Consider the following 280,172-nt stretch of genomic DNA (forward strand, 5'->3'; position numbering starts at 1 on the left):
TGGAGCACTGTCTGGTGCCATGATACTCTATGGAGCACTGTCTGGTGTAATTATACTGTACGGAGCACTGTCTGGTGCCGTTATATTGTATGGAGCACTGGTGCCATTGCACTGTATGGAGTGCCGTCTGGTGCCATTACATTGTATGGAGCACTGTTTGGGGCCATTATACTGTGTGGAGCACTGTCTGGTGCCATTATACTGTAGGGAGCACTGTCTGGTGCCATTATAGTGAATGGAGCACTGTCTGGTGCCATGATACTATATGGAGCACTGTCTGGTGCCATTATTCTGTATGTAGCACTGTCTGGTGCCATTATACTGCATGGAGCTCCGTCTGGTGCCATTATATTGTATGGATCACTGGTGACATTATACTGTATGGAGCTCCGTCTGGTGCCATTATATTGTATGGAGCACTGTCTGGGGCCATTATACTGTATGGAGCACTGTCTGGTGCCATTATACTATATGGAGCACTGTCTGGTGCCATTATACTTTATGGAGCACTGTCTGGTGCCATGATACTCTATGGAGCACTGTCTGGTGTAATTATACTGTACGGAGCACTGTCTGGTGCCGTTATATTGTATGGAGCACTGGTGCCATTACACTGTATGGAGTGCCGTCTGGTGCCATTACATTGTATGGAGCACTGTTTGGGGCCATTATACTGTGTGGAGCACTGTCTGGTGCCATTATACTGTATGGAGCACTGTCTGGTGCCATTATACTGAATGGAGCACTGTCTGGTGCCATGATACTGTATGGAGCACTGTCTGGTGTCATTATACTGTATGGAGCACTATCTGATGCCATTATACTGTATGGAGCTGTAACAACTCTGCTGGCATCACTGTATGGCCTCACATCCCCCACCTGCATTACTCACCAACTTACTCACTACTCCGTGCCATGCTGTGAGTTCTGTCTGTTGCCGGCTCCATGTTGTGTGCCTCATGTCTCCTGCTTGCTCTTTGCATTCTTCCTCGCTGTGTGCTTAGGGTGGCGGCCCCGGCAATTCCTGATTCTTGTAGTGTCAGTGTGCACCTTCCTAAGGTGTCCCAAGCCAATTGCCAAGAGGCCTCAAGTACTTAAGGCATTCCCACCCTTAGGGGAATGCCTGAGCAACTTACTTCTCCAATCCCCAGTTAGTTTCTCGCTGCTGAGGTGCCAGGTCTTGTCCTTATCTCTTGTGTTAGCCACCCAGTGGGGCTTCGTACCCTGGCCTGTACCTGTGTTCTGTTACTCCTGTGTCTACCACCCAGTGGGGCTTTGTACCTTGGCCTGTACCTGTGTTTGTTATCTTTTATGTCTGCCACCCAGTGAGGCTTTGTACCCTGGTCAGTGCCTGTATCCTGTGTCTCTTGTTTCCGCCATCTCTATCCTGGTTTCTGTGCCTTGTCTCGCACCTGTCCTTGTCTGAACTAAGTCCTTTACTTGTCCGTTTGTATCCCTGTCTTGAGCCTTCCCTATCTCTCTGTGTGTTTCCTTGTGCTCCGCACTCTGCGACCTTGCTTAGCTCTTTGCTCCGCACTCTGCGGCTCTGCTCAGCTCTTTGCTCCGCACCCTGCGGCTCTGCTCAGCTCTTTCTGAACAGGTTCTTACTTGTTCCCATATACTACTCATACCTGTCCGTGTTCCTCTCCTTCCCGAATTAGTCCCTGTTCCCACAGTCTCAACAGGTCCCTACCTGTTCCCTTATATCATTCACACCTGCCTGTTTTCCTGTGCCTTCCGAGTCAGTTTATGATCCAGCCATGCCCGCCTGCCAGTGTCTCTGCCGTGCCCGCCTGCCTGCCAGTGTTCTGTCCCCCAGTGGGATCAGCAGCCACAGACAAACACCACCCTGGCGTGGTACCTGGCAGCTACCTGCCACACAAGCCTGACCTCACTATCAGAGGCTCCAGTGAACACCAAGGTAGCTGCTTAGCCACGCCCCTACCAGGGTAATCTGGTTTGTTTCACAGTGGGGCCACACCCCTACGCTCACACCACCCAGTCAAGGTGCGAGAGTGACAGGAGCACCGTCTGGTGTCGTTATATTGTGTAGAGCACTGTCTGGTGCTTCGTGAGATAGCGCCACATACGAGTTTTTAATGTGCGATTAAAGCGCTCTACCATAGCTGCTTTCACAGCGTTGTTGGTAAAAAAGTGGTGAATATTATGTAAATTACATAGTTGCTTGACTGACGAATTTATAAATTCTTTGCCGCGATCCGTCTGCAATTTCTTCGGTATGCGCTTATCATTTTGAAATATTAATTTGAACGATCTAGCAACGCTAGCGCCCGTTTTGTTTGACAAAGCCACACACCACGCGTATCTCGATAGAGTATCAATCACCGTCAGGATGTATTTGACATTATCATTTTCCCTTGAATAGTCGATTAAACTTACGAGATCCGCCTGCCATTGCGCGTTAATGTTCGAGACGTAAATTTTATTTGTCAAAACACGTTTTCTAATAGGCTTGTGCAACGTATAAGCGTCTTGCCTATCCAGCCACTCAGTCACGTCAGATTTCTTTATTCCGCGGTCTCTCGTCGCTCTAAATAATTTGTCTATTCCATAGAATGATCCGGACTCGCTAGCCATAAAATATTGTTTTTCTAATATGTGATCCCAGGTATTAGACGCCATGATTGAATAAATTAATGTGTCTCGATAATCAGCAGCCTCCTGCTTTCAGAAATTCAGTTGTATAAAATTTTATATTAAACGCTGTATTTATACCAAATATTCCAGGCCTAGATAATATATTTCATAGGAATTAGACACAGCGACTGAATAAAACGATTGTGTCTCGATGAACACCAGCCTGCGTATTTCAGAAATTCAGCTGTATAAAATCTCCTGTTTTAATCCGACTACGTCATGTATGAGTTAATACAGACAGTAATTGTTTGCATGTGTGTGCTCTGGGCGTTAACAGAAGGCATGTGACGGTTCGTAACTGGAGTGTGCTTCTGGGTGTTAACACTTGCCTGGCTTCCTGCCAGCCAGGATAAATACAGCTGCCTGCAGCACACATTCATCCAGCAGAAGCCAGACGCAGTCTAATCTCTGACCTATTCTAAATGTAAGTATTTGCTGATTTATTTGCGCTCTGATATTATCATTGTCTGTAACATATATATTTGCTGCTGAAATGTCTAGTTAGTTATATTTATCTTTTTTATTATAATTCATATATAGTATATATTTGATATTTGCGATAGTTAAAAACTGGATCTTTCTAATTCATATATAGATATATTTGATATTTACGATAGTTAAAAACTGGATCTTTCTAATTCATATATAGTATATATTTGATATTTGTACTAGTTATAAACTGAATCTTTGCTAATTCATCGTGTACAGTATAGTTAAAATCTGTATTTATCGGCGGTATAGATATAGGTGAAACTTTACCCCTTTTTTTATTTAAGATGGAATTCCAATATCCCCGCGATCAATACAACCCATTTCTTACAAGCACACAGCTAGGTATACCGAATATAATGTACAGAGTATTGGTTCATTCTGATTAAGACATTATATTATAAGTAATTTATATTAATTATATATTCTTGCATTCTTTCTTATTTAAGAGGAGTGTATGTCCCCCGATTATCGCAATAAATTCATCACGCCGAATTAGGAACCCTTTGAACACCTAGCCGAGGAGCCGTTAGAAGATAATGAGACTGCTCTTCACCTTATCACAGGTGATTAGATTCTCCTTTTTGCATTTAGATAGGGAAAAATGTCGATGTAACACGGTACTAAGATATTTATCATTCCTGTATCGCGTGTAAGAAACCTATATATATATATATATATATATATATTATCTATGTTAATTTCACATCACAGACAAACACATTTTATATACCGCAACAACTATATTTGCGAGTACGGCATAAATATGTTTGGTATGCAAAACATAGGTAATAAGCACACGCTGAATACGCTAGTTAGGCTGTATTAACAGCTATCAACTACTGTATTACACAAATCATGTCATAATAAATATATGCTTAAATTATTAAAAACAAATAATGTCGCGATCCATCAATATAATACTATTATTAAAACTGACACACCATAAACAGGGTAATGCCGTAAAACTATATTATACTGTATCAGCTGATTTAATCCCTGTATGTAAACACGAGCTATGTACAATTTCTCATACAGATACTGACACGCAGCCATCGCTCTGTATGCCGGAAAACTGGCGTGTTCCCGAAGCATGTGAAAATCTGGATTCAGACGTCGAGATCATAGATGACAAGAACGCTGTAATTTCACCGCTACCCGATGCTCCTAAAGGACGTGGAAATTCGTTAAGCAGGTGTCTCAAGAATAGGAAAGGTAACGCTTCACTTGAAATACATACGATTCTCACTTTTGTGTAGATAATCAATTCTGTGTTAACTAATAGCCGTATTTTATTCACATATGCTAAACTAGTTCCCAGAAAAATTCAATTTGAAAAAGAGAATATCCCCGTCTCAATGAGTTCGAGCAATGTGATGCCCATTAAACCAGGAGCTGCGGATGTACAATTCCTGTGCCATACTTGTAAGTGTATATCTGGTCTGCTCTCTACCGGTTTTATGCAAGTATTGTTACAATGATTTCATGGGTAACTGTCACAGTTAACTTTTCAAATATTACGCAGGGTCATGGATAACACCCGGCGTGTAGCTTTTCCAATTTTACACCGGTTTTGCGGGTAACAGACGCTTGCATCTTTTCTTTTAGATACGCCGGATCTTCAACCACGAGTTCTGCAGTGGCGTAATTACGGATCTGCATGGAATCAACCACAAAGAGCTAATGCGGCTGTGAGAACACCACCTCTTTCGCCCATCCGTGTTGTGGATCGAGAGGAAAGCTACGCGGCACCCAAACACCCCGGGAATCCAAGCCCCAAGATTCCACATCAAAAATATAAGAATGTTTCAAGAGAGAGTTCTGCGTCGCAGAGCGTTAGTCCCTTCATAACTCAGGAAGCCAATAGCATACTCAGCAGCCCGCAAGTTACTCCTGAAAACAGAGAAATTACGCAGCTCGTCGCTGGTAAGAAGGGTAATAACCGTGGTAATATATGTGTGTGTCAAACTGTACAACCTGCAGATACTGTTCATGCAGGATCTTCTACCGATTTTGTCAATTTATTACCTCTAAAGAAGCGTTCAGTATCACGACGTCGTGTAAGTAAAAAACAGAAAGTTGCTGAACAATCGTCTTACACAGGGAGCCCTGTGTGGGATGATGAACATGTCAAAATGTTTATTGGCATGTCTGCTCAGTATACTCATACCAAACTCGCACAGATCAAACTAAAATCTTTCTGTGACACGTATGAAAGGCTGATAAATGCATGTCCAACACCTGACATTATCGCCGAGCTATATGATTTTAATCTAAATCATGCCTGTGTACATACACCACCTGTGAATCTAAATAAATCTAAACCCGCCTGACTAAGCTTGGTTGGGCATGGTTTGAAAAAATCCAGGTTGAAGGTGGCGATACTTTATAGTTATTAAGGTTGAAGGAAGACTGTAAGTCCATCTAGTTCAACCCATAGCCTAACCTAACATGCCCTAACATGTTGATCCAGGGGAAGGCAAAAAAAACCCCATGTGGCAAAGAGTAACTCCACCATGGGGAAAAAAATTCCTTCCCGACTCCACATACGGCAATCAGACTAGTTCCCTGGATCAACGCCTTATCAAGGAATCTAGTGTATATACCCTGTAACATTATACTTTTCCAGAAAGGTATCCAGTCCCCTCTTAAATTTAATTAATGAATCACTCATTATAACATCATAGACCCTATTTTCGCTACAAAACAAACCCGTGAAGATTTTAATTCTGAATCTTTTTTAAACGACGTTGCCCACACACTTCAAAGTAATGTTGAATGTCTAGCATCCAGTTCGTTAAAGCTAGTCGTCACCATCATTAAAAATAGCGGTGTTGTAAAACGGGAGCATGAAATCTATAGCGGCCAGTCGGTTCATTAAACAAAAGAGCCGGTGACTGTATGATTTTAACACTACAAAAACACAAACATTTTTATAGCGTGTTTTACAACCGCGTATGCTCGATTAGAGCTCTATTCGCTGCTGGACCGGCTGCAGGAGAGGTGCCTTTATCACGACACAGATTCAGTTATTTTTGTACAGAGGGATGGTGAGTGGCAGCCACCTTTAGGCGATTACCTGGGGGAGCTGCCCAGTGAAATACCCGATGGTACACACATCACAGAATTTGTATCCGCGGGCCCCAAAACTTACGGGTACAAACTCAACACCGGTAAAACTGTCTTAAAAGTTAAGGGGATAACACTAAATGTTGGTAACTCTCAATCTATTAATTTCAACAGTCTAAAAGATCTAGTTCTGGACTACCCGAGCAATTCTGACTCAGATACACAGAAACGTATTGTCGTACAACAGCCGTCCATTGTAAGAAATAAAAAGTACTGGGAGATTGAAACGAGGCCGTTATGCAAAACACAAAAGTGCGTTTATACAAAGCGACGACTAATTGACAGTTTCACCACCCTGCCTTTTGGGTATTAGCAGAGTATTGTGGTGATGGATACACGCCTGCAACACCCATTCTCATGCATTCTAGCAGGGCCGTCTAATTCTGGAAAGAGCTATTTTGTAAAACAGATGCTGTATAATATTGAAACAAATTTTTCTCAGAAACCTGATAATATTGTTTGGTTTTATTCGTGTTGGCAGAAACTATATGATGAATTCTCTCTCTCTTTTCCCCACGCCAGATTTGTGGTGGGTCTGCCGAATACATTCGTAGATGACGAATTATTCCCGCTGAAGAAGGTGAATTTGGCTATTGTTGATGATCTCATGGAGAGTGCTAGTGAAAATTGTGAGATAGAAAAAGCCTTTACCAAGTATGTGCACCACAGAAATCTCAGCATTTTCTACCTGGTACAAAACATATTTTGTCAGGGCAAGAAAAGCCGTACGATAAATTTAAACACAAAATACATGGTGCTTTTTAATAACCCCCGAGATAAATTACAAATTTTAACTCTAGCTCGGCAGATGTACCCCGGAAAAACACGTTTTTTCCTAGAAGCTTTTGAGGATGCCACGCAGGAACCTTATGGGTATTTGCTTGTAGATTTGAGAGCTAATACCCCTGAGGAACTTCGCTTAAGGACCGGATTGTTTCCACCAGCGTTGCCTGCTGTCTATGTTCAAAAGAAAAACGCTTGTAAAAATTGAATTTTACCCAAGTATCAGACATTCTACGCTGTGTGCGTTGTGATGTAAAGATGTCTGAGAGACTCCGGCGTAACTGGGCTCTCTTAAAAACTCTGGTGAAAGCAACCCCAGCGGTCCGAAAGCCTATTTTGCGCAATGCGAGCAATGATTTAATTACAGCCATAGGCGAGATTGCTTTAAACATCTTAAAAGGCAGGATTCCGCTGAAAGAGCATCAAAAAGGCATATTAAAGAAGTGGCGTAAAGCTATAAGAACCCTGAGCGACAGATCTCAACCCATAAAGAAAAAGAAGCGGCTACTAAATCAGGCCGGCGGGTTTATCGGACCTCTTTTAGCTTTTGCAATCCCTATAATAACAAGTCTACTCGCAGGAAGATAATGGAGCATACAGAGAAAATGTATCTAGTCCCCAAAAAGGAGCTAGACAAACTAAGACCTGCTGCTACAGTTAACATACGCGACAGCGTTATTCATCGCCTTGATGGCGAAATTAGCGACATTTTACAACGTCGTGACATTCCCGATGATGTGAAAATTAAAATGTATAGCACCGTGCTACAACGATACTTGGTGCATACGCGGCACAGCTCAAAAGAAGTAACGGCTTTAAATCTCGTTAGCACTCCTGATCCTGGTCAGCAACAATTGTCAAATACCGACTCTGATAAAAATCAAGAGATCGCTGAAATTGTTAGCCACATAAGCCAAAGATATAAAAAGAATGCTGAGTTTTTACTAAACAGGTTACTACAGAATAAAAATGTTACAGACTGGAATAATAAAGCTGAATTTATTTTCAAAGGATCCGTAATACCGGGGTCTAACTTACTGGATTTGGTACGTAGTACTACGCAGAGTCATGCTCTGACCGGCCGGAATTTACCTCCGGGTTGGGATTCATTTATGCAGGCTATGGCCGAGCTAAATATACCGTCTACAGTTGTTGGTAATCCCACTACTAGGAAGCTTTTAGATGGATTAAAAATTTCCAGCAGCGAGACACACTCTGTATCTACGCCGCAGAAGCTAGCTCCGACGCCGCGTACAATCCAATCTTTACATTCCCCGTCATTAGGTACCACACGTGGAACTCTGCTGCCTAAAAAAAAGGTCTCTACCGATGCTACAAACCATGTGGCTCACGATGTAAAGAATGTACTGGATAAATATGACGTACATGACTTGTAACACCATATTATTTTGTAAGAAGTGTAGTGATGTATATTCAAACGATGCTATTTATTTTGTAAGAAGTGTAATGATGTATATTCAAACGATGCTATTTATTTTGTAAGAAGTGTAGTGATGTATGATCCATGGACTATTTAATGTGATTGCTTTTATACTCTGCAAGAATTTTACAGCATTGAAATTTCTTTGAGATGTGTTTATTTTACAATAAAATCTTTTACATTTTTACAATACCGTGTCTTTTGCTTTTTTATAAACGTATAAAACACCACGCTTCATACTTGCGGGTGTTGTAATATGGCCGCATACATAACGTCCCCACTATAAATCAAATATAAATGAGAATAACAATACTGGGTCTTTGCTTTTTTATATACGTATAAAACACCGCGCTTCATACTTGCGGGTGTTGTAATATGGCCACATACATAATGTGCCCATTATAAAACACATATAAATGAGATATAAACATCTAATATAAAAACAATTACTGGGATAATATTCACTGTATTAACAAATTAAACTATATCAAAAAGGGAGAGCACAGGGAACTTATCAAATAAGAGTAAACTTTAATACAGCACATTAATATAAAACAATTACTGGGATAATAAACACTGTATTAACAATATTAAACACCGTGATAGCAGAAACACAGGCTCATTCTCCCTATCATCGGCTTATCAAACAAGAGTAAACTTTAATACAGCACATTAATCTAATATAAAACAATTACTGGGATAATAAACACTGTATCAAATACAGTGATAATATTAAACTATATCAAAAAGGGAGGGGGAGCAGTCACACAGCTGCTGTCAGCAGACAGGGGAGGGGTGGGGTTACACACTTTGATACGCTTTGATAGGGGCGTGTCCACCTGTCAAATTGAGTTTGACGAAACCACCCGATGCTCTACTACTACTGGTGATTACTGTATTACCTGTACACTGACACTATATACAGAGCTCCTGTGTTTAATGTCACTGGTGGTCACTTACCTATACACCGACACTATATACAGAGCTCATGTGTATAATGTCACTGTATTACCTGTACACTGACACTATATACAGAGCTTCTGTGTAATGTCACTGGTGGTCACGGTATTACCTGTACACTGACACTATATACAGAGCTGTGTATAATGTCACTGGTGGTCACTGTATTACCTGTACACTGACACTATATACAGAGCTCCTGTTTGTTACTGGTGATCCCTGTATTACCTGTACACTGACAGTATATACAGAGCTCTTGTGTATAATGTCACTGGTGGTAATAACAGTGTAGTTAGTATTATGGTTTGTATGCATGATCAGTATTGTAGTGTAGTATTCAGTCTATGTGATGGTAATATGTGGTCTGGTCACGGTATGGTGGTATTTATCCCCTATGTGTGCTATTATTCGGTCACTATGTGGTGGTGATTTGTGGTCTGGTCACGGTATGGTGGTATTTATCCCCTATATGTGGTATTATTCAGTCACTATGTGGTGGAATATGTAGTCTAATTATGGTGTGACGGTATTTCTCCTCGTATGTGGTATTATTTGGTCCCTATATCCTGGTATTATGTGGTGTTATTCGGTCACCATGTGATCTGTTCATGGTGTGGTGGTATTTCTTCCTGTGTGTGGTGTTATTGGTCTTGGTATAGTGTATTGTGTTGTGTATGGCTGTCATCTTTTCTCTCGGATATTAATTAGGAGAAGATTCTTTATTTCCATTAGAGATTAGATACTTGGATCACAGTGTCAGAGATGCACTTACAGGAATTCTCCTGTGTAAAAAAGTAATCACCTCTCCACAGGATTAGTGATAATGTATTGATTGGTGGTGGTGGAGGGGTCTCACACTGCTGGGACTCAGTCGTCAGAATGTGGAACTTTTACCCCCATTAGACTGGAGCGGTATGTCCGGCTTGACCACTGATCCATTCATTCCCTCAGTGGCTGCTCTTGTTTTTTTCTGGAAGTCCGAAAGAGAACAAATGGAGCTGCGGTCAGACATCTGAACTGCTGCTGCATTTTAAAATGGGATAAGTGTCTTGTCATGGATACAACTTCCCCAGTCTTCCGATCGGTGCAGTTTCTAATGGTCGGACCTAAGCGATCACCTGTACGGTGGAGCCCAAGGATCGGTGATAACTTGTTTTACCATAGAACCTTTAATGTAAAATACCTTAATTGTACATCCCAGTTATGGGGGCGCACAGTAGATGTGCAAGAGCCCCCTGTGTTTTACAGCTGATGCTCCACTATAAGGCTACTTTCACACTAGCGTCGTGCACTGCACGTCGCTATGCGTCGTTTTGTAGAAAAAAACGCATCCTGCAAAACTGCTTGCAGGATGCGTTTTTTCTCCATTGACTTGCATTAGCGACGCAGTGCGACACATTGCCACACGTCGCAACCGTCGTGCGACGGTTGCGTCCTGTTGCGCCGGACCGTCGCCACCAAAAAGCGTTGCTTGTAACGTTTTTGGGTGCGTCGTGTCTGCCATTTCCGACCGCGCATGCGCGGCCGGAACTCTGCCCCCTCCTCCCCGCACCTCACAATGGGGCAGCGGATGCGTTGCAAAACAGCATCCGCTGCCCCCGTTGTGCGGCACTTCCACAGTATGCGTCGGTGCGCCGCAACGTCGCATTGCGACGTGCAGTGCAAGACGCTAATGTGAAAGTAGCCTTATGGGGATAACGACTGACAGATATTTGCATATAGCTGTTGGGTGGGCCCCTAGAGTCCATTCCCCTAGTGGGCCCCAGACACCCCAGTCCGACCCTGGAGCCATTATACTGTATGGAGCACTATCTGGTGCCATTTTACTGTATGGAGCACTATGTGGAGCTATTATATTGTATGGAGCACTATATGGGGTCATTATACTGTATGCAAGGCAATGCAGGGCTCCGTCATACTGTATGGAGCAGTATGTGGAGCTATTATATTGTATGGAGAGCTGTGATGGGATTACAGTTGGAGAATCATACTGTGATGGGGTCATCATTCTTTGTCGGGTGGAATGAGAGGGGGTACAGTAAGGCATAATACTGTGTGTGTAGGGTACTGTGGAGGAATTCACTGTGAGGGTATCATACTGTGTTTTGGGGGACTTTTGTTTGAATCATACTTTATTATCTGTATTCTTTGTTAGTACATATTTAAATTAGGCCACTGGGCCAAATGCTTTTACATAATATATTATTCCTATATTTCATTATAAGATCTGTTCATTAAAATGCACTTGTTCGTGGAACAAACCCTTGTAAGTTTGTTTCCATGTGAACCAAGAAGTATCATTTATCCTTGCGGAGAGTGACATGTTAAGCATGTTGAGGTGAGGAGACTTAAAGCTGCAATGCTCCTTTGGGAAAAATGCAAATTGTCTCTTCAGAGAGGAAGAGGACTAGAACTCTAGTGCCACCTATTGGAAGTAGCAATCCTAACAGTCAATGTCGACCCTTTAACGAGCCTTGTCACATGATTTTAGGATAAAAGCCAAACCAGAATCTCAATTTGCAGATACTGTTTCGGGATACTGCCCCTCGTCAGTGTAAAGTGGAGATCTCGTTTGGCTGATTGAGAGGCGTCTGACCGGGATCCAAGAAGTACATTTCTCCTTGCGGAGAGCGACATGTTAAGCATGTCGAGGTGAGGACATTGACTGTTAGGATTGCTTCTTCCTAACGTCACTCTCTGCAAGGAGAAATTATACTTCTTGGATCCCGGTCAGACGCCTCTCAATCAGCCAAACCAGATCTCCACTTTGCACTTACGAGGGGCAGTACCCCGAAACACCGTGTCTGCAAAATGAGATTCTGGTTTGGCTCTTTTCCTAAGTCATGTGACAAGGCTCGTTAAAGGGTTGACATTGTCTGTTAGGATTGCTACTTCCAGTAGGTGGCACTAGAGTTCTAGTCCGCTTCGTCTTTGAAGAGACAACTTGCATATTTCCATGTGAAAAAATTCAGTTATATTTGATAAGGCAAAACTTTTTTTTAATAAATATCAAGCTAGGCCAGCGACTATGTCTAAGCTTTTAATTTTTGCTGTCTGTGTATTTGAGTCTAACATCCTGCAAGAAGAACAGTAAGTGCCACTGCTGGAATCAGTCCCTAGTTTATGCTGCCTCAGATTGGGAAACACAAACCTGGTCAGAGATTCCCCCTAAATATGTATTGTTATGAATATGAAAGAGGTAAAGCAAGTGTTAATAAAGCATTAGTACATTCTAAGACACAGGAGTTTTTTTTATGTGTTTGAGGTTTATTTACAGAGAATATATAATCATGCAGTTTCATAAAATACAACTTTTGTCACTTATAACAGCCTAATTATACAGCTTTAAAGGGAACCTGTCAGAATTTCACACCCTCAAAAAGTCATATGCGCATGTAGCTCTTTTAAAGACAAACCCAGCATTACCTTTACATGGCCGGTCTGTTACTCCATTACTGAGACATCAGCGTTTGAATTGAAATGCAAATGGATATGGTAGAGCTGAAGCCTAACAGCAGCACTATTCCCCATTCCAGGGCCACCTCCTCCTCCTCCTCCTCCTCCTCCTCGACTGCCTGCTCTGTGACTTCAGGCAAAGAAGCTGTCATTCAAGAGGAGGAGGCGCTGGATGGAGAAACGAGCTGAAGTTGCAGACGTTTCAGCTCTACCATAGACATTTGCATATCAATTCAAACACCGAGTTTTCTGTAATGGCAGGACAGACCAGACATGTAAAGGTATTGCTGGACTTGTCTTTGAAAGAGCTACACATATAAATAGTTTGGGATGTAAAATCCTGCTGACAGATTCCCTTCAACAATTTACAACCAGAAAATATTTTTATTGGGTGATTAATCAAAACTAGTAAATTGCAGAGGAAGAATTCATATCAACAGCCAGGCTGCAGCTTTTATGTTCTATAGAGTCCTTGAAAAATTAGCTACATATATTTTCTTGCCTTCGACAACACCTCTACTTTTCCCATATACTAGTTTTGCTACTTCTCCCACATATTGTGAAAAATGTATCTGTAACTTAACCTTAGGTTAAAAAAGAAAAAATGAACATAGAACAACTATTTTTAAACACACAAAAAGCATTAAACAAGACAATCTTCTTTTCATATGCTATGCATCATCTATCAGTTTTTCTCCTTTCTCCTCTTCTTTCCTTTTCTCCAAGTCTTCCTCTTCATCTGTAAATAAATCATTCTGGCCATAAGCAAGAGTAGTATGGGCCAGGTCCACTTCAATTGGGAAAATATCTGCCTCCTTCAGAACCTCATAGCACTGGTCATCATATTTAGACATGGCCGAAACAAAACGCTGAAGCTGGAACACTATGTCTTGAACTGAGGAGGAAAGGCAGAATTAGTCAAAGACCCAAGATTACACCCCCAGAGGCTTTCTAAATAAGAATAAACAGCTACACTAAAAAGCTCTATACACATTATATTATGGCTGCAAGCAGGGCCGGCGCCAGGTTTTTGTGGGCCCCTTTAAACACATACCATGATTCCTGATGCACAGATACGGCAGAGAAATATAGTACAGTACAGAACATACAATACATAAAGGCATCTGGTCAATGACTTCACTTTTCTATTGCACCAATTTGTATAGATAACACCCCCAAGGGCACAAAACACACACTGTATATTTAGTGAAAAATTGACAAGATAGGATCTGCACCTTGGCCCGAAATATGCAGCTCATCATATGGCCCTATACATGAGCCTTTATACCAGGGGTATCAAACACGGGGCCCCTCCGGCTGATTCATGCGGCCCGCCAGCACATAGACCCCGTAACGATTGCGCTCGCTCCAGCAGCCACCAGCATCCACGCTGTATTGCAGTGTATGGCCGCGCAGAGACCGGCTCTCTGCACAGCAATACTAATGTCAGCCGCGGCCTATCAGAGGCCAGCAGCTGACATCTGCGAATGGCAGTGACGTCATACGCTGCTGCGCCGGGATGCAGATGTCAGCTGCTGGCCTCTGATAGGCCGCGGCTGACATTAGTATTGCTGTGCAGAGAGCCGGTCTCTGCGCGGCAATACACTACACTACAGCGCTGATGTCGGCAGCTCTTGGACCAGGCTGCGATCATCAAGGGGTCGATGTGCCTGCGGGCCACAGGAGCAGAAAGGACGCCGAGGGAACGGAGGACAGGTGAGAAGAATATTTTTTTTTCTTCTCTGTTAGGTCTATGTGAAAATGGGGGGGACCTGGATGGGGGACATGTCTGCAATATATGGGGGGACCTGGATGGGGGACATGTCTGCAATATATGTGGGGGACCTGGATGGGGGATATGTCTAATATATGGGGGGACCTGGATGGGGGACATGTCTAATATATGGGGGGACCTGGATGGGGGACATGTCTAATATATGGGGGGACCTGGATGGGGGACATGTCTAATATATGGCGAGACCTGGATGGGGGACATGTCTGCAATATATGGGGGGACCTGGATGGGGGACATGTCTAATATATGGGGGGACCTGGATGGGGGACATGTCTAATATATGGGGGGACCTGGGTGGGGGACATGTCTAATATATGGGGGGGACCTGGATGGGGGACATTTCTGCAATATATGGGGGGACCTGGATGGGGGACCTGTCTGCAATATATGGGGGGGACCTGGATGGGGGACCTGTCTGCAATATATGGGGGGGGGACCTGGATGAGGGAACTGTCTGCAATATATGGGGGGACCTGGATGGGGGACATGTCTAATATATGGGGGGGGACCTGGATGGGGGACCTGCTGCAATATATGGGGGGGGCCTGGATGGGGCACTTGTGTCTGCAATATATGGGGGAACCTGGATGGGGTACATGTCTGCAATATATGGGGGAACCTGGATGGGGCACATGTCTGCAATTTATGGGGGAACCTGGATGAGGCACATGCAATATGGGGACATGGATGGAGGACATAACGACAAGAATGGGACCAGGATGGGGCCATATCTACAAGATGGGGACCAGCCTGGGGCATTACTACAAGATAGGGACCAGCGTCGGGCACATTACTACAAGATAGGGACCAGCATCGGGCACATTACTACAAGATAGTGACCAGCGTGGTTTTCCATCGGATAGCATTCAGACCAATGTTAATCTGTCAGTGAAAAAATTGCAGCATGCTGAGATTTCAACTTGAATTTGAAAGCCACTCACCCATTCAAGTCTATGACTGCTTGGAAAACATCAGACTGCACACGGATTACATCTGAGTTTAGCCCGCTATCTGTGGACTCACAGAATGGAGAATATGCACACATTTTTTGTCCATATTCTCCGATCATCTGAGAGAATCAGATCACATGATCAGAGTGTCATTACCATAATCGACCTGATTTCGGATGAGAGAATCTACAGTCGTGTGAGCGAGCCATCAAGAACAAAACTCTACCTAGTCATGCAGAATAGTATTTCCCGAAGCCCTCCTACCCCTTTTTGTCACTAAATGTAAGACACCTGCATGGACCAGTATCGGAATTTCCATTTGATATCAGCCTTCAATATAATGCTGCTTTCACAGCCATTGTCATCGCAGCACTTTGTCAGTATGGGAACTAGAGTCGAATAAATTTTTCAAAATTCGGTTCCGATTACAATCGGTGGTAAATATTGTTTTTGCAATATTCGCCGAACACAGCCAAACTCATTGAAGTCAAAGGAAGTAGAAATTACTGAATATGTTCGGATACCAGCATGGCATGAATATGTCAAATTCAGATTCGGAGACCGATTCTGAACATTTTTGCTCAACTCTAATTGGAACCTCGATAACCATTTACATGAGAAGGTTTACTCATTAGTCTCACCATGTTTCTGATCCAGAAGTTCAATCTTTTCCAAGACATCTTTTCGCATTTTAGCAAACCGTGCACGTGCTTCTTGTCGACATCTCAATATTAAGCGATATTCATAATTTCCTGTGCCAACACGATACAAAGGTTCTCCTAGTGCCTAGAGAAAAAAAAAAACTTTTTTAAGCTAAAAACATACAGTATTAGATTTGATTCAGAAAAATGTTCTCCGTTTCCTATTTTATACCCTATGTTTAAATGGAACCTGCCAGGATGAGTCTTGTCCTGGCCCTAGTGTTTTTCAACAATTTTATAACTGATCTAGATAAGGGAACTGAAGGTAAACTAATCACATTTGCAGAGATGCAAAGCTAGGAGGGATGGCTAACACTAGAGAAGACAGACATAGGATTCAGAAGGATCTAGATAAGGTGGAATAATGGGCAGTGGGCTAATAAAATTGTATTTAACAGGGAGAAATGCAAAATTCTGCATATGGGCAAGAAAAACAAAAATTACATCTACAGAATGGGAGGAATAGAACTAAGCAACAGCACGTGAGAAAAAGACTTGGGTATACTAACAGATCAGATACTGCACATGAATCAACAGGGTGATACAGCAGCAAAAAGGCAAAAATGATTCTACGGTGTATTAAGAGAAGCATAGAGTCTAGCTCAAATGAAGTAATTATCCCCCTCTACTCCTCCTTGGTCAGGCCTCACCTGGAATTCTGTGTCCAGTTCTGGGAACCACATTTTAAAAAAGACATCAACAAACTGGAGCAAGTTCATAGAAGAGCTACCAAGATGGTGAGTGGACTGCAAAGTATGTCCTACGAGAAATGGTTAAAGGATCTGGGAATGTTCAGCTTGCAAACAAAAAGGATAAGAGGAGACTTAATAGCGGTCTATAATAATCTGAAGGGCTGTCACAGTGTAGAGGGATCATCCTTATTCTCATTTGCACATGGAAACACGAGAAGCAATGGAATGAAACTGAAAGGGTGAAGACACAGATTAGATATTAGAAGAAACTTTTTGACAGTGAGGGTGATCAACGAGTGGAACAGGCTTAGTTTTTCTGGAGATGCACCCCCTTTCTGTATTTTTTCTTTTTTTAACTCTTGGTTCAGTGGCCAAAAATACTGTGTGATGTGGTAGTTTCGAGGCTGTGCCCAAGTGTATCAGTGGCTGTGGAGGGGGTCATGGTGCCAGGTAGAAGTAGAAGGAAGGTCGGTTGGGGTTCGGTGGATAGATCTAGTGGGTTGGAGTGGTGTGTGAGTGAAATTGAAGGGTCACTGATAGGGGAAGGAAAGGTACAATGGACTGTGGGTGCTTGCTGTGATTGGACCCCATTGCTAGTGTGCTTGCTGATGGACGTCCTCTCACCATAGCGCTACCTTGTGTATGCAGTTTGTCTTCATTAGTGTACTATAACGACTGCTATTTTTATTCTCCTACCAGCTTCCTGTTTCTGTCATTACTGGCGCTGGTCTATTTCCATGCTGGCATAGTAATATTCTCTATGATGTCCAGCACGCCCTTTAGCTGTACAGACACCCCCTCACGACTGCTAAGTGCATCTCTCAGATGCCCACTTGTCTTTGGATGCCGCCACTCCTGTCATGTGGAAGGTGTCCTATCGCTATAAGAACCACAGGCGCATGTGAACTGTGGGTGATCGATGTGATTAGATGCTACTGCATGTGTGCTTGCAGTGTGATGTCCTCTCACAATAGCAACACTTTTTGCGCCCTTTCAGGCACTGTTTAACTGGCCATTGTTTGGTTACCATCTATCTCTGGGACTTGAAAAATGGGTCTTTGTATCCTGGAACACTTAGGGTACCGTTACACTAAACGATTTACCAACGATCACGACCAGCGATACGACCTGGCCGTGATCGTTGGTAAGTCGTTGTGTGGTTGCTGGAGAGCTGTCACACAGACAGCTCTCCAGCGACCAACGATACCGTAGTCCCCGGGTAACCAGGGTAAACATCGGGTTACTAAGCGCAGGGCCGCGCTTAGTAACCCGATGTTTACCCTGGTTACCATTGTAAATGTAAAAAAAAAAAAAAAACACTACATACTCACCTTCTGATGTCTGTCACGTCCCCCGCCGGCGGCTTCCCGCACTGACTGTGTCAGTGCCGGCCGTAAAGAACAGCACAGCGGTGACGTCACCGCTGTGCTCTGCTTTTACTTTACGGCCGGCGCTCACAGTCAGTGCGGGAAGCAGACGGCGGGGGACGTGACAGACACCCGAATGTGAGTATGGAGTTTTTTTTTACATTTACAATGGTAACCAGGGTAAACATCGGGTTACTAAGCGCGGCCCTGCGCTTAGTAACCCGATGTTTACCCTGGTTACAAGAGAACACATCGCTGAATCAGCATCACACACGCCGATCCAGCGATGACAGCAGGAGATCCAGTAACGAAAGAAAGTTTCAAACGATCTGCTACGACGTACGATTCTCAGCGGGGTCCCTGATCGCAGTAGCGTGTCAGACACAGCGAGATCGTATATATATCGCTGGAACGTCACGGATCGTGCCGTCGTAGCGACCAAAGTGCCACTGTGAGACGGTACCCTTAGTTGTTTGGGACTTTCCAATAAAATCCTTACTTACTTTACCTAATTTCTCTATCTCTGGTAATTTTTGTCATAATCAACAGAAGACCCAGGATTGAGGCTGCATCACTATCCCACCCCATCTTATTGCCGTTGTGCCCACCGCACAACCTTTCAAGTTGAGTTTGCATCTCACTCTTTATTTCTGCCTTTCACATACATTATCACCATAAGTTTGCGCTCTTTCTTGATTTTCTGCATTCCTATGAGGCTGTCACAGTAGCACTGGGAAGAGCCTGCGAGGGACGCAAAGGGACATGTCTGGCCCGGCTGTAAACTATATGGAGGGGAGCGACTACAGCTCTCACTTAGTAGGGAGCCGTGAGTTTATCAGCTACCTGCACTGCCCCCATGCTGGAAAGCAAGAGGCTTTCAGAATAATTTCATTTCACCTGTAGCCCCTGCTCCAGTGAACCGACTATATGGGACGTAAATGCCATTTACCTTCAGACTACCACTGTATGTGTAGGCACACAGTATTTTTGGAGATAACAGGTTCCCTATAAACAGTATCCTATAACCATTAAATAATACAAATTTTACTGCCCAATGCTATTCATCATACTTACTATGCTGCTGTACTCTTCATCATCCATTTCCTTCACTTTCAGACAGTATGACTGGAAAATATTGAATGGGGAATTACCATAAGCAAAATCTATGACAAATTTAGTAGCAAACAATCCAGCAATTATTTTATACAAACCCACAAAATAAATGTTTACACTGTGTAGCTTACTACAGTCGTAATATATTATATAAACATATAACCCAGCCCCATTTCCCCAATATCCTGAGGCAAGTTGCCCTAGTGTTAATATTTATTGTATTAACAATTGAAACGCCCCCAGGAGGAAGCTGTCGCGAAACGCGCGTCGGGGTTTGGTCTAGGTGTAGCGTGCCACTCGGCCACATACGATGAACACCATTCATCCAGGTATATGTATTTATTGGTTTCCGTAGCTTAGTCCTTTGTATGATGTGTAATTAGCACTGTTAGCAATATGGTTGTTATAGCGCTACTCATTATGCTACCACTGTTGTCAGCAACGCTGTCATTTCAGCGCGACTTATTGTGTTACTAGTACTGCTACAACACGCTGCCACTTTAGCGTGATTCATCGTGTTATATTGATTTGGTCTGGTGTTAGTTGCGGTCAACACTTATTCTATATGGGTTCTTAAATTGGTTGATGCATTTCAGCTATTAAATCTGCATATTTTGATGCTGACCCATGCTTGATTCATAATTATTATAAGGGCAATGTATTGAGCCTCAACAATCAGTGAGTGTTTTTCCCTTTTGTGACAGGCTCATAGGATCGCTAAGATTAAGGTTTTGCTGCTATTTTCATGCCCTATGTATTATTTATAGGCACTAGCACTTTAATAATTTCTATATCATAATTTTCAATTGTTAATACAATAAATATTAACACTAGGGCAACTTGCCTCAGGATATTGGGGGGCGCTTGTATACATGTAGGCACCTATATGCCTTGAGGTGTTTTCTCAGCATGCTATTTGTCCTGTGACACATTATTGTTTTTCATCTGGGATATTTTCTTATGCCCTAAATTTATATAATCGTAATGTTACTTGGAAACTGTTACAATTGAAATTTTCCCCTGGATTTATGTAGTTTTCACGCTTACCTATTATTACAGCTTTTTTACCGGTTTAGAGGCACTATTTTAATTGTTATGTATTGTTTTGTTGGTATATATGCTAATAAAGTTGTAACTTTAAAAAACAAAAAAAACAAAAACAAACTAAAAACACTTTTTGATTCAACGCAGTTTAATAACGTGATCGTTGATCAGTATGTTCATAGTCGTAATATATTATCTGAGTTGCCAAATTTAATCCACAACAAACCAGTTCTGCCAATTTTTGTTCTCGCACTTTCATTTCTTCCTCACCTTCTATCAAGAGCAAGTTATCATAAGTTATGACACAAAGAGGAAAAAAGTTTAGGAGACATGCCGGAACAGCCGAGAGAAGGTGGACATCTGAGTTACCAAGGGTTAATGGGATCATATATCAGAAAATACATGCAGTGAAATAAAAATGGTGCATGAAAGTAAAAAAGAGACTGGTGTCCAATCAAAAGAGAATATATATGCATACATCACCAGTCACATAGTCAAATGATTAGCCCAGCTTTCCCATCATAGATGATGGTGATGTCCCCCTGCTGGCCACTTTGACGTGCGTTTTGTGTTACTGCTTTCTCAAAAAGGGGAGTATTCCATCTAATCACTACTTGTATTAGGTGACGGAGTCTGAGCCACAGCTAAAGACGTTCCATGAACAGTTTAATCAATTTCATCCCACCATCAACTTGACACTCAACTACTCCTGTACTGAAATTAACTTTCTGGACACCATCATTAAGCTGCAGAACAATAAAATAGAGACATCCCTGTACCAGAAGCCAATCGACCGTCCAACATACCTTAAATGGGACAGTTTCCATCCAAAACACATAAAAAACTCCATTGTCTACAGCCAAGCCATCAGATACAATCGTATATGTTCCAACCCAATGGATAGGGATGAACACCTTGATCACATCAGAAAGACCTTTCTGAATCAGGGCTACCATCCAAGAACAATTGAAAATCAGATCACAAGAGCCACCAGAATATCAAGGAATCACCTGCTACATTACAAAACTAAAGAAGAAAATAACCGGGTGCCTCCAGTAGTCACCTACAATCCAAATCTAGAGGTGCTAAGGGGAGCTGCACGGAAATTACAACCTTTACTGCAAAAAGATGCCAGATTACAAGCAATTTTTCCAGACCCCCCACTACTGTGTTTTAGGCAGCCCCCAAATCTAAGAAGCATCATTGTCAGAAGCTCCCTGTCCTCTCCAACAGCTGCAGGTACCTTTCCTTGCAACCAGAAAAAATGTAAAATCTGTCCATTTATAATGACCACGGACAAGATAAAGATCCCCAATTCACATCAGGACTACAAGATACCAGGTACATTCAGCTGCGTCACTTCTAATGTGGTGTACCTAATTATTTGTACTAAATGTCCAACTGGGGGTCTGTATGTGGGGGAGACAGGGCAAAAGCTTAGAACAAGAATGAACTCTCATCGCCACACAATAAGAGAAAAAGAAATGGATATACCTGTGGCAATACATTTCTGTCTCCCAAATCATAACATTATGGACATGAAATTACTTGTGTTAAAGGGTAACTTCAAATCGCAGAAAGACAGGAGAGTCTGGGAATATAAACTGATGACGACCTTTGACACTCTAACTGCAGGAATGAATGTGTCACACGGATTTATGTCTTTTTACATCAACTAACTACAACTAAGGAACTTGCCCATCAGACCATGTGGGGTCATCACAACAGAACCAGACCCTAATCACAGGACAATAAAACAATCCTTATCTAAGAATTGGCCCAATATTTATGGACGTAACTGTTTATCACCCATGGTAATTCTGCTTCATGTCACCTGGCTTATCCATGGTTTTTTTCCCCTCTTCTTTTTTTTTTTTTAATCTATGCTATGTTGTGCATAAATATGTGATTCTTCAGAATTTGTTTTAGTCTTTGCCTGATGAAGAGATGTATGTAGTCTCGAAAGCTTGCAATTTGTTACCATCTTTTCAGTTAGCCATTAAAAGGTATCAACCACTGAGGACTCTCAATTCTAAATATTTTACTTGTATTAGTGAACTTTTCATAGGGAGTGAGGGATTTTCTCTCTCTCGGCCTTAGTACTATAAAAACTGCCTATGTGACTTTTGTTTTATCTTCTATCAAGAGCAGTCTATGGCAAAAATGAAGCAGATCCTCATGGAAATCTGTGACTTGATAGCGAGATCCATCATGGTGTCCGTTGGGGGCCCAAGCCATGCAAGCAAGGGAGGGTCAACTAAAGTAGGCCATATGTTTGAAACCATTAGGTTGAAGAGGGATTCATCAGTCTGGAAACATAACCAACCATAGCACCATTTCCTTTGATCACAGATTAAATGATAAAAAAAAGTTGCAAATTAGAAGTAACCAACAATAATTCTAACATACTATCACAAGATAGAGGGCACCACCATAAATATATCCATAAAATTAGATCCTGGATCTACCAAAACATGAAAAACCACAAACCCAAATACATAGAAAAAGACATGTTATAGTGGAGATCAGCAGGAAAATAATTAAATATAGAATACAAATTTTATTGAAGTAAACCGAGCAAGCTTAAACATTAAAAACAATTAAAAAGCAGAAAATGCCCACAATGACCAAGGAGAAAGCTAACCCCACGGACAATAATGACTTTTTGGCACCTTATAGGGAAAATATTCCAAAAACAATTACCGTAATCAAACAACAATTTTTGACAAGATATACAGAGTTTTTTTTATATATATGAGGGAGTCACATCAATAGGTTATATGAGATTATAGTCAAATGCCATATTGTTCTAAAGACCCAAGAAAATAACTTTCAAAATATACAAAAGAATGTTATGTCACCAAGCTATATGTGGATAATAGAGAGCATTTGTTACCAATGATAGCGCAGTCCCTGCAAGAACCTGAAGACAAAGGGGGGGGTCCATCAACCCACACGGACTTATGGCGTCTTGACTGATGGGTTTACGGACTGGAGAGACCTCTGCTGCATATATGGACTTCCTCACCTGACTGCACTAAATAAGTATAACGCCTTTGCTGTGGAAAACTTTGATCCTCACCGCTGTCTATTATGACTTGTTATTAGGCATTGCATAGCCTGTTAGGAAAGAAGTGATTTAACGTGGATAGGACTATATTGTCTTCTTATCCTTATATGGTGTGTCCCTGTTACCTTTCCCTTATATTTTTTTTGTGTGGGTTGATGGACCCCCCCCTTTGTCTTCAGGTTCTTGCAGGGACTGCGCTATCATTGGTAACAAATGCTCTCTATTATCCACATATAGCTTGGTGACATAACATTCTTTTGTATATTTTGAAAGTTATTTTCTTGGGTCTTTAGAGCAATATGGCATTTGACCATAATCTTATATAACCTATTGATGTGACTCCCTCATATATATAAAAACTCTGTATATCTTGTCAAAAATTGTTGTTTGATTAATTGTTTTTGGAGTTTTTTCCCTATCAGGTGCCAAAAAGTCATTATTGTCTGTGGGGTTGGCTTTCTCCTTGGTCATTGTGGGCATTTTCTGCTTTTTAATTGTTTTTAATGTTTAAAAGCTTGCTCGGTTTACTTCAATAAAATTTGTATTCTATATTTAATTATTTTCCTGTTGGTCTCCACTATAACATGTCTTTTTCTATGTATTTGGGTCAACAATAATTCTAAATAATATATTTTGGTTATACAGAATACTAGAACGTCTTTAGTATAGGTAAATAATTTGGATGTATTAACCACCTAAGAGCATCCAAAAATGTAAACAGAAGTGCAAAAAATAAATGCCCATTCAAGGGGTATGGATCAGGTTTTGGCAGTGAAATCATGGACAACAGGACAGGCCACAATACATCACGGGTACAGAAGCCTAGTCAAACAAAATTATATAGACCGCAAGGAGGAAGGAGGAGGTAAGGATAACAAATGAGGAGATCGGGGCAATCCAGGGGCTCGGCAGTCAAGGACATGGAGGTATAGGAGAGAGACTAAGTCATGAATCATAAAGTTCATGGAATGGTGAAAAAGTGTCTAGTGGGTGAAAAAAGGCCCTATTAAATACTGATGTACTGACTCTGCTGTTCAAGCGGAGGTTGGCAGCCTAGAAGCCTACGCCAGTGACACCCTCACGTGTCGATGACTGTCCCTCACTAGTAGACCCTATTATGCCCTATTCAAATAAAGTTTGTAAAAATCAGTTGCTCATTAAAACTTCAGGGACTCAGTTTTTAGGAGGTAGATCCATTGTGTTTCTCGTTGAAGAATGGACTGATCCCAGTCTCCTCACCTAAAAGGTTTGTGTACAATATCGATACCCATGAATCTAAGAACCTAGTTGTCCTAAATTATAACTAAAGAATCTAACATACCACAGTACAACTCAACCTGCATTCCAGATTTACGTACCACAAACCGGAAGTGGTGTTCTGCGTGGTCTGAGTGCAAGGCGCAGGATATGACACAGTGTGACTCGACTGTGTCCACAGCCCGGAAGTTATGACTTGCGCATACACACTTGAAAAAGCGTGCTGGCAGACAGAGTATCTCTCTGAGATTTTTCCGATCCTGCCGATACTTGAATATGTGGCCATGAGCCTTGTGTAAGGTAGAAACGCATCGGGCATATTATGGGTGAGTAATTAGAGCCATTTTCTTAAATCTTATGCTCCCACAAATGAATGAATGGAGTAATCAACTTTGAAGCTGAAAGAGATCAACCCTTTACTTAATAATAATGCTGATATACAGCTCTGGCAAAAATTAAGAGACCACCACATCAAAACCCTGTCATGGGCAGGCCAATCTCCAGGACTGAACCCCATTGAACACCTCTGGAATGTAATCAAGATGATGGATAGTTACAAGCCATCAAACAAAGAACTACTTACATTTTCTGCACCAGAAGCAGTGTGAAAGACTTTCCTTTTTTTCTTAAACCAGATAACCAAGAGAATTGAAAGCAATGGTCTACTTACCAAATATTCAAACTTAACATCAAGATATTTTTTGATAGTTAATTTTGTGTCAGGAATGGCTTTATTGAGGTATGTATTTAAATCATTCAGCATCTGTTGAAAAATAGTATATATCAGTTACACAATTATTTTTTCTATTAACATTAAATGCCCCCAAAATATTGGGAAATGAAAGCGGTTTCCTGGGATCACAATCTTGGTGGCATATGAAGAACTCAGTAGAGATGCTACAAGTATAGGTAATGCAGGTAAAATAAGGCAACATAAAAAAGACGTTCACGAACAGCCGATTGACGGAGTCAGACCTCCACTGATACTGGAAGCTTATCCTAAGGACAAACTGGGAATATTTGGATCCTTTATAGATTTTCGTTGATTGCATATCATTAAAATTGAAATGGACCCTTATCTGACTAAACAACTGAAATAGTTCAGGCTGTCTTAGAAAATCATGTAACTATAGTAGAGAAACGTCCTCATAGAGAAAAATGCTGGTAGCAATACTTTGGTGTTTGTAAGACGAAATTTCAACTGCTCCTTAAAGGGGTTGTCTGGTGTAAAATGATAAGTCTGCAGTCACTTTTTGTGTGAGGATTCTCTGATTTCTGTGCCAGGAGTGACGGTGATGTATCATTATACATACTTCCGGATAAAATCAGTCTTCAAAACAGCTAGGTCTAGGCACTCGCACACAATTTTTGAAGGAACTCAGAAGGAGGTTGTTCCAAACATCTAGGAGAATTAATCACAGATCTTCTGTCGATGTAGGTTTGTGCAAATCCGCCTGTCTGTTCATGTAATCCCAGAAAAACTTGAAGATGTTGATATCAGGGCTCCGTAGGTTCCCACAAAATGACGTAAATTTACATAGTGGCAATCTTGTGGGCACAGGAGTGATGCCCATACGATCGACGCAGAGAACCCTGCTTAAATTATAGCCGAGACTCGGTTGCACTGCAAGAAGTTGTGCCAGCACCGCCCCGGGCCGTTTAACCCCCAAAATGCCAAGATAAATAGCGGTAGCAGCATCTAGATGGCAGGGACCCTCTCCCTTTACATGGGCGCCCCGTGACATCATTGCAAAGTCCCGATCATTGCCATGACAACCTCCGGGACAGCCAGCTATGGCAACCGTTAGACCATGCCATGGTCTAAGAAGCTTCGGTGAGTGCAGCACTGACCGGTATGGTGAATTGCAATGCATTATACCAGCGATCAGAGTATGAAGTGTTAAAATCCCATAGAGGATCAAAGTTAAAGAAAAATAATAATAATAATAATAATAATAATTTTATTTATATAGCGCCAACATATTCCGCAGCGCTTTACAACTTATAGAGGGGACTTATACAGACAACAGACATTACAGCATAACAGAAATCACAGTTCAAAACAGATACCAGGAGGAATGAGGGCCCTGCTGCTCGCAAGCTTACAATCTATGAGGAAAAGGGGAGACACAAGAGGTGGATGGTAACAATTGCTTTAGTTATTTGGACCAGCCATAGTGTAAGGCTCGGGTGTTCATGTAAAGCTGCATGAACCAGTTAACTGCCTAAGTATGTAACAGTACAGACACAGAGGCTATTAACTGCATAAAGTGTATGAGAACATGATGGAGGAACGTAATTATGTTGTTGTTTTTTATTAATAGGCCACACAGGGATAATTAGGTTAATGCGTTGAGGCGGTAGGCCAATCTGAACAAATGAGTTTTTAGTGCACGCTTAAAACTGTGGGGATTGGGGATTAATTGTATTAACCTAGGTAGTGCATTCCAAAGAATCGGCGCCGCACGTGTAAAGTCTTGGAGACGGGAGTGGGAGGTTCTGATTATTGAGGATGCTAACCTGAGGTCATTAGCAGAGCGGAGGGCACGGGTAGGTTGGTAGACTGAGACCAGAGAGGAGATGTAGGGTGGTGCTGAGCCATGGAGTGCTTTGTGGATGAGGGTAGTAGTTTTGTACTGGATTCTGGATTGGATGGGTAGCCAGTGTAATGACTGGCACAAGGTAGAGGCATCGGTGTAACGGTTGGCGAGGAATATGATCCTGGCAGCAGCATTCAGGACAGATTGGAGCGGGGAGAGTCTGGTAAAAGGTAGGCCAATTAGTAGAGAGTTACAATAGTCCAGACGAGAATGAATAAGTGAGACAGTAAGAGTTTTTGCAGAGTCGAAAGTAAGAAAAGGGCGAATTCTGGAAATGTTTTTGAGATGCAGATAAGAAGAGCGAGCCAGTGATCGGATGTGGGGGGTGAATGAAAGCTCGGAATCAAGGATGACTCCAAGGCAGCGGGCATGTTGCTTTGGAGTAATGGTGGAACCGCACACAGAGATGGCAATGTCGGGCAAAGGTAGGTTTGTAGAGGGAGAGAACACGAGGAGTTCAGTTTTTGACAGGTTCAGTTTCAGATAGAGGGAGGACATGATGTTAGAGACAGCGGTAAGACAATCACTGGTGTTTTCTAAAAAGGTCGGCGTGATAACAGGAGAAGAGGTATATAATTGGGTGTCGTCAGCATAGAGATGGTACTGGAAACCAAATCTACTGATTGTTTGTCCAATAGGGGCAGTATACAAAGAGAAGAGGAGGGGGCCTAGGACTGATCCTTGAGGAACCCCAACAGTAAGGGGAAGGTGAGAGGAGGAGGAACCAGCAAAACAAACAGTGAAGGATCGGCCAGAGAGATAGGAGGAGAACCAAGAGAGAACGGTGTCCTTGAGGCCGATGGAGCGGAGCATAGTGAGGAGGAGTTGATGATCCACAGTGTCGAATGCTGCGGAGAGATCCAAGAGAATTAGCATGGAATAGTGACCATTAGATTTAGCTGTTAGTAGGTCATTAGAGACTTTAGTGAGGGCAGTTTCAGTAGAGTGTAAAGAGCGGAAACCAGATTGAAGAGGGTCGAGAAGAGAATTATCTGAGAGATAGCGGGTAAGACGGGAGTGGACCAGGCGTTCCAGGAGTTTAGAGATGAAGGGAAGATTAGAGACAGGTCTATAATTAGCGGCACAATTTTGATCGAGGGAGGGCTTTTTAAGTAGTGGATGTATGATGGCATGCTTAAATGAGGAGGGAAAAATACCGGAAGTGAGGGAAAGGTTGAATATTTTTGTTAGGTGAGAGGTGACAGCCGGGGAAAGGGACTGGAGGAGATGCGACGGAATGGGGTCGCTGGTGCAAGTGGTCGGGCGAGAAGATGCAAGGAGCCTGCTTACTTCTTCTTCTGTAACTGGTTCAAAGTCAGAGAGTGAACTAGATGCAGTGGGGGAGGGAGGACAGTGCTTGGTATGAAGAGATTGGGAAATGATTTCCTGTCGAATGTGGTCAATTTTTTCTTTGAAGTAATTGGCCAGATCGTCAGCGTGGAGATCTGTGGTTGGGGCCTGCTCTCTTGGGTTGAGTAGGGACCGGAAAGTGTCAAAGAGACGTTTAGGGTTATTGGACAGAAAAAGCAAAGTACAAATGTAAAAAAAAAAAAAAAACCTCATAAAATAAACAAAGTGAAACAATCTTAAACCAATAAATAGGTATGTTTATGTAAAAAAAAAGAAAGAAAGAAAAACACATATTTGGCATCGCCACATCTGGAACAAACCGACCTATAAAACTGTCAAACTATTTAAGCCTTTCAATGAACTCAGTAAAAAAAAAAAAAGTGGCAAAAAACCCTGCTTTTTCATCATATCGCCCCCCCTCCCCCCCCAAAAAAAGTGGAATAAATCACGATCAAAAAGTCAAATGTAAACAGAAAATAGTATAGCTGAAAATGTTATGTCCCACAAATGACAAGCCACTACACACCTCCGTCAGTGGAGAAATAAAAAAAAGTTACAGCTCTGAAAATGTAGTGGCGCAAAAACAATCCTTTTTCTATAAAATTGTTTTTATTGTGTAAAACTAGCAAAGCATAAAAAAATAGTTGTACTGACCCGAAGAATAAAGCTGTCTTATCACTTTTACCATATGGTGAACAGCGTGAAAAACAAAAAAAATTCCTGAGTTGCTGGTTTTTGTTCATTCGTCCTCCTAAAAATTGAAATAGAAAACGATCAAAAAATGTCATGTGCCCGAAAATGGTACCAATAAAAACGTCAAATCGTCCCACAAAAAACAAGCCCTCACATGACTGTGGGCCTAAATATAGAAAATGTAGCTCTCATAAAATGGGGAAGCTAACACTTTATTTTGAAAAAAAAGTCTTTTACTGAGTAACAGCAGCCAAACATAAAAAACTATACAAATTTCGTAGAGCTATAATGGCACCGACCAGAAAAATAAAGTAATCCAATCACTTACAACGCACGAGAAACAGGGTTAAAGAAAAATAAAACCAATTCTTCACTCTGCCTCACAAACATCGCAGTTAGGCTTGGCTCACATTTATCCTGAACTCTACAATGAGCGCTTACACCAGGGATTCCATGTAAATCTCTGAAATACATGATTAAGACGGAACCCCGGGTGGAAGATTCCCTATAATGAGGCAGTTAGAGTTACTGTGTACACCGTTTGACCTGTGATCTGGCAGTGTCTGTCTTTTTAGGTGTGCATAGAAGCACAGTCAGCCACAGTTTTGTGAACTTCTGAAAAGGACAACGCTGAACAGAAAGCCAGATAAAGTACAGAGTAACGCTGCTGCCTCATAGTGAATGTCGAGGGTTCCATTTGAATCACATAATTCGGAGATTTAGATGGAAACCACAAAGTAAGTGCTCAGCAATGAGCGCAGGATAAATGTAATACAAAATGTTCCCAATAAAAGCTCAACTCAATCCACAAAAAAGCAAGTCCCCACTCAGGTCAGTCATCTGCCAATGGAAATATAGAGGCTTCCACGTTACTACTAGTACAAAGGCACTGGAAAAATGCTATGGCTGCTCGCACACCAAAAGAAATCCACTACGGCTTGTTTCTGGAAAACACCCATGGAGTAAAAAATCAGCACTACAACTGTAGATAAATTCCTAGAGGGGGGAAATTTCCATAATGGGGTCACTTGAGAGGGGATTCTGTTCTTCTGGCACATAGGGTCTCTGTATATGGGGTCTGCAAACTATTGTATGATAATTTGTTCTCCAAGAGTCTAATAGCGTTCCGTCCCTCCCAAGTCTCGCCGTGTGGCTAAGCAGTACTGTACAGACACATATGGGTTATTGCCAAGGTCAGCAGAAATTGTGTGACACATTTTGGTGCCCTTTATAGCCATTTCCCAGTGTAAAAATGTAAAATCTGGGGATAAAACAAAATTTTGGTGGTAAAAATAATTATTTTGTCTTCACTGCCCAATGGTATAATTTCTTTGACCCATCCGTGGTGTCAATATGATCACTGCACCCCTAGATGAATTCATTGAGAGATGTAATACGTAAAATGGGCTCAATTATGGATGTTTCTGCTGTTCTGGCACTCCAGGGGCATTCCTAGTGGGTCATGGCAACCCCAAAACCATAACAACAAAATCTGCAGTATAATATGGGGCTCCTTCCCGTCTGAACTTTCCGCTGTGCCTGAAAAGGGTTTCCCAATTACATGTTGGGTATTGGCGCACTCAGGAGACATTGCACAACAAATTGTGAGGTTCATTTTTCCCTAATAGCCCCAATAAAAATTAAAAACTTGGGGCTAAAACATTTTAGTGGTAAAAATGTAATTATTCTTTCTTCACCACTCAATGGTATAACATTCTGTGAGGCACAGGTGGTGTCAATATGATCACTGCACCCTTAGATAAATTAAATTGGGGGTGTAGTTTGCAAAATGAGGTCACTTATGGGGCGGTTCTGCCGTTGTGGAACCTCAGGGGCTCTGCCAATGTGACATGGCACCCTCAATAATGTTCTCGGAAAATATCTGAACTCCAATATGGCACGTCTTCCCTTCTGAGATTCGCACTGTGCCTCACATGTAAGATATTCGCGTACTCAGGAGAAATTAAGCAACAAATCGTGTTGTTCATTTTCTCCTATTATCTATTTTGATAATTAAAAACTTGGGGCGAAAGCAACATTTTAGTGGAAAAAAATGGTAACTTGCCACTTATGCAGCCTAATGTTATACAATTCTTCAAATGGTCTTATAAATGCTCACATGTTTGCAAAATGGGGTCACTTAGGGGTTTCTGCTATTTTGGCATGTCAGGGCCTCTTCAAATGTAACATGGCATCCTCAATGTATTTAAGCCATAATTGAGCTCCAGAATTGAGGTGGCGCTCCTTCCCTTCCAAGACATGCCGTGCGCGCAAACAATAGTTTTACACTAACTATGGGGTATCCCTGTACTCAGGAGAAGTTGAAAAACAAATTGTATGGTCCATTTTCTCCTGTTACCCTTGTGAAAATAAAAGAAATGAGGGTAAAACCAAGGTTTTTGCGGGAAAAATGTATTTTCTCATTTAACGGCTCAACGCTATAAAATTCTATGCAGCACCTGTGGGTTCAAGGTGCTCACCTCACCTGTAGATAAACCCAGGGTATAGTTTCGAAAATTGGGTCACTTGTGGGGGGTTTCCACTTTTTAGGCACATCAGGGGCTCTGCAAATCCAACATGGCATTCGCTGTCTACTCAAGCCAATTTTGCATTCCAAAAGTAAAGTGGCACTACTTCTCCTCCGAGCTTTGTCGTATGCTTAACCCCCAAAGGTGGTCTGCACGTTAATGACCGGGCCAATTTTTACAATTCTCACCACTGTCCCTTTATGAGGTTACAACTCTGGAACGCTTCAACGGATCCTGATGATTTTGACATTGTTTTCTCGTGACATATTGTACTTCATGATAGTGGTAAAATTTCTTTGATATTACCTGCATTTATTTGTGAAAAAAATGGAAATTTGGCGAAACTTTCGCAATTTTCCAACTTTGAATTTTTATGCCCTTACATCACAGAGATGTCACACAAAATACTTAATAAGTAACATTTCCCACATGTCTACTTTACATCAGCACAATTTTGGAACCAATATTTTTTTTTGTTAGGGAGTTAATAAGGGTTAAAAGTTGACTAGCAATTTCTCATTTTTACAACACCATTTTTTTTTTAGGGACTACATCACAAGTGTGACACCATTCTAAAAACTGCACCCCTCAAGGTGCTCAAAACCACATTCAAGAAGTTTATTAACCCTTCAGGTGTTTCACAGGAATTTTTGTAATGTTTAAAAAAAAAAAAAATAAAAATGAACATTTAACTTTTTCACAAAAAATGTACTTCTGATACAATTAGTCTTATTTTATTAAGGGTAACAGGAGAAGTTGGACCCCAAAAGTTGTTGAGCAATTTGTCCTGAGTACGCTGATACCCTATATGTGGGGGTAAACCACTGTTTGGGCGCATGGCAGAGCTCGGAAGGGAAGGAGCGCCGTTTGACTTTTCAATGCAAAATTGACTGGAATTGAGATAGGATGCCATTTCGCGTTTGGAGAGCCCCTGATGTGCCTAAACATTGAAATACCCCACAAGTGACACCATTTTGGAAAGAAGACCCCATAAGGAACTTATCTAGATGTGTTGTGAGAACTTTGAACCCACAAGTGTTTCACTACAGTTTATAACGCAGAGCCGTGAAAATAAAAATTCTTTTTTTTTTCCACAAAAATAATTTTTTAGCCCCCAGTTTTGTATTTTCCCAAGGGTATAAGGAGAAATTGGACCCCAAAAGGTATTGTTCAATTTGTCCTGAGTACAGAGATACCCCATATGTGGGGGAGAACCACCGTTTGGGCTCACGGCAGAGCTTGGAAGGGAAGGAGCGCCATTTTTAGTGCAGACTTAGATGGATTGGTCTGCAGGCATCACGTTGCATTTGCAGAGCCCCTAATGTACCTAAACAGTAGAAACCCCCCACAAATGACCCCATATTGGAAACTAGACCCCCCAAGGAACTTATCTAGATGTTTTGTGAGAACTTTGAACCCCCAAGTGTTTCACTACAGTTTATAACGCAGAGACATGAAAATAAAAAAATCATTTTTTCCCCACAAAAATGATTTTTTAGCCCCCAATTTTATATTTTCCCAAGGGTACCAAGAGAAATTGGACCACAAAAGTTGTTGTCCAATTTGTCCTGAGTACGATGATACCCTATATGTTGGGGTAAACCCCTGGTTGGGCGCACCAGAGAGCTCGGAAGGGGAGGAGCACTGTTTTACTTTTTCAACGCAGAATTGGCTGGAATTGAGATCGGACGCCATGTCGCGTTCGGAGAGCCCCTAATGTGCCTAAACAGTGGAATCCCCTCAATTCTAACTGCAACCCTAACCCGAACACACCCCTAACCCTAATCCCAACCCTAACCATAACCCTAACCACAACCCTAACCCTAATCCCAACCACGCCCCTAACCCCAACACACCACTAACCCTAATCCCAACCATAACCCTAAACATACCCCTAACCCTGACACACACCTAACCCTAATCCCAACAGTAAATATAATCCAAACCCTAACCCTAATTTTAGCCCCAACCCTAACTTTAGCCCCAACCCTATCCCTAGCCCCAACCCTAACTGTAGCACTAACCCTAACTTTAGCCCCAACCCTAATCCTAACTTTAGCCCTAAGCCTAACTTTAGCCCCAACCCTAACTGTAGCCCTAACCCTAACTTTAGCCCCAACCCCAACCCTAATGGGAAAATGGAAATAAATACATTTTTTAAATTTTATTATTTTTACCTAAGTAAGGGGGTGATGAACAGGGGTTTGATTTACTATTTATAGAAAGGTTTTTAGCGGATTTTTATGATTGGCAGCTGTCACACTAAAAGACGCTTTTAATTGCAAAAAATAGCTTTTGCATCTCCACATTTTGAGAGCTATAACTTTTCCATATTTTGGTCCACAGAGTCATGTGAGGTCTTGTTTTTCGCGGGAAGAGTTGATGTTTGTATTAGTACCATTTTCAGGCACATAAAATTTTTTGATTGCTTTTTATTGCGCTTTTTGTGAGGCAGGATGACCAAACAGCAGTTCATGAATTTCTCTTTTTTTTTTTAGGAGGGGGGCATTTATACCGTTCCGCGTTTGGTAAAATTGATAAAGCAGTTTTATTCTTTGGGTTAGTACGATTACAGCGATACCTCATTTATATCTTTTTTTATGTTTTGGCGCTTTTAAACGATAAAAACTATTTTATATAAAAAATAATTATTTTTGCATCGCTTTATTGTGAGGACTATAACTTTTTAATTTTTTCGCTGATGATGCTGTATGGCGGCTCGTTTTTTGCAGGACAAGATGACGTTTTCAGCGGTACCATGTGTATTTATATCCGTCTTTCTGATCGCGTGTTAGTCCACATTTTGTTCAGTGGTATGATAATAAAGCTTTTTTTTTTCCCTCGTTTTTTTTTTTACGGTGTTCACTGAAGGGGTTAACTAGTGGGACAGTTTTATAGGTCGGGTCGTTACAGACGCAGCAATACTAAATATGTGTACTTTTATTGTTTTTTTTATTTAGATAAAGAAATGTATTTATTGGAACAATATTTTTTTTCTATATTTAGGAATTATTTTTTTAAATTTTTTTTACACATGTGAATATTTTTTTTTTACTTTTTTACTTTGTCCCAGGGTGGATCATCATGCTATAGTGTCAGATCTCCGATCTGACACTTTGCAAAGCACTGTGTCAGATCAGCGATCTGACAGGCAGTGCAGTAGGCTTTCCGGCACCTGCCCTCAGCAGGTGCTTGCAAGCCACCTTCCTACAGGACCCGGAAGGAGCCCCGCGGCCATTTTGGATCCGGGGCCTGCGGGGAGTAGACGCTCGGAACAACGCGATCACATCGTGTTGTTCCGAGGGTCTTAGGGAAGAATGCAGGGAGCCCCCTCCCTGCGTGATGATTCCCTATGCCGCCGAAATGCTGCGATCATGTTAGATCGCAGTGTTCCGGGGATTAATGTGCCAGATGTCAGCTGTAATAATCACCTGACACCCGGCGGCAATCGTCCGCGCTGCCCCCGTGAGCGCGGCCATTCGCCTATGATATACTATCCCGTCCCTGGGAATTAAGTCCCAGGTGACCTCGGCGGGATAGTACGTCATATGGGATTAAGGGGTTAAACAGTAGTTTTCCATGACATATGGGTTATTGGTGTACTCAGTAGAAATTGCAAAAAAAATTTTCTCGACACCCTTGTGAAAATGCAAAATTTGGGGCTAAATAGTAAAATTTGCATTTTTTCCTTCTACATTGCTTCAATTCCTGTGAAGAACCTGAAGGGTTAATAAACTCCTTGAATGTGGTTTTGAGCACTTTGAGGGGTATAATTTTTAAAATGGTGTCACTTTGGGGTATTTTTTGTCATATAGGCCCCTCAAACATGATGTGGTTCAAAATTGGTTTTGTAACTTTTGGTGGAAGACTGAGAAATTGCTGATTAATTTTTAACCCTTCTAACTTCCTAACAAAAAATATTATGTTTAAAAATTGATGCTGATGAAAAGCAGACATGTGGGAAATGTTAGTTATATCACACAAAATAGTTAATAAATATCTGGTTTAAGGGCATGAAAAATAAATGTTTGAAAATTGTGAAATTTTTGCCAAAACTACAATATTTTCACAATAAACGCAAACATATCTGCCTAAATTTACCACTAATATGAAGTTGCGAAATAGCAATCTCAGAATCACAGGGATACGTTGTAGCGTTTCAGAGTTGTTACATCAATGTGACACTTGTCAGAATTTTAAAACGCGGCCTGGTCAGGAAAGTGAAAATAGGCTCAGTGGTGAAGGGGTTGTCCCATGAACACAGTACATTTTAATCACTAGATCTTGAAATAATACATTGCACAATTAGATGTTTAAAAAAACGTCCCTGTGCTGAGATAATCTTATAAATGTTCCCCTGCTGTGTACTGTGTAATGGCTGTGTCTGACCATACAGGGGCATGGGCTCATCATACCACAGCTCCTGGGCAGGGAAGGATGCAAAAGAGTATACAGGCAGGACAGCATGGGGGACATGTTTGTGGGAAAACTCCTTTAACCCTGCCCAAATCCCTAACTCCATTTGCTGAAATGTAGCCCCAAACTTTCAAGGAACCTCCACAATTCTTCTCGGCTGTCTGTTGATACTCATTGCCCCGCTCTCCAGCCCTTTAGCGAACAAACTGCCTTTTGTTACAGCCAAATATTACACATTTTGACTCCTCAGTCCAGAGCACATACTGCAATTTTCTGCACCCAAGTTCCTATGTTTTCCTGTATAGTTGAGTCACTTGGTCTTGTTTACATGCAGAAGATATAGTTTTTGGCCTCAGTTATTTCATGAGGAACAATTCTGGCCAAGCTTCTCTGAACAGTAGATGGGTGTAGCTTGGTCCCATAGGTTGCTATCAAGTTTATGATGGCACTGCTGGACATCTTCTGATTTCAAAGTAAGATGGGTCTTTCATGTGCTGCAATAGGTTTTTGTGGTCGACCACTGTGTTCTCAACATTGCCTTTTCTTGTTGTCCTCAATGCTGAGAAATTCAGGCAGATACATATTGATCATGTAATACAATCAGAGTTCTCCAATATGTTTGGGACAACTTCCATGTTGCGTTCCTTCAAAAACTGTGTACTTAGACGAATTGATGGTCACACCAAACATTGATTTGATTTACATTTCTCTTTTGATCACTCACTTTACATTTTGTTAACTAATCCAATGAAGAATTAACATTTCCATTTTTTAAAGCATTCTTACTCTGCACTGCTGCACTGTGTCATCTCCTTGTTCATAAGAAAGTTGCCTCAAGACTATAGAATGAAATCTTCATAAAATGTGCATCTCATAGTACAAGACAAACAGTCCTGGACATACGCTGATTCAGTGTCTATATACACAACGACTTTACAGATCTGCCTCGGGGACACAGGATTCAGCATGAAACTATGTACTCTAAATAAGATTACTTACTGGTTTAATTGTTTTTAAAAGACCAATCCCAAATTTTTCAATGTTTCGATGAGCATCTGCAAATTTTACAAAGGCTTCACTGGCTGCAGGCTGTGGCTCTCGGACACCAATCACTGAAAACACATCTCCAAATGCTGGGAAAATTAAAATTTACCGTAAGTAGAACATAATTATTTTTTTTTGAGAAAATGCAAAGATGAGAAAAAAAAAACAACTTCTATTTCCTTTATGGGAAACCGGTCACACTGAACAAGCAGAGTGATCTGCCAACATCATGTTCTGATACAGGAGGACAAGATAGGTCATCTTACGGGATGGGGTTCAGTACAAGAGCTCCTTCCAATGTCAGGTTTTGCACATACTTGTTCTATCTGAGTCAGTGCTCGTTATAGTGCCATAACGTTATAGACTGCTCACATGTCTGAGTGTTCGCAAAAAAAATAGACATATCGTTTTTTTTATCTAAGACACGGATTAAACTTGGGTAAGTCTATGGGTCTGTGAAAACTCAGTTGAAACCTCCATCAGTTTTTATTAGTTTGTTTTTTTTAAACATTGATGGTAAGAACCGATACACTGACAAAACTCTGTCCGATTTCCATCACTGTGCTTCATCAGATCGGTGCTTTTCATGTATGACAAAAATAACATTTGTCAGAATGAGGCCTAACTTATATTATATTAAAGAAGTTGTCCACTACAATAACTTTTTTTTTTTCATAAATATTGCTATTATGTGCCACTGAAAACATCTACTGTGTTTATTTTAGCAATATTACCTTTTATCATGCTGTAGCAGCACATCTTCAGTGCTGGATCCAGCTCTCATGGGGTTAATCGACAACTTCCTTTCTCCTGACTTATTGTGCTCTAATACTACAAGTTCCATGATGCATTGCCCTGGCCTCTAAGCCGGAACCTACCACACCCACTCCAAAACACACCCCAACCCCTCCCTCCTCTATCTTCAAAAAGATTTGTGATGTCATTTCTGTCCAACCTCCTCTTTTACATTTGTCCAACCTACACTCCATTACACACAGATAGATGGATGGATAGATAGATAGATAGATAGATAGATAGATAGATAGATAGATAGATAGATAGATAGATATATCTCTGTATGTATGTATCTATCTATTTCCATAGATATGTCCATATCCATGTTTCTAAACCACTTCACCCCTGGAGCTTTTTTAGTTTTCGTTTATCGCTCCTCTCCTTTCCAGAGCCATAATTTTCTGTCAATATGGCCATGTGAGGGCTTGTCTTTTGCGGGACAAGTTCTACTTTTGAACGACATCATTGCTTTTACCATGTGTAACAGAAAATGTGAAAAAAATTCAAAGTGCGATGAAATTGCAAAAAAGTGCAATCCCACACTTGTTTTTTGCTTGGCTTTTTTGCTAGGTTCACTAAATGCTAAGGCTGTCTGCACACGTTGCGGATTTGATTTCAGATCCGCAGCGTTTTTTTGCCGCACGGAATTGCAACAAATCCGCAGTGTAGTGCACAACCAATGTAAGTCTGTCACGGGGAGACAAGGAGGGCGAGAGCTAATAACCCGGGCCCCTGCAATTTCCCTCAGACTAGGGAAACCCTGTCTGACCCTCTACCTGAAGTTTACACTGAAGGTGTGCATGTCCAGGCCTCCTCCCTCTCCCTGACTCCTGATTCAGCCCTAGACTGAACACCACCGCCCACCACCCAGTGAATGCAATAGACCAATACCCACAGTTATAACAAACAAGGATAAAGGAAAATATACACCACGCCGCAGTCAATCAGGAATACACTATAAAAGTGCAGGGCAAAATAAATACAAATATAGGAAGGAGTAAATAAGACAAAGGAAAATACACCACCAGCAACGATTCTCCAACAACCAGCTCTCCACTCCGGACCGAGATAACTACGGATAAGACAGAAGCTATAATCGGCGACGCCCAAAGATCAGGAGAACCATTTAAAGGAAATGGGCATGGCCCAGCTTCCAATCCGAGGATCAGATAAATTAACCCCGGAGCAGCCAGACGAAAACTAGCCAACGCCAATGAGCAAACAGTGGTCAAACGCGGAATTACCGCTGTCTGTCAGACGACCTGGTCTGAACAGTGTCCGACATGACAAAGTCTATGGGAGCCGCAGACTTGTTGTGCACATACTGCGGAAAAAGCCGCACTGAAACGCAGCTTTTTTTTTCCGCAGCATGTCACTTCCTTTGTGCCGAACTGCAGCGTTTCTGCACCCATAGACTTGCATTGAGTCGGGCACATCCGCAGCAAAACCGCAGATGTAAAAAAGATCTGCAGTTTTGCTGCGGATGTGGGTCCGAGAAACGCTGCAGTTCAGGAGGAGGGAAGTGTGTGGGCGGTGACTGTGTGCGTGTATGTGTGTGCGGGCCTGTCCGGATGTGTGCGTTTGTGTGCTGGACTGTTCGGGTGTGTGCCTGGCTGTTCGGGTGTGTGCGGGACTGTGCGGGTGGGGTCTGTGGGCTGTTCGGATGTGTGCGGGACTGTTCCTGGCTGTTCGGGTGTGTGCGGGGCTGTTCGGGTGTGTGCGTGTGTGTGCGCGGGGCTGTGCGGGTGTGTGCCTGGCTGTTCGGGTGTGTGAGGGGCTGTGCGGGGGGGTCTTTTGCGGTGTGTGTGCAGGCATCTTCCGATGGGACTACAAGTACGCAGCATCCAATCTGCAGCTAATTCGGATGTAATCCAGACACTGGACACGCACCCTACACTATCCATACATCTATCAATAGATATATCTATCCAGATATATCTATAGATAGATATATGAATAGATAGATGTATGCATCTATAGATCTATCTATATGTAGATCTGTCTATCCATTTCATCTATCATCTATCTGTCTATCTGTGTGTGTAATGGAGTGTGGGTTGGACAAATGTAAAAGAGGAGGTTGGAGAATAATGACATCACAAATCTTTTCTTTTTGTTCAATACTACATCTTTATTTAGCTTTCAAAAACGCATACAAAAACGCACAAAAACCGCACCAAAAACTAATTAAAAAATGCATCGAAACCCTGCAAAAACGCATAAAAACTACACCAAAAACTGCATCAAAACCGCACCAAAAACTGCATCAAAAACGCGCAAAAACCACACCAAAACTAATAAAAAAATGCATTGAAACTGCGCAAAAACGTATAAAAACTGCACCAAAAAGTGCATCAAAACCGCACCAAAAACGCGCAAAAAAACGCACCAAAAACTGAATCAACACCGAGCAAAAACCGCACCAAAAACACATCAAAACCGCGCAAAAACGCATAAAAAACGCAGCTGCGTTTTCTGCAAGGAGATGCAGAAAATTCTGCACCCAAATCTGCAACGTGTGCACACAGCCTAAAACTGACCTGCCATTATGATTCTCCAGGTCATTACGAGTTCATAGACACCAAACATGTCTAGGTTCTTTTTAATCTAAGTGGTGAAAATAAATAAATAAAATAATTGCGCCATTTTCCGATACCCGTAGCGTCTATATTTTCTGAGATATCGGGTTGGGTGAGGGCTAATTTTTTGCGGGCCGAGCTGACGTTTTTAATGATACCACTTTTGTGCAGATACATTCTTTTGATCGCCCGTTATTGCATTTTAATGCAATGTCGCGGCGACCAAAAAAACATAATTTTGGCTTTTGATTTTTTTTCTCGCTACGCCGTTTAGCGATCATGTAATTTTTTTTTTTTTTAATTGAAAAAAGCTGACGTGTTGTGGCTTTGAAGTGGGCTCACCGCCGAAGCCCACATCAAAGCGGGGGATACTGCCAGCTGACATACTATTCCGGCAGCTGGCAGAAAGGGGTTAATGAACAATAGGTTTCAGTAAAAAAAAAAAAAAATGAAAAAAAAAAAAATGGCGTGGCCTCCCGCGCAATTTTCTGCGTCAGAGGGGGAAAGCTGACGGCTGGGGGCCAATATTTGTAGCCTGGGAAGGGGGTAACACCCATGGCCCCCTCCCAGGCTATGAATATCAGCCCGCAGCTGTCTGTGTAGCCTTTACTGGCTATTAAAATAGGGGGACCCCCCAAAAAAAATGACGTGGGGTCCCCCTATATTTTATAGCCAGAAAGGCTATGCAGACAGCTGCGGGCTGATATTCATAGCCTAGAGAGGGGCCATGGATATTGTCCCCCCCAGCTACAAATACCAGCCCGCAGCCACCACAGAAATAGCGAATCTGTAAGATGCGCCAATTCCGGCACTTAGCCCCTCTCTTCCCACTCCCGAGTAGCGGTGGGATATGGGGTAATAAGGGGTTAATGTCACCTTGCTACTGTGAGGTTACATTAAGCCCGGTTAATAATGGAGAGACGTCAATATGACGCCTATCCATTATTAATCCTATAGTAGTGAAAGGGTTAAAAAAATAAAATAAAGACACAGCCAGAAAAAAGTATTTTAATATTCTTAATTTAACCATACTTACCATACTCGATCACCTGCAAAAAATTAAAAATAATAAACCGTATACTCACTTTCCGCCATAGTCCAATTAATTAATAACGAGTGTCCCACGACGATCTCCCCTATAGAACAGTGACATCGGGTGATGTCACTACTCTATAGGACCTACAGTGACACACTGACAGGAGACAATGGCTCCTGCAGTGCATCACTGAGGTTACCTCAGTTCAGGGTCTCACTTTATGGCAAAGCTGTAAGAGAATTTTCCCACACAGCAATGCAAGAATTGAGACTAGGGACTATTTTCTCACAGGGGCGTAGGAATACATTGTGGGGAATACATTATGGAAGGATACCCTCCATCATTGTATTCCTGGAGCCCCTGGAGAGCGGTCGCATCAGCTGATGCTGCTGTTCTCCACAGGAGATCGTCGAGGGACACTCGTTTTAATTGGATTTCTGTGGATCAGGGAGTATAGTGTTTATTATTTTAATATTTTTTACAGGTGACACTGGCTTTGGGGATCAAGTTGACAAGTGATGGTGAGTATATACTCTATGTTATATGTACTGTATGTATGTTGTATGTATGTACTGTATGTATGTATGTATGTGGCATGTTGCATGGTGTATGTTGTATAGTGCGTGCCGCATGGTGCATGTCGTATATCGTATGGTGCATGTCGTATGGTGCATGTTGTATGTCGCATGGTGCATGTCGTATGTCTTATGGTGTATGTTGCATGGTGCATGTCGCATGATGTATGGTGTATGTTGCATGTTCTGTATGTGTCTAATGTATATTGTATGCACTGTATGTGTGTAATGTATGTTGTATGTCTGTATGTTGTATGTACCATATGTATGTACTGTATGTGTGTAATGTATGTTGTACACTCACTGGCCACTTTATTAGGTACACCTGTCCAACTTCTTGTTAACACTTAATTTCTAATCAGCCAATCACATGGCGGCAACTCAGTGCATTTAGGCATGTAGACATGGTCAAGACAATCTCCTGCAGTTCAAACCAAGCATCAGTATGGGGAAGAAAGGTGATTTGAGTGCCTTTGAACGTGGCATGGTTGTTGGTGCCAGAAGGGCTGGTCTGAGTATTTCAGAAACTGCTGATCTACTGGGATTTTCACGCACAACCATCTCTAGGGTTTACAGAGAATGGTCCGAAAAAGAAAAAAAATTCAGTGAGCGGCAGTTCTGTGGGCGGAAATGCCTTGTTGATGCCAGAGGTCAGAGGAGAATGGGCAGACTGGTTTGAGCTGATAGAAAGGCAACAGTGACTCAAATCGCCACCCGTTACAACCAAGGTAGGCCTAAGAGCATCTCTGAACGCACAGTGCGTCGAACTTTGAGACAGATGGGCTACAGCAGCAGAAGACCACACCGGGTACCACTCCTTTCAGCTAAGAACAGGAAACTGAGGCTACAATTTGTACAAGCTCATCGAAATTGGACAGTAGAAGATTGGAAAAACGTTGCTTGGTCTGATGAGTCTCGATTTCTGCTGCGACATTCGGATGGTAGGGTCAGAATTTGGCGTAAACAACATGAAAGCATGGATCCATCCTGCCTTGTATGGAGCATCTTTGGGATGTGCAGCCGACAAATCTGCGGCAACTGTGTGATGCCATCATGTCAATATGGACCAAAATCTCTGAGGAATGCTTCCAGCACCTTGTTGAATCTATGCCACGAAGAATTGAGGCAGTTCTGAAGGCAAAAGGGGTTCCAACCCGTTACTAGCATGGTGTACCTAATAAAGTGGCCGGTGAGTGTATGTACTGTATGTGTGTAATGTATGTTGTATGTTCTGTATGTATGTACTGTATGTATGTTGTATGTACTGTATGTGTGTAATGTATGTTGTATGTATGTACTGTATATGTGTGTATGTGTTTTTGTTTTTTTTACATTCAACACATTAGCTGGATGATGGGACTACTACTGTCCCATCATTGGCTAATGTGTCACTCACTGTCACTGTAGCAGGCAGAGCCCGATGGGACTTATAGTCCCATCGGACAATGCCTGCACACAGAGACACACACCAATGCCCCCACCCGTGCGAAGCAGACCCACCGCACAAAGCAGACCCACCGCACAGCCCCCTGCCCGCACACTCCAGCACCTTCCGCAGACCCACTGCCAGCAGATCCACCGACGGCAGATTCACCACGCAGACCCCCCGCCGCCGCCTCACATCCCAGCACATGAGCGCGGCCGGCCAGCAGACCCCAGCACATGAGCACGGCCAGCAGATCCCAGCCCCGTCCGTAAGCAGATCCCAGCACAGCCCCGCAGTCTGACCCCAGCACTGCCCACAGCCCAGTCACTCTTGATGAGTGACCGCTGTCTGTGGAGGCTGGGTCACGCCTGCTCATGACGTCACGTCAATTTCCAGAGTCTGGAAATTGACGTGACGTCGGCGGAAAACAGCGCCGCTCACAGGCGAAAACGGCAACATAAGGTATTTAGAAAATTCATTAGGGGACCCGGGGGGGATACATTGGGGGGTTAATTGAAAGTAGTGGACAACCCCTTTAATGTAATGCTCTGCTCATCCCATGCTTAGCTCAGGGGTGTGAGGGATGGTCCTAATCAATGACTGACAGCTGAAAATGTGTGTAGACTGGAAAACTCCTATAATGTTATTAAAATACTTGAATGAAGGTCTTGTGAATCATAATGTAACTATGTCCCTGGTGAAAGCCTCTGTGTTAGGCTGCCGTCACACTAGCAGTATTTGGTCAGTATTTTACATCAGTATTTGTAAGCCAAAACCAGGAGTGGAACAAAGAGGAAAAGTATAATAGGCTAAATTCACATTTGCGTTTTGCGGCGCAGCGTCGGCAATGCAACGCACAACGCATGCAAAACGCATGCACAACGCAGCGTTTTGTGACGCATGCGTCCATTTTTGGCATGATTTTTGGCGCAAAAAATCTGCATCATGCAGCGTCCTCTGCGCCCTGACGCTTGCGCCAAAAATGACGCATGCGTCACAAAACGCTAGACAACGCATGTCCATGCGCCCCCATGTTAAATATAGGGGCGCATGACGCATGCGTCGCCGAACCTGCGCCCGACGCAACGCAAATGTGAACGAAGCCAAACATATGTACCACTTCTGCATTTATCACTCACTGCTGGTTTTGGCTTACAAATACTGATGTAAAATACTGACCAAATACTGCTAGTGTGACGGCAGCCATACTGTTAAACAGTAAAACCGCCAATAATCCCATGGGTGCTGCCGCAGCGGTGACCAGTCCCTACATTCTCTTCTAGCTCACCCAGACTGCCTTGGGGTGTGGTTAGAACATGGTTCACAAGAGAAATAGAAGCAGAACAGTAGTTTAAGTTTTCATTGATTTTCAGTAAAAATTAGGTTTATAAAAAGCATTATGCTGTCTCCATTTCCTATTCTAATTATGGCTTTGTTGATGGGGTGTAGCTTCCCCAGACTAGTCGGCCTCTCTCCATGTTATCACGCCCCTGTGAGCATGACAACATAACATGCAGGAGTAGCCTTCTGCAAGTCTTGCAAACGCGCCGCACATTTCAGCAGCGTCACTGCACCTGTGCAGCCAGGTGTACGCTTCCCGGCTTCAGAGGCACAGTGTGCATGACCGCAACTTCAGAAGATGGCTTCTGAACACCTGCGTGATAACATGGAGAGAGGGCTGACTAGTCTGGGGCAACTAACTCCCCATCAACTAGCCAAAGCCCTAATTAGCTTAGGAAGCAGCAAATATAAAAGCTTTTTTAAACCTCATTTTTACCAAAAAACATTATACAGGGATCGTTAGGCAGGGAATTTATTGATACATAAGTGAATGATACTGGGTTAGAGGGCATGAGAAACCTGACAGGTTCTTTTTAAAGGAAAGGTGCTGCGATTGTTAATTTTGTATAAATAATTATCTATCTACAGTTAGGTCCATATATATTTGGACAGAGACAACATTTTTCTAATTTTGGTTATAGACATTACCACAATGAATTTTAAACAAAACAATTCAGATACAGTTGAAGTTCAGACTTTCAGCTTTCATTTGAGGGTATCCACATTAAAATTGGAAGAAGGGTTTAGGAGTTTCAGCTCCTTAACATGTGCCACCCTGTTTTTAAAGGGACCAAAAGTAATTGGACAATTGACTCCAAGGCTATTTCATGGACAGGTGTGGGCAATCCCTTCATTATGTCATTCTCAATTAAGCAGATAAAAGGCCTGGAGTTGATTTGAGGTGTAGTGCTTGCATTTGGAAGATTTTGCTGTGAAGTAAACATGCAGTCAAAGGAGCTCTCCATGCAGGTTAAACAAGCCATCCTTAAGCTGCGAAAACAGAAAAAACCCATCTGAGAAATTGCTACAATGTTAGGAGTGGCAAAATCTACAGTTTGGTACATACTGAGAAAGAAAGAAAGCACTGGTAAACTCATCAATGCAAAAGGACCTGGGCGCCCACGGAAGACAACGGTGGTGGATGATCGCAGAATAATCTCCATGGTGAAGAGAAACCTCTTCACAACAGCCAACCAAGTGAACAACACTCTCCACGAGTTAGGCGTATCAATATCCAAATCTACCATAAAGAGAAGACTGAATGAAAGTAAATACAGACGGTTCACTGCACGGTGCAAGCCACTCATAAGCATCAAGAATAAAAAGGCTAGACTGGACTTTGCTAAAAAACATCTAAAAAAGCCAGCACAGTTCTGGAAGAACATTCTTTGGACAGATGAAACCAAGATCAACTTCTACCAGAATGATGGAAAGAGAAAAGTATGGCGAAGGCGTGATACAGCTCATGATCCAAAGCATACCACATCCTCTGTAAAACACGGCGGAGGCAGTGTGATGGCTTGGGCATGCATGGCTGCCAGTGGCACTGGGTCACTAGTGTTTATTGATGATGTGACACTGGACAGAATCAGCCAAATGAATTCTGGGGTATTCAGAGCCATACTGTGTGCTCAGATCCAGCCAAATGTAGCAAAACGGATTGGTCGTCGTTTCATACTACAGATGGACAATGACCCAAAACATAAAGCCAAAGCAACCCAGGAGTTTATTAAAGCAAAGAAGTGGAATATTCTTGAATGGCAAAGTCAGTCACCTGATCTCAACCCAATTGAGCATGCATTTCACTTGTTAAAGACTAAACTTCAGACAGAAAGGCCCACAAACAAACAGCAACTGAAAACCGCTGCCGTGAAGGCCTGGCAGAGCATCAAAAAGGAGGAAACACAGAGTCTGGTGATGTCCATGAGTTCAAGACTTCAGGCAGTCATTGCCAACAAAGGGTTTTCAACCAAGTATTTAAAATGAACATTTTATTTAAAATTATTGAATCTGTCCAATTACTTTTGGTCCCTTTAAAAACAGGGAGGCACATGTTAAGGAGCTGAAACTCCTAAACCCTTCATCCAATTTTAATGTGGATACCCTCAAATGAAAGCTGAAAGTCTGAACTTCAACTGCATCTGAATTGTTTTGTTTAAAATTCATTGTGGTAATGTCTACAACCAAAATTAGAAAAATGTTGTCTCTGTCCAAATATATATGGACCTAACTGTATATAATTGTCTAAGGGTCACTTCCATCTGTTTGTCTGTCACGGAAATCCCGTGTCGCTGATTGGTCGTGGCCAGCCGGCCGCGACCAATCAGCGACGGGCACAGTCCGGCCGCAAATTCGCCCTTCCCTACTCCCCTCCAGTCAGTGCCCCCTCCCTACTCCCCTCCAGTCAGTGCCCTCATAGCGTTTTAGCAGTCCGTTAAACGGACTGCATTACACCGTGGCATAACGCGGTGTAACGTAGTCCGTTAACGCTGCTATTAACCCTGTGTGACCAACTTTTTACTATTGATGCGGCATATGCAGCATCAATAGTAAAAAGATCTAATGTTAAAAATAATTAAAAAAAATAAAAAATCATTATATTCTCACCTTCCGGCGCCTTTCCCGCTCCTCGCGACGCTCCGGTCCCAAGAATGCATTGCGGCAATGACCAGAGATGACGTAGCGGTCTCGCGAGACCGCTACATCATCATGTGTTATTGCCGCAACACATTCTTGGTAAACTCCAACTAAAAATTTTGAATGGACCAACATGGTTGTAAAAATTCAGAAACTAACATTAACAAGAAACCTTGTACCCCGACTGATACTACTAAATAAAAACAATTTTTATTAAACAACTTTTAAAACCATAAACCACACAGCAAAAGGTGCAGACAACCGTGCTCACTACAACTGTCCCTCACACTGTAGACACTAAATTACCCTGCCTAAGCAGCGGAGGTTGGCACCCTAGGATTTATACGAGAGAGGCGCCCCCGCTCATCGACGGCTGACCCTCTTACTCCTATTCAGTCTTTCTGGGTAAAGTGATACAGTTATACCCCAAATCACACGACAGGAGAATTGAAAAGGACAGTAATTGCCTGATAAAGCATCGTTTATCCAGGCCTCCTGATGATCCAGATTGGTGAAACGCGTTGAGGCGTGAGGCATGGGTCCTCAAGAACATCTCACATGATGAATATCTCATGGTTATAACTGGCATTCCTTTATATCATGTCTTGGGTGTGCAGTGTTTCATCTGTACTACACTCAACCCTAAACTTAGCCTACCTTTATTAATGACTGTCATCTTGTCTGTTTTCATTGGGCTATATACCAAAGAGCCTAATGATTGGTATATCTTGTTATAAATGTGCGGCGTTTTTCATGCACATTGTATCTAAATTGAACCTACCCTATTAATGAATGTCATTTTTGTATGCTTTTACAAGGCCATACATTTATTATCTATTAGCCTGGCCTTTCAGTGATAGGGTTTGTTGTTAGGGTAAGCCTTCGTTGAGTGGGGGCACCGCTTCCGCTGTACAGTAGGGTGCCAACCCCCACAGGTAGGTAGGCTGTGACAGAATAGGGTACAGATTAGCCAGTTATTCCTGGTGTGTTTTTTGCACTTGTTTTGCACTTTAAGGTAACTGTGCCACCCTGCCTCACACTGTTTCTTTGCTTTATCAGGCAATTACTGTCCTTTTCAATTCTCCTGTTGTGTGATTTGGGGTATAACTGTATCACTTTACCCAGAACGACTGAATAGGAGTAAGAGGGTCAGCCGTCGATGAGCGGGGGCGCCTCTCACGTATAAATCCTAGGGTGCCAACCTCCGCTGCTTAGGCGGTGTAATTTAGTGTCTACAGTGTGAGGGACAGTTGTAGTGAGCACGGTTGTCTGCACCTTTTGCTGTGTGGTTTATGGTTTTAAAAGTTGTTTAATAAAAATTGTTTTTATTTAGTAGTATCAGTCGGGGTACAAGGTTTCTTGTTAATGTTAGTTTCCGCAACGCATTCTTGGTACCAGAGCGTCGCAAGGAGCATCGCTAAACGCCTGGGCTGTATCCAGGGGCCGCCGGAAGGTGAGTATATAATTATTTTAATTCTTTTTTTTTTTTTTTTTAACAGGGATATGGTGCCCACATTGCTATATACTACGTGGGCTGTGTTATATACTGCGTGGCCTGTGTTATATACTACGTGGCTGTGCTATATACTACGTGGCTGTGCTATATACTACGTGGCTGTGCTACAGTCATGGTCAAAAATTTTGAGAATGAGACAAATATTAATTTTTCCAAAGTCTACTGCTTCATTTTTTCTAATGGCAATTTGCATATACTCCTGAATGTCAGAGTGATCAGCTTAACAGCAATTACTGTACTTGCAAAGTCAATATTTGCCTAGAGAATGAACTTTAACCCCCAAAACACATTTCAACATCATTGCAGTCCTGCCTTAAAAGGAGCAGCTAACATTGTTTTAGTGATTGATCCATTAACACAGGTGTGGGTGTTGATGAGGACAGGGCTGGCGACCAATCAGTCATGATTAAGTAAGAATGACATCACTGGACACTTTAAAAGGAGGCTGGTGCTTGGTATCATTGTTTCTCTTCAGTTAACCATGGTTATCTCTAAAGAAACACGTGCAGCCATCATTGCACTGCACAAAAATGGCCTAACAGGGAAGAGTATCGCAGGTACAAAGATTGCACCTCAGTCAACAATCTATCGCATCATCAAGAACTTCAAGGAGAGAGCTTCCATTATTGTCAAAAAGGCTCCAGGGCGCCCAAGAAAGACAAGCAAGCGCCAGGACCGTATCTTAAAACTGTTTCAGCTGCGGGACCAGACTACCAGCAGTGCCGAACTTGCTCAGGAATGGCAGCAGGCTGGTGTGAGTGCTTCTGCACGCACTGTGAGGCGGAGACACTTTGAGCAAGGCCTGGTTTCAAGGAGGGCAGCAACGAAGCCACTTCTCTCCAGAAAAAACATCAGGGACCGACTGATATTCTGCAAAAGGTACAGGGAGTGGACTGCTGAGGACTGGGGCAAAGTCATTTTCTCTGATGAATCCCCTTTTCGATTGTTTGGGACATCTGGAAAACAGCTTATTCGGAGAAGAAGAGGTGAGCGCTACCACCAGTCTTATCTCATGCCAACTGTAAAGCATCCTGAAACCATTCATGTGTGGGGTTGCTTCTCAGCCAAGGGAATCGGCTCACTCACAGTCTTGCCTAAAAACACAGCCATGAATAAAGAATGGTACCAGAATGTCCTCCAAGAGCAACTTCTCCCAACCGTCCAAGAGCAGTTTGGCGCCCAACAATGCCTTTTCCAGCATGATGGAGCACCTTGCCATAAAGCAAAGGTGATAACTAAATGGCTCATGGAACAAAACATAGAGATTTTGGGTCCATGGCCTGGAAACTCCCCAGATCTTAATCCCATTGAGAACTTGTGGTCAATCATCAAGAGACGGGTGGACGAACAAAAACCAACAAATTCTGGCAAAATGCAAGCATTGATTATGCAAGAATGGACTGCGATCAGTCAGGATTTGGTCCAGAAGTTGATTGAGAGCATGCCAGGGAGAATTGCAGAGGTCTTGAAGAAGAAGGGTCAACACTGCAAATATTGACTTGCTGCATTAACTCATTCTAACTGTCAATATAACCTATTGGTACTCATAATATGATTGCAATTATATTTCTGTATGTGATATAAACATCAGACAAACACTAATAAAAACCAGAGGGCAGCAGATCATGTGAAAAAAATAATTTTGGTGTAATTCTCAAAACTTTTTGCCATGACTGTATATACAACGTGGGCTGTGTTATATACTACGTGGGCTGTGTTATACACTGCGTGGGCTGTGCTACATACTACGTGGGCTGTTTTATATACTGCATGGCCTGTGTTATATACCACGTCTCTGTGCTATATACTACGTGGGCTGTGCAATATACTACGTGGGCTGTGTTATATACTACGTGGGCTGTTGTTGTGAATTCCGTTCTTGGGCTCCCTCCGGTGGTTGTAAATGGCACTTTTGTGAATTCTGCCCTTGGGCTCCCTCCAGTGGTTTTAAGTGGAACTGCTGCTCCTTGGATTTAGCTTAGCAGCTGCTTCCACTGATCGTCTCTCCTGCTCTGCTATTTAGCCTGGCTCTGATCTTCAGCCAGTGCCAGCTGTCAATGTTTCTTGGTTGGATTCAGATCTCTCCTTGGATTTTCTTGATAGTTGGTCCAGTTCAGCAAAGATAAGTCCTTGCATGTTCATTTTTTGTCCACTTGCTGTGGACTTAATCGTTCAGCTAATTTTATGTTTGCTCTAGTCCAGCTTGTCAGTATTCTATATTCAGTTAAGCTGGAAGCTCTGGGGAAGCAGATTTGCCCTCCACACCGTTAGTCAGGTGTGGAGATTTTTTCTAAACTCTGTGATGGATTTTTTTAGCTTTTAATACTGACCGCACAGTATCCTTTCCTATTCTGTCTATCTAGTTAGAAGTGGCCTCCTTTGCTAAATCCTGGTTTCATTCTGTGTATGTCATTTCCCTCTCCACTCACAGTCCATATTTGTGGGGGGCTGTCTGTCCTTTGGGAATTTTCTCTGAGGCAAGATAGCTTTCCTGTTTCCATCTTTAGGGGTAGTTAGTTCTCCGGCTGTGACGAGATGTCTAGGGAGTGACAGGAACATTCCACGGCTACTTCTAGTGTTGTGTCAGGTTCAGGAACTGCGGTCAGTAAAGATACCATCTCCTCAGAGCTCGTCCCATGTTGCTCCTTAACCACCAGGTCATAACAGGCTGTGTTATATACTATGTGGGCTGTGTTATATACTATGTGGGCTGTGCTATATACTACGTGACTGCTATATACTACGTGGCTGTATTATATACTACTGCTGTTATATACTACGTGGCGGTGCAATATACTACGTGGGCTGTGTTATATACTACGTGGGCTGTGTTATATACTACGTGGGCTGTGTTATATACTGCGTGGGCTGTGCTATATACTACTATACATATTCTAGAATACCCGATGCGCTAGAATCGGGCCACCATCTAGTTGATTATATAATCAAATATTTTTCATACAAAATTAAACCTATATCTTTATTAGTTTTCTATGTATTAATTTTTACTTGAACCACTGAGGGCTGCCATTTTCATTTTGGGGTGTGTAACGGTCTGAGCTGGACAGTTACACATCTCACTTACAGCAGCCCCTGGACACAAGAATCTGAGGTCGGACGCATCTCTTTTATTGAGGCCGCTCCTCCTGCCTTTTAGCTGTCACCTGGGCTGTCGAGGCCACAGGTGTGGGAGGAGATTTTATCCATCTTTGTGGAGTGCCGTGACAGAAGCTGCCGGGGAAGAAGGTCCGAGGAGAGATAAAGTATCTACGGCTGTGGGGAGCAACAATCACAGCCTGTTCAGAGAACACAGAAGACACAGTGCTGCGCAGAAGCGAATGGAAGGTAAGTATAAGCGTTTTTTTTTCCTTGCATTGAATATGTGGGGGCCACATACCAGGATGGGTGGCCATTATACTGTGGGGCACTATATGGGGCCATTATACAATGGGGCACTACTGTGGAGCACAATTTGACGCCATTATACTGTGTTTCCTGTGAAGCAATAGTTGATGCCATAATACTGTGGTGCACTATACGGGGCCATTATACTGTGGTGCACTAAACTGGGCCATTATACTGTGGTGCACTATATGGGGCCATTATACTGTGGGCTAGTATAATAATAAATGATAATTTTATTTCTATAACGCCAACATATTCGGCAGCACTTTACATTTTAGAGGGGACTTGTACAGACAATAAAAGACATTACAGCATAACAATAATCACATAAATTAACAGATCCCAAGAGGAATTAGGGCCCTGCTCACAAGCTTACAATCTATGAGGAAATAGGGGATACACGAAAGGTGGATGGTAGCTGCTTTCTATGTGGGGCCATTAAACTGCGGGGCACTATGTGAGGCCATTATACTGTGGGGCACCATGTGAGGTCATTATACTATGGGGCACCATGTGAGGTTATTATACTGTGGGGCACTATGTGAGGCCATTATACTGCGGGGCACTATGTGAAGCCATTATACTGCGGGGCACTACGTGAGGCCATTATACTGCGGGGCACTATGTGAGGCCATAATACTGAGGGGCACTATGTGAGGCCATTATACTGAGGGGCACTATGTGAAGTGTCGGGAAGTCTTTAATAAAATAAAATGTATTTTTCTTTTTTCATTAGTGGGTGAGTAATGGGGGTGTCTACTACACCCCTCTCCATTCCTTACCACAGAGCTTGATGTCAGATGTATTTTTGGACAATTCACAGCTGACAAACACCAAATACATTTACCTTGATTGCCACTGCCTCAGGGCAATCAAGAAGAGGCGAGCAAAGTGCCAGAATTGGTGCAGCTAATGTGATGCACCAATTCTGGGGTGGCTGCAGGCTGGTATTTGGTTACGGGGCCCTTTCCGGTCTGATAATACAAAACACACAGCCGTCTGCTTTATCTGGCCTGGTTCCCAAAAATTGAGGGGGAGACCCCACGTCGTTTTTTTCATTTATTTGAGTACACACCCTTTAGTGCCACATGAAAGGCACTAAAAGATGCAAGTTTATTATATGTAAGGAGCTTGTGAAATGTTATATCTACAGAGCGTTTATTCTATTTATCTATACTATTACACCCTTGCTCCCATAGCAGTGGACAGACCAAGGTCACACAGAGAACTGTGGTGTAAATGTGTGACACCGCTCCATCCATTTTTATGGGAGAAGTGGTGTAATGCGTGATCCCACTCCGTCCACTTCTATGGGACCAATGGTGTAATGTGTGACTCCGCACAGTCTACTACTTCTATGGAAGTAGTAATATAATGGACAATGCGGGGTCACACATTACATTACTGCTCCCATCGAAGTGGACAGAGCAGGGTCACATTTTTAATGGAGCAGTGATGTAATGTGTGACACCACCCCGTCCACTTCTATGGGAACAGTGGTGTAATATGTGACCTCACTCCATCCACTATATTACTACTCCCATAGGAGTGGTGTCACACATTACATTATAGTAGTAACATAGTGGACAGAGTGAGGTTACACATTACACCACTGCTCCCATAGAAGTGGACGGAGTGGTGTCGCACATTACATCACAGTAGTAAAGTAGTGGAAGAAGTGAGGTCATACATTACACCACTGCTCTCATAGAAGTGGACGGAGTGGTGTCACCAGAAGCACAGCTAGGGTTTTGGTTCAGAGTGGGGACAAAACTTCTGATTGGGTCCTTAACAAGGTAACCCGGATTACAGCTATGATTGCGCATCCTAATAGTGGATGTAGGAGAACCTCAGTAGATGACCGTGCCGTTACTAAAAATTAAAAAAAAATACTCCATCCCGTATGATACACTCCCCATTGGCCTCCATATAGTATAGTATACTACCCATAGACCTCCATACAGTATAATGCACTCCCCATAGGCCTCCATACAGTATAATGCACTCCACATAGGCTTCCATACAGTATAATGCACTCCCCATAGGCCTTCATACAGTATAATGCACTCCCCATAGGCCTCTATACAGTATAATGCACTCCCCATAGGCCTCCATATAGTATAATGCACTCCCCATTAGCCTCCATATAGTATAATGTGTATGTGATACACTCCATGTATCTAACCCCAACTTATGAGAAAGTAAGCAGCACTAACAGAATCGGTGCTGCCATCCGTCCTCGGTGACACTGGATTTGTCAGTATCACTGGCAGTCACCAACAAAATGGCTCCTCATTGTGATCCTAAACTTCATTCTCTGTTGTTATCTTTTTACAAACTCCCAGAAGGGAAGGAGAGGAGACGTCACACACGTGAGCAGATCCCGCCCACATTCACTGCAGTCGTAATGTGAGCTAGTTGTACACTAGGTTTTCATGGCAAAATTTCAGCAGCTGCTCCCTCTAGTGTTTAAAAGTGGAAATACCAAATTATTTTTCAGATTTTACTTACTGTAATTATGCAAATTGTCTCTTCAGAGAGGAAGAGGACTAGAACTCTAGTGCCACCTATTGGAAGTACCAATCCTCACAGTCAATGTCGACCCTTTAACGAGCCTTGTCACATGACTTAGGATAAGAGCCAAACCAGATCTCAATTTGCAGACACTGTGTTTCGGGTACTGCCCCTCATCAGTGCAAAGTGGAGATCTGGTTTGGTTGATTGAGAGGCGTCTGACCGGGATCCAAGAAGTATTGTTTCTCCTTGCGGAGCGTGACATGTTAAGCATGTCGAGGTGAGGAGACCTAAAGCAGCAATGCGGCTCTGGAAAATATGCAAATTGTCTCTTCAGAGAGGAAGAGGAAGAAGACTTTCGTAATTAAAAACAATTAAAAAAAATAAAAACATTAATACTCTACAGTTTTTCAATTGATGAACATTTTTTTATGGCACCTTCCTTTAACAATGTTAACTCTAAAGTGAAAAAGAACCAGAAATAAATCGGTCAATAGACAGTACACGAAATTCAAAGATTGACTGAATGCTCTTAATTATTACCTCTGTGAGTCTGGGAAAGTTCAAAAAATGCTCTTAAGAGACGTTTGGTGTGCTCCATCATACCTTGGGAATATAACAGGAACTCTTGTTAGTAACTTTTGAAATAGAAATACATTGTATAGGGTCAATAAAAGAGTATTTTGCCTTTGGAGATTACCATGTGTATTCTGTAACAACACTGAATAACTGAAGATTTAAAGAGAATCCATCACCAGGTTTTTGCTATGAGAGCAGAATGATGTAAGGGTAGACACTCAGATTCCAGCGATGTTATTGGGCTGCTTGCTGCCGTTTTCAAAAAACACTGTTTTTATCTGCAAGAACTGCAGGGTTTCTGAATGCTGAGCTCTTTAAACTCATCCACATCATTGATTGGAAGCTTTCTATGTACACTGTGCATAGGCATAAAGTTGGAAATCAGTGATGTACAGAACTCATGAATATGTTGGACTACATGCCAGCAGGTTTACTAGTCCTCTAGTGAACAATCACTTTTATCAACAAGAGGTTATCAAAACTACACAAGCAGTCCAATAAGTGACACATTGCTGGAATCAGGGTCATTGCCTCTACATCATGCTGGTGAAAAATTTGCATTAGTTTGGCTTTTCTTCTGATGAGCCTACACAGTTAAGGTTAGGCTCAGTCTTGACACGATCGGATAGTTATTAATCAGTTGTTGTATAGCAGAATTTTAAAAAACAACATTTCTTTCAGCATTTACTGTTATTGCTAACGTATAACTAGACAATTAACACGAGTATGTCCTATACAAAAAGAAAAACCTATATCCCATTAAGTATACACCCATTACAAAAATTGGACCTAAAACTTCACATTTATACATATGAATACAAAACAATATCAAATACATAAAGTAACAAGACTGCACCCTCAATTATTAAAGGGTATCACGTCACCAATCGCATTTGTATTGAGGGCTTTCTTCTCTAAACTGTCCATCTCAAATTAAGCTTACACTGGTCTGTATGGCAAGCCATTAGTGGAAAAACAAAATCTATGCAACCTTTTACTCTACCAGCATCAGTAATCTTTGCATGGGGTTAAAATAAAATTTGGGAGAATTGAGAGATGTTCTGTGGTCTCAAAATTTATAATAGGGATGGCAAAAAAACTGTCACCACCCTCTACTATGAAGTGTCACCCAGACAATACCTTTAGGGTTGGGTGAGACTGGACCTACATGTATTTTAATTGTATGCAGGATTAGTGATTTTCAAACGTTCTGCTAAGGGATGCAAGAAACACATATATACACAATCCCAATTACAAAAATATTGTGCCGCCGTGTAAAATGTTGAGAAAACAAGAATATTATGATTTGGAAATTTCTTTTAGCCATATTCAACTCACAGAAGAGCTTAAAACACTGATCAGAAGGTGATCAATACACATTAGAAACTGATGACAGCAACACATCTCAAAAAATGTATCAAAAGGCTGGAAAAGTGAGTGGTACTAAATAAAATCTGTATCCAAGTCAAATGACTGTATGAAACGCGTGTTAGGCTGGTTTCACACTTGCGTTTTGATCTGCAGCGTTTTAGCGCTAAAAAACGCATGCGTTTTTTTCCTATACTTAACATTAAAAAAACGCATGTGTTTTTTAGCGTGCGTTTTGACGCGTTTTCGTCAACGCATGCGTTTTTTGACGCGTGCGTTCATTTGCAGAAATGCAACATGTAGTAATTTCTAGCGGCGTTTTTTTGCCCCCCAAAAAACGCATGCGTTTATTCGCGGAAAAAAAATGCATTGCTGTCTATGTAAACGCATGCGTTTCTAAGCACATGCGTTTGTTTGCGTTAAAAACGCATGCGTTTTTATAGAAAAACACAAGAAAACACAAGAAAAAACAAGAAAACCCTAACCCTAACCACAAGAAAAAACAAGAAAACCCTAACCATTAACCCTAAACACAAAAAAAAACAAGAAAACCCTAACCCTAACCCTAAACACAAGAAAAAACAAGAAAACCCTAACCCTAACCACAAGAAAAAAGAAGAAAACCCTAACCCTAACCACAAGAAAAAACAAGAAAACCCTAACCCTATGGTTACTAGGGATCCTAACCCTAAACCTAACCCTAAGGTTAGGATCCCTAGTAACCCTAGGGATCCTAACCCTAACCCTAGGGATCCTAACCCTAACCCTAGGGATCCTAACCCTTAGGGTTAGGATCCTAACCCTTAGGGTTAGGATCCCTAGGGTTAGGGTTAGAGTTAGGGTTAGGATCCCTAGGGTTAGGGTTAGAGTTAGGGTTAGAGTTAGGATCCCTAGGGTTACTAGGGATCCTAACCTTAGGGTTAGGATTAGGATCCCTAGGGTTACTAGGGATCCTAACCATAACCCTAACCCTAGGGATCCTAACCCTAACCCTTAGGGGTAGGATCCTAACCCTTAGGGTTAGGATCCCTAGGGTTAGGATCCCTAGGGTTACTAGGGATCCTAACCATAACCCTAGCTATTTCGGTTTATAGTGGGTTTTCTAGTTGATTTTGATGATTGGCAGCTGTCACACACTTCTCAGCATGCGTTTAAAAAACGCAAACGCAGGAAAAAACGCGTGTAAACGCGGTAAAACGCCGTGTTTTCTTTTCTGCATGCAAAAACGCATGCGTCTAAAAAACGCGGCGTTTTGCCGCCTTTACATGCGTTTTTTCACCACCTGCGTTTTTTTAAAAAACGCTGCAGATCAAAACGCAAGTGTGAAACCAGCCTTAGTGAGGCAGAGTCTCTCAAAAGCAAAGAGTCAGAGGTTCACCAATCTGAACTTAGTAAAAATTGTGGAACAATGTCAGAAAACCATCGCACCCAATAGCACCACAAATACTGGCTGGTGACTACCTCGTGCAGCCTTTATCTATTCCCCACTCCCTCAAGATGGTTGGACCTCATTGCAAATAAGCCCCTGTACTGTCTCACCCACCTCATTGCAGATTTTAAGCTCAGGGTCCTCTTATTTTGCTTTAAATATTGTATTATTATTATGGTGCTTGAACCTCCTAGGTTCAAGCAACATATTGTAATCCGATTTCTTATATTTTATTATTCTTCTTCTTCTCCGCGTTTTCTGCAATTAATGCGGCCCGAACCGCTCGGCGCAGAGACCCCGTTCAGGCGGCGTTTCGAAGGCCTCGGTGGGGACAGGTGTGCTATGACTTTTATAGTCGATCCGATATGTAGATTTTATTTAAATCGCATTTAAAAAAAAAAATTTCCCATAGGAAATAATGGCGAACTTTCCATTACCCCGAACTTGACCTTCCAAAGATGGCAGCTATGCAAATGTACGGTGTCCATTTTAGGACATGATCATTTATCAAAGTCAAACATCAGAATAAAGTGACTATGACACCCTCCCGTCCCGTGTGTGAAAAGTAAGTGCCCCCCGGCCCCGTGTGTGAAAAGTAAGTGCCCCCCGGCCCCGTGTGTGAAAAGTAAGTGCCCCCCCGGCCCCGTGTGTGAAAAGTAAGTGCCCCCCTGGCCCCGTGTGTGAAAAGTAAGTGCCCCCCCGGCCCCGTGTGTGAAAAGTAAGTGCCCCCCGGCCCCGTGTGTGAAAAGTAAGTGCCCCCCGGCCCCGTGTGTGAAAAGTAAGTGCCCCCCGGCCCCGTGTGTCAAAAGTAAGTGCCCCCCCCGGCCCCGTGTGTGAAAAGTAAGTGCCCACCCGGCCCCGTGTGTGAAAAGTAAGTGCCCCCCCGGCCCCGTGTGTGAAAAGTAAGTGCCCTCCCGGCCCCGTGTGCAAAAGTAAGTGCGCCCCCGGCCCCGTGTGCAAAAGTAAGTGCGCCCCCGGCCCCGTGTGCAAAAGTAAGTGTGCCCCCGGCCCCGTGTGCAAAAGTAAGTGCGCCCCCGGCCCCGTGTGCAAAAGTAAGTGCGCCCCCGGCCCCGTGTGCAAAAGTAAGTGCGCCCCCGGCCCCGTGTGCAAAAGTAAGTGCGCCCCCGGCCCCGTGTGCAAAAGTAAGTGCGCCCCCGGCCCCGTGTGTGAAAAGTAAGTGCGCCCCCGGCCCCGTGTGTGAAAAGTAAGTGCCCCCCCGGCCCCGTGTGTGAAAAGTAAGTGCCCCCCCGGCCCCGTGTGTGAAAAGTAAATGCCCCCGGCCCTGTGTGTGAAAAGTAAGTGCCCCCCGGCCCCGTGTGTGAAAAGTAAGTGCCCCCCGGCCCCGTGTGTGAAAAGTAAGTGCCCCCCGGCCCCGTGTGTGAAAAGTAAGTGCCCCCCGGCCCCGTGTGTGAAAAGTAAGTGCCCCCCGGCCCCGTGTGTGAAAAGTAAGTGCCCCCCGGCCCCGTGTGTGAAAAGTAAGCGACCCACAACTCTGACCTGTATATAGGAGTCTGTATATAGGGGAATGTCTGTATATAAGAGTGGTGTCTGTATTTAGAGGGATGTCTGTATATAGGAGTGGTGTCTGTATATAGGGGGATGTCTGTATATAGGAGTGGTGTCTGTATATAGGGGATCGTCTGTATATAGGAGTGGTGTCTGTATAAAGAGGGATGTCTGTATATAGGAGTGGTGTCTGTATATAGAGGGATGTCTGTATATAGGAGTGATGTCTGTATATAGGGGGATGAATGTATATAGGAGTGGTGTCTGTATATAGAGGGATGTCTGTATATAAGAGTGGTGTCTATATATAGAGGGATGTCTGTATATAGGAGTGGTGTCTGTATATAGAGGGATGTCTGTATATAGGAGTGGTGTCTGTATATAGAGGGATGTCTGTATATAAGAGTGGTGTCTGTATATAGGGGGATGTCTGTATATAGGAGTGGTGTCTGTACATAGAGGGATATCTGTATAAAGGAGAGATGTCTGTATATAGAGGGATGTCTGTATATAGGAGTGGTGTCTGTATATAGAGGGATGTCTGTATATAGGAGAGATGTCTGTATATAGAGGGATGTCTGTATATAGGAGTGGTGTCTGTACATAGAGGGATGTCTGTATATAGGAGTGGTGTCTGTATATAGAGGGATGTCTGCATATAGTAGTGGTGTCTGTATACAGAGGGATGTCTGTATATAGTAGTGGTGTCTGTATATAGAGGGATGTCTGTATATAAGAGTGGTATCTGTATATAGGGGGATGTCTGTATATAGGAGTGGTGTCTGTATATAGAGGGATGTCTGTATATAGGAGTGGTGTCTGTATATAGAGGGATGTCTGTATATAGGAGTAGTGTCTGTATACAGAGGGATGTCTGTATATAGTAATGGTGTCTGTATATAGGCAGATGTCTGTATATAGGAGTGGTGTCTGTATATAGAGGGATGTCTGTATATAGGATTGGTGTCTGTATATAGAGGGATGTCTGTATATAGGAGTGGTGTCTGTATATAGGGGGATGTCTGTATATAGGGGGATGTCTGTATATAGGAGTGGTGTCTGTATATAGAGGGATGTCTGTATATAGGAGTGGTGTCTGTATACAGAGGGATGTCTGTATATAGGAGTGGTGTCTGTATACAGAGGGATGTCTGTATATAGGAGTGGTGTCTGTATATAGAGGGATGTCTGTATATAGGAGTGGTGTCTGTATACAGAGGGATGTCTGTATATAGGAGTGGTGTCTGTATACAGAGGGATGTCTGTATATAGGAGTGGTGTCTGTATATAGGGGGATGTCTGTATATAGGAGTTTTGTCTGTATATAGGGGGATGTCTGTATATAGGATTGGTGTCTGTATATAGAGGGATGTCTGTATATAGGAGAGATTTCTGTATATACAGGGATGTCTGTATATAGGAGTGGTGTCTGTATATAGAGGGATGTCTGTATATAGGAGTGGTGTCTGTATATAGAGAGATGTCTGTATATAGGAGTGGTGTCTGTATATAGGGGGATGTCTGTATATAGGGGGATGTCTGTATATAGGAGTGGTGTCTGTATACAGAGGGATGTCTGTATATAGGAGTGGTGTCTGTATACAGAGGGATGTCTGTATATAGGAGTGGTGTCTGTATATAGAGGGATGTCTGTATATAGGAGTGGTGTCTGTATACAGAGGGATGTCTGTATATAGGAGTGGTGTCTGTATACAGAGGGATGTCTGTATATAGGAGTGGTGTCTGTATATAGGGGGATGTCTGTATATAGGAGTTTTGTCTGTATATAGGGGGATGTCTGTATATAGGATTGGTGTCTGTATATAGAGGGATGTCTGTATATAGGAGAGATTTCTGTATATACAGGGATGTCTGTATATAGGAGTGGTGTCTGTATATAGAGGGATGTCTGTATATAGGAGTGGTGTCTGTATATAGAGAGATGTCTGTATATAGGAGTGGTGTCTGTATATATAGAGATGTCTGTATATAGCAGTGGTGTCTGTATACAGAGGGATGTCTGTATAGAGGAGTGGTGTCTGTATACAGAGGGATGTCTGTATATAGGAGTGGTGTCTGTATATAGGGGGATGTCTGTATATAGGAGTGGTGTCTGTATATAGGGGGATGTCTGTATATAGGAGTGGTGTCTGTATATAGGGGGATGTCTGTATATAGGAGTGTTGTCTGTATATAGAGGGATGTCTGTATATAGGAGAGGTGTCTGTATATAGAGGGATGTCTGTATATAGGAGTGGTGTCTGTATATAGGGGGATGTCTGTATATAGGAGTGGTGTCTGTATATAGAGGGATGTCTGTATATAGGAGTGGTGTCTGTATATAGAGGGATGTCTGTATATAGAAGTGGTGTCTGTATACAGAGGGATGTCTGTATATAGGAGTGGTGTCTGTATATAGAGGGATGTCTGTATATAGGAGTGGTGTCTGTATATAGAGGGATGTCTGTATATAGGAGTGGTGTCTGTATAAAGAGGGATGTCTGTATATAGGAGTGGTGTCTGTACATAGAGGGATGTCTGTGTATAGGATTGGTGTCTGTATACAGAGGGATGTCTGTATATAGGAGTGGTGTCTGTACATAGAGGGATGTCTGTGTATAGGAGTGGTGTCTGTATATAGGGGGATGTCTGTATATAGGAGTGGTGTCTGTATACAGAGGGATGTCTGTATATAGGAGTGGTGTCTGTACATAGAGGGATGTCTGTGTATAGGATTGGTGTCTGTATACAGAGGGATGTCTGTATATAGGAGTGGTGTCTGTACATAGAGGGATGTCTGTGTATAGGAGTGGTGTCTGTATATAGGAGTGGTGTCTGTATACAGAGGGATGTCTGTATATAGGAGTGGTGTCTGTACATAGGGGGATGTCTGTATATAGGGGGATGTCTGTATATAAGAGTGGTGTCTGTATATAGTGGGATGTCTGTATATAGCAGTGGTGTCTGTATACAGAGGGATGTCTGTATATAGGAGTGGTGTCTGTATATAGAGGGATGTCTGTATATAGGAGAGATGTCTGTATATAGAGGGATGTCTGTATATAGGAGTGGTGTCTGTATATAGAGGGATGTCTGTATATAGTAGTGGTGTCTGTATACAGAGGGATGTCTGTATATAGAGGGATGTCTGTATATAAGAGTGGTGTCTGTATATAGGGGGATGTCTGTATATAGGAGTGGTGTCTGTATATAGAGGGATGTCTGTATATAGGAGTGGTGTCTGTATATAGAGGGATGTCTGTATATAGGAGTGGTGTCTGTATACAGAGGGATGTCTGTATATAGGAGAGGTGTCTGTATATAGGGGGATGTCTGTATATAGGAGTGTTGTCTGTATATAGGGGGATGTCTGTATATAGGAGTGGTGTCTGTATATAGAGGGATGTCTGTATATAGGAGAGATGTCTGTATATACAGGGATGTCTGTATATAGGAGTGGTGTCTGTATATAGAGGGATGTCTGTATATAGGAGTGTTGTCTGTATATAGAGGGATGTCTGTATATAGGAGTGGTGTCTGTATACAGAGGGATGTCTGTATATAGGAGTGGTGTCTGTATATAGAGGGATGTCTGTATATAGGAGTGGTGTCTGTATATAGAGGGATGTCTGTATATAGGAGTGGTGTCTGTATACAGAGGGATGTCTGTATATAGGAGTGGTGTCTGTATATAGAGGGATGTCTGTATATAGGAGTGGTGTCTGTATATAGGGGGATGTCTGTATATAGGAGTGGTGTCTGTATATAGAGAAATGTCTGTATATAGGAGTGGTGTCTGTATATAGAGGGATGTCTGTATATAGGAGTGGTGTCTGTATACAGAGGGATGTCTGTATATAGGAGTGGTGTCTGTATATAGGGGATGTCTGTATATAGGAGTGGTGTCTGTATATAGGGGGATGTCTGTATATAGGAGTGGTGTCTGTATATAGAGGGATGTCTCTATATAGGAGAGATGTCTGTATATACAGGGATGTCTGTATATAGGAGTGGTGTCTGTATATAGAGGGATGTCTGTATATAGGAGTGGTGTCTGTATATAGAGGATGTCTGTATATAGGAGTGGTGTCTGTATATAGAGGGATGTCTGTATATAGGAGTGGTGTCTGTATACAGAGGGATGTCTGTATATAGGAGTGGTGTCTGTATACAGAGGGATGTCTGTATATAGGAGTGGTGTCTGTATATAGAGGAATGTCCGTATATAGGAGAGATGTCTGTATATAGGGGGATGTCTGTATATAGGAGTGGTGTCTGTATATAGGAGAGGTGCCTGCATATACGAGTGGTGTCTGTATATAGGAGTGGTGTCTGTATATAGAGGGATGTCTGTATACAGAAGTGGTGTCTGTATATAGGGGGATGTCTGTATATAGGAGGGGTGTCTGTATATAGGGGGATGTCTGTATATAGGAGAGATGTCTGTATAAGGGAGAGATGTCTGTATATAGAGGGATGTCTGTATATAGGAGAGATGTCTGTATATAGGAGTGGTGTCTGTATATAGGGGATGTCTGTATATAGTGGGATGTCTGTATATAGGAGTGGTGTCTGTATATAGAAGGATGTCTGTATATTGTAGTGGTGTCTGTATATAGGGGTATGTCTGTATATAGGAGTGGTGTCTGTATATAGAGGGATGTCTGTATATAGGAGTGGTGTCTGTATATAGAGGGATGTCTGTATATGGTAGTGGTGTCTGTATATAGAGGGATGTCAGTATGTAGGAGTTGTGTCTGTATATAGGCGTGTTGTCTGTATATAGGAGTGATGTCTGTATATAAGAGGATGTGGCCAAAGTGGCTACCGAGAGGCTGTGTGCTCCAAAGTGGCTACCTAGGATTCCTGCATGCCAAAATGGCTACCAAGGGGCCAAAGCTGCTAACAAGGGGCCCCGCACATCAAAGTGGCTACCAAGGGGCCAAAGTGGATACCCAGGGGCAGAGCCCTTCATGCCAGAATGCTCCTGAGGTTCATTGGCAGCTGGCAGCGCTTTTCAAGCACCATGTATTTCCTTCAGGAAATGCCCATCTAGTTAACATTGTTATTTATGACTTGCATGTTAACTGTTAAACTGTAAAGCGCTGCGGAATATGTTGGCGCTATATAAAGATAATAATAATAATAATAATAATTATTATTATTATTATTATTATTAAAACTGTCCATCAACATAAAATTGCAAAGACTTTGAATCTTTTTCATGATATTATGGTGAATTTCAGAGATTCTGGAAATATCCATGTGCACAAGGGACAAAGCCAACATTCAATATTGGACATTTGTGGCATACGAGAGGCACAGCATTAACCCCTTAACCTCCGGAGCTTTTTTTGGTTTTGCGTTTTCGTTTTTCACTCCCCTCCTTCCCAGAGCCATAACTTTTTTATTTTTCTGTCAATATGGCCATGTGATGACTTATTTTTTGGGGGACAAGTTGTACTTTTGAACGACACCATTGATTTTACCATGTCGTGTACTAGAAAACAGGAAAAAAAATTCCAAGTGCGGTGAAATTGCAAACAAAGTGCAATCCCACACTTGTTTTTTGTTTGGCTTTTTTGCTAGGTTCACTAAATGCTAAAACTGACCTCACATTATGATTCTCCATGTCATTACGAGTTCATATACACCAAACATGTCTAGGTTGTTTTTTTATCTACATGGTGAAAAAAAATTCCAAACTATGCTTAAAAAAAAAAAAAAATTTAACGAAATTCCGTTACCCGTAGTGTCTTCATTTTTCGTGATCTGGGGTTGGGTGGGGGCTTATTTTTTGCAAGCTGGCTAACGTTTTTAATAATATCATTTTTGGTGAGATATGCTCTTTTGATCGCCCGTTATTGCATTTTAATGCAATGTCGTGGCGACCAAAAGAAGGTAATCCTTTTTTTTATTGATAGATCGGGCGATTCTGAAAGCGGCGATACCAAATATGTGTAGGTTTGATTTTTTTTATTGTTTTATTTTGAAAAGGGCAAAGGGGGGGGTGATTTAAACTTTTATATTTTAAATTTTTTTTTCATATTTTTAAAAACTTTTTTTATTTTGAAGCATGCCAATAGTCTCCATGGGAGGCTAGAAGCTGCCATAGCTCGATTGGCTCTACTACATAGAGGCGATGCTCAGAACACCTGTATGTAGTAGAATTACAGCATTGCTATGAGCGCCGACCACAGGCGGCAAGGAGACCTCTGGTTGTTATGCAGACGCACTGATGACCCCCGATCATGTGACGGGGGGTCACCGATGCGCGCATTTCCGGCCGGATGCGCTTGTTAAATGCCGCTATCAGAGTTTGACAGCGGCATTTAACTAGTTAATAGGTGCAGGCGGATCGCGATTCCACCCATGCTTATTGCGGGCACATGGTAAAGTAAATTTTTGGCACTCAACTCGTGAAAAAGATGAATTTTATTAGCAGTCACTGGTAGTAAATGTTTCTGTCAAACAGCTGACCTTCTTCAGTACACTGCAGAGATTTAGATAACATATAATTGTACATTCAATAATTATGAAAGTAACGACTATAACAACAAGAAGATAATAACAATAACTGTGCAAGGATGGTAAGGGATGGGAAGAGGAAAATTTGAGGAGGGTAACGGGGAACGGAAAAGGGAAAAAGAGGAATATGAAAAAAATGAAAAAGGTGAAAAAAAGGAAATATTAAAAAACATACCCAACTGTTCCTAAGTAGTGTTGAGCATTCCGATACCGCAAGTATCGGGTATCGGCCAATATTTGCGGTATCAGAATTCCGATACCAAGATCCGATACTTTTGTGATATCGGGAATCGGTATCGGGATCGATATTAATGTGTAAAATAAAGAATAAAAATAAAAAATATTGATATACTCACCTCTCCGACGCAGCCTGGACCTTACCGATGTAACCGGCAGCTTCCGTTCCTAAGAATGAGCGCTTGAAAGACCTTAGATGACGTCGCGGCTTGTGATTGGTCGCATGGCGGTCACGTGACCGCTCACGCGACCAATCACAAGCCGCGACGTCAATATGATGATGATAATCAATACTAAACACAATGAATATAGTAAAAAAAAAATTTTTTTTCTACATAGTCTCCTAACAAGTCTATACAGTTAGTCCATCTCTTTTCTAACCTTAGAATTCTCTTGGAAAATTCTTGATCTTGACCCTCAAAAAAATCCCCAACAGCGGTTATCACGTCGCTATTGTCGTCAAATTTCTTGCCCCGGAGGTGTTTCTTGAGCCGAGGAAAGAGAAAGAAGTCACTGGGGGCTAGATCTGGCGAATAGGGGGGTGTTCCACCAGTTCAAAGCCCGCTTCTTGAATGGTAGCCATGGCAACTGCAGCTTTGTGAGCCGGCGCGTTGTCTTGGTGAAACAGCACTCCAGCCCGCAGTTTTCTACTTGCTAGCCTCCCGCAATCTTCTTATTTGTTCTGCGTAGTAGGAGCCCGTAATAGTGGCTCCCTTCTCCAAATAGTCCACCATAATAATACCTTCAGCGTCCCAAAAAACGGACGCCATAACCTTCCCTGCTGAGCTTGACACTTTGAATTTCTTCGGCGTCGGTTCGTTTCCATGTCATCAATTGTTGTTTAGTTTCGGGATCAAAGTGGTGGATCCAGGTCTCGTCCATGGTCAAAAAAACGTGACAAAAAATTTTCCTTGTCTGCTTGGAACTTTTCGAGATTTGCTATTGAAATGTCAACTCGTTTCTTCTTTTGCTCGACGGTTAACATTTTTGGCACCCAATGCGCGGAGACCTTTCTCATATGCAATTCTTTTGCAAGGATTCTTTGAATACTGCCATATGAGATCCCTGTGACCTCAGCTACATGCCTGATAGTCACTCTTCGATCTGCCAATACAACTTCAACGTTTTTCATGTTTTCTTCATTGAGGGACGTGGATGGGCGTCCTTCACGATGTTCATCTTCCGTCGATGTTCTTCCCAGCTTAAATTCCTTGGCCCAGCGTGCAACTGTGGAATATGGAGGACAAGAGTCCCCCAATGTTTCCACCAAGTCGCTGTGTATGTCTTTGGTAGTCATTTTTTTCAAGCAGAGGTATTTGATGACAGCTCTGAGCTCGTTTTTTTCCATTTTGATGTTCACTCCTCGGCAGTTCATATTCAAATGAATGTAGCTCCCGGGAATCGTGGTCTATTTAAGTGATTTTTTTTTCCTGGACTAGTAGGTACCTAAGAGAGAAGAAAACATTTTATTTTAATTTCTGTGTGCAATAGAAATAACCGATTACCATTACTTTTGGATCGCCCCTCGTATGTATCATGTATGCGATTGGAAGAGTGGGGGTCTGTAGTGATAGAATTTAAAGATAACTTACGCTGGAAATATTCAAAAGGTTTGTGATTCACACCATGAATAATAAGTGGTCCTAAATATGTCCCAAAAAAACAGGATTCTAGAATCATAAAGTAAGATAACTAAAAAGTGATGTAAGGGTAAGGAGACCAACCTATAATAAATGTAGACTAAGGATGGCTCATCATGTGAGCCCAATCGTATTCTTACATGGGGTGCAGGTATCTTTTCATAAAGAAGAATCTGTGAGGGGATCCAAAGTTGAAGATAGACCTCAGATAATGAGTAATGTTGCCCCAACTATTGTTGTAACCTTCCCTTTCTATATAATATGTACCTGGATCTGCTTGTTAAGGTAGGTGGGTCTGTGTGTCAGGATGATAATGAGACCATATACCTATTATGTGTGCAGCACGGACCTGAACGTGGGACCAAAGGGACGTTACCACTATCTGTATGAGAGACAAATAAATTGTGTTATCCACTGTAATGAGTGACTCACTAGGGGATAGAGAGTATAACTTACCGGTGGTGGATAGTGGTGTCTCCTGCCGTTAGAGAACGCGGTGTCCACCGCTTGTTCCGGGTAGTGAAACGGTGTGCAAAGCGCCCTATTTGAGGATTGGGGCGGGATCAGTGTCCTAGCTGTGACCAGGAAGTGCATCACCGGAAGTGACGTTATACCTTATTGTGCCGCGGTATGCGTTCCACATAAGTCAGGAAGTGGTATGGTGGTGCGTTCCACCGTTATCTGCTCAATGTATAGTGATGAGAAAATGATAAAGTGGGTAGATTTGAGAAAGAACTAGAGTTTGTGTATATGGAATAAAGAAATACTGTACCGTGGTTTATATATGGGGCATATGGTTATAAAGGTAGTTTTCAGGCAACAATAAATTAAGTACCGGGCAGTGGGTGAAAACCAAAATTAGAAAGATAGATATAAAGGTAAAACAGGGAGGGAATGGGAATCCAGGAGGAAGGTGGATCAGAAGGTGAACAATTGCGTGACGTCATATTCAATATAGGTGACTCTATAAAAACAAAATAGCGTGTCAATGCGTGTATATAATTATATCAACATATTACTAAATAGTGTAACATGGACAAAGAGAAATCCCTTCACAATTTGCTAATTACTTCTTATTTGAAGACACCTTTTACTTACAGGCACAAGGGGCCGCAATGGGGTCTAATGTAGCTCCCCCGTACGCTAATACATACATGGCCATTTTTGAGGAGGAAATAGTGTATCCCAGGCCCCTCTTCAGAACCCATTGCATTAAATGAAAAAGATTTATTGATGACATCTTTTGCATATGGACAGGTCTGCCAAACACCCTTGATGATTTCTTCAACACACTGTTGTGAATTCTGCTCTTGGGCTCCCTCCGGTGGTTATAAGTGGTAGCGCTGCTGTCTTTGGATCGCTGCATTCATCAGGTGTGTCCACTTATTGCAATTTTGACTGGGCTATTTAGTCTTGCTTGACCCTTTAGTCAGTGCCAGTTGTCCATTGTTCCTTGGAGGATTCACATCCCTGCCTGGTCTCTCCTGCTTTACTGTTCATTTCAACAAAGATAAGTTCTGGCTTTGTTTTTTGCAGTCCACATGCTGTGGGCCTTATTGTTCAGTTCTTTTCTATGTTTTTGTCTTGTCCAGCTTGGTCTGTATAAGGATTTGTTCAGCCAAGCTGGTATCTCTGGAGATGCAGATATACCCTCCATATCTTTAGTTAGATGTGGAGATTTTGTATTTTCTGTGGTGGATATTTTATAGTGTTTTAATACTGACCGCATAGTACTCTGTCCTATCCTTTCTATTCAGCTAGAGCGGCCTCCTTTGCTAAATCCTGATTTCAGTCTGCGTATGTTATTTTCCTCTCCTCTCACAGTCAATATTTGTGGGGGGCTGTCTATCCTTTGGGGATTTTCTCTGAGGCAACATAGTTTTCCCTTTTCTATCTCTAGGGGTATTTAGTCCTCCGGCTGTGTCGAGATGTCTAGGGAGTGTTAGGTACATTCCACGGCTACTTCTAGTTGCGGTGTTAAGTTCAGGGTCTGCGGTCAGTACAGGTACCACCTTCTCCAGAGTACGTCTCATGCTGCTCCTAGGCCACCAGATCACAACAGTACAACTGGCCAACAATGAGTTAATCGCATCTCAGAAGAAGGGAAGGAAAGTGCTGAGCCATTTTTTTTTCTGTAGTCTGTTGTGTCTTTTCTTCCCTCTTTACCTCTGGGTGGCTTAGGAGTTTGGCGCTGGCATGGATGTTCAGGGATTGGCTGCTCGTGTGGATCAACTTGCTGCTTGAGTACAGGGTATTTCCGATTATATCGTTCAGACTCCGGTTTTGGAGCCTAAAATTCCTACTCCTGATTTGTTTTTTGGAGACAGGTCCACATTTTTGAGCTTTAAAAATAACTGTAAACTGTTTTTTGCTCTTAAACCCCGTTCCTCTGGTGATCCCATACAGCAGGTTAAAATTGTCATCTCTCTGCTGCGTGGTGATCCTCAGGATTGGGCATTTTCCCTGGAATCCGGCCTTGCTTATTGTAGACACCTTTTTTCAAGCGCTAGGGTTATTGTATGATGAACCTAATTCAGTGGATCATGCTGAGAAGACCTTGTTGGCCCTGTGTCAGGGTCAAGAAGAGGCAGAATCGTATTGCCAGAAATTTAGAAAATGGTCTGTACTGACTAAATGGAATGAGGATGCCTTGGCGGCAATTTTCAGAAAGGGTCTTTCTGAATCCGTTAAAGATGTTATGGTGGGGTTCCCCACGCCTGCTGGTCTGAGTGATTCTATGTCTCTGGCCATTCAGATTGATCGGCGCTTGCGCGAGCGCAGAGTTGTGCACACTATGGCGTTGTCTTCCGAGCGGAGTCCTGAGCCTATGCAGTGTGATAGGATTGTGTCTAGAGCTGAACGACAAGGATTCAGACGTCAGAATAGGTTGTGCTTAAATCGTTTTTTATTAAAATACAGTCCTTGATTTCCCGTTTTATCTGGAAGGGGAAAAAACTGAGGGTGAGTTACAAGGTTTTATCTAGGCCACGCGCAGTTTGGTGGGGTGGGTCTACCCAACATCCGAAACTATTGCAGGGCGGCCATATTAGTTCGCCTCTTGGACTGGAAATATAAAATTAAATTTAAAAAATGGGTAGAGTTGGAACAAGAATGGTCCGATTTGCCCCTTCATTATCTTCAGTGGATCCCAAAGCAATATGCTCTTCAACGGGGGAGATTTTCCTTCCTAACCTCAGAGGCTATGAGGGCATGGCACTGCAGTGGTGTGAAGCGGTCCGCTCCTCCTGGGGCCAGCCTTCTTACACCTATTTTTTGCAACCCGGCATTTCCTCCGGGCATTCACAGGAAAGCCTTCATGGGAAGGAAATACGAGGATGACATACGGGTTGGTGATATCTTACAGCGTGGCGAGATTCCCACCCTCTGTTCCCTCCAAGCCCAATCTCCCTCCTCTAAACTTCTTTGGTGGGAGTACTTGCAGGTCCGGTCCTTCCTGGCCTCTTTGAATTTGCCAGGGGGTTCGAACTGTAGACTCTCTTCCTTGGAACTGTTGTTTGCCGGTGGAGACGCTCCGAGCAGGGGAATCTCTTCCCTCTACTCAATTTTTTCAACACCTGACTCTGACGCAAGGCTATATTTCCAGTCTGCTTGGGAGAAGGATTTGGGGCGGACTTTGTCGGATGAGGAATGGAAGCGTTGCTTCCTGATGAACCATAAACTCCCGAGTTCCAGTGAGGCCTCGGAGAAGGGGTATAAACTGCAATATAGGTGGTACCTCACACCTGACAGGTTACACAAATTTTCTCCCTCAATTTCAAACTGCTGCTGGAGGTGTGGAAATGGCATTGGCTCCCTTTTACATATCTGGTGGGGCTGCCCCTTGATTAGAACATTCTGGGACCAAGTGTTCTGAAATTATGGTTTGATCACAGGCAAGCACATCACCGGTACTCCGGAGATGGCAATGCTCTCCATGATTCCCGGTTCGGTGGGATCCCAAAAAAATGACATCCTTAAATTTTGCCTAGCGGCTGCTAGGACGGTGATCCCCTGCCAATGGCGAGACCCGGTTCCCCCCGATGTTGTGGAGTGGTTTTCAGAATTTGAAACCATCTTTAGGATGGAGGAAATTGATGCAGACCTTTCACAGACAAGGGTCTCCTTTTTGGGTATCTGGACTGAATGGATTCTATTTAACCCCTTAGTGACAGAGCCAATTTGGTACTTAATGACCGAGCCAATTTTTACAATTCTGACCAGTGTCACTTTAAGAGGTTATAACTCTGGAACGCTTTATCGGATCCCACTGATTCTGAGATTGTTTTTTCGTGACATATTGTACTTCAAGTTAGTGGTAACATTTCTTCGATATTACTTGCGATTATTTATGAAAAAAATGGAAATATGGCGAAAATGTTTAAAATTTTGCAATTTTCAAACTTTGTATTTTTATGCCCTTAAATCAGAGAGAGATGTCACAAAAAATAGTTCATAAATAACATTTCCCACATGTCTACTTTACATCAGCACAATTTTGGAAACAATTTTTTTTTTTGTTAGGGAGCTATAAGGGTTAAAAGTTGACCAGCAATTTCTCATTTTTACAACACCATGTTTTTTTTAGGGACCACATCACCTTTGAAGTCATTTTGAGGGGTCTATATGATAGAAAATAACCAAGTGTGACACCATTCTAAAAACTGCACCCCTCAAGCTGCTCAAACCCACATTCAAGAAGTTTATTAACCCTTTACGTACTTCACAGGAACTGAAACAATGTGGAAGGAAAAAATGAACATTTAACTTTTTTTTGCAAACATTTTACTTCAGAACCACTTTTTTAAATTTTCACAAGTGTACAAACAGAAATTTAACCACAAATTTTGTTGTGCAATTTTTCCTGAGTACGCCGATACCCCATATGTGGAGGTAAACCACTGCTTGGGCGCACCGCAGAGCTTGGAAGTGAAGGAGCACCGTTTGACTGTTTCAATGCAGAATTGGCTGGAATTGAGATCGGACGCCATGTCGCGTTTGGAGAGCCCCTAATGTGCCTAAACAGTGGAAACCCCCCACAAGTGACACCATTTTGGAAACTAGACCCCTTAAGGAACTTATCTAGATGTGTGGTGAGCACTTTGAACCCCCAAGTGCTTCACAGAAGTTTATAACGTAGAGCCGTGAAAATAAAAAATCGCATTTGTTTTCACAAAAATGATCTTTTTGCCCCCAAATTTTTATTTTCACAAGGGTAACAGGAGAAATTAGACCACAAAAGATGTTGTGCAATTTCTCCTGAGTACGTCGATACCCCATATGTGGGGGTAAACCACTGTTTGGGCGCACCGCAGAGCTTGGAAGAGAAGGAGTGTCGTTTTACTTTTTCAATGTAGAATTGGCTGGAATTGAGATCGGACGCCATGTCACGTTTGGAGAGCCGCTGATGTGCCTAAACAGTGGAGACCCCCCACAAATGACACCATTTTGGAAACTAGACCCCTTAAGGAACTTATCTAGATGTGTGGTGAGCACTTTAAACCCCCAGGTGCTTCACAGAAGTTTATAACGTAGAGCCGTGAAAATAAAAAAAAATCGCATTTTTTCTACAAAAATGATTTTTTTGCCTCCAAATTTTTATTTTACCAAGGGTAACAGGAGAAAATGGACCCCAGAAGTTGTTGTACAATTTGTCTTGAGTACGCCGACACCCCATATGTGGGGGTAAACCACTGTTTGGGCGCATGGCTGAGCTCGGAAGGAAAGGAGCGCCATTTGACTTTTCAATGCAAAATTGACTGGAATTGAGATCGGACCCCATGTCGCGTTTGGAGAGCCCCTGATGTGCCTAAACAGTAGAAACCCCCAAAAAGTGACCCCATTTTGGAAACTAGACCCCCCATGGAATTTATCTAGATGTGTAGTGAGAACTTTGAATGCCCAAGTGCATCACAGAAGTTTATAATGCAGAGTCGTAAAAATAAAAAAAATTTTTTTTTTAACAATAAAGATTTTTTTAGCCCCCAAGTTTTTATTTTCACAAGGGTAACAAGAGAAATTGGACCCCAAAAGTTGTTCTCCAATTTGTCCTGAGTATGCTGGTACCCCATATGTGGGGGTAAACCACTGTTTGGGCGCACAGCAGAGCTCGGAAGGGAAGGAGCGCCATTTTGGAATGCAGACTTTGATAGAAGTCTGCGGGCGTTATGTTGCGTTTGCAGACCCCTAATGTACCTAAACAGTAGAAACCCCCAACAAGTGACCCCATTTTGGAAAATAGACCCCCCAAGGAACTTATCTAGATATGTGGTGAGAACTTTGAATGCCCAAGTGCTTCACAGAAGTTTATAATGCAGAGTAGTGAAAATAAAAAATATTTTTTTTCCCACAAAAGATTTTTTTAGCCCCCAAATTTTTATTTTCACAAGGGTAACAAGAGAAATTGAACCCCAAAAGTTGTTGTCCAATTTGTCCTGAGTATGCTGGTACCCAATATGTGGGGGTAAACCACTGTTTGGGCGCACGGCAGAGCTCGGAAGGGAAGGAGCGCCATTTTGAAATGCAGGCTTTGATAGAATGGTCTGCGGGCGTTATGTTGCGTTTGCAGAGCCACTGATGTACTTAAACAGTAGAAACCCCCCACAAGTGACCCCATTTTGAAAACTAGACCCCCCAAGGAACTTATCTAGATATGTGGTGAGAACTTTGAATGCCCAAGTGCTTCACAGAAGTTTATAATGCAGAGTAGTGAAAATAGAAAATATTTTTTTTTCCCACAAAAGAGATTTTTTAGCCCCCAAGTTTTTATTTTCACAAGGGTAACAAGAGAAATTGGATGCCAATATTTGTTCTCCAATTTGTCCTGAGTATGCTGGTACCCCATATGTGGGGGTAAACCACTGTTTTGGCACATGGCAGAGCTCGGAAGAGAAGGAGCGCCATTTTGGAATTCAGACTTTGATAGAATTGTCTGTGGGTGTTATGTTGTGTTTGCAGAGCCCCTGATGTACCTAAACAGTAGAAACCCCCCACAAGTGACCAAATTTTGGAAACTAGACCCCCTAAGGAACTTATCTAGATATGTGGTGAGAACTTTCAATGCTCAAGTGCTTCACAGAAGTTTATAATGCAGAGTAGCAAAAATAAAAAAATATTTTTTTTTCCCACAAAAAAGATTTTTAGCCCCCAAGTTTTTATTTTCACAAGGGTAACAGGAGAAATTGGACCCCAAAAGTTGATGTCCAATTTATCCCGAGTACGCTGATGCCCCATATGTGGGGGTAAACCACTGTTTGGGCGCACGGCAAAGCTCAGAAGGGAGGGAGCACCATTTGTGTTATGACCCCAATGGCGAGGGTCTCAGAGGAACAAGTAAGTCTGCGACGTACAAAAATCCAGCTCATAGGGCAGTGGTAACTGGGTTGACCATATATCTACTCCTAACGCCAACACTAGAAGTAGCCGGGGAACATGCCTACGTTGGTCGCTAGATGTCTCGCGCCAGCCGGAGGACTAACTACCCCTAGAAGAGGAAAACAAAGACCTCTCTTGCCTCCAGAGAATAGACCCCAAAAGTAGGATACAAGCCCCCCACAAATAATAACGGTGAGGTAAGAGGAAATGACAAACACAGAGATGAACTAGGTTTAGCAAAGAGAGGCCCACTTACTAATAGCAGAATGTAGTAAGATAACTTATATGGTCAACAAAAACCCTAACAAAAATCCACACTGGAGATTCAAGAACCCCCGAACCGTCTAACGGCCCGGGGGGAGAACTCCAGCCTCCCTAGAGCTTCCAGCAAGGTTAGGATACAGATTATGTACAAGCTGGACAAAAATGCAAACAAAAACAAATAGCAAAAAGCAAGAAAGCAGACTTAGCTTAATTTAGCAGGAACCAGGATCAGTAGACAAGAGCACAACAGATTAGCTCTGATTACAACGTTGCCAGGCATTGAACTGAAGGTCCAGGGAGCTTATATAGCAACACCCCTGACCTAACGACCCAGGTGAGCATACAAGGGATGAATGACATACCCAGAGTCAAATCACTAGTAGCCACCAGAGGGAGCCAAAAAGTAAATTCACAACAGTACCCCCACCTTAGTGAGGGGTCACCGAACCCTCACCAAGACCACCAGGGCGATCAGGATGAGCGGCGTGAAAGGCATGAACTAAATCGGCCGCATGCACATCAGAGGCGACCACCCAGGAATTATCCTCCTGACCATAGCCCTTCCACTTGACCAGGTACTGAAGCCTCCGCCTGGAGAGACGAGAATCTAAGATCTTCTCCACCACGTACTCCAACTCGCCCTCAACCAACACCGGAGCAGGAGGCTCAGCAGAAGGAACCACAGGCACAACGTACCGCCGCAACAAGGACCTATGAAATACGTTGTGAATGGCAAACGACACCGGAAGATCCAGGCGAAAGGATACAGGATTAATGATTTCCAATATCTTGTAAGGACCAATGAAGCGAGGCTTAAATTTGGGAGAGGAGACCTTCATAGGAACAAATAAGGAAGACAGCCATACCAAATCCCCAACGCGAAGTCGGGGACCCACACCGCGGCGGCGGTTGGCAAAACGCTGAGCCTTCTCCTGTGACAACTTCAAGTTGTCCACCACATGACTCCAGATCCGCTGCAACCTATCCACCACGGAATCCACCCCAGGACAGTCAGAAGGCTCCACATGTCCCGAGGAAAAACGAGGATGGAAACCAGAGTTGCAGAAAAATGGCGAAACCAAGGTGGCAGAACTAGCCCGATTATTAAGGGCAAATTCAGCCAACGGCAAGAAGGTCACCCAATCATCCTGATCAGAAGAGACAAAACACCTCAAATAAGCCTCCAGAGTCTGATTAGTTCGCTCTGTTTGTCCGTTAGTCTGGGGATGGAAAGCGGATGAAAACGACAACTCAATGCCCATCCTACCACAAAAGGATCGCCAGAACCTGGAAACAAACTGGGATCCTCTGTCCGACACAATATTCTCAGGAATGCCGTGCAAACGAACCACGTTCTGGAAGAACACAGGAACCAGATCAGAAGAGGAGGGCAGCTTAGGCAAAGGAACCAAATGGACCATCTTGGAGAAACGATCACATATCACCCAGATGACAGACATGCCCTGAGACACCGGAAGATCAGAAATGAAATCCATAGAGATGTGTGTCCAAGGTCTCTTCGGGACAGGCAAGGGCAAGAGCAACCCGCTGGCACGAGAGCAGCAAGGCTTAGCTCGAGCACAAGTACCACAGGACTGCACAAATGACCGCACATCCCTTGACAAGGAAGGCCACCAAAAGGACCTGGCCACCAGATCTCTGGTGCCAAAAATTCCCGGGTGCCCTGCCAACACCGAGGAATGAACCTCGGAAATGACTCTGCTGGTCCATCTAGCAGGCACAAACAATCTGTCAGGTGGACAAGAGTCAGGCCTACCAGCCTGAAATCTCTGTAACACACGTCGCAGATCTGGAGAAATAGCAGACACGATAACTCCTTCCTTAAGAATACCCACAGGTTCAGCGACTCCAGGAGCATCAGGCACAAAGCTCCTAGACAGAGCATCGGCCTTCACATTCTTAGAACCTGGTAAATACGAGACCACGAAGTCAAAACGGGAGAAAAACAATGACCAGCGGGCCTGTCTAGGATTCAGGCGTTTAGCAGACTCGAGATACATCAGATTTTTGTGATCAGTCAAGACCACCACACGATGCTTAGCACCCTCGAGCCAATGACGCCACTCCTCAAATGCCCACTTCATGGCCAACAACTCCTGATTGCCCACATCATAATTTCGCTCTGCCGGCGAAAACTTCCTAGAGAAAAAGGCACAAGGTCTCATAGTAGAGCAACCAGGGCCTCTCTGCGACAAAACGGCCCCTGCCCCAATCTCCGAAGCATCCACCTCAACCTGAAAGGGAAGTGAGACGTCAGGCTGGCACAAAACAGGCGCCGAAGTAAACCGGCGTTTCAACTCCTGGAAAGCCTCCACGGCAGCAGGAGCCCAGTTAGCTACATCAGAGCCTTTCTTGGTCATATCCGTCAGCGGTTTAACAACGCTAGAGAAATTTGCGATAAAACGACGGTAGAAGTTAGCAAAACCCAAGAACTTCTGAAGACTCTTAACTGACGAGGGTTGAGTCCAATCATGAATAGCTCGGACCTTGACTGGATCCATCTCCACAGCAGAAGGGGAAAAAATGAACCCCAAAAAGGGAACCTTCTGTACACCAAAGAGACACTTTGAGCCTTTTACAAACAAAGAATTTTCACGCAGAATCTCAAAAACCATCCTGACCTGCTCCACATGCGATTCCCAATCATCAGAAAAAAACAGAATATCATCCAGATAAACAATCAAAAATTTATCCAGATACTTCCGGAAAATGTCATGCATGAAGGACTGAAAAACTGAAGGTGCATTAGAGAGCCCAAATGGCATCACCAAGTACTCAAAATGACCTTCGGGCGTATTGAATGCGGTTTTCCATTCATCGCCCTGCCTAATGCGCACAAGGTTGTACGCACCACGAAGGTCTATCTTGGTGAACCACTTGGCACCTTTAATCCGGGCAAACAAATCTGACAACAGCGGCAAAGGATACTGAAATTTGACAGTGATCTTATTTAAAAGCCGATAGTCAATACAAGGCCTCAAAGATCCGTCCTTTTTGGTCACAAAAAAGAATCCCGCACCAAGAGGGGAAGAAGAAGGACGGATATGCCCCTTCTCAAGAGACTCCTTGATATATGAACGCATCGCGGTATGTTCAGGTACCGACAGATTAAACAGTCTCCCCTTAGGAAACTTACTGCCAGGAATCAAATCTATTGCACAGTCACATTCCCTATGAGGAGGCAGTGCACTGGACTTAGACTCGCTGAAGACATCCTGATAATCAGACAAATACGCCGGAACTTCCGAAGGCGTAGAAGAAGCAATAGACAAGGGCAGGGAATCTCCATGAATTCCATGGCAGCCCCAACTTGACACTGACATAGCCTTCCAGTCCAAGACTGGATTATGGGTCTGTAACCATGGCAAACCCAAAACAACCAAATCATGCATTTTATGCAGAACAAGAAAACGTATTACCTCCCGATGTTCGGGAGTCATGCACATGGTAACCTGTGTCCAAAACTGCGGTTTATTTTTTGCCAATGGCGTAGAATCAATACCCCTAAGAGGAATAGGATTTTCCAATGGCTCAAGAACAAATCCGCAGCGCTTGGCAAATGACAGATCCATAAGGCTCAGGGCAGCACCTGAGTCCACAAACGCCATGACAGGATACGATGACAGTGAGCAAATCAAAGTTACAGATAGAATAAATTTAGGTTGCAAATTACCAATGGCGACCGGACTAACAACCTTAGTAAGACGTTTAGAGCATGCTGAGATAACATGTGTAGAATCACCACAGTAGTAACACAAGCCATTCTGGCGTCTATGAATTTTCCGCTCATTTCTAGTCAGGATTCTATCACATTGCATTAAATCAGGTGCCTGTTCAGACAACACCATGAGGGGATTTGCGGTTTTGCGCTCCCGCAACCGCCGGTCGATTTGAATAGCCAGGGCCATAGAATCATTCAGACCAGTGGGAATGGGAAAACCCACCATCACATTCTTAATGGCTTCAGAGAGGCCATTTCTAAAATTTGCAGCCAATGCACACTCGTTCCACTGGGTCAGCACGGACCATTTCCGAAATTTTTGGCAATACACTTCAGCCTCGTCCTGGCCCTGAGACATCGCCAGCAAGGCTTTTTCTGCCTGAATCTCAAGATTGGGTTCCTCATAAAGCAAACCGAGCGCCAGAAAAAACGCATCAATGTCAGCCAATGCCGGATCTCCTGGCGCCAGCGAGAAGGCCCAATCCTGAGGGTCGCCCCGTAAAAAAGAAATAACAATTTTTACTTGCTGAGCGGAGTCTCCAGATGAACAGGGTCTCAGGGACAAAAACAATTTACAATTATTCCTGAAATTTCTAAATTTAAATCGGTCTCCGGAAAACGGTTCAGGAATCGGTATCTTAGGTTCTGACATAGGATTTCTGATAACATAATCTTGTATGCCCTGCACACGAGCAGCAAGCTGGTCCACACTTGTAATCAAGGTCTGGACATTCATGTCTGCAGCAAACACAAGCCACTCAGAGGTAAAGGGGAAAAGAAAAAAAAATGAGAGAGAGAAAAAAAACCTCAGAACTTTCTTTCTTATAATCCCGCTTCTGCAATGCATTTAACATTTAATACTGGCCTGGCAAACTGTTATGACCCCAATGGCGAGGGTCTCAGAGGAACAAGTAAGTCTGCGACGTACAAAAATCCAGCTCATAAGGCAGTGGTAACTGGGTTGACCATATATCTACTCCTAACGCCAACACTAGAAGTAGCCGGGGAACATGCCTACGTTGGTCGCTAGATGTCTCGCGCCAGCCGGAGGACTAACTACCCCTAGAAGAGGAAAACAAAGACCTCTCTTGCCTCCAGAGAATAGACCCCAAAAGTAGGATACAAGCCCCCCACAAATAATAACGGTGAGGTAAGAGGAAATGACAAACACAGAGATGAACTAGGTTTAGCAAAGAGAGGCCCACTTACTAATAGCAGAATGTAGTAAGATAACTTATATGGTCAACAAAAACCCTAACAAAAATCCACACTGGAGATTCAAGAACCCCCGAACCGTCTAACGGCCCGGGGGGAGAACTCCAGCCTCCCTAGAGCTTCCAGCAAGGTTAGGATACAGATTATGTACAAGCTGGACAAAAATGCAAACAAAAACAAATAGCAAAAAGCAAGAAAGCAGACTTAGCTTAATTTAGCAGGAACCAGGATCAGTAGACAAGAGCACAACAGATTAGCTCTGATTACAACGTTGCCAGGCATTGAACTGAAGGTCCAGGGAGCTTATATAGCAACACCCCTGACCTAACGACCCAGGTGAGCATACAAGGGATGAATGACATACCCAGAGTCAAATCACTAGTAGCCACCAGAGGGAGCCAAAAAGTAAATTCACAACACATTTGACTTTTTTAGCGCAAAATTGGCTGTCGTGTTTGGAGACCCCCTGATGTACCTAAACAGTGGAAACCCCCAAATTATAACTCCAACCCTAACTCCAACACACCCCTAACCCTAATCTCAACCCGATCCATAATCCTAATCACAACCCTAGCGATAATCACAACCCTAACCCCAAAACAGCCCTAATCTCAACCCTAACCATAACCCTAATCAAAACCCTAAATCCAACACACCCCTAACCCTAATCCCAACCCTAATCCCAACCCTAACCCTAATCCCAACCCTAATCCCAAACGTAACCCTAATCCCAAACGTAACCTAATCCCAACCCTAATCCAAACCCTAACCCTAATCCCAACTCTAACCCTAACTTTAGCCCCAACCCTAACCCTAACTTTAGCCCCAACCCTAACCATAACTTTAGCCCCGTCGTCACAAAAAAAGTTCAATGTAACCTTTTTTTTGTACGTCGCGTCCGCCATTTCCGCGCATGCGTGGCCGTAACTCTGCCCCCTCCTCCTCAGGACATAGACTGGGCAGCGGATGCGTTGAAAAACTGCATCCGCTGCCCACGTTGTGCACAATTTTCACAACGTGCGTCGGTACGTCGGGCCGACGCATTGCGACCGCCCCGTACCGACGCAAGTGTGAAAGAAGCCTAAGGCTACTTTCACACTAGCGTCGTACTCGGCCCATCGCAGTGTGTCGGGCCGACGTACTGACGCTAGCGTTGTAAGCGCCGCACAACGGGTGCAGCGGATGCTGTTTTTTCAACGCATCCGCTGCCCCATTGTGAGGTGCGGGGAGGCGGGGGCGGAGTTCCGGCCGCGCATGCGCGGTCAGAAATGGCGGACACGTCGCACAAAAAAGTTACATGTAGCGTTTTTTTGTGCCGACGGTCTGCCAAAGCACGACGCATCCGTCGCACGACGGATGCGACGTGTGGCAATCCGTCGCAATGCGTCGCTAATGCAAGCCAATGGAGAAAAAACGCATCCTGCAAGCACTTTTGCAGGATGCGTTTTTTCTCCAACGACGCATTGCAACGGAAGCCAAAACGCTAGTGTGAAAGTAGCCTAACCTGTTGTGAATTTGGATTCTGGGCTCCCCCGGTGGCTACTGGTGGAATTGAACTGGTGTCTTCATCTTCTCTGTTCACCTGTTCCCATCAAGATGTGGGAGTCGCTATATAACCTTGCTGCTCTGTTAGTTGCTTGCCGGTCAACAATGTTATCAGAAGCCTCTCTGTGCTTGTTCCTGCTCCTAGACAACTACTAGATAAGTTGGACTCTTGTCCATGTTTGTTTTTGCATTTTGTTCCAGTTCACAGCTGTAGTTTCGTTACTGTGTCTGGAAAGCTCTTGTGAACGGGAATTGCCACTCTGGTGTTATGAGTTAATGCCAGAGTTTTAAAGTAATTTCTGGATGGTGTTTTTGATAGGGATTTCAGCTGACCATGAAAGTGTCCTTTCTGTCTTCTGCTATGTAGTAAGTGGACCTCAAATTTGCTAAACCTATTTTCATACTACGTTTGTTATTTCATCTCAACTCACCGCCAATACATGTGGGGGGCCTCTGTCTCCTTTCGGGGTATTTCTCTAGAGGTGAGCTAGGACTAATATTTTCCTCTGCTAGCTTTATTTAGTCCTCCGGCTGGGCTGGGCATCTAGAATCAACGTAGGCATGCTACCTGGCCACTGCTAGTTGTGCGTTAGGTTTAGTTCATGCTCAGCTCAGTTCCCATCTTCCAAGAGCTAGTTCCTATATATGCTTATGCTATGTTCTCTTGCCATTGAGATCATGACAGTTTGACCGGCCCGCAAAGTGTTAATTGTTTGGGCTGAAGCAGGAGGAAAAGAAGTGTTGAAGGGAAATTTTTTTTTTTTTTTTCCCCTCAGAGTTTTGCTGCCTAGCCCTTAATTGCTGTCTAGCTGCTTCTTACCTCCTCTTAACCCTTGAATGCTCTGTGTCCACCTGTTTGTAATGGATCTTCAGAGTGTAACTGCAGGTTTGAATAATCTCGCCACGAAGGTACAAAATTTGCAAGATTTTGTTTGTCATGCACCTGTATCTGAGCCGAGAATTCCTTTGCCGGAATTTTTCTCGGGGAATAGATCCGGGTTTCAGAATTTTCGAAATAATTGCAAATTATTTTTGTCTCTGAAATCTCGCTCTGCCGGAGACCCTGCACAGCAGGTCAGGATTGTGATTTCCTTGCTCCGGGGCGACCCTCAAGACTGGGCTTTTTCATTGACACCAGGGGATCCTGCGTTGCTCAATGTGGATGCGTTTTTTCTGGCCTTGGGGTTGCTTTATGACGAACCTCATTTGGAGCTTCAGGCAGAAAAAACTTTGATGTCCCTATCTCAGGGGCAAGATGAAGCGGAAATTTACTGCCAAAGATTCCGTAAATGGTCTGTGCTTACTCAGTGGAATGAGTGCGCCCTGGCGGCGACTTTCAGAGAGGGTCTCTCTGATGCCATTAAGGATGTTATGGTGGGGTTCCCTGTGCCTGCGGGTCTGAATGAGTCCATGACAATGGCTATTCAGATCGATAGGCGTTTGCGGGAGCGCAAACCAGTGCACCATCTGGCGGTGTCCACTGAGAAGTCGCCAGAGAGTATGCAGTGTGATAGAATTCTGTCCCGAAGCGAGCGGCAGAATTTTAGACGGAAAAATGGGTTGTGTTTCTATTGTGGTGATTCTACTCATGTTATATCAGCATGCTCTAAGCGCACTAAAAAGCTTGGTAAATCTGTTTCCATTTGCACCTTACCGTCTAAATTTATTCTATCTGTGACCCTGATTTGCTCTTTGTCATCTATTACCACGGACGCCTATGTCGACTCTGGCGCCGCTTTGAGTCTTATGGATTGGTCCTTTGCCAAACGCTGTGGGTATGATTTAGAGCCTTTGGAGACTTCTATTCCTCTGAAGGGGATTGACTCCACCCCATTGGCTAATAATAAACCACAATACTGGACACAAGTAACTATGCGTATTAATCCGGATCACCAGGAGATTATTCGCTTTCTGGTGCTGTATAATCTACATGATGATTTGGTGCTAGGATTGCCTTGGCTGCAATCTCACAACCCAGTCCTCGACTGGAGAGCTATGTCTGTGTTGAGCTGGGGATGTAAGGGGGCTCATGGGGATGTACCTGTGGTTTCCATTTCATCATCCATTCCCTCTGAAATTCCTGAGTTCCTGTCTGACTATCGTGACGTCTTTGAAGAATCCAAGCTTGGTTCGTTACCTCCGCACCGAGAGTGCGATTGTGCCATAGATTTAATCCCGGGTAGTAAATACCCAAAGGGTCGTTTATTTAATCTGTCTGTGCCTGAACATGCTGCTATGCGAGAATATATAAAGGAGTCCTTGGAAAAGGGACATATTCGTCCATCGTCATCTCCCTTAGGAGCCGGTTTTTTCTTTGTGTCAAAAAAAGACGGCTCTTTGAGACCATGTATTGATTATCGGCTTTTGAATAAAATCACTGTTAAATATCAATACCCATTGCCGTTGCTGACTGATTTGTTTGCTCGCATAAAGGGGGTCAAGTGGTTCTCTAAGATTGACCTTCGTGGGGCGTATAATTTGGTGCGAATCAGGCAGGGGGATGAGTGGAAAACCGCATTTAATACGCCCGAGGGCCACTTTGAGTATTTAGTGATGCCTTTTGGTCTTTCTAATGCTCCGTCAGTTTTCCAGTCCTTTATGCATGATATTTTTCGCGATTATTTGGATAAATTTATGATTGTGTATCTGGATGATATTCTGATTTTTTCGGATGACTGGGACTCTCATGTCCAGCAAGTCAGGAGGGTTTTTCAGGTTTTGCGGTCTAATTCTTTGTGTGTGAAGGGTTCTAAGTGTGTTTTTGGGGTACAGAGGATTTCCTTTTTGGGATATATTTTTTCCCCCTCTTCCATTGAAATGGATCCTGTCAAGGTTCAAGCTATTTGTGATTGGACGCAGCCCTCTTCTCTTAAGAGTCTTCAGAAATTTTTGGGCTTTGCTAACTTTTATCGTCGATTTATTGCTGGTTTTTCGGATATTGCTAAGCCATTGACCGATTTGACTAAGAAGGGTGCTGATGTTGCTGATTGGTCCCCTGATGCTGTGGAGGCCTTTCGGGAGCTTAAGCGCCGTTTTTCCTCTGCCCCTGTGTTGCGTCAGCCTGATGTTGCTCTACCTTTTCAGGTTGAGGTCGACGCTTCTGAGATCGGAGCTGGGGCAGTGTTGTCGCAGAAAAGTTCTGACTGCTCCGTGATGAGGCCTTGTGCCTTCTTTTCCCGTAAATTTTCGCCCGCTGAGCGGAATTATGATGTTGGGAATCGGGAGCTTTTGGCCATGAAGTGGGCTTTTGAGGAGTGGCGCCATTGGCTTGAGGGGGCCAGACATCAGGTGGTGGTATTGACTGACCACAAAAATTTGATTTATCTTGAGACCGCCAGGCGCCTGAATCCTAGACAGGCGCGCTGGTCATTATTTTTCTCTCGGTTTAATTTTGTGGTGTCATACCTACCGGGTTCTAAGAATGTTAAGGCGGATGCCCTTTCTAGGAGTTTTGAGCCTGACTCGCCTGGTAACTCTGAGCCCACAGGTATCCTTAAGGATGGAGTGGTATTGTCAGCCGTTTCTCCAGACCTGCGGCGGGCCTTGCAGGAGTTTCAGGCGGAGAGACCTGATCGTTGCCCACCTGATAAACTGTTTGTTCCTGATGATTGGACCAGTAGAGTCATCTCTGAGGTTCATTCTTCTGCGTTGGCAGGTCATCCTGGCATTTTTGGTACCAGGGATTTGGTGGCAAGGTCCTTCTGGTGGCCTTCCCTGTCACGAGATGTGCGAGGCTTTGTGCAGTCTTGTGACGTTTGTGCTCGGGCCAAGCCTTGTTGTTCTCGGGCTAGTGGATTATTGTTGCCCTTGCCTATTCCTAAGAGGCCTTGGACGCACATCTCGATGGATTTTATTTCAGATCTGCCTGTTTCTCAGAAGATGTCTGTCATCTGGGTGGTGTGTGACCGTTTTTCTAAGATGGTCCATTTGGTTCCTCTGCCCAAGTTACCTTCTTCTTCCGAGTTGGTTCCTCTGTTTTTTCAAAATGTTGTTCGTTTGCATGGTATTCCTGAGAATATCGTTTCTGACAGAGGGACCCAATTCGTGTCTAGATTTTGGCGGGCATTCTGTGCTAGGATGGGCATAGATTTATCTTTTTCGTCCGCTTTCCATCCTCAGACGAATGGCCAGACCGAGCGGATTAATCAGACCCTGGAGACATATCTGAGGTGTTTTGTGTCTGCTGACCAGGATGATTGGGTTGCTTTTTTGCCATTGGCGGAGTTCGCTCTCAATAATCGGGCCAGCTCTGCCACTTTGGTGTCCCCGTTTTTCTGTAATTCGGGGTTTCATCCTCGATTTTCCTCTGGTCAGGTGGAATCTTCGGATTGTCCTGGAGTGGATGCTGTGGTGGAGAGATTGCATCAGATCTGGGGGCAGGTGGTGGACAATTTGAGGTTGTCCCAGGAGAAGACTCAGCTTTTTGCCAACCGCCACCGTCGTGTTGGTCCTCGGCTTTCTGTTGGGGATTTGGTGTGGTTGTCTTCTCGTTTTGTCCCTATGAGGGTCTCTTCTCCTAAGTTTAAGCCTCGGTTTATCGGCCCGTATAAGATATTGGAGATTCTTAACCCTGTTTCCTTCCGTTTGGACCTCCCTGCATCCTTTTCTATTCATAACGTTTTTCATCGGTCATTATTGCGCAGGTATGAGGTACCGGTTGTGCCTTCCGTTGAGCCTCCTGCTCCGGTGTTGGTTGAGGGTGAGTTGGAGTACGTTGTGGAGAAAATCTTGGACTCTCGTGTTTCCAGACGGAGACTCCAGTATCTGGTCAAGTGGAAGGGATACGGCCAGGAGGATAATTCTTGGGTGAATGCATCTGATGTTCATGCCTCCGATCTGGTTCGTGCCTTTCATAGGGCCCATCCTGATCGCCCTGGTGGTTCTGGTGAGGGTTCGGTGCCCCCTCCTTGAGGGGGGGGTACTGTTGTGAATTTGGATTCTGGGCTCCCCCGGTGGCTACTGGTGGAATTGAACTGGTGTCTTCATCTTCTCTGTTCACCTGTTCCCATCAAGATGTGGGAGTCGCTATATAACCTTGCTGCTCTGTTAGTTGCTTGCCGGTCAACAATGTTATCAGAAGCCTCTCTGTGCTTGTTCCTGCTCCTAGACAACTACTAGATAAGTTGGACTCTTGTCCATGTTTGTTTTTGCATTTTGTTCCAGTTCACAGCTGTAGTTTCGTTACTGTGTCTGGAAAGCTCTTGTGAACGGGAATTGCCACTCTGGTGTTATGAGTTAATGCCAGAGTTTTAAAGTAATTTCTGGATGGTGTTTTTGATAGGGATTTCAGCTGACCATGAAAGTGTCCTTTCTGTCTTCTGCTATGTAGTAAGTGGACCTCAAATTTGCTAAACCTATTTTCATACTACGTTTGTTATTTCATCTCAACTCACCGCCAATACATGTGGGGGGCCTCTGTCTCCTTTCGGGGTATTTCTCTAGAGGTGAGCTAGGACTAATATTTTCCTCTGCTAGCTTTATTTAGTCCTCCGGCTGGGCTGGGCATCTAGAATCAACGTAGGCATGCTACCCGGCCACTGCTAGTTGTGCGTTAGGTTTAGTTCATGCTCAGCTCAGTTCCCATCTTCCAAGAGCTAGTTCCTATATATGCTTATGCTATGTTCTCTTGCCATTGAGATCATGACACTAACCCTAACCCTAGCCCTAACCCTAAATTTAGCCCCAACCCTAACCCTAGCCCTAACCCTAAATTTAGCCCCAACCCTAACCCTAACCCTAGCCCTAACCTTAACCCTAATTTTAGCCCCAACTCGTCTCTCCTGCCGGCCGGCAGATGGCAGCAGATGGAGGGCGCACTGCGCATGCGCCCGTCATGAGGCAAAAGCCGTCCGGCAGGAGGAGGCAGAAGAGGACCCAGGGACACCGGGTGAGTATGATAGGGTCCCCGAATCCCCCTATTTCTCTGTCCTCTGATGTGCGATCACATCAGAGAACAGAGATTTACAGATCGCTTTTTTTTTTTTTTTTTGCGGTCGCCGGTAAACTGTTAATTACCGGCGATCGCAAAACAGGGGTCGGTGCAAACCGACCCCGATCATGTTCTTTGGGGTCTCGGCTACCCCCGGCAGCCGAGACCCCAAAGATCTTCCGGGTGCCGGGCGGCGGGCGCACTGCGCATGCGCCCGCCATTTTTTCCCGGAATAAAGATGGCGGCGCCCATGGGGAGCCACGAGGAGCACCGGGGGGAGATAGGTGAGTATTGGGGGGCTATCGGGGGCCATCGGGGACCCTATTTCTCTGTCCTCCGATGTGCGATCACATTGGAGGACAGAGAAATTAAATGGCAAATCGCGTTTTTTTTTTGTTGCGACCGCCGGTAAACGGTTAATTACCGGCGATCGCAACTCGGGGGTCGGTAAAAACCCCCCGAATCATGTTCTCTGGGGTCTCGGCTACCCTCGGCAACCGAGACCCCAGAGAAAATCCGACTCTGGGGGGCGCTATTCACTTTTTCCACAGCGCCGTTAATTAACGGCGCTGTGGTTTAAGTACCCTTAGCGGCCGCCGTTAAAAGGCGTATCGGCGGTCATTAAGGGGTTAAAGATTCTGCTCGTTTCCCTGACCTGTTTACCTGAATACACCGGTCTATTCTTCAGTCGATTACTAAGCTACTCTTCTTTTTGGTTCTAATTTTATATTTCTTTTCTTGAGCCCCACCTACTTGGGTTCCCCCCTCTATTTCCTCTTCTTTCTATCTCCCCCCGGTGTGATAGGTCTGTACCATGATTTACCAGTTACTTATATAATGATACTATTTGCGTGCATGTCTCGCTCTAGGGGACATGGGCGAACTGATTTTAGGTATGCTTTTTTTTTTTTTATTCACGGTAATGAAAGTCCTCGCCTGTTGCGGGGGCAAGGAGTTATTGCTTATATGTTCAAGTTACCGTGGTCATTCTAGAGGGTTTACTCCCTCTAATTTTTTTCTTTTTTTTTCTCTCTTTTATGTAAGATTTATGCAAGGTTTGTGAACGAGTGTTTTTTGTGTTACTCTTCTCGAATTGTATATTATAAGGAAAAGTACTTTGATCATTGGCGTAGTTTTTGACTACTGTTTTTCTTGTAAAATTCTTTTCTCTTTAATAAAAATATATTTACCCAAAAAGAATAGGTTGTGCTTTTACTGCGGCGATTCTGCTCATGTTATTTCTGATTGCCCTAAGCGTACCAAGAGAATCGCTAGTTCCGTTACCATCAGTACTGTACAGCCTAAATTTCTGTTATCTGTGACCCTGATCTGCTCATTATCGTCATTTTCTGTCATGGCATTTGTGGATTCAGGCGCCGCTTTAAACTTAATGGACTTAGAATTTGCCAGACGTTGTGGTTTTCCCTTGCAGCCTTTGCAGAGTCCTATTTCTTTGAGGGGCATTGATGCTACACCATTGGCTAAAAATAAACCTCAGTTTTGGACACAGCTGACCATGCGCATGACACCAGCCCATCAGGAAGATTGTCGTTTTCTGGTGTTGCATAATTTGCATGATGCTATTGTGCTGGGTTTCCCATGGTTACAGGTGCATAATCCGGTATTAGATTGGAAATCTATGTCTGTGACTAGTTGGGGTTGTCAGGGGGTTCATGGTGACGTTCCTTTGATGTCAATTTCCTCCTCCCCCTCTTCTGAATTTCCTGAGTTTTTGTCAGATTTCCAGGATGTATTCGATGAGCCCAAATCCAGTTCCCTTCCACCGCATAGGGACTGTGATTGTGCTATTGACTTGATTCCAGGCTGTAAGTTCCCTAAGGGACGACTTTTCAACCTGTCTGTGCCAGAACATGCCGCCATGCGGAGTTATGTTAAGGACTCTTTGGAGAAGGGGCATATTCGGCCATCTTCTTCACCATTGGGAGCAGGTTTTTTTTTTTGTTGCCAAGAAGGATGGCTCCTTGAGACCCTGTATTGATTATCGCCTCTTGAATAAGATCACGGTCAAATTCCAATACCCTTTGCCTTTGCTTTCGGATTTGTTTGCTAGGATTAAGGGGGCTAGTTGGTTTACTAAGACTGACCTTCGAGGGGCATATAATCTTGTTCGTATTAAGCAGGGTGACGAATGGAAAACTGCGTTTAATACGCCCGAAGGCCATTTTGAATACCTTGTGATGCCATTCGGGCTCTCTAATGCTCCATCTGTGTTTCAGTCCTTCATGCATGATATATTTCGGAATTATCTTGATAAATTCATGATTGTATATTTGGACGATATTTTGATTTTTTCAGATGATTGGGAGTCTCATGTGAAACAAGTCAGGATGGTATTTCAGATCCTTCGAGATAATGCCTTGTTTGTGAAGGGGTCTAAGTGCCTCTTTGGAGTACAGAAGGTTTCTTTTTTGGGCTTCATTTTTTCTCCCTCATCTATAGAAATGGATCCAGTTAAGGTTCAGGCCATTCATGATTGGATCCAGCCCACATCCGTGAAGAGCCTTCAGAAATTTTTGGGCTTTGCTAATTTTTATCGCCGTTTCATTGTCAACTTCTCCAGTGTGGTTAAACCCCTGACCGATTTGACGAAGAAAGGCGCTGATGTGACGAATTGGTCCTCTGCGGCTGTTTCTGCCTTTCAGGAGCTTAAACGCCGATTTACTTCTGCCCCTGTGTTGCGTCAGCCGGATGTTTCTCTTCCATTTCAGGTTGAGGTTGACACTTCTGAGATTGGGGCAGGGGCCGTTTTGTCTCAGAGGAATTCTGATGGTTCCTTGATGAAACCGTGTGCCTTCTTTTCTCGAAAGTTTTCGCCTGCGGAACGCAATTATGATGTCGGCAATCGTGAGTTGTTGGCTATGAAGTGGGAATTTGAGGAGTGGCGACATTGGCTTGAGGGGGCCAAGCACCGTATTGTGGTCTTGACCGATCATAAGAATCTGATTTACCTCGAGTCTGCCAAACGGCTGAATCCTAGACAGGCTCGATGGTCCCTGTTTTTCTCCCGTTTTGATTTTGTGGTCTCGTATCTTCCGGGTTCTAAGAATGTTAAGGCTGATGCCCTCTCTAGGAGCTTTTTGCCTGATTCTCCTGGGGTCCTTGAGCCGGTTGGCATTCTGAAGGAAGGGGAGATTCTTTCTGCCATCTCCCCTGATTTACGACGGGTTCTTCAGGAATTTCAGGCTGATAAACCTGACCGCTGTCCAGTGGGGAAACTGTTTGTTCCTGACAGATGGACTAGTAAAGTGATTTCTGAGGTTCATTGTTCTGTGTTGGCTGGCCATCCTGGGATTTTTGGTACCAGAGATTTGGTTGGTAGGTCCTTTTGGTGGCCTTCTTTGTCACGGGATGTGCGTTCTTTTGTGCAGTCCTGTGGGACTTGTGCGCGGGCCAAGCCTTGCTGTTCCCGCGCTAGTGGGTTGCTTTTGACTTTGCCGGTCCCTGAGAGGCCTTGGACGCATATTTCTATGGATTTTATTTCTGATCTTCCGGTTTCCCAGAGGATGTCGGTTATCTGGGCGGTTTGTGACCGGTTTTCTAAGATGGTTCATTTGGTACCTTTGCCTAAATTGCCTTCCTCTTCTGATTTGGTTCCGTTGTTTTTTCAGCATGTGGTTCGTTTGCATGGCATTCCGGAGAATATTGTGTCCGATAGAGGTTCCCAGTTTGTTTCAAGGTTTTGGCGGGCCTTTTGTGCTAGGCTGGGCATTGATTTGTCTTTTTCTTCCGCATTTCATCCTCAGACAAATGGCCAAACCAAGCGAACTAATCAGACTTTGGAAACTTATTTGAGATGCTTTGTGTCTGCTGAGCAGGATGATTGGGTGGCTTTCTTGCCATTGGCCGAGTTTGCCCTTAATAATCGGGCTAGTTCTGCTACCTTGGTTTCACCCTTCTTTTGTAATTCTGGTTTTCATCCTCGTTTTTCTTCAGGGCAGGTTGAGCCTTCTGATTGTCCTGGGGTGGACTCTGTGGTTGACAGGTTGCAGCAAATTTGGGCTCATGTTGTGGACAATTTGGTGTTGTCTCAGGAGGAGGCTCAGCGTTTTGCTAACCGTCGTCGGTGTGTTGGTTCCCGTGTTGTGAATTAGACTTTTTGGCTCCCTCTTGTGGTCACTAGTGGTATGACTCTGGGATTGTCTTTTTTCTGTTTGGCACTCACCTGGGTCGTTAGTCCAGGGGTGTCGCTATATTAACTTCCTGGATCTTTAGTCCAGTGCCTGGCATCGTTGTAATCAGATCCTACTGTTGCTCCTGTCTGCTGGTCCTGGCTCTTGCAAAATTAAGCTAAGTCTTGCTTCTTTGTTTTTTGAGTTACTTGCTTTGCTACTATTTTTGTCCAGCTTGTACTAAATGTGATTTCTGACTTTGCTGGAAGCTCTAGGGGGCTGGTGTTCTCCCCCCGGCCGTTAGACGGTTCGGGGGTTCTTGAATATCCAGCGTGGATATTTTAATAGGGTTTTTGCTGACCATATAAGTCATCTTACTATATTCTGCTATTAGCTAGTGGGCCTCTCTTTGCTAAATACCTAGCTCATTCTTATGTTTGTCTTTTCCTCTTACCTCACCGTTATTATTTGTTGGGGGCTTGTATCCAACTTTTGGGGTCTTTTCTCTGGAGGCAAGAAAGGTCTTTCTTTTCCCTTCTAGGGTTAGTTAGTTCTCCGGCTGGCGCGAGACGTCTAGAACCAACGTAGGCACGTTCCCCGGCTACTTCTATTTGTGGTGCTAGGATTAGATATATGGTCAGCCCAGTTACCACTGCCCTATGAGCTGTTTTTTTGTGTTTGCAGACTTGGTATTGATTCCTGAGACCCTCTGCCATTGGGGTCATAACAGTATGCCAGGCCAACATTGAATGTTTAATGCATTGCAGAAGTGGTATATAAGAAAGGAAATTCTGAATTTTTTTTTTCCTCTCTTCCTCCCCTTTACCTCTGAGTGGCTTGAGCTTGCTGCAGACATGAATGTCCAGACCTTGATTACACGTGTGGACCAGCTTGCTGCTCGTGTGCAAAGCATACAAGATTTTGTTACCAGTAGTCCTATGTCTGAACCTAAAATACCTATTCCTGAACTGTTTTCTGGAGACCGATTTAAGTTTAGGAATTTCAGGGATAATTGTAAATTGTTTCTATCTCTGAGACCCCGTTCATCTGGAGACTCAGTTCAACAAGTTAAAATTGTTATCTCTTTTTTACGGGGCGACCCTCAGGATTGGGCTTTTTCGCTAGCCCCAGGAGATCCGGCATTGGCAAATATTGATGCGTTTTTTCTGGCGCTCGGATTGCTTTGCGAGGAACCCAATCTTGAGGTTCAGGCAGAAAAAGCCTTGCTGGCTATTTCTCAGGGCCAGGATGAAGCTGAAGTGTATTGCCAAAAATTTCGGAAATGGTCCGTGCTTACTCAGTGGAATGAGTGTGCTCTGGCCGCAAACTTCAGAAATGGCCTTTCTGAAGCCATTAAGAATGTGATGGTGGGTTTCTCCATTCCTACAAGTCTGAATGATTCCATGGCGCTGGCTATTCAAATTGACCGGCGTTTGCGGGAGCGCAAAACCGCTAATCCTCTGGTGGTGTTGTCTAAACAAACACCTGATTTGATGCAATGTGATAGAATTCAGACCAGAAATGAGCGGAAAAATCATAGACGTCAGAATGGGTTGTGTTTTTACTGTGGTGATTCTACACATGTTATATCAGCATGCTCTAAACGCCTAACAAGGGTTGTTAGTCCTGTCGCCATTGGTAATTTGCAACCTAAATTTATTTTGTCTGTGACTTTAATTTGCTCATTGTCCTCTTACCCTGTTATGGCGTTTGTGGATTCAGGTGCTGCCCTGAGTCTTATGGATCTGTCATTTGCCAAGCGCTGTGGTTTTGTTCATGAGCCGTTGGTTAATCCTATCCCTCTGAGGGGTATTGATGCTACGCCACTGGCGGAAAATAAACCACAGTTTTGGACACAGGTAACCATGTGCATGACTCCTGAACATCGGGAGGTGATTCGTTTTCTTGTTCTGCATAAAATGCATGATTTGGTCGTTTTGGGTCTGCCATGGTTACAGACCCATAATCCAGTCTTGGATTGGAAGGCAATGTCTGTGTCAAGTTGGGGCTGTCAGGGAATTCATGGTGATTCCCCGCCGGTGTCTATTGCTTCCTCTACTCCTTCGGAAGTTCCTGAGTATTTGTCTGATTATCAGGATGTGTTCAGCGAGTCCAGGTCCAGTATTCTGCCTCCTCATAGGGACTGTGACTGTGCCATAGATTTGATTCCAGGTAGCAAATTTCCTAAGGGAAGACTATTTAATCTGTCTGTACCTGAGCATACCGCAATGCGTTCGTATATCAAGGAATCTCTGGAGAAGGGGCATATCCGTCCTTCCTCTTCCCCTCTTGGTGCGGGATTCTTTTTTGTGGCCAAGAAGGACGGATCTTTGAGACCTTGTATTGACTATCGGCTTTTGAATAAAATCACTGTTAAATTTCAGTATCCTTTGCCTCTGTTGTCAGACTTGTTTGCCCGAATTAAAGGTGCCAAGTGGTTCACCAAGATAGATCTTCGTGGTGCGTACAACCTTGTGCGCATTAAGCGAGGAGATGAATGGAAAACCGCGTTTAATACGCCCGAAGGTCATTTTGAGTACTTGGTGATGCCTTTTGGGCTCTCTAATGCTCCGTCAGTGTTTCAGTCCTTTATGCATGATATTTTCCGGAAGTATCTGGATAAATTTATGATCGTTTATCTGGATGATATTCTGTTTTTTTCTGATGACTGGGACTCGCATGTAGAGCAGGTCAGGATGGTGTTTCAGGTTTTGCGTGAGAATGCTTTATTTGTTAAGGGCTCAAAGTGTCTCTTTGGAGTACAGAAGGTTCCCTTTTTGGGGTTTATTTTTTCCCCTTCTGCGGTGGAGATGGACCCAGTCAAGGTCCGTGCTATTCATGATTGGACTCAACCCACGTCAGTTAAGAGTCTTCAGAAGTTCTTGGGTTTTGCTAACTTCTACCGTCGTTTTATTGCTAATTTTTCTAGCATTGCTAAACCTTTGACGGATATGACCAAGAAAGGTTCTGATGTTGCTAACTGGGCTCCTGCAGCCGTGGAGGCTTTCCAGGAGTTGAAGCGCCGGTTTACTTCGGCGCCTATTTTGTGCCAGCCTGATGTCTCACTTCCCTTTCAGGTTGAAGTGGATGCTTCTGAGATTGGGGCAGGGGCCGTTTTGTCGCAGAAAGGCCCTGGTTGCTCTGTGATGAGACCTTGTGCCTTTTTCTCGAGGAAGTTTTCGCCTGCTGAGCGGAATTATGATGTTGGCAATCGGGAGTTGTTGGCCATGAAGTGGGCATTTGAGGAGTGGCGTCATTGGCTCGAGGGTGCTAAGCATCGTGTGGTGGTCTTGACTGATCACAAAAATTTGATGTATCTCGAGTCTGCTAAACGCCTGAATCCTAGACAGGCCCGCTGGTCATTGTTTTTCTCCCGTTTTGACTTTGTGGTCTCGTATTTACCAGGTTCAAAGAATGTGAAGGCTGATGCTCTTTCAAGGAGCTTTGTGCCTGACTCTCCGGGAGTCGCAGAACCAGTTGGTATTCTTAAAGAGGGAATTATCTTGTCAGCCATTTCTCCGGATTTGCGACGTGTGTTGCAGAGATTTCAGGCTGGTAGACCTGACTCTTGTCCACCTGACAGACTGTTTGTTCCTGATAAGTGGACCAGCAGAGTCATTTCCGAGGTTCATTCCTCGGTGTTGGCAGGACATCCGGGAATTTTTGGCACCAGAGATCTGGTGGCTAGGTCCTTTTGGTGGCCTTCCTTGTCACGGGATGTGCGGTCGTTTGTGCAGTCCTGTGGGACTTGTGCTCGAGCTAAGCCTTGCTGTTCGCGTGCCAGCGGGTTGCTCTTGCCCTTGCCTGTCCCGAAGAGGCCTTGGACACACATTTCAATGGATTTCATTTCAGATCTCCCGGTGTCTCAGGGCATGTCTGTCATCTGGGTGGTATGTGATCGTTTTTCTAAGATGGTCCATTTTGTACCTTTGCCTAAGCTGCCTTCCTCTTCCGATCTGGTGCCTGTGTTCTTTCAGAATGTGGTTCGTTTACACGGCATTCCTGAGAATATTGTGTCTGACAGAGGATCCCAGTTTGTTTCCAGGTTCTGGCGATCCTTTTGTGCTAGGATGGGCATTGAGTTGTCGTTTTCGTCTGCCTTTCATCCTCAGACTAATGGACAAACGGAGCGAACTAATCAGACTCTGGAGGCTTATTTGAGGTGTTTTGTTTCTGCGGATCAGGATGATTGGGTGACCTTCTTGCCGTTGGCTGAGTTTGCCCTTAATAATCGGGCTAGTTCCGCTACATTGGTTTCGCCATTTTTCTGCAACTCTGGTTTCCATCCTCGTTTTTCCTCGGGACATGTGGAGCCTTCTGACTGTCCTGGGGTAGATTCTGTGGTGGATAGGTTGCAGCAGATCTGGAATCATGTGGTGGACAACTTAAAGTTGTCACAAGAGAAGGCTCAGCGTTTTGCCAACCGCCGCCGCGGTGTGGGTCCCCGACTTCGTGTTGGGGATTTGGTATGGCTGTCTTCTCGATTTGTTCCTATGAAGGTCTCCTCTCCTAAATTTAAGCCTCGCTTCATCGGTCCTTACAAGATATTGGAAATCCTTAATCCTGTGTCCTTTCGCTTGGATCTTCCTGTCGTTTGCCATTCACAACGTGTTCCATAGGTCTTTGTTGCGGCGGTACGTTGTACCTGTGGTTCCTTCTGTTGAGCCTCCTGCTCCGGTGTTGGTTGAGGGCGAGTTGGAGTACGTGGTGGAGAAGATCTTGGATTCTCGTCTCTCCAGGCGGAGGCTTCAGTATCTGGTCAAGTGGAAGGGCTATGGTCAGGAGGATAATTCCTGGGTGGTTGCCACTGATGTGCATGCGGCCGATTTAGTTCGTGCCTTTCACGCTGCTCATCCTGATCGCCCTGGTGGTCTTGGTGAGGGTTCGGTGACCCCTCCTTAAGGGGGGGGGTACTGTTGTGAATTAGACTTTTTGGCTCCCTCTTGTGGTCACTAGTGATATGACTCTGGGATTGTCTTTTTTCTGTTTGGCACTCACCTGGGTCGTTAGTGCAGGGGTGTCGCTATATTAACTTCCTGGATCTTTAGTCCAGTGCCTGGCATCGTTGTAATCAGATCCTACTGTTGCTCCTGTCTGCTGGTCCTGGCTCTTGCAAAATTAAGCTAAGTCTTGCTTCTTTGTTTTTTGAGTTACTTGCTTTGCTACTATTTTTGTCCAGCTTGTACTAAATGTGATTTCTGACCTTGCTGGAAGCTCTAGGGGGGCTGGTGTTCTCCCCCCGGCCGTTAGACGGTTCGGGGGTTCTTGAATATCCAGCGTGGATATTTTAATAGGGTTTTTGCTGACCATATAAGTCATCTTACTATATTCTGCTATTAGCTAGTGGGCCTCTCTTTGCTAAATACCTAGCTCATTCTTATGTTTGTCTTTTCCTCTTACCTCACCGTTATTATTTGTTGGGGGCTTGTATCCAACTTTTGGGGTCTTTTCTCTGGAGGCAAGAAAGGTCTTTCTTTTCCCTTCAAGGGTTAGTTAGTTCTCCGGCTGGCGCGAGACGTCTAGAACCAACGTAGGCATGTTCCCCGGCTACTTCTATTTGTGGTGCTAGGATTAGATATATGGTCAGCCCAGTTACCACTGCCCTATGAGCTGGTTTTTTGTGTTTGCAGACTTGGTATTGATTCCTGAGAGCCTCTGCCATTGGGGTCATAACATTCCCGGCTTCGGGTTGGGGATTTGGTCTGGTTGTCTTCCCGTCATGTTCCTATGAAGGTTTCTTCCCCTAAGTTCAAGCCTCGGTTTATTGGTCCTTATAGGATTTCTGAGATTATCAATCCAGTGTCTTTTCGTTTGGCCCTTCCAGCCTCTTTTTCCATCCATAATGTTTTTCATAGATCTTTGTTGTGGAAATATGTGGTGCCCGTTGTTCCCTCTGTTGATCCTCCTGCCCCGGTGTTGATTGATGGGGAGTTGGAGTATGTGGTTGAGAAGATTTTGGATTCTCATTTTTCGAGGCGGAAGCTTCAGTATCTTGTCAAATGGAAGGGTTATGGCCAGGAGGATAATTTTTGGGTTGCTGCCTCCGATGTTCATGCTGACGATTTGGTTCGTGCCTTTCATTTGGCTCGTCCTGATAGGCCTGGGGACTCTGGTGAGGGTTCGGTGACCCCTCCTCAAGGGGGGGGTACTGTTGTGAATTCTGCTCTTGGGCTCCCTCCGGTGGTTATAAGTGGTAGCGCTGCTGTCTTTGGATCGCTGCATTCATCAGGTGTGTCCACTTATTGGAATTTTGACTGGGCTATTTAGTCTTGCTTGACCCTTTAGTCAGTGCCAGTTGTCCATTGTTCCTGGAGGATTCACATCCCTGCCTGGTCTCTCCTGCTTTACTGTTCATTTCAACAAAGATAAGTTCTGGCTTTGTTTTTTGCAGTCCACATGCTGTGGGCCTTATTGTTCAGTTCTTTTCTATGTTTTTGTCTTGTCCAGCTTGGTCTGTATAAGGATTTGTTCAGCCAAGCTGGTATCTCTGGAGATGCAGATATACCCTCCATATCTTTAGTTAGATGTGGAGATTTTGTATTTTCTGTGGTTTGTCTTTTCTATCTCTAGGGGTATTTAGTCCTCCGGCTGTGTCGAGATGTCTAGGGAGTGTTAGGTACATTCCACGGCTACTTCTAGTTGCGGTGTTAAGTTCAGGGTCTGCTGTTGTGAATTTCGTTCTTGGGCTCCCTCCGGTGGTTGTAAATGGCACTTTTGTGAATTCTGCCCTTGGGCTCCCTCTGGTGGTTTTGAGTGGAACTGCTGCTCCTTGGGTTTAGCATTAGCAGCTGCTTCCACTGATTGTCTCTCCTGGCTCTGCTATTTAACCTGGCTCTGGGCTTCAGCCAGTGCCAGCTGTCAATGTTTCTTGGTTGGATTGAGATCTCTCCTTGGATTTCTCAGATTGCCTGCCCATTTCAGCAAAAGATAAGTCCTTGCTTGTTCTTTTGTTGTCCACCTGCTGTGGACTTAATCGCTCAGCTCATGTTATGTTTTTTTCTTCTCCAGCTTTTCAGTATGATATATTCAACTTAGCTGGAAGCTCTGAGGAAGCAGATTTGCCCTCCACACCGTGAGTCGGTGTGGAGATTATTTTTTGTAAACTCTGCGTGGATTTTTAGCTTTTAATACTGACCGCACAGTATCCTTTTCTGTTCTGTCTGTCTATTTAGGTAGTTTTGGCCTCCTTTGCTAAATCCTGTATTCATTCTGTGTATGTCATTTCCCTCTCCACTCACAGTCAATATTTGTGGGGGGCTATCTTTCCTTTGGGGGTTTTCTCTGAGGCAAGATAGCTTTCTGTTTCCATCTTTAGGGGTAGTTAGTTCTCAGGCTGTGACGAGGTGTCTATGGAGTGACAGGAACATCCCACGGCTACTTCTAGTGTTGGTGTTAGGATTAGGAACTGCGGTCAGTACAGATACCACCTCCTCAGAGCTTGTCCCATGTTGCTTCTTAACCACCAGGTCATAACAGTCTGCGGTCAGTACAGGTACCACCTTCTCCAGAGTACGTCTCATGCTGCTCCTAGGCCACCAGATCATAACACACACTCAACCAGGCCTGGCCTTAAATTTACCATTACAAAGGACAAACACCAGGTCAGCTTCCTAGACACCATGGTGATAAAAGATGACAATGGGGTCCTTAGGACAGACCTCTATGTGAAACCCACAGACCATAACAGTCTGCTTCATTATCAGAGCCTCAACCCATCATCCACTAAAAAGTTTATACCACGCTCCAGAGGATCGAACACATAGTTACAGATCCCATCAAAAACAAGGAGAGAAAGAGTGAGATGTTCCACAAATTTAGAGAGAGAGGTTACCCTCCAGATCTATTACACAATGCTCTTCAACCATCGACAGCATCCAAACAACCAGTCACAGGACGGATACCTTTTGTCCATACCTTTCATCCGTATGTCCATATCCTCCATCACACCATCAGAAAACATTGGACTCTTGAGGGAGGCACATCCAGAGATGCCGGAATTCCAACAAAATTTTCAACCATGCTACAAACGTCCACGTAACATCTGTGATACCCTCATAAAGGCAGACATTGGCTCAAGGACACAACACTCCACAAAGAGATTCTTATCTCACCCTGAGACTGGCACCTATCCTTGCCTACATTGTAATCAATGTGGAAATGTTTTAAAAGGGGACCACTTTTACCATCCACATTCTGGGAAACAATACAAGATAAGGGATTTTAGTACTTGCGATACATCATATGTGGTTTACTCTATTAAGTGCCCCTGTGGCCTCCTCTATATTGGGCAGACCACTCAACCAATCATAGATCGTATAAGCAAACATAAATCCATTATCAGATGCAAGAATACATTACTACCTTTACCCCATCATTTCATTAATGCGGGCCATACCATACCCCAATTAAAATTCCAAGTGATTGAACAGATCCCGTAACCAAGACGGGGAGGTAATCGTATCCAAACCCTCAAAAGGAGGGAAACATTTTGGATACATGAATTGGAGACCCTATTCCCTAAGGGTCTAAACAGAGAATATGATCTGTTGTCTTTTCTCTGATATGTGATAATATGTAATGATATATTGCGCTATGTGGATTTATCTTGACGTGTATCAATTTAGCAAATTGTGAAGGGATTTCTCTTTGTCCATGTTACACTATTTAGTAATATGTTGATATAATTATATATACGCATTGACATGCTATTTTGTTTTTACAGAGTCACCTATATTGAATATGATGTCACGCAATTGTTCACGTCCTGATCCTCCTTCCTCCTGGATTCCCATTCCCTCCCTGTTTTACCTTTATATCTAGCTTTCTCATTTTGGTTTTCACCCACTGCCCGGTACTTAATTTAATGTTGCCTGAAAACTACCTTTATAACCATATGCCCCATATATAAACCACGGTATTTCTTTATTCCATATACACAAACTATAGTTCTTTCTCAAATCTAGCCACTTTATCATTTTCTCACCACTATACATTGAGCAGTCAATGGTGGAACGCACCACCATACCACTTCCTGACTTATGTGGAACGCATACCGCGGCACAATAAGGTATAACGTCATTTCCAGTGACGAACTTCCTGGCTGCAGCTAGGACACTGATCCCGCCGCTATACTCAAATAGGGCGCTTTGCACGCCGTTTCACTACTCGGAACAAGCGGTGGACACCGCGTTCTCTAACGGCAGGAGACACCACTATCCACCACCGGTAAGATATACTCTCTATCCCCTAGTGAGTCACTCATTAAAGTGAATAACACAATTTATTTATGTCTCTCATACAGATAGTGGTAAAGTTCCATTGGTCCGACGTTCAGGTCCGTGCTGCACACATAACAGGTATATGGTCTCATTATCATCCTGACACACAGACCCACCTACCTTAACAAGCAGATGCAGGTACATATTATATAGAAATATATTATTTGGAAAGGAAGGTTACCATAGTGGGGGCAACATTACTCTTATCTGAGGTCTATCTTCAACTTTGGATCCCCTCACAGATTCTTCTTTATGAAAAGACTAGATGGCAGCCCGATTCTAAAGAATCGGGAGTCTAGAATCCATATATACTTTATTTATTCAAATGTAAGAATAATACAATTAATAAATAATAGTAAGAAAGAACAAAAAATGGCTGCACTCACCAGCTCTTGACAACTCTTGACAGTACGGCACATTTCTGATTGGTCGCTTGCGGCAGGCGGCAACCAATCAGAAAAGTGCCGCGCACCACGAAGGCATATATCTTTGTCCACCCTGAGCGTGTGTAGGACGCTGGTGACGTCACTTATCTCCGGACATTATCTCCGGACAAAGCCACGGAAGTTGGCACAAATTGCCGGAAGTAGTATTCTAGGCAATTATATATTAGATTTTAATGTTATCAGTGTTTACCTTTGAACGTTTATATTGTATTGTCCTGTCACCAGCCATGTGTACGATTATCGGCCGAAAGCCTCTCTGGAACCAATAATCACCCCATGTAAAGGTATCTTTATAAGTTAAAGATTCAGAATACTATGACTTTTATCATATCCTGAACAGTCAAGTTTTTTATGAACCGTTAAGGTTTTCTGGTTGAAGTAAAAAAAACTCTGAGTGTTTACAGTTTGAAACCATAAAATGTTGAAAAATTATGTCATTCTTGAGTATATCACTCAATGGTGCTCATAAACGTGTCAAATTTGATCTATAATATACTTTAATCTTTAATATACTTAAGAACAGGGCCCCAGACATCACACAGGGGGTCTGAAACACCGCACAGTGGTCCAAAATATCGCTGTGCTCTGCCTGGGGCCCCATATGCTGCCTGGGGCCCCTGTGCTCTGCCTGGGGCCCCATATGCTGCCTGGGGCCCCTGTGCTCTGCCTGGGGCCCCTGTGCTCTGCCTGGGGCCCCATGTTCTGCCTGGGGCCCCTGTGCTCTGCCTGGGGCCACTGTGCTCTGCCTGGGGCCCCATATGCTGCCTGGGGCCCCTGTGCTCTGCCTGGGGCCCCATATGCTGCCTGGGGCCCCTGTGCTCTGCCTGGGGCCCCATAGGCTGCCTGGGGCCCCTGTGCTCTACCTGGGACCACTGTGCTCTGCCTGGGGCCCCATATGCTGCCTGGGGCCCCTGTGCTCTGCTTGGGGCCCCTGTGCTCTGCCTGGGGCCCCATGTTCTGCCTGGGGCCACTGTGCTCTGCCTGGGGCCCCATAGGCTGCCTGGGGCCCCTGTGCTCTGCCTTGGACCACTGTGCTCTGCCTGGGGCCCCATATGCTGCCTGGGGCCCCTGTGCTCTGCCTGGGGCCACTGTGCTCTGCCTGGGGCCCCATATGCTGCCTGGGGCCCCTGTGCTCTGCCTGGGGCCCCATATGCTGCCTGGGGCCCCTGTGCTCTGCCTGGGGCCCCATGTTCCGCCTGGGGCTCCTGTGCTCTGCCTGGGGCCACTGTGCTCTGCCTGGGGCCCCATATGCTGCCTGGGGCCCCTGTGCTCTGCCTGGGGCCACTGTGCTCTGCCTGGGGCCCCATAAGCTGCCTGGGGCCCCTGTGCTCTGCCTGGGACCACTGTGCTCTGCCTGGGGCCCCATATGCTGCCTGGGGCCCCTGTGCTCTGCCTGGGGCCACTGTGCTCTGCCTGGGGCCCCATATGCTGCCTTGGGCCACTGTGCTCTGCCTGGGGCCCCATATGCTGCCTGGGGCCCCTGTGCTCTGCCTGGGGCCCCATATGCTGCCTGGGGCCCCTGTGCTCTGCCTGGGGCCCCATGTTCTGCCTGGGGCCCCTGTGCTCTGCCTGGGGCCACTGTGCTCTGCCTGGGGCCCCATATGCTGCCTGGGGCCCCTGTGCTCTGCCTGGGTGTAGGACACTGGTGACGTCACTTATCTCCGGACATTAGCTCCGGACATTAGCTCCGGACATTATCTCCGGACATTAGCTCCGGACAAAGCCACGGAAGTTGGCACAAATTGCAGGAAGTAGTATTCTAGGCAATTATATATTAGATGGGCATTTCCTGAAGGAAATACATGGTGCTTGAACAGCGCTACCAGCTTTACAGCAGCACTTTTCACACACGGGACTGGGGGGTGCGCTTACTTTTGCACCCGGGGCCGGGGGCGCGCTTACTTTTGCACCCGGGGGCGCACTTACTTTTGCACCCGGAGGCGCACTTACTTTTGCACCCGGGGGCGCACTTACTTTTGCACCCGGGGGCGCACTTACTTTTGCACCCGGGGGCGCACTTACTTTTGCACCCGGGGACGCACTTACTTTTGCACCCGGGGGCGCACTTACTTTTGCACCCGGGGGCGCACTTACCTTTGCACCCGGGGGAGCACTTACTTTTGGGGCCGCACTTACTTTTGGTGGGCGGGGCTCCTCGGCCTCCGATTTGGTTGGTGGGGCTCCTCGTCCTCCGATTTGGTGGGTGGGGACCCTCGGCCTCCGATTTGGTGGGCGGGGACCGGCCTCCGATTTGGTGGGCGGGGACCGGCCTCCGATTTGGTGGGCGGGACCCTCGGCCTCCGATTTGGTGGGCGGGGACCCTCGACCTCCGATTTGGTGGGCGGGGACCCTCGGCCTCCGCTTTGGTGGGTGGGGCCCCTTGACCTCCGATTTGGTGGGCGGGGTCCCTCTGCCTCCGATTTGGTGGGCGGGGACCCTCGGCCTCCGCTTTGGTTGGCGGGGCCCCACGGCCTCCGATTTGGTGGGCGGGGTCCCTCTGCCTCCGCTTTGGTGGGCAGGGCCGCTCGGCCTTCGATTTGGTGGGCGGGGCTCCTCGGCCTCCGATTTGGTTGGTGGGGACCCTCGGCCTCCGATTTGGTGGGCGGGGACCCTCGGCCTCCGATTTGGTGGGCGGGGACCCTCGGCCTCCGATTTGGTGGGCGGGGACCCTCGGCCTCCGATTTGGTGGGCGGGGCCCCTCGGCCTCCGCTTTGGTGGGCGGGGCCAGGCCCCTCGGCCTCCGCTTTGGTGGGCGGGGCCGCTCGGCCTTCGATTTGGTGGGCGGGGCTCCTCGGCCTCCGATTTGGTTGGCGAAGCCCCTCGGCCTCCGATTTGGTTGGCGGGGCCCCTCGGCCTCCGATTTGGTGGGCGGGGTCCCTCTGCCTCCGATTTGGTGTGCGGGGACCCTCGGCCTCCGCTTTTGTGGGCGGGGCCCCTCGACCTTCGATTTGGTTGGCGGGGCCCCTTATCCTCCGATTTGGTGGGCGGGGACTCTCGGCCTCCGATTTGGTGGGCGGGGACCCTCGGCCTCCGATTTGGTGGGCGGGGCCCCTCGGCCTCCAATGTGGTGGTCGGGGCCCCTCGGCCTCCGCTTTGGTGGGCGGGGCCGGGCCCCTCGGCCTCCGTTTTGGTGGGCGGGGCCGCTCGGCCTTTGATTTGTTGGGCGGGGCTCCTCGGCCTCCGATTTGATTGGCGGGGCCCCTCGATCTCCGATTTGGTTGGCGGGGCCCCTTATCCTCCGATTTGGTGGGCGGGGACTCTCGGCCTCCGATTTGGTAGGCGGGGCCCCTCGGCCTCCGATTTGGTGGGCGGGGACCCTCGGCCTCCAATTTGGTGGGCGGGGCCCCTCGGCCTCCGATTTGGTGGGCGGGGCCCCTCGGCCTCCAATGTGGTGGTCGGGGCCCCTCGGCCTCCGCTTTGGTGGGCGGGGCCGGGCCCCTCGGCCTCCGCTTTGGTGGGCGGGGCCGCTCGGCCTTCGATTTGTTGGGCGGGGCTCCTCGGCCTCCGATTTGATTGGCGGGGCCCCTCGACCTCCGATTTGGTTGGCGGGGCCCCTTATCCTCCGATTTGGTGGGCGGGGACCCTCGGCCTCCGATTTGGTGGGCGGGGCCCCTCGGCCTCCGATTTGGTGGGCGGGGCCCCTCGGCCTCCGATTTGGTGGGCGGGGCCCCTCGGCCTCCGATTTGGTGGGCGGGGCCCCTCGGCCTCCGATTTGGTGGGCGGGGCCCCTCGGCCTCCGATTTGGTGGGCGGGGCCCCTCGGCCTCCGATTTGGTGGGCGGGGCCCCTCGGCCTCTGATTTGGTTGGTGGGGCCCCTCGGCCTCCGATTTGGTGGGCGGGGACCCTCGGCCTCCGATTTGGTGGGCGGGGACCCTCAGCCTCCGATTTGGTGGGCGGGGACCCTCGGCCTCCGATTTGGTGGGCGGGGACCCTCGGCCTCCGATTTGGTTGGCGGGGACCCTCGGCCTCCGATTTGGTGGGCGGGGACCCTCGGCCTCCGATTTGGTGGGCGGGGACCCTCGGCCTCCGATTTGGTGGGCGGGGACCCTCGGCCTCCGATTTGGTTGGTGGGGCCCCTCGGCCTCCGATTTGGTGGGCGGGGACCCTCGGCCTCCGATTTGGTGGGCGGGGACCCTCGGCCTCCGATTTGGTGGGCGGGGACCCTCGGCCTCCGATTTGGTGGGCGGGGACCCTCGGCCTCCGATTTGGTGGGCGGGGCCCCTCAGCCTCCGATTTGGTGGGCGGGGCCCCTCGGCTTCCGATTTGGTGGGCGGGGCCCCTCGGCCTCCGATATGGTGGGCGGGGCCCCTCGGCCTCCGCTTTGGTGGGCGGGGCCAGGCCCCTCGGCCTCCGCTTTGGTGGGCGGGGCCGCTCGGCCTTCGATTTGGTGGGCGGGGCTCCTCGGCCTCCGATTTGGTTGGCGAAGCCCCTCGGCCTCCGATTTGGTTGGCGGGGCCCCTCGGCCTCCGATTTGGTGGGCGGGGTCCCTCTGCCTCCGATTTGGTGTGTGGGGACCCTCGGTCTCCGCCTTTGTGGGCGGGGCCCCTCGACCTTCGATTTGGTGGGCGGGGACCCTCGGCCTCCTATTTGGTGGGCGGGGACCCTCGGCCTCCAATTTGGTGGGTGGGGACCCTCAGCCTCCGATTTGGTGGGCGGGGACCCTCGGCCTCCGATTTGGTGGGCGGGGACCCTCGGCCTCCGATGTGGTCGGGGCCCCTCGGCCTCCGCTTTGGTGGGCGGGGCCGGGCCCCTCGGCCTCCGCTTTGGTGGGCGGGGCCGCTCGGCCTTCGATTTGGTGGGCGGGGCTCCTCGGCCTCCGATTTGGTTGGCGGGGCCCCTCGGCCTCCGATTTGGTTGGCGGGGCCCCTCGGCCTCCGATTTGGTGTGTGCTCTGCCTGGGGCCACTGTGCTCTGCCTGGGGCCCCATATGCTGCCTGGGGCCCCTGTGCTCTGCCTGGGGCCCCATATGCTGCCTGGGGCCCCTGTGCTCTGCCTGGGGCCCCATGTTCTGCCTGGGGCCCCTGTGCTCCGCCTGGGGCCACTGTGCTCTGCCTGGGTGTAGGACACTGGTGACGTCACTTATCTCCGGACATTAGCTCCGGACAATAGCTCCGGACAATAGCTCCGGACAATAGCTCCGGACAAAGCCACGGAAGTTGGCACAAATTGCAGGAAGTAGTATTCTAGGCAATTATATATTAGATACCTGCACCCCATGTAAGAATACGATTGGGCTCACATGATGAGCCATCCTTAGTCTATATTTATTATAGGTTGGTCTCCTTACCCTTACATCACTTTTTAGATATCTTACAATATTACTTTATGATTCTAGAATCCTGTTTTTATAGGACATATTTAGGACCACTTATTATTCATGGTGTGAATCACAAACCTTTTGAATATTTCCAGAGTAAGTGATCTTTAAATTCTATCACTACAGACCCCACTCTTCCAATCGCGTACATAATATGTATATTGGTCATTATTATAGGTTTCATCTACCCAGACACCTTAGGAACAGTTGGGTATGTTTTTTCATATTTACTTTTTTTCACTTTTTTTCATATTCCTCTTTTTCCCTTTTCTGTTCCCAGTTACCCTCCTCAAATTTTCCTCTTTCCATCCTTGCACAGTTTTTGTTATTATCTTCTTGTTGTTATAGTCGTTACTTTCATAATTATTGTATGTACAATTATATATTATCTAAATCTCTGCAGTGTACTGAAGAAGGTCAGCTGTTTGACCAAAACGTTTACTACCAGTGACTGCTAATAAAATTCATCTTTTTCACAAGTTGAGTGCCAAAAATTTACCGTTAATCTGGTGCGAGAACCTTCTTTTTGAGCACCTTCACAGCTGTGCCACGATATACATATATATATTGCGGGCACATGACAGCTGCTCAAAACAGCTGATATGTCCCGGCTTTGATGCGGGCTCATCGTCGGAGCCCGCATCAAAGCGGGGGTTCTGCCATCGGACGTACTATTCCGTCCGATGGCAGAAAGGGGTTAAAATAGGCATAGTTCAGTCATGAAAATCACTTCATGTGCTCATGAATACTTACAGAAATCATTATCTGTGAACACAGATTGTTGTGCAATCGACAAATGAAAGTCAAAGCTCAATTGTGAAAAGAAGCCTCCATGTATCTCTGCAGTCTTCTCTGGGCCAAAGCTTATTTAAAATGGACTGACGCAAAATGGAAACCGGTTCTCTAGTCAGATGAATCAAATTTTGACATTCTTTGTGGAAACCATGGATGGCGTGACCTGTGGATTCAGGAGAGGGAGCATAAAGCTTAATATCAGTGCATAGTTCCTGCATCTATGATAGTATGGGGGTATATTAGTGCCTATGGCATGGTGTCACGCAGGGTGAGAAGGAGTAAGTGCACAACAACGGGGAGAGGGAGCCCAAACACTAGGGAAGTGGGGAGTGGAGACCACTAGGCAGTCCTAAAATCACCGTCTGCCCTAAACGTCCCTATATAGGTTCTGCACCTATCGCCAAGCAGGAACCTAATCCCTGCCTGACCCTAGCGATAGGCCCTGGTTAGGGAGAGGACAGGGTTGCACTAGTCAGTCCCAACTAAAACTTAAGAGAGATAGGGGAGACGAACGAGGGGAACACTTAGCTTGAGAAGACCACTGAGATGTCACACCAGCAATCCTCCAAGAGTCTTCTGAGAAGGCACTAACCAACTGTTAGTACTTCCAACTAGACAGAGACAAGTAAGAGCCAACACCAGCAATATTTTGCAGACGCTGAATTAATTTAAACCTTCAGCAAGGTGTCTAATTAGCAGCAGAAGGTGGAGGTAACCGTTGAGTCCTAAACGGAGAGAAAAATCACTTCACAACAAAGATACAAAAATCAAGAAGGTGCTTGAGCTAATCGTCATGACCTTCTGCAGCCACATCCAGAATGACTGTCAGTCACTCCTGACACACCAGTGACACATGAGCAGCTTACATATCTTGAAAGACACTATCAATGACGAGTATTATATAGAGGCTTTAGAAGAACAAAAAATGAAAAAAATTCCAGGTCCTAAACTTCCAAAATGTATTTAAACATTTAAAAACATGAATCCGTAGGTACGAGGCTGAGGAATTCATAGAGTGTGAACACATATTTCCATTAAAAATTAACCTTTAATATTACAATAAAAACCACCAACCCAGTGAAAAAGTATATATATATATATATATATATATATATATACACATATACACATACACACACACACACACACAGTACAGACCAAAAGTTTGGACACAACCTCTCATTTAAAGATTCTTCTGTATTTTCATGACTATGGAAATTGTACATTCACACTGAAGGCATCAAAACTATGAATTAACACGTGGAATTATATACTTAACAAAAAAGTGTGAAACAACTGAAAATATGTCCTATATTCTAGGTTCTTCAGAGTAGCCACCTTTTGCTTTTTTGTGACTGCTTTGTACACTCTTGGCATTCTCTTGATGAGCTTCAAGAGGTAGTCACCGGAAATGGTCTTCCAACAATCTTGAAGGAGTTCCCAGAGATGCTTAGCACTTGTTGACCCTTTTGCCTTCACTCTGCGGTTGTCACGGGGGGACTAGGTGGGCAAGAGCTAATAACCCGAGCCCCTGAAATTTCCCTCAGACTAGGGAAATCCTGACTGACCCTCTACCTAGAGTTTACACTGATGGTGTGCATGTCTAGGCCTCGACCCTCGCCCTGTCTCCTGTTTCAACCCTAGGCTGAAACCACCGCACACCACCCAGTGAAAAGATAATACACCAATACCCACAGTAAGAACAGACAAGGGTAACGGAAAATATACACCACGCCGCAGTCACTCAGGAATACACTATAAATGCGCAGGGCAAAATAAATACAAATATAGGAAGGAGTAAATAAGACAAAGGGAAATACACCACCAGCAACGATACTCCAACAACTTGCTCGCCACTCCAGACCGAGATAACAACGCACAAGACAGAAGCTATAATCGGCGACACCCAATGTTCAGAAGAACTATTTAAAGGCAGTGGGCGTGGCCCAGCTTCCAATCGGAGCATCAGGTAAATTAACCCCGGACCAGCTAGATAAAATCTAGCCGACGCCAATGAGCACATAGTGGTCAAAAGCGGAAATACCGCTGTCTGTCGAACGACCTGGTCTGAACAGTGTCCGACATGACAGCGGTCCAGCTCACCCCAAACCATCTCAATTGGGTTCAGGTCTGGTGACTGTGGAGGCCAGGTCATCTGGCGTAGCACCCCATCACTCTCCTTCTTGGTCAAATAGCCCTTACAGTCCTGTTGAAAAATAAATGATGGTCCAACTAAATGCAAACCGGATGGAATAGCATGCCGCTGCAAGATGCTGTGGGAGCCATGTTGGTTCAGTATGCCTTCAATTTTGAATAAATCCCCAACAGTGTCAACAGCAAAGCACCCCCACACCATCACACTTCCTCCTCCATGCTTCGCGGTGGGAACCAGGCATGTAGAGTCCATCCGTTCACCTTTTCTGTGTCGCACAAAGACACGGTGGTTGGAACCAAAGATCTCAAATTTGGACTCATCAGACCAAAGCACAGATTTCCACTGGTCTAAAGTCCATTCCTTGTGTTCTTTAGCCCAAACAAGTCTCTTCTGCTTGTTGCCTGTCCTTAGCAGTGGTTTCCTAGCAGCTATTTTACCATGAAGGCCTGCTGCACAAAGTCTCCTCTTAACAGTTGTTGTAGAGATGTGTCTGCTGCTAGAACTCTGTGTGGCATTGACCTGGTCTCTAATCTGAGTTGCTGTTAACCTGCAATTTCTGAGGCTGGTGACTCGGATAAACGTATCCTCAGAAGCAGAGGTGACTCTTGGTCTTCCTTTCCTGGGGTGGTCCTCATGTGAGTCAGTTTCTTTGTAGCGCTTGATGGTGTTTGCAACTGCACTTGGGGACACTTTCAAAGTTTTCCCAATTTTTTGGACTGACTGACCTTCATTTCTTAAAGTAATGATGGCCACTCGTTTTTCTTTACTTAGCTGCGTTTTTCTTGCCATAATACAAATTCTAACAGTCTATTCAGTAGGACTATCAGCTGTGTATCCACCAGACTTTTGCTCAACACAACTGATGGTCCCAACCCAATTTATAAGGCAAGAAATCCCACATATTAAACCTGACAGGGCACATCTGTGAAGTGAAGACCATTTCCGGTGACTACCTCTTGAAGCTCATCAAGAGAATGCCAAGAGTGTGCAAAGCAGTCATCAAAGCAAAAGGTGGCTGCTTTGGAGAACCTAGAATATAAGACATATTTTCAGTTGTTTCACACGGTTTTGTTAAGTATATAATTCCACGTGTTAAATCATAGTTTTGATGCCTTCAGTGTGAATTTACAATTTTCATACTCATGAAAATACAGAAAAACCTTTAAATGAGAAGGTGATGTCCAAAAGTACTGTGTGTGTGAGTATGTATATTATATATATATATATATATATATATATATATATATATATATATATATATATATATATATACACATACACACACACACACACACACACACACACTGCGTGCAGAATTATTAGGCAAGTTGTTTTTTGGATCACATGATACTTTTTATACATGTTGTCCTACTCCAAGCTGTTCTGGCTTGAGAGCCAACTACCAATTAAGTAAATCAGGTGATGTGCATCTCTGTAATGAGGAGGGGTGTTGTCTAATGACATCAAAACCCTATATAAAGGTGTGATTCCTTTCCCTTGGCAAAATGGGTCAGAAGAGAGATTTGAAGGGCTCTGAAAAGTCCAAAATTGTGAGATGTCTTGCAGACGGATGCAGCAGTCTTGAAATTTCCAAACTTTTGAAGCATGATCACTGAACAAACAAGCGTTTCATGGCAAATAGCCAACAGGATCGCAAGAAGAATGTTGGGCAAAAAAGGCGCAAAATAACTGCCCATGAATTGAGGAAAATCAAGCGTGAAGCTGCCAAGATGTCATTTGCCACGAGTTTTGCCATATTTCAGAGCTGCAACATTACTGGAGTAACAAAAAGCACAAAGTGTGCGATACTCGGGGACATGGCCAAGGTTAGGAAGGCTGAAAAACTACCACCTTTGAACAAGAAACCTAAGATAAAATGTCAAGACTGGGCCAAGAAATATCTTAAGACTGACTTTTCAAAGGTTTTATGGACTGATGAAATGAGAGTGACTCTTGATGGGCCAGAGGCTGGATCAGTAAAGGGCAGAGAGCTCCACTCCAACTCAGACGCCAGCAAGGTGGAGGTGGGGTACTGGTATGGGCTGGTACCATCAAAGATGAACTTGTGGGACCTTTTCGGGTTGAGGATGGAGTGAAGCTCAACTCCCAGACCTACTGCCAGTTTCTGGAAGACTTCTTCAAGCAGTGGTACAGGAATAAGTCGGTATCGTTCAATAAAAACATGATTTTCATGCAGGACAATGCTCCATCAGATGCCTCCAACTACTCCACAGGGTGGCTGGCCAGTAAAGGTCTCAAAGAAGAAAAAATAATGACATGGCCCCCTTGTTCACCTGATCTGAACCCCATAGAGAACCTGTGGTCCCTCATAAAATGTGAGACCTACATGGAGGGAAAACAGTCCACCTCTCGGAACAGTGTCTGTGAGGCTGTGGTGGCTGCTGCACGCAATGTTTATTGTAAACAGATCAAGCAACTGACAGAATCTATGGATGGAAGGCTGTTAGTGTCATCATAAAGAAAGGTGGCTATATTGATCACTAATTTTGGGGGGTTTTGTTTCTGCATGTTAGAAATGTTTATTTCTAAATTTTGTGCAGTTATATTGGTTTACCTGGTGAAAATAAACAAGTGAGATGGGAATATATTTGTTTTTTATTAAGTTGCCTAATAACTCTGCACAGTAATAGTTACCTGCACAAACAGATATCCTCCTAAGATAGCCAAATCTAAAAATAACCCACTCCAACTTCCAAAAATATTAAGCTTTGATATTTTTGAGTCTTTTGGGTTGATTGAGAACATAGTTGTTGATCAATAATAAAAATAATCCTCTAAAATTCAACGTGCCTAATAATTCTGCACGCAGTGTATATATATACCAAAAAATATGCGACCTAGTAATAAACTTTACACTAGGCCTATATTGCCCCTGCCTAGCTGTGGAGGTTGGCACCCTAAGAGAACGATTTGGCGCCCCCACTCACCGTCGGCTATCCCTCACTGCCCTATTCCAACCCTATAATTATAGGTAGGAAAACAATTCATAAATAGTACAGAAATGAAAAAAGAATTGTAGGCTAATCACAAATTTTAGCGGGTATCTCAGCAAGCAAAAAAAGCATAAAATCATCCAAATTCATGATGGATTCCAGGCTGTGTAAGGGCTATTTGACCAAGAAGGAGAGTGATGGGGTGCTACGCCAGATGACCTGGCCTCCACAGTCACTAGACCTGAACCCAATCGAGATGGTTTGGGGTGAGCTGGACCGCAGAGTGAAGGCAAAAGGGCCAACATGTGCTAAACATCTCTGGGAACTCCTTCAACATTGTTGGAAGACCATTTCCGGTGACTACTTCTTGGAGCTCATCAAGAGAATGCCAAGAGTGTGCAAAGCAGTCATCAAAGCAAAACGTGGCTACTTTGAAGAACCTAGAATATAAGACATATTTTCAGTTTTTCACACTTTTTTGTTCAGTATTTAATTCCACATGTGTTAATTCATAGTTTTGATGCCTTCAGTGTGAATGTACAATTTTCATAGTCCTGAAAATACAGAAAAATCTTTAAATGAGAAGGTGTGTCCAAACTTTGGAAATATATGTTCACACACATCATTTGAATTTCCTGGAGAATATATATAATTGTTTGGCTAAGTATTTCATAGACACACAGGCATTCTTTATCACAGCTTTGATAAAGAACACCTGTGTGCTTTCGAAATGCTTAGCCACGTACTTATGGATTCATTCTTTTAACATTTTAAAAAACATGTTTGAATTTTAGGACCTGGAATTTTTCTCATTTTTTCTTGCAAACACATGAGTGGTCACACGGTTTCCTTGCTCCTACACGCCTATGGCCTATATGGTGAGATGGTTCCCCAAACCTTTTTTCCACTTAAAAACAACATATGCTCTCATCCAATGTCAATTCGTGGAAAGGCTGTACATATTTAAGCAAGACGATGTTAAATCACGCATGCAGTCCAGATCTTTTACCAGTAGAAAACATTTGACACAAAAAAATCCGTCAAAGACCCCAGACTGTTGAGCAACAAGAATGCATCAAACCTTCCTCCCCCAAAACACCAGTAATTGACCTACTCCCTTCCCAGACGTTTACAGCCTCTTTCACGAGTTTACCGCGACAGACAGAAGACCACAGCGTCTGATTTCTCCCACTCCTGCACTGATTAGAAGCACTTCACTTTAGTATTAAATGGTGCAGGTTTCTTTTAGCAGTGCAAGGGTTCATCAGCTCAGCTGAGAGATCCTGGAGCTTTCCTGCATTAAAGCTCAGCTGTGCACTGCTAGCTATTCCCAATTCCCATATAATCTGGGCCCTGGAAAGCACTCATTCTCAAAGACAGCTTTTCCTACATGGCTGGAGGTTGTTGGTTGTTGGTTGTTATTTGAGAAGGTGTTTGGTGGATTTATCTGTGATTGTTCCTAGGTTTTGGGTGCGTGCCAATTCCCCTTCACTTACTTTGATTTTACCCCATCCTCCACTCACACAGTATATTTGTATGATTGGTAATTTCGTTACAATACTACTACTCTCTTCCCTGGGTGCGGGAAGGGTACAGACTGAGGGTGTATTCAAGAGCTAAGGCAAGGTACGTGGCCCTGGCGTCTTCACCATCAGAAGTAATCTGGGGAACAGGGGGAGCTAGGGCGCCCCAGCGTTAGGGACAGTGAAGGATCCCCAGGTCCCGGGACACTTGACAACAGAGTAGTGACAGGATCTGTGTTAACTCCATTAGAAATTGTTGGCCGCAACATATCTAAAAGAAGTTAATTTTTTCAAATGAAATGGAAAAATGTCTAATATTCACCTCCTAATCTGTATTCTATGTTCTGTTGTGATTAAAATAAGACTATAAGATTTCCAAATCATTGCATTCATGTTTTCCTTACATCTTACACAGTGACCCAACATTTTTTTTTTGGAACAGGGTTTGTACTAGATTGTTGTAGTTGTTGATTATCAGAGATTCATAACAGTTTTTGAGGAAACACTTGCTTTTGTCTTCTAAGGTTTGCTTCTCTCTCCACCAGCACACCAGGATAATAAGTTGAAGGAGATGGAGATGGACTTGTGACTTTTATTCTGCCTTACTATATTACTATGCATGAGCAATCCGTATTGATATCTGTTATGTCACCTTCACTGAACAAAAAGCTGATAATCCAGGAATTTCAGCAATCCTACAGCAATCTGGAGTGGGTTTGTTTTGGAAAGGATATTGCACTTTAATGTTATAAATGAATTGGCTATTTATAGAGAATTTAGCATGAAGAGACTAACACATTGCTTGGTATGAGGTAGCAGAGGGGAATGACTGCTTCTTTAGTGGTCTATCTATACTTGGACCATCCTCATAGGACAAAGTCACACATCGGTGTACACCACCATCAAACTTGGAATACAATATAGAGAAAGAAGCAAATGTGTAACTAAAATTTAACCTTTATTCCACTCGTTAAAATTATATTTTTATAAAATCATTATCATACATCAATTAGATGTATATAGGGTCATTATATTACCCACTAATTCCAATAGGTAGATGATGTAGAAAATTAATTAACATATAGGGATTTTGACCATTGTCCCCATGAATTATTGGTCAGTTTTATCCCCTAAATAAATTAAATAATATTGCGATAGGAGAAGCATATGTCATAAATTGTATAATATTAATTACCGGTAACTCATAAACAAGAATATTCACTCTTCTAGCATACAAGAGATGCCTTTCATTGCGTGCTCACACCACCTATATGTCACAGAGGCAATGTTATACGTATACCGCTTCCCATTCAAATAAAGGTCATACCATAAATGAGCAACTCGCCCCAGCTGTATTAGGCACTTGATTCATTCTCAAGCCAACATTGCTACTATGTATCACTCCACATTTAAGATTGTATCATCTCACTCAAAAGTGGCACACATCAGTTATTATAGATACACTGATCAGATCTCTGACCAATTCTAATAATGTGTGTGGCGATGGAAGCGTTATACACTCACTGGCCACTTTATTAGGTACACCTGTCCAACTTCTTGTTAACACTTAATTTCTAATCAGCCAATCACATGGCGGCAACTCAGTGCATTTAGGCATGTAGACATGGTCAAGACAATCTCCTGCAGTTCAAACCGAGCATCAGTATGGGGAAGAAAGGTGATTTGAGTGCCTTTGAACGTGGCATGGTTGTTGATGCCAGAAGGGCTGGTCTGAGTATTTCAGAAACTGCTGATCTACTGGGATTTTCACGCACAACCATCTCTAGGGTTTACAGAGAATGGTCCGAAAAAGAAAAAAAATCCAGTGAGCGGCAGTTCTGTGGGCGGAAATGCCTTGTTGATGCCAGAGGTCAGAGGAGAATGGGCAGACTGGTTCGAGCTGATAGAAAGGCAACAGTGACTCAAATCGCCACCCGTTACAACCAAGGTAGGCCTAAGAGCATCTCTGAACGCACAGTGCGTCGAACTTTGAGGCAGATGGGCTATAGCAGCAGAAGACCACACCGGGTACCACTCCTTTCAGCTAAGAACAGGAAACTGAGGCTACAATTTGTACAAGCTCATCGAAATTGGACAGTAGAAGATTGGAAAAACGTTGCTTGGTCTGATGAGTCTCGATTTCTGCTGCGACATTCGGATGGTAGGGTCAGAATTTGGCGTAAACAACATGAAAGCATGGATCCATCCTGCCTTGTATGGAGCATCTTTGGGATGTGCAGCCGACAAATCTGCGGCAACTGTGTGATGCCATCATGTCAATATGGACCAAAATCTCTGAGGAATGCTTCCAGCACCTTGTTGAATCTATGCCACGAAGAATTGAGGCAGTTCTGAAGGCAAAAGGGGGTCCAACCCGTTACTAGCATGGTGTACCTAATAAAGTGGCCGGTGAGTGTATATAGGCCCTTAGAAAAAGCCGCCATACCTTTGAAACGCGCGTCAGGGATATATGTCCAATAGGTAGCATTTGCGATAGGTAGATTGCAATGCCACTCAATAACTCATAGCTACTATTCAGCTCTCGGGGCTCTCGCGCAGTTTTGTGACAAGTGACGCTGGCACCCAATCAGCGCTGGCGTCACTGACCCCGCCTTTGGACAGATAATAATAATTTATATAGCACCAACATATTCCGCAGCGCTTTACAATTCAACAGTTCATACACAACAGTCATAAGTAACAAAGTTAAACATAAAACAATAAAGCAAAGATAAAGACGACCCTGCTCAAAAGAGCTTAAGGCCCCGTCTCACATAGCGAGATCGCTAGCGAGATCGCTGCTGAGTCACAAGTTTTGTGACGCAACAGCAACCTCAGTAGCGATCTCGCTATGTGTGACACGTACCAGCGATCAGGCCCCTGCTGCGAGATCGCTGGTCGTGTCGGAATGGCCTGGACCTTTTTTTGGTCGTTGAGGTCCCGCTGACATCGCTGAATCGGTGTGTGTGACACCGATCCAGCGATGTCTTCACTGGTAACCAGGGTAAACATCGGGTTACTAAGCGCAGGGCCGCGCTTAGTAACCCGATGTTTACCCTGGTTACCAGCGTAAATGTAAAAAAAACAAACACTACATACTCACCATCTGTTGCCCGTCAGGTCCCTTGGCGTCTGCTTCCTGCTCTGACTGAGCCGCCGTAAAGTGAGAGCACAGCAGTGACGTCACCGCTGCGCTCTGCTCTCACTGTACGGCGGCTCAGTCAGAGCAGGAAGCAGACAGCAAGGGACCTGACGGGCAACAGATGGTGAGTATGTAGTGTTTGTTTTTTTTGGTAACCAGGGTAAACATCGGGTTACTAAGCGCGGCCCTGCGCTTAGTAACCCGATGTTTACCCTGGTTACCCGGGTGCTGCAGGGGGACTTCGGCATCGTTGAAGACAGTTTCAACGATGCCGAAGCCGTTCCCCTGATCGTTGGTCGCTGGAGAGAGCGGTCTGTGTGACAGCTCCCCAGCGACCACACAGCGACCACACAGCAACGCTGCAGCGATCAGCATCGTTGTCTGTATCGCTGCAGCGTCGCTGTGTGAGACGGGGCCTTTACAATCCACAATGAGGTGGGGGGAAGACACAAGTACAGGTGGTTATTACAATGATGGTCCAGCCATCTTGAGGGAGTGGTGAAATTGAATATGAAGAGGAAGTCCGAGATCAGTTGCAGCCTGGGCTGCCTACTCATGATCGATTTGTCCAAAGGCGGGAACAGTGACACCAGCTCTGACTGGGCGCCGGCATTACGTGTCACAACACCACACGAGAGCCCCGGGGAGAGCGAGTGCTGACACAGCGGGAATGGTGCCGGCACCGGAGGCGAGTGTAGGCTTTATTATTTTATCTGAGCTGAGCGAGGGGTATGAGAAAGAGTTGTCCAAGTAGCGGACAACGTTCGTAATATTGAAGCTACAGAGTAATCTCGAATTAGTGCTGGACAATCCTCTGTCAATGCTGATGAATAGGCAACGCTCAAAATAATGTGTATTACCTCTGTAAAATTCTCCTGTTTTCTCAAGCTCCTCCAGCTTCTTTACCAATCCATCTAAAATAGAAATATTAGTTGTTTTTTTTTTAATATCTCTTACTGATATAATCTCTATCATAAATGGTAATCCTACAAACAATGTGTCACGCTTGTAATAAAAATATATTTTAATTAATTTTGCTTATTACAAAAGAGAATATAAAATAACATAATATCAGGGAAATGTAAAAGATGAAAGCAGACATACATGTAAATATATATGGGGTATAGGATACAGCAGGTATAATCCGAGGGATCAATGTCAATGACTACTCAATGGGTGTACATAGCCATAGCTAGCACATTTTTACATCTCAATCCTGAATGCATATGCACACAAATACCATGTATGAAATGACAATAACAAAGACACGACCACAAATCTGATAAAGTATAATATAAATGTCCGGGGCTTGGACATTCACAGCCGATTTCTTTTCTCTCATACCCATTTTAGAAATACTGTTGGCACAGCACTTGAGAACGCCCCTTTACATTTCACTATCTGGCCGGGACACAGTCTTTCATCGTTTACTAAAATAATTGGAAGTGTTGCTTGAAGGAGAACTGGAGACTCAGTCTCAAGCACCACTGATTGGCTGCTTTCTGCGTACACTATGCATAGGCAGAAAGCAGCCAATAAGTGGTGTTTGAGGGGTTATACAGAGCTTATGAATATGGAGGACTACATGGCAGCAGGGTTACATGTCTTTGAGTGATAATCTCCTGCTGGTAAAACGGTTATTAAAACTACGGCCTGTAGCCTAGTAACAGACACATGAGCAAGCTCGGGTGCTAGCCACATATCTTTGGCGTGCTTGAAAAATATGTTCGAGTCCCCATGCCTGCATGTCTCGTGGCTGTTCAACAGCTTTAAAACATGCAGAGATAGCCTAACAAACAAGCAATCCCTGCATGCGTTGTTGTGTTGTGGTTTCCTTAGTATTACACAGGTGACGGAATTACTAGGAAGGTATCAGAATTTTCCACAGGTTTTCTCACCTGTGCAATACTAAGGAAATCCTGAAAACATGATGCGTTGGCGGCCCTGAGAACTGGGATATTGGAAAGTGATCTAGACCAAGCAGTAGCTAACAAAGCTGATCAGTGCAAGTCCCACGTGTTCGACCCCACAGCAATCTGATACTGATCACCTATTCCAATAGTCATCCATTCTCCTGGATGTATGATCAGTGCTGCGGTCCCAAATGTGGCCAGCAGTGAGAATGGTCTGCACAGTGTATGGGTAGAACTGGTGATATATGACCACCAGCAGAATTATTGGTTGTATTGCGGTAGCACACATTTCTCCTTGACTGTATGATCAGGTACTACTATGCTCCATTTTCATGATCCTTCTGGTGTTGATGGTGTGGTTACATGTTTAAGGGTGCACACAAGGACATGCAAAAGTTAGGCCTCATTAAAACGTCCTTTTTTCACATACATTGTTTTAGGAATGATTTTCAAGAATGGAACACGTACCAATAATAGTCTATGGGGCTGTTCACATGAGGCACGGATCACAAGTACTATGCAAGTCTCTGGGTCCATGAAAATCACTGGCAGCAGACGGGTGCAAAATGCGTACTGTCTGGTTTTAGCAGTATAATGGGAGCTTTACAATTGTTTATTTTTTTTGCGCATGAGAAAAATCACTGATGGTAAAAACGGATACAGCAAACCACACAGTGAGGAAAACCTGATCCCACAAACGTATGGAAATCGGTCTATTTCTTCATGAATAAGAAAAACAAAAGGAGTCTGAATGAGGCAAAACGCTAATTTTCCTGAACCTGGCATTGCACCCGGCTATATTTTCCTTTTTGGAGCGGTAGGGGTGATAATATACGTGGGCTGGTGGGTGGTCAGTGTGTCAGGAAGGCTTAGTCACAGTTTGGCCAATGTACCTTAGCAAACCAGGTCACCTCTACGGGGGCTCAAACCAGGTAAGTTGCAAAGGTCCCAAACTTTTCCCTGTTACAAACATTACATGTAATTGTATACCTATCATGATATACTGTATTTAGAAACCAATAGGACATCACACTTGTGAGGACGTGAAAGTCATCGGCTAACGTCTTTAGGTAATCAATAGAAGAATGGACAAGGGCTGTGACACGTCTCTAAAAGCAGGTGAATTCCGGGATCTAGGACAGGCAGCTCCTGGCATGTTCTATGATAAGGTACATATGGGAAGAGACCATTACCATTGCACAGGATGGCACGGCTTAAGCCAAGAGCATCTGCAGTGCCCGAACTCATATTCTCTACCAGACGATGCTTCACTTTCTTCAGTACTGAAAAAATACACAGAACAAATTAATATGCAATCACTAAGGTCAAGTTCATGCTTCACTTTGAAAACTCATACATCATTTAGGACCTGGATATTTTAGTCATTTATTCAAAAAGCACCATAGTGAAAAGCAAATATGGCGCTAGGAAATTCAGTTTTGCCTCTTTTTCTTTCAGCCATTTCCCTCAATGTTTGTTCATAGATAAGAACGTGGCTCAAACAATAGTGCTATATAAGCTTTAACCCCTTACTGACATCTTCCGTATATGTACAGCACAAGTCAGAAGCGGGTGTACGGAGCAGGCTTTCTGGGTGAGCACGCCCCACACAGGGCAGGCAATGGCTGATACAGCCAGGACCTGCCTCCAACAACCACGGGTGGTGCAAAGTGCCTCTGCCGATTCCTAATCTGTTAAAAGCCCTTGTCAAACTGACAGCGGCATTGACAGCGCACCGGCAAGGTGGTGCATCATCCCATGTTTCCATCAGCGGGCTCATGAAGTGATCGTGGATCGTCGATGGGTGGCTAAGATAGCCAGTGGTCTGTTGGAGACACAGGAGCAATACAATTTTTGGGGGGTCTGTTGAAGACTTGACATTTGTGCCTGTCATTACGGAGCTCCCTTGAAACCAAGCATGTGTCAGAGCTTCAAAGTAGACCATGATTTTGACTATATGCAACAATGCTGTGGTATTTCTGTATAGAGCAAAAGTGATCAGACAATTGCAGGTTCATGTCCACTAAGGGACTAACAAGTACAATAAAAAGTAAAAAAAAAAGCTTTAAATAAATCTGAAATAAAAAGTACATAAAAATTTCAAATCAACCTCCTTTTCCCCCATAAAAAAAGTATTGCTGCATTCCTAAAAAGTCAGATCAAAATATAAAACTAATTAACCCGATCAGAAAACACAGTAAAACCTAAAAAATTAATGAACACTAAAATTACGTTTTTTGGTCACTGCAATACCTCACAAAATGCTGTAACAAGCTATCAAAATATCAAATCTATCCCGAAACGGTAAAGACAAAAATGTCTTTCCCCACAAAAAAGAGAAAAAAAACAAACAAAAACAAAACAGTCACACAGCTCCATTGACTGAAAAATGAAAATGCTGAGGGTCTCGGAAAATGGCAACACAACGCAAACTTTTTTTTTTCGAACTTGTGGACAGCAACATAAAAAAGAGTTATGACTATGGGAAGAAGGGGGAAAGAAACGTAAATGTAAAAACAGAAATAAGCCACGATGGGAAAAGGTTAAAAAAAAAAAAACGGCTTACCAATATCAAGTGATTTTCCCTGCTTTGGGTCAGCTTGCAACTTGTTGTAGTGAATAGTCACCTCGCCCTAAACAAGAGCACAATAGACCTTAGGTTATCCTAAAGATTCAATAATGGTTCCACTAAAATTCACATTGAACATAGATTGCATTCTAAAAGTGAATACAAATCATGACATCATTGGCAGAACAAAGGATTGTCCTAAACGAGGGACTGTATGTTCAACACTGCATAAATCTATAGTACAAGAGATTATAAGGAACTTTGTAATTTATCTTAAACCGGAGAAATCAGCTTCCCTCCCCACTTATCAGACACATCTTCCCTCCCTCTGAACATGTCATCCACTGTGAAAAAGCAGCTCAAGTCCATCTTGGTCAGCGGAGACAGACTGCAGGTGTCATGAGACACAGTCCATTATCCTTTATGGAAAAAAGAGGCAGGAGGAGGAAGAGAAGTGAACAGAGGCAGAGCTCTGTAACCAGCTCAAGTTCATCTTGGTCAGCGGAGACAGACTGCAGGTGTCATGACACACAGTCCATTATCCTTTATGGAAAAAAGAGGCAGGAGGAGGAAGAGAAGTGAACAGAGGCAGAGCTCTGTAACCAGCTCAAGTCCATCTTGGTCAGCGGAGACAGACTGCAGGTGTTATGACACACAGTCCATTATCCTTTATGGAAAAAAGAGGCAGGAGGAGGAAGAGAAGTGAACAGAGGCAGAGCTCTGTAAGGCTACGTTCACATTTGCGTTGTGCGCCGCAGCGTCGGCGCCGCAACGCACAACGCAAACAAAAACGCAGCAAAACGCATGCACAACGCTGCATTTTGCGCCGTATGCGTCCTTTTTTTTATTGATTTTGGACGCAGCAAAAATGCAACTTGCTGCGTCCTCTGCGCCCGGACGCGTGCGCCGCAGGGACGCATGCGGCGCAAAACGCAAGTGCGACGCATGTCCATGCGCCCCCATGTTAAATATAGGGGCGCATGACGCATGCGGCGACGCTGCGGCGCCGACCGCAAATGTGAACGTAGACTAACAAGTGTTTTACGTGACATCAGAGCTTGATCAGGACAGCTCAGCTCTGCTGTATAATGTCCTCCATGTTGCTGCAGCTTGTGACTGTGTGAGCTATGTGAATGGCGAGCAGGCTTTCCCCTCTCTGCTGTCTCTAGGAGAAATCACTGCAGCTTGTCTCTTACCCCAGCTCCCAGAGGACTGCAAATTACAGACAGAGAGAGCATGGAGAGGGGAAAAGTAGCGAGAATGCAGGACATAAATCACAACATGGACAGAAATTGTGTTATTCCTCATGTACTCACACAATGCACGACTGTTGATAGCCAACAGATGATAGTGTCGAGAATGGTCATCCGATAGCTGAACAAAAGATAGCAAACGGGGAGAACCCCATTGTGTAATTCTAGCTAACAGGTCATAAAACGTAACTTATTGGTGATCAATAAATGAATCAGGGTATCAATGGTAGCGTACTTTCAAAGAATCTGTCCCTAATCTGCCAAAGCTGCATAAATCCTATAAGCTGCTGCTTCTGATTATCAAACGGTGGCAGCCGGGAGCCAATATTAATAGGCAGTACGTACTTACGGTACATCAATTTTGACACATTATTGCCAATCAGTGATTGTTATGTCTGTCTTTTTATATGCATTTTTACATTTGTTAACTTTTGTATAAATTAAGTTTACGTTTTTAACCATTTAAACTCAGATTTCTCCTTTCTACAATGTCTCTTTGGAGTGGTTTTCTTTATGTTTTCTTGTGAAATTTTCATCCACATTTGGTGGCATTATTCACTAGCATTATTCATTTGGGTTTTCCTATGTTAATATTTTTCTGTGCTTTTCACAGTTGATCAAAAACCTAAAATGGACTTTAGGGCACGTGAAGACACATGGCTCTCACAGATTAGTGATGTGTTCAAAGACGCCAGCAGTTTCTTTATGGAGGACAGTGGTAAAAACTTACAGTAAACAATTATTAGGTTTAAGGACTTACTTAGAAAAAGGACCAGAATCTGGTGGAATAATGTGTTTTTGGAGGGGTATCTACAAAGGGGATTAATCCCTAGAGGCCTGAGAGTTCAGGTGTTTCCATCATTCCCAATTGAGGATGATATATTTAAATCTAGATGGGAAGAACGATCTAATGTGTGCTCAAATGGGTAAGTGGAACTACCGAGGGATCTGAACCGAAACTGCTTAACGGAGATGATAATTGAAATAGAGAACCTACAAACTGTATTGAAAAAGGAAATGTCTGGGGAGGTGTTGAAAAAATTCAACAAAGAAATTGATCAGGAGCTCCAGAAATGGGCCACTGAATTATAGACAATAGAGACCCGAACGATAAGCAATCTAATAAGACTTCACAAGTGGAGAAATAGCAACGATCGGTCACTTTCCTTTTTTAATGCGTCCCATTCCAGGTCTGCTTCAATTAAGTCATTTTCTTCATGAGATGACCAACAACCCTCATAAAGAAATACCCGTGATGGAGTGGATGGGGGAGCCCAATCCACCAAGAGGATTAAGATCAGACAGGCAGCTAAAAATAAGGGGCCACTGGGGAAGCAACTTGAAAATAAGCCCCAAGGAGGGTTATAAGTAATAAATTTATCTTTATGTGTTTACAAAGGTGCAGCTTGAGGTTTTGTGTAGGGGGCAGTTATTCTCTCATACTAATTATTTTCATTGTTTCACAGTTTTAAAGGATTTGCAGGCAGTGTAAAGTAAAAAAAAAAAAAGTTTAAAAATATTTAAAAAAAAATTAAAATTAAAAAGGTTAAAATTGCCCCCCATTTGCCACATTCAAAAATAACACAATAAAAATAAATAAATAAAAAATACACATATTTGGTATTGCCGTGTTCAGAATTGCCAGATCTATCAACATTTAAAATTAATTAATCCGATTGGTAAATGGCGTAACGAGAAAGAAAGTCAAAGCACCAGAATTACGTTTTTTCGGTTGCCACTACATTGCATTAAAATGCAATAACGGGCTATTAAAAGATTGCATCTGCACCAAAATGGTATCATTAACCCCTTCACCCCCGGAGCTTTTTCCGTTTTTCCATTTTCGTTTTTCGCTCCCCTCCTTCCCAGAGCCATAACTTTTTTATTTTTCTGTCAATATGGCCATGTGAGGGCTTATTTTTTGCGGGATGAGATGTACTTTTAAACGACACCATTGGTTTTACCATGCCGTGTAACAGAAAACGGGAAAAAAATTCCAAGTGTGATGAAATTGCAAAAAAAGTGCAGTCTCACACTAGTTTTTTGTTTGACTTTTTTGCTAGGTTCACCAAATGCTAAAACTAACCTGCCATTATGTTTCTCCAGGTCATTACGAGTTCATAGACACCTAATATGTCTAGGTTATTTTTTATCTAGGTGGTGAAAAAAAATTCCAAAGTTTGCTAAAAAAAAAAAAAAAAAAATTGCGCGATTTTCCGATACCCGTAGCGTCTCCAATTTTCGTGATCTGGGGTCAGGTGAGGGCTTATTTTTTGCGTGCCAAGCTGGCGTTTTTAATGATACCATTTTGCAGATACATTCTTTTGATCGCCCGTTATTGCATTTTAATGCAATGTCGCGGCGACCAAAAAAACGTAATTTTGGCGTTTTGATTTTTTTTCTCGCTACGCCATTTAGCGGTCAGGTTAATCCTTTGTTTTTATTGATAGATCGGGCGATTCTGAACGCGGCGATACCAAATATGTGTATGTTTGATTTTTTTTTAATTGTTTTATTTTGATTGGGGCGAAAGGGGGGTGATTTGAACTTTTATATATTTTTTATTTTTTTAATATTTTTAAACACTTTTTTTTATAAATTTTGGCATGCTTCAATAGCCTCCATAGGAGGCTAGAAGCATGCACTACACGATCGGCTCTGCTACATAGAGGTGAAGCACAGATCACCTCTATGTAGTAGAAATCCAGGTGTACTTTGAATGCCGACCACAGGGTGGCACTCAAAGCAATCGGCCATGAACAACCATAGAGGTCTCAAGGAGACCTCTGGTTGTTATGGCAATGCACCGCTGACCCCCGATCATGTGACGGGGGCCAGCGGTGCGAGCACCTCCGGCCGCGCGGCCGGGAGCGCTAGTTAAATGCCGTTGTCAGCGCTTGACGGCGGCATTTAACTAGTTAATGGGCACGGGCGGATCGCGATTCTGCTCGCGCTCATTGCGCGTACATGTCAGCTGTACAAAACAGCTGACATGTCGCGGCTTTGAGGTGGGCTTACCGCTGGAGCCCACCTCAAAGAAGGGGATCTGCCAGCTGACGTACTATTCCGTCAGCTGGCAGAAAGGGGTTAAAAAATGTCAGCTCGAGACGCACTACAGGTCTCGGAAAACAACGACTTTGTTAGATAAAAAAATGTTTGGTGTCTAAACTCGTAATGACCTGGAGAATCATAATGGCCGGTCAGTTTTAGCATTTAGTGAATATGGTTAAAAAAAAAAACAATTGTGGAATTGAACTTTTTTGTAATTTCACCGCACTTGGAATTTTTTTTCCCGTTTTTCAGTACACTATATGGCAAACCCAATGGTGTATTTTAAAAGTACAACTTATCCCTCAAAAAACAAGCCCTCACATGGCCATATTGACGGAAAAATAAAAAAGTTATGGCTCTGGGAAGAAGGGGAGCAAAAAACAGAAACAAAGAAAAAACCAAGGTGGTGAAGGGGTGAAAAAGATAAGACCTAAAAATATTATTTTGATATATGCTTGCAGTTATTCTGAGTTACAAGAAAGAGTTGCAGTAAGTGGATATTAATCATGTAATGACCAGGAGATGCTGAATTATCAGTCTCCAAATACAGATAGTCAAATATGGAAAGGGTTCAATCATAATGTCAATCAAAAATAAAAATGATCATCTTTGATGCTAAAAACTTCTAATTTAAAAAGCACTGCATATAGTTGTACTCATATTACATAAAGACTATTGTAAGCCATGATAATATGGTCTCCTCACACCTTAAGATAACTGCAGAAAAACAATTTATAGCACGGAAAAAGTCTAAAATTAAATGTATTTGTCTCCAAACTTCCATAGAATTCATTCACAATCCTGGAAGACAAATGACTGCTGCAGCCAATCACTGACTTTAACAGCAATGCAATGGTCACCAATGTGATTGTCTGCAGCAGTCAGATAACTGTCCATAAGGAAGACAAAGGACAGAAACCAATATAGTATCGGTAAGGAGAGTATTACTTATTATATAACATTCAGCAGGTTTTATTTTATTTTTTGATGGCCGGAAAATCCTTTAGCAGTCTTCATCAATATAAACCATGCAGGTAACAGTATGGTAGCATAAAGTTAATTAAAAATGACATTTACTGCAAGACTATATGGGACGGTCATGGAAATTCAAGCGGTATATGTGGGTCATTTGTTGTGACATGTTTATGTAGAAATAATGGACTTTGGCCTTTAACCCCTTAGTGACGGAGCCGATTTGCAGCTTAATGATCGGGTCAATTTTTACAACTCTGACCACTGTCACTTTATGAGGTTATAACTCTGGAACGCTTTAACGGATCCCACTGATTCTGAGACTGGTTCTCGTGACATATTGTATTTCATGTTAGTGGTAACATTTCTACTATATGGAAAAAATGGAAACATGATGAAAATTTTTAAAAATTTTGCCATTTTCAAACTTTGAATTTTTATGCCCTTATGTCACAAAATATTCTTACTAAGTAACATTTCCCACATGTCTACTTTACATCAGCACAATTTTGGAAACATTTTTTATTTTGTTAGGAAGTTATAAGGATTAAAAGTTGATCAGCACTTTTTTTTTTTTTTTTTAACTCAAATACATTTTTATTAAGAATCACATTACATTCATATTTTCAATACAAAGTTTTCCCCCAAAACAAACCCCCCATTCCCAACTTAACCCGCCCCCTCCCATTAAGACAGCCCACCTCTTAATAGCTTGACCATCAAAACTACAGGATGACTATCATCTCATTTAGGACTGCAGGTATCATATTGTGTTCTCACCAATTCAGGTCTCTGACTCGCTCGTCCTCTATAGCGAACCTATCCCATAGCAAACCACGAAGACCACAATTTATCAAAGGTTTCTATTTTCTCTCTTTTCTTATAAAATCCCCTTTCCAATATCAGGCCCTGTTTCACATTTTGGAGGAATTCTCTTCTTGAAGGCGGTTCATCCTTAATCCAATTTCATGCTATTACCTTTAGGCCATATACAGCAATCTGGCAATAGCTATCTTCAGGTTGTTATCCACTCCAATGTCGTCCACGTATCCCAGCAAGCACACCAGCGGGTCCCTTGTCACTGTGCATCTGTACGCTCCTTCCACCCGACTCAAAACCACTAACCAAAAAGCAGCCAGTCTCGGACACCTCCACATCATATGAAATATATCAGCATTTGTAGACTTACACCTCGGGCATTCAGAATCCTTACGCAAACCTGCCTTATACAATACCTCCGGAGATTTGTAAACTCTGTGTATCACATAGAGTTGTGACAGTCTATACGGTTCGCTCAGTGACAGCTGTGGGACCCACTCCAGCACCGACTCCCAAGTTTCATTCTCTATTGGGCTCAAATCCCTCTCCCACCTAGCTCTCGCCGTTATCGGAAACCCCAAAAGGTAAAGTATGCAGCAAATCTTTATAAAGAGTAGAAATGACCCCCCTAGTAGTCCCTTCACCACACACACATACTCCAACACTATATCCCTTTGAATTCTGATGTCTCCGTCCCTATTCTGAGCTCCAAATGCGTGTCTCATCCGCAAATACTGATAGTCCCCCGCAGGCCCGAGACCGAACTCTACCCGCAATTGGGGAAAGGATTTCAACACCCTCTGCTCAATTATCTGATACACATAGTGAATTCCCTTGGCCTGTCATTCTGGTAATACCCCCAGTGCCACAAACTCCGGTAAATTATTATTATGCCATAACGGGGAGAATCTGGTCAGACCCGTAGTCCCACATATATGTTTCAGTCTACCACACAACTTACATATCAATACTATAGTTGGATACAATTTCCCCAAGGCCACCAGGGATCCATCCTCCAGACACTGTACTACCGGTCTTCTTTTTGTCACTTTTCCCATCAATTGCTGTACCGCACTAGACGACCACTCATACGCCCAGCCCTTTAAATGCTGACTCTGGCCTGCAAGAAAACATACTTCAGGGTTGGGCAGTGCCAAGCCCCCCTCTTCCTTGGGTCGCTGAAGCGTCTCCAGTCTGATATGTGGGTGATGTCTCCCCCATACCAAATTCCTGAAAAGGGAGTTAATCAGCCTAAATTTCCCGTGCGGTATCCAAATTGGCACGTTGTGAAGAACATATAGAATTTTTGGCATCAAAATCATTTTGATGAGATTCACCCTGCCCTCCACAGATAAATGCAACTTAATCCAAGCATCAACTTTTGCCTTAAAAACACCTAAGATCGGAGTCAGATTCTTATGTATGTAATCCGTAACAGGCATAGAGATCCCTATATCCAGGTAATTAAATAATTGACTAACCACCTTCAGTCACCCCTCCTCCAGTGGCTCGCTCCCCTCCTCCCCTACGTCATCCACTTTGAACAAAATAGACTTACTCCAATTTATCATCAGCCCCGACAATGAGCCAAATCTCTCAATAAGCTCAATGCCCCCTCCCCCCCCCAAGGAAGCAACCGGGTCAGCCAGAAACAGAAGAATATCGTCTGCGTACAGCGCCACCTTCTCTTCAATCATCCCATATTTAAACCCAGACACCTCGTCAGACTGTCGAAGTTTAGCAGCCAATGGTTCCACAGCCAGAGCGAACAAAAGAGGAGAGAGCGGACATCCCTGCCTCGTCCCTCTAGCTAATTGTATAGTCCGCGACAACTCCCCATTCACCCTGACTCTGGCCACCGGCTGTGAGTACAGCAGCCGAATCCAGGACACAAACTGCAAACCAAACCCCATACACTGCTACACCTGCCAGAGATATCCCCATTCCACACTGTCGAATGCCGTATGGGCATCTAAGGATGCAATAACTCTCTGGCCACAGTTGTCGGACCTCAGCTGCAGATTCATAAACAGCCTCCGTAGGTTGACCGCCGTGGATCTATCAGGCATAAAGCCAGATTGGTCTGGGTGCACCAGGCTGGAGATGACACTCGTCAACCGAGTCGCCAACACCTTGGCCAAAAGCTTGACATCCATAGTGAGCAGGGAGATTGGCCAGTATGACTCAGGTTGCCCCAAGTCTTTCCCTTCCTTAGGAATCACCGCTATTATGGCTTCTCTCATGGATGCTGGCAGATATCCTCTAGTCTTAGCCTCATCTAGGACCATCTATAATCTGGGAATTAGCACCTCCCCCATATTTTTGTAGATCTCAGCAGGAAACCCATCCACTCCAGGCGCCTTCCCATTAGCCATAGATTGTAATGCCTAACCAAGTTCCTCTTCCGTGATGGAAGCCTCCAAGCTATCTGCGTCACTCAACCTCGAGAGCCCCAGTCCCTCAAGAAACGCCACTGTGCCTCCTGACGACTCGTCTACCCAAGAGGAATATAGGTCCGCGTAAAAGTCCGCAAAGACCTCCAAAATCTCTGAATTTTCGGAGACACTAGTACCACTCCCGGAAATCAGAGAATGAACAAACGAAGTACTCCTCTGAGCAGAAGCCACCAGCGACAGCATGTGACCGACAGTCTCACCCTCCTGACAGTAAGCCAGCTTCGGAAATTCCCGCTTCCTTTCAGCCTTATCCAACAAAATTTTTTCCAGATGACTTTGAGCTGCCTTTAATCTGTTTCCAGCTTCAGGAGTACCCATTGTTACCATCTCATCCTCCGCTACCCTTAGCCCATCAATTGCTGCCTTCTCTGCCTCTCTCGTCTTCCGCTTACATCTACTAATATCTCTAAACAACTCTTAAGTACGCCTTCATGGCTTCCCACAAAGTAAGAGCATCTACACTCCCCTCATTCAGCACAAAAAATTCCGCCAACTCCTGTTTTATCTTATCTAAATCTATACTGTGCAGCCAGTTAGGGTGAATCTTCCACTCCCTCCTGTTCGCAGCCCGTGTCCCCATTAGTTGAAACTCCACCTCAATTGGAGTATGGTCCGAGAGGGCCCTAGGTAAATACCGCACATCCCCCACCATCGTGTCCATCAGACGATTGCCCAGTGCTAGATCAATTCTGGATAGAGTATTATGAGCCGGTGAATAACATGAATACCCCCTTTCTCCAACATGTCTAATTCTCCATAGGTCAGTCATACCTACTTCACGAATATAAGTTCCAAACGCAGTAATGTGTCCCACTGTCCTATTTTGGGAGCTTTTATTTGTATCCCAAAAGTCATCACATATAATATTAAGATCACCAATGATTAGAAATGGTATCGGGCCCCAGTGTTCCACCCGTTCCAACACCTCTCTAATTTTCTTACTTGAGTATGGGGGCGGAATATACATTGCCGCTATACACATCAACAATCCATTTATTTTACATTGCACCACCACATACTGACCATCCACATCCACCTGTACCATCACCTCTTCATACTGCACTCCCAGGGGTACCAACACCGACACACCCCTAGAGTACGTAGAGAAGGTAGAATGATATGCCCTCTGTATCCAGCGCCTATTTAATACATCCACCTTTTCCCGCACCAAATGCGTTTCCAGCAGACATATCATTGAGACTCTCTGCTCTCGAACATACTGCAGACTCGCCGCCCGTCGGGTCTTATCCGCAAGGCCTCTCACGTTCCAACTTAATATTTTAATGCGGCCCCCCATCATGTGGCTCATCATCCTTCATAGTATCCTCATTCCCAAGTTTGAGCTGTCTAATCCCTCCCACCCCCCCCTGCCAACCCCCAACCCACCCAAAACTACACATTCTGCCTCTTAGAGTGGGGCTCCACCGCCCATTGCGAACACTCTCCCTTGCTTTGCCTACTCCACTCGCCTCTCGCTGCCGTGACGAACAGAATTTCCCCACTATTTTTGTTTTTTGCCTTTTTTCCTAAAAAAAACCAAAAAAAAACCCAAAACCCCAACAAAACATTCCAACTTATATAAACATGTAGAGAAACTACAAAACAAACCTGCAGTACCCCGCATAACCCTCCTCCCCCATACTTATCAACCGTTACTTTCCCCACCAGCCAATCACTCAATATGGCCCAGCTCAGCCCTCAACAGTTGTTCAATCCTTTAGCCAGTGTACTATTAAACGCAGATCCCTCCTCCAGCGACAGAGAAATAACTCCGAAATGTCAATCGCCTTTTTCCTTAAGTTTTTTAGCATTAGTATCAATCCACTGGGTAGCGTCCTCTGGTGTCAGGAAAAAGTGGATTTTATCAAAAGCCACCACTCTCAACTTTGCGGGGAACAGCATAGAGTATTGCACTTCCACTTCCCTCAATCGTCTCTTGACCCCAGTGAACTTCATCCTCTGTTTCTGAACCGCAGCAGAATAATGCGGGTAAATGGCAATCTTTTGACCTCCAGCCGTCAGACCCTCCATTTCTCTAGCCTTCCTGAGGATAATGTCTCTGTCCCTGTAATTCAGTATTTTGGCAAGCATAGTACGGGGATTCGCTCCTGGGGCAGGGGGCTGCGGCGGGACCCTATGAGCTCTTTCAACAGCAAAAACTTTTGTCAGCACTGTGCCCCCAATTTTCTCCAGCAGCCAGCTTTCAATAAACTCCATAGGGTTTCTCCCCTCAGTTTTTTTCAGGCAGACCAACTAAACGTATATTATTCCTTCTGGATCTGTTTTCCAGATCCTCATTTTTGGCAGCGAGCTCTAATATTGCTTGGGCAAACTTTTTCTCTGCTTTTTTGCAATTTTACTATATGATCTTCTGCCGTGCTCACCCTCTCTTCCACCACTCCCACACATCTGTCCATCTTTTGCAGGGCTGCATTTATCTGTGCGGTTTCCCCTTTTACCTCCTGCATCTGAAGGGTCAGGGTATTTAGGGACTGCTTGCACGAGGAGACCAACACAAAAACATCCCTGAGGGTCGGCTCATCTTCCTGTATCAAATCTTCAGGTCCCCTTTTGCCCCCGCCATGCTGCTTTTCTACCTCCCCTTCTGTACCTCATGCTTTGCAGCCAGGACCGCATCGTCCTCCTCCATATCCTCTCCAGCATCCACTCTGGCATATTGCTGAAGCTTCGCCGCCACTTCCATACGCCTCTGACATGCAGCGTTCTCCTTGTCCGCGTGTTCCCTGGCTTCGGCGCCATCTTGGCTGGCTCCTGCATCGCCAGCTCCCGCGTCCTTTTGCTGCCGTCTGGTCATTGCCTCCAATGCCGGGACCACCGCTCAGCACCGCTTTGCTCCCCAGACCCTCAGCTAACCGGTGTGTGGCAGAAAAATCCGGTCAGCAGCGTATGCACAGGATATTTAGCCCTTTAGCAGCGGGAGCACTCTTCTGTGCATCCGCTCACATGGCCAGCTAGGACACGCCCCCAGCAATTTCTCATTTTTACAACAAAATATTTTTTTAGGGACCACATCACATTTGAAGTCACTCTGAGGGGTCTATGACAGAAAATACCCAAAAGTGACACTATTCTAAAAACTGCACCCCTCAAGGTGCTCAAAAACACATTCAAGAAGTTTATTAACTCTTTACATGCTTCGCAGGAACTGCAGCAACATGGAAAAAAAAATCAACATTTAACTTTTTATCACAAACATTTTACTTCAGAACCAGTTTTTTTTATTTTCACAAATGTAAAAAGAGAAAATGAACAACAGAATTTGTTGTGCAATTTCTCCTGAATACGCAGATACCCCATATGTGGGGGTAAACCACTGTTTGGGAGCACAGCAGAGCTCGGAAGGGAAGGAGACTCATTTGACTTTTTCAATGCAGAATTGGCTGGAACTGAGATCTGACGCCATGTTGCGTTTGTAGAGCCCCTGATGTGCCTAAACAGTGGAAACTCCCCAATTCTAACTCCAACGCCAACCCCAACACACCCCTAACCCTAATCCCAACCCTAACCATAACCCTAACCGCAACACACCCCTAACCATAACCCTAATCCCAACCCTAACCATAATCCTAGTCCAAACCCTAACCCCAACTCTAACCCTAATGGAAAATAATATATATTTTTTATTTCATTCTTTTTTCCTAAGGGGGTGATAAAAGGCGGTTCATTTACTATTTTTTATTTTGATCACTGTGATAGGGTCTATCACAGTGATCAAAATGAACCAATAGGAAAAAATCTACTATTGTTGCCGGCCGGCAGATCTCGGCATGCGCCTGCCATTTTCTTACTGGAAGAAGATGCCAGCGGCCGTGGGGGGGAAGCCAGACGACTCAGAGACACTGGTAAGTATCAGGGGGGGGGGGAGGGGATCGGGGGACCCTATTTCTCTCTCCTCTGATGTGCGATCACATTGGGGGAGAGAGAAATTAAATCGCAAATCAGACTTTTTTTTTTTTTTTTTTTTTGCGGTTGCAGTTATACGGTTAACCCCTTCATGACCCAGCCTATTTTGACCTTAATGACCTGGCCATTTTTTGCAATTATGACCAGTGTCCATTTATGAGGTAATAACTCAGAACCGCTAGAATCCGTTGAAGCGTTTCTGAGACTGTTTTTTCGTGACATATTGGGCTTCAAGTTAGTGGTAAATTTAGGTCAATAATTCTTGCGTTTATTTGTGACAAAAAAAATGGAACTTTGGCTAAAATTTGGAAAATTTAGCAATTTTCACATTTTTAATTTTTATTCTGTTAAACATGAGAGTTATGTGACACAAAATAGTTAATAAATAACATTACCCACATGTCTACTTTACATCAGCACAATTTTGGAAACAAAATTTTTTTTTGATAGGAAGTTATAAGGGTGAAAATTTGACCAGCGATTTCTCATTTTTACAACAAAATTTACAAAACCTTTTTTTTTTAGGGACCACCTCACATTTGAAGTCAGTTTGAGGGGTCTATATGGCTGAAAATACCCCAAAGTGACACCATTCTAAAAACTGCACCCCTCAAGGTGCTCAAAACCACATTCAAAAAGTTTATTAACCCTTCAGGTGCTTCACAGCAGCAGAAGCAACATGGAAGGAAAAAATTAACATTTAACTTTTTAGTCACAAAAATTATCTTTTAGCAACAATTTTTTTTATTTTCCCAAGGGTAAAAGGAGAAACTGGACCCCAAAAGTTATTGTACAATTTGTCCTGAGTACACCGATACCCCTTATGTGGGGGGCGCACGACAGGGCTCGGAAGGGAAGGAGCGCCATTTGACTTTTTCAATGAAAAATTGGCTACAATCTTTAGCGGACCCCATGTCACGTTTGGAGAGCCCCTGTGTGCCTAAACATTGGAATTCCCCCACAAGTGACCCCATTTTGGAAACTAGACCCCCAAAGGAGCTTATCTAGATGCATACTGAGCACTTTGAACATCCAGGTGCTTCACAAATTGATCCGTAAAAATGAAAAAGTCCTTTTTTTTTTTCACAGAAAATTTCTTTTAGCCTCAATATTTTCATTTTAAAATGGATCCTAAAATGTGTTGTGCAATTTCTCCTGAGTACACAGATACCTCACATGTGGGGGTAAACCACTGTTTGTGCACACGGCAAGGCTCGGAAGGGAAGGAGCGTCATTTGACATTTGAATGAAAAATTAGCTCCAATCGTTAGCGAACACAATGTCGCGTTTGAAGAGGCCCTGATATGCCTATGTCGGGGCTCAGAAGGGAAGTAGTGACGTTTTGGAATGCAGACTTTGATAGAATGGTCTGCGGGTTTCATGTTACGTTTGCAGAGCCCCTGATGTGCCTAAACAGTAGAAACCCCCACCATTTGACCCCAGTTTGGAAACTAGACCCCCAAGGAACTTATCTAGATGTGTGGTGAGCACTTTGAACCCCCAAGTGCTTCACGGAAGTTTATAACGCAGAGCCGTGAAAATAAAAAAATCATTTTTCTTTTCCTCAAAATTTATTTTTTTAGTCCGCAATTGTTTATTTTCAAAAGGGTAACAGGAGGAGAAATTGGACCCCAAAAGTTGTTGTCCAGTTTGACCTGAGTACGCTGGTACCCAATATGTGGGGGTAAACCACTATTTGGGCACACGTCGGGGCTCGGAAGGAAAGTAGTGACGTTTTGAAATGCAGACTTTGATGGAATGGTCTGCGGGCGTCACGTTGCATTTGCAGAGCCCCTGATGTGCCTAAACAGTAGAAACTCCCCACAAGTGACCCCATTTTGGAAAATAGACCCCCCAAAGAACTTATCTAGATGTGTGGTGAGCACTTTGAACTCCCAAGTGCTTCACAGAATTTTTTAACGTGAAAATTAAAAAATCACTTTTTTCCCCACAAAAAATAAATTTTTAGCCCCCAATTTTGTATTTTCCCAAAGGTAACAGGAGAAATTAGACCCCCAAAGTTGTTGTGCAATTTTTCCTGAGTATGCTTATGCCCCATATGTTTGGGTAAACCACTGTTTGGGCACACGTCGGGGCTCGGAAGGGAGGGAGCACCATTTAACTTTTTGAACGCAAGATTGGCTGGAATCAATGGTGGCGCCATGTCGCGTTTGGGACCCCCTGATGTGCCTAAATAGTGGAAACCCCTCAATTCTAACTCCAACACTAACCCCAACACACCCTTAACAATAACCCTAATCATAACCCTAACCACAACCCTAACCCCAACACACCCCTAACCCCAACCCTAACCACAAGTCTAACCCTAACCCCAACACACACCTAACCCTAATCCCAACCCCAACTCTAATCCCAACCCTAGCTCTAATTCCAACCCTAAGGCTATGTGCCCACATTGCGGATTTGTGTGCAGATTTTTCCGCACCGTTTTTGAAAAATTCGCAGGTAAAACACACTGCATTTTACCTGCGGTTTTACACCTGCAGATTCCTATTGAGGAGCAGGTGTAAACCGCTGCCGAATCTGCAAAAGAATTGACATGCTGTGGAAAATACAACTCAGCGTTTCCGTGTGGTATTTTCTGCACCATGGGCACAGCGGATTTGGTTTTCCATAGGTTTACATGGTACTGTACAATGCATGGAAAACTGCTGCGAATCCGCAGCGGCCAATCCGCTGCGGATCCGCAGCCAAATCCGCACCGTGTGCACATACCCTAATTCCAACCCTAACACTAATTCTAACCGTAATTCTAACCCTAACCCTTATTGCAACCATAACCCTAGTTCTAACCCTAACCCTATCCCTAGTGGAAAAATAAAAGTAAATATATTTTCTTTACTTTATTATTTTCCCTACCTGTGGGGGCGATAAAGGGGGGGGGGGGGGGTTATTTACTATTTTTTTTATTGTGATCACTGTGATAGGTTGGATCACAGTGATCAAAATGTACCGGCATTGAATGAAGGAATCTGCCGGCCAGCAGATTCGGCGGGCGCACTGCGCATGCGCCCGTCATTTTGGAGGATGGCGGCGCCCATCGCTGAAGACCGCTGACACCGGGAGGGACGCCAGGACTCAGGAGGCACAGAAGGGGTGAGATCGGACAGCGGGGGCGACGGAGGACAGGCGGGGGGGACGTAGGACAGGACGGGGGACGGAGGACAGGACCGAGGGGAGAGGAGGGCTAACGGAAGCGGCAGATCGCCGCTGTCAGTCAGTGGCGGGGGTGGATCGGGGTCTCCAGCCATGGCCGATGATATTGCAGCATCGGCCATGGCTGGATTGTAATATTTCAGCAGTTTGACTGGTGAAATATTACAAATTGCTCTGATCGGCTGTTTCACTTTCAACAGCCAATCAGAGCGATCATAGCCACGTGGGGGCAAAGCCACCCCCCCCTAGGCTGAAGTAACACTCCCCTTGTTCCTGTAGGTCGGGTGAAATTGGAGTTAACCCTTTCACCCGATCTGCAGGAACGCGATCATTCTGTGACACAGCAAATGTGTCACAGGTCGGATTGGCACCGACTTTCATGACGCATACACTGTGTCACAGGTCGGGAAGGGGTTAATAACGGCGATCGCAACCCCGGAGTCGGTAAAAAAAAAATGACTCGAATCATGTTTTCTAGGGTCTTGGGTACCCCTGGCAGCCGAGACCCCGGAGAAAATCAGACTTTAGGGGTGCTATAATTAACGGCGCTGTGGTTTAAGTACACTTAACTACCGCCGTTAAAAGGCGTATCGGCGGTCGTTAAGGGGTTAAGAGTAAAACAAAAAAACAAGTTCTTTGCATGCAATCATTTCAATCACACAATCCATATTAAGCCTCTAAACTCTTCATTCCCTCTGAAAAAAAAAATAACTCCAGACTGGACTGCCAGCAGTCAGGTTACACGGTGTGCTATAATTTATGAGAAAAGGGAGGAGAAAAGAGGAGCAGAGTGAAAAATAGATTGTGCCGATAATAGCTAGTTTTAGGCTAAGTTCACATTAGCATTTCTGTGCGCAGTGTTTCATCTGCATGTGCAAACACATGCAAAACCATGCTTACGCCTGCACATCATCTTGCGCATGACACAAACAAATCCGATGCGTGTGCATGCGTTTAAATGTGTTTGCGTTTCTTATGCACATGGTAGAGGCGATGACATCATTTTCTGGACATGCGCAGTCTAAAGTACGCATGCGTGTCAAACGCATTCATACGCATGTCATTGCGCACCAATGCGTTCTCATAGACACTAATGCGTTTTTTGACGCAATTATCCGCTATTGTCCGCATGCGGATGATCGTGCAATATTTGACGCCTCAAAAAATGCAACATGTATTTGCCGGACCCTGCAGCACACCTCAAAATGACGCATGCATCCGCAAGCGAACGCAATAACATGTCCCTGCGTACACAATGTTAAAGATATGTACAGTACAGACCAAAAGTTTGGACACCTTCTCATTTAAAGATTTCTCTGTATTTTCATGACTATGAAAATTGTACATTCACACTGAAGTCATCAAAACTATGAATTAACACATGTGGAATTATATAGTTAACAAAAAAGTGTGAAACAACTGAAAATGTCTTATATTCTAGGTTCTTCAAAGTAGCCACCTTTTGCTTTGCTGACTGCTTTGCACACTCTTGGCATTCTCTTGATGAGCTTCAAGAGGTAGTCACCGGGAATGGTCTTCCAACAATCTTGAAGGAGTTCCCAGAGATGCTTAGCACTTGTTGGCCCTTTTGCCTTCACTTTGCAGTCCAGCTCACCCCAAACCATCTCGATTGGGTTCAGGTCTGGTGACTGTGGAGGCCAGGTCATCTGGTGTAGCACCCCATCACTCTCCTTCTTGGTCAAATAGCCCTTACACAGCCTGGAGGTGTGTTTGGGGTCATTGTCCTGTTGAAAAATAAACGATGGTCCAACTAAATGCAAACCGGATAGAATAGCATGCCGCTGCAAGATGCTGTGGTAGCCATGCTGGTTCAGTATGCCTTCAATTTTGAATAAATCCCCAACAGTGTCACCAGCAAAGCACCCCCACACCATCACACATCGTCCTCCATGCTTCATGATGGGAACCAGGCATGTAGAGTCCATCCCTTCAACTTTTCTGCATCACACAAGGACACGGTGTTAGGAACCAAAGATCTCAAATTTGGACTCATCAGATGAAAGAACAGATTTCCACTGGTCTAATGTCCATTCCTTGTGTTCTTTAGCCCAAACAAGTCTCTTCGGCTTGTTGCCTGTCATTAGCAGTGGTTTCCTAGCAGCTATTTTACCATGAAGGCCTGCTGCACAAAGTCTCCTCTTAAGGGCTCATTTCCACTTGCGAGAGACAAAACGGTCCGATTTACGGGCCGAAAAAACTGAGGAAAATCATGCGATTGTCATGCGATTTTTTATCGCAACATCCGTATGACATCCGTATTGCTGTCCGATTTTTACGCACCGGTGTCCTTTGAAAAGCCGTCAAATCAGTGCTGTGTACAGTAAAATCACACTGACAGGTTAGAATAGATTAGATATATACACATAGAATAGGTATATATACACACACATATATGTCAGTGAGACACACATATATATATTTATATTTAATGCAGCGCTAGATAGCAAAAGCCGGCAACTGAATTAGCGGCTTTTATGCTATCTCCTTCACAAACCCGACACGCTCGAGTTCATATAAGGACATCCAGCAGAGGGCACATCACCGCGACTTAAGGTACCTACAGGACATTCCCCTGCACTCCATTCATTCCCCGTATTTTTACAGCCACAAGCACAGCTGCTTTAGCAGAGCTCCTGGGTCTAAAATGATTTAACCCCTTCAGATGGATTTACATCGTGGGACGTGACTGAACGACGGAAGGTATGGGATATTGTTGATTTTTTATTTTTCCTTTTTTACATAACGAGGGTCTTCAGGTGGATTAAGAGTATAATAAAATATTAAAACACCCTGTGTCTTTATTTCATTAAAGTACTTTGTAATAATGTGTGTGTGTTTTATTAACCATTTCATACTATTGGATTAATAATGGATAGGTGTCATAATTGACGCCTCTCCATTATTAATCTGGCTTAATGTCACCTTACAATAGCAAGGTGACATTAACCCTTCATTACCCCATACCCCACCACTACACGGGAGTGGGAAGAGAGTGGCCAAGTGCCAGAATAGGCGCATCTTCCAGATGTGACTTTTCTGGGGTGGCTGGGGGCAGATGTTTTTAGCCAGGGGGGGGGGCAATAACCATGGACCCTCTTCTAGGCTATTACTTCCTGCCCTCAGTCACTGGCTTTACCACTCTGGCGCCAATTTTTTCCGCGATTTAACCCTTTAATTTAATAGCTAGAGCCCCCAAATTTGACACACAGACACTTCTTACATTAGTGAAGAGGAATATGTAATAAAAGAAGGGATATGAGATGGTTTACTGTATGTAAACCATGTCTCATATCCTGTCGGGTTTGTGAAGTCAATAGCAAAAGCCGGCAACTGAATTAGCGGCTTTTATGCTATCTAGCGCTGCATTAAATATATATATATGTGTCTCACTGACATATATATATGTATATATACCTATTCTATGTGTATATATCTATTCTATTCTAACCCGTCAGTGTGATTTTACTGTACACCGCGCTGAATTGCCGGCTTTTCAAAGGACACCGATGCGTAAAAATCGGACAGAACTCGCATGGTGCGAGTGCTGTGCGTTTTTCTCGCACCCATTGACTTGCATTGGCGAGTCTCGTCTGAGAATCGCAGCAATACGCAGCATGCTGCGATTTTTTTCTCAGTCCGATTTTGGCTGAGAAGAAAAAAAAAAAAATCGCAAATGAAAAGACACCTATTGAATAACATTGGTCCGAGTGCAATCCGATTTTTTATCGGATTGCACTCGTCCGTTTTCCTCGCAAGTGGAAAAGAGCCCCAACAGTTGTTGTTAGAGATGTGCCTGCTGCTAGAACTCTGTCTGGTCTCTAATCTAAGCTGCTGTTAACCTGCGATTTCTGAGGCTGGTGACTTGGATAAACTTATCCTCAGAAGCAGAGGTGACTCTTGGTCTTCCTTTCCTGGGGCGGTCCTCATGTGAGCCAGTTTCTTTGTAGCGCCTTGATGGTTTTTGCCACTGCACTTGGGAACACTTTCAAAGTTTTCCCAATTTTTTGGACTGACTGACCTTCATTTCTTAAAGTAATGATGGCCACTCGTTTTTCTTTACTTAGCTGCTTTTTTCTTGCCATAATACAAATTCTAACAGTCTATTCAGTAGGACTATCAGCTGTGTATCCACCAGACTTCTGCTCAACACAACTGATGGTCCCAACCTCATTTATGAGGCAAGAAATCCCACTTATTAAACCTGATAGGGCACACCTGTGAAGTGAAAACCATTTCCGGTGACTACCTCTTAAAGCTCATCAAGAGAATGCCAAGAGTGTGCAAAGCAGTCCTCAAAGCAAAAGGTGGCTACTTTGAAGAACCTAGAATATAAGGAATAATTTCAGTTGTTTCACACTTTTTTGTTAAGTATTTAATTCCACGTGTTAATTCATAGTTTTGATGCCTTCAGTGTGAATGTACAATTTTCATAGTCATGAAAATACAGAAAAATCTTTAAATGGGAAGCTATGTCCAAACTTTTGGTCTGTACTGTACGTGTGACGCATGCGGATCGTACGCTGTGCACACAGATGCAAATGTGAACCCGGCCTAACCCAGTGAAGATTTACAGCTACACTGCTCAGTACTGCCTTATAATTTCTTGCACACCTCTGCTGTTCTGTCTGTGTGCTACCAAAAGAAAAAAACCAGGTATCCCTTCTGTGTTTAATGTATAGGAGACAGAATAACAGCTAGTATCCATTCAATGGATCAGAGTCAACTGCAAATTAGAGCGAGAGCCTGCAGAGGGAAAAAATGGTGAAAAGTCATATAAATGGTGAGGAATTGTGATATTCATCATGTACACACACCACAGCTCAGCTGGAAAAGCTACTTGAGGGTATGTGCACACGGTCAGGTTTTTTCACGTTTTTTTCGCGATAAAAACTCATTGAAAACGCATACATTATGCATCCTATCATTTAGAATGCATTCTGCATGTTTTGTGCACATGGTGAGTTTTTTTCCGCGAAAAAACCACATCGCGGTAAAAAAAAGCAGCATGTTCATTAATTTTGCGGATTTTCTGCGTTTTTCACGCAATTCTATGCATTTAGAAAAAAACGCACAAAAAAAGCGTCAAAAACGCGGTAAAAACGCATGCGGATTTCTGGCAGAAATGTCCGTTTTTTGTCAGGAAAATTTCTGCCAGAAATCCTGACGTGTGCACATAGCCTAAAAGTATAGTTGCTCTTAAGGGTTATTAGCAGAATAGTAAGATAGCTCTAAGATAAGGGATGACTTACTGATCGCTGCGCGTCCAATCACTAGGGCCCCCAGCAAACCCAAAAATTGAGCTATGGAAACCAGGAACCGGGAAGTTGCCCATCTTGAATGGATCACAGATACACATGCTACACTGCTCCATCCAAGGTCTCTGGCTTTGGGGACACCATTCTCAGGATCAGAGGTCGGCCCCTCATTGATCAGTAACTATTTTGAAAATAACCTGCTAAGTTCTCTACATTTGAGAGGTAACTATCAAAATAATTATTCTCACCTTAACAGTCTGGATCATTTTGGCCACCTCTACTTTTGTTTTGCCCTTAACTGATTTTCCATTCACACCAGTAATTTCATCTCCTGCGGCAATGGTTCCATCAAGAGCAGCGGGAGTGTTGTCAAACACCTGCAAAGGCAACATTAGAAGTTATATGCTTATATCAACTTAAATATATAAAAACGAAACGCTTTGGCAAAGAGTTTACAGGGCAAAGCTGAACGTGAATCGTGACCAAAAATTTAATATAATTGTACTTTCTATGATGGTCGTGCTGTGGTGGAAGGGTCAAGTTATGATCCTATTGACAAGTTAAAACAAAACAAGTTGGTGAAAAATAAGAGATTCACCTATTTAGTTATTATGACCATCACCTATAAATCTGAATATCACAAAACTAAAGTATTACATTAATTTACCTAAAATGTTTCCAAATATAATATACATTTACTGTATATCCTTTAAGTAAAGATCTGAGATTGTGGGTTGTAACTATCACCTAGGCAGGTTAACAATTGAACAATTTTTTATTCCTTACGTCCATGGTTTTACAACAACTCCGGATAGATATCCAAAATATATTGCCCCCACTCCACAAGATCCCCTCCCCGGGGGAGGTAGTTCCACTGCTCTCATACCAGGCGATACTCATTGCTCCCTAACTTTTGGTTGGCACACAGATTTACTATCTCCTGCCAATATACTTTGTAGTCCCAGTCCATGGTCCTTCAGGTGACAGGTAACACAACCGTAGCACATGTATCCAGCAGCAACAGTCCTTAAAGGGAAGGTGCCACCAGTTTTCCTGTAGTTTGTTTTTTTGTGAAATTAAGCTTAAAATAGTAAATAAAATGTATTAATGCAATGTTTGCACTGTTTGCAAACATTTCTATATGAAAAATATTATATATTTTCTTACAAATATATATATTGACCACTAGGGGGAGCATTTTCCGTTTTAGACCTCAAGCAGCTATAGTGAGACTTACCAGCTTTACTGTTAGCTGGAAAATGCTGACATCAGCATTTCCCTCCCCTTTTGGGTGGTCCAATATCCCTGGGGCAGAATGAAGAGCAGCATCACAGGGCAGAGCCATTTTGTGTGTGACTGCCCTGTGATCTGCTATCACCAGCAGTTACTGCATCAGAAGCACAGCTAGTTTATGTGGTGTGTATGGAGCAGCATTGTCTGTGCAGAGCTGTCTGTGACTCATCCCTCAGTAAGATAAGAAGGAGCTCCAGGTCTGCAGTGAATGGCCAGGCAATGTGGAGGGAGGGGAGAGATACATTGTATGGCAGAGAGAGGTGTCAGGTGTCACCTCTCTCTGCAGGCTGGGAATGCAGCTTAATGGAGTGAATGGAGCTCCTGTGATAGAGAGTAAGTGGAGCTGGGCAGAGAGCACTGGGCTATAATAAAATGGCTGCTAGTCACACCTACAGCAGTGAGTTGTGCAGCCCACAGAGGCGTGCCCAGCTCACTGCTAACACCTCTCCAATGTTATAGATAGGGTCAGCGCCGGTCTATTATCTCCTATGTCCATGGGGTGCTGTAAAATGACACTGCTAGTGCCCTGCTACTGCTGCAAAACCAAGATGTCAGCCCCCAGTTCCTTCTTTAAACACATATAACACACGAAATCTGTTTCACATGCATTTAAAACTTGGTTATAGCAGCATGTTATGCTACATTACAGTGATTTATTAATGATCTACAAACGCGGTACCTTACCTTTAAGATAGTTCAACAGCTCCCACAACTGTAGCACATGTATCCAGACCAGCCGGTAACCAATCTCAAAACGCCATAGGCCATCCATAGATGGGCACCAGGACACCAGCAACAGATCCTTGCCCCTTGACATCACTGCACCAACTCTGTCACTAAACATGTGGCTTATTGTTCTCCCTCCCTGGGATCAGCCCCCTGAATGAAAAGAAGTGGTCACACCCTCCCCCCCAATCTAAAGGCCCCGTCACACACAGCGACACTGCAGCGATACAGACAACGATGCTGATCGCTGCAGCGTCGCTGTTTTGTCGCTGTGTGGTCGCTGGGGAGCTGTCACACAGATCGCTCTCCAGCGACCAACGATGCCGAGGTCCCCGGGTAACCAGGGTAAACATCGGGTTGCTAAGCGCAGGGCCGCGCTTAGTAACCCGATGTTTACCCTGGTTACCAGTGTAAAATGTAAAAAAACAAACAGTACATACTCACCTTCGCGTCCCCCGGCGTCCGCTTCCTGCACTGACTGAGCGCCGGCCCTAACAGCAGAGCGGTGACGTCACCGCTGTGCTGTACTTTCACTTTACGGCCGGCAGTCAGTCAGTGCGGGAAGCGGACGGCAAGGGACCTGATGGACACCGGAATGTGAGTATGTACTGTTTGTTTTTTTTTTACATTTACGATGGTAACCAGGGTAAACATCGGGTTACTAAGCGCGGCCCTGCGCTTAGTAACCCGATGTTTACCTTGGTTACCAGTGAAGACATCGCTGAATCCGTGTCACACACACCGATTCAGCGATGTCAGCGGGACCTCAACGACCAAAAAAAGGTCCAGGCCATTCCGACACGACCAGCGATCTCACAGCAGGGGCCTGGTCGCTGGTACGTGTCAAACATAGCGAGATCGCTACTGAGGTCGCTGTTGCGTCACAAAACTTGTGACTCAGCAGCGATCTCGCTAGCGATCTCGCTATGTGAGACGGGGCCTTAACTGTGAAGTGGTAAAGTTATTTTCCTCAGGCAAAACCCATCATCTGGGACTGCATGTGAGACCCACTGTGGTGACGGCTCCACTGGGTCTATTATCCCCATCCATACAATGAGACTAGTGCGAGAGTAAGGGTACTGTCTCACAGTGGCACTTTGATCGCTACGACGGTACGATCTGTGACGTTCCAGCGATATCCATACGATATCGCTGTGTCTGACATGCAGCAGCGATCAGGGACCCTGCTGAGAATCGTACGTCGTAGCAGATCGTTTGGAACTTTATTTCGTCGCTGGATCTCCCGCTGTCATCGCTGGATCGTTGTGTGTGACAGCGATCCAGCGATGTGTTTGCTTGTAACCAGGGTAAACATCGGGTTACTAAGCGCAGGGCCGCGCTTAGTAACCCGATGTTTACCCTGGTTACCAGCGTAAAAGTGAAAAAAACCAAACAGTACATACTCACATTCCGGTGTCCTTCAGGTCCCTTGCCGTCTGCTTCCCGCACTGACTGAGTGCCGGCCGTAAGGCAGTGGCACAGCACAGCGGTGACGTCACCGCTGTGCTCTGCTTTCACTTTACGGCGGCACTCAGTCAGTGCGGGAAGCAGACGGCAAGGGACCTGAAGGACACCGGAATGTGAGTATGTACTGTTTGGTTTTTTTACTTTTACGCTGGTAACCACGGTAAACATCGGGTTACTAAGCGCGGCCCTGCGCTTAGTAACCCGATGTTTACCCTGGTTACCCGGGGCCTTCGGCATCGTTGGTCGCTGGAGAGCTGTCTGTGTGACAGCTCCCCAGCGACCACACAACGACTTTCCAACGATCACGGCCAGGTCGTATCGCTGGTCGTGATCGTTGGAAAGTTGCAGAGTGTGACAGTACCCTAATGGAATGATTGCTTTCCTTGATTACCAATCTTGGGTCTGGTCTTATGTATACATAAGATCCAGCCTGCACATCTTGCTCTGCTTACTGTCAATGAATAGAAACATTGATTCCTGAGGCTGAACTGACAAGCAAGCAAATCTTAGGCAAGTTTCACACTAGCGTTCGGCAGGGCCTGCGGATGGCAGCCTTCTTCCTCCATTAAGCCCCGCCCACGGTCAAGCCTCTTCCTTCAGCACAGCCTACATGTGTCCTGCGTACCCTATCTTTAACATTGGGTACGCAGGCCATGCGGATACCTCCGCATGCGTTGTTTTGACGCTGTGCCGACCGCTACAAAATGCAACATGTTGCGTTTGACGCAGGTCAGCGCAGCGTCAAAACGAAGCATGAGGAGGCATCTGCATACATCCGCATGGCCTGCGTACCCAATGTTAAAGATAGGGGACGCATGCAGTCGTAGGCGGAGCTGAAGAAAGAGGTGTGGCAATGGGCGGGGCTTAACGGAATGCAAGTCTGAAACCAGCCTTAAAAAAGGAAAAAAAACAGCAAGCAAATCTCTTATAGAACAATAACATTGACATAACCGGTGCTCCGTGCTGGAAAAATTCTGCATCCCTTAGAGCCGTGGATTCTGCTCTACGTCCATTGGTCCAATAGTCTTTAGAACAAGGGCCAGCTCCTCACCTCTTAGGGTATGTGCACACATTGCGGATTCGTGTGCGGATATTTCCGCGCAGAATCTGAAAAATCCGCAGGTAAAACGCTGGGCGTAATCCGCACAAAGAATTGACATGCTGTGGAAAATAAACCACAGCGTTTCTGCGCAGTATTTTCCGCAGCATGTGCACTGCGGATTTCCATAGATTTACATGGTACTGTACAACACATGGAAAACTGCTGCGAATCCGCAGCGTCACATCCGCTGCGGATCCGCAGCCAAATCCGAGTGTGCACATACCCTTATAAGCAAGCATATTGGTCAGCTTCTTCCAGGTGCATAAAGGAATAGGAAGTTGTAATACTATTGTAGGAACTCAAGGATTCTGATAGCATGGGGCAATGAACAGACAGAGACGGGTTTCTTTAGTGCAAATAGTGTATTTGTACAACAGCAATAACACCCAAAACAATATACTGATAACCCACAGTGTCCTGAAATGAAACGAGTCCTTGAAATATATACAGCAAATCGGCGGAGTTCTTAAGGCAGAGTCCTTAGCAAGGTGAGTGTGATAGGTGACGTGGTGCAGATCCAAACACTGTCGGCACAGAAAGAGTCAAATCCAGGTATGAAGTAAATACAGGGAAGTCCAGAACAAGTCCACAAGTTCATCCCAGGTGTGATTGAACATGGGTAAGTCCAGAAACTAGTTCACAAGTTGATCCCAGATATGGCATAAACACGGGTAAGTTCAGAAACAGGTTCACCTTAAAGTATTATACTGGTGTTGTTTCCAACAGCTCCCACCAGGGGGAGTAAATGAAGCAACACACAGTCCCGAAACAAGTCCCGAAAAAAAGTTCCAAAAACACAGTTCTTACCAGAAGGAGTGAACCGAGGGTTAAGTTCCAAGTCAGCAGACTAATGATAACATAGAGAGTGTAGCTTAGGCTACGTTCACATTTGCGTTGTGCGCCGCAGCGTCGGGCGCTGCAGCGTCGCCGCATGCGTCATGCGCCCGTATATTTAACATGGGGGCACATGGACATGCGTTGTGTTGCGTTTTGTGACGCATGCGTCTCTTTGGGTGCACGCGTCAGGGCGCAGAGGACGCAGCAAGTTGCATTTTATTTGCGTCCAAAATCATGCAAAAAAAGGACGCATGCGTCACAAAACAATGCGTTTTGCATGCGTTTTGCATGCGTTGTGCGTTGCGTCACCGATGCGTCGCCGACGCAACACAACAACGCAAATGTGAACGTAGCCTTACTTATGCAGGAAATGGCCAGAGCCAGAGGTAGAGACACACTGAGCTGAAGGAGAACAGAATCAGAATACTCAAAGCAAAGAGGCTGACACCTGACCCGGGTTTTAAACAAACGAACAGGAAGTAGGGCAGACAAAAACAGCAAACTCCATCTTAACAAAGGGCAAAATCATTCACAAGGTGACTTAGAAAACTCGGAATACTGACAGAGGTCTTCAATTTTAAAAAAGAATTGCAGTCACTCAAGTAAAGGACACAATACAAAACCAAATGAGGAACCTCATAAAATAACATGGGATTTTGGTATTAGTAGCTGCAATTACCAAAAGATATGTTGTCATAAAAGCTTAAAATGCGTTTTGATCGCAAAGCACATATGTAAGAGTCCAACTCTTTTCTTTATTCCTAGAATACGAAACAGTATAGCCAAAGTACGGTTTAAGTGCAGAACAGCTCCATCATCTAAACACACACAAAGCTCAGCTTTTTCCTTGATAAATAGTATGCCTTGTAGTCTGAAAATAAGGTAAGCTCCTGCAAGGTAAATCGATATATGGAAGTGAATTCATTATTGCTAAATAGCAATATTGGACTTTTCACTTGAAAAAGATGCTAGTCCATTGTTGAAAAGTGTTGAGCATTGTGGATCTTGTTTATGACCACAGATACGATCGATTTGGCCTCCTGATGACCTTTTCTCGAGGCGTTCTATAGGGGAAAAGTAGACTATTGAAACAGTTTTATAGCCTATTCCGTTCGGAGTTTGGCATTTTCTTGTTTTTCCTTATGCCAGTGTTGCATTTGTGTGATTGGTGCATATATGGCATAGGAAGGGAGTTTTTTTTTTCTAATCAATAAAGTTGTTACCTTCATATCAGTTTTGCACAAAGCACAATGCACTTTGCTTTATATATGTAAATATGCCACTCAGGGGTACATATATCATTCTGTTCAGTACTTCATCTGACACATATCCTCCTTCTCCTCCTCTCGCTTCCTCAAGCTCAATGTGGACAAATCAGAACTAATTATCTTTCCTCCATCTCGTATATTTTCCCTACCTGATCTATCTATCAAAATAAATTAAATCACAATTTCCCCTGTCCCCAAAATCCGCTGCCTCGGAGTAACCCTTGACTCTGCCCTGTCCTTGAATCCGCACATCCAAGCTCTTGCCACCTTCTGTCGTCTCCAGCTCAAAAATATTTCCAGAATCCGTCCTTTCCTCAACCCTCACTCTACCAAAATGCTTGTGCATGCCCTAATCATCTCCTTCCTAGACTACTGCAACATCCTCCTCTGTGGCCTACCTTCTAACACTCTCGCACCCCTCCAGTCCGTCCTTAACTCTGCTGCCCGACTAATTAATCTCTCTCCTCGCTACTCCTGCTTCACCTCTTTGCAAATCCTTTCACTGGCTCCCAATTTCCCAGCGTATCCAGTTTAAATTACTAACACTGACCTAGAAAGCCATCCATAACCTTTCTCATCCATATATTTCCATACTAATCTGTCAATATCTTCCCTCGCGTAATCTCCGGTCCTCCCAAGACCTCCTACTCTCCTCCACACTTATTCGCTCCTCACCCAATCTCCTCCAAGACTTCTCCCGAGTATCTCCCATCCTCTGGAATTCTGTGACCCAACACGTACGGTTATCCACCACATTAAGGTCCTTCAAAAGAAACCTGAAAACCCACCTCTTCAAAGAAGCTTACAGCCTGTAATGACCACACAGCCACCTCAACACCATTGGAGCTACTGCAACCCTCGACCTACTGACTCCTTTCCCCATAATCCTGTAGAATGTAAGCCCGCAAGGGCAGGATCCTCTTCCCTCTGTACCAGTCTGTCATTGTTAGTTTTGTTTACTGTGATATTTGTATTTTGATGTAACCCCTTCTCATGTACAGCACCATGGAATTAATGGTGCTATATAAATAAATAATAATAATACAGCGTTATGTTGTGGACTGTATTGACAATTTGCCTGCAATAAGCTGATTTAGCCATTTTTCTTGTTTTCTGCCAATGTTGCATTTATGAGATTGGCGCATGTATGGCATAGGAATGGAGGCTTTTTTTTCTAATCAATTAAGTTGCTACCTCTATATCAATATTGCACAAAGCACAATGCACTTTGTTTTATATATGTAAATATGCCACTCAGCGACATGACTTGTTACATATGTCATTCTGTTCAATACTTTATCTGATACAGCGTTATGTTGTGGACTATATTGATCATTTGTCTGCAGTAAGCATTCAGGTCCCTATGTTATTATTGGATGACATAACAAGAGTTGCATCCACGACTGTGATATTTGAAATACAGTAATTGATGGCCTATGGTTTAATTTGATTTTTTGGTGTTATCCCTGTTATCATAGGGTTTCTATCATATTTCTATGTTTTGTCCACAATATCAAAAGATGACAACTCTTTGGCTATAAACTGTATCTACTCCTCTTTGCTTGCCTTTCTGTCAAGTCCTGTCGGATTATCTATCTATCTATCTGAATGAGTGACAAAATCTATATATCTGTTAGTTATATCTAGGGACTTTATAGGGTCACTCAGGGACAGCCGCCATGGAGCAGGGCCGCAACTACTTGTATATCAATAGGGTGCCAACCTCTGCTGTCAGGCAGGCACAAGAATAGGGGAATGTTAGCTCATTAACAGGGTCAGTTTTGTGTATATGTGTGTTGATATTATTTCAATTTTTTAAAATATATCAAATAAAATTGTGGATTATAAGTTTATTTTTCATGTAAAACGAGATAAAAAGTGATCAACTCATCTTGGTCCTAAGGATTCTTTACTACAGCAGCACAGCCAAATATCGTGCTATCGTCCAAACTGGTCAACTATCCTGGAGGAGACCATCCCCAGCCACGAGGCAGTAGTAGCTGATATCTTCAGGTGTTCATAGTTGTGCCTGCACACAACCTGCTCTGGTGAGCACCTTCCTTTTATTTTCCTTTGCAGCTAAAAGGGTATCACCCGATGGTCTTGTGCACTTTTGCTCCCCTACAGTTCTTCTACAAATAGCAGTAAAAAAAAAAAGCACACATTTTTGCGACTACAACGAAGTCAAACAAAGCATCACTCCAGCATGTGTTTTTAGCGCTGGAGTGGTGCTTCTAATGTAAGGTCCCTATCCCTGATCTTACACTCACAGTCAGTCGTCTTCACCACTTTTCAGCGCTGCTCCAGTCCCACTGCACTATTTTGTGACAGCAACTTCTGACTGGCCTGGAAGTCAGAAGTTACATCACAAGCTCTCAATGGAAGTCTCAGAGAGCCAGAAGGAGGCTCCCATAGACTTGCATTGAAGAGTGACCTCCCGCTCACTCCACCAAACACTGGAGTGATCCAGCAGGTCATAAACTGCTGGAGATAAATATGACGGCTGGCGAGTATAAACATAGGGTCAAGGACCTTAGATGAAAAGCACCACTCCAATGGTAAAATAAAAGAAACCGCTTTCGTGGTGCTTTACTGACCAAGAAATCAATGAACTCTACAATCAATCAGAACATCCCTACATCGTGTGAACCAAAAAAAGAACTGTCGAGAACCCGATGCTAAACAACAGGGCTCTAGCTGCATATACTCTGATGTGAACGAACCATTCATGGGAAGTAAAGTTGTAGAAATTGTGGCAGAGAGGTGCCATATCGGTACAGCGTGCAGCCCACCAACATACCTGGAGGAAAATTAGGAGGTATGTGAGTCTCACAGGGACATAAGTACTAAACATTAACTTTTCATGCTTTCATTCTAATTTGCATTAATTCCTGCAAAGCACCTGAAGAATTCAACTTAAACCCAACGCGGCTTGAATATACTGAGGGGTGCAATTTTTTAAACTAAATCTTGTCTGGTAGTTTTTTGAGACACATGCCCTCAAAGTCACTTCAAAAGTGAAGTGTACCCTTAAAAAAAATAACAGGTTTTGTAAATTTTGCTGGAAAAATTAAAAATTGCTGCTACATCTTTAAGCCTTCTAACACGTTAAAAGGGACCTGTCAGCAGATTTCTGCTCTGACATCTGGGTTAAAACACAGAATTCAATGTTTGCTTTGTTATTTCTATAACCTTTGGTAAATTTCAGACATTTTTAAAATGAATGCAAATCATGTTGAATTGAATTACCACTAATATAAAATACAATGTGTCAGGAAAAAAACAATACATTATTGGGATATGTAGAAGTATTCCACAGCTATGGCCACCAGGTCAGATTTTAAAAACCTGGCCTGGTCAGGAAGGTGAAAACAGGTTTAGACAAAAATTAGTTAAAGAGGTTTTCCCAGTAATAAAAGAAATTCAATAACTCATGCACCCACTACTACTCTATTAACCCCTTATCCCCGGGCCATTTTCCATTTTTGTTTTGTGTTTCCCTTCTTCCCAGAGCCATAACTTTTTTATTTTTCAGTCAATATGGCCATGTGAGGGCTTGTTTTTTGCGGGACGAGTTGTACTTTTGAACGACACCATTAGTTTTAAGATATTGTGTAGATTCTATTATGTAGAAAAGAGGATGCTTTTTACAGTACCAGCAAAAGCTATAAGATGTCCGAAATCTCATGCCCACGCTTGTTTTTTCTTTCTAACAGATTTTGAGCTCTGCAACATTTTTGAAATATGCAGCATGTCAATTTTTTCAGCTTCTTTCACCCATAAAAAGCAATGAGAAAGTGCGAAAACGCAGCAAAACGTGTTGTGTTTTGACAACAATTCTCATCAATAAAAATAATTTTATTAATATGTACTGTAATCAAGTTACACATATGATCAAGCATGAAAATTGCAGCATAAGGCAACGTTCATATTCAGCGATTTTTTTCTGCAGCCAAAATCTGTTCTCTTGAGGGTATGTGCACACGTCAGGATTTCTTGCAGACATTTTCCTGACAAAAAACGGACATTTCTGCCAGAAATCCGCATGCGTTTTTTTTCGTGTTTTTGACGCGTTTTTTCCCAATGCATATAGCGGGAAAAACACGGAAAATCTGCAAAATTAATGAACATGCTGCTTTTTTTTTACCGCAATGCGTTTTTTTCTGCGAAAAAAAAACGCATCATGAGCACAAAAATTGCAGAATGCATTCTAAATGATAGGATGCATAATGTTCATGTGCACAAAAATTGCAGAATGCATTCTAAATGATAGGATGCATAATGTATGCGTTTTTAATGAGTTTTTATAGTGTTATCGCAAAAAAAGCGAAAAAAACCTGAACGTGTGCACATACTATTAGAATAAAAATGGTGCATTTAAAAACGCAGTGATTTTTATGCTTTTTTGTTGCAGATTACATGTAGGATTCATGCTCAGTACATGTTTAATAAAGTTACTTTAATTCACCAAAAATACAAAAAAAACGCAGCAAAACCTGCAGTTTTTGCACTTGACATGCTACAGATTAATAATAAAAAAAAAAAACAATATAGTGCTCAAATTGAGTCTGGAAAAAAAAACAACAGTGCATGAGATTTATGAACTTTCATAGCTTTTGTTGGTTCTCTAAAATCCAGCTTCTTTTCTGCAGAAAACAATGCTAAAAAGCACTGTACGAAAACAGCCTAAAAATGCAGCAAAAATAACATAGGAGAAAGTGCAGAAAGGCAGCAAAAAGTGTTGTGTTTCAACAGCAATTTTCATCAATAAAGTTACCGTAATTTTATTAATATGTACTGTAACCAAATTACACGTGATCAAGCATGAAAATTGCAGAATAAGGCAATGTTCATATGCAGCGATTTTTTTTCTGCAGCCAAAATCTGCTCTCTTGAGAGTAAAAATGCTGCATTTAAAAACTTAGTGAATATAAGGGGGTTGTCATGGGTTCCGAAAAATCCTGTTACTGGTAAGTAACTAAAGGTACCGTCACACTAAACGATATCGCTAGCGATCCATGACGTTGCAGCGTCCTGGCTAGCGATATCATTGTGTTTGACACGCAGCAGCGATCAGGATCCTGCTGTGATATCGCTGGTCATTGATTAAAGTTCAGAACTTTATTTGGTCGTCAGATCGCCGTGTACCGTTGTGTTTGACAGCAAAAGCAACGATACCAGCGATTTTTTACAATGGTAACCAGGGTAAATATCGGGTTACTAAGCGCAGGGCCGCGCTTAGTAACCGATGTTTACCCTGGTTACCAGTGTAAAATGTAAAAAAACAAACAGTACATACTCACCCTCTGATGTCTGTCACACGTCCCTTGCCGTCCACTTCCTGCACTGACTGTGAGCTCCGGCCGCCCGCAAAGTGAAAGTACAGCAGAGCGGTGACGTCACCGCTCTGCTATTAGGGCCGGCGCTCAGTCAGTGCAGGAAGCGGACGCCGGGGGACGCGAAGGTGAGTATGTAGTGTTTGTTTTTTTACATTTTACACTGGTAACCAGGGTAAACATCGGGTTACTAAGCGCAGCCCTGCGCTTAGCAACCCGATGTTTACCCTGGTTACCCGGGGACCTCCGCATCGTTGGTCGCTGGAGAGCGGTCTGTGTGACAGCTCTCCAGCGACCAAACAGCGACGCTGCAGCGATCGGCATCGTTGTCTGTATCGCTGCAGCGTCGCTTAGTGTGACGGTACCTTAAGACTTTATCTAATGTGTCACACGGATTTGTGTCTTTTTACATCAACTAACTACAACTAAGGAACTTGCCCATCAGACCATGTGGGGTCATCACAACAGACCCTAATCACAGGACAATAAAACAATCCTTATCTAAGAATTGGCCCAATATTTATGGACGTAACTGTTTATCACCCATGGTAATTCTGCTTCATGTCACCTGGCTTATCCATGGTTTTTTTTCCCCTCTCCCTTTGTTGTTTTTTTTTTTTTTCCCCTATACTATGTTGTGCATAAATATGTGATTCTTCAGAATTTGTTTTAGTCTTTGCCTGATGAAGAGACGTATGTAGTCTCGAAAGCTTGCAATTTGTTACCATCTTTTCAGTTAGCCATTAAAAGGTATCAACCACTGAGGACTCTCAATTCTAAATATTTTTTTAAGACTTTATCGATCACCCATGACAGCACCGCGAGAGAATTACAGAGAAAGTAAGAATTCAGGAAGGGACCACAGCCTGGAGTACTCTTCTTTCAGTGGTGAGGTCAGAAGAGAAACCCATATCCAGCCTATAATGCTTATAGAAAGTGGAAGAAGACCAGGTTGCTGCCTTACAGATCTGCTCAATTGAGACATCCGATCTCTCCACTCAGGAGCTTGAAACGGCCTTTGTAGAGTAAAGGTACCTTCACACATAACGATTTCGTTAACGATATAATTGCAACGTCACGCTTTTTTGTGACGTAGCAAGGATCCCGCTAACGATCTCGTTGACAGCGACCAACGATCAGGCCCCTGCTGGGAGATCGTTGGTCGTAGGGAATGATCAGGGCCCTTTTTTGGTCGCTTATCACCCGCTGTCATCGCTGGATCGGCGTGTGTGACGCCGATCCAGCGATGTGTTCACTTGTAACCAGGGTAAATATCGGGTTACTAAGTGCAGGGCCGCGCTTAGTAACCCGATATTTACCCTGGTTACCATTATAAAAGTTAAAAAAAAAAACCACTACATACTCACATTCCGATGTCTGTCACGTCCCCCGTCGTCAGCTTCCCTGCACTGACTGTCAGTGCCGGCCGTAAAGAAGAGCACAGCGGTGACGTCACCGCTGTGCTCTGCTTTATGGTCGGCGCTGACACAGTCAGTGCGGGAAGCTGACGGCGGGGGACGTGACAGACATCGAAATGTGAGTATGTAGTGTTTTGTTTTTTTTTTACTTTTACAATGGTAACCAGGGTAAATATCGGGTTTCTAAGCGCGGCCCTGCGCTTAGTAACCCGATGTTTACCCTGGTTACCCGGGGACTTCGGCATCGTTGAAGACAGTTTCAACGATGCCGAAGTCGTTCCCCTGATCGTTGGTCGCTGGAGAGAGCTGTCTGTGTGACAGCTCCCCAGCGACCACACAACGACTTACCAACGATCACGGCCAGGTCGTATCGCTGGTCATGATCGTTGGTAAATCGTTTAGTGTAACGGTACCTTAAGCCTTCAGACCTCCGGGAACTATCTTGCAACTTGCAGAATAATCTAAAGAAATGGCCTCCCTAATCCACCTAGCAATTGTGCAATTTGAAGCTTTAAGCCCCTTCCTGGGTCCTTGGAAGGACACAAACAAAGAACTATCCTTCCACGAGTTAGTAATAGACAGGTATTTTAGTAGACATCTGCTAGCATCTAGTGTATGAAGCTTTTCTTCCTCCTGTAATCTATGAAACTGGGACGCTACTTTAGGTAGGCAGGATGGATCAGGTTTCAAAATTACCGTGTGTTCCAGAAACTGTGTGAATGGTGGAATTCTGTAAACGGCCTGAATTTTACTGACCCTTCGAGCAGATGTTATTTCTACCAGGAGGGATATTTAAGGGAAAAAAAATTTGACAAATGCAAAATTTGATGCTCCAATGATAACTCAGTCATGGCTACTAAGACTAGGTTTAAATCTCACGGCACTACTCTTCTGCCACCAATAAGACGGACACGCTCTCTCCAAACCCTGACTAAAGCTGCCCTACTGGGACTCACTTCCCACATGCTTCTTGCCCTTCATTTATCTTCCTTGCACAAGTGAGGTTTTGACAAAGACCATTCCTGGTAGAAACGTTAACCTTGTTGTCCGCAGCTACTATATTTCTGAAAAGCACCTGGTGGTGTTTGTATACGTGAATAAAGAAGCAACATTTTTTGCACATATCTCAACTATTTGAGTGAGGCTGATTCGCTCATTGATATTCGGACTTTTTTTCAGCCTGCACCAATTGACTTTAACCTTACAGTGTGCACATCATTCTTTTTGGATATAGGCTCTCAGAGCTGACATCTGGACTTTGAAAGTGCTGATGGATAGACTTAGTTTGAGCCCTTTCTGCAGAAACTTCAGAACACAATCCACTGGAGTCCTGTCCTCAATCCTTGAACCTGAGGCAGAATTTTCTCCATGTTCTGGCATAAATTCTGGTTGTGGACACTTTCCCACTCTGAAGCAGAGTGGAGAAAGAATGCGAGAGAAACTCCTTTCTATTTACCGCACCCTCTCAAATTTCACGGTGTCAAATGAAGGTTGGCTACTCATGGATGGTAGATTGGTCTATGAGAGAGGACATCTGGAACCTCTGGAAGAACACCTAGGTCGATAATCGACATTATCCTCAACCATGGCCTTCTGGGCCAGAAGGGGGCGATTAATATAATACTTGCTTTGTCTTCTCTGATCTTCCTTACTACCAGCAGGATCCGGACTATTGGAGGTAAAGCGTATGTCAGTTTGAACTTTCATGGAACTTAGAAGGCATTTACCCCCCTGGGGACCTTCTCTGGGATTCAGAGAACAGAAATTTTTTACCTTCTTGTTCAACCTGGTGACAAATAAGTTTATGTCCGGATGGCCCCACATCTGCACTATCTGGCTGAAGATGGACGGGTAACTCCCACTCTCCTTGCCTTAGTTGATTGCGCTCTGATGTTTTCTTTTTCTCTGTGAAGAGCAGTCAATGATAGGAGATTACTTTCCGCTAGATGGTATAAGTGATCTGTCACCTCTATTAAGGGTCTGGATTGTGTTCTCTCTGTTCGTCTATATTGGTCACATCACCTGATAGTAGCAGAGGATCCTGACATGACGACCCTGTCGGGACACAAGGCATCTTCTTACTGTCAACTCAACTGCAAGCAATTCCTTCAAGTTTGCAGAAAAACCTATTTCGTCCCCTGACCAAATCCCTTGGATTACTAAGTCTTCTAAATGAGTCCCCAAAGCCCTGGGGCTCACATCCATGGTGACCACCCGTGAGATCTCATTTACCCAGGGAACCCACCTGGACAGATTAGTGATATCCAGACAACAAAGTAGGAACTGTATTGATGACTGGGATAGCATCATATTTCCTTCCAGGTGCCCTCTAAGGAAAATGTTGTTTCTTAACACATCCCATTTTAAGGCTCTAGTATGAAACTGGGCCCACAGGACTGCCAGGATGGAAGTGATCAGAGAACCTAGAAGGGACATAGCACGTGACTTGGTGGGGAACTTCAGAGCCCTTAACACATGGAGTTGGATGTTTTCTATTTTATCGCCCGGGTGACAACACTCCTGTACCTCTGAGTCCAGCAGAAGCCCCAGAAATTCCTGTACTTTTTAGGAGCTCTAACCTTGATTTTGTAATGTTCAATAGCCAGCCTAAGCATTCTAAAGTAGACATTACTCCTTCTAGCTGGGTAGTGCAATGACGGGCCGAACTGCCTACTACTAGAAAATCATCAAATACAGGACAATTAATACATTCTTTTCCTGGAGACGGGTCATGAACTCTGCCACCACTTTGGTAAAGACACGAGGGGCAACAGCGAGGCCAAAACGGAGTGCTCTAAACTGGAAATGTCTTTTTTACTAAAACAAGGCACTGACTTATGGCATTTACACTTTATCACTTATCATAGACAATACAACAAATTTTTCCCTTTGGCTATGCACTTTATCTATGTGTCTATGATAAAATATACTACACGTTAATTACTTATATTGGTCCTCCTTCTATAAGGTTAATTTACCGTGTGTAGCGTCCTGTGTTTTTATCCTTTTTGTGTATGTGTATTTTTGGCGGATAACTTTCAGCATTGTTTTGCTACCCATGTTATCACCTGTTTCAAATAAACATTTGTTGTTACCATTACTTTGTGTTCGGGGACTACCTTGGTCGGTTTTCTTCTCCCCTTTCTTCTTAATTAGAAAGAGAGGAGAGTAAAACTCCTTCCTTCTTTCTAACAAGGGAACCTTCAATAGGACTGCATACTGCACCAGCTCTGAGACTCTAAAGCATGTTGCTCTGCTGTTTAAGACAGAGAGGGAGTTACCATGAACCTTCCTAGCAGGACTGGAACTCCATTTCTAGCCCAGATTCAATCAGGCTAAGAATTCACTTCCAATATATACTTGATTATAAGCCAAATTTTTCAGCACATTTTTTATGCTGAAAAAGCCCCTTTCAGCTTATACTCGAGTGAGGGTTCTACTTACAAAATTTTTTGGACTATAAGACAGAGGGGGAGAGGCAGCGGTGGATCAGTGGGTGACAGGAGGCAGGAGCTGGCTGCTGCGGCAAGCACATGTGCCTGCAGCTCAAAATAAATGAATATTCACTGCTCTCCACACCTTTTTTGGTCCAAACAATTTTCTGAACCGATTTTTTGGACTTAGACTGGACTATCCCCACAGTGGTCCTAACTGCCTTTACAAGTTAATCTGTTCTATATGGAAACAGAAATGACCTGTGTTATTATCTGAAGAGAAGGAGGCTGACCAGGGGGATTCAGAGGTGTGATCATCCTAATCTGAAACACTAGACACATCCGACCCCGGAGGACCTAGCCCCTTTATCCTTCTTCCCCTTATGGGCCTCTTCCTGGGAAAGGGATTTTAGGGACTTTCTAACTTCCACCCTGATGATTGATCTTAAGTTGGTCTATACAAGACTGACAAAGTATTTTCAGGTAGGAGTCAGGCAATAGATTTCTGCAAAGCGTACACTCCTTGTGCCTAGGCTTTGCTGTACACTTCTTTCCCTGGCAATAAAAATGACAAAAAGGGACAGGCTACATCAATGACTGAACTTTCACAAAGATCACTTACCAGTGTGAGGCAATTAAATGGTATTGAATTATGAAGGGTCACTTCTCATCCAAAAAAAACCCGAGAGGCTGAAGACTCATTCACTCTGCTGGAGCTCATCTGACTGGATCTGCCACTGCCTGCAGAACTCCGTCTCTCACCCACACGGCCATCGCCTTTACTGCTACAGGGATGCTGCGGTTCCACTTGTCGCTGGGGCTTCCCAACAAGTTGTTGCTGCTGCTCAAGTGCATGCATTCACCTGGAGGGAACAACGGCAAGGAAGAGCCGATCCATGCTCCGGTCGTTTCTTAAATGCTGGAGCAGAACTACTGACCACCCCTCCAGCTTCCGGTACCCTCGGATGTTCTGGGTGGGCAGGTTGATCACGTGGCCTGTGCGTCATCCAGAAGCAACCCGATCACATCATCCGGGCGTGCCCCGGTCGTGACATCCGGGCAGTTACGTCACCTGGACGCTTTGGTACCTCCCACCCCAAGTTTCCTCAAACATACCAGCGGCACTCCAGAACATTGCAAATGCCGCTGTCTTCTTTTCAGGGGCGCGTGCCAGTGCCCGAAAAGCCAAGCCAGAGCCAGCTATCCCTACTTGGGATACTGCTTACCTGCGCCCCCACACAAACGTAAAAGTCCCCCAGACCCACTGTGGCACTTCCAGAGACCCAGCACCGACCGAGGCAGGGAAAATACTGCCGCCTGAACCAACCGGCCGGGCCTGGGAAAACGGTTAACCATCTTCTGGTATGTCTGCAAGAGGTTCACCCGTCAAGAACAGGAAACCAACTGATGCGTGGGAGAGGTGCCGCCCTTTTATGCCTGTAGGTTTTCTGTCCTTGAAGGGCAGATCCTCTCTCACGGTGCTGTTATGGATGATCGATAAAATTAGCAATAATTTTTGTAGCAAAAAAAGAACAATGCATAAACACACGGGTCTCACCTGTACAATGTAAAGACAGGGGCAATGCTGCGCTCCTCCTCCTATACTTATCCCAATTACATTTTGGGAGTCTTTCTTAAGCGATACTGTGCCTGGGACTGTGGGTATCCCACTGGAATAAAAATGGGGAGTGATGAGGTGGATACAGTAAATACTGTACTCACACAAAACAGACAGGGGGATCATTTTACCATTCTACATTATTCACACAGTATAGTCCTCTACACATTTGGATAGGTGCTCGCAAGTTGACGGCCACACACTATGATTAAAAATTACATTAATCACTTCTTGCTGGACAATTCTTGATTAATTGCTTTTAGGTTTTCCTCCCCTGCTTCCAAGAGCCATATCTTTTTTATATTTCCGTCCACACAGCTGTACGAAGACTTGCTTTTTGCAGGATGGCTTGTAGTTTTGAAAGACACCATTCATTTTTTACCATGTAATGCATTAAAATATGTGAAAAAGTGCAGTGAAATTTTGATAAAAAGTTTTTTTTGTTTTTTACAGTGTTTGGGGTAACTGTGACCTCACAGCATGATTTTCCAGATAAGCAAAAATAGAGATACCAAATTTGCTATTTATTTTTAAGTTGACAAAAAAAAAAAAAAAGAATTGGTATCATTTTCTGAGGCCTGTAAGTTTTTACCGTTTTTTTTGAGTGGTGAACTGACATTTTCATTAACATCATTTTGATCTTTTTTTGTTTGGATCATTTTTTGTTGCATTTTTATTTTAGGGTGGAGTGGCAACCCAAAACAACTAACAAAAAACCCTGCAATTCTACAGAATTTTTTTCTTCTCGTAGTGACGTCAGTTGTTTCTATATTTTGACATACTAAACGTTAACAGATTCAGCAAACCAGATATCTATCCTTATTTTTTTATTCTCCTTTTTCAATGTGGAGGCTGGTAATGGGGTGAGGAAGCCTTATTCAGAGCAGAAACATGCTGTGTTTTTTTAAAAGTTTATGATGTTAGTGATAAGCACTTTAAAAAATATTTTTAGAATAAATGTAATTGTCAACACACAAGTGTAATATTGTTACTCTGAAACACCACCTGAAGGTTGCTCCAGAATCAAGGTCTTTTTGGGATTCCAGCTACTAGAGGAAAGCGCTTCCGAAAAAGCTTTTTCGACTAATTTCCATTTGGAGCAGGGAATGGAACAGGACTATCACTTCTCCACCGTATTCGGATGGGCAGCAAGCCACGAAATTGGAATCCAACACCCAACAAAACCAATCAGAGTTGTGCCTAGTCTGCACAACCCCCACAGGTGAGCATATACAAACGCATCACCCTTGTCATTTTAAAGTTTTTTACTGCGCTTAAGTAGCGCTCTCTTGTTTTCTGTCTCCACCTCTTCAGCTTCCTGCTATCATACATCATAAATGTTGGAAAAAGGAAAAATAAATCAGAAAGCCAAAATTACTCTTTAGTCACCTCACCAAGTCGTTCTTAAAAAAACAAGCGCTAACACAGCTCCATCAACAGTAAAACAAACAAAAATTCTAGAAATTTTTTTTCTACAAACTTTTGATTTTTTCCACCACTTAAATTTTAAATAATATTATTTTTATTATTATTATTATTATTATTAAAAAATGACGATGCATATGTGATACTGTTGTAATCAGACTGACATGGAACCATGTTTACATCTAATTTTTACTGCGCAATGAACACTGCAAAAAAATAACCCAAAAAACCATGGTGGAATTGCATTTTTTTTTCTCCATTTCATCCCACTTGGTATTTTGTATAGTAAAATGAATGGTGCTATTCAAAACTACAACAAAAGTTCAATAAGGAAAAAATAAAAGCACAAAAATGAAAAATTCCATGGTCCTTAAATGGTTAAGCTGCCTTCTCTTCTCTGACATAGCTGATGGGGGCGAGTTGGTCAGACTCCATATATAGAATATTAAAGGTGGCGAGACTAGGTAACTTTAAAGGGAATCTGTCACCACATTTGCCCTATTTAAACTATGACTATGGCCATACAGGATATAGACTGCTGAAAACACTCCTCCCTGTGTGTCTCATATCAGATGTGTTATGGATAAATCATTTTATCACTTTCTATAAATGGCCTCTTCCAGGCTCGGGGGTGGACGGTGTCTGGAGATAACTCTGCCTCCAGAGCTTATTATACATGAAGATCTCTCCTCAGCAGCCTATAACCTGTATGCCCATAGTAATAGCTTAGCTAGGGCACATGTGCTGACAGATTCCTTTAATGTGCACAGTGTAGTACAGTGGGCTCCTTCCAACTGCTCACAATCATTCATTACTTAGCATTTACTTACAGTTTGTCTTCGTCAAGGTCATAGTCATATTCTGAAAACATTTCACTTTATGTGACAGTCAGCCTTTCTGTAGAGAGAGAACATATAGGAACTGAGAATTCACAGCCCATATCAAATGCTGCAAAACGGTTTTAACATACATAGAAAGTAGAACTTCATTTCATGGGTTTGTCCACTACTATGACAGCCCCTTCTTAATCTGAATGTTTGCCCCGTGAAAATAAAAACACTCACAAGTAGTTGTTATGTCACATGAGGTCTGCGCCCAATCAGCGCTGGCGTCACTGTCTCCGCCTTCAGACTAGTAAGTAATCGAGAGGAAATCCGGGCCGAGGCTGGCTGATCACCTCTTGATTACTTACCCATCTGAAGGTGGGGATATGGACGCCAGCGCTGATTGGGTGCAGGGTTCACGTGTCATAACTGCACATGTGACCCGGGAACGCAAGAGACGACACCGCACAGGAGGTGACTATAAGGGTTTTTATTTTCACTGGGGCAAACATTCAGATCAAGAAGGGTTGGCCTAGCAGCAGAGAACCCCTTTAAAACGGAATCTGTCAGAAGGATCTCACTCTCCAAACTATTTATATGCACACAGAAATAACAAACAACGGAGCTAGTGTGAATAGGAGCAGCTACCTCCATATACAATATACAAAAAAGATGCATTCTATCGTGCAAAAGCATGTCAATGTGAAATATATTAAACATGAATAGCAATATGGCTTCTGAATACTAGAAAAAAATGAGACACTTTGCACATAATTTGGCCAAGTTATGTCAGCCCATCAATCATCGTCAAGGTGGTCTCAGAAAACAATGATGGGTCTCTATCCATGTGAATACCTCTCTTAGACTGATGTCTGAATTCCTGGGTGAATGTGGACACCTCTCTCAGCAATGCCTGCATTTATGGGTAGATAGGAACCTGCTGTAATACATATTTATATGCACATGTAACCCTTTCCAAGACCAGTTGAGGAATTCCTTTACATGGCCAGTCCGTTCCACCATTACTGAGAAATCAGCATTTGAATGAATATGCAAATGAGACTGAAGATAGATCTGAAGTCTCTGTGGCTCCAGCTCTATTCCCCGCAGCGCCACCTCCTCCTGCCGCTATGCTGTGTCACTTCAGTTAAGCAGGAAGAAGCAGCACAGGGCGGAGAATAGAGCTGGAGCGACACAGGCTTTAGATCTATTTCTTCAACCTAATTTGCATATCAATTCAAATGCCGATTTCTCAGTAATGGAGGAACAGACTGGCCATGTAAAGGAATTTCTGGACATTTCTTGGAAGAGCTACATGCGCATATAAATAGTTTGGAGGGTGAAGTCCTGCTGACAGATTCCCTTTAATAGTATTTAAACGTTAAAATGGTAGTCTAGAATGATAAAACATTTTCTTCTTCTAAAAACAGTAGCAAATCAGTCCCCTAAATATGCTGAATTACACAGATCTGCATTCCCCAAGCCTTACCTCATCAACGCGTGATTAACCCCTTACCGACATCTGGTGTACATGTACAATACAAGTCAGTAGCAGGTGAATAGAGTGGGCTCAAGGGGTGTTAACTGTTAAATGCCGCGTCAAGTGACAGTGGCATTACCAGCAAGGTAGCATTGAGGCGCGTCCTTTTATGCACCCATCAGTGCTCGCATGATGCGATCTCGTGGCCCCGAGGGGTTACTATGACAGCTGGGGTTGTGTTGAAGACCCCCGTGCCTGTCATTACGGAGCTCCCTTGAAACCCTGACTGTGGCCGAGTTTCAAAAGAGACCATGATTTTCACTATATGCAGCAAAACCCTGATATTGTTTTACATAGCACAAGTGATCAGACGATCACAGGTTCAAGTCCTCTAAGGGGACTAATAAATACAGTCAACAGTAAAAATAAGTTTAAGAAAATGTAAAAATAAATAAAAAGTTCAAATACCCCCCCCATAAAAAATATACACGTGGTATCGCAGCATCTAGAAAAGTCCAATCAAAATGTAAAAGTAATCCGATCGATAAACAGAACAAAAATTCAAAACGCTATTTTTTTTTGGGCTCACCACAACACCACATAAAATGCTGTAAAAAGAAATCAAAATGTCATATCCATCTCAAAAAGGTATCAAAACAAATATTGTCTCCCCTCACAAAACATAAGCCCTTACCCAGCTTCATCGACTGAAAAACACAAGCATTACAGGTCTTGGAAAACAGCAACACAATCCCAAAATTTTTTTTGTATACGTTTAGTGTTTTCTTTCACCATTAGGCCGGGGGTCACACGTGCGTATGTTCTCTCATGCGAGAGAATTGGGGCCTATTATGCTAATGACAGATTGAGCCAAGTGTCATCAGAGTGTGAAGAGAGAATCGCAGTACAGGTGTGGGGGGAGACAGTAATTTCTCCATCTTCTCCATGGCGGCGTCCGAGACATTCGGACTGCACTTAGATAACATCCGAGTACAGTCCGATGTTTCACACCGGGACGAGAGCTCCGAGATGTCAATCTAAGCATGGGCCGCCCCCGGCAGCCATTTTCCCAGAGGCCACCACATCGCAGTAATGGATGTGCAGGGGGGTCAGGGCTTTCACAAAATGCCGGCGGATCCCCCCCGCACCACCGAACCTGCCGCACCAGTCTGGAAAGAGTGTGATCATTGCCCTGCAGTGTCTGACCGCCACAGAATCGCCCGACTCCTGCTGACGCCACACTACTTGTAAGTATATTCCGACTATACAGTGCCTTGAGAAAGTATTCAGCCCCCTTGAACTTTTCAACCTTCTCCCACATATCATGCTTCAAACATAAAGACACCAAATCTAAATTTTTGGTGAAGAATCAACAACAAGTGGAACACAATTGTGAAGTTGAAAGAAATTTATTGGTTATTTTAAATTTTTGTGGAAATTCAAAAACTGAAAAGTGGGACGTGCAATATTATTCAGCCCCTTTACTTTCAGTGCAGCAAACTTACTCCAGAAGTTCATTGTGGATCTCTGAATGATCCAATGTTGTCCTAAATGCGTAATGATGATAAATATAATCCACCTATGTGTAATCAAGTCTCCGTATAAATGCACATGCTCTGTGATAGTCTCAGGGTTTTGTTTGAAGCACAGATAGCATCATGAAGACCAAGGAACACAACAGGCAGGTCCGTGATACTGTTGTGGAGAAGTTTAAAGCCAGATTTGGACACAAAATGATTTCCAAAACTTTAAACATCCCAAGGAGCACTGTGCAAGCGATCATATTGAAATGGAAGGAGTATCATACCACTACAAATCTACCAAGACCCAGCCGTCCCTCTAAACCTTCATTTCAAACAAGGAGAAGACTGATCAGAGACGCAGCCAAGAGGCCCATGATCACTCTGGATGAACTGCAGAGATCTACAGCTGAGGTGGGACAGTCTGTCCATAGGACAACAATCAGTCGTACACTGCACAAATCTGGCCTTTATGGAAGAGTGGCAAGAAGAAAGCCATTTCTCAAAGATATCCATAAAAAGTGTTGTTTAAAGCTTGCAACAAGCCACCTGGGAGACACACCAAACATGGGGAAGAAGGTGCTCTGGTCTGATGAAACCGAATTCGAACTTTTTGGCAACAATGCCAAAGGATATGTTTGGCATAAAGGCAACACAGCTCATCACCCTGAACACACCATCCCCACTGTCAAACATGGTGGTGGCAGCATCATGGTTTGGGCCTGCTTTTCTTCAGCAGGGACAGGGAAGATGGTTAAAATTGATGGGAAGATGGATGGAGCAAAATACAGGACCATTCTTGAAGAAAACCTGTTGGAGTCTGCAAAAGACCTGAGACTGGGACGGAGATTTGTCTTCCAACAAGACAATGATCCCAAAAATAAAGCAAAATCTAAAATGAAATGGTTCACAAATAAACGTATCCAGGTGTTAGAATGGCCAAGTCAAAGTCCAGACCTCAATCCAATCGAGAATCTGTGGAAATCGGTGGACTCCGCGTCTGGGAGCATACAGGCTCTAGGTACTACCACTACTGTTTACTGCAGCGAATTGATGCTGCATAGGAAAGTCCTATACCAGAGACACTCGCATGATACAACTGATCCACAGGCATTTCTCGCTAATTAATAGTAAGTAACTAACTAAGGTCGCTACGGACCGAAACGTTTTGCCTATACTACAATAAACCTTCCTACAATATATATTTTAGTTGAGTGCTATGTTTATTACCTTTTATTCTACAGTTTGGGAACCTAACATTAGCACCTCCCCCTTTCTTGTAGTTGTGCTCATGCTGTTTTTTTCCTATTTATTTTTCAATATCTTAGGCTGGTTTCACACTTGCGTTTTGATCTGCAGCGTTTTAGCGCTAAAAAACGCATGTTTTTTTTTCTACACTTAACATTAAAAACGCATGCGTTTTTTTAGCATGCGTTTTCGGCAACGCATGCCTTTTTTGACGCGTGCGTTTAGTTGCAGAAATGCAACTTGTAGTAATTTCTAGCGGCGTTTTTTTGCCGCAAAAAAACGCATGCGTTTATTCGCGGCAAAAAAATGCATTGCTGTCTATGTAAACGCATGCGTTTTTAAGCACCTGCGTTTGCTTGCGTTAAAAACGCATGCGTTTTTATAGAAAAACACAAGAAAACACAAGAAAAAACAAGAAAACCCTAACCCTAACCCTAAACACAAGAAAAAACAAGAAAACCCTAACCCTATCCCTAACCCTAAACACAAGAAAAAACAAGAAAACCCTAACCCTATCCCTAACCCCAAGAAAAAACAAGAAAACCCTAACCCTAGGGTTACTAGGGATCCTAACCCTAACCCTAAGGTTAGGATCCCTAGTAACCCTAGGGATCCTAACCCTAACCCTAGGGATCCTAACCCTAACCCTTAGGGTTAGGGTTAGGATCCTAACCCTTAGGGTTAGGATCCCTAGGGTTAGGGTTAGGATCCCTAGGGTTAGGGTTAGGATCCCTAGGGTTACTAGGGATCCTAACCCTAACCCTAGCTATTTCTGTTTATAGTGGGTTTTCTAGTTGATTTTGATGATTGGCAGCTGTCACACACTTCTCAGCATGCGTTTAAAAAACGCAAACGCAGGAAAAAACGCATGTAAACGCGGCAAAACGCTGCGGTTTTTTTCTGCATGCAAAAACGCATGCGTCTAAAAAACGCGGCGTTTTGCCACGTTTACATGCGTTTTTTCACCACATGCGGTTTTTTTTAAAACGCTGCAGATCAAAACGCAAGTGTGAAACCAGCCTTAGACTGGATGCAGCTCTTTAACACACACTAATTCATTTATTTATTCACATCCACTTACACTATATAAGAATTTATTCCTTTTTCTGTTTATCATCACCTTTAAATATGCAGTATATGCAACACATATTTACACTACATGGATTATTACACTAGTTATACATTTCTCAACCACATACACCTTATCTTCACAGTTTTTACTAATAATTTTTTAATACCCTAGATGTTATATATATTACACTATATTGTATCATTCCTTTATAGGGTTATGGCTACTTACCGGTAATATTTATGTCCTAGATGTGATATATGTGTATATTATATTACGCTTAAAATCCCTTATGGATTTATGGTTATTCATTTCCATACTATATATATCACTGTTCTGGGGCTACTAATGTTATCTCTTTTTTTGCCTTAGCCCCATATACACACTGCCCGGCTTGCAGGCATGGTTTTCTGGGCTCTCATTTGGTTTGTTTGGGTGTAGCTCTGCCCCCGTCCTGCAGGGGGGGCTGTCTCCACTCAATACCCCCTTTTTGTTGGGTCGGACTGCTGATACCCTTAGGCTGGTGACAGTGTGCATTCTGGGGATTGATTTATTGTTTGCTAGCAATATGCATAAATATACCACCTTGTGACTCCAAATAACAAGGATCATGATTACCGGAAACTTCTTTCTTCTGATATAAACATATTCTTAGTAACACTTTATTTAACATACTTACCTCCAGATAAACACTACAATCTCCCTGGTTCTGTGCACTCTCTCTTAAATCTACTTTTAAAGGGAACCTGTCACCCCATTTTTTCAGTATGAGATAAAAATACTGTTAAATAGGGCCTGAGCTGTGCTTTACAATAGTGTATTTTTTGTCCCGATTCCCCACCTATGCTGCCGAAATACCTTACAAAATACGCCGTTTTCGCCGGTCAATCACGCTGGTCTGGTCAAAAGGGTGTGGTGAAATGGCTGTTCTCCCCCACCTCTTACTTATCTTCCCGGCGTTGGCGTAGTGGTTCTCGCATGCGCAACAGCCGAAAAAGAGCGCGATCTGTGCTATTCCCCTTGGTATCGGTGGCAGCGGCCATCTTCCTGAGGCCGCGCGTGCGCAGATGGAGTGCTCTGCTTCCCGGGGCTTGAGGAAAATGGCCGCGGGATGCCGTGCGTGCGCAGATGGAGATCGCGGCGGCCATTTTCCTGAAGCCGAGTTCGCATCTCGACTTCAGGAAAATGGCCGCCGCGATCTCCATCTGCACAAGCATGGCATCCCGCGGCCATTTTCCTGAAGCCCCGGGAAGCAGAGCACTCCATCTGCGCACGCGCGGCCTCAGGAAGATGGCCGCCGCCACCGATACCAAGGGGAATAGCACAGATCGCGCTCTTTTTCGGCTGTTGCGCATGCGAGAACCACTACGCCAACGCCGGGAAGATAAGCAAGACGTGGGGGAGAACAGCCATTTCACCACGCCCTTTTGACCAAAGCAGCGTGACAGCCCAAAACGGCGACTTTACAAAGGTATTTTGGCAGCATAGGTGGGGAATAAAGGCACAAAAAATACACTAATGTAAAGCACAGCTCTGCCCCTATTTAACGCTATTTTTATCTCATCTTGAAAAAATGGGGTGACAGGTTCCCTTTAAGCAAACTCCATGGCTGTTTTTTACCATCTTCTAAACTTTCTATCATTTTTGCTGCAGGGAAGGCTAAACCATTGGGAGCTTAACACACGTGCATAATTAGTGTTCTACAACAAGGCACTCCATCATATAATAATAGAACCCACTGGCTCTTTTAGTTTCCAAAAATGTTCCCTCAACTAGAAGGTGGAGACCCAGAAAAGATTTTTTTTCCAATACTAAGGAGTGGGTCTCCTAGAATGGTAAAGCGTATGCGTTAACAGCAAGGGATGCCAAAAATTAGAAGGAGGAACTCTAATATCCCTTTGAAGAGACGTAGTGGAGGGCCTCAGAAAACTTTTTTTCCCATTATTAAGGACTGGGTCTCCTAGATTGGTAATGCGTGTATATATATCATAAACACCCTTAAAAATTTATAGCAAAGGTAGCATGATCACCCTGTTGATATGGTGAAGGAGAAGTAGGATACAAAAAAAAACCCCTAAATCCAGAACCGTATACCGATGTTTGGGTGGGAAGCGGTGCATGGGAATAGACCAGAAAACCCCCAAAACAACTGAATTTTGAGTTTGTTCCGCTACTGTCATCCGGTGGTGTTGATAAGTCTGAGTCAATCCAGTCCTTCTTGTTCATTTTGATAAGAGTCAGCATTTTTATTTGACAAACAGAAGTACTTATCAGTTATAATACCCTGGCAGAACTAAAAACCCGTTATGACAAAACGCTCATGACAGGGCAGGCCAGAACCTCCAAGCTGTAGAGAGACAGTTCATGTCACATGTAAACAAACACAACCAACAGCACCAGAATGTTGGGATGCACGCTCCAAAGTCCAAGGATCCAATTTGGACGATACTCACAAATGTAGAGACAATTGGGTGAAAATTTGGACATGGGGGGCTGTGGACGGTTTTACTTTGAAAAGTACAGGTCTGTTTAACAAAAGTTCCTTCCAACCTCCAGTTAGAAATCATTTTGTTAAGTCTTATATCGAATTGGTGGAGAGGGATATGAGATTATTAAAGGGGAGGTTTCGGAATATGGGCTTCAATAATTTATCTAACATGGAAAGACAATCACTTGATAACTTAGCGGGTAATACCAAAATTACAATCAAGCCGGCCGACAAAGGCGGTGCGGTTGTGATTATGGACACCACAAAATATGAAGCCGAGATTTTTGGACAGTTAGCAGATACTGCTGTATATTCGAAATTGACACATAATCCTACCACTCGTTTTCAGGGGGAGTTACAGCTTCTGATCGAGGACTCCCTGAATAGTGGACTTATCGATCAGAAGCTTTCTGAATTTCTTTTTGTGGACGCACCCATCATTCCAGTCCTGTATACATTGCCAAAGATACACAAAGATTCATTGAACCCCCCCGGAAGCCCAATTGTGTCGGGGAGGGGTTCTATGTGTCATAAAGTGGCAATTTTTCTTGACAGAATTTTACGTTGTTATGCTACCTCTGCCCGTTCCTATATTAAGGATACTAACGATTTTTTGGAGAAACTCAAGGATATCAGGGTGGGTGCCTCTACCATCCTGGTATCCTTTGATGTTGTTTCCCTATACACGTCAATCGAACATGAAAGGGGACTAAGTGCTGTCGGTGTGGTGCTATCGGGCTCGGACGTGGCCCCAGCTTGTGCACAATTGGTCCTCACCCTCCTGGAGTTCATCCTCAGGAGGAATTATTTCCTCTTTGGGGATGATTACACAGGTCAACAAAAAAAAAAATTTTTTCTGGTGTCCAAAATATTTTAATGAATTTGGGGTATTTTTGGGGTGCTGATTCTGAATATGCTATCAGTTTTGCCAGATTGGCTCAAATTTTTGACATTTTTGGTATCTTATTTATAGCACTTGTTGGTAAATGCGACGCATCATCTCATTAATTTCTTTGGATTAGTACTTGAACTGAGCAGTTCTCAATATAGTTTTGTGTTAATTAGTGTTCTAAAAGTTTGTTCATAGCTTGATTTTTGCACTAACTTTATGTTGTTGTCTGTTTTCCAGTGAAAAGCATGAACTCATCAAGAAGAAGTTGTCTTAACGATCCAGACTCATTCTGTTACATTTGTGGTGAATACACACTGCCAAAACATAGAAGAAACATAACAGACTTCGTAAAAAAAGTGTATTTTGCCTATTTTGGGGTTATGCTTGGGGACCAAGACAAGTTTTGGGCACCACACATAGTGTGCAAAGCATGTATCGAATTATTACGAAAATGGAGCAAAGGACAAAGAAAAAGCTTCAAATTTGGTGTTCCAATGGTGTGGAGAGAGCCAAAAAATCATCATGATGACTGTTATTTCTGTGCAGTGCAAGGATTCAATAAGCATAAGAAACGAAAATGGGAGTAACATGGAATCTGCAAGAAGGCCTGTCCCTCATTGTGAAGATGTGCCTGTACCTGTGTTTACCATAAATAACAGTCATCCCAGTTACCACTACCCTATGAGCTGGATTTTTGTATTCTGCAGACTTCCACGTTCCTCTGAGACCCTCGCCATTGGGGTCATAACAGTTTGCCAGGCCAGTATTAAATGTTTAATGCATTGCAGAAGAGGGATTATAAGAAAGAAGATTCTGAGTTTTTTCTTCTTCCCCTTTACCTCAGAGTGGCTATGCTTGCTGCAGACATGAATGTCCAGACCTTGATTACAAGTGTGGACCAGCTGGCTACTCGTGTGCAGGGCATACAAGACTATGTTATCAGAAATCCTAGGTCAGAACCTAAAATACAGATTCCTGAACTGTTTTCCGGAGACAGGTTTAAGTTTAGGAATTTCGTGAATAATTGTAAATTGTTTTTGTCCCTGAGACCCTGTTCATCTGGAGATTCTGCTCAGCAAGTAAAAATTGTTATTTCGTTCTTACGGGGCGACCCTCAGGATTGGGCTTTTTCGCTGGCGCCAGGAGATCCGGCATTGGCTGATCTTGATGCGTTTTTTCTGGCGCTCGGTTTACTTTATGAGGAACCCAATCTTGAGATTCAGGCAGAAAAGGCCTTGCTGGCTATGTCTCAGGGGCAGGACGAGGCTGAAGTGTATTGCCAAAAATTTCGGAAATGGTCCGTGCTGACACATTGGAACGAGTGTGCACTGGCTGCTAATTTTAGAAATGGCCTTTCTGAAGCCATTAAGAATGTTATGGTGGGTTTTCCCATTCCCACAGGTCTGAATGATACTATGGCACTGGCTATTCAAATTGACCGGCGGTTGCGGGAGCGCAAAACCGCAAATTCCCTCATGGTGTTGTCTGAACAGACACCTAATTCGGGGCAATGTGATAGAAAAACCGCAAATTCCCTCATGGTGTTGTCTGAACAGACACCTGATTTAATGCAATGTGATAGAATCCTGACTAGAAATGAGCGGAAAATTCATAGACGCCGGAATGGCTTGTGCTACTACTGTGGTGATTCTACACATGTTATCTCAGCATGCTCTAAACGTATAGCTAAGGTTGTTAGTCCTGTCACCGTTGGTAATTTGCAACCTAAATTTATTCTGTCTGTAACTTTGATTTGCTCACTGTCATCTTATCCTGTCATGGCATTTGTAGATTCAGGTGCTGCCCTGAGTCTCATGGATCTCTCATTTGCTAAGCGCTGTGGTTTTACTCTTGAACCATTAGAAAATCCTATTCCTCTTAGGGGTATTGATGCTACACCATTGGCAGCAAATAAACCACAGTATTGGACACAGGTTACCATGTGTATGACTCCTGAACACCGCGAGGTGATACGTTTCCTGGTTTTACATAAAATGCATGATTTGGTTGTTTTAGGGCTGCCATGGTTACAGACCCATAATCCAGTCCTGGACTGGAAGGCTATGTCAGTCTCAAGTTGGGGCTGTCGTGGTATTCATGGGGATTCCCTGCCTGTGTCTATTGCTTCTTCTACGCCTTCGGAAGTTCCGGAGTATTTGTCTGATTATCAGGATGTCTTCAGTGAGTCTGAGTCCAGTGCACTGCCTCCTCATAGGGACTGTGACTGTGCTATAGATTTGATCCCAGGCAGTAAATTTCCTAAGGGAAGACTGTTTAATCTGTCGGTACCTGAACATACCGCTATGCGTTCATATATCAAGGAGTCTCTGAAGAAAGGACATATTCGTCCGTCTTCTTCCCCTCTTGGTGCGGGATTCTTTTTTGTGGCAAAAAAGGACGGATCTTTGAGACCTTGTATTGATTATCGGCTTTTAAATAAGATCACTGTCAAATTTCAGTATCCTTTACCGCTGTTGTCTGACTTGTTTGCCCGGATTAAGGGTGCCAAGTGGTTCACCAAGATAGACCTTCGTGGTGCGTACAACCTTGTGCGCATTAAGCAAGGTGATGAATGGAAAACCGCATTCAATACGCCCGAAGGTCATTTTGAGTACTTGGTGATGCCTTTTGGGCTCTCCAATGCGCCTTCAGTTTTTCAGTCCTTTATGCATGACATTTTCCGGAAGTATCTGGATAAATTTTTGATTGTTTATCTGGATGATATTTTGGTTTTTTCTGATAATTGGGATTCGCATGTGGAGCAGGTCAGGTTGGTCTTTAAAATTTTGCATGAAAATTCTTTGTTTGTCAAGGGCTCAAAGTGTCTCTTTGGTGTACAGAAGGTTCCCTTTTTGGGGTTCATTTTTTCCCCTTCTGCTGTGGAGATGGACCCAGTCAAGGTCCGAGCTATTCTTGATTGGACTCAGCCCTCGTCAGTTAAGAGTCTTCAGAAGTTCTTGGGCTTCGCTAACTTCTACCGTCGTTTTATCGCTAATTTTTCTAGCATTGTGAAACCTTTGACGGATATGACCAAGAAGGGCTCCGATGTAGCTAACTGGGCTCCTGCTGCCGTGGAGGCTTTCCAGGAGTTGAAACGCCGGTTTACTTCGGCGCCTGTTTTGTGCCAGCCTGACGTCTCACTTCCCTTTCAGGTTGAGGTGGATGCTTCGGAGATTGGGGCAGGGGCCGTTTTGTCGCAGAGAGGCCCTGGTTGCTCTGTTATGAAACCTTGTGCCTTTTTCTCTAGGAAGTTTTCGCCTGCCGAGCGAAATTATGATGTGGGCAATCGGGAGTTGTTGGCCATGAAATGGGCATTTGAGGAGTGGCGTCATTGGCTCGAGGGTGCTAAGCATCGTGTGGTGGTCTTGACTGATCACAAAAATCTGATGTATCTCGAGTCTGCTAAACGCCTTAATCCGAGACAGGCCCGCTGGTCATTGTTTTTCTCCCGCTTTGATTTTGTTGTCTCGTATTTACCAGGTTCAAAGAATGTGAAGGCCGATGCTCTTTCTAGGAGCTTTGTGCCTGATGCTCCTGGAGTCGCTGATCCTGTTGGTATTCTTAAAGATGGAGTTATCTTGTCAGCTATTTCCCCGGATCTGCGACGTGTGTTGCAGAGATTTCAGGCTGATAGGCCTGAGTCTTGTCCACCTGACAGACTGTTTGTCCCGGATAAGTGGACCAGCAGAGTCATTTCCGAGGTTCATTCCTCGGTGTTGGCAGGTCACCCGGGAATTTTTGGCACCAGAGATCTGGTGGCCAGGTCCTTTTGGTGGCCTTCCTTGTCAAGGGATGTGCGGTCATTTGTGCAGTCCTGTGGGACTTGTGCTCGAGCTAAGCCTTGCTGTTCTCGTGCCAGCGGTTTGCTCTTGCCCTTGCCTGTCCCGAAGAGACCTTGGACACATATCTCCATGGATTTCATTTCTGATCTTCCGCTATCTCAGGGCATGTCCGTTATCTGGGTGATATGTGATCGCTTCTCCAAGATGGTCCATTTGGTTCCTTTGCCTAAGCTGCCTTCCTCTTCCGATCTGGTTCCTGTGTTTTTCCAGAACGTGGTTCGTTTGCACGGCATCCCTGAGAATATTGTGTCAGACAGAGGATCCCAGTTCGTTTCCAGGTTCTGGCGATCCTTTTGTAGTAGGATGGGCATTGATTTGTCGTTTTCGTCTGCTTTCCATCCTCAGACTAATGGACAGACGGAGCGAACCAATCAGACTTTGGAGGCTTATTTGAGGTGTTTTGTCTCTGCTGATCAGGACGATTGGGTGACATTCTTGCCGTTGGCTGAGTTTGCCCTTAATAATCGGGCTAGTTCCGCCACCTTGGTTTCGCCTTTTTTCTGCAACTCTGGTTTCCATCCTCGCTTTTCTTCGGGTCATGTGGAGCCTTCTGACTGTCCTGGGGTGGATTCTGTGGTGGATAGGTTGCAGCAGATCTGGAATCATGTGGTGGACAACTTGAAGTTGTCACAGGAGAAGGCTCAGCGCTTTGCCAACCGCCGCCGCGGTGTGGGTCCCCGACTACGCGTTGGGGATTTGGTATGGCTTTCTTCCCGCTTTGTTCCTATGAAGGTCTCCTCTCCCAAATTTAAACCTCGTTTTATTGGGCCTTACAAGATATTGGAAATCCTTAATCCTGTATCTTTTCGTCTGGATCTTCCTGTGTCGTTTGCTATTCACAATGTATTTCATAGGTCCTTGTTGCGGCGGTACATTGTGCCTGTAGTTCCTTCTGCTGAGCCTCCTGCTCCGGTGTTGGTTGAGGGCGAGTTGGAGTACGTGGTGGAGAAGATCTTGGATTCTCGCCTCTCCAGGCGGAGGCTTCAGTACCTGGTCAAGTGGAAGGGCTATGGTCAGGAGGATAATTCCTGGGTGGTCGCCTCTGATGTTCATGCGGCCGATTTAGTTCGTGCCTTTCATGCCGCTCATCCTGATCGCCCTGGTGGTCGTGGTGAGGGTTCGGTGACCCCTCACTAAGGGGGGGGTACTGTTGTGAATTTGCTTTTTGCTCCCTCTAGTGGTTACTAGTTTTTTGACGCTGGTTTTTCTGTCATTCCTTTTATCCGCACCTGGGTCGTTAGTTAGGGGTGTTGCTATATAAGCTCCCTGGACCTTCAGTTCAATGCCTGGCAACGTAGTTATCAGAGCTAGTCTGCTGTGCTCTTGTCTACTGATCCTGGTTCCAGTTATATCAGCTAAGTCTGCCTTTTGCTTTTTGCTATTTGTTTTGGTTTTGTATTTTTGTCCAGCTTGTTCCAAATCTATATCCTGACCTTTGCTGGAAGCTCTAGGGGGGCTGGTGTTCTCCCCCCGGACCGTTAGACGGTTCGGGGGTTCTTGAATTTCCAGTGTGGATTTTGATAGGGTTTTTGTTGACCATATAAGTTACCTTTCTTTATTCTGCTATCAGTAAGCGGGCCTCTCTGTGCTAAACCTGGTTCATTTCTGTGTTTGTCATTTCCTCTTACCTCACCGTCATTATTTGTGGGGGGCTTCTATCCAGCTTTGGGGTCCCCTTCTCTGGAGGCAAGAAAGGTCTTTGTTTTCCTCTACTAGGGGTAGCTAGATTCTCCGGCTGGCGCGTGTCATCTAGAATCAACGTAGGAGTGATCCCCGGCTACTTCTAGTGTTGGCGTTGGGAGTAGATATATGGTCAACCCAGTTACCACTACCCTATGAGCTGGATTTTTGTATTCTGCAGACTTCCACGTTCCTCTGAGACCCTCGCCATTGGGGTCATAACACAGCACCCCCAAAAATACCCTAAATTCGATGAAATATCTTTGGCACCAAAAATGCTGTTGACCAGTGTTATTATCTCCAGTTGAGGAGTACCGCCATGGGGTCCAATGTGGCCCCCACCTATGCTAACATCTACATGGCGGTACTTGAGGACCAATTTGTGTACAATTCCAGCCACTGGCGCCACGTCCGAGCCTGGTGGCGCTACATCGACGACATTTTCTGTATATGGGAGGGGACCCAGATTGACCTCTTTGATTTTTTATCTGAGTTGAACAACGTACATCCACAATTAAAATTTACTGTTACACATTCTATGGATAGGATACAGTTCCTAGATACTGTGGTATACAAACAAGATGAGAGACTGTATATTGATCTGTTTGTGAAGGCGACAGATAGAAATAGCCTTTTGGAGTATGGGAGTTACCATCCGAGGAGGATGATGGATTCGCTCCCATGGAGCCAGCTTCTACGGGTACGACGCATCGTCTCTGATGAGAACATATGCGATGTTAGGTTGGATGAAATGTGTAACAAGTTCATGAGTAGAGTTTATCCTAAAAAGAAGGTCATTTTACATAAAAATCGGGTGACCGAATTAACAACTGGTGAGTTACAAACTCAAAGGAATAGAGCAACACAGAAAGGTTCCCTTTTGTTTCAACCTACTGTCCAGCCAGTGAGGGGATCGCTAATATCTTGAATAAACATTGGGGTCTTCTCAATAGAGGGTTACCACAGATCAATGAATTTCACTCACGACTAGTGTTGAGCATTCCGATACCGCAAGTATCGGGTATCGGCCGATACTTAGCTGTATCGGAATTCCGATACCGAGATCCGATACTTGCCAAGTATCGGATACCGGAATCGGAAGTTCCCAGAATTCAAACTGCACAAATTTGCACGAAATCAGCCAATGAGAATGATTCCAAGTGTGGGCACATCCTGTTCAGCATGGAGGGCATGAAACTACTGGCAAGGCTGTGATTGGCTGCTGAAATGATGTCATGATGCAGTTTAAAAGTCGCTGGCGCCATTTTGCGCTCACTCTGCTGTGAATTCAGTTAGTGACAGGACGCTGTTTGCTGACTGAGGGCCAGTTTAGAGATAGCGATTTGCTTCTTTGTGCTTTTCCAAGGCTAATTTAGCAACCGCTGTGTTCACCTACTAATCACCTTGCTTTTGCCTTGCAGCGCTGTTTTCACAGCGATCTGCAAGGTCTGTGTGTGTGTGTGTGTGTGTGAGTGCAGCCCACTCTCTAGTCTGTGTGCAGCCATAGGCCATCCATAGCAGGTTGTATTCAGTTCAGGGAGGGTGGTTCATTGCCTCATACTGTTCTTTTTTTTTTTTTTCCAAGTAGTGTAGTCTGCTGCACATTTTTTCAAAAAATTCCTATTAGTGTCTTTCCACCCGTATCCAGCTAACTTGTGGAAAAACACTACATAGGATAAAGTAGAGGAGGTTTTTTGGGCCTTGCAGCGCCGTTAACGGCTGTCTGCACGGTCTCCGTGTGACTGCAGCTCGCCCTGTAGTCTGTGAGCAGCCATAGCCTGGTTGTATCCAGCTCAGGGTTCTTCACTGCATCATACCGTAAAATCAATTTTCCTTTTGTTTTAAGTAGTGCAGGCTGCTGCACATTTTTTCAAAAATTTCCTATTAGTGTCTTTCCACCCGTATCCAGCTAACTTGTGGAAAAACACTACATAGGATAAAGTAGAGGAGGTTTTTTGGGCCTTGCAGCGCCGTTTACGGCTGTCTGCACGGTCTCCGTGTGACTGCAGCTCGCCCTGTAGTCTGTGAGCAGCCATAGCCTGGTTGTATCCAGCTCAGGGTTCTTCACTGCGTCATATCGTAAAATCAATTTTCCTTTTGTTTTAAGTAGTGCAGGCTGCTGCACATTTTTTCAAAAAATTCCTATTAGTGTCTTTCCACCCGTATCCAGCTAACTTGTGGAAAAACACTACATAGGATAAAGCAGAGGAGGTTTTTTGGGCCTTGCAGCGCCGTTTATGGCTGTCTGCACGGTCTCCGTGTGACTGCAGCTCTCTCTGTTGTCAGTTCAGCCCCCAAAAAATAAATAAATAATAAAGTTCACCGAACACACCACTTTACATTTGTGTAGGCCACATTAGCTCATATTAAAGTCTAGTCCACACTTTAGAAAATTAGTGTTTCCTATACCTGTTAGGACTCGGAGCTGTTCAGGAATAAGCACACAAAGCCGTTAGTACTTTTCTGCTTATCTTTATCAGTCAACCAAGATGAAGAAGGCAGGGAGTAAGGCACGTGGGCGTGGGCGCGGAGCAGGGAGAGGACGTGGGGATTCTGTGCCTGCTGCGGGCACCGGTGACTCCTCAGCACCCAGTTTCACCAGGGAACAGTCCTTCATGCGCAGCTTTGTCGCAGAGCGCCGTACACCGCTGCTGCGTGAAGACCAAATTGAAGCCGTTGTCGGATGGATGGCAGCTAACACATCGACTTCAATTAGTGCCACATCCTCTCAGACACAGAGCACTGGAGAGCAGCCATCTGTCTCTTCACCACCTGCCAAATTGGCCAGGCAGACAGAGAGCCCAGGACAGGAGCCGTCTCTACTTCTGTTCTCTGAATCTCTTGGCTTGGAAACAGGGGGCCAGCCAAGCAGCATTGGAGAAATGGAAGAAAAGGCAGGGTGCAGTGATGCCCAACAGCTTTTTCTCTCTGAGTCTGAAGAGGCGGGTGGGCCAGTGCCTCCGGTCACCACATCGCAGGCCGCATCCGCTGATGATGACACTCAGGTGCCACTTTCTGGTGCGTGCTCTGCTGCTGAGACTACCCAGGAGGAGCAGTTGGTGGCAGAGGGTAGTGTAGATGATGAGGTCCTTGACCCATCGTGGCATGAGGGACAGGAAGGTGGTGGGAGCAGCTCCGAGGAAGAGATTCCTAGAACGGGCCAAAGAGGGAGGGGGAAGACTGCACAGCCTGTAGCCTCCACTTTGGCACCCGTTAGGAGCATGTCTGTTCCAAAAGCCAAAAAGGGCGCTCCCAAGACTTGCAGTGTCTGGCCCTTTTTTGATACAGTTGCAGATGACATTTGCTATGTCAAATGCAAGGTGTGTCATCACAAAGTCAAAAGAGGTCGAAATGTCAGCAACCTCAATACCTCCAACATGTGGAAACATGTGCGCAACAGGCACGCGGCGGAGTTAGAAAAACACACTGAAGAGCTAGGCCAACCAACAGCGGCAGCTACCACCAGCTCGTGTTGCCTCTTCCTCCAGCTCACACGCAGCTGGTTCGGCTTCCTCCCAGGATCGCCGTGGAAGAACCTCTGGCCCTGTTGTCCAGAGACCCACTGTAATTCCACCCGCAGCACCACTTTCCCAGTCATCCACACACTCCTAGCCCAGTCTACAGCCATCAGTAGTACAGGCATGGGAGAAAAGGCGGCCTTTCTCGTCAAACCACCCACGAGCACAGGCTCTGACTGCAGGCATTGCCAAACTTCTGTCACTGGAAATGCTGTCATTCAGGCTGGTGGAGACTGACAGCTTCCGTGACTTGATGTCATTGGCAGTCCCACAGTACAATGTGCCCAGCCGCTTTTACTTCAGCAGGCAAGCTGTCCCTGCCCTGCACAAGCATGTGGAGGGACACATAAAACACGCGCTACTGAACGCCGTCAGTAGCAAGGTCCACCTCACCACCGATGCGTGGACCAGTCAACATGGACAGGGGCGATACCTTTCCCTCACTGCCCATTGGGTTAATGTCGTTGAGCCGGGTACAGATCGTGCGAGTGGCGCAGGATGTGTCCTGCCCACTCCAAGGATTGCAGGAATCCATTCTGTACGCATTGACTCCTCCTCTTACACCAGTTCCTCAGAATCATCGCTGCAGGAGCCGTCACAGTCCACCTCCACATGGACCCGTGATGAACGTTTACCTGTTACGACCGACATGAGCACAGCCGTGGCCAAACGTCAACAGGCCGTCTTGAAATTAATTTCTTTGGGGAATCGAAGCCACACAGCGCAGGAGCTCTGGAATGCCATCAAGCAGGAGAGCGATGTGTGGTTTGTGCCAGCGAATCTCCAGCCAGGCATGGTAGTGTGTGATAATGGCAGAAATCTGGTGGCAGCTCTGGGCCTCGGCAACCTCACTCACATCCCATGTCTGGCACATGTGCTCAATTTGGTCGTGCAGAGTTTTTTGAGGGACTATCCGGATCTTGATGCACTGCTGCACAAGGTCCGCCTAGAGTGTGCTCACTTGCGGCGTTCCAGCACGGCAAAATCGCGCATTGCGGCTCTGCAGCGCCGACACCGCCTGCCGGAACATCGCATCATATGTGACCTACCTACCAGGTGGAATTCCACGTTACAAATGTTGGAGCGGTTGTGTGAGCAGCAGCAAGCTGTAATGGAGTACCAGCTGCATCAGGCGCAAAGAAGTCGCACTCCGTGCCGTTCAGACTTCACAACCACAGAGTGGGCCACTATGAAGGACGTCTGCCAGGTTTTGCGTCCCTTCGATTATTCCACGCGAATGGCGAGTGCAGATGATGCACTAGTCAGCATGACTGTCCCCCTTATCTGCCTGCTTGAAAAATCACTGCAAGCGCTAAGGGATGATGTTGTGGAAGAGGTGGAAGATGAGGATTCACCATTTCCATCATCTTCTGGACAGTCAGCGCCACGTGGTTCCTCACAAACGCATAGGCAGGGGACACTTTGTGAGGAGGATGAGGAGGAGTCAATGGAGGAGGAAGACATCCGTCCAGAGGAGGGAGTTACACAATTGTCCAGTACTCAGTGTGTACAGCGAGGGTGGGGTGATGACGAGCGGGCAGAGATCACGCCTCCAGCAGGGGACAGCGTTTCTTGGGCAGTTGGCAGTCTGCAGCACATGGTGGATTACATGCTGCAGTGCCTGAGAAACGACCGCCGCATCGCCCACATTCTCAACATGTCTGATTATTGGGTGTTCACCCTCCTCGATCCTCGCTACCGGGACAACGTAGAAAGCCTCATCACACCGTTGAACCGGGAGCGAAAAATGCGGGAGTACCAAGAGACACTGGTGAATTCCATCATCTTCTCCATTCCAACTGAGAGAAGTGCTGCTAGTGCATTACAAAGCAGCTCAGTGCGTCCAGGCAGTGGAGGAGGCTCTGCACAAAGAGGGAGCAGAAGCAGTGCCTCTGCCCAAGGCAAGACCAGTATGGCCCAACTGTGGCACAGTTTTGTGTGTCCGCCACAAAAGTCTACACCATCACAGACGGCTCCAGTCAGCAGGAGGCAACGGTTCCGTCAGATGGTGACAGACTACATGTCTTGCCCTCTTGCTGTACTCCCAGACGGCTCTTCCCCTTTCAAGTTTTGGGTCTCAAAGCTGGATACATGGCCAGAGCTAAGCCAGTATGCATTGGAGGTGCTGGCTTGCCCTGCGGCTAGTGTATTATCGGAACGCGTCTTTAGTGCTGCAGGTGGTGTACTAACTGACCGTCGCATGCGACTATCCTCCGATAACGTTGACCGGCTTACTTTCCTGAAAATGAACAAGGCCTGGATCTCGCAGGAATTTGACACTCCTCTTCCTGATTAAATAATTAGGTGACTGTCTACAGTATCCAGGTCTCCTGTTGTGTTCATCTTTCTACCACCTGAACTTTAATTCCTGGGCTCCAACACCGCCAGTTGAGGCTCAGAAGTGCCGTCTGCACAGTCAAAACATACGACCCAGTGTTATTGGGTTTCAGTAACGTCAGCTGATCCCCAGCTGTGTAGCCGGCAATGTGTCCTGCGACCGCCACGCTGACACAACAACTGAAATGTAAGGGAATCTGTCCCCCCCCCCCCAAGGCGTTTGTTACTGAAAGAGCGACCTTGTGCAGCAGTAATGCTGCACAAGGAAAAGGTAGCTATTTTTGTTTAGCTCCTTGCACACGCAGAACGTAACACTTATAAAATGTGTCCACTGATACCGTAAAACCGTCCCGGAGGTGGGACTTTCCTTCGTAATATGACGCAGCACAGCTGTCATTCCTACCCCCTGGGCGCCGTGCCCCGGCTCCTCAGCGTTGTTTGATTCCGTCCCGGAGCCTGCGCTGTTATGTTATCCCTTGGCCAGGCACACTTAGCGCTGCCCCTCTTCTGACATCATTTGGTGTCAGGCTGACTGCGCCTGTGCGGCCATGCTGGCCGAGAGCCCGCCTCGCAGTGTCTTCTGATTTAATCCCACTGGGGGCCTGAGATCCATGGACATGCGCAGTGCATATCTGAACCTCCGCCTCACACTCATCTCCCTACGCCTTCTTCAGACTGTGCGCCGTCAGCTGATCCCTAATAGCATGCCACGGCCGTGACGCCGCACAGTCTGAAGAAGCCGTAGGGAGGGGAGTGAGAGGCGAGGATATGCACTGCGCATGGCCACGGATCCCAGGCCCGCGGTGGGATTACATTAGACGACACTGCGAGGCGGGCTCTCGGCCAGCGCGGCCGCACAGGCGCAGCCAGCCTGACACCAAATGATGTCAGAAGATGGGCAACGCTAAGTGTGCCTGGCCAAGGGATAACATAACAGCGCAGGCTCCGGGACGGAATCAAACAACGCTGAGGAGCCGGGGCACGGCGCCAAGGGGGAAGGAATGACAGCTGTGCTGCGTCATATTACGAAGGAAAGTCCCACCTCCGGGACGGTCTCACGGTATCAGGGGACACATTTTATAAGTGTTTAGTTCTGTGTTTGCAAGGAGCATAATGAAAAGAGCCACCTTTTCCTTTTGCATCCTTTGTGCTGCACAAGCTGGCTCTTTCAGCTACAAACGCCTTGGGGGGGGGGGGTTAAAGGTTCCCTTTCGACTTTCTCCAATCAGGCTTCGGCCTACACTGTGTTCCTCTGCTCCTCCTGCTGTCCCTGGGCTCCAACACCGCTAGTTGTTGCCTGGTAGTGCTGTACGCACAGTCAACAGTCGCTCCTCTGTTGTTGGGGTTCAGAAACGTCAGCTGTCCCCCAGCTGTGTGTGTGGCAATCCCTCCTATCTCCTCCACCTCCTCCTCATCCTGCTGTCCCTGGGCTCCAACACCGCTAGTTGTTGCCTGGTAGTGCTGTACGCACAGTCAACAGTCGCTCCTCTGTTATTGGGGTTCAGTAACGTCAGCTGTTCCCCAGCTGTGTGTGTGGCAATCCCTATCTCCTACACCTCCTCCTCATCCTGCTGTCCCTGGGCTCCAACACCGCTAGTTGTTGCCTGGTAGTGCTGTACGCACAGTCAACAGTCGCTCCTCTGTTATTGGGGTTCAGTAACGTCAGCTGTTCCCCAGCTGTGTGTGTGGCAATCCCTCCTATCTCCTACACCTCCTCCTCATCCTGCTGTCCCTGGGCTCCAACACCGCTAGTTGTTGCCTGGTAGTGCTGTACGCACAGTCAACAGTCGCTCCTCTGTTATTGGGGTTCAGTAACGTCAGCTGTTCCCCAGCTGTGTGTGGCAATCCCTCCTATCTCCTACACCTCCTCCTCATCCTGCTGTCCCTGGGCTCCAACACCGCTAGTTGTTGCCTGGTAGTGCTGTACGCACAGTCAACAGTCGCTCCTCTGTTATTGGGGTTCAGTAACGTCAGCTGTTCCCCAGCTGTGTGTGTGGCAATCCCTCCTATCTCCTACACCTCCTCATCCTGCTGTCCCTGGGCTCCAACACCGCTAGTTGTTGCCTGGTAGTGCTGTACGCACAGTCAACAGTCGCTCCTCTGTTATTGGGGTTCAGTAACGTCAGCTGTTCCCCAGCTGTGTGTGTGGCAATCCCTCCTATCTCCTACACCTCCTCCTCCTGCTGTCCCTGGGCTACAACACCGCTAGTTGTTGTCCAGAAGTGCTGTCCGCACAGAGCCAAACACCTCGCCAATGTGTTAGTGGGGTTCAGTAATGCCTGCTGCTCCCCTGCTGTGTATACGGCAACTTGTCATGCGACCGCCATGCAGGCACAACAACTTAAATTTAAGGGAACCTGTCCCCCCCCCCCAAGGCGTTTGTTACTGAAAGAGCCACCTTGTGCAGCAGTAATAATGATGCAAAAGGAAAAAGTGGCTCTTTTTGTGGTGCTCCTTGCACACGCTGAACTTGACACTTATGAAATGTGTCCCCTCACACCGTTAAACCATCCGGTCGGAGGGACTTTCCTTTGTCATGTGATGCAGCACACCTGTCATTCTTACCCCCTTGGCGCTGTGCGCTGCCTCCTCAGCGTTGTTTGAATCTGTCCCGGAGCCTGCGCTGTTATGTTAGCCCTTGTCCATGCACACATTTTGCGCTGCCCATCTTCTGACATCATTTGGTGTCAGGGTGGCTGCGCCTGTGCGGCCGCGCTGGACGAGATCCCGCCTCGTAGTGTCTTCTGATTTAATCCCACTGCGGGCCTGTGATCCATGGACATGCGCCGTGCATATCTTAACCTCCGCCTCTCTCTCATCTCCCTCAGCCTTCTTCAGACTGTGCGCCGTCAGCTGATCCCTAATAGCATGCCACGGTCATGACGCCGCACAGTCTGAAGAAGCTGGAAGGAGGGGAGTGAGAGGCAAGGATATGCACTGCGTATGCCCATGGATCACAGGTCCGCAGAGTGATTACATTAGATGACACAGCGAGGCGGGATCTTTGCCAGCGCAGCCGCACAGGCGCAGCCAGCCTGACACCAAATGATGTCAGAAGATGGGCAGCGCAAACTGTGTGCATGGACAAGGGCTAACATAACAGCGCAGGCTCCGGGACAGATTCAAACAACGCTGAGGAGGCGGCGCACGGCGCCAAGGGGGTAAGAATGACAGCTGTGCTGCGTCACATGACAAAGGAAAGTCCCTCCGACCGGACGGTTTAACGGTGTGAGGGGACACATTTCATAAGTGTCAAGTTCAGCGTTTGCAAGGACCATAATTAAAAGCTAAGTTTACCTTTTCCAGCATTAGTGCTGTACAATATGGCTCTTTCAGCTACAAACCCCTGGGGGAGGGGGGGTTAAAGGTTCCCTTTCAACTTGCTCCAGTGCAGGCTTCGGCCTACACTATGCTCCTCCTGCTGACCCTGGGCTCTAACACCGCCAGTTGGCGCCCAGATGTGCTAGCTGCACAGAGAAAAACACCAGCCAATGTGTCAGTGGGGTTCAGCAACACCAGCTGTACCCCTGCTGTGTAGCCGGCAACGTGTCCTGCAACAGCCACGCAGACACAACAGACCTACAAATGCCGCCAGTGCAGGCTTCGGCCTACACTGCGCTCCCTCTACTCCTCCTGCTGACCCTGGGCTCTAACACCGCCAGTTGGCGCCCAGATGTGCTAGCTGCACAGAGCCAAACACCTCGCCAATGTGTCAGTGGGGTTCAGCACCGCCAGCTGTTCCCCTGCTGTGTAGCCGGCATCGTGTCCTGCAACAGCCACGCAGACACAAGAACTGAAATTGAAGGGAACTTGTCCCCCCTCCCCCAGGCGTTTGTATGTTTCACAGCCACCTTGTACATCAGTAATGCTGCATGTGTGCAAGGTGGCTCAGAAACGTATTCCCATTGCACACGTGGAACTGAACACGTCTAAAATGTGTCCTCTGTGACCATTAAACCGTCCCTGAGGTGTGACTTTCCTTTGTAATTACACGCTGCAACCCCCTTGGTAGCGCTGCCCGTCTTCTGGCATCATTGTTTGGCTGGCTGCGCCTCTGCGGCCGCCCTGGCCCACACAACGCCCCTCGGTGTCATATTTATTTTGACTGCGAGGGTGTGATTGATGGGCATGAGCAGTGCATATGTTCGCCTGTCCCTCATCTCCTTCGGCCTTCTTCAGACTGTGCGGCTTCATGGCCGTGGCATGCGATAAGGGATCAGCTGACGCCGCACAGTCTGAAGCAGGTGTAAGAACCCGAGTGTGAGAGGCGAACATATGTACTGCGCCAGGCCATGAATCCCAGCCCCGCAGTGTTTTAACAATGTAAAGACACTGCGGGGCTGGGATTCATGGTCATCGCGAACCGCACCGGCCAACATTAAATGATGTCAGAAGATGGGCAGCGCTAACAGCGCAAGGCCAAGGGATAACACGACAGCGCAGACTCCTGTGCAGCAAATAACGACGCTCAGGAGGCCGCGCCCAGCACCAAGGTGGGATTTTTGACAGCTGTGCTGCGTCTCATTACAAAGGGAACTCACGCCTCCAAAACAGTTTGACTGCTTAAGGGCCTAAATGTTATACGTGTTTCTTTCTGCGTGTGCAAGGAGCAAAATTAAAAGAGCAACCTTTGACTTGTGCAGCATTACTGCTGCCCAAGCTGTGGCTCTTGTAGTTTGTAACCCCTGAGGGGGGGTTAAAGGTTACCTTTAAAATCGGTTCAATTAGGCTTCGGCCTACACTCTGCTCCACCTGCAGAGCCCGGGCTCCAACACCGCTAGTTGCTGTCCGGAAGTGCTGGCTGCACAGAGCAAAACACACGCCACTCTGTCAGTGGGGTTCAGCACCGCCAGCTGTTCCCCTGCTGTGTAGCCGGCATCGTGTCCTGCAAAAGCCACGCAGACACAAAGCTGCCACCAGTGCAGGCTTCGGCCTACACTCCGCTCCCTCTCCTCCTGCTGACCCTGGGCTCTAACACCGCCAGTTGGGGCCCGGTACTGCTAGCTGCACAGAGATAAACACCAGCCAATGTGTCAGTGGGGTTCAGCACCGCCAGCTGTTCCCCTGCTGTGTAGCCGGCAACGTGTCCTGCAACAGCCACGCAGACACAAAGCTGCCGCCAGTGCAGGCTTCGGCCTACACTCTGCTCCCTCTCCTCCTGCTGACCCTGGGCTCTAACACTGCCAGTTGGGGCCCGGTACTGCTAGCTGCACAGAGAAAAACACCAGCCAATGTGTCAGTGGGGTTCAGCACCACCAGCTGTTCCCCTGCTGTGTAGCCGGCAACGTGTCCAGCAACAGCCACGCAGACACAAGAAATGAAATTGAAGGGAACCTGTCCCCCCTCCCCCAGGTGTTTGTATGTTTTACAGCCACCTTGTACAGCAGTAATGCTGCATGTGTGCAAGGTGGCTCAAACTTATTCTCCTTGCACACGTGGAACAGAACACGTCTACAATGTGTCCCCTGAGACCATTAAAACGTCCCTGAGGTGTGACTTTACTTTGTAATGACACGCAACAACCCCCTTGGTAGCACAGCACTTCTTCTGACATCATTGTTTGGCTGGCTGCGCCTCTGCGGCCGCCCTGCCCGACACAACGCCCCTCAGTGTCTTATTTATTTTGACTGCGAGGGTGTGATTGACGGGCATGAGCAGTGCATATCTTCGCCAGGCTGCCACTCAGCTCCTTCCGCCTTCTTCAGACTGTGCGGCTTCATGGCCGTGGCATGCGATAAGGGATCAGCTGACGCCGCACAGTCTGTAGCAGGTGTAAGGACACGAGCGAGAGGCGAACATATGTACTGCGCCAGGCCATGAATCCCAGCCCCGCAGTGTGAAACACTGTAAAGACACTGCGGGGCTGGGATTCATGGGCATCGCGAACCGCACCAGCCGACATGAAATGATGTCAGAAGACGGGCAGCGCATGGCCAAGGGATAACGCAACAACGCAGACTCCTGTACAGCAAAATGCGATGCTCAGGAGGCCGCGCCCAGCACCAAGGTGGTATTTTTGCCAGCTGTGCTGCGTCTCATTACAAAGGGAACTCCCGCCTCCAAGACAGATTGACTGTATAAGGGCCAAAATGTTGTACGTGTTTCATTCAGCTTGTGCAAGGAACAAAATTAAAAGAGCAACCTTTGACTTGTGCAGCACTACTGCTGCATAAGGCGTGGCTCTTCTAGTTTGTAACACCTGAGGGGGGGTTAAAGGTTACCTTTAAAATTGGTTCAATTAGGCCTCGGCCTACACTCTACTCCCTCTCCTCCTGCTGACCCTGGGCTCTAACACCGCCAGTTGGGGCCCGGTACTGCTAGTTGCACAGAGATAAACACCAGCCAATGTGTCAGTGGGGTTCAGCACCGCCAGCTGTTCCCCTGCTGTGTAGCCGGCAACGTGTCCTGCAACAACCACGCAGACACAACAGACCTACAAATGCCTCCAGTGCAGGCTTCGGCCTACACTCTGCTCCCCCTGCTGACCCTTTGCTCCAACACCGCTAGTTGGGGCTCTAGGAAGACAAGCTTGAATAGGTCCCCATCCTGGTTCCAGCACCGTCAGCTGGTTTCGGGCAGAGCCTTTGGCTTCGGTGCCTCCCTATGGGTATCCGAGTTCCACCAACGTCAGGTGGTCCTTGGTAGTGCTTTCAGGCACGGGTACCTCCTGCTTAGTAACCGGGTTCCAGTAACGTCAGCTGGTCCTCGGTAGTTCCATTGGCTCTTGGACCTTCGGCTACCCATCCGGGTTCCAGTACCGTCAGCTGGTTCTCGGCAGTGTCTTTTGCTCTTGTACCTTCTGCTCCCCATCCTGGTTCCAGTACCGTCAGCTGGTTCCGGGCAGAGCCTTTGGCTTAGGTGCCTCCCTCTGGGTATCTGAGTTCCACCAACGTCAGGTGGTCCTTGGTAGTGCTTTCAGCATGGGTACCTCCTGCTTAGTAACCGGGTTCCAGTAACGTCAGCTGGTCCTCGGTAGTTCCATTGGCTCTTGGACCTTCGGCTACCCATCCGGGTTCCAGTACCGTCAGCTGGTTCTCGGCAGTGTCTTTTGCTCTTGTACCTTCTGCTCCCCATCCTGGTTCCAGTACCGTCAGCTGGTTCCGGGCAGAGCCTTTGGCTTAGGTGCCTCCCTCTGGGTATCTGAGTTCCACCAACGTCAGGTGGTCCTTGGTAGTGCTTTCAGGCACGGGTACCTCCTGCTTAGTAACCGTGTTCCAGTAACGTCAGCTGGTCCTCGGTAATTCCATTGGCTCTTGGACCTTCGGGTAGCCATCCGAGTTCCAGTTCCATCAGCTGTTTCTCGGCATTTTCTTGTACCTTCTGCTACATTTCCAAGTTCAAGACCCTAAAGACGACGACCCGGAAGACCACCCCTAAGATGACGACGACACCAGAGACGACAACCACTGAGATGACGACGACCCTGGAGACGATGACCCTGAAGACCACCCCGATGACGACGACCCCAGAGACGACGACGACCTGGAAGACCGAGAAGCAGAAGAACAAGAGGCTGCAGAACAAAGAGCAGAAGAACATTAAGCATAAGACTAAATATCAGAGCAAAAGATATTATCTAAATTATAAGCAGAAGAAGACTAAGCAGCGTATGGGGGTGAGTCCGTTCCTCCTCGTGGTGCCCCTGGATAAAGCCTGATGCTGCAGGCCAAACTGAACGCGGACAAATGTAACTGTTTTGTGACAGGCAGAACGGAAGGTGTAATCTTCAAACTTTTATAGATAACAACTACGGGAATGCCTGTCACAAATAAGAATATGATGAAGAAGTTGAATATGAAGAAGATAATAGTAAAATAAAAAGAATATGAACAATGTAACAAAAAAAATAATAGGTAGAAGATGAAGAAGATGAATAAGGTGAAGAAGTTGATGTCAAAGAAGCTGATGATGAGGATAATGAAGAAGAAAGTGTGGGAGAAGTAAAAAAGAAGGTGAAGGGCGTGGAAGTAGTGAAACATCAATATCTGACAAAATAAAAAAAAAATTAACATAGTCAAAATCTTTCTAACGCCGAACGTCATAAAAAACAAAACAAAATCCTGCTATTCTATTAGATTAAGCTAAACCTCTGTGCCTTTAATGTCTCCGCCACCTCCCCCAATACATCCTACATTATTCTTAGTTGTTTTCCTTCATGTAGAATGAACCTACAAGTTAAGAAAGGGTTTATTTTAATTCCGATATTTTCGTCCCATTGACTTGCATTGGGATTGGGTATCGGTATCGGATTAGATCCGATACTTTGACGGTATCGGCCGATACTTTCCGATACCGATACTTTCCGATATCGGAAGGTATCGCTCAACACTACTCACGACCTATTCTTTCTTATAGAAGGGGACGTAATTTAACACCTTTCTGACATCTGACGTACTATCCCGTCGAGGTGGGGTGGGCCCGTATGACCACCGACGGGATAGTACGTCATACGCGATCGGCCGCGCTCACGGGGGGAGCGCGGCCGATCGTGGCCGGGTGTCAGCTGCATATCGCAGCTGACATCCGGCACTATGTGCCAGGAGCGGTCACGGACCGCCCCCGGCACATTAACCCCCGGCACACCGCGATCAAACATGATCGCGGTGTACCGGCGGTATAGGGAAGCATCGCGCAGGGAGGGGGCTCCCTGCGGGCTTCCCTGAGACCCCCGGAGCAACGCGATGTGATCGCGTTGCTCCGAGGGTCTCCTACCTCCCTCCTCGCCGCAGGTCCCGGATCCAAGATGGCCGCGGCATCCGGGTCCTGCAGGGAGGGAGGTGGCTTACCGAGTGCCTGCTCAGAGCAGGCGCTGGTAAGCCTGCAGCCCTGCACAGCAGATCGCAGATCTGACAGAGTGCTGTGCACACTGTCAGATCACCGATCTGTAATGTCCCCCCCTGGGACAAAGTAAAAAAGTAAAAAAAAAATTCTCCACGTGTGTAAAAAAAAAAAAAAAAAAACGAAATAAATAATAAAAAAATATATTTATTATTCCCATAAATACATTTCTTTAGCTAAATAAAAAAAAAAACAATAAAAGTACACATATTTAGTATCGCCGTGTCCGTAACGACCCAATCTATAAAACTGCCCCACTAGTTGACCCCTTCAGTAAACACCGTAAGAAAAAAAAAAAAAAAAAACGAGGCAAAAAACAACGCTTTATTATCATACTGCCGAACAAAAAGTGGAATAACACGCGATCAAAAAGACTGATATAAATAACCATGGTACCGCTGAAAACGTCATCTTGTCCCGCAAAAAACGAGCCGCCATACAGCATCATCAGCAAAAAAATAAAAAAGTTATAGTCCTGAGAATAAAGCGATACCAAAATAATTATTTTTTCTATAAAATAGTTTTTATCGTATAGAAGCGCCAAAACATAAAAAAAATGATGTAAATGAGATATCGCTGTAATCGTACTGACCCGACGAATAAAACTGCTTTATCAATTTTACCAAACGCGGAACGGTAAAAACGCCCCCCCCCCCCAAAATAAATTCAAGAATTGCTGGTTTTTGTTCATTCTGCCTAACAAAAATCGGAATAGAAAATAGAAATAGAAAATAGAAAAAATGTCATGTGCCCGAAAATGGTACCAATAAAAACGTCAACTCGTCCCGCAAAAAACAAGACCTTAAATGACTCTGTGGACTCTAATATGGAAAAATTATTGCTCTCAAAATGTGGCAACGCAAAAAATATTTTTTGCAATGAAAAGCGTCTTTCAGTGTGTGACGGCTGCCAATCATAAAAATCCGCTAAAAAACCCGCTATAAAACTAAATCAAACCCCCCTTCATCACCCCCTTAGTTAGGGGAAAATAAAAAAATTAAAAAATGTATTTATTTCCATTTTCCCATTAGGGTTAGGGCTAGAGTTAGGACTAGAGTTAGGGCTAGGGCTAGGGTTAGGGTGAGGGCAAGGGTTAGGGTTGGGGCTAGGGTTAGGGCTAGGGTTGGGGCTAGGGTTAGGGCTAGTGTTACGGCTAGTGTTAGGGCTAGTGATAGGGCTAGGGTTATTGCTAGGGTTAGGGCTAGGGTTAGGGCTAGGGTTGGGGCTAGGGTTGGGGCTAAAGATAGGGTTAGGGTTTGGATTACATTTACGGCTGGGAATAGGGTTGGGTGTGTCTGGGTTAGAGGAGTGGTTAGGGTTACTGTTGGGATTAGGGTAAGGGGTGTGTTTGGATTAGGGTTTCAGTTATAATTAGGGGGTTTCCACTGGTTAGGCACATCAGGGGCTCTCCAAACGGGACATGGCATCCGATCTGAATTCCAGCCAATTCTGCGTTGAAAAAGGAAAACAGTGCTCCTTCCCTTCAGAGCTCTCCCGTGTGCCAAAACAGGGGTTTACCCCAACATATGGGGTATCAGCGTACTCAGGACAAATTGGACATCATCTTTTGGGGTCCAATTTCTCCTGCTACCCTTGGGAAAATACAAAACTGGGGGCCAAAAAATAAGTTTTGTGGGAAAAAAAAGATGTTTTATTTTCACGGCTCTGCGTTGTAAACTGTAGTGAAACACTTGGGGGTTCAAAGTTCTCACAACACATCTAGATAAGTTCCTTGGGGGTCTAGTTTCCGATATGGGGTCACTTGTGGGGGGTTTGTACTGTTTGGGTACATCAGGGGCTCTGCAAATGCAACGTGACGTCTGCAGACCAATCCATTTAAGTCTGCATTCCAAATGGCGCTCCTTCCCTTCCGAGCTCTGTCATGGGCCCAAACAGTGGTTCCCCCCCACATATGGGGTATCAGCGTACTCAGGACAAATTGGACAACAACTTTTGGGGTCCAATTTATCCTGATACCCTTGTGAAAATACAAAACTGGGGGCTAAAAAATCATTTTTGGGGAAAAAAAAAAGAATTTTTATTTTCACGGCTCTGCGTTATAAACTGTAGTGAAACACTTGGGGGTTCAAAGCTCTCAAAACACATCTAGATAAGTTCCTTAGGGGGTCTACTTTCCAAAATGGTGTCACTTGTGGGGGGTTTCAATGTTTAGGCACATCAGGGGCTCTCCAAACGCAACATGGCGTCCCATCTCAATTCCAGTCAATTTTGCTTTGAAAAGTCAAATGGCGCTCCTTCCCTTCCAAGCTCTGCCCTGCGCCCAAACAATGGTTTACACCCACATATGGGGTATCAGCGTACTCAGGACAAATTGCTCAACAATTTTTGGGGTCCAATTTCTTCTCTTACCCTTGGGAAAATAAAAAATTGGGGGCGAAAAGATCATTTTTGTGAAAAATATGATTTTTTATTTTTACGGCTCTGCATTATAAACTTCTGTGAAGCACTTGTTGGGTCAAAGTGCTCACCACACATCTAGATAAGTTCCTTAGGGGGTCTACTTTCCAAAATGGTGTCACTTGTGGGGGGTTTCAATGTTTAGGCACATCAGGGGCTCTCCAAATGCAACATGGCGTCCCATCTCAATTCCAGTCAATTTTGCATTGAAAAGTCAAATGGCGCTCCTTCCCTTCCAAGCTCTGCCCTGCGCCCAAACAATGGTTTACACCCACATATGGGGTATCAGCGTACTCAGGACAAATTGCACAACAATGTTTGGGGTCCAATTTCTTCTCTTACCCTTGGGAAAATAAAAAATTGGGGGCGAAAAGATCATTTTTGTGAAAAAATATGATTTTTTATTTTTACGGCTCTGCATTATAAACTTCTGTGAAGCACTTGTTGGGTCAAAGTGCTCACCACACATCTAGATAAGTTCCTTAGGGGGTCTACTTTCCAAAATGGTGTCACTTGTGGGGGGTTTCAATGTTTAGGCACATCAGGGGCTCTCCAAATGCAACATGGCGTCCCATCTCAATTCCAGTCAATTTTGCATTGAAAAGTCAAATGGCGCTCCTTCCCTTCCGAGCTCTGCCATGCGCCCAAGCAGTGGTTTACCCCCACATATGGGGTATCAGCGTACTCAGGACAAATTGTACAACAACTTTTGGGGTCCATTTTCTCCTGTTACCCTTGGTAAAATAAAACAAATTGGAGCTGAAATAAATTTTGTGTGAAAAAAAGTTAAATGTTCATTTTTATTTAAACATTCCAAAAATTCCTGTGAAACACCTGAAGGGTTAATAAACTTCTTGAAAGTGGTTTTGAGTACCTTGAGGGGTGCAGTTTTTAGAATGGTGTCACACTTGGGTATTTTCTATCATATAGACCCCTCAAAATGACTTCAAATGAGATGTGGTCCCTAAAAAAAATGGTGTTGTAAAAATGAGAAATTGCTGGTCAACTTTTAACCCTTATAACTCCATCACAAAAAAAAATTTCGGTTCCAAAATTGTGCTGATGTAAAGTAGACATGTGGGAAATGTTACTTATTAAGTATTTTGCGTGACATATGTCCGTGATTTAAGGGCATAAAAATTCAAAGTTGGAAAATTGCGAAATTTTCAAAATTTTCGCCAAATATTCATTTTCTTCACAAATAAACGCAAGTTATATCGAAGAAATTTTACCACTATCATGAAGTACAATATGTCTGGAGAAAACAATGTCAGAATCGCCAGGATCCGTTGAAGCGTTTCAGAGTTATAACCTCATAAAGGGACAGTGGTCAGAATTGTAAAAATTGGCCCGGTCATTAACGTGCAAACCACCCTTGGGGGTGAAGGGGTTAAAAGACAGGTTGGTAAGGTCGGATGTGGGGACTAGAAAAGTTGCCCTCCAAAGGACTTTATGTCCACCCAGGATGGGCAATTTTCCTTGTCTTAATTGTGCTTGCTGCAGTAACATGTTGAAGGGTGATAGTTTTTATCACCCCCAAACAGGGAAAAGATTTTTGATTAAAGATCGTTATACGTGCTCTTCGAGTTTCGTGATCTACTTATTAGTATGTCCCTGTGGACTGATGTATGTAGGGGAGACTACGATGGAGATTCGAGCGCGTATAAGCAAGCACAAAAGTACAATAAGAACTAAATTACTTGAACTACCAGTCCCTAAACATTTTGATGAGTGCCGACACTCTGTTAATCAGTTGAGATTTCGAGTGATTGATGGGGTCCCTACACTTAGAAGGGGTGGGAATAGGATACAGTTGTTGAAACAGAAAGAGCTTAGATGGATCTCCATTTTGGAGACTCTGCAACCAAAAGGGATGAATATTGAATATAATTTGCAAATATGTATTTCCTAATTCCCTCTCTTTATAGGTGGCGCCTGAATCCGTATATTTGTTTTTAATTGTGTTTCTCATTTTACTATCATGCATTTGGTATTTAATATCTAGCGATATTTGGAGGATATGTATTGTTTGTTGTCCTGTTCTTTAGTGGAGTTACAATATGTCAGCTTTTTTTTCTTTTCCCTTGTGTGTGTCAGCTTTTTTTTCTTTTCCCTTGTGTGTCACATTATTATTTATATATTTATGCCTGGGTTGCCATGGAAGTGGCTAGGTCCAGTTCTCCCGTGCATGAAGGGTTAAGCTGTGTCATGTGGAGGTCAGGGATGTGATAGGGCGTTCTGCCCTGGCTCCTCCCTGTCTCTGACATGCATGCATGTGAGTCCCAACATTGCTGGGAGCGCTGTCTGGTCCGGTGCGGCCGGCGCATGCGCTGTGGGACCTATCGGTGCTGCGGTCATGTGACCGCGTGCATGTGATGTGCCCACACGCTTACTCTGGCGTTTCCTGATCGGCGGATCTAGAGGTATATACACTCACCGGCCACTTTATTAGGTACACCATGCTAGTAACGGGTTGGACCCCCTTTTGCCTTCAGAACTGCCTCAATTCTTCGTGGCATAGATTCAACAAGGTGCTGGAAGCATTCCTCAGAGATTTTGGTCCATATTGACATGATGGCATCACACAGTTGCCGCAGATTTGTCGGCTGCACATCCCAAAGATGCTCCATACAAGGCAGGATGGATCCATGCTTTCATGTTGTTTACGCCAAATTCTGACCCTACCATCCGAATGTCGCAGCAGAAATCGAGACTCATCAGACCAAGCAACGTTTTTCCAATCTTCTACTGTCCAATTTCGATGAGCTTGTACAAATTGTAGCCTCAGTTTCCTGTTCTTAGCTGAAAGGAGTGGTACCCGGTGTGGTCTTCTGCTGCTGTAGCCCATCTGCCTCAAAGTTCAACGCACTGTGCGTTCAGAGATGCTCTTAGGCCTACCTTGGTTGTAACGGGTGGCAATTTGAGTCACTGTTGCCTTTCTATCAGCTCGAACCAGTCTGCCCATTCTCCTCTGACCTCTGGCATCAACAAGGCATTTCCGCCCACAGAACTGCCGCTCACTGGATTTTTTTTCTTTTTCGGACCATTCTCTGTAAACCCTAGAGATGGTTGTGCGTGAAAATCCCAGTAGATCAGCAGTTTCTGAAATACTCAGACCAGCCCTCCTGGCACCAACAACCATGCCACGTTCAAAGGCACTCAAATCACCTTTCTTCCCCATACTGATGCTCGGTTTGAACTGCAGGAGATTGTCTTGACCATGTCTACATGCCTAAATGCACTGAGTTGCCGCCATGTGATTGGCTGATTAGAAATTAAGTGTTAACAAGAAGTTGGACAGGTGTACCTAATAAAGTGGCCGGTGAGTGTATGTAAAGTTTCTTATGATGTGAGGGGATTTGTGACTTATAGGTGATGTACCGGCATGATGATCGGATGCGATCGGAGGCTATACTACACAGAGATGGATTAAATAACCGGCGGGCGGTTACTACAACAACTGAAATAACAATGCTGTGATTGGTCTACAACTGGAACAGCGGATTACTCCTTATCATCTATGGAGAGTTTATTGCATTACATGATATGCTATTGATGTACTGATTGCACTGTGATTTTAACTGTGTTCTACGTATGTTTTTTACACTTTTGTGCACTTATTTATATTAGCAAATTAGGGCCGCCCTCTGCTGGTGATTGGAGCTTGTTTTGGCTCCACACTATTTAAGGTGGCCAGGTGATATGTATTGTATACTTGATAAAGGCCAATATGGCCGAAACGTTGTATGTTACTATGGCAGAATAAAGACTACTTTTTGATACCCAGTTCATGTCACATGTCTAGCTTGGATACCCAATAACTGTAAGGCACAGAGGAATCACAGTTGGCAAGGTACTCCTTCGGCATCTTCCAAAACTTTTCCCTCCTTATCAGAGTACTCTGTGCACCAGGGCCTGGGCACTGGGAGGGTTTGAGAAAACTGTCCCAGACCTTTGAGAGTGTTGCCCTGACTCTGATGTCTGTCTCCCTTGTTTCTACTCCTTGGTTGTCCAAGGAACCGTGATCTCTGCCGCCAGCTTTGTCAGATGGTATTTTTTTAAATAATTCTTCAACTATGACCTTCTGGTACTGCAACATTTTATTAGACTTTTCCACCACGGGAAGGAAAGATGGAGAGTTCTCCTTTTAGCATGGGTGTACAAAGGTGACAAACCAGTTATTAAGCCCTTCATGACCCAGCCTTTTTTGACCTTAATGACCTGGCCGTTTTTTGCAATTCTGACCAGTGTCCCTTTATGAGGTAATAACTCAGGAACGCTTCAACGGATCCTAGCGATTCTGAGATTGTTTTTTCGTGACATATTGGGCTTCATGTTAGTGGTAAATTTAGGTCGATAATTTCTGAGTTTATTTGTGAAAAAAAACGGAAATTTGGCGAAAATTTTGAAAATTTCGCAATTTTCACATTTTGAATTTTTATTCTGTTAAACCAGAGAGTTATGTGACACAAAATAGTTAATAAATAACATTTCCCACATGTCTACTTTACATCAGCACAATTTTGTAAACAAAATTTTTTTTTGCTAGGAAGTTATAAGGGTTAAAATTTAACCAGTGATTTCTCATTTTTACAACAAAATTTACAAAACCATTTTTTTTAGGGACCACCTCACATTTGAAGTCAGTTTGAGGGTTCTATATGGCTGAAAATACCCAAAGTGACACCATTCTAAAAACTGCACCCCTCAAGGTGCTCAAAACCACATTCAAGAAGTATATTAACCCTTCAGGTGTTTCACAGCAGCAGAAGCAACATGGAAGAAAAAATTAACATTTAACTTTTTAGTCACAAAAATGATCTTTTAGCAACAATTTTTTTATTTTCCCAAGAGTAAAAGGAGAAACTGGACCACGAACGTTGTTGTCCAATTTTTCCTGAGTACGCTGATACCTCATATGTGGGGGTAAACCACTGTTTGGGCGCACGGCAGGGCTCGGAAGGGAAGGAGCGCCATTTGACTTTTTGAATGAAAAATTGGCTCCAATCGTTAGCGGACACCATGTCGCGTTTGGAGAGCCCCTGTGTGCCTAAACATTGGAGCTCCCCTACAAGTGACCCCATTTTAGAAACTAGACCCCCCAAGGAACTTATCTAGATGCATAGTGAGCACTTTAAACCCCCAGGTGCTTCACAGAAGTTTATACCGCAGAGCCGTGAAAATAAAAAATAATTTTTCTTTCCTCAAAAATGATTTTTTAGCCCGGAATTTTTTATTTTCCCAAGGGTAACAGGAGAAATTGGACCCCAAATGTTGTTGTCCAGTTTGTCCTGAGTACGATGATACCCCATATGTTGGGGTAAACCACTGTTTGGGTGCACGGCAGGGCTCGGAAGGGAAGGCACGCCATTTGGCTTTTTGAATGGAAAATTAGCTCCAATCATTAGCGGACACCATGTCGCGTTTGGAGAGCCACTGTGTGCCTAAACATTGGAGATCCCCCACAAGTGACCCCATTTTGGAAACTAGACCTCCCAAGGAACTAATCTAGATGTGTGGTGAGCACTTTGAACCCCCAAGTGCTTCACAGAAGTTTATAACGCAGAGCCTTGAAAATAAAAAATAATTTTTCTTTTCTCAAAAATGATTTTTTAGCCCACAATTTTTTATTTTCCCAAGGGTAACAGGAGAAATTGGACCCCAAAAGTTGTTGTCCAGTTTCTCCTGAGTACGCTGATACCCCATATGTGGGGGAAACCCACTGTTTGGGCACATGCCGGGGCTCGGAAGGGAAGTAGTGACGTTTTGGAATGCAGACTTTGATGGAATGGTCTGCGGGCATCATGTTACGTTTGCAGAGCCCCTGATGTGCCTAAACAGTAGAAACCCACCACAAGTGACCCCATTTTGGAAACTAGACCCCCCAAGGAACTTATCTTGATGTGTAGTGAGCAATTAGAACCCCCAAGTGCTTCATAGAAGTTTACAATGCAGAGCCGTGAAAATAAAAAATAATGTTTCATTCCTCAAAAATTATGTTTTAGCAAGCAATTTTTTATTTTCGCAAGAGTAGCAGGAGAAATTGGACCCCAATAGTTGTTGTCCAGTTTGTCCTGAGTACACTGATACCCCATATGTGGGGGTAAACCACTGTTTGGGCACAAGTCGGGGCTCGGAAGGGAGGTAGTGACATTTTGAAATGCAGGCTTTGATGGAATGGTCTGCGGGCGTCACATTCCATTTGCAGAGCCCCTGATGTGCCTAAACAGTAGAAACCCCCCACAAGTGACCCCATTTTGGAAACTAGACCCCCCAAGGAACTTATCTAGATGTGTAGTGAGCACTTAGAACCCCCAAGTGCTTCATAGAAGTTTGCAACGCAGAGCCGTGAAAATAAAAAATAATGTTTCATTCCTCTAAAATTATGTTTTAGCAAGCAATTTTTTATTTCGCAAGGGTAACAGGAGAAATTGGACCTCAATAATTGTTGCCCAGTTTGTCCTGAGTATGCTGGTACCCCATATGTGGGAGTAAACCACTGTTTGGGCGCACGTCGGGGCTCGGAAGGGAGGGAGTACCATTTGACTTTTTCAACGCAAGATTGGCTGGAATCAATGGTGGTGCCATGTTGCGTTTGGAGACCCCTGATGTGCCTAAAGAGTGGAAACCCCTCAATTCTAACTCCAACACTAACCCCAAAACACCCCGAACCCTAACCCCAACTCTAGCCATAACCCTAATCACAACCCTAACCCCAACACACCCCTAACCACATCCCTAACCCTAATCCCAACCCTAACCCCAACCCTAACCACAACTTTAACCCCAACAAACCCCTAACCCTAACCATAACCCTAATCACAAGCCTATTCTTAACCCTATTTCCAACCCTAGCCCAAATTCCAACCCTAACTCTAATTCCAACCCTAACCCTAAGGCTATGTGCCCACGTTGCGGATTCGTGTGAGATTTTTCCGCACCATTTTTGAAAAATCCGCAGGTAAAAAGAACTGTGTTTTACCTGCGGATTTACCGTGGATTTCCAGGGTTTTTTATGCGGATTTCACCTGTAGATTCCTATTGAGGAACAGGTGTAAAACGCTGTGAAATTCGCACAAAGAATTGACATGCTGCGGAAAATACAACGCAGCATTTCCGCGCAGTATTTTCCGCACCATGGGCACAGCGGATTTGGTTTTCCATAGGTTTACATGGTACTGTAAACCTGATGGAACACTGCTACGAATCCGCAGCTGCCAATCCGCTGCGGATCCGCAGCCAAATCCGCACCGTGTGCACATAGCCTAATTCTAACGCTAACCCTAGTTCTAACCCTACTCCTAACCCTACCCCTAGTTCTAACCCTAGTTCTAACCCTAGTGGAAAAAAAAATATTTTCTTTATTTTATTATTGTCCCTACCTATGGGGGTGATAAAGGGGGGGTTCATTTACTATTTTTTTTATTTTGATCACTGTGATAGGTTTTATCACAGTGATCAAAATGTACATGGAACGAATCTGCCGGCTGGCAGATTCAGCGGGCGCACTACGCATGCGCCCGCCATTTTGGAAGATGGCAGCGCCCAGGGAGAAGACGGACGGACTCCGGGAGGATCGGTGTTGTGAATTTACCTTTTGGCTCCCTCTAGTGGCTACTAGTGATTTGACTCTGGGTATGTCATTCATCTCTTGTATGCTCACCTGGGTCGTTAGGTCAGGGGTGTTGCTATATTAGCTCCCTGGACCTTCAGTTCAATGCCTGGCAACGTTGATATCAGAGCTAATCTGTAGTGCTCTTGTCTTCTGATCCTGGTTCCTGTTTGATTAAGCTAAGTCTGCTTTCTTGCTTTTTGCTATTTGTTTTTGTTTGCATTTTTGTCCAGCTTGTATATTATCTGTATCCTGACCTTGCTGGAAGCTCTAGGGTGGCTGGTGTTCTCCCCCCGGGCCGTTAGACGGTTCGGGGGTTCTTGAATCTCCAGTGTGGATTTTTTGATAGGGTTTTTGTTGACCATATAAGTTATCTTACTCATTCTGCTATTAGTAAGTGGGCCTCTCTTTGCTAAACCTAGTTCATCTCTGTGTTTGTCATTTCCTCTTACCTCACCGTTATTATTTGTGGGGGGCTTGTATCCTACTTTTGGGGTCCTTTCTCTGGAGGCAAGAGAGGTCTTTGTTTTCCTCTTCTAGGGGTAGTTAGCTCTCCGGCTGGCGCGAGACATCTAGCGACCAACGTAGGCATGTTCCCCGGCTACTTCTAGTGTTGGCGTTAGGAGTAGATATATGGTCAACCCAGTTACCACTGCCCTATGAGCTGGATTTTTGTACTTCGCAGACTGGCTGATATCTCTGAGACCCTCGCCATTGGGGTCATAACAGTTTGCCAGGCCCGTATTAAATGTTAAATGCATTGCAGAAGCGGGATTATAAGAAAGAAAGTTCTGAGTTTTTTTTTTCTCTCATTTTTTTTTTTTTTTTTTCTTTTCCCCTTTACCTCTGAGTGGCTTGTGATTGCTGCAGACATGAATGTCCAGACCTTGATTACAAGTGTGGACCAGCTTGCTGCTCGTGTGCAGGGCATACAAGATTATGTTACCAGAAATCCTATGTCAGAACCTAAGATACCGATTCCTGAACTGTTTTCCGGAGACCGATTTAAGTTTAGAAATTTCAGGAATAATTGTAAATTGTTTTTGTCCCTGAGACCCTGTTCCTCTGGAGACTCCGCTCAGCAAGTGAAAATTGTTATTTCTTTTTTACGGGGCGACCCTCAGGATTGGGCTTTCTCGCTGGCGCCAGGAGATCCGGCATTGGCTGATATTGATGCGTTTTTTCTGGCGCTCGGTTTGCTTTATGAGGAACCCAATCTTGAGATTCAGGCAGAAAAAGCCTTGCTGGCTATGTCTCAGGGCCAGGACGAGGCTGAAGTGTATTGCCAAAAATTTCGGAAATGGTCCGTGCTGACCCAGTGGAACGAGTGTGCATTGGCTGCAAATTTTAGAAATGGCCTTTCTGAAGCCATTAAGAATGTGATGGTGGGTTTTCCCATTCCCACAGGTCTGAATGATTCCATGGCCCTGGCAATTCAAATTGACCGGCGGTTGCGGGAGCGCAAAACCGCAAATTCCCTCATTGTGTTCTCTGAACAGGCACCTGATTTAATGCAATGTGATAGAATCCTGACTAGAAATGAGCGGAAAATTCATAGACGCCAGAATGGCTTGTGTTACTACTGTGGTGATTCTACACATGTTATCTCAGCATGCTCTAAGCGTCCTACTAAGGTTGTTAGTCCTGTCGCCATTGGTAATTTGCAACCTAAGTTTATTCTATCTGTAACTTTGATTTGCTCACTGTCATCGTATCCTGTCATGGCGTTTGTGGATTCAGGTGCTGCCCTGAGTCTTATGGATCTGTCATTTGCCAAGCGCTGCGGTTTTGTTCTTGAGCCATTAGAAAATCCTATCCCTCTTAGGGGTATTGATGCTACGCCATTGGCAGAAAATAAACCGCAGTTTTGGACACAGGTTACCATGTGCATGACTCCTGAACATCGGGAGGTGATACGTTTTCTTGTTCTGCATAAGATGCATGATTTGGTTGTTTTGGGTTTGCCATGGTTACAGACCCATAATCCAGTCTTGGACTGGAAGGCAATGTCAGTGTCAAGTTGGGGCTGTCATGGAATTCATGGAGATTCCCTGCCCGTGTCTATTGCTACTTCTACGCCTTCGGAAGTTCCGGCGTATTTGTCTGATTATCAGGATGTCTTCAGCGAGTCTAGGTCAAGTGCATTGCCTCCTCATAGGGAATGTGACTGTGCAATAGATTTGATTCCAGGCAGTAAGTTTCCTAAGGGAAGACTGTTTAATCTGTCGGTACCTGAACATACCGCGATGCGTTCATATATCAAGTAGTCTCTGGAGAAGGGGCATATCCGTCCTTCTTCTTCCCCTCTTGGTGCGGGATTCTTTTTTGTGGCCAAAAAGGACGGATCTTTGAGGCCTTGTATTGACTATCGGCTTTTAAATAAGATCACTGTCAAATTTCAGTATCCTTTGCCGCTGTTGTCAGACTTGTTTGCCCGGATTAAAGGTGCCAAGTGGTTCACCAAGATAGACCTTCGTGGTGCGTACAACCTTGTGCGCATTAAGCAAGGAGATGAATGGAAAACCGCATTCAATACGCCCGAAGGTCATTTTGAGTACTTGGTGATGCCATTTGGGCTCTCTAATGCACCTTCAGTTTTTCAGTCCTTTATGCATGACATCTTCCGGAAGTATCTGGATAAATTTTTGATCGTTTATCTGGATGATATTCTGGTTTTTTCTGATGATTGGGACTCGCATGTGGAGCAGGTCAGGATGGTTTTCAAGATTTTGCGTGAAAATTCTTTGTTTGTTAAAGGCTCAAAGTGTCTCTTTGGTGTACAGAAGGTTCCCTTTTTAGGGTTCATTTTTTCCCCTTCTGCTGTGGAGATGGACCCAGTCAAGGTCCGAGCTATTCATGATTGGACTCAACCCTCGTCAGTTAAGAGTCTTCAGAAGTTCTTGGGTTTTGCTAACTTCTACCGTCGTTTTATCGCTAATTTTTCTAGCGTTGTTAAACCGTTGACGGATATGACCAAGAAAGGCTCTGATGTGGCTAACTGGGCTCCTGCTGCCGTGGAGGCTTTCCAGGAGTTGAAGCGCCGGTTTACTTCAGCGCCTGTTTTGTGCCAGCCTGATGTCTCACTTTCCTTTCAGGTTGAAGTGGATGCTTCTGAGATTGGGGCAGGGGCCGTTTTGTCGCAGAGAGGCCCTGGTTGCTCTGTGATGAGACCTTGTGCCTTTTTCTCTAGGAAGTTTTCGCCTGCTGAGCGGAATTATGATGTTGGCAATCGGGAGTTGTTGGCCATGAAGTGGGCATTTGAGGAGTGGCGTCATTGGCTCGAGGGTGCTAAGCATCGTGTGGTGGTCTTGACTGATCACAAAAATCTGATGTATCTCGAGTCTGCTAAACGCCTGAATCCTAGACAGGCCCGCTGGTCATTGTTTTTCTCCCGTTTTGACTTTGTGGTCTCGTATTTACCAGGTTCTAAGAATGTGAAGGCCGATGCTCTGTCTAGGAGCTTTGTGCCTGATGCTCCTGGAGTCGCTGAACCTGAGGGTATTCTTAAGGAAGGAGTTATCTTGTCAGCTATTTCTCCAGATCTGCGACGTGTGTTGCAGAGATTTCAGGCTGGTAGGCCTGACTCTTGTCCACCTGACAGATTGTTTGTGCCTGCTAAATGGACCAACAGAGTCATTTCCGAGGTTCATTCCTCAGTGTTGGCAGGGCACCCGGGAATTTTTGGCACCAGAGATCTGGTGGCCAGGTCCTTTTGGTGGCCTTCCTTGTCAAGGGATGTGCGGTCATTTGTGCAGTCCTGTGGTACTTGTGCTCGAGCTAAGCCTTGCTGTTCACGTGCCAGCGGGTTGCTCTTGCCCTTGCCTGTCCCGAAGAGACCTTGGACACACATCTCTATGGATTTCATTTCGGATCTTCCGGTGTCTCAGGGCATGTCTGTCATCTGGGTGATATGTGATCGTTTCTCCAAGATGGTCCATCTGGTTCCTTTGCCTAAGCTGCCTTCCTCTTCTGATCTGGTTCCTGTGTTCTTCCAGAACGTGGTTCGTTTGCACGGCATTCCTGAGAATATTGTGTCGGACAGAGGATCCCAGTTTGTTTCCAGGTTCTGGCGATCCTTTTGTGGTAGGATGGGCATTGAATTGTCGTTTTCGTCCGCTTTTCATCCACAGACTAACGGACAAACGGAACGAACTAATCAGACTCTGGAGGCGTATTTGAGGTGTTTTGTCTCTTCTGATCAGGATGATTGGGTGACCTTCTTGCCGTTGGCTGAATTTGCCCTTAATAATCGGGCTAGTTCTGCCACCTTGGTTTCGCCATTTTTCTGCAACTCCGGTTTCCATCCTCGTTTTTCCTCGGGACATGTGGAGCCTTCTGACTGTCCTGGAGTGGATTCTGTGGTGGATAGGTTGCAGCGGATCTGGAATCATGTGGTGGACAACTTGAAGTTGTCACAGGAGAAGGCTCAGCGTTTTGCCAACCGCCGCCGCGGTGTGGGTCCCCGACTTCGTGTTGGGGATTTGGTATGGCTGTCTTCTCGATTTGTTCCTATGAAGGTCTCCTCTCCCAAATTTAAGCCTCGATTCATTGGTCCTTACAAGATATTGGAGATCCTTAATCCTGTATCCTTTCGCCTGGATCTTCCGGTGTCGTTTGCCATTCACAACGTATTTCATAGGTCCTTGTTGCGGCGGTACGTTGTGCCTGTGGTTCCTTCTGCTGAGCCTCCTGCTCCGGTGTTGGTTGAGGGCGAGTTGGAGTACGTGGTGGAGAAGATCTTAGATTCTCGTCTCTCCAGGCGTAGGCTTCAGTACCTGGTCAAGTGGAAGGGCTATGGTCAGGAGGATAATTCCTGGGTGGTCGCCTCTGATGTGCATGCGGCCGATTTAGTTTGTGCCTTTCACGCCGCTCATCCTGATCGCCCTGGTGGTCTTGGTGAGGGTTCGGTGACCCCTCACTAAGGGGGGGGTACTGTTGTGAATTTACCTTTTGGCTCCCTCTAGTGGCTACTAGTGATTTGACTCTGGGTATGTCATTCATCCCTTGTATGCTCACCTGGGTCGTTAGGTCAGGGGTGTTGCTATATTAGCTCCCTGGACCTTCAGTTCAATGCCTGGCAACGTTGATATCAGAGCTAATCTGTAGTGCTCTTGTCTTCTGATCCTGGTTCCTGTTTGATTAAGCTAAGTCTGCTTTCTTGCTTTTTGCTATTTGTTTTTGTTTGCATTTTTGTCCAGCTTGTATATTATCTGTATCCTGACCTTGCTGGAAGCTCTAGGGTGGCTGGTGTTCTCCCCCCGGGCCGTTAGACGGTTCGGGGGTTCTTGAATCTCCAGTGTGGATTTTTTGATAGGGTTTTTGTTGACCATATAAGTTATCTTACTCATTCTGCTATTAGTAAGTGGGCCTCTCTTTGCTAAACCTAGTTCATCTCTGTGTTTGTCATTTCCTCTTACCTCACCGTTATTATTTGTGGGGGGCTTGTATCCTACTTTTGGGGTCCTTTCTCTGGAGGCAAGAGAGGTCTTTGTTTTCCTCTTCTAGGGGTAGTTAGCTCTCCGGCTGGCGCGAGACATCTAGCGACCAACGTAGACATGTTCCCCGGCTACTTCTAGTGTTGGCGTTAGGAGTAGATATATGGTCAACCCAGTTACCACTGCGCTATGAGCTGGATTTTTGTACTTCGCAGACTGGCTGATATCTCTGAGACCCTCGCCATTGGGGTCATAACAGATCGGTAAGTATGAGGGGGTGGGGTGGATCGGAGCACAGCGGGAGCGGACAGGAGGACGGAGGGGAGTACGGGACAGAACGGAGGACTGGGGAGGAGATCGGTGGCGGTGGGTGGGGGGGCAGATCTGGATTTTCAGCCATGGCCGATGATATTGCAGCATCGGCCATGGCTGGATTGCAATATTTCACCATTTTCACATAGGTGAAATATTGCAAATTGCTCTGATTGGCTGTTGCACTTTCAACAGCCAATCAGAGCGATCGTAGCCACGTGTGGGCAAAGCCACCCCCCCTGGGCTAAAGTACAACTCCCCCTGTCCCTGCAGATCGAGTGAAATTGCAGTTAACCCTTTCACCTGATCTGCAGGGACGCGATCATTCCATGACGCCACATAGGCGTCATGGGTCGGATTGGCACCGACTTTCATGACGCCTACGTGGCGTCATGGGTCGGGAAGGGGTTAATGTTGGCCAAAATACAGACAACACTTGAGGATCACTGGAAAGGCAGAGGACTATAAAGTCAGCCATGTGTGTCAGACTGCCAACAGCCAAGATTTCCCTGTCCCCACCAAGAGGATGACTGTCCATGTTGTCCTCCTCCTCCCAGTCTTCAGGCCTTCCACGCTGAACAGACGGGATGAAGGTGGTGTGGGTAGTACTGTCTGTAGCGCAGGCAATCAGCTCCTATTCCTCCTCCTCATTATCACCCAATCCACGTTGAGAAGATGAGATGAGGCTGGGCTTGTTAAGGAGTATCATCACCCTGTAGTTTCTTGCTCCATCTCAACTTGCTCCGGCTGTAAAATCTCCTCTTTGTGAGCAGTGAATGTTTCAGTAGACAGAGAGGCGGTTTGGCTAAGCTGATCATTGCGTTATTACCGCTCACCATCCTGGTCAAGTCCTCAGAGTTTGAGACCCACACAGATGCAAACATCCATGCCCACACATCAGCTCTTATGTGCGAAGACTGACCGGAATACCGCAAGGCATGTTGTAGCTGGTATTCAACTACTGCCCTCTGATACTCACAAAGCCTTGCCAACATATGTAATGTTGAGTTCCAATGTGTGGTCACATCACACACCAGTCCGTAAGATGAAAGTTGCAAACACTGTTGCAGCACTGCCAGGGCGGCTGCAGCTGTAGCGTACTCACAGAAAAGGGCACACACACACGGTGTGCTTTCACAATATCTCAGGCAGATCTCGGTAGGTTTTGAGAAACCACAGAACCACTAAGTTGAGCATGTTGGCCAAGCATGGTATGTGTAAGGTTGCCAAGCTTCAGAGCTACCACCAGGTTACGGCAATTGTCACACACAACCATGCCTAGTTGTAGGTTCAGTGGCGAGAGCCACAGATCAGTCTGGTCTGTTAGACTTTTCAACAACTCTGCAGCCTTGTGCAGTTTGTCGCCTCAACAGATTAGCTTCAGCAGAGCCTGTTGCCGCTTGGCAGAGGCAGTGCTGCAGTACTTCCAGCTTGCAGCTGATGTTGACATTACGGAGATGGAGAAGGAGGTGCAGGAACTGTTGTAGAAGGTGGGGGAAAACCTAATTGAACCAGGGCCTGCGATCCTTGGTGTTGGTAGCACGTGTTCAGTCACAGGGTCCAACTGGGTTGCGGCTTCCACAATGTTCACCCAGTGTGCTGGGAGATATAGCGTCCCTTGCCACAAGCACTTGTCCAGGTGTCCGTGGTTAAGTGGATCTTCCGCATAACAGTGTTGGTAAGGGCACAGCTGATGTTATGGGACATGTGCATTGTACTGAGGGTTGGTCACCTCCATGAAGTTGCGGAAAGCTTCTGTCTCCACAAACCTAAACAGCAATATTGACAGGATTGGCGGGCACATAGAACAGGAAGAAGCAGTGCTGTCACCCACAGACACTGTTTCTGGACCCTTGCGTTCCGCAAAACTAGTCGGGTGCTTTGCTGTCATGTGCCTGAGGAAGATGGTGATGGTCATGCTGGTAACTGTGCTGCAAATGCTGGCAGGGCAGATGTTGCAAATAGCCTTTTCTGGGTTAACTGGACGGTCTTTAAAAAAAGCACAAAACTCGGGAACACCTAAATCTTGGCCTGTTAACTTCACCTGTGTTAGTGCTCTGAGGAGGACTTGCCCGCCTTGTGTCTCTGGTCACCCCACTGCCTCTTCCTGCCTGATGTGGTGCTGCGGTTCTCTTCCCCTCTGCATGTCACCTTCCCAGGTTGGGTCAGTGACTTCATCGTCCACCACCTCATCTTCCACTTCTGTCCCCTGGTCCTCCTCCTGACTTAACATCAGTTTGCAATTGTGTCTCATCATCATCTACCTTTTGCGACAATAATTCCATTTTTCCACTGTCGCCTTCTTGGGCTCAAATATCTACATGCAATCTCCTCATGTTTTGCTTGAAACGGGCAGGGAGAGAGGGCAGAATCTGTGAATGGAAATGTGAGCAGCTCTTTGGAGTGTCCAAGTGTGGGATTACTTGTCCCCGGGCGCTCAGCATGGTGAGAGGATGGAGGATAAGGGTGAGGATTATGTGGTCCAGAAGCACGGCTTCTAAGACTGGACCATGTGAAATAACTGGAAGCATTATCACACTGGTCTGGCTACAAGAGTGGTGCTTCGTGCCCCCCTACAAAGTGGGACAGGAAGCCTGGTCGACATGATGTGTGTGTTAGTTGTGCTCCCGACACAGGCATTGTTTCACCTTGCTGATGGCTTCTGCTCTCACCATCACGCCCAATTCCCTGTCCCTTACCATGAACCTTGTCCATTTTAAATTACGCATGACATATCTGTTGAAAAAACTTCACAGGATTAGCATCACAGGAAAATATGCCCCCCTCAGATGGACTTATTACACTCCAGTAGCAATATAGTGATGCTATTGCCAACCAACCAAGTGGAAAGAAATATTAACCCCTTAACCCCCGGAGCTTTTTTCGGTTATGCATTTTCGTCTTTCACTCCCCTCCTTCCTAGAGCCATAACTTTTTTATTTTTCCGTCAATATGGCCATGTGAAGGCTCAATTTTTGCAGGACGAGATGTACTTTTGAACGACACCATTGGTTTTACCATGTCGTGTACTAGAAAACGGGAAAAAAATTCCAAGTGCGGTGAAATTGCAAAAAAAGTGCAATCCCACACTTGTTTTTTGATTGGCTTTTTTGTTGGGTTCACTAAATGCTAAAACTGACTTGCCATTATGATTCTCCAGTTCATTAAGAGTTCATAGACATAAAACATGTCTAGGTTCTTTTTTAACTAAGTGGTGAAACAAAATTCCAAACTTTGCTAAAAAAAAAAAAAACATTGCGTAATTTTCCGTTACCCGTAGTGTCTCTATTTTTCGTGATCTGGGGTTGGGTGAGGGCTTATTTTTTGTATGCTGATTTGACGGTTTTAGTGATACCATTTTTGTGCAGATACATTCTTTTGATCGACCATTATTGCATTTTAATGCAATGTCACGGCAACCAAAAAAACGTAATTCTGGTGTTTTGACTTTTTTTCCTCGCTACGCCGTTTAGCGATCAGGTTAATCCTTTTTTTTATTGATAGATCGGGCGATTCTGAATGCGGCAATACCAAATATGTGTATGTTTGATTTTTTTTTATTGTTTTATTTTGAATGGGGCGAAAGGGGGGTGATTTAAACTTTTATATTTTTTTCACATTTTTTCTTTCATTATGGCATGCTTCAATAGCCTCCATGCTCAGATCGCCTCTATGTAGTAGAATTACTGCATTGCTATGAGAGCCAACCACAGGGTGGCACTCATAGCAATCTGGCATCAACCACAGAGGTCTCACGGAGACCTCTGGTTGCCATGCTGACGCACCGATGACCCCGATCACGTGACGGGGTCATCGGCGCGCGCATTTCTGGCCGGATGACCGAAATTGCTTGTTAAATGCTGCTATCAAAGTTTGGCAGTGGCATTTAACTAGTTAATAGGCGCAGGCGAATCGCGATTCCACCCGCGCTTATTGCGGGCACATGTCAGCTGTTCAAAACAGCTGACATCTTCCAGCTTTGATGCGGGCTCACCGTCCGCCGTAGTCCAATTACCGAGTGTCCCACCACGAGTCCAGCTCCGCTACATCCGGATGCCTTTGGCTGAATGGTGGCATTATGCTACCATCCAGCCTGACATCCAGACAAGCAGAGCTTGTACATGACCACCGGATATAACTCGGTCTCTGGAGGTCACCTGCACTGCACTTCTCACAGTCAGCTGACCGTGAGAACTTTGCTAGTGACCGGAGATAACCCTGGCGGTCAAATGGACGGTAGTTCTTGCGGTCAGCTCAGTCATCGCGAGAGCTGCAGTGGACGTGAACTTCCGGCTGGAACAAGGTAAGACATTATTTAAATTAGCACACATGCGTAGTAACCTGCGTTTCTGCACTTACTACACATGTGACTATAAAGATAATGCGGTTTTACCACATCTAATGATGGTGTGTGGCAAATTTATGCTGCGGAGACTGAGCATCTCCGCAACATAAATAGACATACTGCGGTCTGGAAAAATGCGCCGCATGTTCGTTTAGGCAGGGAGCCGCAGGCGTCTTTTAACGCATAGAGGAGATGGGATTTCTTGAAATCCCATCCACTATGGTGTAACATCTGGATGCTGCGGGTTTGACAATGCGGATTTACGTAGCGTCAAACCCGCAGCATTTACTGACTGGAAATATACCCTTACAGTGAATGGCAAGCAATCCCCACGTTTACTATAGCCTCTTTCACATTTGCGTCGTGGGGCCTCCGTCGCAATCCATCGTTTATGGAAAAAAACGCATCCTACAAATGTTCCTGCATGATGCTTTCTTTCCCATAGACTTGTATTGTCGACGGATCGCGACGTATGGACATACGTTGCGTCCGTCGTGCACTGGATCCATCGTGTTTTGGCGAACCGTCGTCACGATAAAACGTTCAAGGGAACGTTTTTTCGTACGTCGGATCCGCCATTTCCAACCGCGCATGCGCAGCCGGAACTCCGCCCCCTCCTCCCCGGACTTTAGAATGGACAGCGGATGCATTGTAAAACTGCATCCGCTGCACACGTTGTGACAAACTTGCACAACGTCCGTCGGTACGTCTGGCTGACGCTTTGCGCCGGTCTTGTACCGACGCAAATGTGAAAGAGGCCTAAGAACCACCAAACATGCGGGGCTGGGACTCGAGCTTGCATGCGAGCGTTCAAAAATACTCGGCGAGTGGCGAGCAGTGACAAGCACGCTCACTCATCAATAATACAGATATATATGTTTGGTATCGCCGGAATCTTTATGACCTGAAGACCTATGTTGCCTATTCATTCTTTAGCGCACAATGAATGCCATAAAAAAACACGCCGAGAACAATGTCCAAATTGCATTCTTTTTTCCTCCATTTCAGCGCAATTGGATTTTTTCTAGCACATTTTAAAATGAATGGTTGTCCCACACAAAAAAAGCTTTCATACAGGTTTGACAGAAAATATAAAGTTTCAGACCTTGGACGTTAGGGAGGAGAAATTGAAGGCACAAAATGGAACTATTCAAACCTGACAGAATATTAATGAGCTACAGCTGAGGGGAGGCTGCTGATTGTCTGCACTGGTATGAGACAAGTGGCGTCACTCTCCGGGAACAGCGGCGCCGGCATTGCCATCTTTAGTTTAGGTGCTGAAGTGATGAAGCTGGGGTTGTGCAGCGGTGGAGCATTCTTTCAAGGGGTTTTCCAGGATCAAGAGAAATATCTGCAGCCACGTCTAATCACAGCGCTGATGTCTGAATCCTGACAGTGTGCAATGAGTGATTTGTGTAGTGGCTCAATGATCGACAGAAGAGGAAGAGAATCTAGACGGCAGGTGACGTAAGCGTGCGAGTCCACACCACCAACGTCCACTGGAAATTTAGGGGAATCTTGAAAGTGTGCACATTCCACACAGTCACAAAGTGACTGAAAAAATGTATCTTGAGCCCTGCGAGACCCTTTAACATGCTCTGTAATATGATACCCCACTGTGCAAGATCGTATGGCTGATGTAGGTAAGTGGTTAACCCCTTTTTTTTAATGTGGTGTTTTTCTAAATGCAGCTTCATAGGGCTGGGAAAAATATAGGTGAACAGTATGTAACAAAATCAGAGTGTCCTTAGTGCTGAGTGACAGCCACCAGAGTATAGCAGACAGCAGTCACTCAGGAGAGCGGCGGAGTGGGCAGCAACCTCTCCTCATGAAAACAGCAGGCCCAAAAGCAGGGGTCCACCGTGTTCCTCCAATTCTCCACTACCAGGCCCGCAAACAACTTTCCAAAATGGCCATATCAAGAACAGGTCATTTTAGAAAATCGGCTTGTAAATGCACATTACTTGGTACTTAAAGGGAATCTGTCACCAGGTTTGGCCAATATAAGATGTGGCCACCACCTTTAAGGGCTTATCTGCAGCATTCTGTAATGTTGTAAATAGTCCCCCGATCCGACCTGAAAGATAAGAAAAATAAGTTTTATTATACTCACCCAGGGGGGCGGTTCGGTCAGATGGGTGTTGCAGGTCCGGGTTCGTCGCCTCCCATCTTTTTGTGATGCCGCCCTCCTGCTTCTTCATCGCTCCCCGGCATCGCGCCAGACCCGGACCTGTGACACCAATCGGACCGGACCGCCCCGCAGTGAGTATAATAAAACTTGTTTTTCTTATCTTGCTGGTCGGATCGGGGGCTTATCAACAGTATTATAGAATGCTGGAGATTAGCTCTGAAAGGCGGTGGCCGCATCTTAGGTCATATTCACATGTTCAGTATTTGGTCAGTATTTTACATCAGTATTTGTACGCCAAAACCAGGAGTGGAACAATTAGGGTATGTTACATAGTTATTAAGGTTGAAGGAAGACTGTAAGTCCATCTAGTTCAACCCATAGCCTAACCTAACATGCCCTAACATGTTGATCCAGAGGAAGGCAAAAAAAAAACATGTGGCAAAGAGTAACTCCACCATGGGGAAAAAAATTCCTTCCCGACTCCACATACGGCAATCAGACTAGTTCCCTGGATCAACGCCTTATCAAGGAATCTAGTGTATATACCCTGTAACATTATACTTTTCCAGAAAGGTATCCAGTCCCCTCTTAAATTTAATTAATGAATCACTCATTACAACATCATACGGCAGAGAGTTCCATAGTCTCACTGCTCTTACAGTAAAGAATCCGCGTCTGTTATTATGCTTAAACCTTCTTTCCTCCAGACGTAGAGGATGCCCCCTTGTCCCTGTCTCAGGTCTATGATTAAAAAGATCATCAGAAAGGTCTTTGTACTGTCCCCTCATATATGTGTCCACGTTCAGTTTTGCTTCAGGCTTTGGTCAGGATTTTATGCAAGTAAAATCCTGACCAAAACTGCACCTGAGGTCACTGGCAGGTCACCTGCGGTGTGCCTGCGTGTTTTGCTCATTGTAGCAACATGCTGCGTTTTGAAAAAACGCACCGCGCATGCGTTTTCGCGGCAAAAACGCATGCGTTTTTTAACGCATAGTGGAGTCGGGATTTCATGAAATGCCCTCCACTATGCTGTAACATCTGGACGCTGCGTTTTTGACACTGCGGAAAAACGCAGCGTCAAAAACGCAGCGTTTCCTGAACGTGGAAACATACCCTTAGAGGAAAAGTATAATAGAAACACATCATCACTTCTGCATTTATCACCCACTCCTGGTTTTGGCTTACAAATACTGATGCAAAATACTGACCAAATACTGATTGTGTGAACGTAGCCTTATAGCGGCTAAAACTGCTGACAGGTTCCCTTTAAGGCCACATGCACACTGAGTATTTGGCAGGTTCCTCAGTATTTATAAGCCAAACCCAGCAGAGGAACAGTCAAAGGAAAAGTATATTAGAAACACGTCACTACTTCTGTATTTATCACCCACTCCTGGTTTTGGCTTACAGATACTGAGGTAATAAACAAAGTGGGCACGTGGCCTAGCTGGACGGACTACGAACCCTCCTTCACACTACAATTAGTACTTTTGTATGTACACTGTGCATAGGCAGAAAGTTGCCAATCAGTGGTGGGGAGGGGTTATACAGACCTCATGAATATGGAGGACTACATGTCAACAGGGTTACAATCGGTGCTGCGTCGGGTGGTGTGGCGGGCGATCGGTGCAGCGTCGGGTGGTGTGGCGGGCGATCGGTGCCGCGTCGGGTGGTGTGGCGGGCGATCGGTGCCGCGTCGGGTGGTGTGGCGGCCGATCGGTGCCGAGTCGGGTGGTGTGGCGGCCGATCGGTGCCGAGTCCGGGTGGTGTGGTGGCCGATCGGTGCTGAGTCGGGTGATTTGGTGGCCAATCGGTGCGGAGTCGGGTGGTTTGGGGGAACAGAGTGATGGGCACACAAATCAGAGATAATGGATCGCGCTCTCCCCCAACCATCAGTGGTCCAATGCCGCCATATACATCAGACCCATCGATACCCGCAGGTGCGGCCCACAGTAGTACATTCTGTATGGACATTGTGATTGGCAAACCCCGCCGAACAAGTAAAATGGTCTTTCCCGGCAGCTGACATTAGGGGCAGCTGTGGGAGATGTCACGTGCTTCACAGTGGAGCGGTCCGGTCCCACAGCACACCTTATCTGCGGATTACTGACTACACAACTGCACCACAAATGTAAGAGAAACGAATGGCCGCCAGACCGGCATCAAGGAGTTAGCGGTCCACGCCACTGCCGGACAACACAACGGGAACGGGCTCATTATAGAAACACATAATCACTGCTGCTGAGCATCCGCACCTGCCGGGACTCACCTCAACACCACGCATGCGCCAAGGGATCTGACGTTGCAGCAGCTACTGGTGACGCGTAACTTTCCACACGTCTCTCTAGTCTGACTACAGTCTCAGTGTCAGGAAGTGGAGCCACGTACTGCGCAGGCGCGCCTTCGTACAGGAGCTAGGCTGCTGTGTGCAATAGTCTGCGACCTGCTGTCCTTCAGGGCTGTTTATGTGCACACATATTTTTGGGGTCTGCGGATTTTTCCGCAGCGGAATTGAGCTATCCACAGATAAAAGGCACTGTGTTTTACCTGCGGATTATTATCGCGGATTTTGTGCGGATTCCACCTGCGGTCCTATTATGGAGCAGGTGTAAATCGCAGCGGAATCCGCACAAAGAAGTGACATGCTGCGGAATGTAAACCGCTGTGTTAATGCGCGTTTTTTTCCACAGCATGGGCACAGTGGTTTCTGTTTTCCATAGGTTTACATGGTACTGTAAACTCATGGAAAACTGCTGCGGACCTGCAGCCTCAGATCCGCAGCAAAATCCACATCGTGTGCACATAGCCTAAGTGAGGAAATGTTACAGAAGTATCTAGATAGTAAGACTATGTGCACACGTTGCGGATTTTGCTGTGGATCCGCGGCTGCGGGTCCGCAGCAGTTTTCCATGAGTTTACAGTACCATGTAAACCCTTGGAAAACAGAAACCACTGTGCCCATGCTGCGGAAAAAAAACGCGCAGAAACGCAGCGGTTTACATTCCGCAGCATGTCAATTCTTTGTGCGGATTCCGCTGTGATTTACACCTGCTCCGCAATAGGAATCCGCACTAAATCTGCAGGTAAAACGCAGTGCCTTTTACATGCGGATTTCGAAAAATCCGCAGACCTCAAAGATACGTGTGCATATACCCTAAAAGTGATGGGCAGTCTGGCTCTTTTTAGTGATTTGGCTCAGCTCACCATAAAGAGCCGACTCTTTCGCCTCACGAACCGGCTCTTTTTAAATAGAAATACGTTTTCCACTGCTATCTTTCCAGGCCTTTGCCTGTACAGTGACAGCCTCATTAGACACCTGTATCAGGCTACGTTCACATTTGCGGTCAGCGCCGCAGCGTCGGGCGCCGCAGCGTCGCCGCATGCGTCATGCGCCCCTATATTTAACATGGGGACGCATAGACATGCGTTGTGCTGCGTTTTGCGCCGCATGGCCGCAAGCGTTGGACGGAAGAAACGCTTCAAGTTGCATTTTTTTTGCGTCCAACTTTCGGCCAAAAAGGACGCATGCGGCGCAAAACGCAGCGTTTTAGCGTGCGTTTTGCCGCGTTTTTGTTTGCGTTGTGCGCTGCGGCGCCGACGCTGCGGCGCACAACGCAAATGTGAACGTAGCCTAAGTATCTGGTGAAGCAGTACAGACTGTGTTTTTAGCATTGCTGTTTCCTCAGATTGTTCGCTCTTGTGAACAGTGCCCCTCTGCTACTCGGTTGTCTTAACGTATTACTTTCTAAATATGTGGCGTTTTTTGTACATTGCTGTAGTCATTCCCTCTTAGACACAATTTATCTGCATCCGTATTTTTTCTGCAAATGGATGGAACTGCATCCTTCTCAGGATTTGGTTGGAAATGTAAAATTCTGACTTCTGGGGCAGAGGGGAAAGAAGAGAGGGGAAAGACTGGTGAAAGTGAAAGGAAAAAAAATGGGGCTCCGTGCCTGCGCAGTATGACATCCACATGCAGATTGGACGCAGGCAGCCTGATTCGGGTGCGCCTACATTGACAATCATGTTTTTTGGATGCACTGCCACGTACCAGGATGTCTGCAGATTTTTTTAACACCCAAAATTCACAACAAGCTGCGTTTTGGGAGCACATGAAAAATTCTGATGCATACTGATCCTGATGCAAACACAGGTCCATGCATCCCTATGTTAAGTGTAGGGATGCAATCTGGATAGGAATGCATCAGGATTTCTTACAACGCACCGTACCAAAGCGCTAATGTGAAAGCAGCCCCACCCATGCAGCCCCTAACCAGGAGCCCCCATGTTATATACACGCTCCCAATACATTTTATTAACATTAGCACGCTATAACCTAGGGCACAAGCCCTTCTAGTGCGGCCGCTCACTGTATGACAGCACAGCATGCAGAGTCTACATTACATCTGCATGCTGTTCCCATACAGTTTCATCACTTTCCCATACAGCACATCCCTTGCTTCCCAGCATGCTCAGTTCCGCATAACAGATCCCTGCACATGGAAGCACACGGATCCGTGTTGTCTTGGATCCGTGCTCCATGGTAATTCCAGACATGTTGCCATGGATCCATGAGTGTCCCTGTGCCTGCGTGTTTTTCAGACGACACAAAACTGCAACAAGACGGGGGGGGGGGGGTGAATGGGGGTGATGTTGCTTGCATGGGGCTGCATGTGCATGCTGGAGAGGGGGGTCTGCCTTGGGAGAATGGGGGTGATGTTGCTTGCATGGGGCTGCATGTGCATGCTGGAGGGGGGTCTGCCTGGGGACTGCGTGCTGGGGGTCTGCCTGGGGAAGGGGCTCATGTTCCATGCATGGGGGTCTACCTGGGGAATTGGGTGACGTTGCTTGCATGCCTGGGACTGCGTGCTGGGGGTCTGTCTGGAGAAGGGGGTGACGTTGCTTGCCTGGGACTGTGTGCTGGGGGTCTGCCTGGGAAATGGGGTGACGTTGCTTGCATGCCTGGGAAAGGGGGTGATCTTGCTTGCATGCCTGGGACTGCGTGCTGGGGGTCTCTCTGGGGAAGGGGGTGACGTTGCATGTGTGGGGGGCTGCCTTTAGAAGGGTGACTGCATACTGGAGGTCTCTGTGAGGAAGGGGGTCATGTTCCTTGCAAGCGGGGCTGGGTGTCTGTTGGGAAGGGGGGCTGCGTGCTGCGGGTCTCTGTGGGGAAGGGGGTCATGTTCCGTGCATGGGGGTCTGCTTGGGGATGGGGGTCATGTTCCTTTGAGCGGGGCTGAGTGTCTGTTGGGAAGTGGGGCTGCGTGCTGGGGTCTCTGTGGGGAAGGGGGTCATGTTTCACACGTGGGGGGGCTGCATACTGGGGATCTGGAGAAGGGGGTCATGTTGTCTGCGTGGGGGAGTGCGTGTTGGTCTCAGTGAGGAAGAGGGTCATGTTGCATGCGTGGGGGGTCTGCGTGCAGCGGGGGTCTACCTGCGGAATGGGGCTGATGTTACTCGCATGGGTCTGCGTGGGGGTAGGGGGTTGATATTACATGCGCTGTTCAGGTCAGTGTGTGATGTCTCTTGCTGTGGGGGGTGTGCAGGGAAGCATAGTGCTACGTGTGTGAGGGCGAACAGAGGAGGGGATGGATGATGTTGGATATCTGAGGGACTGATATTACTTAACATGAGAATCTCTGCCTGAAGGTGAGGAGTCAGTCCTGTGGTTTTTTTTTTTTTCTTTTTTTACATAAAACATTTTCTCATTAATATTATTGAGGGCACATGACGTCAGGTTGATGACTGACCTGTGACCTCTGGGAGCGAAACTGCTTGATAATAATGTCTCCAGATCCCGGGCTTTAGTCTCTACTTGCACTCAGTGCTGTTCAGTATTAGCCTGGTGGCCACTGGTATCAGCCACTACTTGTATCGAGTTTTCTGCATGATTTTTTCTGTTTTATTATAGGTATGGTGGCTTTTCCCCATCCTGTGTCCCCCAGAGCAGCGACCTCCCTGCAGATGTCATTTCATCACTGGACATCCCTTCACCAAGTGGAATGCTCACAATCCATGTGGGGACCCAAAGGGATGACACTGTGGGTGTCAGATTGATTAATATAATTCCTTAAAAAAAAAACCTCCCTTTCTCTCCATTTATATTGTCTTGCTAGGGTTTGTCCCCCTGGCCGTCGGGAGGTGTAGCTGCTTCAAGAAGATGACATGGTTTATCTGTGCCCGTTACATGTCTACATGAAACACGTTCCTCTAGTGCATGCAGTCCACAGGATGTTGGGCATCATATCTTAGTAGAATCATAGACAAAAGGATTTTGTAACCAAAAGGGATATCAAGTGAAAAACATATATAAATCCCCTTAAAAATATGATTTTATTGTTTAAATATTTTAAAAATACCACTTCCCAGTGAAAACAGACAAAATGTATAAATATATAAGGAAATACTAATATAGGTGCACCTGTCCTCAAGGATAGCCCTACAATGGCCTACTGCCCCTGCCTGACAGTGGAGGTTGGCACCCTGATAGTGAATTTGGCGCCCCCACTCCGCGACGGCTAACCCCTGCTGGCCCTAATGAAACCCTGCCAGCTGAAAGGGAAGAAAACAATGAGCAATGTGAAAGAAATGAAAAAAAGACAAATAAGCAAATAATCAGGTGCACACTATATAAAAGTTAACCAACTCCCTATTGTTTGGTCCCAGATGTGGACAAGGTACCACACACATATATTCACAATAGCTCAAACAATATTTTGGGTACAATTGTCCTTGTGCAGTCTTGCAGTAAAAAAATATTTCTTTACTAATATATATCGATAATGGGACCTCGGTAGGGAGGTAGAAATAGATACAAATGACCAAATTCAGTCCGGATGTTATCATAGAAACACTGCCTGGCAAAATATATTTCTGTTGACCACCCTCATATATGAAATAAAGTGCATATGGTGGACAAATAATATCCAATTGATATCTTTTAGACGCAGCGATATCGTGGCATCACTGCACATAGAATCACATGCCAGTACACATGCCAGGTCTGCTCCATCATCAGGGCACCTGCATCATTGACTATCGGTCCAGTACATCTGTGCCTGCCCCCTGAGGAACCGTTTGTCGGGGAAACGCGTCGGGGCGTTATACTGACAGCTAAGTGTCTCCCTTGGGGAGGATATTTTCTTCACTGGCTGCCTGCGCTAGCACTTTAACAATTCTTTGGTCTAGCACATTATGCATTTGTACAAACACTGACCAATGGCCATTAACTACTATCAGTACTGGTATGTGATTCTATGTGCAGTGATGTCACGATATCGCTGCTTCTAAAAGATATCAACTGGATATTATTTGTCCACCATATGCACTCTATCTTATATATGAGGGTGGTCAATTGAAATATATTTTGCCAGTCAGTGTTTCTATGATAACATCCGCATTTGTACAAACACTGACCAATGGCTACTAACTACTATCAGTACTGGCATGTGATTCTATGTGCAGTGATGCCACGATATCGCTGCGTCTAAAAGATATCAATTGGATATTATTTGTCCACCATATGCACTTTATTTCATATATGAGGGTGGTCAACAGAAATATATTTTGCCAGGCAGTGTTTCTATGATAACATCCGGACTGAATTTGGTCATTTGTATCTATTTCTACCTCCCTACCGAGGTCCCATTATCGATATATATTAGTAAAGAAATATTTTTTTACTGCAAGACTGCACAAGGACAATTGTACCCAAAATATTGTTTGAGCTATTGTGAATATATGTGTGTGGTACCTTGTCCACATCTGGGACCAAACAATAGGGAGTTGGTTAACTTTTATATAGTGTGCACCTGATTATTTGCTTATTTGTCTTTTTTTCATTTCTTTCACATTGCTCATTGTTTTCTTCCCTTTCAGCTGGCAGGGTTTCATTAGGGCCAGCAGGGGTTAGCCGTCGCGGAGTGGGGGCGCCAAATTCACTATCAGGGTGCCAACCTCCACTGTCAGGCAGGGGCAGTAGGCCATTGTAGGGCTATCCTTGAGGACAGGTGCACCTATATTAGTATTTCCTTATATATTTATACATTTTGTCTGTTTTCACTGGGAAGTGGTATTTTTAAAGCATCATATCTTAGGCACGAGCACCGCTGGAGCTGGATGGATAGTGAGTAGTGATGAGCGAGTATACTCATTGCTCGGGTGATCTCCGAGTATTTATGACTGCTCGGAGATTTAGTTTTCCTTGCCTCAGCTGGATGGTTTATGGCTGTTAGCCAGCCTGAGTACATGTGGGGGTTGCCTGGTTGCTAGGGAATCCCCACATGTAATCAAGCTGTCTAGTAGCTGCAAATCAGCCATCTGCGGCAAGGAAAACTAAATCACTGAGCAGTCATAAATACACGGAGACCACCCGAGCAACGAGTATACTCTTTTATCACTAATAGTGAGTCAAGAACATGTGGAGGTGGTAGATTGGATGGCTGAGAGCGCCTCCAGTTCCTTCCACTGCTGAAAGTGCAGGGTTATCACCTGAGGACCTTGGGCATCTTTCTTCCACCTCACCCCCTTGCAAATCGACCAAGCAGTATCAACCCAAAGTCATTAAGCAGTCTCTTCAGATTTTTTTTTACATTTTCTTAACCTGAGCACCACCTGCATCTGAGTTCTAAGTACAAGCGGCAGTAGAGTAGACACCTTAAAAAACATGATAGATGTGAGCTTCTTCCTGCTGCGGTCTAGAACTCTTCATCCAGCTCAAGAACAACAGCCCACCCGCAAAGACAGGATGTGACTAGTGTTGAGCATTCCGATACTGCAAATATCGGGTATCGGCCGATATTTGCTGTATCGGAATTCCGATACCGTGTTCCGATATTTTTGCGATATCGGAAATCGGAATCGGAAGTGTTCCCAGTCATCTTCGGCGTGTGCGGTGCGCATGGTTCCCAGGGTCTTAAGGAGAGGAAACTCTGCATATTAATTGGGTGATTGGATTGTTTGTGCCGGAATAAAAATCATTGTTCTCAGCAGGGCGTCGCCGGTGTAAACTGTAGATGTGCTGCTGATAACATGATACTGTATGGTGATCTGTAAAGGTACCGTTACACTAAACGACTTACCAACGATCACGACCAGCGATGCGATCGTTGGTAAGTCGTTGTGTAGTCGCTGGGGAGCTGTCACACAGACAGCTCTCTCCAGCGACCAACGATCAGGGGAACGACTTCGGCATCGTTGAAACTGTCTTCAACGATGCCGAAGTCCCCCTGCAGCACCCAGGTAACCAGGGTAAACATCGGGTTACTAAGTGCAGGGCCGCGCTTAGTAACCCGATATTTACCCTGGTTACCATTGTAAAAGTGAAAAAAAACACTACATACTCACCTTCTGATGTCTGTCACGTCCCCCGCCGGCGGCTTCCCTGCACTGAATGTGTCAGCGCCGGCCGGCCGTAAAGCAGAGCACATTTGGGGCCCCATTTTAAACTTTGCCTAGGGCCCCACTTTGCCTAAAACCGGCCCCGTCCACCACCTAGAAGTAACTTCAACACAGCCAGGGGTAAAAGACAGTAGGCTGTTCTCAAACTCACCATTTTGGGGGACAAGTTCCATACTGCGCAGGAGCTGTGGACAGGGATTAAACAAGAGACCGATGAGTAGTTGGTGCCGCTGAACCCAAATACCAAACTAGTGGTGTGCGATAACGGGCGAAATCTGGTAGCAGCTCTAGGCCTAGCCGGTTTGACGCACATCCCTTGCCTGGCACGTGTGTTAAGTTTAGTGGTGCAAATGTTTCTTAAAAATGACCCACATGTGAGAGGTCGTCTGTGCACGCTTATGGCATTCACATCCTGCACCTGCTTGTCTGTCTGCGCTGCAGTGTCACTTCTGCCTTCTCGCTCAGCGCCTCATATGCGACATATCAACAAGGTAGAACTCAAAAGTTGAATACGCTGTAGAGGCTGTGCGAGCAGAAGCAAGCAATACTGGAGTTTCAACTGCAGCACACAAGTGCGAGTCGCTCTGCGGAACAACATTTCACCATCATGTCATGAACACAACAGGGTGGCCCTCAAAGTAGCTCACGGGCATCACTGGAGCATGGCAGGTAGGATATAGGACACAGACCATACACCTCCCACAGAGGACAGCTTGTCTTTGTCTCTGGGCAGCCTGGCACAAATGAGCCAATACATGCTGCTGTGCCTGCGCAACGACTGCAGAGTTGCCCAGATCATACCCCTACTGATTACTGGGTGGCCACCCTGCTGGATCCCTGCTGCAAAGACAAAGTACTTCATTACTTCTGTCACTGGAGCAGGATGGCAAAATGTGTGAATACAAGCACACGCTGGTAGAGGCACTACTGACGGCGTTCCCACCTGACAGAAGAAACACAAGGCAGAGGAGGAGGAAAAAAAGGAAATTTGGTGAAAAGTTTGAAAATTTTGCAATTTTCCAACTTTGAATTTTCATGCCCTTAAATCACAGAGATATGTCACACAAAATACTTCCGCAGAGCTCGGAAGGGAAGGAGCGCCATTTGACTTTTCAATGCAAAATTGGCTGGAATTGACATAGGACGCCATGTCGCATTTGGAGAGCCCCTGATGTGCCTATACAGTGGAAACCCCCCAAAAGTGACACCATTTTGGAAAGTAGACCCCCTAAGGAACTTATCTAGATGTGTGGTTAGCACTTTGAACACACAAGTGCTTCACAGAAGTTTATAATGTAGAGCCGTAGAAATAAAAAATCTTATTTTTTTCACAAAAATCATTTTTCGCCCCGAATTTTTTATTTTCCCAAGAGTAACAGGAGAAATTGGACTCCAAACGTTGTTGTGTAATTTGTCCTGAGTACACTGATGACCCATATGTAGGAGAAAACTACTTCTTGGGCGCATTGCAGAGCTCGGAAGGGAAGAAGTGGCGTTTTGGAATGCAGACTTTGATGGAATGGTGTTATGAATCCCAATGGCAGGGGATCTCAGAGATTAAAGCAAGTCTGCAAACATAAATACCAGCTCATAGGGAAGTGGTAACTAGGCCGACCATATACCTGATCCTAGCACAAACACTAACAGTAGCCGGGGAACGTGCCTACGTTGATCCTAGACGTCTCGCGCCAGCCGGAGAACTAACTAACCCTATCAGGGAAAATAAGACCTCTCTTGCCTCCAGAGAAAAGACCCCAAAGTAATACAAGCCCCCAACAAATAACGGTGAGGTAAGAAGAAAAGACAAACGTAAGAATGAACTAGATTTTAGCAAAGAGAGGCCCACTGACTAATAGCAGAATATAGTAAGATGACTTATATGGTCAGCAAAAAACCCTGCAAAATATCCACGCTGAATATCCAAGAACCCCCAAACCGACTAACGGTGTGGGGGGAGAATATCAGCCCCCTAGAGCTTCCAGCGATATCAGGAATCACATTTTGTACAAGCTGGACAAAAATATAAACAATGCAAATGATCAAAAATAAGAAAGCAGGACTTAGCTTATCTTGCAAGGAACCAGGACCTGAAGACAGGAGCAAACAGAAATGAACTGATTACAACGATGCCAGGCACTGGACTGAGAATCCAGGGAGTTTAAATAGCAACACCCCAGGCCTAACGAAGCAGGTGAGTACCAACCTGGGAAAGGACAATCCAAGTGCCAAAACCACTAGTGACCACCAGAGGGAGCCAAGAAGTATAGTTCACAACAGAATGGTCTGCGGGCGTCACGTTGCGTTTGCAGAGCCCCTGATGTACCTAAACAGTAGAAACCCCCCCACAAGTGATACCATATTGGAAACTTGACCCCCCAACTTATGTAGATGTGTTGTGAGAACTTTGAACCCCCCAATGTTTCATTAAAGTTTATAACGCAGAGCCTTGAAAATAAAAAATCCTTTTTTTACCATAAAAAGGATATTTTAGCCCCCAGTTTTGTATTTTACCAAGTGTAACAGAAGAAATTGGACCCCAAAAGTTGTTGTCCAATTTTTCCTGAGTACGCTGATATCCCATATGTGGGGGTAAACCACTGTTTGGGCGCACAGCAGAGCTCAGAAGGGAAGGAGCACCATTTTACTTTTTCAACGCAGAATTGTATGGATTGAAATCGGACGTCATGTTGTGCTTGCAGAGCCCCTGGTGTGCCTAAACAGTCAAAACCTCCCAATTCTAACCAACCCTAACCCCAACACACCCCTAACCCTAATCCCAACCTTAACCACACCCCTAACCCCAACACAACCCTAACCCTAACCCTAATCCCAACCCTAACCATACCCCTAACCCTGACACACCCCTTACCCAACTGTAAACGTAATCCAAACCCTAACCCCAATGGGGAAATGGAAATAAACACATTTCTTTATTTTATTATTTTTCCCTAACTAAGGCGGTGATAAAGGGGGGTTGATTTACTATTTATAGCGGGGTTTTATGTTTGGCATCTGTCACACACTAAAAGACTCTTTTTATTGCAAAAAAAAAATATTTTTTTGCGTTACCGCATTCTGAGAGGTATAATTTTCCATATTTTGGTCCACAAAGTCATTTGAGGTCTTGTTTTTTGCGGGACGAGTTGACGTTTTTATTGGTACCATTTTCGGGCACATGACATTTTCTATTCCGATTTTTGTTAGGCAGAATGAACAAAAACCAGCAATTCGTGAATTTATTTTGGGGGGGGGGGCGTTTTTACCATTCCGCGTTTGGTAAAATTGATAAAGCAGTTTTATTCTTCGGGTCAGTATGATTGCAGCGATACCTCATTTATATCATTTTTTATGTTTTGGCGCTTTTATACAATAAAAACTATTTTATAGAAAAAAATAATTATTTTTGCATTGCTTTATTCTGAGGGCTATAACTTTTTTATTTTATTGCTGATGATGCTGCATGGTGGCTTGTTTTTTGCTGGACAAGATGACGTTTTCTGCGGTACCATGTTTATAGCCGTCTTTTTGATCGCGTGTTATTCCACTTTTTGTTCGGCTGTATGATGATAAAGCATTGTTTCTTTGCCTCATTTTTTATTTTTTACGGTGTTCACTGAAAGGGTTAACTAGTGGGACACTTTTATAGGTCGGGTCGTTACGGATGTGGCGATACTAAATAAGTGTACTTTCATTGTTTCTTATTTATTTACATAAGGAAATGTATTTATTGGAACTATATATATATATATATATATATATATATATATATATATATATATATATTTTATACACATTTAAATTTTACTTTTTTACTTTGTCCAAGGGTGGGACATCACTATAACCCTATTCGGTCTAACCCTAACAAGGGGCCGAAACGAAGAGATCCAGAATTGAATAAAATTTGAAAAAGCTTTATTGTTAAGAAATAAATAATAGTGCAAATAAGTGCTCAAGCATCCTAACATAAGGTGGGAGGCTGAATAATAATGTATGATATAAATACGAGTCACTATCACTGGTCGTATTTTACTTGGGCACAGTTTATTCAACTATTACATTATTGTTGGCACCGTCACTTTTAGATTCTGGCTAAATAGCATTTTTCAATATATATTAATGATGCATTCCGGTTGCACTTTATTCTGGCACATTTCAATAAACTATTGAATCATCGTTTGCACTGTCACTTTCTGAATCCGGTTAAACAGCACTTTTTAATATGCACGATATCATTTTGCTTGTATGTATAATCCATTATCATATATGGGAACAATAAGTTCACTCTAGCACTCTGCACTTAGTACATCTACTGTCGGTTCTCTGGAGTTCCTTTTGATCCGTCCCGCAGTATGGGTAATCTCCCCTTTTTTTCACGGTCACTGCTGTGGCAGTGCGCATGTGCTCGCTCCCCGCCCTGTTCTCCTCTGGATGCGCTCTTGATTGGATCGCGTGCGATCCAGCGTGCGTTCCATTGAGCGCAGGTCCAGAGGAGACTTTACATCAAGAAGTGGGGAGGAGCGCTCCATGCGCAGATATTGCCGGGCAGAGACTATGCATTCCCTCCGGTCACATGATCTCGTACTCTTTATTTCTCTAGTAGCCTTCCACGACAGCCACCAGGAGGTTGTCTCCATACCCTAATGGGGGACAGGAAGCACGAGAGGTTAAAAGCCCCTCCCACCTCCCATTAACCAGTGTCTTTCCTGTCCCCCATGGGGCATGGAGAGGTTTCTGGTGCGCTGCAGCGGCGGCTCTGAGCAGTGTACCTGGTTTTTTCTTATGATGCCGGGCACTAATGGTCGGGTCCCTCGGGGCTTCCTCCTGCGCTGTGCCTCCCGTCTCCTCCGGATTCTGGGACCGCGTTCCCGGTCCTCCTGCGTCCTCTTGCGGGGACAAAGCTGGCCGGTGTATGCCCATCCCGGAGGCCTCCCTGAGCTCTCCGGCGTCTCCCCCTCCTGATGCACGCTGTCCGGCGACCCGGAAGTCAGGTGATCCTCCACTTCCGGGTCGGCGCTCCTGCACAGGAGCGATACAGACCAGATCTGTGGATTACCGAACGGCGTGCGAGGCACGCTGCATCCTCGCACGCCTGCCTGGGACTACGGAGGGGGAGGGGCGGCGAAATGCCTCACGCTGGTGCAGACTTATTTCCTATATAAGCTGCGAAGACGTCTCAGGTAAGCTGCTGTAAGCATGGATTCGTCTTGCCCTGCAGCTGCAGAGCCCAGCGCTCCTCAAGCCCTAGTAAGTGTGGCAGAGATGGGTCCCTTTCAAAGGTAGTACTTTATACACCTTCTTACACCGCTCCCTCTCTCTTTGCAGGCAGTGAAGTCTGGCCCTAAAAACATTTCCAAGCGCAAATGTGCTACCTGTAATGTAAAAATGCCGCTAGATTGGGAGAAAAAGCTGTGCCAGCCGTGTACAGATAAAATTGTCCGGGCGGAACACCCTTCATTAATTGAGGAGATCCACTCCCTGGTTAGGCAGGAGGTTCAGTCCTCTCTGGCCACGCACGCCCCTCCTCCACCGCCGCCACCATCCTCACCTGGTCCATCACTCTCCAAAAAGAGGAAAATCCAGGAGTATTCTGAGTCAGAGTCTGAGGGATCTTATACGTCCTCTTCTGTCAAATGGGAGGATGTGTTACCCCATAAATCTGCGGAAATTAGAAAATATCTTTTTTCCTCTGAATACATTGAGGCATTGGTATCTGCAGTGAGGAACACGATGGGGCTAAAAGAGGAATCAGTTCCTCAGTCTATACAGGACGAACTTTTTGGTATACCTACTGAAAAACATCCTGGGTTTCCCGTCCATAAAAGCATAATAGACATGATCAATAGTGAATGGGAATTGCCTGAGAAACGTCTGACAACTCCTCCAGACTTCAAACATCGGTTTCCTCTTGATGAGGACGCAATAAAATGGAACATTCCAAAAATTGATGTTCAGGTGGCTAGAGTGGCTAAAAAAACGGCTTTGCCGTTCGAGGATTCCTCCCAGTTGAAGGACCCCTTAGATAGAAAGATTGAGAGTCTTCTCAAAAAATCCTGGGAGACGTCTACCTCAGCCCTCAGATTCAACATCGCATCCACCTGTGTGGCCCGATCCCTCTTCCGCTGGATAGAAGAGCTAGAAAACCACATCTCTCAGGGTACCCCGAGAGAAGAGGTATGGACTCCCTGCCTATTTTGCACAGAGCGACTGGCTTCCTCACGGACGCCTCACTAGAATCTATCCGGGTGGCGGCCAGGTCCTTGGTCCAGACAAATTCAGCCAGAAGAGCTCTCTGGTTAAAAATGTAGAGCGGAGATGTCACTTCCAAAATAAAACTATGTTCCATTCCCTTTAAAGGTGACTATGTGTTTGGACCCTCATTAGATGACATCTTAGAGAAAGCCACAGACAGAAAGAAAACTCTTCCTGAACAGAGGCCTCCCAGGAAGCGTTTTTTTCGAGCCTCCCAGTCCCAGCCCTCCCAGGGAAGAGGAAAAGAGAAAACCGGGAGGTGGAGTTATGCTAAGGGGAAGCCTAAAAACATCCTTATTCCCCAGCAAGCTCAACAAGAAAAGCAATGACTCCGATCCGGTGGAGGGGAGGCTTTCGAACTTTGCTCACAGTTGGCAGAATATCTCCAACAGCCCCTGGGTGGTCAGTGTTATACAACAGGGGCTTCTGATAGAGTTCGATGCACCTCCCCCCAGGATCGTAAGAGTCACCTCCCCGTCATCTCGGGAGACTCAGAAACTGATGATGGCTGGAATTCAGGACTTGCTAGACTCGAGAGCTATCTCCCCGGTCCCGGTGAACGAGCAAGGGAAAGGGCACTATTCCCGTATCTTCATAATAAAAAAGCCTTCCGGGCAATCTCGGATTATAATAAATCTGAAAGCTCTCAACAAAGTTATAACCTACCGCAAGTTCAAGATGGAGTCAGTAAAAACAGCCATCCCTCTAATAGCTCCTCAATCATATATGGCAACAATAGACCTCAAGGATGCCTATTTCCATATTCCAATGCATCCTCATCACAGAAAATATTTAAGATTTGCGGTCCAATTCAATCAAAAAATCTTACATTTCCAATACAATGTTCTCCCCTTCGGGATCTCCTCAGCCCCAAGGGTGTTTTCCAGAGTCATGGCGGAAGCAGTAGCCCATATCAGGAGCCAAGACATCGCTATAGTGCCATACTTGGACGACCTTCTAATAATTGGTCCTTCCGCCGAAATTCTCAATCAGAGAATTTCCAAAACTCTAAACATTTTACAAAATTTGGGTTGGATACCAAATCTAAAAAAGTCTCAGCTGTCGCCATCAAAGGTGAGGAAATTCCTCGGGGTCCTCTTGGATTCAGAGAATCAGAAATCTTTCCTACCAGAGGAACACCGAATAAACCTGATTTCCAAAGTCTCAGACTTCAGAAAACAACGTTCTCCGACTCTACGGACCGCAATATCTCTCCTGGGGTCGATGACGGCCTGTATACAATCAGTCCGGTGGGCTCAGAGCCACTCAAGAGTACTGCAGGCACACATCTTAGGGAACTGGAACGGGAATCCAAATTCCCTGAACAGGAGAGTGTACACTCCTGGGAAGGTAAAGGTCTCGTTAACCTGGTGGGCGACACAATCAAACCTGCTAAAAGGAGTAGACTGGGTACAAGATCCTCTAATCACGGTGACAACGGATGCCAGTCAGAAAGGTTGGGGAGCAGTTGTGTCACAGATCCCATTCCAGGGTCACTGGAACCAAAGAGAAAGTTCCAGTTCCTCCAACTCCAGAGAATTGATGGCAGTGGAGAGGGCCCTCCTGGAGGCCAGCAGTCTCATTATAGGTCAACATGTCAGAATTTATTCGGACAATATGACGACTGTTGCGCATCTAAAACACCAGGGAAGTCCAAAGTTCAACCAGCTGAGAGCAATATCAAACAGAATATTTTGCTGGGCAGAGAAACATCTCCTCTTACTATCGGCAATACACCTCAGAGGGTCAGTGAACATTCATGCAGATCTCCTAAGTCGTCACGACTTACATCCAGGAGAGTGGAGCCTGAAAGCGGACATTTTCAGAATGTTGACAGACAGATGGGGACTTCCCGATATAGACCTTCTAGCATCAAGTCACAATGCACAGGTCGAGAACTACTTCTCCCTGAACCCCAAAGACAGGTCTCAAGGAGTAGACGCCTTCGCTCACACATGGAGGTTTCATCTAGCGTACGCATTCCCTCCAATACCGTTACTGGCGAAGACCCTCCGGAAGATCCGGGACGATCAAGTCCAAACTATCTTAGTAGCGCCGACATGGCCGAAAAGAAGCTGGTACCACCTCATAAAGGAACTGAAGGTGGATGGTCCAGTTTTTCTTCAAGCAGAAGATCTTCTCCGCCAGGGCCCCTTTTATCATCCGGAACCACAAAGGTTCAATCTGGCAGCTTGGCTATTGAAGCCCAGGTACTAAGGGCTAAAGGCCTTTCGCAGTCGGTAATTTCTACCCTACAGAAGTCTAGAAAACCTATCACCAACGCCATATATGGAAGAATTTGGAATAAATTCTCATCGTGGTGTCACCCTCATAATCCTGACACTTTCCATCCTAATATCTCCCAGATATTAGATTTTTTACAAAAAGGTTTGGAGTTAGGGCTGAAGCCAAGTACCTTGAAAGTCCAAGTGTCAGCCTTGAGCTCTGTCTTCGATCAAGACCTTGCAAATCATCGGTGGATAAAGAGGTTTATGGTCGCAGCATCAAGGCATTGTCCAAGAAAACAAATTTTTGTACCATCATGGGACTTAAACATAGTTCTAAAGGGCCTTATGGCTCCTCCGTTTGAGCCATTGTCATCTTGTTCCTCGCAACTTCTGTCCTGCAAAGCGGCCTTCTTAGTTGCAATTTCTACTGCAAGACGAGTGGGAGAAATACAAGCCCTTTCAGTTAGAGAGCCTTATCTTACCATAAGAGATGACTCCGTCGTGTTCCGGCCTGATCCATGCTTTCTCCCGAAGGTAGTGTCAGAATTTCATCAATCACAGGATATAGTCCTCCCATCGTTCTGTCACAATCCTTCAAATCCGTAGGAACACAGATTTCATACTTTGGATGTACGACGTATAGTGTTGTACTATTTTGAACATACTAAATCGTTCAGGATTGACAAAAATCTCTTCGTTCATCTTTCTGGCAAAAACAAGGGCAAGAAGGTAGCGAAGAGTACCATCGCCAACTGGATAAAGAAAGCCATTACTGAAGCATACCTAACTCAGAATATTGCTATTCCTGCGGGCCTAAAAGCTCATTCCACCAGATCTACGTCTGTCTCTTGGGCTGAAAGGGCTGGTGCTTCAACAGAGCAGATTTGCAGGGCAGCAACATGGTCTTCCTTGCACACTTTTACTAAGCATTACAGACTGGACTTCTGGTCCAACCGGGATCTTGCCTTTGGCCGAAAGGTTCTTCAGGCTGTAGTCCCCCCCTAAATACAGAATTGGTTGGCATTCCTCCTGGTGGCTGTCGTGGAAGGCTACTAGAGAAAATAGAATTATTCTTACCGTTAATTCGGTTTCTAGGAGCCTTCCACGACAGCATTAATTCCCTCCCGATGTTCTTGGATAAATTTTTTCTGAGAACCTAAAAGGTAACCGGTGCTATGGGTTCAGTTGTAAGTCACTGGTTAATGGGAGGTGGGAGGGGCTTTTAACCTCTCGTGCTTCCTGTCCCCCATTAGGGTATGGAGACAACCTCCTGGTGGCTGTCGTGGAAGGCTCCTAGAAACCGAATTAACGGTAAGAATAATTCTATTTTCATTGGCGCAAGTTCATGATAAAAGCTCCATCCTTGCCCACCCCAGATACGCCCCCGGAAGAAGCTGGTTGCGAAACGTGTGTTGGGGTGAGGTGGGACGCTGGGTCTGCTGCAGGTAGATATGATCTTTGTGTCTGGTTACACTTATATATGCAATATTGTTGTACTCTATGCATGCTTAGGCAGCTAGTAGTTCACCAGGCAACATATAGGAATATATTTACTACTCTGCAGTGTGTTTTAGGCTAGTTTCACATTTGCGTTTAAATCCGCAGCATTTTAAACGCATCCGCAAGTGGTGGAAAAGACGCATATAAACGCGTACAAACGCGGCGTTTTTTAGACGCTTGCAGTATCGCATGCGGTTAAAAAAACGCTGCGTTTGTACGCGTTTATATGCGTTTTTTCCTGCGTTTGCGTTTTTGGTGCGCATGATGTGAAATTTCGCAAGAGAAAAATATAGACAACCAGACACCGCCAATGGGACTACAGAGGGCGTGTATTATGGAATCTCTATATATAGACCCTTGAACAGCTGAAATGTTCAGATTTTGCTCCTGTATGCTGTGTCATAATGGATCTTCGCATGGAGAGCTTTTATTTCAACCATCAAGCTTTTTCTTGCCTGTGCGTTTGCTTGGGAGCAAGACAGAAATTGCGAAAGATGGAGAAGGAGACAACGTAGGCGTTTTTGGAGACACCCCATTATCGAACTACGTGAGAGCCGTGGAGCCTATCACACGCTCTATGCCGAGCTTAATGCCAACCCGGAGAAATTCCATGAATATACAAGGATGTCGCAAGACTCGTTCCGGGATTTGCTTGCTCGTGTCCAAGGAGCCATACGGAGACAGGACACCCAGCTCTGTAGAGCGATTCCACCGGAGGAACGTCTGCTGGTTACATTAAGGTACGTTCCAAATCTAAAACAATGACAGTCCAAATTTTGTGTTTTCTGACATGTATGTTTTGGGTATTTTCCTTTTTCTTTAGCGTAACCACACCATAAATAGAATAGTTTGTAATTTTTTGGGGGTTTCTTTTTCTTACAGATTTCTGGCAACCGGAGAGAGTTTATCATTTCTCCACTTCCAATACCGGCTTGGAATATCCACCCTGTCCGGAATAGTTGCGGACACCTGCCGGGCTTTGTGGAATGTACTCCGGGATGAGATTATACCCCTACCCACCTTGGACATGTGGCTTGAAATTGCGGAAAAATTCTGGAGTGTGTGTGATTTCCCCAACTGTTTAGGAGCGGTGGATGGAAAGCACATCCACATTATCAAACCAGCCAGAACAGGATCGGAGTATTTCAACTACAAAAAATATTTTTCTGTTGTGCTCATGGCAATAGCCGATGCGAACTGTCACTTCATCGCCGTGGACATTGGAGCTTTTGGCCGTGGCAACGATTCTCAGACTTTCAAGAACTCGGATATGGGCAGCCGTGTGTATAGCAAAAATTTCAATTTTCCACAGCCACAACCTCTCCCAAACACTCAAGGTCCACCGATGCCATTTGTTATGGTTGGGGATGAGGCCTTTCAGATGTGTGAAAACCTACTGAAGCCATATTCCAGTCGGGACTTGAACCACACTAGAAGGATCTTTAACTACAGACTAACCAGGGCCCGAAGAACAGTAGAGTGTACCTTTGGCATTCTGGTCTCTAAATGGCGCATTCTTGCATCAGCCATAAATCTAAAAGTGGAAACAGTCGACGAGGTGGTCAAAGCTTGTGTGGTTCTGCACAATTATATAATGGCTAAGGAGCAACCCAACATTGAACTGGATGAACCAGTTGCACACCCACTGCCCGATTTCCAGCATCACCCGCTGCGGTCAACTGCAGCAGTTGGTCACATGCGGGACCAATTTGCTGCCTTTTTTGATTCAGATATTGGACGTGTGTCATGGCAGGACAATGTTGTGTAAATGTCCTTTTGTAATTCGATCTGTACCAGTAATTTTCTGCAATGATAATAATATTTCTCATTAATAAACTTTATTTTTGGTTGTGTTGACCGTGTCTCCTATGTATTTCCTCTACAAACCAAGGCTGTCCTAAAACTAGCAGTATTTGGTCTGTATTTAATATCAGTATTTGTAATCCAAAACCAGGAGTGGGTGATAGAGGCAGAGGTGTGATAGTTATTAGATTAATATCAGAATTTACTTCTAATTGTTCCACTCCTTGTTTTGGCTTACAAATCCTGATAAAAAACACTGGCCAAATACTGCTAGTGTTATGGCAGCCATGTTGCTTTCTTTAAGCTTGTTTACGTCATTGCGTCCTGATTCTGTTCTGCTTTATCCATCGGACACAGACTGAAGAGACAATGACTGTCACACTAAAGAGATCTATACTCATCAAGTCAGGTGTCAGAAATAATGAATTCATGATGCACATATAAGCTTCATGAATTCACTATTTCTGACACCTGTGCAGGTGAGCATAGATATGCAGTGTGTGACCACCATCGTCCCTTCAATTTGTGTGCAATCGATTATGTACAAAGAAGAGAAAATGGTGGTTATACAAGGCAGTTCTATACTCACCGGGTCAGGTGTCCCAACTAATGAGTTTTTTGACACCTGACCTGTTCAGTAGAGGTCTGCACTGTATTTCCACCATTTTCTCTTCAGACTGCCACACTAGTCACAGACTAAGCAGAAAGAAGAGATTATGGAGATAATACATCTAATATTTTTGGGCCAACCTCATATCTGTATACTAAAGACACACAAAGCTGCAGTCTTTTTTTTTATAACTACTGGAGATATGATGTGGCCCAAAAAGTAAGTGTGTGGCGAAATTTCTTAGTTGGCGCACGGTGTGTGTTGCCGGCGGCGATAGATACAATAAACCAAACCTAATTTGGGCAAATCAAATTGTATTTATTTTTTTACAACCAAAAAACTTTATTTAACTGTGCCGGCTTGGGGTAGAGTGATGTAAACGTGGAGTGTGAAGCACTGAGGCCTGGCTAACCGTGGACTTCGCAGAGGTGGCAGGAGAAGGGGCAATGAAACTACTGGGGTCTGGTAGTTCGGGGATGGGGCTTGACACATGAGAGGCTTGAGACGCACTGGAAGGGTGAGACAAACCTAACATTACAGACACATTGGGAGGTAAAGGGGGAGGAATGCTAAGAGTCCTCTGTTTTTTTTTTGTGTGTTTTTTTTGTTTGCCTGGTTGTGGGAGGTCTTGGTGGGCTCATATGGCGTGGCGTGGTGGTGGGTGACCTTTCAGGGTCCGGCTACACTGTGTCAGAGTCCATTGTGCTCGTAGATCATGCAGCCATGCCAGAGTCCATAGTGCTAGTAGAGTGTGCAACCATGCCAGAGTCCATAGTGCTCGTAGAGTGTGCAGCCATGCCAGAGTCCATAGCGCTCGTAGAGCATGCAGCCATGCCAGAGTCCATAGCGCTCGTAGAGCGGAAGCCCATGCCAGAGTCCATAGCGCTTGTAGAGCGGAAGGCCATGCCAGGGTCCAGCTGCATCGTGGTGGTGGCGGTACGGAAAGCCATGCCAGGGTCCTGCTGCATCGTGGTGGTGGCGGTACGGAAGGCCATGCCAGGGTCCTTCTGCATCGTGGTGGCAGTGGAGGAGGTCCAAGCAGGAGCAGCGGTTGTCATGGTGGTGGCGGTGGGATGTCCAACTGCACTCGGCATGGTGGTGGTGCTGTAGTGGTGTCCGGCTGTGGAAGGAATTGAGGTGGCCGTGCAGTGGTATGCAGCAGAGGTCGGCATTGAGGTCAATCGTGACAGTGAAGGCACAGGTGGATATGCCGCCACTGTCTGCTGGAAATACTGACTCTGCTGCATAGCCTACACATAAGCAGCATTGCAGGCCTGCATGACACTCAGCTGGAGATCAGGAGTAAGGTGTTCCGACATGCCCTGCTCAATTTGGTTAAAAAAATGATGTGCTGGCCTCTGGAGGTCAGCTTTCACTTGGTCAAGGCTTTTGCTGACCTCCTGGATACGTGCATTCAAGAGGTTATGTGAAACATCCATTCGGTCACCCAAAGCTTTGATTGCTTCGTGCAAAATCGAGCTCAAGTGCAAAAATTCGGGCATGAGTGACCTGTCCGAAGCCCTCTGCCGCTGCCGGGAGGAGCCAAAAAAAAGGGGCAGTGGAAGAGGACTGCGAAAGGGGTAGACCTGACAGACCAGCTCCCTGGTCTCCAGTTAGTGTGGAAGGCCCACTTGCTGCTGTGCTGCTGGATGGCTGGGACGGGTCCGTGGCTGTCGGATGAAGGACTGCTCCAGAACCTGGGACAACCGTAGTGCTGTATGTGCTGTGAAAAAAGGAAAAAGAAAATTAATACCAAATATTAACCAGACGCAAAATCCTGTGGAATATAAAAATACAGATTATGGCAATACAATACAACCTAATGCACGTGATACTTATGTTCTCTGGGCAAGGACTGGTCTTAAAAATGCCAGAACTCGATGGTATTTGTATCTTCTGATCCTTGCTCCTGAACCACTGGGAACACGGCTCTCTTGACACAGGTCCTTGTTGAAGCGGTCCTTCATAGAACGCCAACGTGTTTTGACTTTGGCCACTGTAAAAAAAAAAAAAAATTGTGGTCAGAAAAAGGACTTTTGGCCGTGCTCACACAACTGTGTGTGATGACAGAAACTCCAGATAGTTTTTCATCACACACAGTCGAGTGAGCACGGCCAAGGTCTCTGCTGCTTCACCCTGAAGTGCAATACTTACCAAATGCATTTCGGACCCGTGTCGGGGCGTTGTCCCAGCCATCCCACATCTCTTTGGCCACCTCATTCCATAAGCGCCGGATCGTGACGTTGTTTGAGTGCAGTGGATCCCGGGTGTCCCACAACGGTACTCTCTCCTGGACCAGCGAGATGAGGAGGTCATTCTCAATAAGATCATCCTCCCGTTGTGAAACCTAAAAATTAAATAAAGTTATTAAAGTTTGCTCAATTAACATAAGGAAAAGAAAGAAAAAAGATGCTGAGAAATGGCATGAATAGGAAAGTCAACATACAAAAGGATTCCAGAAGAAAAAAGTTAAGAAATATGAATGGAAAGAAAGGAAGATTCAAGAATATTACACTGAGGATACAGTAAACAGTCAGCCTTGTATACGTACCCGCTGCCGTCTTTCCACCGGACCTTGACTCCGCTGCTCCTGCCCTGTCTCTGCCGCAGTAGAAGAAGAGCTCTAAACAAAAGAAAAATTCAAATTGTCACATGTGTAGATGTGACAGTGAATACTTACCAATCTGACGAGGCAAGTACTCACCTCACTGACATGCTCGACTTCAGACGGCCCAGGAAGAAACTCCTCATGGGAAGAATCTGAAGAAGACATTCTGATGCATGTAGAAAGAAAGAAATGGCAGAAATTAGGACATGTAGAGAAAGAAAATAGAAAATAAAGGCATTGTTCAGAGGCTTGTTTTCTCCAAGGTGCTGTGGTCTGTCTGCTCTGCTTGGCTGTCTGCTGAGAAGTGACCTGCAACTGTCCACACCCTCCCTTTATCACCTTGTATGTGGGGGGTGGCTTATCAGTGTCTAGACATGTTTTTCTCTTGTGTAACGCATGCGTTCATGAACGCAACCAAACGCATGTGCTTGTAAACGCATGCGTTTACATAGACAGCAATGCGTTTTTTTGTTGCAATCGACCGCATGCGTTTCCAGGCGGCAAATTGACGCCTCTAAAAATTACTACATGTTGCATTTCCGTGCCAAGCCGCAAACGACAAAACGACGCATGCGTCGTCAAACGCGGCAAAACGCGAAAAAGCAAAAACGCATGCGTCCCTAATGTTGAATATAGGAATACAAAACGCATGCGGATATATGCGGTACAAACGCTGCGGACACAACCGCAAATGTGAAACCAGCCTTACCCATGCTGTATTTATATCATACATTATTATTCAGCCTCCCACCTTTTGTTAGGGTGCTTGTGCACTTATTTGCACTAATATTTATTTCTGTACAATAAAGCTTTTTTAAATTTTATTCAATTCTGGATCTCTTCGTTTCGGCTCCTTGTTAGGGTTAGACCGAATATGGTTATCATGTATTGTGAAGTGCCAGCCATATTTTTCAGACATTGGTGATTGGGACATCACTATGATCACTATGACATCGCTGATCTGACACTTTGCATAGCACTGTGTCAGATCAGCGATCTGACAGGCAGTGCTACAGGCTTGCCGACTCCTGCTCTCAGCAGGCATTGCAAGCCACCTCCCTGCAGGACCCGGAAGGACCCCCGCGGCCATTTTGGATCCGGGGCCCGCAGGGAGGAGTGTTATGATCTGGTGACCTTGGAGCCGCATGAAACTTTCTCTGGAGTCGGTGGAACCTGTACTGACCACAAATCCTGAACTAACACCGCAACTAGAAGTAGCCGTGGGGTGTGCCTAACGGACCCTAGACACCTCGACACAGCCGGAGGACTAAATACCCCTATAGATGGAAATAGGAATGCTACCTTGCCTCAGAGCAGACCCCCAAAGGATAGGCAGCCCCCCACGAATAATGATTGTGAGTAGGAGAATAGACACACGCAGGTAGAAAACAGGATTTAGCAAAAGAGGCCACTCTAGCTAAATAGGAAAGGATAGGACAGATTACTAAGCGGTCAGTATTAAAACCCTTCCAAAAATATCCACAGCAGATAATACAAAAAGTTCCACAATCTAACTAAAGACATGGAATGTATATCTGCCACTCCAGAGAATCCAACAAGACTGAGAAAATACTGACACAATCTAAGCTGGACAAGAAAACACAAAGAATAGCACTGAATTGTGAAGCACATAGCATGTGTGCCACAGGAAAAAAAAACAGACACTTATCTTTGCTGATTTGGCAGAAAGGCAGGAGGAACCAAGCAGAGGTCCAACACCTCCCAACAACAATTGACAACTGGCAAGAACTAATGAATCCTGCACGCCTAAATACCCCAGTCAGAACTGCAATCAGCAGATACATCTGACCAGGACTGCAACTCAGGGGCAACTGCATTACCACCTACAACCACCGGAGGGAGCCCAAAAGCAGAATTCACAACAGAGGAGACGCTCGGAACAATGCGATCACATCGCGTCATTCCAAGGGTCTCAGGGAAGCCCGCAGGGAGCCCCCTCCTTTCTTAAAGCCAGAAAGTTGCCATTTGAAATGACTTTAGTTTTGTGCCATGTCTGTGATCTGCTTTTATTCTACAAAATTACACAACTGAATGAACATCCTCCAAGGCCAGTGATTCCATAATTTTTGCCAGGGGTTGTATTAGAAGCGCTAATCCTTGAGCTTCGCCTCAGCTCTTACTGATTGCTTTTGTTCAGTGGCAATTGGGGTAATATATACAGCTCTGGCAAAAATTAAGAGACCACCACATCAAAACTCTGTCATGCGCAGCCCTTTCTCCAGACCTGAACCCCATTGAAAACCTCTGGAATGTAATCAAGAGGATGATGGATAGTCACAAGCCATCAAAGAATTGCTTACATTTTTGCGCCAGAAGCAGTGTGCAAGACTGGTGAAAAGAATGACAAGACGCATGAAAGCTGTGATTAAAAATCATGTTTATTCCACAAAAATATTAATTTCTGAACTCTTCCTGAGTTAAAACATTAGTATTGTTGCTTCTAAATGATTATGAACTTGTTTTCTTTGCATTATTTGAGGTCTAAAAGCACTGTTTTTTTATTTTTACCATTTTTCTTTGTCAGAAAAAAAATACAAAATTTATTGCTTGGAAATTTTGAGACATGTTGTCAGAGGTTTATAAAATAAAAGAAAAATTTACATTTTTCTCAAAAGTATACCTATAAAGAGAAAAATCAGACAAACTGAACATTTTGCAGTGGTCTCTTAATTTTTGCCAGAGATTTTTGTCAAAAATCACAGCTGCATCAAGCCCAGGGTTAGTGATAGAGAGGTGTCTATGAAACTCCCCGATTACTAATGAAGCGCCCCCACGTAAGGGCAAATGGGGTACTCGGTACCAGGTCCTTCGGTTCGGGGGATGTCACGGTGGCCCGACCCGGTCCGTGGCCCTTTGAGGGGCGTCCAATAAAAGGAAAGAGTTTTTATGGTTTTGGAAAAGGTCTTTAAAAGGGGAAGTTCGTGAAGCCACCTGTGGTATTCGGCCCCGACCCTCAAAAGTTGCCACTGTGTCTTCCTAGGTATTAAGGTCGGGCAGCCAACTTGGAATTGACTGTCCTGCTGGTCTCTGGAGCAAGGCTTGGAGACAGTTGCTCCCTCGGTGTTCCGGCCACCGGCTTCTCGCCGCAGAAGGAGGCAGCCTTTACAGGGCAGAACTCCTCCTGGTGTTTTCTCCTTGTGCTATGACTTCGTTTCTCACCCTCTACAACACAGTTCTCTTCGTGTCCTTTCTTAGGATGCTGCCGCACGTGGGGCAGGCGCAGCTCCGTAGCTTTCTGTCTAGCTAGGCCTCTGACAGGATCCTACCCCTGTCAGGGACCCTCTGTCTGCAGCTCCGATGTTCCTCCTTTCCCCCTGTCTGCCTGACAGTTGTTGCCTGGGCAAAGCCCAGTCAGCTTCTCCCTCACTTTCTATCCAGCCCACCAGTTTTACCCTTCTGTGAGGAGAGCCCTAGTAGATAGGAGCAACGCTCCCCCTGGTGGTCTGGAGTGTGAAGTGTGGTGTATGGTTTGTGATACCTGGTAGGAAGATCTCCTTTATTACCTTCAGACGTAATATCACTCCCCCTGGTGGAAGAATAATATTACTGCAACGACCAGGACACTGGGGCGCTCCACTCCCCCCCCCCCCCCCTGTTAAATCCAGTACTCCCGGACTGGGAAAAGAAAACAACAATACATTAGCAAAAAGACATACAACATTTTTGAAATGCTACAAACCAAATTAATATAACAATGCTTCCCTTTATGGGAGGTGAGAACACTTGAACGTTGCAAAACAAGAACATATTTACATTGTTAGCTTACTTCTGTAGACTGACCAATTACGGATGCGCTAAGTGCAATTTCAAGCAATAAATTAACATTTTCTTTATTCAAGCATAAAACAGTTAATTTTCTCTAAGTGCAAGGTCTTTTAATTAACTACCTAAGGCCGGGGACACACTTAACGTATAAAAAAACGGTCTGTTTTTCACGGCCGAGAATCGCACAAATGTTTCAAAAACAGTGATCCGTGTGCAGTGCGAGGATGCGATTTCCTCGCATCAAATGATCCGTGTGACATCCGTATGGCATCCGTATGCCGAGATTTTCTCGCAAGCTTGCAAAACCGACATCTAATGGATTTATGTGCTCAAATGTTCGGGAAAACATATATACAGTATATATATATATATATATATATATATATATATATATATATATATATATATATATATATATGTCATTGAGACACATATATATATATATATATATATATATATATATATATATTCTGTATTTATATTTCATTCAGCGCGATATCTGTGAAAAGCCGGTAATTCAATTGCCGGCTTTGCATTTCTCCTTCACAAACCCGACAGGATATGAGACATGGTTTACATACAGTAAACCATCTCATATCCCCCTTTTTTTTGCATATTCCACACTACTAATGTTAGTAGTGTGTATGTGCAAAATTTGGCCGCTGTAGCTGCTAAAATAAAGGGTTAAATGGCGGAAAAAATTGGCGTGGGCTCCCGCGCAATTTTCTCCGCCAGAATGGTAAAGCCAGTGACTGAGGGCAGATATTAATAGCCAGGAGAGGGTCCATGGTTATTGGCCCCCCCGTTGCTAAAAACATCTGCCCCCAGCCACCCCAGAAAAGGCACATCTGGAAGATGCGCCTATTCTGGCACTTGGCCACTCTCTTCCCACTCCCTGTAGCGGTGGGATATGGGGTAATGAAGGGTTAATGCCACCTTGCTATTGGAAGGTGACATTAAGCCAGATTAATAATGGAGAGGCGTCAATTATGACACCTATCCATTATTAATCCAATTGTTGGAAAGGGTTAAAAAACACACACACACATGATTTAAAAGTAGTTTAATGAAATAAACACAGCGGTTGTTGTAATAATTTATTGTTCTCTCAATCCATCAGGAACACCCTCGCTTGGAAAAATAATAAACGCACAAGATACATACCTTCTGGTGAACCGTCTCGTCCCACGAAGTAATCCATCTGAAGGGGTTAACTAATATTACAGGCAGGAGCCCTGCTAAATGCAGCTGTGCTCCGTGCCTGTAATTCCCCGGCGAATGAATGAAATGTTGGTCATTGACCTACATTTTCTTCAGTCGCGGTGATGCGCCCCCTGGTGGATGTCCTCATATGACCTGGAGCGTGGGAAAAAGTTCCCAGGCTGCAGTTCATGAGAACATCCACCAGAGGGCGCCTCACCGCGACTCAATGTAAGTACAGATCCTGCTTTCCTTTCAGCACCCGGGGATTACAGGTACGAGCGAGTGGTTTATCGCAGCTCGTGCCTGTAATATTAGTTAACCCCTTCAGATGGATTACTTCGTGGGACGAGACGGTTCACCAGAAGGTATGTATCTTGTGCGTTTATTATTTTTCCAAGCGAGGGTGTTCCTGATGGATTGAGAGAACAATAAATTATTACAACAACCGCTGTGTTTATTTCATTAAACTACTTTTAAATCATGTGTGTGTGTTTTTTAACCCTTTCCAACAATTGGATTAATAATGGATAGGTGTCATAATTGACGCCTCTCCATTATTAATCTGGCTTAATGTCACCTTCCAATAGCAAGGTGGCATTAACCCTTCATTACCCCATATCCCACCGCTACAGGGAGTGGGAAGAGAGTGGCCAAGTGCCAGAATAGGCGCATCTTCCAGATGTGCCTTTTCTGGGGTGGCTGGGGGCAGATGTTTTTAGCCACGGGGGGGCCAATAACCATGGACCCTCTCCTGGCTATTAATATCTGCCCTCAGTCACTGGCTTTACCATTCTGGCGGAGAAAATTGCGCGGGAGCCCACGCCAATTTTTTCCGCCATTTAACCCTTTATTTCAGCAGCTACAGCGCTGAAATTTTGCACATACACACTACTAACATTAGTAGTGTGGAATATGCAAAAAAAATGGGGATATGAGATGGTTTACTGTATGTAAACCATGTCTCATATCCTGTCGGGTTTGTGAAGGAGAAATGCAAAGCCGGCAATTGAATTACCGGCTTTTCTATAGAACACCGCTGCGTATTTCTCGCAATGCACACGCATGGTCCGTGTGTAATCCGATTTTTTCTCGCACCCATAGACTTGCATTGGCGAGTCTCGGCCGAGATACGCTGACAATCGCAGCCTGCTGCGAGTTCCCTCGGATCCGAAATACGGTGGAGAAAATATCGGATGATGGGAGCTGAACCATAGATTAACATTGGGCCGAGTGCTATGCGATTTTTTATCGCATAGCACTCGTCCGTATTACGGTCTAGTGTGACCCCGGCCTAAGGCTCACAAGAGGACTCACTAACCCCTACGGGTTCACTCTATTGAAATGCAGAACAGGTGTCACCCCCCCCCTACGGGTTCACTGTATCTTTATTTCAATTTACTTAGCCTCAATTTTATTTAAAGTACATCATCTAACATTTCCTATTCTTAACTACATACTATCAGCTATGTATAAACATTATTACTATCTAACTATCTAAGACAACATTATTACTCTTGGGCAAAGTGGAACAAACTAACATTCCCTTTAAGAGAAACCCAAGTCTTTTTGAGGTAGTGCAAACTAATCACATCATCAATATGCAAGTCAGTTTAAAGGTGACGTGATGCAAGATGAGGGACCAGTTACGAACCCCCGAACGTTGGTCTTGTGTGGGCTACAAGACGTGTAATCCTGACCCGGAATTCTGCCGCGCCAACGGGTTTTTCTTCAGGTCTGTAAGGCAAAGCAGTTATTTTTACAGCATAATTAACAGCAGTTTCTGTTAAGAGGCAGTCTCTGTAAAAGGCTCCTATGTAAAACCAGTAGGAAGCACCTTTAAGAAGGTGCAAACTATTTACAAGCAGTTTGTGAACCATTCACCGTCCATGATTCAAATTTTCTTTAAAAGCAACGATGAACTTGTGCAATAACATAGGATCCCTTTAAACAGGGGATCCCTTTAAGAGTTAACCCTGGACGGGTTCAAGCAGCAAAGAAACAGTTAACTATTTACATTCCAGTGTTTCGAGGTTTATTTAAACCATGCTGGAGGTAGTACCGGCGGGGGTAGTCCTTTTGGTTATTGGCTACCGCCTGGTACCACATAGGGGGGTCCCTCGTTCCATTTGGGGGTCTGAGTACCCACTGTTTTCCGTTCAGGAACAGCCGAAGCACAGGCCATCACTGGGGTCAATTCTTTAGCCACAACAGTGGTAGTAGTTGCGACGGTACATGTAGTGGTCCTGATGATGGTACATGTCGGGGTAACAGTCGTAGTCTTGTTGGTAGCAGTAGTCTGGACACAAGGTGGCGCCGTTGCCACAGAAGACAATTTAGCTGGAGTTTTAGTAGGATGTGCCACAATGTCTCTCTTTCTGTGCACATTTAAGGCGAACCAGCCCTTTTCACCGAAATGTCTGGTGTAAGTAACGGTGTCTCCCGGGTAAAGGTCTCGGTCTGGGTGGCCTTCCCAGAGGTGGGACTCCACATCCCTCCGGTTCACAAAGACCTCCGCATACAGTCCCTGCTCCTTGATGAAGCCCCATCCCCCTCGCAGCTTGAAGGTTACAACTGTGCCCTGGTGGGTGGTGCGGTCCTTGCGGGCCTGGGCTTTGACTGCCAGGTTGCGCTGATTGTGGGCCTTGCGTTGGGCCTGGTGTCTTTCCACCTCCTCCCATTTACGGGCAAGCTGGGCCTGGTAGTCCTCCCAGCTTAGGACCTCAACAGTCTTTCCCTTTTGTGTTTCCGCCCCGGGGAACCCTATGAAATCTGGTCCGGGGTTCTTCCAGTGGTACACAGTCTGCTCCGCGTACACTTTACCTGGCAAGGTGATGGGCACAATTGGGGCCTTCAGGAACTGCTCCATGCCCGTGGCCTGGTCCTAGGGTTCGAGGCGCTGGAGTCTGTGGGTACCGTGGGGAGGTGGCGCTGCGACGGGGCCTATCAGGAGGTCTTCCGTCACCGGGGCAGGGTAGGCGTGCTTACCGGCCGCAGCGGTGTCCTCCTTGTCAGCTGGCTCCGCCGGCGGTGTCGTCCGGGACGGTGTCAGCAACGGCTCCCGTAGCGGTGCAGGGGGTGGTGTCGGTGGATCCTCTGCAGGCGGCGTCTGGTCCGGAGCCCTGGCATTCACCCGCAGCTGCAGGAGCTGATCAATCAGTTCGTCTACTCCGGCCTGCAGGGAGTCGGCGTCAATGGTGGAGGCCTGGTTATTGTGCCCCTTCGGGTAGCTGGGGGAGTCCTCTGCTCCGACCCCACGCTCTGGTTCTGGGCAGCTCTCCATGGCGTCCTCCACGTGGCTGGCTTCTTCCTGGTTCTTTTCCCGTTCTCTCCTTCTGGGGCGGTTTAGCTTTTGTTGTCTCCGCCCGCCATTGAGAATCAGGAGGCGGATCTCAGCCGCTGACGGACATGTCCTCAAGGTACAGAGATATTTAGACTGGGCGGCCATTATTCTTCGCACTTCTCAGTTCGTCTACGCCGACAACTCCACGCCCTTCTTCTTCTTCTGCGCTCCTCGTGGCGCTGTAATTTGTGGCGGTTTTGGCGGGAATTTTGGCGGCAAATGGCAATGCACAGTCTTTAGCAAATCACAGTTCAAATACAGTTCTGGCACAGTTCTTAGGCACACATGACCCGATTTTTTCAGGCTTAAGTAGAACCTATTTGTGACGCCAACATTTTGAAGCGCCCCCACGTAAGGGCAATGGGGTACTCGGTACCGGGTCCTTCGGTTCGGGGGATGTCACGGTGGCCCGACCCGGTCCGTGGCCCTTTGAGGGGCGTCCAATAAAAGGAAAGAGTTTTTATGGTTTTTGGAAAGGTCTTTAAAGGGGAAGTTTGTGACGCCACCTGTGGTATTCGGTCAGGATGACCGACGCTGCTTAGGGGTCCGCTGGGGTGATGTGATGGCAGCTAGATGGTATACCTTCCCACAGGTGAAGTGTATTCCCAGGGCTTCCCAGAAGTGTAGGTGGTGATGGTGGATGATGTAAGGCGCAGTGAATAACGAGGACACAAGGTTGCAGTCTCTTTACCTTTACTGGAGGCTTCAGCATCCACAGTCCAGGGTACAGACCACAGGGTAGGCAGAGTCCAGCCAGTCTGAAGGCAGATCCAGAGTCCCCTATCCAAGTGGAAATCAGTAGCCTTCCTCTAGCGCCAGTGTGTTGTAGTACCTCCCTGCTGAGCTTCTCGGTAAGGTCCTCACAACTATTGTAGATGTTCTAGAGGTTATTTCTTCCTCTCTGTCCCCCAGATGGTATGGATAGGACAAACCCGTATGACTGATGGCTTGAGGCTTGTTTATAGGGACCCTAGAGACGCCTTGACCCCCACAAGTTGCCACTCCCCCTGGTGGAAGAATAATATTACTGCAAAGACCAGGACTCTGGGGCGCTGCACTAACACCGTAAGTAAAAATAAACACACACAGATTAAAAACATGTACTTTAAATATAAAAACAGACACCCTCTTTCACCCATTTATTTACCAAAAAAAAAAACACCTGCAGGTCCAATGTAATCCACAAGGTCCCGCGTAATCCACATCGAGGTCCCAAGATGATCCCCGGCTCCAAAACATACAGAGGCCACAGTGACATCATAAAATATGACCCTCTGTGTGAGCTGTCAACTGTCACTTGAGGTGAACTCAAGGAGCACAGTGACCGACAATACAGGTAACCAGGCAGAATTACTGTAGTAGGTTGGATTGCCGGACTGCCCCCTGCGTGACACGGCGGCACTACAGTACGGAAGTCCAACAGTGAACTGTGGAATCATTAGAGTACTTCGAATTGGTGAATCACTGTTGGACTGCGTTGCCCACTAGAATTTGTTATATAAAGCAAGCTAAATCTAAGTGGACAGAAGGACCTGGTCTTTTAGCTTACTATGTCTGGTATTAAGCTACTCCAAGGGATCTGGTCCTTTATCCCACTTGGATTTAGCTTTCTTGCAGTGAGCATGCTAAATCCAAGTGGATAGAAGGACCTGGTCCTTTTGCCCACTAAGTCTGGTATTAAACCACTCCAATGGACCTGGTCCTTTAGCCCACTGGGATTTAGCTTTCTCACAGTGAGCACGCTAAATCCAAGTGGATAGAAGGACCTGTTCCTTTTACCCACTAAGTCTGGTATTAAACCACTCCAAGGGATCTGGTCCTTTATCCCACTTGGATTTAGCTTTCTCACAGTGAGCAGGCTAAATCCAAGTGGGCAGAAGGACCTGGTCCTTTAGCTTACTAAGTCTGGTATTAAACTACTCCAAGGGACCTGGTCGTTTAGCACACTGGGACTTCGCTTTCTCACAGTGAGCAGGCTCAATCTAAGTGGATTGAAGGACCTGTTCCTTTTGCCCACTAAGTCTGGTATTAAACCACTCCAAGGAACCTGGTCCTTTATCCCACTTGGATTTAGCTTTCTCAAAGTAAGCAGGCTAAATCCAAGTGGATATACTGTATATACTCGAGTATAAGCCGAGATTTTCAGCCCAAATATTTGGGCTGAAATTGCCCCTCTCGGCTTATACTCGAGTCATGATCGGTGGTGGGGTCGGCGGGTGAGGGGGAGAGAGGTCTGTCATATAGTCACCTGTTTCCGGGGCTCCTGGCGCTCCCCCTGCCTGTCCCACGGTCTTCGGTGCCGCAGCTCATCCCCTGTTCAGCGGTCACGTGGGACCGCTCATTAAAGTTATGAATATGGACTCCACTCCCATAGGGGTGGAGCCGCATATTCATTCCTCTAATCAGCGGTAACGGTGACCGCTGACAGAGGAAGAGGCTGCGGCACCCGGAGACCAGCTGTCCGGGATAAGGAGCCAGGGACGCCGGGAGCAGGTAAGTATTACATATTTACCTGTCCACGTTCCACACGCCGGGCGCCGCTCCATCTTCCCGTCCTCTTGCTCTGACTGTTCAGGTCAGAGGGCGCGATGACGTACTAGTGTGCGCGCCGCCCTCTGCCTGAACAGTCAGTGCGGAGAGACGCCAAGACGGGACGCTGAGGAGCTGCAGGCAGCAAGAGAGGTGAGTATGTCATTTTTTTTTTTATTGCAGCAGCAGCATTCTATATGGCACAGCTTTATAAGGAGCATCTATGGGGCCATAATGAACGGTGCAGAGCATTATATATGGCACAGCTTTATAAGGAGCATCTATGGGACCATAATGAACGGTGCAGAGCATTATATATGGCACAGCTTTATGTGGAGCATCTATGGGGCCATACTGAATGGTGCAGAGCATTATATATGGCACAGCTTTCTATGGAGCATCTATGGGGCCATAATGAACGGTGCAGAGCATTATATATGGCACAGCCTTATGTGGAGCATCTATGGGGCCATACTGAACGGTGCAGAGCATTATATATGGCACAGCTTTATGTGGAGCATCTATGGGGCCATAATGAACGGTGCAGAGCATTATATATGGCACAGCTTTATGTGGAGCATCTATAGGACCATAATGAACGGTGCAGAGCATTATATATGGCACAGCTTTATATGGAGCATCTATGGGGCCATAATGAACGGTGCAGAGCATTATATATGGCACAGCTTTATGTGGAGCATCTATGGGGCCATACTGAACGCTGCAGAGCATTATATATGGCACAGCTTTATGTGGAGCATCTATGGGGCCATAATGAACGGTGCAGAGCATTATATATGGCACAGCTTTATGTGGAGCATCTATGGGACCATAATGAACGGTGCAGAGCATTATATGTGGCACAGCTTTATGTGGAGCATCTATGGGACCATAATGAACGGTGCAGAGCATTATATATGGCACAGCTTTATGTGGAGCATCTATGGGGCCATAATGAACGGTGCAGAGCATTATATATGGCACAGCTTTATGTGGAGCATCTATGGGGCCATAATGAACGGTGCAGAGCATTATATGTGGCACAGCTTTATATGGAGCATCTATGGGGCCATAATGAACGGTGCAGAGCATTATATATGGCACAGCTTTATGTGGAGCATCTATCGGGCCATAATGAACGGTGCAGAGCATTATATGTGGCACAGCTTTATATGGAGCATCTATGGGGCCATAATGAACGGTATGGAGCATCTATTTTTATTTTTGAAATTCACCGATAGCTGCTGCATTTTCCACCCTAGGCTTATACTCGAGTCAATAAGTTTTCCCAGTTTTTTGTGGCAAAATTAGGGGGGTCGGCTTAAACTCGGGTCGGCTTATACTCGAGTATATACGGTAAGTACCTGGTCCTTTAGCTTACTAAGTCTGGTATTAAACTACTCCAAGAGACCTGGTCCTTTATCCCTCTTGGATTTAGCTTTCTCACAGAGAGCAGACTAAATCCAAGTTGGCAGAAGGACCTGGTCCATTAGTCTGCTAAGTCTAGTATTAAAATATTCACAGGGACCTGGTCCTTTAGCCAACTGGGATTGAGATTTCTCACAGAGAGCAGGTTAAATCCACATTGGCCAATAGTTATAGTATTGACTTCTACACAACACACGATGCAGCTACATCGTATATCATAAAAATATAAGAAAAAAAGATATCGCTTTTGCTCCATTAAAAAAAATACACAAATTTGGAATTAACGTGTTCAGAAAGGTCTGACCAATCAAAATCTAAAATAATCTGATGGGTAAACGGCATAACGAGAAGAGAACTCAAAACGCCATAATTCCATTTTTGGTTGCAGCAACATTGCAATAAAATGAAATAAGAGGTGATTAAAACATGATATCCGCGCCAAAATGGTATCAATCAGAACGTCCCGCCAAAATTAAAAAAAATCCCAACGGCGATGTGGATGGAAAAATAAAAAAGTTATGGGAAGGAAAAAAAAAGAAAAACGGAAAATCGCCCGAGGGTTAAAACACTCCTAGGTGCATGCATGGAAAAAAATCTATGGTTGTGTGATCTACAAAAATGATCACCAGTAAATAAAACGGGACGTGGATGAGATTGGCGCAGAATATTGTACACACTGGAATTACGGGGAAAATGTCACATATAAATAAATGTGTAGTCAGATGTCATATCTAGTCTGCAGCTCAATATTACTGCAAAAAATCACACGACAGGATTCATATATATCCATTACTGCCCTGACTGGTGTATGGGGTCCGATGGGCAGAGGGGGCTCGCATCGGGCCCCGTCTCATCTGCTCACCGGGTCCCTACCGGCAGGCTAAACCGGGCCCTTAGCAGCGCTGCAGCAACACTATTGATGTGCGGGCCTGCGCCCGCACGTCAATAGTTAACAGCCGCCAGCCAATCGGACGCTGGCAGCTGAAGTCAGCCGCAGCGCACACGTTGCCGGTGTCTGACGTCAGTGTCAGTTATAATTAATTAACCCTTTCACGACATGCGCCGTACATGTACGGCGCATGCCGTGTCTCCCCCTTTGATGTGGGCTCCGGCGCTGAGCCCACATCAAAGTCGCGACATGTCAGCTGTTTTGTACAGCTGACATGTGCGCGCAATAGCGGCGGGTGAAATCGCTATTCACCCGCCGTTATTAACCTGTTAAATGCCGCTGTCAAACGCAGACAGCGGCATTTAACCGGCGCTTCCGGACAGGCGGCCGGAATTGACGTCATCGCCGACCCCTGTCACATGATCGGGGGTCGGCGATGTGTCAGGACAGTAACCATAGAGGTCCTTGAGACCTCTATGGTTACTGATGCCGGCCTGCTGTGAGCGCCCCCCTGTGGTCGGCGCTCACAGCACACCTGCAATTCAGCTACATAGCAGCGATCTCATGATCGCTGCTATGTAGCAGAGCCAATCGAGTGGTGCCAGCTTCTAGACTCCCATGGAGGCTATTGAAGCATGGCACAAGTAAAAAAAAAAATGTTTTTAAAAATATGAAAAAAAAATATATATAAAAGTTTATATCACCCCCCTTTCGCCCCATCCTAAATAAAACAATAAAAAAAAATCATACCTACATGTATTTGGTATCGCTGCATTCAGAATCGCCCGATCTATCAATAAAAAAAAGCATTAACCTGATCGCTAAACAGCATAGCGAAAAAAAAATCGAAACGCCACAATTATGTTTTTTGGTCGCTGCGACATTGCATTAAAATGCAATAACGGGCGATCAAAAGAACGTATCTGAACAAAAGTGATATTATTAAAAACGTCAGCTCGGCACGCAAAAAATAAGCCCTCAACTGACCCCAGATCACGAAAAATGGAGACGCTTCGGGTATCGGAAAATGGCACTTTTTTTTTTTTAAGCAAAGTTTTGAATTTTGTTTCACCACTTGGGTAAAAAATAACCTAGTCATGTTAGGTGTCTATGAACTTATAATGACATAGAGAATCACAATGGCAGGTTAGTTTTAGCATTTAGTGAACCTAGCAAAAAAGCCAAACAAAAAACAAGTGTGGGATTGCACTTTTTTAGCAATTTCACCGCACTTGGAATTTTTTCCGTTTTCTAGTAAAAGACATGGTAAAACCAATGGTGTGATTCAAAAGTACAACTCGTCCCGCAAAAAATAAGCCCTCACATGACCATATTGACGGAAAAATAAAAAAGTTATGGCTCTGGGAAGGAGGGAAGTGAAAAACGAAAACGCAAAAACGAAAAAGGGCTGCGACTTGAAGGGGTTAATAATAATTATTATTTTATTTATATAGCGCCAACATATTCCACAGCGCTTTACAATTTATAGAGGGGACTTGTACAGACAATAGACATTACAGCATAACAGAAATCACAGTTCAAAATAGATACCAGGAGGAATGAGGGCCCTGCTCGCAAGCTTACAGACTATGAGGAAAAGGGGAGACACGAGAGGTAGATGGTAACAATTGCTTTACTTATTCGGACCAGCAATAGTGTAAGGCTCGGGTGTTCATGTAAAGCTGCATGAACCAGTTAACTGCCTAAGTATGTAGCAGTACAGACACAGAGAGCTATTAACTGCATAAAGTGTATGAGAACATGACGCGAGGAACCTGATTATGTTTTTTTTTTTTTTTTTTATTAGGCCACACAGGGATAGTTAGGTTAATGCGTTGAGGCGGTAGTCTAATCTGAACAAATGAGGTTTTAGGGCACGCTTAAAACTGTGGGGATTGGGGATTAATCGTATTAACCTAGGTAGTGCATTCCAAAGAATCGGCACAGCACGTGTAAAGTCTTGGAGACGGGAGTGGGAGGTTCTGGTTATTGAGGATGCTAACCTGAGGTCATTAGCGGAGCGGAGGGCACGGGTAGGGTGGTAGACTGAGACCAGAGAGGAGATGTAGGGTGGTGCTGAGCCATGGAGTGCTTTGTGGATGAGGGTAGTAGTTTTGTACTGGATTCTGGAGTGGATGGGTAGCCAGTGTAATGACTGGCACAAGGTATAGGCATCGGTGTAACGGTTGGTGAGGAATATGATCCTGGCTGCAGCATTCAGAACAGATTGGAGCGGGGAGAGTTTGGTCAGAGGGAGGCCGATTAGTAGAGAGTTACAATAGTCCAGACGAGAATGAATAAGTGAAACAGTAAGAGTTTTTGCAGAGTCGAAAGTAAGAAAAGGGCGAATTCTAGAAATATATTTGAGATGCAGATAAGAAGAGCGAGCCAGTGATCGGATGTGGGGGTGAATGAAAGCTCGGAATCAAGGATGACCCCAAGGCAGCGGGCATGTTGCTTTGGAGTAATGGTGGAACCGCACACGGAGATGGCAATGTCAGGCAAAGGTAGGTTAGTAGAGGGAGAGAACACGAGGAGTTCAGTTTTTGACAGGTTCAGTTTCAGATAGAGGGAGGACATGATGTTAGAGACAGCGGTAAGACAATCACTGGTGTTTTCTAAAAAGGTCGGCGTGATAACAGGAGAAGAAGTGTATAATTGGGTGTCGTCAGCATAGAGATGGTACTGGAAACCAAATCTACTGATTGTTTGTCCAATAGGGGCAGTATACAAAGAGAAGAGAAGGGGGCCTAGGACTGATCCTTGAGGAACCCCAACAGTAAGGGGAAGGTGAGAGGAGGAGGAACCAGCAAAACATACAGTGAAGGATCGGTCAGAGAGGTAGGAGGAGAACCAGGAGAGAACGGTGTCCTTGAGGCCGATGGAGCGGCGCATAGTGAGGAGGAGCTGATGATCCACAGTGTCGAATGCTGCGGAGAGATCCAAGAGAATTAGCATGGATTAGTGACCATTAGATTTAGCTGTTAGTAGGTCATTAGAGACTTTAGTGAGGGCAGTTTCAGTAGAGTGTAAAGAGCGGAAGCCAGATTGAAGAGGGTCGAGAAGAGAGTTATCTGAGAGATAGCGGGTAAGACAGGAGTGGACCAGGCGTTCGAGGAGTTTAGAGATGAAGGGAAGATTAGAGACAGGTCTATAATTAGCGGCACAGTTTTGATCGAGGGATGTTTTTTTAAGTAATGGATGTATGATGGCATGCTTAAATGAGGAGGGAAAATTACCGGAAGTGAGAGAAAGGTTGAATATTTTTGTTAGGTGAGAGGTGACAGCCGGGGAAAGGGACTGGAGGAGATGTGACAGAATGGGGTCACTGGTGCAAGTGGTAGGGCGAGAAGATGCAAGGAGCCTGCTTGCTTCTTCTGCAACTGGTTCAAAGTCAGAGAGTGTACTAGATGCAGTGGGGGAGGGAGGGCAGTGCATGGTATGAAGAGATTGGGAGATGATTTCCTGTCGAATGTGGTAAATTTTTTCTTTGAAGTAATTGGCCAGATCGTCAGCGTGGAGATCCGTGGTTGGGGCCTGCACTCTTGGGTTGAGTAGGGACTGGAAAGTGTCAAAGAGACGTTTAGGGTTATTGGACAGTGAGGTGATGAAGGTGTTGAAATAGGTTTGTTTAGAGAGGTGAAGGGCAGAGTTGTATGCTTTTAGCATGAACTTATAATGGATGAAATCTTCGGGTAGATTAGATTTTCTCCACAAACGTTCAGCGCACCTGGAGCACCGCTGCAGGAAATGTGTTTGCAACGTGTGCCACGGTTGTCGCCGTCTGTGCTGAGTTGTTCTATGTATAGGAGGTGCAGCTTCATCCAGGGCACTTTGCAGGGTTTCAATGTAATGCTTCAGAGCAGAATCAGGACATGAGATGGAGGAGATTGGGGCCAATGTGGACTGCAAGTTCTTCATAAGTTCCTGGGTGTTAATGGCTCAGTTGCCGGCAAGTGAGCGCTGCGGCTGAGTGGAGGGAGCTTCGCCTTCGCCGCAGGAGCGCGGTCAGGTAAGAACTTTTTTAAAAAAATTATTATTCAGAGCGGCGATCCGGGGGGCCCGGGGCTGAATGCTGGACACACGGGGCGGGGGCAGAATGCTGGAGACACTGGGGCAGAATGCTGGAGACACTGGGGCAGAATGCTGGAAACACTGGGGCAGAATGCTGGACACACTGGAGGCCGAATGCTGGGGCAGAATGCTGGACACGCTGGGGCAGAATGCTGGACACACTGGGGCAGAATGCTGGACACACTGGGGCAGAATGCTGGACACACTGGGGGCACAATGCTGGACACACTGGGGCAGAATGATGGACACACTGGGAATAGCATGCTGGACACACTGGGAATAGCATGCTGGACACACTGGGGCAGAATGCTGGACACACTGGGGCAGAATGCTGGACACACTGGGGCAGAATGCTGGACACACTGGGGCAGAATGCTGGACACACTGGGGCAGAATGCTGGACACACTGGGGCAGAATGCTGGACACATCGGGGCAGAATGCTGGACACACGGGGGGCAGAATGCTGGACACACTGAGGGCAGAATGCTGGACACACTGAGGCAGAATGCTGGAGCACTGAGGGCAGAATGCTGGACACACTGGGGGCAGGACTGGAGACAGGTGGGGCAAGAATGGAGATGTGGGGCATGATTGGAGACACGGGGCAGAATGAAAGACATGGGGGGCAGAATTGGATCATGGGGCAGGAAGGATACGATGGAGACAGATGGGGCAGGATGGGGAGATCATATGGGGCAGAATGGATACTCATGAGGGCAGGATGGGAGAACATATGGCTTAAGCCAGGAATGAGACACACAGGGGCAGGATGGGGAATATTATTACCATAGGGGCTAATTAAGGGGTATTATTACTGCAGTGATGTATTTATTTTATTTTTTGAGGATACTGTTTTAAATGGGGGGCGGTCCTGTTACTGTGTAGAGTGATACTATGTCGCCTTTCTTTCTTCATGTGGTGTAATGTAGAAGTTGGGAAAAATTACCGGTAAGTAATGTATTCTGCAAGCGGAGCTCGAGATAACTGTGTTATTTCCTGCAGAGACAAGTCCTGGCTGGAAGAAGTGATGGCGGTCTGTGCTGGACGAAAGATGAAGGACTTCACCTAGAGACATCACTGGTGTGTCAGTGTGTTACCTATACACTGACTCTATACACTGTATACTATATACAGAGGTCCTGTGTATAATGTCACCAGTGATCACTGTATTACCTATACACAGACACTGCATACTAAGTACAGATCTCCTGTGTATAATGGCACTTATGGTGATAGTATTGTGTTTTTTTGTATTACTGATCAGTATTTTAGTATTCAGTTACTATGTGGTGGTAATATGTGGTCTGGTCATGGTGTTGCGGTATTTGTCCCTTGTATGTGCTATTTGGTCACTTTGTGGTGGTAGTATGTAGTCCCGTCATGGTGCGGTGTTATTTGTTCCCTGTATTTGATATTATTCGATCGCTGTGGTGGTAATATAGTGTCTGATCATGGTGTAGCGGTATTTGTTCTTTGTATGTGATATTATTCGGTCACTGGTGGTAATATGTGGTCTGGACATGGTGTTGTGGTATTTGTTCGTTGTTTGTGATATTATTGGTCATTTTAAAAATGTAAAAATAAATAAAAATATACCTAAATTGTATTGCATATTTTAACCCCTTTCTGCCAGCTGACGGAATAGTACGTCAGCTGGCAGAACCCCCGCTTTGAGGTGGGCTCCGGTGGTGAGCCACCTCAAAGCCGCGACATGTCAGCTGTTTTCTACAGCTGACATGTGCGCGCAATGAGCGCGAGCGGAATCGCGATCCGCCTGTGCCCATTAACTAGTTAAATGCCGCTGTCAAACGCTGACAGCGGCATTTAACTAGCACTCCCGGCCGCGCGGCCGGAACTGCTCGCACCGCTGACCCCCGTCACATGATTGGGGGTCATTGGTGTATTGCCATAACAACCAGAGGTCTCCTTGAGACCTCTATGGTTGTTGATGGCCGATTGCTTTGAGCGCCACCCTGTGGTCGGCTTTCAAAGCAACCCTGCATTTCTGCTACATAGAGGTGATCTGTGCTTCACCTCTATGTAGCAGAGGCGATCATGTAGTGCATGCTTCTAGCCTCCTATGGAGGCTATTGAAGCATGCCAAAATTAAAAAAAAAAAGTGTTTAAAAACATAAAAAAAAATATATAAAAGTTCAAATCACCCCCTTTTCGCCCCAATCAAAATAAAGCAATAAAAAAAAAATCAAACCTACACATATTTAGTATCGCCGCGTTCAGAATCACCCGATCTATCAATAAAAACAAAGGATTAACCTGATCGCTTAATGGCGTAGCGAGAAAAAAAATCAAAACGCCAAAATTACGTTTTTTTGGTCGCCACAACATTGCATTAAAATGCAATAACGGGCGATCAAAAGAACGTATCTACACCAATATGGTATCAATAAAAACGTCAAAATAAAATAATAAAAAATAAGGCCTCACCCGACCCCAGATCACGAAAATTGGAGACGCTACGGGTATCGGAAAATGGCACAATTTTTTTTTTAGCAAACTTTGGAATTTTTTTTTACCACTTAGGCCTCTTTCACACTTCAGTTGTTTGGCGTCAGTCTGAAACCGCCATTTTCCTCAAATAGCGGATCCGCCATTTTTTTTTTGCGGATCCGCTATTTTCCCATAGACTTGTATTAGCGACGGATTGTGGCGGATGGTCGTCCGTTCCATCCGCCATGCGACGGATCCGTTGAAATTTGGCGGACGTTGTCTAGACATTGACGGTCATTGTAACGTTTTTTGTCTGCGCCTAATTGACGGTTCGCGACGGATCCGTCGCGGACGCCATTTCATAGAATGGGTGCCTATGGGCGACGGATCCGTCGCGAACCGTCATTTGGCGGATCCGTCGCCCCAATCCGCTTTTTTCAATTGAGCATGCTCCAAAAAGACCCTGCCAGGTACTGCCATCCAGCATGAGGTGTGTGCGTGTGTGTGTGTGTGTGTGTGTGTGTGTGTGTGTGTGTGTGTGTGTGTGTGTCTTGCATGTTTTTATTTTTCATTCTGTGCTGGTATTTTGAATGGCTGTGCTGTGACATGTGGGTGGTGTGTGTATAAATGCCGTGTGATGTGTGTCCTGCATTTTTTTTATTTTTCATACTGTACTGGTATTTAAAATAAAGAGCAGTATAGCTCCTACTTTCCAACAAAAAAAAAAATAAAACATTGTAATAAAAATTCCACAAAACTGTCCGTAGTATGATTTCAAGATAAATTTAAAACTGGGTCTACATTCAATAAAGGTGTTTGAGGTTCTATATACAAATGCGGAATGCAAACCTTTGGTATAGAAAATGTTATCTGGTTTTAGAAAATAGTGACTGTAGGGTAACCATAATTAACATTTTTGGGTATTGGTATTTTAACTTTGAATGATGGAAATTTTTTATAAGGTTGAAACTGTGTCTGGAGGAGGGGGTGGGGTAGGTTTACCAACATGCGCATGGCGCATATCAAGTTTGAAGTAGTTTTGGTGTTGATTTCAAGGAATTTTGGGGGGAAACAGGAGGTGGAGGGTTTTGCAGCTTGCGCATCAAGCATATCAAGTTTGAAGGTAATGGTTAACACTATTTTTTTTTTTGGTGTAGTAATTTTTTTGGGGGAATCAAAATGTATATTGGCATACCAATACATAATCATTCTAATTAAAACTGTGTTTAAATTGGAAGATTCTTAGAGGGACCAAGCAAGGAACCCAAGAGAAACGCAGCAAGGACCCAAAACAGATGCAGCCAGGCCCCCCAAGTTTGGAAAACAGATGTAAGTATAAAGTCCCGAAAGCTGTATCTATCCTTTTGTATAGTAGCTTAGAATTCTCTTTATACTTGCAGATTCTTAGGGACCCAAGAGAAACGCAGCAAGGACCCAAGACAAACGCAGCAAGGACCCAAGACAGACTCAGCCAGGCCCCCCAAGTTTGGAAAACAGATGTAAGTATAAAGTCCCGAAAGCTGTATCTATCCTTTTGTATAGTAGCTTAGAATTCTCTTTATACTTGCAGATTCTTAGGGACCCAAGAGAAACGCAGCAAGGACCCAAGACAGACGTTGGAAAACAGGACCATAATGTCTTCTTCTGGGAGCCCCCCCCTCACATCGTCAGCCACCTGAGGTGATTTTTTTTTTCTTCATAAATTTTTTTTGGTACATCTCTGGTAACATATGTTTTTGAACCCTATATGTATTTATTCTGTTTTCACAAGAAGCTGAAGCAGAGGGGCCTCCAGAAGGAGACTGGCAGGGTGGAGAAATGCAAGGAGCGGGAGCGCATAGTGTAAGTTTTGCACAGACAGATCCTCACATAAAACACACTACACCAAACACAAACATTCAGCACAGCACACACACAGTACATATGCCTCCATCCAAGCACATAATTTATTTTATTTTTTTTTTTATTAGTCTTCACAATCCGGGGGCTCGACCTAGAGTTCCTCAAAGCACCTCCCATAGTCGTCGGAATGCTAATCGTGGCGGTCACCGAAGAGTAAGTTCCTTTTTGGTTTGGTGTTCAGTAAATTTTAAAATTCATGTGGTATAATCTTTCCCTTTTTATTTTTTTTTTTTTGTTAAAGGCTTCACAGCGTGCTCCCGAACAGGCTGAGGAAGAGGAGGGGATAGATGTGGACACCCTCATCCAAGAGGTCCAAAATCGGGAGCCGCTGTGGAACATGGCGGACTGCCGCCATGCTGACCAGTTCGTCATCCGACGGCTATGGGAGGAAGTGTGCAGTGCTGTTCTGGAGAACTGGGAGGAACTCGACGCTGGGGCCCAGGATCTAGCGCGTAAGTATTCACACTTCATTACCTTATTGTCATGATCCGTTCCAGGGTTTATTAGTGTCTGCCCTTTTTGGATGGATCATGTCAAGGGTTAACTTTGCTCTGCCTCGTTGTGGGTTCAGGTTGGCTATTTAGCTCCCAGGAAACTTGCTGGCAGTTTCAGCTATAGTTCTGTTTTTGGCTTGTGAACCTGACTCTGGAAACCCTTGGTTTGTCCTGCTGTGAACCCTGACTTGTCCTGTGTCTGTTATCTCCCTCTGTCTGACCTTTCCCTGCGTTTGTCTGTTCTGCTTGATTCCCTGATTCTGATCTCCTGGCTTGGCTATTGACTCTGTTTGGATTTGTCCCTTTTTGTACCGTATTTTGCTCGTCCCGGTTCACTGATCTCTTGCTACGTCCTGACTATCCTTTCTGTTTTAATCCTTTTTGTACTGATGTGTTAACTTGTGCCCTGACTCGGCTTTTTCTGACTACTCTCTTGCCACTTGGTGGCATCTGTTCAGCTGCTCAGTGTGTGCAGTCTCTCTTCCCGATAAAGCTCCCCCTGGTGAAGATTGCGCTGTACTGCACTGCAGCTGCATGACACTTATGTTAGCATGATTTAATGTGTTGTATAGTAACCAATTCTTGCTTTATCTTTTCCAGGTAACAGGGTTATCGTGCGGTGGCGGTCACTCAGGGATCACTTCAAGAGGGAGTTTAACAAGGCGATGCAGGCCCCTAGTCGATCTTGAGGACGCAGGAGCAGGTATAAATATGCCAGAGCCCTGTCGTTCCTCCGGTCGACGCTGCTGAGCAGAAGGTAAATATTCAACACCACATATTTTCACAACACCAATAATAAACCCTGCGGTGGTTTGCCGCACATTAAATAAATACCTATGAACAAGGCACCACACGTTTAATAATATACAAAAACCACTTTATTAATATCAATAAAAGACCATGAATGGTCAAAAAAAGCCTAAAATAGGCAGCAGGTAAGAGACAACAAACACAGAACAAAAAGGTAGACGCCTGGCAAAGGAATTTTTTCAGCATGTACATAAATGTACTAATATATGCAAAATGCTCACATTATAAATAATTGTCATATACACACATAAGATGATTAAATGTAACATAGAAGTCTGATAAATGGTCAGATGCAATATTACAAAGAGGATTAAATGCAGTAAAAAAGGCTAACATGCCAGGAAGATCCACATGTGGGAAAGTATCCAAGAAACTATAATTAACTGTACAAACACTTATCCTGCATGTTTAAATAAGACACTGACACATATTTACCGACCAATTAAGCAAAGACCAGGCGTCCACCACACCCGACGCGCGTTTCGCATGGAGTTGCTTCGTCCTGGACGAAGCAACTCCATGCGAAACGCGCGTCGGGTGTGGTGGACGCCTGGTCTTTGCTTAATTGGTCGGTAAATATGTGTCAAGCCCCCGTCACACTAAGCGAGATCGCTAGCGAGATCGCTGCTGAGTCACAAGTTTTGTGACGCAACAGAGACCTCAGTAGCGATCTCGCTATGTTTGACATGTACCAGCGACCAGGCCCCTGCTGTGAGATCGCTGGTCGTGTCGGAATGGCCTGGACCTTTTTTTGATCGTTGAGGTCCCGCTGACATCGCTGAATTGGTGTGTGTGACACGGATTCAGCGATGTCTTCACTGGTAACCAGGGTAAACATCGGGTTACTAAGCGCAGGGCCGCGCTTAGTAACCCGATGTTTACCCTGGTTACCATCGTAAATGTAAAAAAAACCAAACACTACATACTCACATTCCGGTGTCCGCCAGGTCCCTTGCCGTCTGCTTCCCACACTGACTGACTGCAGGCCGTAAAGTGAAAGCACAGCACAACGGTGACGTCACCGCTCTGCTGTTAGGGCCGGCGCTCAAGTCAGTGCAGGAAGCGGACGCCGGGGGACGCGAAGGTGAGTATGTACTGTTTGTTTTTTTTACATTTTACACTGGTAACCAGGGTAAACATCGGGTTACTAAGCGCTTAGTAACCCGATGTTTACCCTGGTTACCTGGGGACCTCGGCATCGTTGGTCGCTGGAGAGCGGTCTGTGTGACAGCTCCCCAGCGACCACACAGCGACTAAACAGCGACGCTGCAGCGATCGGCATCGTTGTCTGTATCGCTGCAGCGTCGCTAAGTGTGACGGGGCCTTTAGTGTCTTATTTAAACATGCAGGATAAGTGTTTGTACAGTTAATCATAGTTTCTTGGATACTTTCCCACATGTGGATCTTCCTGTCATGTTAGCCTTTTTTACTGCATTTAATCCTCTTTGTAATATTGCATCTGACCAGCGATCTCACAGCAGGGGCCTGGTCGCTGGTACGTGTCAAACATAGCGAGATCGCTACTGAGGTCGCTGTTGCGTCACAAAACTTGTGACTCAGCAGCGATCTCGCTTAGTGTGACGGGGGTTTGACACATATTTACCGACCAATTAAGCAAAGACCAGGCGTCCACCACACCCGACGCGCGTTTCGCATGGAGTTGCTTCGTCCAGGACGAAGCAACTCCATGCGAAACGCGCGTCGGGTGTGGTGGACGCCTGGTCTTTGCTTAATTGGTCGGTAAATATGTGTCAGTGTCTTATTTAAACATGCAGGATAAGTGTTTGTACAGTTAATCATAGTTTCTTGGATACTTTCCCACATGTGGATCTTCCTGGCATGTTAGCCTTTTTTACTGCATTTAATCCTCTTTGTAATATTGCATCTGACCATTTATCAGACTTCTATGTTACATTTAATCATCTTATGTGTGTATATGACAATTATTTATAATGTGAGCATTTTGCATATATTAGTACATTTATGTACATACTGAAAAAATTCCTTTGCCAGGCGTCTACCTTTTTGTTCTGTGTTTTTGTTGTCTCTTACCTGCTGCCTATTTTAGGCTTTTTTGACCATTCATGGTCTTTTATTGATATTAATAAAGTGTTTTTTGTATATTATTAAACGTGTGGTGCCTTGTTCATAGGTATTTACCACATGTTTTCAGTCAAACTGTTAAAATGTGTAACCTTCAATTTTTTTTTGGCAGCAAGGGCAACTGTAATATCAAGATACTATTTTTTTTTTTTTTCTTCTTTAACAGCACTGTCTGCAGCACTCGGGAGCCTGCATCAGAGTTGCACCCCTCTGGAGCGATCTCTCAGGAGTCCGCCACCGGGGACCACGTCGACCCCTCTGTATCTGTACCTTCCTGTTGTGAAATTGGATTTTGGGCTCCCCCGGTGGCCACTGGTGGAATTGAACTGGTGTGCATCATCCCCTCTGTTCACCTGTTTCCATCAGGATGTGGGAGTCGCTATTTAGCCTTGCTCCTCTGTCACTTCCATGCCGGTCAACATTGTAATCAGAAGCCTTTCTGTGCATGTTCCTGCTGCTGGACAACTCCCAGCTAAGTTGGACTTTAGTCCTCGTTTGTTTTTGCATTTTGTTCCAGTTCACAGCTGTAGTTTCGTTTCTGTGTCTGGAAAGCTCTTGTGATCTGAAATTGCCACTCTGATGTTATGAGTTAATACTAGAGTCTTAAAGTAATTTCAGGATGGTGTTTTGATAGGGTTTTCAGCTGACCATGAAAGTGCCCTTTCTGTCTTCCTGCTATCTAGTAAGCGGACCTCAATTTTGCTAAACCTATTTTCATACTACGTTTGTCATTTTCATCTAAAATCACCGCCAATATATGTGGGGGCCTCTGTCTGCCTTTTGGGGAAATTTCTCTAGAGGTGAGCCAGGACTATATTTTCCTCTGCCAGGATTAGTTAGTCCTCCGGCTGGCGCTGGGCGTCTAGGGATAAAACGTAGGCAACGCTACCCGGCTACTGTTAATTGTGCGGCAGGTTTAGTTCATGGTCAGTTTAGTTTCCATCCTTCCAAGAGCTAGTTCTTTTGTTTGCTGGGCTATGTTCTCTTGCCATTGAGAACCATAACAGTTTGACCGGACCAAAAAGGGTTAAATTAATTGACAGAGAAAGGAGAGAAAAGAGAAGTCTGCTGAAGATTTTTTTTTTTTTTTTCTTCCTTCAGTTCTGAGTGTGCTTGTAATTGAATCTCTTGCAAGTCTGCCTATATTGCAGCCTTTCTCTCTCTCTCTCCTTCTAATCCTGGAATGGCTCTGTGTTCACCTGTTTAAAATGGATATTCAGAGTTTAGCTGCAGGTTTGAATAATCTCACCACGAAAGTTCAAAATTTTGTTGTTCATGTTCCTATATCTGAACCTAGAATTCCTTTGCCTGAATTTTTCTCGGGGAATAGATCTTGCTTTCAAAATTTCAAAAATAATTGCAAGTTGTTTTTGTCCCTGAAATCTCGCTCTGCTGGAGATCCTGCTCAGCATGTCAGGATTGTGATTTCCTTGCTCCGGGGCGACCCTCAGGATTGGGCTTTTGCATTGGCTCCAGGGGATCCTGCGTTGCTCAATGTGGATGCGTTTTTTTCTGGCCTTGGGGTTGCTTTATGAGGAACCTCAGTTAGAGCTTCAGGCGGAAAAGGCCTTGATGTCCCTATCTCAGGGGCAAGACGAAGCTGAAATATACTGCCAGAAATTCCGTAAATGGGCTGTGCTTACTCAGTGGAATGAGTGCGCCCTGGCGGCGAATTTCAGAGAGGGTCTCTCTGATGCCATTAAGGATGTTATGGTGGGGTTCCCTGTGCCTGCGGGTCTGAATGAGTCCATGACAATGGCTATCCAGATCGATAGGCGTCTGCGGGAGCGCAAACCTGTGCACCCTTTGGCGGTGTCTACTGAGAAGACGCCAGAGAATATGCAATGTGATAGAATTCTGTCCAGAAGTGAACGGCAGAATTTTAGACGAAAAAATGGGTTGTGCTTCTATTGCGGTGATTCAACTCATGTTATATCAGCATGCTCTAAGCGTACTAAGAAGCTTGATAAGTCTGTTTCAATTGGCACTTTACAGTCTAAGTTTATTCTATCTGTGACCCTGATTTGTTCTTTATCATCTATTACCGCGGATGCCTATGTCGACTCTGGCGCCGCTTTGAGTCTTATGGATTGGTCCTTTGCCAAACGCTGTGGGTATGATTTGGAGCCTCTTGAAACTCCTATACCCCTGAAGGGAATTGACTCCACCCCATTGGCTAGTAATAAACCACAATACTGGACACAAGTAACTATGCGGATTAATCCGGATCACCAGGAGATTATTCGCTTTCTTGTGCTGTATAACCTACATGATGCGTTGGTGCTTGGACTGCCATGGCTGCAATCTCATAACCCAGTCCTTGACTGGAAAGCTATGTCTGTGTTAAGCTGGGGATGTAAGGGGACGCATGGGGACGTACCTGTGGTTTCCATTTCATCATCTATTCCCTCTGAGATTCCTGAATTCTTGACTGAATATCGTGATGTTTTTGAAGAACCTAAGCTTGGTTCGTTACCTCCGCACCGGGAGTGCAATTGTGCCATAGATTTGATTCCGGGTAGTAAATACCCTAAGGGTCGTTTATTTAATCTGTCTGTGCCTGAACATGCTGCTATGCGAGAATATATAAAGGAGTCCTTGGAAAAGGGACATATTCGTCCTTCGTCATCTCCCTTAGGAGCCGGTTTTTTCTTTGTGGCTAAGAAAGATGGCTCTTTGAGGCCGTGTATTGATTATCGGCTTTTGAATAAAATCACGGTTAAATATCAATATCCGTTGCCACTGCTGACTGATTTGTTTGCTCGCATAAAGGGGGCCAAGTGGTTCTCTAAGATAGATCTCCGTGGGGCGTATAATTTGGTGCGAATTAAGCAGGGGGATGAGTGGAAAACCGCATTTAATACGCCCGAGGGCCACTTTGAGTATTTGGTGATGCCTTTTGGTCTTTCAAATGCCCCTTCAGTCTTTCAGTCCTTTATGCATGACATTTTCCGTGATTATTTGGATAAATTTATGATTGTGTATCTGGATGATATTTTGATTTTTTCGGATGACTGGGACTCTCATGTCCAGCAGGTCAGGAGGGTTTTTCAGGTTTTGCGGTCTAATTCCTTGTGTGTGAAGGGTTCTAAGTGCGTTTTTGGGGTTCAAAAGATTTCCTTTTTGGGATATATTTTTTCCCCCTCTTCCATCGAGATGGATCCTGTCAAGGTTCAGGCTATTTGTGATTGGACGCAACCCTCTTCTCTTAAGAGTCTTCAGAAATTTTTGGGCTTTGCTAACTTTTATCGTCGATTTATTGCTGGTTTTTCTGATGTTGTTAAACCATTGACTGATTTGACTAAGAAGGGTGCTGATGTTGCTGATTGGTCCCCTGCTGCTGTGGAGGCCTTTCGGGAGCTTAAGCGCCGCTTTTCTTCCGCCCCTGTGTTGCGTCAGCCTGATGTTGCTCTTCCTTTTCAGGTTGAGGTCGACGCTTCTGAAATCGGAGCTGGGGCGGTTTTGTCGCAGAGAAGTTCCGATTGCTCCGTGATAAGACCTTGTGCTTTTTTCTCGCGTAAATTTTCGCCCGCCGAGCGGAATTATGATGTTGGGAATCGGGAGCTTTTGGCCATGAAGTGGGCTTTTGAGGAGTGGCGTCATTGGCTTGAGGGGGCTAGACATCAGGTGGTGGTATTGACTGACCACAAAAATCTAATTTATCTTGAGTCCGCCAGACGCCTGAATCCTAGACAGGCGCGCTGGTCGTTGTTTTTCTCTCGGTTTAATTTTGTGGTGTCCTACCTGCCGGGTTCTAAGAATGTTAAGGCGGATGCCCTTTCTAGGAGTTTTGAGCCTGACTCCCCTGGTAATTCTGAACCTACAGGTATCCTTAAGGATGGAGTGTGTTATGACCCCAATGGCGAGGGTCTCAGAGGAACGTGGAAGTCTGCAGAATACAAAAATCCAGCTCATAGGGCAGTGGTAGCTGGGTTGACCATATATCTACTCCTAACGCCAACACTAGAAGTAGCCGGGGATCATTCCTACGTTGATTCTAGATGACACGCTCCAGCCGGAGAATCTAGCTACCCCTAGTAGAGGAAAACAAAAGACCTTTCTTGCCTCCAGAGAAGGGGACCCCAAAGCTGGATAGAAGCCCCCCACAAATAATAACGGTGAGGTAAGAGGAAATGACAAACACAGAAATGAACCAGGTTTAGCACAGAGAGGCCCGCTAACTGATAGCAGAATAAAGAAAGGTAACTTATATGGTCAACAAAAACCCTATCAAAATCCACACTGGAAATTCAAGAACCCCCGAACCGTCTAACGGTCCGGGGGGAGAACACCAGCCCCCTAGAGCTTCCAGCAAAGGTCAGGATATATATTTGGAACAAGCTGGACAAAAATACAAAACCAAAACAAAATAGCAAAAAGCAAAAAGCGGACTTAGCTGATATAACTGGAACCAGGATCAGTAGACAAGAGCACAGCAGACTAGCTCTGATAACTACGTTGCCAGGCATAGAACTGAAGGTCCAGGGAGCTTAAATAGCAACACCCTTAACTAACGACCCAGGTGCGGATAAAAGGAATGACAGAAAAACCAGAGTCAAAAAACTAGTAACCACTAGAGGGAGCAAAAAGTAAATTCACAACAGTACCCCCCCCTTAGTGAGGGGTCACCGAACCCTCACCACGACCACCAGGGCGATCAGGATGAGCGGCATGAAAGGCACGAACTAAATCGGCCGCATGAACATCAGAGGCGACCACCCAGGAATTATCCTCCTGACCATAGCCCTTCCACTTGACCAGGTACTGAAGCCTCCGCCTGGAGAGGCGAGAATCCAAGATCTTCTCCACCACGTACTCCAACTCGCCCTCAACCAACACCGGAGCAGGAGGCTCAGCAGAAGGAACTATAGGCACAATGTACCGCCGCAACAAGGACCTATGAAATACATTGTGAATAGCAAACGACACAGGAAGATCCAGACGAAAAGATACAGGATTAAGGATTTCCAATATCTTGTAAGGCCCAATAAAACGAGGTTTAAATTTGGGAGAGGAGACCTTCATAGGAACAAAGCGGGAAGAAAGCCATACCAAATCCCCAACGCGTAGTCGGGGACCCACACCGCGGCGGCGGTTGGCAAAGCGCTGAGCCCTCTCCTGTGACAACTTCAAGTTGTCCACCACATGATTCCAGATCCGCTGCAACCTATCCACCACAGAATCCACACCAGGACAGTCAGAAGGCTCCACATGACCCGAAGAAAAGCGAGGATGGAAACCAGAGTTGCAGAAAAAAGGCGAAACCAAGGTGGCGGAACTAGCCCGATTATTAAGGGCAAACTCAGCCAACGGCAAGAATGTCACCCAATCGTCCTGATCAGCAGAGACAAAACACCTCAAATAAGCCTCCAAAGTCTGATTGGTTCGCTCCGTCTGTCCATTAGTCTGAGGATGGAAAGCAGACGAAAACGACAAATCAATGCCCATCCTACTACAAAAGGATCGCCAGAATCTGGAAACGAACTGGGATCCTCTGTCTGACACAATATTCTCAGGGATGCCGTGCAAACGAACCACGTTCTGGAAAAACACAGGAACCAGATCGGAAGAGGAAGGCAGCTTAGGCAAAGGAACCAAATGGACCATCTTTGAGAAGCGATCACATATCACCCAGATAACGGACATGCCCTGGGATAGCGGAAGATCAGAAATGAAATCCATGGAGATATGTGTCCAAGGTCTCTTCGGGACAGGCAAGGGCAAGAGCAAACCGCTGGCACGAGAACAGCAAGGCTTAGCTCGAGCACAAGTCCCACAGGACTGCACAAATGACCGCACATCCCTTGACAAGGAAGGCCACCAAAAGGACCTGGCCACCAGATCTCTGGTGCCAAAAATTCCCGGGTGACCTGCCAACACCGAGGAATGAACCTCGGAAATGACTCTGCTGGTCCACTTATCCGGGACAAACAGTCTGTCAGGTGGACAAGACTCAGGCCTATCAGCCTGAAATCTCTGCAACACACGTCGCAGATCCGGAGAAATAGCTGACAAGATAACTCCATCTTTAAGAATACCAACAGGATCAGCGACTCCAGGAGCATCAGGCACAAAGCTCCTAGAAAGAGCATCGGCCTTCACATTCTTTGAACCTGGTAAATACGAGACAACAAAATCAAAGCGGGAGAAAAACAATGACCAGCGGGCCTGTCTCGGATTAAGGCGTTTAGCAGACTCGAGATACATCAGATTTTTGTGATCAGTCAAGACCACCACACGATGCTTAGCACCCTCGAGCCAATGACGCCACTCCTCAAATGCCCATTTCATGGCCAACAACTCCCGATTGCCCACATCATAATTTCGCTCGGCAGGCGAAAACTTCCTAGAGAAAAAGGCACAAGGTTTCATAACAGAGCAACCAGGGCCTCTCTGCGACAAAACGGCCCCTGCTCCAATCTCTGAAGCATCCACCTCAACCTGAAAGGGAAGTGAGACATCGGGCTGGCACAAAACAGGCGCCGAAGTAAACCGGCGTTTCAACTCCTGGAAAGCCTCCACGGCAGCAGGAGCCCAGTTAGCTACATCGGAGCCCTTCTTGGTCATATCCGTCAAAGGTTTCACAATGCTAGAAAAATTAGCGATAAAACGACGGTAGAAGTTAGCGAAACCCAAGAACTTCTGTAGACTCTTAACTGACGAGGGCTGAGTCCAATCAAGAATAGCTCGGACCTTGACTGGGTCCATCTCCACAGCAGAAGGGGAAAAAATGAACCCCAAAAAGGGAACCTTCTGTACACCAAAGAGACACTTTGAGCCCTTGACAAACAAAGAATTTTCACGCAAAATTTTAAAGACCAACCTGACCTGCTCCACATGCGAATCCCAATTATCAGAAAAAACCAAAATATCATCCAGATAAACAATCAAAAATTTATCCAGATACTTCCGGAAAATGTCATGCATAAAGGACTGAAAAACTGAAGGCGCATTGGAGAGCCCAAAAGGCATCACCAAGTACTCAAAATGACCTTCGGGCGTATTGAATGCGGTTTTCCATTCATCACCTTGCTTAATGCGCACAAGGTTGTACGCACCACGAAGATCTATCTTGGTGAACCACTTGGCACCTTTAATCCGGGCAAACAAGTCAGACAACAGCGGTAAAGGATACTGAAATTTGACAGTGATCTTATTTAAAAGCCGATAATCAATACAAGGTCTCAAAGATCCGTCCTTTTTTGCCACAAAAAAGAATCCCGCACCAAGAGGGGAAGAAGACGGACGAATATGTCCTTTCTCTAGAGACTCCTTGATATATGAACGCATAGCGGTAAGTTCAGGTACCGACAGATTAAACAGTCTTCCCTTAGGAAATTTACTGCCTGGGATCAAATCTATAGCACAGTCACAGTCCCTATGAGGAGGCAGTGCACTGGACTCAGACTCACTGAAGACATCCTGATAATCAGACAAATACTCCGGAACTTCCGAAGGCGTAGAAGAAGCAATAGACACAGGCAGGGAATCCCCATGAATACCCCGACAGCCCCAACTTGAGACTGACATAGCCTTCCAGTCCAGGACTGGATTATGGGTCTGTAACCATGGCAGCCCTAAAACAACCAAATCATGCATTTTATGTAAAACCAGGAAACGTATCACCTCGCGGTGTTCAGGAGTCATGCACATGGTAACCTGTGTCCAATACTGCGGTTTATTTGCTGCCAATGGCGTAGCATCAATACCCCTAAGAGGAATAGGATTTTCTAATGGTTCAAGAGTAAAACCACAGTGCTTAGCAAATGACAGATCCATAAGACTCAGGGCAGCACCTGAATCTACAAACGCCATGACAGGAAAAGACGACAGTGAGCAAATCAAAGTTACAGACAGAATAAATTTAGGTTGCAAATTACCAACGGTGACAGGACTAACAACCTTAGCTATACGTTTAGAGCATGCTGAGATAATATGTGTAGAATCACCACAGTAGTAGCACAAGCCATTCCGGCGTCTATGAATTTTCCGCTCATTTCTAGTCAGGATTCTATCACATTGCATTAAATCAGGTGTCTGTTCAGACAACACCATGAGGGAATTTGCGATTTTTCTATCACATTGCACCGAATTAGGTGTCTGTTCAGACAACACCATGAGGGAATTTGCGGTTTTGCGCTCCCGCAACCGCCGATCAATTTGAATAGCCAGTGCCATAGTATCATTCAGACCTGTGGGAATGGGAAAACCCACCATAACATTCTTAATGGCTTCAGAAAGGCCATTTCTAAAATTAGCGGCCAGTGCACACTCGTTCCAATGTGTCAGCACGGACCATTTCCGAAATTTTTGGCAGTACACTTCAGCCTCGTCCTGCCCCTGAGACATAGCCAGCAAGGCCTTTTCTGCCTGAATCTCAAGATTGGGTTCCTCATAAAGTAAACCGAGCGCCAGAAAAAACGCATTAATATCAGCCAATGCCGGATCTCCTGGCGCCAGCGAAAAAGCCCAATCCTGAGGGTCGCCCCGTAAGAACGAAATAACAATTTTTACTTGTTGAGCAGAGTCTCCAGATGAACAGGGTCTCAGGGACAAAAACAATTTACAATTATTCACAAAATTCCTAAACTTAAACCTGTCTCCGGAAAACAGTTCAGGAATCGGTATTTTAGGTTCTGACCTAGGATTACTGATAACATAGTCTTGTATGCCCTGCACACGAGTAGCCAGCTGGTCCACACTTGTAATCAAGGTCTGGACATTCATGTCTGCAGCAAGCATAGCCACTCTGAGGTAAAGGGGAAGAAGAAAAAAAAAAAAAAACTCAGAATCTTCTTTCTTATAATCCCTCTTCTGCAATGCATTAAACATTTAATACTGGCCTGGCAAACTGTTATGACCCCAATGGCGAGGGTCTCAGAGGAACGTGGAAGTCTGCAGAATACAAAAATCCAGCTCATAGGGCAGTGGTAGCTGGGTTGACCATATATCTACTCCTAACGCCAACACTAGAAGTAGCCGGGGATCATTCCTACGTTGATTCTAGATGACACGCTCCAGCCGGAGAATCTAGCTACCCCTAGTAGAGGAAAACAAAAGACCCTTCTTGCCTCCAGAGAAGGGGACCCCAAAGCTGGATAGAAGCCCCCCACAAATAATAACGGTGAGGTAAGAGGAAATGACAAACACAGAAATGAACCAGGTTTAGCACAGAGAGGCCCGCTAACTGATAGCAGAATAAAGAAAGGTAACTTATATGGTCAACAAAAACCCTATCAAAATCCACACTGGAAATTCAAGAACCCCCGAACCGTCTAACGGTCCGGGGGGAGAACACCAGCCCCCTAGAGCTTCCAGCAAAGGTCAGGATATATATTTGGAACAAGCTGGACAAAAATACAAAACCAAAACAAAATAGCAAAAAGCGGACTTAGCTGATATAACTGGAACCAGGATCAGTAGACAAGAGCACAGCAGACTAGCTCTGATAACTACGTTGCCAGGCATAGAACTGAAGGTCCAGGGAGCTTAAATAGCAACACCCTTAACTAACGACCCAGGTGCGGATAAAAGGAATGACAGAAAAACCAGAGTCAAAAAACTAGTAACCACTAGAGGGAGCAAAAAGTAAATTCACAACAGGAGTGATATTGTCTGCCGTCTCTCCAGACCTGCGGCGGGCCTTGCAGGAGTTTCAGGCGGATAGACCTGATCGTTGCCCACCTGGTAGACTGTTTGTTCCTGATGATTGGACCAGTAAAGTCATTTCTGAGGTTCATTCTTCTGCGTTGGCAGGTCATCCTGGAATCTTTGGTACCAGAGATTTAGTGGCAAGGTCCTTCTGGTGGCCTTCCCTGTCTCGAGATGTGCGAGGCTTTGTGCAGTCTTGTGACGTTTGTGCTCGGGCCAAGCCTTGTTGTTCTCGGGCTAGTGGATTGTTGTTGCCCTTGCCTATCCCGAAGAGGCCCTGGACGCACATCTCGATGGATTTTATTTCGGATCTTCCTGTTTCTCAGAAGATGTCTGTCATCTGGGTGGTGTGTGACCGTTTCTCTAAGATGGTCCATTTGGTTCCCCTGCCTAAGTTGCCTTCTTCTTCCGAGTTGGTTCCTCTGTTTTTTCAAAATGTGGTCCGTTTGCATGGTATTCCGGAGAATATCGTTTCTGACAGAGGAACCCAATTCGTGTCTAGATTTTGGCGAGCATTCTGTGCTAGGATGGGCATAGATTTGTCTTTCTCGTCTGCTTTCCATCCTCAGACTAATGGCCAGACCGAGCGGACGAATCAGACCTTGGAGACATATTTGAGGTGTTTTGTGTCTGCAGATCAGGATGATTGGGTTGCTTTTTTGCCTTTAGCGGAGTTTGCCCTCAATAATCGGGCCAGCTCTGCCACCTTGGTGTCTCCTTTTTTCTGTAATTCGGGGTTTCATCCTCGATTTTCTTCTGGTCAGGTGGAATCTTCGGATTGTCCTGGAGTGGATGCTGTGGTGGAGAGGTTGCATCAGATTTGGGGGCAGGTAGTGGACAATTTGAAGTTGTCCCAGGAGAAGACTCAGCTTTTTGCCAACCGCCGGCGTCGGGTTGGTCCTTGGCTTTGTGTTGGGGACTTGGTGTGGTTGTCTTCTCGTTTTGTCCCTATGAGGGTTTCTTCTCCTAAGTTTAAGCCTCGGTTCATCGGCCCGTACAAGATATTGGAGATTCTTAACCCTGTGTCCTTCCGTTTGGACCTCCCTGCATCTTTTTCTATTCATAATGTTTTTCATCGGTCATTATTGCGCAGGTATGAGGTACCGGTTGTGCCTTCCGTTGAGCCTCCTGCTCCGGTGTTGGTTGAGGGCGAGTTGGAGTACGTTGTGGAAAAAATCTTGGACTCCCGTGTTTCCAGACGGAAACTCCAGTATCTGGTCAAATGGAAGGGATACGGTCAGGAGGATAATTCTTGGGTGACTGCCTCTGATGTTCATGCCTCCGATCTGGTCCGTGCCTTTCATAGGGCTCATCCTGATCGCCCTGGTGGTTCTGGTGAGGGTTCGGTGCCCCCTCCTTGAGGGGGGGGTACTGTTGTGAAATTGGATTTTGGGCTCCCCCGGTGGCCACTGGTGGAATTGAACTGGTGTGCATCATCCCCTCTGTTCACCTGTTTCCATCAGGATGTGGGAGTCGCTATTTAGCCTTGCTCCTCTGTCACTTCCATGCCGGTCAACATTGTAATCAGAAGCCTTTCTGTGCATGTTCCTGCTGCTGGACAACTCCCAGCTAAGTTGGACTTTAGTCCTCGTTTGTTTTTGCATTTTGTTCCAGTTCACAGCTGTAGTTTCGTTTCTGTGTCTGGAAAGCTCTTGTGATCTGAAATTGCCACTCTGATGTTATGAGTTAATACTAGAGTCTTAAAGTAATTTCAGGATGGTGTTTTGATAGGGTTTTCAGCTGACCATGAAAGTGCCCTTTCTGTCTTCCTGCTATCTAGTAAGCGGACCTCAATTTTGCTAAACCTATTTTCATACTACGTTTGTCATTTTCATCTAAAATCACCGCCAATATATGTGGGGGCCTCTGTCTGCCTTTTGGGGAAATTTCTCTAGAGGTGAGCCAGGACTATATTTTCCTCTGCCAGGATTAGTTAGTCCTCCGGCTGGCGCTGGGCGTCTAGGGATAAAACGTAGGCAACGCTACCCGGCTACTGTTAATTGTGCGGCAGGTTTAGTTCATGGTCAGTTTAGTTTCCATCCTTCCAAGAGCTAGTTCTTATGTTTGCTGGGCTATGTTCTCTTGCCATTGAGAACCATAACACCTTCCCTTTTGTGTGATCCCTCGGCCCCATCCACCAGCACTGGAGCAGCAGGGCGGATTTCGTCACTTGAAGCTGCAGGTGATGAGTTAGAGTTCCCTTTACCCCACCCCTCTGACACTGCCGCAACATCTAGACCACCTTTGGGGTCAGGACGGCAGCGCCAGAGAGGTCAGAAAAGGAGCTATGCGCCTGAGTTTTTGCATCTGAATGCAGCCTTCCAGAATGCCATCAAGCTTTTGGGTGAGCAAACATCTGCTGGGTACAATATGCTTAACAAAAGCATACTTGAACTCAGCAGTCATCTGGATAGGATGCATTCAGATGCAAACCAGTCACCAAGACACTGTTTTTTTCAGTCGGTCCTCAGGCACATGGAAAATCTAACTCCTGACCTGCAGATGCATGTGATGCAAGGCTGCCACACTGCTCTAGCACAGGCGATCTCCCAAGACCCTCAACCTACCCTTCATGTTTCAACACCTTTCCCCTAAAGCCGCCATCTATCCTCCCGTCCATCCTACTTCTACTCCTTCACCATTCCTTCCTTCCCCCCTCAGTATTTCCCAGTACCTACCTTCCCCTTTCCATTCTTCCCCTTTAACTTCACCGTTCCCAATCCCACCAACACCTTCACCATACCTCCCACAGTCCACATCTGTACCTCAACCCCCTGCCCAACCTCATGTTTTCACCACCCATTCCACTTCTGTTCCTCCCCGTGATTTCCTGTCCCCCGCTATCGACGTGGTCCGCCCTGTCAGCCCCTCCGCTACTATCTCCACCCCAAATTATGAGAACCTGTAAACTTGTAAATAAATAAAACTTTTTTTGGTTTAAAAACAATTTTATTGTCTTTCCTTTTTCTTTTTTTAAACTGTATAAAAACAACCAAGGTTATGGTAAAAGTAACAGTAGAAAATGTGTAAAGGGGTACCGGTTCAAAACATACAATACTGCGAGGTTAAAGTCCAAAGGTTTTGTAAACAAAACAAAAAACATGGTATATTTACAGGTGTGAAAAAAAAAAAAAATTACACCATTTCGTACTGCGAGTCATCTGATCCTTGAGGAGACATGAAGTAGTCTGCAAAATTGTCCCGCATTCTGGAGACTGCTACTGGACTGCAAAAACTTGTGTTGTGGTAAATCCCGCAAGGTGCTTTCTGACATATTATCCTCCAGGGAAACATGTTCTTTGGATAATACAAAATTGTGAAGTACCACGCAAGCCTTCACCACATCATCAACAGTGTCAGTCTGCAGTTTAATTGCAGTTAGTAGGATTCTCCATTTAGCAGTTAAGATGCCACAGGCACATTCCACAACTCTTCGTGGTCTTGTTAAGCGATAATTAAAAATTTTCTTCCTCTGGGTCAGTCCACTACTTCCATAGGGTTTTATCAAGTGTGGTGAAAGCTGGAAGGCATCATCTCCAACGCACACAAATGGTAATAGTGGACCGGAGGTTCCAGGGAGAGGTCTAGGTGGTGGAAAGTCAAATGTCTCTCCATACAAACGACGCCCCATTGGTGAAGTTTTAAAAATCTGGGAGTCATTTGCGCGTCCATACGCACCGATATCCACAGCGATAAGTTTGCAGTGTGTGTCGGCTATGGCCATCAATACAATTGAGAAGTACTTTTAGTAGTTGTAAAATTCTGATCCAGAGCCAGAAGGTTTGACAATCCTTATATGCTTCCCATTGACTGCTCCAACACAATTTGGGAACTGGCATATTTGTTCAAAATTGTGGGCAATCTCCAGCCACCTCTCCTGTGATTGTGGATATCCCAAGCCTGTACTGGAAATGTAGGGATGAAAACGATTCTCCAGTTGCAAGGAATCTGTTAACAAAAGGAAAAGACAATAATTAATAAAAACTTCAAAAAACAACATTACCGTTATAAGTCTGATGAATGAGAATCATTAAAAAAAAGAATAACTTACCGAATAGTCACCATCAGACGCTCCCCTGGTGATATGGAGAAGCGCATCTGGGTGTCTCGTCTCCGTATTGATTCTTCCACATGTCCCAACAAAATTTCAAAATTTTCCGCTTTCATTCGCACATAGCTGAAAATTTTTTCAGGATTTTCCCTCAATTCAATGTACAGTGTGGAATAAACGCCACGGGTCATGCGTTGGGCTGTGATAGGATGGATCCACAGCCTTCTCTTCCGCCGCTGCCGCAGGATGCGCAGTCTTTCTTCCTCCTTGTCTCGAACGATGACTGCCAACCGATTAGCCTCAAAAGTGAAATCCGCACATATCTTCACAATATTCGCCAGCACCCCTTCCATCTTTGCCACTTTCTCTACTACCTTTCAAAGATGTGGTGTAAATACACTGTATATATAGTTTCCCAGTAGTTTCCAGTAGCCAATCACATTGAGATACTCCTTTTTTTTTAAAAAAAGGATCCGTCAAAAAACGGTCACAACGGATGGAAAAACGGTCACAACGGTTCTAACAGATCCGTTTTTTTGACGTATCAGTGTAACTGATCCATCACAAAAACGGATCCGTTAGACCCGTTTTCTCAACAATTTTGACAGATCTGTCGATCCGTCACGATGTCGGAGCTGACTGACGCTAAACAACTGAAGTGTGAAAGAAGCCTTAGATAAAAGAGAACCTAGACATGTTTGGTGTCTATGAACTCGTAATGATCTGGAGAATCATAATGGCAGGTTAGTTTTAGCATTTGGTGAACCTAGCAAAAAAGCCAAACAAAAAACAAGTGTGAGATTGCACTTTTTTTGCAATTTCATCGCACTTGGAATTTTTTTCCCGTTTTCTGTTACACGGCATGGTAAAACCAATGGTATTGTTCAAAAGTAAATCCCGTCCCGCAAAAAATTAGCCCTCACATGGCCATATTGACAGAAAAATAAAAAAGTTATGGCTCTGGAAAGGAGGGGAGCGAAAAACGAAAACGAAAAAAGCTCCGGGGGTGAAGGGGTTAACAAATATTTAGTAGGTCACAGTAGAGTAGGGCCCGGCCAAAAGTGTCTACCGCGTTATGGTGGTGGCTTAAAAAATCTTTTGGCCAAATCAAAAGCTGCCGGCTATATGTGTGATCTGGTGATGGGAACTGTTAATGTGTGATAGGTGAGAAGTGGAGATTTTCCAAGAGAGAGCGGTGGGACTGTGGACAGTGGAGGCGCTTGGGGGGAGTCTCAAGGGGGCCCCGAAAATGTTGCCAGTATGGGGCCCCGAAATTTCTAGTGGCAGCCC

At 45.1% G+C, this 280,172-nt stretch overlaps 1 protein-coding gene and 1 long non-coding RNA gene across 6 annotated transcripts; one reads left to right on the forward strand and one right to left on the reverse strand.

The window, feature by feature from the left end:
• The first annotated feature begins 3,049 nt into the window (after positions 1–3,049).
• LOC143788490 (uncharacterized) lies at positions 3,050–3,659 on the forward strand. Its single transcript, XR_013218645.1, has 3 exons — positions 3,050–3,082; positions 3,435–3,492; positions 3,597–3,659. It is a non-coding gene; the product is annotated as an uncharacterized LOC143788490 (long non-coding RNA).
• A 9,055-nt stretch (positions 3,660–12,714) lies between these two features.
• On the reverse strand, positions 12,715–218,214 carry PICK1 (protein interacting with PRKCA 1). Of its 5 annotated transcripts, none has more exons than XM_077277900.1 (13): positions 218,046–218,214; positions 164,618–164,684; positions 162,303–162,414; positions 144,112–144,240; positions 122,933–122,999; positions 121,560–121,649; positions 119,314–119,367; positions 55,904–55,966; positions 37,492–37,625; positions 25,576–25,668; positions 19,496–19,546; positions 16,303–16,447; positions 12,715–13,811 (listed from the first exon to the last, which is right to left on the reverse strand). In XM_077277900.1, exons 2-13 carry the CDS (start codon positions 164,656–164,658, stop codon positions 13,588–13,590), a joined length of 1,203 nt encoding a protein of 400 aa, XP_077134015.1. In that variant the 5' UTR covers positions 164,659–164,684; positions 218,046–218,214; the 3' UTR covers positions 12,715–13,587. The 5 variants fall into 5 exon arrangements, with proteins under 5 accessions (XP_077134015.1, XP_077134017.1, XP_077134016.1 ...); XM_077277902.1 differs by having other exon boundaries at positions 218,032–218,058; XM_077277901.1 differs by lacking the exon at positions 218,046–218,214 and adding an exon at positions 217,868–217,999.
• Positions 218,215–280,172: the final 61,958 nt, after the last annotated feature.

This window comes from Ranitomeya variabilis, chromosome 8, assembly GCF_051348905.1.
Source record: "Ranitomeya variabilis isolate aRanVar5 chromosome 8, aRanVar5.hap1, whole genome shotgun sequence".
Classification (NCBI taxonomy): domain Eukaryota; kingdom Metazoa; phylum Chordata; class Amphibia; order Anura; family Dendrobatidae; genus Ranitomeya; species Ranitomeya variabilis.

Bases quoted from the DNA above. Each gene is read 5' to 3' on its own strand.
- PICK1 (XM_077277900.1), bottom strand. From the start codon at position 164,658: ATGTTTTCAGAATATGACTATGACCTTGACGAAGACAAACT. The intron at 119,368-121,559 runs GTAATGGTCTCT...TTTCTATTTTAG, and splicing joins CCGTGCCATCCTGTGCAATG to ATGGATTGGTAAAGAAGCTG. The intron at 16,448-19,495 runs GTAAGTATGATG...TTTTTTCTCTAG, and splicing joins ATGAAGAGTACAGCAGCATA to GCACTAGGAGAACCTTTGTA.